The 288,358-nt window shown below is 42.4% G+C and overlaps 2 protein-coding genes across 3 annotated transcripts; both read right to left on the reverse strand.

The window, feature by feature from the left end:
* Window positions 1-3,908: 3,908 nt before the first annotated feature.
* CSGALNACT2 (chondroitin sulfate N-acetylgalactosaminyltransferase 2) lies at window positions 3,909-50,206 on the reverse strand. Its single transcript, XM_087932155.1, has 8 exons — window positions 49,896-50,206; window positions 29,144-30,374; window positions 18,821-19,037; window positions 15,209-15,310; window positions 14,404-14,582; window positions 9,665-9,759; window positions 7,280-7,361; window positions 3,909-5,445 (listed from the first exon to the last, which is right to left on the reverse strand). The coding sequence occupies exons 2-8, from the start codon at window positions 29,799-29,801 to the stop codon at window positions 5,153-5,155; spliced, it is 1,626 nt and encodes a 541-aa protein (XP_087788281.1). The 5' UTR covers window positions 29,802-30,374; window positions 49,896-50,206; the 3' UTR covers window positions 3,909-5,152.
* Window positions 50,207-59,909: 9,703 nt separating this feature from the next.
* Window positions 59,910-152,553, reverse strand: RET (ret proto-oncogene). 2 transcript variants are annotated; one of them, XM_026714552.2, is made up of 20 exons: window positions 152,394-152,553; window positions 108,758-109,000; window positions 105,563-105,853; window positions 104,888-105,129; window positions 101,836-102,037; window positions 100,615-100,814; window positions 89,897-90,155; window positions 88,364-88,489; window positions 87,000-87,110; window positions 86,275-86,394; window positions 85,358-85,611; window positions 81,027-81,174; window positions 77,784-77,891; window positions 76,976-77,190; window positions 76,750-76,872; window positions 74,592-74,662; window positions 71,663-71,800; window positions 69,489-69,588; window positions 64,386-64,533; window positions 59,910-62,458 (listed from the first exon to the last, which is right to left on the reverse strand). In XM_026714552.2, exons 1-20 carry the CDS (start codon window positions 152,437-152,439, stop codon window positions 62,307-62,309), a joined length of 3,297 nt encoding a protein of 1,098 aa, XP_026570337.1. In that variant the 5' UTR covers window positions 152,440-152,553; the 3' UTR covers window positions 59,910-62,306. The 2 variants fall into 2 exon arrangements, with proteins under 2 accessions (XP_026570337.1, XP_087788280.1); XM_087932154.1 differs by lacking the exon at window positions 59,910-62,458 and having other exon boundaries at window positions 63,019-64,533.
* Between the last annotated feature and the right edge of the window lie 135,805 nt (window positions 152,554-288,358).

Genomic DNA, 288,358 nt, shown 5'->3' on the forward strand with positions numbered 1-288,358 from the left:
CAGAAAAATTGGATTGATTATGTTAAATGTACATAATCCCACATAAAATGCAAGACAAATACGCCACCTAGTGTGGACTGGAAAAAAAACACATTACTTAAGGTTTTTCCTGGGTTAAAAAAAGCTGCAATTGTTAACCTCAACTGCCACTGAATTCATTGAAGCAGCAACGTTGTTTTTTATTAGGCTTCCTTGCAAAGCAGAAAAAAAATGAGGTGGCTACATTAAGAGTCTCATTAAAACTCCACTCCTTTCATTATTTGTTTCTCATTAATCATCCATTAAAAATCTCTTGAACTGAACTTGATCTAATGACTTCAGAAGTTGTGGCTGCTCCATCACTGGAGGCTTTTAAGAAGAGACTGGACAGCCACTTCTCTGGAATTATAATAGGACCTCTTGCTTGAGCAGGGGGTTAGACTAGAAGACCTCCAAGGTCCCATCCAACTCTGTTATTCTGTTAATTCTATTACTTCATTGCACAGGAGTCTGGGGGTAGGGAATGGGGACAAAGGCCAAAAAAAAAACAAAATTTTTGACTTACAATCATTGTTTAGGAACCAAAGTTACAATGGCACTGTAAAAAAAAAAAAAGTGAGTTTTCTATTTCCCAGCCCCTTGTAACAATAACTCTTTCCACTGCCATTTCAGAGACAGGAACAAGCTTACCTTGTGAACAACTGGGACAGAACAAGCCCTAGAACTCCTGAAGGTCCTTCTACAAATGGGGGACAGCTGGTTTTTTGAGCTTTCCTGTCCAGCAGGACAACATCCAGTGGTGTCCCAGTGGAGCTTGGCTTCTCCTTCCCCAGGAAAATCAAATATTTCCTTTTTTTAGGAAGGGAGTTCAGGAAACAGAAAGATCCCACACCTGTAGCAGTTGCTTCCTAATTGAGATGATGACTCCCTATAGGACCTGCAAGATCCCTTCTAGCCCTGGGGTTTCTAGGAGTCTATGGTCTCCAGCTGTGGAAACTCTTTAGTTGCAGGTGCAACCAATCTGCAATTAGTAGTTTGCTGGGGAAGGATGTGGCTGCGTGATTCTTATGGAGGAAACTAAGAATATTCTATTCTAGGAGTCTCCAGCCTTGACAACTTTAAGACTTATGGACTTCAACTCTGGGAGCTCCATTCTATTCCTATTCCTATTCCTATTCCTGCTCTGCTCTGCTCCATTCCTTCTCTTCTCTTCTCTTCTCTTCTCTTCTCTTCTCTTCTCTTCTCTTCTCTTCTCTTCTCTTCTCTTCTCTTCTCTTCCTCTTCCCTTCCACTCCACTCCACTCTCCACTCTCCACTCTCCACTCCAGTCCATTCTAAAAGGTTCCCCTCGCACATGCGTGCTAGTCATTTCTGGCTCTATGGGGTGGTGCTCATCTCCATTTCAAAGCCAAAGAGCCAGTGCTGTCCAAAAACGTCTCCATGGTCATGTGGCCGGCAGGACACCATAGGTGCACAGAACATGGTTACCTTCCCACCAAAGGGGTCCCTATTTTTCTACTTGCATTTTGTACATGCTTTCAAACTGCTAGGTTGACAGAAGCTGGGACAAGGAATGGAAGCTCACTCCGTTACGCGGCGCTAGGGATTCGAACTGCCGAACTGCTGACCTTTCTGATCGACAAGCTCAGTGTCTTGGCCAGTGAGCCACCGTGACCATTCTATTCTTAGAATATCAAAATACCTTACCTTGCACACCAGTTTTTAATGTGTGATGTTATCCTTTCAGTCGTGTCCGACTCTTGAGGAATCTAGGGGCCAGGTCTCCCCATGTCTTCCAATCTTGCACTAATCCTTTGAGTTGTTCTACCTTTCATTGGTACAGGTTGCCCTCGACTAAACGATTTGTTTAGTGACCATCCAAAGTCCTAACAGTACTGAAAAAAGTGACCTAGGAACGTTTTTCACACTGACCACCATTGTGGCATCCCCCAAAGTTACATGATCCAAATTCAGACATTTTGGCAACCGACTTGTATTTATGACTGTCGCTGTGTCCCAGGGTCACAGTGATCCCATTTTGTGATCTTCTGACCAGCAAAGTCAATGGGGGGGAAACCAGATTCACTTAATGACCATGTTCTTAACTTTGTAACAGCAGGGATCCGCTAAACAACGGTGGCAAGGTTTTAAAATGGAGAAAAGATCACATAACAATTGCCTCATGTAGCGAGGGAGATTCTGACTCGGTTGTGGTCATAAGTCGAGGACTAGCTGTATTGTAATGACATGCTATTTTCTGTGGCAGCAAGACAAAGTTTCCCTTAGTGTACTTTTCAATTTGTTTTCTCAATAACCCCAGGAAGGGAAAAGGCTATCTCAAGACATCCCTTTATTGTCAGCTTAACAATTGTCATGCCCCTATCGAAGACTGAATCTGAGATGGAAGATGAACAGCTGTCAGAGAGTGGGAGAGTGGCTCCGTTGGCTGTGGAGGAAACTGGGGAAGAGCAAAGTCCGGCTGGGCAGAGCAGGGGAGAGGTAGAACAAGGGAGAGGGGGTTCAGAGGAAGACCAAGGCCCACCCCCTCCTATCCTAGGGCGCACAGGAATGGAGAAGGGAGCGAGGTGGGTTGCATGGTTTACGGGGGAGGAAAGGGCCCTGATTTCCTTCACAAGGCACACCTAGGGAGGGAGTTTAAAGGAGAGGCAGTTGGGAGGAGCATTTGTCGGGAACTAATGCTGAATTCATCTAGTGTTGTGAGTTGTGGCCTGCATTCACGGCATTCCTCCTGACTGTTTGAATTCTTGCCATGCTTCTGTGTGCTTATCTTGCTTTGCTGGAATTATTACCATGATTCTTTGCTTCTTGGACTCACTATCTTGCCCTGCTGGAGTGATTGATTGCAGTCATTCTGCTTATAGCATTTAAACGGAAATATCTGCAACCAGAGGCTGTTGCAGGTTCATGGGAGAGTTTTTCTCCAAGATGGAGAGTGAATGGGACATTGGGGGCAAAGTTGGAGCAAATAAAGGGACTCATACCTGTCTCTGGCTGTGTTGCCTTCGTGCCATGCCCCGGGTCATCACACCAATTTGTTAGGAAGGCTCACAACAGCCCATTCTTCAAACTGGCCTCACAAACTCCTCACAATTTGGGTTTCTTTGAAGTAGCTGATCCTCTTTTCCCTATTCTCTTCCCCCCGGGCTGAGCTCCAAGGAAGAAACCAGTCAAATATTAAAAGAGAGGAATATTTACAAATATGTCTAGAAAATATTGGAAATGTAATCAAAAAGATGGCACATTTTATCATATGTGGTGGACTTGTGCTAAAACAAAGAAAAAAATTGGGGCAAAAATACAAAGATGGCTAGAAAAGATAATAAGAAAACATGTAGATTTTAAACGTGAACTGTTTTTATTGGGGATGATATCAATAAATTTGATAAGCGATGTATTTAGTATTGCATGTTTTAACAGCAGCGGGGATGATCTTCGCACAATATTGGAAAGATGAAGAAACCCCTCAAGATGAAGAGATAATTAAGAAGATATTAGACTGTGCAGAAATGGACAGACTTACAATGAAAATCAAACAGCAAGAAGCCACGGAATATTATCAAACTTGGAATTTATTTTACCAGTGGTTGGAAAAAAAGGGGTGGAGAGTAAGAATTGGCATTTGTATTGTTAAGCAAATTAAATACTCAGACAACACGGTGTTTATTAACCACTAAGGAATGTAATTAATAGAAAATTAATAAAATTTATTTGTTTTTTTAAAAAAACATTCCTTTACTGTGAGCTTACAAGCAACCCATTTGTTCAGAAGGCTCACAACAGCCCATTCTCCATACTGGCCTCACAAACTCCTCACAATTTGGAGTTCTTTGGTGTAGCTGCTTCTCTTTCCCCCTATTCTCTCCCCCCGTCCCCCCGGGCTGAGTTCCAAGGAAGAAACCAGTCAAATATTAAAAGAGAGGAATATTGAATTTATTTATAAAGACATGACAACAACAAGCCCCGTGACATTCTCTCCAAGTCAGATAAATAATATGCGTTCTCCACAATGTTATAGAAAAAGCAAACTATGTGTTAAAAAGGGATGAGCCGGAATAGTATACGGCGATTCAGACCAAGAAAATATCCCAACCCTGTCTTCTTTTCGTTATCCAGGAATTTGTTGGGAGAATTCTGGGCCTCTCTTTGACAAATCCTGTTTGAAATGGATAAATTTTTAAAAAAGAGAGAGAGAGAAAGCATAATTCCACTTTTCTGCCACTAATGTTCATTCCAATTCATCCTGAATAGATGGACTTGTGCGCCCAAAGCTAAGAAATATAAAAAGGAGATAGTTAGCAAGTTGTCTTCTTTCTAACTTTCAGGGTAATTTTCTGATGCTCTCCACCTCGGTCCAGGGACGGAAACGCTACGACTTTCCTCTGAAGAGCCAAGAGGATCTGGATTGAACTATTTAAACCCTTGCTTGTTCTAGGTCACCAAACATTCAGAAGAAAAAGAAAAAATTGGCCAGGAACTAGGATAAGCAAACAGTATATAAAGCTCAACTCGTGTACAATCCACTCAAGTACCGCACGGCGACTGTATCATAAACTCTTCGACGGTCTTTTATTTTTTATTTTTAGAAACTCAACATCTCGATTTATTTATTTATTTGCAAGTGGATGGATGTTCCTGATAAGGCAAACTGAGCAGTTCCAGCTGCAATGATATGTCAGTCGGTACAATCACACCCCCTTCTGCCTCTTCCCATCGAAGGGCCCATCGAAGGGCGAACGTACCGTGTCGGTTCTAAAAAAAGAAGAAGGAAAGGAAGAATGCAGAACTAGTGCGGGAAACGGGAGAGGGCGATCCATACCTTCGCGGAATGCAGGTGAGAGAACCCAAGCTATGAAAAGTGGAAAACGCAACAGGTGTGCTGTCTTCTTCTTCGTCCTGGCCCAGCCCGGCCCACCCCACGCGCAACGTCCGACTTGTCGAAAGTGAAGGGAAAGACTTCCATTGGGTGAACGCTCCTCTGGCGAGGTTCTTGGCGATACCTGGCCGCAGAAAGAAATCTTTCGACTCAGAGAGAGAAAGAGAGAGAGGGGGAGGAGAGGCACTGTATGTTTGTAAGCTGAGTTAATTAAGGCTCTTCCAAACCAAACTTGGTTCGTAGCAGTGACGGAGTCTGAAGGTTGCCCCGAAGATCGTTCTAGCCAATGGCTTCGCTGTTAGTCTTGTAGGCTTGCTTGCGCAGATGGGTCTCGATCTCTTCCCGGAATACAAGCATGCCCAGGTGCGAGTGAGACGCCTCGTTCATGGCTTTCGACTGGATGCACATGCGGTACTGCTCGGGAGTCAATTCGTCGGCACAGTGCTTCTCATGCCAGAGGTGGAAAAGGCCCGGCACTGGGGTCCTAACCACCATCAGGTTGCTGTGCAGGTACTTCCGGTAGAGGTGAACGTCTTCTCCGCCCCACCCTTTGACTTCCAGATCAAAACCTCCTGTGGGAAACCAGAGTGAAGTCATGTCAGATCCCTAGAACGATACTGTCATTCAACTGGGGGAAGGTGGGGTGGGGGGAACCACGAATACATTTCTTTATTACTACTTTTGACAACTGCTGTTTTATAACCTTTATCCTGGAACCTAAGTGTCCTGAGATTTTCTCACCTTTGGGGGATAGCAATAGCACTAGCACTTAGATTTACTATACCACTTTATAGTGATCTACAGCCCTCTCTAAGTGGAATGTACAAGGGGGGAGGGCCATGTGGGTTGTTTCACTCTGAAAGCAGGTGGAGGATGACCCTGGGAACGCTTGCTTATCTGGTTCTCATGACAGCCGTTACAATAACATCTCCACACCTGTGGATTGTCTGAATCCACATTGGACAGAAGGGAGGGGGGAGGCTCTAATCCCTTACTTCTAACTGTATTGCCTGAGGGAATTCGGAGTCTGCTTTGCTTTTGTTCTGCTATCACTTCTACTCAATAAAAGGTTCCTTTGGAAATACTATGTTTTCAAGAGTTTTTACTTTCTTGAGTAGGTAACAGTATCAGTGCTAGAATGGTGTGGGATGGTAGGGGTTGGAGGAGAAGGAGGAGAAGGAGGGCTGTGAGGTCCTTGGTACTCTCTGAGTTTGGTTGGTTTCTTGCAGACATTTCATTACCAAATTAGGTAATATCATCAGTGCTAGAAGGGAGTGGAGTGGTAGTAGTGCAGGTGGAGGAGGAGGAAGTGGAAGAGGACTGTGAGGTCCTTGGTGCTCTCTGAGCTTGGTTGTTTTCTTGCAGATGTTTCATTACCAAACCAAGTAACATTACCTGTGCTACCAACCTGCTACCAGGTAGGTAGCATTAATGATGTTACCTAGTTTGGTAATGAAACGGCTTCAAGAAAACAACCAAGTTCAGAGACCACCAAGGACCCTTCAATTGTTTATTAAAAAGGGGTGGGGTAGACAAATATTGAGAACCCTTTTGTGAAGGGATAGGATGTGATGGTTACAATTCTATGGATTAAGAATGTTTAAATACATTACACGCTAATTTAGAGCAGATATGTAAGAAAGGCAATTATTCCCATGACGGAAACAAGATGTTGAAATTTTGTTTCTGTTTACTTGCCATTAATAAATTAATAAATCCTGCACTCAAGAAGGTGGGAAAAAATCTGTATTATGTCATTCTGAAAGCGCAAACTTGGCTCGAGATTCATGATCTAATTGGGGTAACTGCCGGAATCCTGACAGGGTAACATTACAGTTTTCACTTAGAATAATTTACCTAGCGAATGAAGCGGTTTCCAATTTCACCTATTTTGCTGCAATGTATTACAATTTACATGGAAGCATAATTTTGATCATCTCTCTTGCTGAAAACATTTCTGTAGAGCCACATGGTGGCACCAACGAACCAAATGAAAAAAAAAAATGTTTCGATTACTCATGTTAGTTTTCCTTTTTTTTAAAAAAAAAAGTTATTTGAATGGGAATAAACTATTCACAAAAGTCTAAGATCAGAATGTTGCAATCCTGGCAAGAATTAATTAACTTACACTCGATAAATAACTAATTGAAAGCTTGTGCTCACCCACCCATCCTTTAGATTCAACCACCCACCCTTTAGATCAAGCAATACAAGAGTTGTAAGCCGTGTGTAGTTCAGCAGAAAATCCAGCCTTAATAAGCCTTAATAGATTCAGGCTGTACCAGATGCCTAATCAATCTGACCATGGTCCTAAAACTGGGGATTACAAAACAGTGATAAATAAAAGAGAAAACTTTTGGGCACCCTCTCAACCAAAATCAGAAGCAAGGTGTTTATACATCTTACCAATGGCCAAGAAATCCGTTCGATACTGGCACATCATCCCAAAGCCAAAATCTCTCCAGAACCCAGAATCCTTTTTGTGGACCTATGACATAAACAGACGCAGAGTTTTAGTTTCTTCAGGACAGAGCGGAACAACAAGACCTCCTGAAATGAATCCGCATTGCCTGATTGTGAGAAAAGGAAGAGGGGACATAGACTTTAACCGACCACAGAAGGGAAAATGGTGCTTAGAAGTAGATTATTCCATCAAAGACCCAAAGGTGCTTTTTTTCAAGAGGCAACAGGACTTTGTTCTTCCTTGAAGACGTTTCACTTCTCATCTGGGAAGCTTCCTCAGTTCTGAACTGAAGAGCTGAAGAAGCTTCTTGGATGAGAAGCGAAACATCTTCAAGGTAAAACGAAGTCCAGTTGCCGCTTGAATAAGCACCTTTGGGACAACCACGACCTGGAGGGCTGAGATTCTCCACAGACATTATTGGGCTTTGGGAAGAGATCCTAAAGGTTCAACAGGATACCACCACCTTAATGAACTCACTACGAAAAGGACTGAGAGGTCCCATCACGGCTTCCAAGATCCTCCCCTTGATCTCTAATTCTGCTCCTTATTGAAATCTGTCTGTAGGCGAACTGCTGACGGAAGCCAGGGGTGGAGCTAAATGCACTATCAGTTTAGTGTCCTTGCGTTGACACAAGAAGTCCAAATCCAGATAATATTAAGAAAAAAAAAATTTTTTTTTTATGCTAAATCTGAATATTCTATCATTATGTTTTATTATCTAACCATTGATAAAAAAAGATCCCAAACTTCATAAAATTGTTTATCTTCTTGTTCTCTGATTTCAAATGTCAATTTGCTCATTTCAGCACAATCCAATATTTTCTTAATAATTTCTTCTTCTGATGGAATTTTCTCACTCTTCCAGTTCTTAGCAAATACAATCCTAGCCGCTGTTAATATATTTACAATCAAATACTTCAAATTTTTATTATATATATCAGGTAAGATTCCCAATAAAAAAATCTCTGGTTTCAAGTCTATATGTGTCTTTGTCATTTGCAAAATAAATTAAGCAAACTATAGTTATCTCGTTAAAATATGAATTAACAAAATTATAAATGATTTTTTTTTTTTAGTGATGATATTAGGTTATACAATTATTGATTGATAATATGAGCTATTATGCAATATAATTATACTAGTGACTAGGAAATGGATGCACAAAAAAAAGTGGTAAACCAATCGATGCACTGTATGTAAATTTATGAAGAAGGATCTTTTTATGTTTTTTGTGGTATGTTTATGTTTATTTTATGTATGTTTGTGTTTATCTTGTTATTAAAAATTAAAAAAAAATTAAAAAAAAAAGAAGTCCAAATCCAGATACACCCTCACCCCTTGAATTCCACTGGCCTTTCTCCAGCACCGATTTAGTGCTGACCATGAGTGGATCAGATTCTTGTGAATAGGTTTGAATAAACCTTCTATACTGTACCTTAAAAGATTAAATTGCGGCAACTGGACCAATGTTTATTAAAACGTAGACATTTCGTTACTCATCCGAGTAACTTCTTCAGCCAACATGAAAATTTTGGGATAGGCAGAGTGTCATTGGAATGAACTAACTCTTGCCCTACAGGCTGCAGGGGGTTTCTCCCCAAAATGAATTTACATTTCATTTATAGGTTGCTTTTCATTTTGGGGAGAAATTCCCCACAGTCTGTATACCATCTCTTTCTTTCTTTCTCTCTTTTTCTTTCTCTTTCTCTCTCTCTCTGTACATATGCACATATATATGTCTAGTGTCTCTCTCTCTCCCTCCCTCCTTCCCTGCCTCTATCATCTATCTATCTTTATCATCTCTATTTATCTATCATTTATTTCTATCTCTCTCTCTCTCTCTTTCTCATGTATGTATGTAAGTATGTATGGATTGTATGTATGCATGTATATACATCTGCTATCTATCTATCTATTTATCTATCTATCTATCTATCTATCTACCTACCTACCTATCTAATCTTATATTTATCAATATATTTTTATGTTGCCCATCTCCACTAGAAGGTGACTAAAATAAATACTAATGAAACTGACTCCAAACACATAATTTTTCCAAAAATTCGCCGAGTCCAAGAAAACTAAAACAAATGGAAACTTTCTAAATGTGAATCTGATAACCTAAGAAAAAATTTCAGCAAAGGTTTCTCTCTTTTTTTCATGCCATTTGTTCTTCCTCTGTTTGTGTTATTTGAAGAAAATTCAGTGAAGCCCAGGACAGATCCATTCGCAACGAGCAAAACTTCATTTTTAATGATGTTCCAGGAAACGATGCACTGCATGGTGTGGTTACTTATGGAGAGTAACGTTTTTAAAGCTTCTCTTACCAGTTGCTGTTCCACTGGAGGTGGCCCGTCTTGATTAGCATAGACAATGGCAGGATTATAAAGGCTGAAAACCACCGGATAAAAAACCTTCTTGCCTGCAAAAAAAAGGGGAAAGATTTGTTACTCTGTGTGAATGACTAAGGAAGAAAAGGCAGACATGTCTCTCTTTTTTTAAAAAAAAAATAAAAATTAACCGTTAAACTATTTCCCAAATAGAAGAAGAATCTGTAACAAGCTTAAAAGGGATCCTGCAGAAAGATCCTGTTAATAGTCCCATGTGTTCTTTAGATATTGGAGAACGTCATCAGTTTGGGGATGAAACCATCCCGATGTTCTAAAGATGTCCTTCAAAGAGTTTGTATATGAAGAGGTTTGCAGGCCGTAGTTTCTAAAGGGGTTCAAAAACCTGATGCTATCACATACGAAGAAGGGACGCGGTGGCGCAGTGGCTAAGTGGCTGAGCTTCTCAATTAGAAAGGTCGGCGGTTCGAATCCCTAGCGCCGCGTAACGGAGTAAGCTCCCATTACTTGTCCCAGCTTCTGCCAACCTAGCAGTTTGAAAGCACATTTAAAAAATGCAAGTAGAAAAATAGGGATCCCTTTGGTGGGAAGGGAACAGCGTTCCGTGCGCCTTTGGCGTTTAGTCATGCCCGCCACATGACCACGGAGACGTCATTGGACAGCGGTGGCTCTTCCTTGGCTTTGTAACGGAGATGAGCACTGCCCCCTAGAGCTGGAAACGACTAGCATGTATGTTCCAGGGGAACCTTTACCTTATCACATATGATATCTACCTGAAAGGTCCCTCTGAAGGGTACAATTTTGCCACTGTAACATGGAAGGAGAAGGTCCCTACAGATTTTACTCCCCAAGTGATTGTCAATTATAGGGAGCAGTGCTCATGTGTTCTGACCCAGACTTTGCAGAAACAAGAAACAGACTTCTTGCAAAGAAAACAAAAACCCTCTTTCTTTACACCTTGGGAATTAACTGCCTTCACCAACAGAAAGTCCAGGCAAGAGTCCTGCAAGCAGTTAAATGAAACAATAGTCCTTATCGGCTCATTATGATAAATGCAAGGCTGTGAGCTCCCAGCTGGGAGGCTGCAAATTACGTCAGTTCAACTAGAGAAATAGACAAACCTCAGTTCCGGCAAGGCAAACTTTGTTGCACAAAACACACAAGGAGCAAACTTTCCAGAAATGAAAACTGTTCCCTGTGACAACCAAACCACTCCCCTTTCCTACTATTTATTCCCTAGCCAGGGAGGGACCATTCAGCGTCCACATTAACTTTTGCTTCCTGAGCCAGCTCATTGTCCTCGGTTGCTCACTTCTATCTACTGTGCACATACGCACATCTGAAACAGGCCCCAGCTGTTCCTCCTCCTCACTCATCTCTGACTCCAAAGGCAGCTGCCTCTCTGTCTGGGAAATGCTGGACGGCCCTGGCTCTACCTCTGTGTCCAACGCTGAGCATCCATCAGAGCCTTCCCCAGGCTCCAGAACTGGCCCAAGTTCACCTCCTCATTGTCCAAGTCTGCTGCCAGCTCCACTGGCAGCTGTGGGCCACAACATCATGTCTATTTCAAAGGCCATTGAGCCAGCACTGTCCAAAGAGTTTTCTGTGGTCCTATTGCCAGCATGAAGTCACAGAATGCTCTTTCCTCCTGACCAAAGTGGTACCTATTTATCTACTTGCATTTGCACGTTTCCAAAAGGCTAGATAGACAGGAGTGAAGGGGGAGATGGGAGCTCATCCCCTTGCACGGTGTTCAGCTCTCAAACATGGGCTGTTGGCTTTCCAACTGACAACCCCAAGGTCTTTAACCAATGAGCCATCACCCTGCCCTAAAACATGACATGCATCTAACAGAGACAATTGAGAGTACAATATAAATCTTAAGACTGAAGGCATCCAGCCTGAAATACAGAACACAGAATAACAGAGTTGGACGGGATTTTGGAGGTCTTCTAGTCCAACCCTCTGCTCAAGCAAGAGACCCATGCCACTCTTGATAAATGGCTGTCCAATCTCTTCTGAGAAACCTCCAGTAATGGGACACCCACAACGTCTGAAGGCAAGCTATTCCCTTGATTGCTCTCACCACTAGGAAGTTGTTTTGACCCAACTGGGTTCCCAAAGAGCAAACACAGACAAAGGCAGCAGCCTCCACCTTTTAAGATTTAATAACGAATTCTGTTCTGAAGGTTGCTTTCCACTAATTAGTTCCGATAAGAAAGAGCCTTGCCAGGTTGTTTGTCAAGGCTGCCAAAAACCCGGAGATAAGAACTCATTTACAAGATTCTCCAAACACGAACTAAGATGTCCATCAGTTGAATTTCAGAGCTTCTTTGCTTTCTGCAAAGAACGCTTTTCCAAACCTGGCTTTTATCCTCTTGAGGGAGGGGCCATTACCATGCAGTCTTACTCCTGAGTCGCCTGTGCTGCTGTAATCGTTCTTTCCTCCGAGTAATCCTTCGTGCATGTGCACTTGGCACAGGCTCCTCGGGAATCTCCTCGTCACTGCTACCAGACCCCACAATCTCTGAAGGCAGTAGTCTACTCCCTGATGGTCCTGGCCTCTCGTCAGAGTCATTGCTCTCCTCAGCCATCTGCACCTGCTGCCGGCTAACCACAACAGAAGTTTCTTCTTATTTCTAGGTTGGTTCTCTCCTTGATTAGTTTCCCTCCATTGTTTCTTGTCTTGCCTTCTAGTGTTTTGGAAAATAAGTTGATTCCCCCTGCCCTTCTCTATGGCAGACCCTCAAATAATGGAACATTGCAATGACCTCTAGTCTTTCTCTTCATTAGACTAGGCATACATATCTAGTTATACTATATAGTGTATGTGCTTGAGTGTGTGTGTTTTTCTCTGCGTATTTGTATGCACACACACACACACACACACACACACACACACACCAGACATAGCTGACTTGTTTTCATGGAACGTAGCTTCCATGAAAGCTATGTCCTGGCTCATTTGTGAAGCTCAGTGTGGTCACTGTTCCATAATATACAATTTAGGAATAATGAGATAAATATAGTAATACTCTGCTCCACACAATATGGTGGAACTGTGAGAAAGCTGAGATAGAAACATTAGACCCCATTTTCCTTCCAAAAGGATATGCATAACACCATAATTACCCCTTAGTATAAACATCTCCAGGTGTTCCACACAATTTTATACAAACAACTTACTTGCAGGAGTGCAAATTTACAAGGCAGTCGGCCAAATTCTCTTTGGCAGCTTGTGATATCCCAAAGAGGAACATAAAGGACAGGAAGGTAGAAACAGAGGCAGAGTTTCCTATTGTAATTTATACAACATGTTTTTTAAAAAAATAATCTTATAATTGTTTTTTTGTTTATGATCATCTTAACAAAAAGCCATCAATGGTGTGTGATGGAGTCTACTCATATGCCATGTTTAGGAGAGAAAATGAGGAGAAAGAAACTCTCTCTATAAATATAATAGATGAAATGGAAGCAACCACTGTCTTACACAAACCCCCAAGTAATTTTCCAGATGTCTAGCAAAGGATTGATTCAGTGGTTTATGGAACATCAGCTGTTCACAAGGAAAATATATGACTCTATCAGGACTGAAGAAACCATGAGAAATGAAATGCCTCAGGAAAATTTACAATCCAAGAGAATATCCAAAGAAGTCTTTTGCAATATAAAGCTTCTTCATGCTGGGAAAAGGGGAATGAGGGAAGGGGGGAGGGGGAAATAAAGATGGGGGTAATGTTGCAATCAGTGGGGCTGAAATGTCCACTTTTTTGCAAGCATCAGCTACAAAAGTAGGCCAGTTCCTTGGGTCCACAGGTACATTCTGAGAAGACGTGACGGCTGCTTCATCCAATTTACTTACTAATGTGATTTTCCGCACCACCCAATGAGCAATTGCAACTCTGGGCAGCTGACGTAGGATTAAAAGAGCAAAATAAGAAGACTGGGAAATTGAATAGGGTAGGGTAGGGTAGGGTAGGGTAGAATAGAAGCTGGAAGGGACTTGGAGGTCTTCTAGTCCACACCCCAGCTCAAGCAGGAAACACTATACCATTTCAGACAGGTGACTGTCCTATCTCTTCTTAAAAATATCCAGTGAAGAAGCACCCACAACTTCTGAAGGCAAAGCTGTTCCACCGGTCAATTGTCCTCACTGCTAGGAAGTTTCTCCTTAATTCCAGGTTGCTTCTCTCTGGTTAGTTTCCAACCATTATTTCTTGCCTGCCTTCAGGAGCTTTAGAGAATAATTTGACTCCCTCTTCTTTGTGGCAGCCCCTCAAACACTGGAATGCTGCTATCATGTCCTCCTTAGTCCTTCTTTCCTCTAGACCGGCCATACCCAGTTCCGGCAACCGATCTTCATATGTTTTAGTCTCCAGGCCTTTGATCATTTTAGTTGCTCTTCTTTGAACTTTTTCCAAATTCTCGACATCCTTTTTGTAGTGTGGTGACCAAAATTGGTTGCAGTATTCCAGGTATGGCCTTAGTAGGGTTTTATAAAATAGTACTAATACTTTACGAGGTCTTGATTCTATGCCTCTTTTTATACAACCCAGGATTGTCTTGGCTTTTTTGGCTGCTGCCGTACCCTTATTTTATTATGTGGGTAAGAAATCTTACGAGGTAAGATTTCAAGGACACCTATCACAAGGATGTCAACAGGGGCCATGTTGTCCCACCTCTTCTCCGTTCGCTTCAGGGCATAAAGAGAAACCTACCTGGTTCTGTATTCAGGCGGCAGCTGTTCAAGAATTCAGCCGTGAAATAAATATCCACATCGCAGAAGAACATCAAGACCTCCCCTTTTTCCCAAGCACGGGCACCCACATCCAGTCCTTGGCCACGGTTGAATTCCTCATTCAGAGAAACCAGAGTGTAGTTATGGAAGTCAGCCTCTCTAACAAGAGAAAGAATCAAGAGTTTAGGACATTCAAGTTCAACACAATACCCTGAAGGCCAGTTAGTTCAACCAAGCTCCATGTCTCACGTTTCACCCTTACAGAGTTTCTATTGCAAAGTATATCTGTGTTGGGTTCCCTGTGGAGCAAAGATTACTACACACCACACTGTTCTTCATTTATACAACGGGCCTCAAGCTTTGCGGCCCGGTAAAAAATGATCCACGGACCAGTACTGGTCCAGGGACCAGTGGTTGGAGACCCCTGCACTACCTGACTCTGTGGTCACAGCCTCAACCTCAAACTGTCTATCGTGGACCTCACCCCATTCCTAAGAGGTCCTTAAAGGGGGCGTGCATAAGCGCACCAGCGTGCCTACCATCCCTGTCTCACCAACCCCATTTATCTGTATTTACTCCCTTTGTTCTTCTTTGTGTTCATACTTATACTTGTTATCTTGTGCATGTTTGACAAACAAACAAACAAATAAAAATACATGAAGGATGCAACTTTGCCCCTAAAATGAAACCAAATCGTTTCAAGAGAACTTGAAGGGGTAGTACAGACCACTTCCATTCTTGGTTTACTTCCTCTTGTCGCATCTCCGTGATTCCTCGAGACTCACCTTGCAACCGATTCTAAGATGCTTTTGACCTCAGAAAGCCCCTCCTGCCCAAAATACACCACAGTGAGATGAATTCGCTTGTCCTGATTAATGCAAACATCCCTGGGAGCAAAAGAAAAGATTAGTGAGTCGGTAACTTCTTCACACATACACACACAAAAGATCTCCTCTACTGGCCAACAGAAGTTTTCAGAGTCAGGATTCTCCAAATGGATTTATCAGATGAAATCTCAGTAAGATCTAACCTCACTAGGGCTGTCCACAAACCATCTGAACTACCCATGTTGGCTTTGTTACGATTTTTTTTTTTGATTGAAAAAACAAAACATAACAAACCAGCTAGATTTCTTAAAAGTTTCGGGCTGCCCATAATTGAGTCCATAGCAATGTTTCAATATCTCAGGGGCTGCCCCAAAGAAGAGGGAGTCAAGCTATTCTCCAATGCACCTGAAGGCAGGACAAGAAGCAAAATGGGTGGAAACTAAACAAGGAGAGAAGCAACTTAGAACTAAGGAGAAAATTCCTAACAATGAGGACAATTAACCAGTGGAACAGCTTGCCACCAGAAGTTGTGGGTGCTCCAATACTGAAGGATTTTCAGAACAGATTGGACGGCCATGTTATCTGAAATGGTACTGTAGGCCTTCTTGCCTTTCAACTCTGTTATTCTATTCTATTCATTCTTCTGGGAAAGGTCTTCCTGAGAATTATTGGCTAATTAATTGATTAAGTATTATGAGTCAATGAAACTGCATATCTTGGAAACTTCCAACCTCAGGTGGAGTTGGATTATTGGTTTGTTTGTGGATGACCAGATGGATTGCAGGAGATTAATGTGCTGAGTAATTGGGAGGAAACGATATAGCAGAACGATGGGGAAAAAACAAGTATGCGACTGCCATCTTCTTATCCTTATCTATTAAATGTGGAATCAGAAGCTTTATCTTAAGATTAAGTCTAATGCACCACGTCAGTTCCTGGATTTGCTAAGTGAATCACTCCAGTTGTTAAATTTGCAACAAGGTTCTTAAGTGAATCTGGTTTTGCCACGGACTTTGCTTATCGGAAGGTCGTAAAAGAGGACGATGCAACCGTCACAAGTACATGCCAGTTGCCAAGCTTCTGAATTCTGATCACGTGCTTCAGGGGTGGATTTTCTCCCCCAATTGCTAGGCCTGGAATCTAAGCAAGCCAAGAGAGATGATGAGGCATAGATTCACAAGCACATTAGTGCACAGCAACACTGTGGCCTACAGGTGGAGCTCTCACCTGACAATCAGGAGGCTGTGAGTTCGATCTTGGGTAGAGGCAGATATTTCTCTCTCTGGGCACACTGAGAATATATCTGCTGGGGGAAAAAAACTCCACACTGGTGACAAGAAAGGCATCCGGCCATTAAAACACTCTGCTAGCTCCATTCAATTGGCCAGACTCCACCCCCAAGGGATTATGGGGTCATTAAAAGAGGATCATTAGCGCACAGGAACATCAAGACAGACTCTGTCAGCCGAAGTCAAGAGCTGCAGAACCTCCCAATCCATCAGTGCCTTCAACAACTCATCCTCCGGAAATGTCTCAGAGTATCCACCCTTTTTACCATCCTTGCTTCAGCTGCTTTGGAGAGAAAACAGAAGACTATTCTGCTTAACGAGAAATCTACCCAAGGGCTGATGTTCCATTTTCTACTGCAATGCTTTTTCTGCAGAGATTATCTGCCAGATTATGTGCAATTAAAGGCAATTCAGCTGGCTCTGGAGGATTTCCATGTAAATTATTTACTTGCAATACAGATTCGAAATCCAAAGATGATCAGCAAAAGACTGCCTGGTATTGTAAGAAATCCACGGAGGAGTATGAAGTCTTAGTCAAAGATTCGTTTTTGGATTTCATATTGTTATTCTGAAACTTCACGTAGGCGATGCCAGCATGATGCACAGGATATTTTTTAGCAACCGCCCAGTGGTGTATTAATTCAGGATTTCTCAATGATATAACATGCGATTCTTTCTCATTGCTAATTCACTCCGTATGTTAGTGTGCCATAGTTTTAAAATAGAATAAGTTATGCTTTTGAGGGTTTTAGCCTTCAGCATTCATATTTACATTCTGCTTTGGTTCATTTTATGTAACTCTAGCATTTGTTGAAAGTTTTTCCTCTGGCACTCATCTGAATCTTGTTGTTTCCCAGGAAACACTATACCAGATCTAATCTATTATCCTAGCAAATGACAGGACCCAGTGTCTACCGATGGGAATAGATTAACAAAAGCTTTTTCAACCAAGTAGTTTTGCATTCGGAATTACTAAACAGAAGAACACAATTTGTGCTGCCTCTATCAATGACGATTTATTTCAGGAAATCTGTCTCCAATCTATCACAATATAGATCCATGATGGCGAACCTATGGCATATGTGCCACAGATGGCATGCAGAGCCATTTGTGCCGGCACGCAAGCCAGAGGCAAACTTACCTCATTGTGCATGAGTGCGCCTCACAGCTGATTTTCAGTCTGTTTGAGGCCTTTTTTAGCCTCCCAGAGGCTTGAGGAAAGCCTTTGCAGGCTGAAAAATAGACCCATTTCGTCACTTCCTGTATTTCCGGAAATACCAGAAGTGACAAAATGGGCCTATTTTTCGGCCTGCAAAGACTGCAGAAGCTGTCCTCAAGCCTCTGGGAGGATGAAAAAGGCCTCAAATGGGCCAAAAATCAGCTGGGAGGTGCAGTGCAGTTAAGGAGGCGGTGGGGGGGGGTATTGTGCATGCATGCAGAGGGGGCATGGGGGATGTGTGTGCATTGCCTTCTGGGTGCTGGCATGCAAGCGTGCAAGTGCAAGCACGCACACAATTTTTGGCACAGGAGCCAAAAAAGGTTAGCCATCACTGATATAGATTATCGTCAATTTAACAACTATCATTGAGCTGCAAAATAGAGTTTTAAATAGTGGCAGCCACTAAGCATGTCCATGCCTGATTTTACACTCCTTTTTCCTAGCGGGTAAGTGAATACCACAATTGCTAAGCAAAGAGATTGTCCGTGATTGGTGCAGAAGAAAAGGGTTTCTCTGTTTGTATGTATATAGCACGTGTATACATGTTATGTATGTGTATGGGTAGATATATACTGTCAGTGTTTCAGTGTTCCACTCCAACAAATAAGTCTGAGACAGACATCCTCTCCAAGGTTCCTTTTATTAGATTAGTAAACTGGCACATCTGGGAAATCCCAAATCTGAAAGTTCCAGATTTTCTTGCAATAAGTAAAAAAATCACAAACCCACCCCCTGCACCCATCATCATATCACATGCCCCAATCACTATCCTTCCCAACTTGAGACGTCCCCTTCACCAGGTGCAGAGATAACACGACCTTGACTTAGAAAAAGAATGCTATTATGTCTAACCACATACACTCCAAGAAATTCCCCCCTCCCATTTGCCCAGGCTCAAGAAGGTGGCAGCATAGACACGCCTGGAGCTAATATGGCTTCCAAAGCTGACATATACTTTCTTTGGAGAGCAGGCAACAGTTTTTGGTTTTTAATATAAGTGCTCACAGTAAAAAAAACAACATGACAATAAAAATAAAAGTATCTTCTTTCTTATGCACTTACCTGAAATTCTGCATGAATTGGGCAAACACCTCTGTCCTTTCTGCCAGAGGAACGATGATATTGATCAATGACTGGGAGATGTCCACGGTCTCCGTCTTCACTTTCATGAGGGGGCCAAATGGACGAAAGAGCGAAACATGCCTGTATTCCATGTCGTCCGCTTTCTTGTAGAACAATTCATACTGGGAGCCTTTGTCTCTCTCCGTGCGGTAATAACCTGGTGGAAGATTTAAAAGAAGGAATCAATGCAAGTCATAGATTTTTACAGGCAGGCCAGAAAAGACCGGAAAACATGTCCTGGTGCATTCCCTAAGGACATTTGCCATTGACTCACTACTACAGGTAATCCTGAACTTACAACCATTTGTTTAGCAGCCATCTGAGAGCTACAACGGCACTGAAAAAGTGACTTACGGCTGTTTTTCCACATTTACGATGGTTGCAGCTTCCCCATGGTCAAATTTGTGCTCTGGGCAACTGGCTCACATTTATGATGGTTGCAGTGTCTCCAGGATGACGCAATCCCCTTTTGTGACCTTTGGACAAGCCAAGTCAATGGAGAAGCCAGATTTGCTTAACCATGTTCTGACCTAGGCTTCCTTAGAAAGCATAAAACACAATCTTAAGTCCCGGCAAAAGCTCTTCTTATTTCCATGGCTCTGAGTTACGTTCATTCACAGCCTGCAAGGCTTCACAAACTTTCAGGGGAATGTTTAGAAACACCCACTGTCATGCCCTTGTTGGAATCTGATTCCGAGGGGGGGGGGGGTCGAGCAGCTGACAGGGAGTGGGACTGTGGCTCCAGTGGCTGTGGACAAAACAGGGGAAGGGTACAGTCTGGCTGGGCATTCAGAGGAAGACCCAGGCCCACCCCCTGTTCATCCTAGGACATGCAGGGAGGAACACATAAGGGACCAATGGGAGTTGAGTGGTTTACAGGGGAGGAAAGAGCCCTGATTCCCTTCATTGGTTGCAGCTAGGAGAACAGGATATAAGTGAGGTGTCTGCACACAGCTCCTTGCTGGAAGCAAAGCGTGCATTATCTTAGTGGAGCCTTATCTGGGTTTTGGCGTCCTCCCAACTGTGGGTGCTGCATTATCCTTTGAAAGTCTGCAATTTATCATCCTGGCCTGCCGTGTTAATTACTTCAGTGTGGTTTGCGTTGTGGTTTTTTTATTTCTAATTATCTTTACTTTGGGTTCGGACTGCATTTCTGCCCTTTGTAGACTGTTTTTTGAAGTGTTTGTTATCCAGCCGAGGATAATTGGACATTGGGGCCAAGTTGGAGGCATTAAAGGGAATTTATTCTATTTATGTGACTTAGTTATTTTTGTGTCACACCCTGGGTCGTTATACCCACCTTATCACACTTGGAATGTGGCCAGAGAACCAATTGCCAGACGCAGGGCAAGGCCAAACTTGACACAGAATCCAACAGAACTTTTCAAAGCTTGAACTGACCAGACAAATTAATTGCTTCCTGCAAAAGCTCGCGTCCTGTTCGCTCCTCTTTTATGTCCTATGAGAGGGGTCAATCACCTCCGAGATGTGGCCTTACTCCTGAGTCGACCCTGCTTTCTCAATTGTTCTTGTCTTCTGGTAGCCCTGTGCATGCGCAGGCTGGGAACTGGCTGCAGAAACTCCCCTGCCTCACTGCTGTCTGAACCCGAAGGCAGCTGCTGACTGCCAACCTGCCCTGGCCCATCCCTGCCTTCGATGCAGAGCCCTTGTCTGAGCCTTCCTCAGCCTCCAGACCCAGCCAAGGTTCCTCCCCAACCTCCTCACTACTGTCTGACTCAGCTGCCAGCTGTGTCAGTTGCCAGCTGGCCACAACAAACAACCTGGTTACTAAGTTCACAACTGCAATGATTCACTTAACAACGGTGGCAAGAAAGGTCATAAAATGGGGGGAAACTCACAACAACTGTCTCAACTGTCATTGTAAGTTGAGGACTCTCTATATGCATGAACCTGCTCAACAACTAGCCAACCAACCATGGTTTGAAAGATTCGCAACTCAGTGTGACTTATCTATCTTTCATACATTAACCCAGGATTTAGAAAGACTTGGCTTAGAATCCAGCCAGGTCCATAGTTTTAAAACCTTCCTTAAAACATTAAACAAGAAATGAAAACTGGAACCACGACCAGTTGGCAAAAGAAATATGGTATTCATACATACAAGGAGTCCATCTGTTTCAAGGTCTTTACCCAACTGGGCCAGGTTTTTGGTTAAATCTTGCTTCAAAGCCAAAGTAGGTAAGATATGATTCTACAAAGCAGCTCATGAGATTCTTGCAACATCAATATAAGTGTAGAACAATTCATACCAATAGAGGAAAGGGTTTTTTTTCTTCTTCTTTTCCAGAAAACATGAGTCTCCTGCTGTAAATTCTGGCATGCAAAAATACAGCCCAGGGAGGAAAGTTCAGAATGAGATCATCTGGCACATTTTTTTCATTAGGTAATTTTTGGAATGATTCGGGGTGATTTTTACAGAAATGGGGGATGACTTGAGCCAGCCTAAGTGACACATTCATTCTCTTCAACAAAAGTAACATTTCTACAAACCAGTTTATAAAATTCTATGGCTACCACTTCATCATCTAGATTGAGGAGGAGGAGGAGGAGGAGGAGGAGGAGGAGGAGGAGGAGGAGGAGGAGGAGGAAGAGGAGGAGGAGGAGGAGGGAGATCAACTGATGGAACAGAAATTGCCTTCAGGGACTTCTGGTTTGAAGGGCTTCAGCGACAGACAGAAATCCGCAATCGTGTGTGGTTTCTGTCTGGGCTCGCCGCTGGAGCGCCCTGAGCCGGCTGGTTTCAGGGCTAAGCCACCCCATAGAAGTGGTGAAGAGTGGGGAGACCACCAGCAGGGTTGAGGAGAGCCACATCTCTCCTCCTCAGCTGGCCATTACTCCCTTTCCCAAAGTCGGTTGTAATGGTGGTCAGAAATGGTCACCACAAAGGAGAACTCGACCGGAAAAGAATGTGCAGGAGGAAGATAAGAAGTGAAAGTTTTGGCTCACTGGGTTAAATTGCAAAAGCAACAACTAAGATACCCTGGAATTTAAACTTACAAAAAATAACATCGCTCCCAAAGAAGAGTCGGAAGCAGCGAAGGAAAGTGAAAAGGGAAAGGTTTGGCTTTTTTTTTTCTTCTCTCTCCTTCCGTATACTGACAACTAAGAGACTTAAATAAGAAACCGGAAAAATCCACTTTGACATCAATAGGCAATTAAGCTGAAAATAAAACAAAATGCCAAAGGGATAATAAAGATTTCTGGACATTAAAAATATTCTTTTTCATAAGCAGGAAGGGAGAGAAAAAGAATAAGGGCAGGATCTGGAAGAGGGAGGAGACTGCCTGGAATTAAAAAGAATCTACAGTAAAACTTCAACAAGACTTCTAAAAGATACATTTTAACTGAAACTTTGCAACTAAATAGTAACCCCAGGAAGAGAAAGTGGAAAAAAAAGAGCAAAAAAGAAACAGCTTGCATGTATTTGGATTATTTGGTGATCTTTGGATTCTTGGTTATTATATTTGAATGACTAAAATCAATCGGGTGGTTGTTTAAAAATTTATACAATGGCACCACTTCTGGATGAATTGAAAACGGAACTTAAAAAGTACAAAGAAGATGCATAAGAAGGGAAGGGTTCTTTTGGCTTCGTTTTTCAATTCTTAGAAATGGAGATTTGGAACTATGAGAAACAACAAGAAAAGACTGCAAAACAAGAAGACTGGGACAAAGAAGAAGCCATCTTTAATGAACAAGCAATTTTATGTGGGGGAGAAAAAGGAAAGCGGGGAAAGAGAATGGAGAATTTAAGACTTAAAAAAACAACCAAAGAAAAGAAAAATAATTTGAAAAATAAGTATAATACTGGAAAGCAACAGAAAAGGGGAATACAGAAGAGAGAAATAGAGGTAGAGAGACAAGGGAGTAAAAAGGGGAGAGAGAAGAAGAGAGGGAAGAAGGAAAGGAAAAGAAGTTACAAAGGACTGGAGCAAGATATAGAGAAACAGGACCTATTTAGAGATAATGGGTGAAAATCTAACTGAAAAAGGGATTCTGTAAAGGTACATAAGATTGTATTATATTAGTAATAGAAATAACTTTAGAAAATTGGAAACAACGTATGATTAAAATGAGGGATAAAATAGTGTAATTTAGTGAAATGTTTGTGAATAAAATAAGTGAAATAAAATAAATGAGAAAATTGAATTAGGAAGGAACGGGAACATTTTAATTAGTTAATGTTTTATAAAATATAAGTGAAGAGGGGGGAATTAACTATGGAAAGCTTATAATTGTTCCCATAGAAGTATGATATTTAATTGAAAAGTAATGTTAAAGATGTTAAAACTTTAATGAATATTAATATTAATGATAGAATTGAATTGGAATGGAATGTTGTTTTAATTATATACATTTATATATTTTTTCTTTTTTAAAGAATACAGTGTGTATTTTAAGAATGTACCAAGCAGAATCCAAATGGAAGTTATGTATTATATTGAATGTTACAACTTTAGGGAAAAGATATAAAGGCGTCATACTCCAATCAGTAACTACAGGAAAAATTTTGTTTAATGAGAAAAGATAATAGATAATTGAAACAGGACAGACAAAAAATATAAATACAATGATTTGAATTGAGATGAGATAATTAAAATAAAATTGAGAAAATTAAAAGAGGGAGAAGTTATGCAGAAAATGTAAAATAGTAATAAGATATGGAATAGAATATAAAAATGAGCATGAACCTGAATTTGTGTCTGTACGAAGAAATGTAACCTGGGATTATGCTACTTTCAAAAAAGATGTTTTATTTGTATTTTTTTTACTCTTTGTGAAAACTCAAATAAAATTTACAAAAAAAAAAAAAGAATTTAAATGTAATCACCATCACAAAGGCTGCAAAGAATTCTGCAGTAAAAGAATCATATGCCGTCTGAGGGCAAAAGTTTCAAGGAAGAAATTTTGTGAAAGGGTCTTTCACGTACTTATATCAATTACTGTTGAAAACAACGAATGAAATCACTGTAATTCCCCTTAGTCAAGTTTTTGGTGACCAATTGTTCATGATTAATTTTTCCATGTTCTTTTTTTGTTGTACTTGTGTTTTGGTCTGTGACCGCAAATAAAGTATTATTATTATAATAACCAATGAATGAAATTCAAATGGTAAAAGCAATACACAAGGCATGAGAAGACGGATACTTAACTTCAATGCACAAAGGAAAGCCAAAGTTAAGTTTTTTTTTAAAAAAAAAATCCCTTTGTTTTATGACCACAACAGTTTCATGGGGATTTCCGCTGATTTTGTTCCAGATGTTTTATTGTTTAATAACAGGCGCACACACACACACACACACACACACACACACACACACACACACAAAGATTATGGCTGCACAATTATGGCTGCATAATTCCCATTGCAGGGTACATCTGATACGAATCCTGGCATGTAAAATTTCCTGCCAACTAGGCACCCTAAATCAGAATTATGAAGTTTGTTATCTCGCAAGTAGAGTAAGCCGAAAATTAAGTCTATTTTGGCTACAGTACTGAGGCATGTTGTGTCCTTCCACCGCTTATCAAATTCTTCTTCTGTTCCTTCTTTGTAACCTCCAGGTTTTAACAAACACTTTTTTCCCTTTTTGGGTTACTCTGTTCAGTAAGCCCTCAAAAGCATTAGTTAGGATATAGGATAAAACAGCTTTAAAAAAGCACCCAAATTTAAGAAGAGAATCACTCTTTCTCCCAAGAATTAGGATTTTCTGACCTTTAGGGACATGGCCAAGTTCACCAGAGTCCTAACATCATTTAATTTATTATGAGGAATGAGGCACCCTAATGCCTTTAGTGCTTTGGCAAATCTAGTATGTTTCTCAAAATATCTTTTTCCTCCAACCATCTATTTATGAACTGGGGCAAGGGCTGGGTGAATGGATGATCTGCATTAGTTTTTTTGTTATTGACAGAGAGCAGGAGAGAGAGAGAAGGAGGGAGAAAGGAAGGAAGCAAGGGAGGGGGAGAGGGAGAAAGAGAGAGGAGAGAGGGAGAAAGGAAGGCAGGGAGGAAGGCAGGGAGGGAGAGAGGGAAAGAGAGAGAAGAGAGAAAGAAAGACAGACAGAGGGAGGGAGGGAGGAAGAGAAAGAAATAGAGGAAAGAAGGAAGGAAGAGAGAGACAGACAGAGACAGAGGGAGGAAGAGAAATAAAGAAAGAGAAAGAGGAAGAGGAAGGGAGGAAGAGAGAAAGAAAGATGGAGGGAGAGAGGGAGGGAGAGAGAGAGGGAGGAAGAAAAAGAAATAAAGAGAGAAGGAGGGAGGGACAGAAGGAGAGAGAGAGAGAGAAAGGAAGGAAGGAAGGAAGGAAGGAAGGAAGGAAGGAAGGAAGGAAGAAAGAAAGAAAGAAAGAAAGAAAGAAAGAAAGAAAGAAAGAAAGAAAGAAAGAAAGAAAGAAAGAAAGAAAGAAAGAAAGAAAGAAGTAGTTAAAGCACCAGGCTAGAAACCAGGAGATGGTGAGTTCTAGTCCCACCTTAGCCATGAAAGCCAGCTGGTGACTTTGGCCAGTCCCCCTCTCTCAGCCCAAACCACCCCACAGGTTGTTGTTGTGGGGTAAATAAGAGGAGGGAGGTATGTTGGACACATTGGAGGAGGGAGGTATGTTGGACACATTGGCTGCCTTGAGTGATTTGCAAAAATGACATAGGCAGGATACAGATAGATCAATGAAATTGGAATCCTACTCCACTAAGACCAAACTTTCTCCGGTCTTGCACCTGGCTGCATTCTTCTGAATGACACCTGGGCTCTCTTATCCCCAGTCCTGCTTCCCACCCAGACAATTCCTGCAGTCCAAGCAGATGGAATTTAAAGTTCAACCTCCGCTGGGAAGGCGGGATTTGATCTCCTCTGATTATGCGGTTACAGTAAAGCTCCGGAGAATCGTTTAAGCAACGATTTCAGAGCATCCAACTCAAAACCTTGGAAGGTTTGAAAATCTGAAGCCAATCTTTTCTTGGGGCTATTATTGGTCTTTTTTTTAGCATGATGTACACTGTTCAATGCGTCCCTTTTACACTGTAAATGCGTAGGGATGCGGTGGTTCAGTGGCTAAGATGCTGAGCTTGTTGATCAGAAAGGTTGGCAGTTCGAATCCCTAGCGCCACGTAACGGAGGGAGCTCCCATTCCTTGTCCCAGCTTCTGCCAACCTAGTAGTTTGAAAGCACGTGAAAAAAATGCAAGTAGAAAAATAGGGAGTACTTTGGTGGGAAGGTAACAGTGTTCCTCTGTGCGCATTCGAAGGCGTTTAGTCCTACCAGCCACATGACCACGGAGACATCTTCGGACAGCGCTAGCTCTTCAGCTTTGTAACAGAGATGAGCACCGCCCCCTGGGGCCAGAAACGATCAGCAGGGATGTGCAAGGGGAACCTTTACCTTTACACTGTTCCTAAAGTTTCAATAGTTGGAATTGGCATTAAAATACACAGCAGTTTGGTCAACAATAGTTACTTGTGGGGAACATCTAACCTAGTAGCTAACTGTGAGTAGGAAGGGGGAATTTTCCATTTGCCTGGAACAAGTCCATGGTGCTTCAACTAAATTACAAAACGCCAAACATCCCATCTGATTGAAATCTAAAAAGGAGAAGACACAAATGCCAGTTGACCCACAAATGATCTCAAACAAACTGAGCAAAACACTTTTACGCGGTGCTCATTTCTTGGCTGCACCGAAAGCTGACAAAGTAAGGAAGCTTGAGGTTTGCAAAAGGAAGTGGTAAGCTCTAAACATTTACTGCCTGAACTGTGTTCCCTGTAAGGATTGCGGAATGATTCCCCAATACCTGTAACTACAGAGTTTGGAAACATCTGCCTTTGGCTAGCTTTCAGTTTAAAGCTTTTGACCATAGGAAATTACACCAGGAAGCTAAACTCAAGAACACAACAGACGTGTAAGCCATGGATATTCAAGAATGCAACTCGTGCATGAAAATGTTGTAATTTCAGAGGAGTGGTATTCAGAACAGAGTGGAATATCAGCCAGCATTTTAAATAACTGCAGATATTTATTACTATGGAGATGTGGAGGAACTGAGCTCACGTCTTGGAAATGTCCCAAATGCAATCTCCACCATAAACATTTTTAAGTGAGCCGATAAAATAATGTTTTATGGGCAAGTTTTGGAATCCAAGTGGGACCCAGAAGAGAATTTCTCAGTTCTGCTGTCTGAAGATCTAGGCAACTGGACTTTCTTGGGTTTTGTTTTGTTTTTGTCTTTGAAAACGTTTCACTTCTCATCCAAGAAGCTTCTTTGGTTCATGGGGGAAAAAAAAGACTTTGGAAAAAGTACAAAAAAGAGCAACTAAGATGATTAAAGGCCTGGAGAATAAAACATATGAAGAACAGTTGGAGTATTTTGGTTTGACTAGTCTAGAGAAAAGAAGAATTAGGGGTGACATGATAGCAGTCTTCCAGTATCTGAGGGGCTGCCACAAAGAAGAGGGAGGGGTCCAGCTATTCTCCAAAGCTCCTGAAGGCAGGACAAGAAACAATGGATGGAAACTAACCAAGGAGAGAAGTAACCTGGAATTAAGGAGGAATTTCCCAGCAGTGAAGACAATTAAACAGTGGAAGAGCTTGCTACCAGAAGTTGTGGTTGTTTCACCACTGGAGGTTTTTAAGAAGAGACTGGACAGTCACTTGTCTGAGATGGTGTAGGGTCTCCTGCTTGAGTAGGGGGCTGGACTAGAAGATCTCTAAGCTCCCTTCCAGCTCTATTCTGATTCTGATTTGTCTTTTAGAAAAAGAAAATCACCACTATAAACTTCTTAGAAATCAGAAAAATCAACCGGTTAGGCTATTTCATATCTCTCTCCTCTATAGTTTGAATAGTTTGCCTTCTCTTTCAAGGCTTATTCTATCCTAGCTTCAAAACGCCAGAGCGAGCGAAGAAAATCCAATTTATTCACGGGTCTCAGGCAAGATAAAAACATTAAAAGCATTCAAATTCACTATTAACATGAGTCACTGTCTGGGACCCAGCTAATGAACTGGAGGAAGAGAAAGCAGCAGATCCAGTGTGTTTTGCCAAAGCAAACTGTGTGGATCATTAAGTAGACTCAGTAAGAGATATTTAAGACCTGAAGCTCAAAGTACCCCTACCTTAAGACGCCTAAAACAGATAGCAAACATTGAGCAAGTTGTGTCATTAAATAAATAGACAGTTAATGGACTTGCTGGCAGAAACTGTAAAGCATAACCCATGAACCACGTGTTGTGACCTACTGAATATTTGATCTTTCTTTTGGCCTTCAGATCTGAAGTAGAGCTACGGTGGACAATCATGCATGGCAGGTAAGTCACAAACTAGGACGGCATAGTTTTCTAGTTTAGAAAAAAAAATAGATGGTCAACAACAACAACAAGATGGAAGAGAATCTTTGTAGCTCAGGGTTGAAATTTGGAGTCCTCAGTGCTCTCTGAGCTTGAATTATCCTTGGGATTTCAGACCCCTGAATGCAATATAGCATCACAATTACGCAGTATGATAGACTTGCAGGGCTGGCGCAATGTGTAACATGTTCACATTCGTGCAATATAACGTAATGTCATGCACATATATGTAGAGAGGATTGTGTGTTTGTTAGTATGATTACTGGGCTAGGGATTTCCTTTCTTTCACTGTGAGTTATTGAGGTGTATTTGTGTAGGGGGGAGCGTACTAAGGGAGGCTCAGCCAATCTCACTCATTGTACACATGTTGTGCACTGACAATAAAGGTTTGAAATGAGCTTGGTTGGTTTTCTTGCAGACGCTTCTTTACCCAACTAGGTCACATCATCGATGCTGTTCATGATGAGATTTGCCCCTCCCCAAAGAAGTATGAAACTGTCAGAATATGGAGCTTTCAGAAAGAGATACAGAGGTGGAACCTGGGCCATTCATCAGCCCTCAGATGGAGAGCCAACAGCCCCCAGGTTGGGAGGCGGCTGATGAGAAAGAGGAGGAACAGCTGGGTCCAGTGACTGATGTGCAGATGCACAGAAGGCAGAGGAGAGGAGAGCAGTGGAGATCTATAGGCTGGTCTTGGGAAGGAAGTGCTACTGCTGCTAAGCTCTGGCGATAAAAGGCAGGGGGCAGAGATGAATAGGTGTGGCCAACATCTATCTATCTCCCAGCCTGGAAAAGAGACACTTTTGCCAGGGCTGTTGGCGCTCTTAATAAAGGAATGATTGCTTCAACTACAGAGGGTTTGTTGTGTTTGAGGAGCTGGGTCAGAACAGCTAGGTGGAAACATACCTTCTACAAAATCGCTTTCACTGTAAAGCTGCCGCTCCCCGATTCCGTCTTCTTCCTCTTGACCTTCTTCGTCTGGATTGTTGATCACCTCTAGGCCGGCCTCAATCACTTCCACCAGCTCATCTCGCTTATCTTTTCGGACAGGCTTCTCCTCCGGGTGGCGGGTGAGTCCCATCTCCAACTGGTAGACCTTCATGGAAGTAAAGCTCTCAAAAGGAATGGCGGCGTACTCGCTGGGCAGCTTGGCACCGGCACTCACTTCCGCTTTGTCAATCTGAGAATGCAGGTACTCTAACAGGTCGTTGGAGGTTTGCTCCTTGACAGCCGGAGAGCCCACGCTTTGGACTTTGGGGTTTTTCTTATCCTGCAACAGCTTCAATTTCTCACTCATCTCTTGAAGTTCCAGCTTCAGCTGGGCAATTTGACGCTTGAGGCTGGCAGCCCTGTTTTGGTAGTGCTCCTCCTGCTCTTGGAGGAGGGCTTGGTAATGCTCCTTACCGAAGTGATCCCCTCCTCTGAGGCCAGGAAGTGATCGGTTGCTTTCGGTCGGCGGGGCGCACTCCAGGAGATACATGATCAGCAACAGACTCAACAGCAAAGCCAGCCCGACAAAAAGCCATCGCGTTCTGGCTTGAAACATTAATCCTCTCCTGGGCATCCTTAGAGCACTGTGTTCCTACTCCGAATCAACAAACAAAGCTGATCTGTGAAGGTCATTCCTTGCTATCTGAAAGGAGCCATCATTTTGGAGGCAAATCAAGTGGGCGCTCAATTTGTCACAGCCACACATGGAAGAAGAAACCTTCAACAGTCCTCTTGTACATCTCCAGATTGGGCTTAAATCCCCAAATGAGGCTGACTTCCATTCCTGCCAGCAACTGCCATCCAATAGGCTGACGTGCCTCTCGTTTAAATAAGGGTTGTTTGCACCAATAGGAAAGCTTGTTGTTACAAGAAAGTCACCTGCCCTTGGTTTTCCAACGGGGCACCTTTAAGTTCATCGATCAACTTGCATGAAAAAATAAAGGAGAAACCCTCTGGAAAGACTGACGTTCTTACTGGCCCTGGAGTAGGTCTGAGCTCCTCCATGGAGGAGGCACTTCCCCAAAAAAGAAAAGTTAGTATCTCAGCAATACCAGAGAGTTAGCACGATATTTTCATCCAACCTTTCTCCTTCTCCTTTGCGCTTCTTGGGAGTCCAGGATATGAGTCAGCAAAATACACGAAAAGCCTAATATTAAATCAGGAGGGGAAAAAAAAAATACTTGGTTAGAACTACAAAGCAACCAGACAACTAGAAAGCACATAAAAGCAATGCCTTAATATCCTAAAAAAATATTTATTTATTTTTATTTATTTAATTTTATTTGGTTTGTCAATTGTTTACAAGATGATAGGTATAAGTAAAAATATAGTTATGAATATATGGATACATATAAGAAAAATAAAAGAGACAATAGGACAGGGATGGTAGGCACGCTGGTGCGCTAATGCACGTCCCCTATTGCCTCCCCCTATAATTTAGATGTAATGAATTGCGTAAATTTACGGCTAGGCTAGAATAGGGAAAAATGGTAATGCTGACATATTTTGGACTTTACTCATTGACCAGCTCCTTCTTAGGGAAACATATTTTGAAGGAAAAAAAAAACTATAACTGGTCTGCCAAAACCCATTCCATGAGCCATTTTCCCTTTCCCAAGAAGCATCTAAGCTAGCGCTTTTTTTTTATTGCTAAATAAAATCTGGAAAGGGGAAAAAATAGTCACCAAATTCTTCATTACCAATTCAAAAGGACTTTGAAATGTGAAGAATTTTGGAATGACAAAAAGTTTTGTTAGGATAACTTCTATAACTGGGGTTCTCAAAAAAGAAAATAGCGTTGAATGTGTTGACAAAAGAACTGTTAAAGATCCAGACTCCCCTTGTTAGAATTCTCCCTGTATTAGCTCATGTTCTGAGGGTAACATTTTTCCACAGCAGTGGTCAATTCTTTTGCAACCAATGCACAGAGACACATAGCCTCAAGACATCTTTAAAAACTACTGATAGCAACCTTCTCTGGGTATGAATTAAAGAATGAGTGGAAGCTTTCCGAGGCCAGCGGTATCTTCCTGTGAAGTCCTTGAGCAGGAACCATGAGTAATAAGAAGGCAGAAGATCTACATAGAAAGTTGATAAATGGAAACCACATAAATGCCAAGGTTGAGAAAGATCTACTAACATTCAACGAAATGGAGCTGAATGGGACGATAATCATAGACAGTGGGGCCACCGGGAATTGCAAGAGATCATGTGAGGAAGATAGCAAGGTTCTCCTGATCATGATGCACCATGATTTCTCAGACAGGGGACGGTGTCTTCAAAGCCATATTGAGCCACACGAGCATTGAGCTCAGGCATCAAGTTTTATGGGCTGAAGAGGACAACCAATTTATAAATTAGAGGGCAAGATCAGCCTAGTCTTGTACCTGGAATGCAGGAATATCTTCTCAGGCTACATGGTAGAAGAGACAGCAGAGGTCTTTGAAAGCCAACCAACTCAAGAAAAAGGAACCATAGCCAGGAAATTGAAAGATGATTTGGTGTAGTAGAGCTTGGGTGTCCAACCTTGTCAGCTTTAAGACCTGTGGACAATGTCTCCCAGAAGTTGCCACGGTTGGACATCTCTGGTGTAAGATCTTTAAGGCAGCAGGCAAGAAACTGGAAGGCCTGAGTTCTATTCTTGCCTTAGGCGTGAAAACAATCACCATCCCTCATCTGGGTGACTTTGGGCCAGTCCTTCTCCCTTATCCCTCGGGATCAGGCAATGGCAAACCACTTCCAAGAAATCTTTCCATCGAGGGATTTGTTAACACTGATTCAAAGTCACAAAACAATGACAACAAAACACATGAAACCACCTATGCTTTTATGACATGCTTTAATTAAAGACGATTAATTCTATCTAAGATTAAAATTGACTTGTGCTCCATAGTGGCTAAAATACAATATTCAATACCCATCTCTGTCTAGCCTAGTTTGTTTGGGGAATAAAATCAATGAAAATAAAGTTATATACAGGTAGTTCTTGACTTACAACCACAACTGAGCCCAAAATTTCTGTTGTTAACAATGAAGTTTTTCCCCTAAGAAGAGGATCTTCCAAAAATTGCTACTGTGTGTTGACTTGTTAACGCAGTCAAGCGCAGGAACTGATCAAAGGTCCTCTTAAATCAATATTACATATCTTTCTGAAGTCAGCTGGCTTTTATTCAGGTTTAGAAACTCGGGATCCTCCACCTATTTTGCAGCTACACTGCTAAGCCATTCACAGATCACAATAACTGGAAACAAAACAGAGAAATTTGACATTTACCCACACGAAACACAGGGCCAGAGCTACCATACAGTGCCATGGCAAACTAATGTCTGCTATTCTATTATTTTTGACCATTTATATATATACATACATACATACATACATACATGTGTGTGTGTGTATGTTTTCTTAAGTTTTCGCGGGTACTTACATGTATGGTATTCAGCTTTGTTCAGGTATTTTCCCAAGTCATTATAGTTGTGTTTTTAAAGTTGTAGCAACATTTCGGCAGAATCTCATCTGCCATCATCAGGCTTCTGTATTGTGTTCGTCTGTGTGTCAGACTTTCACAGCCATTTCAGTTTCAGTTTTACACACACACACACACACTCATATCTATCTATCTATCTATCTATCTATCTATCTATCTATCTATCTATCTATCTATCTATCTAACCATCCATCTATATCCATCCATCCTCTATATCATCTACCTACCTACCTACTTATCTAGCACCTATCTAATCTTTTTCTTTCCTTCCTTTCTTTCTTTCTCTCTCTCTTTCTCTTCCCCTGAGGTTTTCTTCAGAGACGAAAACAAAATGGAAGCTTAACCTCTGCTACAAGTGTTCCCATTTTGCTATTATTGCAGTCAAAGTCCAAGTTTAAAAAGCAACAACATAAAATCAGCAAAATTGCCATACAGGCAGTCCTTGCTTAGCAACTGTTTGAAGTGATAACAGATCCCAAAATGTTATTTATGACCCAGCCTCCAAATTATGAATGTTGCACAAAGTATAATTTGGGCATTTTGCATTTACGGCTGGTTGCCACTCAGTAATGTGTTGCTCACTCGCATTTTGATACTTCGGTGGAAGTCCCGATCAATGCACAAATTGGAATCAAACACGTCTCTGGGGTATTCATGGGTCACAAAAGGGGATGATTCAATCATAGAAACATTTTCAAAAAAAAAAAAAAATGCACGTAAAGTGTGTGGGAGGAAAGCTCAATAAAATGAAATAAAAAGCAGAAAAGGTAAATGGTTGGCAAATCTCTTCATTATACACGAAAATGCCAACTTCCTTTTAATATCTCATGAAAAATGAGAGAGGGATAAAAAGAAGAGACAGAAGAGAGGAAAGCACCATGAGCAACCAGAACAAACAAATCCATCCATTTCTAATGGGAAGTTCTCCTTGACTTGCTAAATGTTTAAAATGGGTCTAGAAACTTAAAAGTGCTGGAGGCTTGTGGCACAGAGTCTCTGCCAACATACTCATTGATTTAAATCCATCGCAGTTAGCCATCTTCAGTTGAACAGCTCGAGGAGAGGAGAGGAGAGGAGAGGAGAGAAGAGAACAGAAGAGAAAACAAAAGAAAAAGAAGAGGAAAAAAAGAGAAGAGGAAAACAGAGAAAAGAACATTCTTTATTGGCCAAGTGCGATTGGACACACAAGGAATCTGTCTCCAGTGCAGAAGCTCTCGGTGTACATACAAGCAATAAGCGATCAATCGCGATCATAAAATGCAGTCATCATAAGTCATAAGATACAACATTTGATGATAGTCATAGGATACTAACTAAAGCAATTAACATAAACCATGAGATGCAAGCAACAAAGTTCTAGTCACTAGAAGCTAAGGAAACAGGTAATAGGAAAGACGAGAAGGATAATAAGCAATGCAGCCTTATTGGGTGGTTTGACATGCCAGGGCATAAGACTGCATTGTGGGAATTACTTGTTTAGCAGAGTGATGGCATGGGGGCAAAAACTCTTTGTGTCTAGTTGTTCTGGTGTGCAGTCCCCTATAGCGTCATTTTGAGGGAAGGAGTTGAAACAGTTTATGTCCGGGATGTGAAGGGTCTGTAGATATTTTCACAGCCTTCTTTTTGACTCGTGCTCTATACAGGTCCTCGATGGAAGGCAGGTTGGTAGCCATTGTTGTTTCTGCAGTCCTAACTACTCTCTGAAATCTGTGCCCGTCCTGATGGGTTGCTGCACCCTGGTAAGACCTCTTCCCTATGACATACGTAAATCCATGGGCTGGTAGGGTTTCCAGCCCCTACCAGCCCATGGCCTCTGTTGGCTGGCTTCTCACCACTTAACAGAGACTTACAAACTCCTCCCAGAGTTGGATGGGACTTGAGACGTCCTCTGGCCCAACTCCCTGCTCCAGGCCGGGTCTGAGCTCAGAGGCTGCAGAATGGAACAGCATCCTCAAGTTGTCATTTTTCCTTCCTTTGCAACTCTGGGGAACACTGAAGATAAGGCAGAAGAACTTCTCTCTTTCTCTCTCTCTGTGTCTCTCTCTCTCTTCTTTTTTCTTTCTCTTTCTTTCTTTCCTTCCTCTCTTTTCTCTTTATTTCTCTCTCTTCTTCCCTCCCTGCCTGTGTCTCTTTCTTTTTCTCTTTTCATTCTTTTTTCTTTATTTCTCTCTCTTCCTCCCTCCCTCCCCTCTTTTTCTTCCTCTTTCTTTTCTCTTTTTCTCTTTTCTTTTTTCTCTCTTCCTCCCTCCTTCTCCTCCCTCCATCTTTTTTCTTTCTGTTTTTCTCTCTTTTCTCTTTCTCTCTCTCTCTTTCTCCCCCCACCTTTCTCTCTCTGTAAATGGGATAGAAGAGAGAGAAGGGCAATGCATGGCATGTGACTCAGCCTGTAAAAACCTTGAGATGGAAACTTGCTTCCTCTGGGATCCTTAAATGAAGCCTGTCCGTGACACTCTTCCTTTAAACTGCAGATTGCATGCACATCAGGGTTTCCTCTATGAATCACCGATTACATTTACAGGGCCAGAATGTGCCCCGCAGCAGCTAAGTCTTCAACACATGCCCCGTGACCTCCAAAGTTATAGGGGTGTATATGTGTGTGTGTGTGTGTGGACTATATAAGACCTCCAAAGTTCCTTCCAGCTTCGCTTCTATTCTAATTCTAATTCTAATTCTAATTCTATTTCTATTTCCACTCCATGTTCTCTTCTCTTCTCTTCTCTTCTCTTCTCTTCTCTTCTCTTCTCTTCTCTTCTCTTCTATTTTATTCTAAATTCTATTCTAAATTCTATTCTATTCTATTCTAAATTCTATTCTAAATTCTATTCTAAATTTTATTCAATTCTATTCTATTCTATTCTATATTCTATTCTAAATTCTATTCTATTCCAATTCTAATTCTATGCTTCTTGCAGCAAAATTTATACCAGCTCCGTGTCTCTTCTGCTTCCAAGCCACAGGCATTTGCAGTTTTCTCTCTTCGCTGAGCCACGTCCATGCCTTTTAACCCTTTACACAACCGTATAAAAGAACAATTTACTCAAAATTGTGCAACAGACTTTGTGGTGGCCATTTCAGCCTGGAATTCACACACATCTGACAATTTATTCCTGCAACCTCAATTCCCCCACAGAAACAACCCTGAATTAGATTACTTAAATTAGAAAACGGACTTGCATTTTTTCTTCAGGCAAGGAAAGCAGCTCCTTCTGATTAAAAGCAGGTGTATTTATCAACAGATGGTCCTTGACTTACAACGCTTCTCTTAGTACAAAGTTATGATGACACTGAAAAAAGTGACTTAGGACCGGTTTTCACACTTACGACCATCCCCAGGGTCACCTGATCAAAATTGAGATGCTTGGCAACTGGCAGGTACTTAGGATGGTTGCAATTTTTCAAGTTTTTCCCTTTTGTGACCTTCTGACTAGCAAAATCAATGGAAAGTCAGATTTGCTTAACAATTGTGTGGCCAACTGAACAACTGTAGTGATCTACTCAACGACCGTGGCACAAAAAGTCGTGAAATGAGGCAAACTTCCCTTAACCACCATCTCGCTTAGAAACTGAAATGGTGGGGCTCCATTGTGGATGTAACTTGAGGACCGCTGGCACAAGGAATCATTTTTTTTTTAAAAAAAAAAATCCTCTCTTGATGAGCTACTTTGAGCAGGGGAGAAGCTATCCGAAGTTTAGGGAGAACAAAGTTATAGAAACAAAAATGAGAGGACCTTGAGAAATACGATAACTTTGCTTATTTTTTTAAAAAAATCCCCCATTTGCTCTTACAAAACATAAAAAGCATACTGTTCTTCTCTCTGAAAGCTAAAAACTACATTTTTTCTGTTTTCTGTTACACAAGAGCAGGAACAGAACTCTAGCTGACGCGACCTCACCCACCCAAAAAAACCTGCATTTCTCCAAGCAGAATACTGGACCTCCCTTCCAGTCTGTGAAACATTTATCACCCTGCGATCACTTCCCATTCCATCCGGGGCCCTCCTCATACCATCCGTGTGCTGTTACTTCATACATGACCTACGTAACAGGATTCACGCAAGCAGTTCTTGCAGTCAGCCTGTTGATTTTTAAGAACAGTGAGACCACTTTATATCTTTGTGTTCTCAGCCTCCAAGACGCAAGACTAGAACCATGACATATATTGCGATTGTTTCAGCCTTACGAAAGAAAAGTGAAGAGGGAGGGAAGGAGGGAGAGAAGAGAGAAGAGAGAAAAGAGGGGAGAAAGAGAGAGAAGGAAAAGAAAGAGAGAAGGGGAGATAAGGGAGAGGGAGAGGGAGAGAAGAGAGGACAAGAGAGAGAAAGAGAGAGATGAGGACAGAGAACAAGCGAGAGGGAGAAAGAGAAAAAGAAGAGCAGAGAGAAAGAGGAGAGAGAGAAGAGAGAAGAGGAAAGAGAGAAAAGAGAGGAGAAAGAGGATGAGGGAGGGAGAAGAGAGAGAAGAGAGAGGGAGAAAGAGAGAAAGAAGAGGAAAGAGAGAAGAGAGAAAAGAGAGGACAAGAGAGAGAGAAAAGAGAAAGAGAGAAGAAGACAGAGTTGGAGAAAGAGAGAAAGAAGAGGAGAGAGAAGAGAGAGAGAAGAGGAAAGAGGAGAGAAGAGAAGATTTTTGCTTTTTGTAGGTTTTGAGGGACTGATTACACTGAGCATTTAAATATGGATTTGAATACAGACAACAAACTGAGATTTTTAAAAAACCACTTCAGTTTTCATCAGAGGCACTTACAAGGCATTCCCAAAGAACCAAGATCATGGCCAGGACTTTGCAATTGGAGTGATGCTTCTTATACTTGAGCTTCCAAAAAATGGGCATGTCCTATTCTGCATACCCAACATCACTAACCACCAAGCTCAAGAGCAACGTTTGGTCATTGGTCCAAATTACAAAATGTTGTTTGAAGCCTTTTAAATGTTCAGGCCGCTTTTCTCAGTTTTCCTACCTTTGACTCTCAGGGCAAGTTCAATCTTCTTCCCAAAGTTTTATTTTTATTTTTAGAACTTTAGGCCCAAGTTCAACCCACCAAGGGAGCTGATGATCCCTTCTGTGAAAGCCATCCAGCCCCTCAGCCTTGACCAAACACATAAAAATACTAAAACAGTATTTTGCCAGGCAAAATAAACCCAGTCTTGACTACTTCTTCAAACCAGAAGAAACAAACAAAAGACAGAAATAATTTTTGGGGGGCGGGGGGGGGATTTTCTTCCAGCATTACAATTTAAGACCCCGTGGAAAAAAAAAAGCTACTTGAAAGCATATTTTATGATGTGTGAGATCGCAAACTCCAAAAAAGTAGCTGTGGGAGGACAAGAAATCAATTTGATTCCATTTACATTAGGTTAAAGTTAAATTGATTTCATAGCCTTAAATATAATTCTTCCCGTTCATGGTTTTAATTGATTCCTCCTTCCCTTAAAAATTACAACTTGTTGACAACTATGAGAAGGCTTCCTGAAGACTGCACTCAAGATTTTGGTGACATATTTTGCCCTGGGCCTTTGGTTGGGTGATCTCTGGCTCGGATTTAGAGAAGCAGCAGCTGCCTTCTGCTGACTCTCCCAAGCTGCTGGCCTGGGCAAGCCTAGAAGATGGGAAGAGGCCCTGGCTGTCCTTGGAAGGATATAATGAAACTGCTGACGGTTGGCAATGCAGGAGAAGACTTTGGGTTACTTCAATGAACTGGCTGAATCAGAAGAGAAATACGAAATGGAAGGAGGAGAGTGATGGGTGGGAAAGGAGGAGGAGGAGAGATAGAAGAGTTATAAGAGAAAGAGGAGAAGTTCTAGAAAGAGGAGGAGGAGGAGGAGGAGGGCAGAAGGAAAAGGAGGAGAGAAAGAAAGGAGGAGGAAGAGGAAGAAGAGAATGGGTACAAGGAACAGGAAGAGAGAAACTAGAAGAAGGAAGAAGAGGAGGAAGAGGAAAGGGGGCAGAAGGAAAAGGAGGAGAAAAAGGAAGAGAGGGGAAAGAGGAAGAAGAGGAGAATGGGTACAAGGAACAGGAAGAGAGAAACTAGAAGAAGGAAGAAGACGAAGAGGAGGAAAGGGGGCAGAAGGAAAAGGAGGAGAAAAAGGAAGAGAGGAGGAAGAGGAAGAAGAGGAGAATGGGTACAAGGAACAGGAAGAGAGAAACTAGAAGAAGGAAGAAGACGAGGAGGAAAGGGGGCAGAAGGAAAAGGAGGAGAAAAAGGAAGAGAGGAGGAGGAAGAGGACAAGGAGAATAGGTTAGAAGGAACAGGAAGAGAAATAGAAATTAGAAAAAGGAAGAGTTGGAAGAGAAGGAGAAAGGGCAGAAGGAAAATGAGGAGAGATAGAAAATAGAAAGAGGAAGGGAGGAGGAAGGGAAGGGGGTAGAAGGAACTGTATGAGAAATAGAAACTAGAAAGGAGGAGGAGGAGGAGGAAGAGAAGATAGAATGAAAAAGAGGAGAGATAGAAACTAGAAGAAGAGGAGGGAGGAGGAAAAGGGATAGAAGAGGAGAAACAGAAACTAGAAGAAGAGGATGAGGAGGAAGAGAAGGGGTAGAATGAAAAAGAGGAGAGATAGAAACTACGAGGAGGAGGAGAAGCGGAGGAGAAGGAAAAGGAGGAGAGATAGAAAAAGGGGACGACATGGGACTGAATGAGGAGAAAAAGGAATAGAAGAATGAGGAACAGCAAAAGAGGAAGAAGAAGGGAATAAGACAGAAAGCAGCAGGAAAATTTTGTGTTCATATCAGAGCCTTGTTACTTTCCCAAATCCATAAACCCACTTCAAAACCCAATTTTATACCTGCTAAAGAAGGTATGAGCCCAGTGCAGGGCATCTCCATCCCCCTGCAGGAACCTCCATTAGGCAACCGTTAAAGCAGGTTCCCGATACTCCGGTTTCAATGTGTTGACCTGGGCAAAGGAGGACTCCTGAAATTTTGCCAGCGGCTGAGCTCATGCGCCCGTGATTTCTCTTGCTCCAGGGTTTTGAGGACCAAATCAGTCAGGGTCCCTCCTCTCAGGCCATTGCAGCCTGCCCCCAACTTACAACCACTCACTTAGTGACGTTATAACCACACCAAAAAAAGTGACTTATAACTTTTTTCACACTTGCGACATTTGCAGCATTCCCATTGGCCGCGTGATTGAAATTCGGAGGCTTGGCAACTGGCATGTACTTAGGACAGTTGCAGAATCTCAGGGTCAGCTGACCCCACCCCACCCCTTTTTTTTTTGCAGCCTTTGGACAAGTAAAATCCATGGGGGAAGCCAGATTCACAGAGTGCCTGTGTGACTCTCTTAATTGCAGCGATTCCCTTGAACAACGTGGCAAGAAAAATGAGGAGCAACGGTCTTTGCTCAGCCACCGAATTTCTGGGCTCGGTTGCCATCCTGAGCTGGCGTCAGCTGTAAAACTCGGGCTTGCAAATAACAGAGTCAAGCATAGAGCCGGCAATCAAATTAATCGCCTTTTATAGCCTACTACAATGTGCAAACCCTTCTAGGAGCAGCTGCCTGGCTGGAAACCACATCCTGTAATGCTTTTGGTTTCATTTGTTTCAATGGCTCTTTGCATCCTAGGGGCTGATCGTTGATCAAAATTATTACCCACTAGTAATAATCTGTGGGGATCCTTCAGCCCTCCAGGTCACGGTTGTCCCAAAGGTGCTTTTATTTTTCAAGAGGCAAATGGACTTTCTGGTTTTTCTTTGAAGACATTTCACTTCTCATCCAAGAAGCTTCTTCAGCTCTGACTGGAAGGATGGTGAGGAATGGAAGGATTTAGACTCCTTGCAGACACCGCTGGTCATTTGCATCCTTTTTAGAGGGTCACTGAGGCCACTTGGAGGTTTGTCTCTGTCCTCAGGGTCACCTGAGTAGTGCAAATGGATGTGGAACCTTCTTGGAACCGCTGAAAGGACTGTGTTGTCAGCAGTTCCAAGAAGGCTTCACACTTATTTGCACCACTCAAGTGACCCTGAGGATACAGACAATCCTTGAAGTGGCCTCAATGACTCTCTAAAAAGAATGCAAATGACTAGCTGCCTGCATGGAGTATAAATCCTTCCATTCCCTACCATCCAATCAGAGCTGAAGAAGCTTCTTGGATGAGAAGTGAAATGTCTTCAAAGAAAAACCAGAAAGTCCAGTTGCCTCTTGACAAAAGCACATTTGGGATATTATACACTATACATGTACTGATTCAAGTCTCATGCTGTTCGAAAAGTAATGAATGGGCCAAGCACTAAATTAATTTGAAATAAAATCATCATTTTCTTTCTTTTTTCTCTTTTGTCTTTTTTCCTTTCCTTTCCTTTCCTTTCCTTTCCTTTCCTTTCCTTTCCTTTCCTTCTTTCCTTTCTTTCTTTCCTTCCTTCCTTCCTAGTGTGGTACTGGCCGTACCTCATTTAAAATGCCCTACTAAAATGACTCTCTGCTTCAAATCAAACCTCTCTGGATACACAGTTTAGATATTAATCTGCTTCTTTTGAGCAACGCCAACTCTGATAGACTTCTTAGCCTTGTTAATAAAAAAGAAATTACAAAGCTATTGATTGCATCTCTTCCGTCAGGTCATTTCATACTACAAGTCAGATTCTGCAGTGGCTCATAAGGAAATAACAACAGAGAGATAGTATCGAGGTCCTGTGAAACATTAGCACTGCTTTAGACTGTTTGGTTAAGACAACACAGTTGGAATCCAGCATCCAGTTTTCATCACCATGAAATGAAAAAGATGTTGAGAATCTGGAAAGAGGGCAGAGAAGAGCAACCAGGATGATTAGGGGACTGGAGGTTAAAACATACGAAGAATGGTTGCAGGAACTGGGCTTGGCTAGTCTAGGGAAGAGAAGGACCAGGGGAGACCAGAGAGCAGTCTTCCTATATTTGAGGGGCTGCCACAGAGAGGAGGAGGGGGTCAAGCTATTTTCCAAAGCACCTGAAGGCAGGACAAGCAGCAGTAGATGGAAGCTTATCAAAGATAGCTCCATCCTACAATTAAGGTGAAACTTCCTGTCAGTGAGAACAAATAATAAGTAGATCAGCTTTCCTTCAGAAATTGTGGATGCTCCATCACTGGAGGTTTTTAAGAAGAGACGGGACAGCCATTTGTCCAGAATGGTATGCTTGAGCAGGCGGCTGGACTAGAAGACCTCCGAAGTCCCTTCCAACTCTTGTTATTCTGTTATTCCTGTGTAATTATTATCTGGTCTGCTGAAAACCAACTCAAAGACATAATTTCCTCCTTGCTGCGTTATTCTTTCTCGGTTTCTTGACTGCTCATGTTTCATCCTTCTGTTCCTTTGCTTGCTGAGCAGGGGGTTGGACTAGAAGACCTCCAAGGTCCCTTCCAACTCTTGTTATTCTGCATCCTGAACTACTAGGGTGCTCTGAAAGGGTTTCCCCGCCTCCCCCACTAAAAGCTTCTTTTACACAAAGCAGAAGGCCTGCTTTAGTCGCTCAACCGTTTCCTGTTTTTGCACCACAATGGCAAAGTGAAGAGTTCCCTACGGATGAAAATGTGATTTAAAAAAAATATTAGAAATGGTTAGACTAATACTTACAATTGAAGAAAAAGAAGAGAAACTGAATACTTTTTGACAAGGGACTTATTTTATTGATGGCTAGCTAATAAAAGCAGAAGTTAGAAACATGTAGATTAAAGAAAAGGACTAATGATATAAGGGAGGTTTGTTAAAATGGATAAGCAAATATTGTTATTATTGTTATTATTATTTTATACTACTTTATTCATTAAACATGAATCTCAGTCAACTGAACATTTCAACGTTGCAACTTTCGAACGGCCACTAAATGAACTGTTGTAAGTCGAGGACCGTGCTGTATCGTATCCCAAGCATTTTGGATTCAGCACAAAAGGATCTTCTCATAAGACAGGAACCACTCCTAAATAGATCTCTGGAAGGAGAACAGCCCACTTCTGGTGGAGAAGGGATCAAACGTTTAACTCTTCTTCCAGGTTCTTCCTTTTTTAAAATTCCCTTTTATTTACCAAAGGAAGAGAGAGCGCTGCGGCCTCCGCTTAGTTCAGACAACAACACAGCTGGAGGAAAGGTTTGGGGGAAGGAGCTTTGAGGCACCAAACCATTTTAATTACTATTATTGCTTTTTCAAACTAGAGACATATTGCCGAGGGAGGCTTGGCTGCAGCCTATTTGTACGCCGAACAGCAAGGAAAAGGTGGCATCCAGTCCAGCCTCAGTTAGGGAGGGAGGGAGGGAGGGAGGGAGGGAGGGAGGAAGGAAGGAAGGAAGGAAAGAAGGGAGGTAGGTAGAGAGAAAGGGAGAAAGGGAGAAAGAAAGGAAGGAAGGAAGGAAGGAAGGAAGGAAGGAAGGAAGGAAGGAAGGAAGGAAGGAAGGAAGGAAGGAAGGAAGGAAGGAAAAAAAAGGAGGGAAAGAGGGAGGGAGGTAGAGAGAAAGGAAGAAAGAAAGAAGGAAGGGGGAAGGGGGAGGCAGGGAGGGAAGGAAAGTAAATGGATAAAGGGAAGGAGAGGAGAGGAGAGGAAAGAAAAGAAAAGAAAGGAAAGGAAAGGAAAGGAAAGGAAAGGAAAGGAAAGGAAAGGAAAGGAAAGGAAAGGAAAGGAAGAAAACCAGCACAGAAGGGAAGGGAAGGGAGTAAATGGATAAAAAAGGAAAGGAAAAGGAAGAGAATCAAATTTTGAGTCTGTCCCATTATCCTACACACCTTCCAGGTGACAGGAGACATTTTTGGCACAGCACCAGAGGAAGTGAGAACCTTTCCTACTTCCTTTTGCTTCTCGAATCCTCCATCCGTTCAAGAACTCTTTGCCAACAGAGACAATTGGCTCCAAACTTGCGTTTTCATGTTTATTGTGCAGGATAATTAGCAGCTGGCATTTTCCTAAGGCTTCAGCGTCTTTGCAATATTCCACATTAAATATTTACAACCACCAGCCCTGATGGCTAAGGGAGCAGTGAAGGCAGGCCCCAGGCAACGGATGGATCGAGAATAGACGATAGATAGATAGATAGATAGATAGATAGATAGATAGATAGATAGATAGATAGATAGATAGATAGATATAGATATAGATATAGATATAGATAGATATATAGATATATAGATATAGATATATAAATCTTTGCTACTTGGATGGATAGATGTATGGAGAGAGAGAGAGAGAGAGAGAGAGAGAGAGAGATCTTTGCTACTTGGATGAATGGATGGAGATAGAGGTATAGATATATATAAAGAGAGATAGAGACACAGATAGATACAAAAATAGTGCGTGTGTGTGTGTGTGTGTGTGTTTTCTTAAGTTTTCACGGGTACTTACATGTATGGTGTTCAGCTTTGTTCGGGTATTTTCCCACATCATTGTAGTTGTGCTTTTAAAGTTGTAGCAACGTTTCGACGGCATCTTATCTGCCATCATCAGGCTTCTGTATACAGCCAATACAAAAGCCTGATGATGGCAGATGAGATTCTGCCAAAACGTTGCTGCAACTTTAAAAGCACAACTACAATGACGTGGGAAAATACCGGAACAAAGCTGAATACCACACACACACACACACACACACACACACACACACACACACATACCATGTTTCTCAAACAATACGACCTCCCCCAATAGGAAGACCCAGCATGTTTTCTAGGCATAAAATGAAATTGAGCCCCCCCAAATTTAGGCCTATTTTAAAACATGCAAAATGGGGGGAAGGGCGGGGGGTCTTGCCGTTAGGAGCGCCCCACGGGCAGCAATTCCTTGCCACCAGCTGCTCCTAATGGGCGATCATGGCAGAGTGCGGAGAGCTCCCTACTCCTGCCAAGCACCTTTGCGGCAGGCCCAAGACCTTCAGTGCCCGCCGCTGTTGATTTCCCTTTTGCCCATGCCGCTGCCACGTTTGGAGCTGCCACTTCCACGTTTGAAGCACCACTGCTGTTTGGAGCACCGCTGCCGTTTGGAGTTGCCGCTTCTGCATTTGGAGCTGCCGCCGCATTTGGAGCTGCCGCTTCTGCATTTGGAGCTGCCGCCGCATTTGGAACTGCCGCTTCCGCGTTTGGAACCCCACCGCTGTTTGGAGCACTGCTGCTGTTTGGAGTTGCCATGTCCGCATTTGGAGCTGCCGCCATGTTTGGAGCTGCCGCTTCTGCGTTTGGAGCACTGCCACTGTTTGGAGCACCACCGCCATTTGGAGCGCCGCCGCCACTCCAAACATGGTGGCAGCTCCAAACGTGGAAGTGGCAGCTCCCAACATTACGGCGGTGCTCCAAATGGCGGTGGCACTCCAAATGGCAGCGGCACTCCAAACATGGAAGTGGCAGCTCCAAACGTGGTGGCGGAATGGGCAGAAGGGAAAGCAACAGCGGCAGGTGCCAAGGTCTTGGGTCTACAGCAAAGGTGTTTGATGGGAGTAGGGAGCTCTCTGTGCTTCGCAGTGATCACCCGTTAGGAGCGGCTGGTGGCAAGGCTGCCCGCGGGGCACTCTAGATGAGGATGCAAGGGGGGGAATTAAGTCACCCCCGAAAAGATGGCCTAGCTGTTTTTTCAGGGCTCAAAAAAATATAAGACCCGGCCTTAATTTATGAGAAACACGGTATATATATATATGTATATACATACATACATACATACATACATACATACATACTTACATACACATATACATACACATACACACACACACACACACATATAAAAACACATACATACATACAAACACACACACATATGTATGGTATTCAGCTTTGTTCAGGTATTTTCCCACATCTTTATAGTTGTGCTTTTAAAGTTGTAGTGACGTTTTGGCAGAATCTCATCAGCCATCATCAGGCTTGTGTATTGAGTTCGTCTTTGTTGAACTACAACAACTATAAAGACGTGGGAAAATACCCGAACAAAGCTGAATACCAGATAGATAGATAGATAGATAGATAGATAGATAGATAGATAGATAGATAGATAGATAGATAAATAGAGATAGAGATAAAGAGAGAGAGAGAGAGAGAAGAGGGGAGAGAGAGATCTTTGCTACTTGGATGGTTAGACATAGATAGTGAAACGTAATATCTGTGAGTAGTAATATTATGTTTATTTGTACTAAAATGTACGATATCTCACTCTTCACGCAATGATATGTATAAGCAATATGAAATTTAAAAAAACTTGAAATTAAAAAATAAAGAAGGGGCAGGCTATGAAAGCAAAAGGCCAGGGAGAAATATGTCCTAACCTCCCTTAAATACAGGCAATCCTCAACTTACAACAGTTCGTTTAGCGACCAAAGTTACAACGGCACGGGAAAAAAGTGACTTAGGACCGTTTTTCACACTTACGACCGTTGCAGCATTCCCCCCCCCCCCATGGTCACGCGATCAAAATTGGGATGCTTCACACTTACAATGGTCACTGTGTCCTGAGGTCACGTGATCCCCTTTTGCGGATGGCCAGATTCACTTAACAACCGTGTGACTTCCTTAATGGATGCCATGATTCACTTAACGTCTCCGGCAAGAAAAAGCCGGGAGAAACGCTCACTCAACCCATGTCTCGCTGAACGGCGGACATGTTGGGCTCCGTTGCAGTCACAAGGCGAGGACCACCCACAAAACGGCAAGGGGGAGAATACACGGATGGCAAGGATCTTGCAGGATGAGTGATGGGGTGTCTTTTTCCCACCATAGTTCACAGGTTCTGCCCCCTTGCGACAAGGCCTCCCCTCCCACCCAGGAATAACAACGCTGATTGTTTCACTTGGCGGATAGAAATAATCAGGATTTATAATCAGCTCTGAATTGCAGGGAGCCTCCAAGATTTGCAAGGGAGGGAAGGAAGGAAAGAAATGGAATGAAGAGAAGAGAAGAGGAAGGAAGGAAGGGAGGGAGGGAGGGAGGAAGGGAGGAAGGGAGGAAAGTAGAAGGAATGAGGGAGAGAAGGAAGGAAAAAGAAGGAAGAGAAGGAAAGAAGGGAGGGAGGGAGAGAAGGAGGGAGGGTGTGAAGGAAGGAAATGGAAGGAAGGAAGGAAAGAGGGGAGGGAGGAAAGAAGGAAGGAAAGTGGAAGGAATGAGGGAGGGAAGGAAGGAAAAAGAAGGAAGAGAAGGAAAGAAGGGAGGGAGGGAGAGAAGGAGGAAGGGTGTGAAGGAAGGGGAAGGAAGGAAGGAAGGAAGGAAGGAAGGAAGGAAGGAAGGAAGGAAGGAAGGAAGGAAGGAAGGAAGGAAGGGACGAGGAAGGAAGGAGCCTCCAAGATTTGCAAGGGAGCGAGGAGGGAAAAAAAGAAATGGAACGAAGGAAGAGGAGAGGAAGGAAGGAGGGAGGGAGAAAAGAAGGGAAGGAGGGAGGGAGGAAGGAAGGGAAGTGGAAGGAATGAGGGAGGAAAAGAAGGAGGGAGGGAGGGAAGGAAAAGGAAGGAAGAGAAGGGAGGGAGGGAGGGAGAGAAGGAGGGATGGTGGGAAGGAAGGAAATGGAAGGAAGGAAGGGAGCCTCCAAGATTTGCAACTTGTATGAAAGCCAGAAAATAAGGGCGAAAATACATACATGGTTGGAAAAGATAATCAAGCAACTTTATAGATTTGAAAACAGAAATATTTTCTGTTGGGTGTAATGCCGGAGGGCTATGATAAAGGGACTATATATCTAGTTTTGCATGTATTGGCAGCAGCAAGGATGGTATTCGCACAATACTGGAAAACTGAGAACACTCCATCAGATGAAGATGTAATTCGGAAAATATTGGGACTGTGCAGAGGTTGACAGATTGACATTAAAAATAAAGGACAAAGAAGACATAGAATATTACTTAACATGGAATAGATTCTGCCAGTGGTTAGAGATAAGAGGCAGAAATTAGATGAACGATTATTGCTATGTATGAACTAAATATAAAGATGGTTTATAATTATAAATATGCCAATATAACCAACAGAACTATAAATAAGCTAATATAAAGAGAAACCTGATGGAAACTATTCTGTTACACTGTTACTGTTGTTATTAGAATATATGTTACTATTCCTTTTTGTTCTTTCTTTGCTTTTCTGTCAGTGCCCTGACAGTTCACTGTATTCAAAATGTTCACATATATCTATAACTCTATATATCTCTATATATCTCTATCTATCTCTATCTATCTCTTTATACATACATAAATACATACATACATACAAATAAACAAACAAACGAAGATTGCCATACAAACACTGCCCACTTGGGAATTTTGCAAAAAGGAGCTTTAAAAAAACACTCAAGCCAAGTTTTGACAGACTTCCCACTCCACCAGTGTAAACCTTGTTTTGTTTTGCTTTTTTAAAAAAATTGTGACACCCCCTCCCCGCCATAGGAAATGCAAAACTACAAAGAGCTACAACCTACAATTTAGCAAAGAAGTTAAAAAAGAAAGAAAATAAAAAAGCAACTTCCAGCTAGTAAGGGGAAATCTCCACCCTGCGAGATTTCGCTGGATGGATGGATGGATGGATGGATGGATGGATGGATGGATGGATGGATAGATAGATAGATAGATAGATAGATAGATAGATAGATAGATAGATAGATAGATAGATAGAGATGATATAGATAGATGATAGATAGATGATAGATGATAAATGATATAGATAGATAGATAGATAGATAGATAGATAGATAGATAGATAGATAGATAGATAGATAGATCAATAGATATAGATGATATAGATAGATCAATAGATATAGATAGATGATAGACGATAGATAGAAGATAGATGATAGATAGATGATAGGTTATAGGTGATAGATGATAGATGATACATATAGATGATAGATAGATAGATAGATAGATAGATAGATAGATAGATAGATAGATAGATAGACAGAGATATATAGATAGATAGATAGATAGATAGATAGATAGATAGATAGATAGATAGATAGATAGATAGATTTATAGAATAAATCTATAAACAAAGAATAAACACCCAACTGTCCACAAGCCACACAGGCAAAAACTTGGAAAGGAAAACTTGCTGGGTTTATGTCCCCAGCTCCATGCAGCTTCCTTACCAGCAACGTGGAAGTGGTGCCAATTCACAACACAACTGGCTTCACACAAACACACTGCCGAACTAATCCGGTTAGACAGCTTCATTCCAACAGATTCAGCTCAGTATTAATCTGGGCGATTTATGGGGCTGGTTTATTAGAGGCAGCACAAACCTAACGAGCCCTACACAATTTGGGTCTACACAACCGCCCCCCCCTCCGTGCCCAAAACCCAGGCTGGTGCCAAGTCAGCCTCTTGCCTTACATCCCCCCAAAAAGATCCGGGAAAGCCTCTAGGTCTGCCAAGCCACTTGACAATTGCCTGGTCCCTTCCCAAATCAGGGGTCTCCAGCTGGTCTATCTTGAAGGAGGACAAAAAAAGAGAAGAGAAGCAAAGAGAAGCAGAAGGGCTTCGCGGCAGGAAAAGGAAAAGACGGCTGGAGAGCAAAGAGGAGAAAGGGAAGGCAGCGAAGAGCTTGGAGGGAGGGGGGAGGGAAGGAAATTGAAGGAAGGAAGAGAAGAGGAAGAAAGGGAGGGAGGGAGGAAGAGAAGTGGAAGGAATGAGGGAGGGAGGGAAGGAAGGAAGAGAAATGGAAGGAAGGAGGGGAGAGAAAGAGGAAGGGTGGGAAGGAAGGAAGGAAGGAAGGGAAGAGGAAGGAACGGAAGGAAGGAGGAAGAGAAGTGGAAGGAATGAGGGAGGGAGGGAGGGAAGGAGGGAGGGAGGGATGGAGGGAGGAAGGAAGAGAAATGGAAGGAAGGAAGGAAGGAAGGAAGGAAGGAAGGAAGGAAGGAAGGAAGGAAGAGAAAGAGGAAGGGGTGGGAAGGAAGGAAGAGGAAGGAACGGAAGGGGAGGGAAGGAAGAGAAGTGGAAGGAAGGAGGGAGGGAGGGAAAGAGGGAGGGAAGGAAGGAAAGAAGAAAAATGGAAGGAAGGAAGGGAGAGAAAGAGGAAGGGTGGGAAGGAAGGAAGAGGAAGGAAGGAAGGACAGAAGGAAGGAAGGAAAAGGAGGGAGGAGGGAGGGAGGGAAGAAAAGGGGGAAAGGAAGCAGAGGAAGGGAAGGAGGAAGGAGGCAGGGAAAGAAGAAGAGAGAGAAATAGAAGAAGGAAGGAGAGAGAAAGGGAGAAGGAAACAGGGAAGGAAGGACTGCAAGGGACTCCCCTCCTCCTCCTCCCTCGCCCAGCCCCGGAGGCTCCCGCCTTACCTCCGCCGGCCAGCAGCCTTTCCTGCGCGCCCAGCCCGCCCGCCCGCCCGGCTTCCAGCGGGCCCCGGCCTGGCCTGGCCTCCCAGCGGGGCCGTCCCTTCCAGCGGCAGCGCCCAGGAGGTGGGTGAGGCTCGGCGGCGCCCCGCCCGGCGGGGCTGCGGAGGGAGGCGGAGGGAGAGAGGCGGGCGGGCGGGCGGGCAGGCGGGGAGGTCCGCGGAGGAGCCGGGGCGCTGCACCCGCCTGGGGCGGCGGCGGCGGCGGCGGCGGCGGCGCCGGAGCTTCAGAGGCTGCGGGCAGGCGGCGCGAGTGACATCATCCCCGGCCGAAGCTCCTCCTGGCGCTGGCAGGCGGGGAGGGGCCCAACCTAGACAGATACAGAGGAACAGGGACCTTGGAGGTCATCTACTCCGACCCCCCCCCTCCAAGCCCCCACTAAGACCTGGGCAGATACAGAGGAACAGGGTTGGAAGGGACCTTAGAGGTCATCTAGTCCAACCCACCACCACCCAGTGGCCGCTCCGATGTCGAATCGCATGGTCCTTAAGTGAATCTGGGCTTCCGCCCCTTGACTTGGCTGGTTGGAAGGTCGCAAAAGTGGGAATTGCCACACACACACAGACACACACACTGGGGACACTGCAGATGGTCATAACTGTGAGTCAGTGGCCCAGCACCGACGTTATAATCACGTCACCATAGGATGGGGAGGCAGAAGTGCTCCATGGTCTGTAAGGGTGAAAAAAAAAAAAACAGTCCTCTTACATCACCTTTTTTCCCAGCGCCGCTGTAACTTGGAACGGTCACTAAATGAGCCTTTGTAAGTCAAGTATTGGCCCTCACGCCCTCGCCCAGACGGCGTTGGGAATGACAGGACGACTAGCCTTTGGCTCTCCTTGCTTGTGTCCATCTCCGAGTCAAGATGTACGCAGCCCCCCCTCCCCCCAATGACCCCTAAATTGCTGTCGCTAAATGAGTCAAAGCCCTCTTCTGTGTGAAGTAAACTCCCCGTTAAGATACAACAGAATTTAGGAGTTTTTTTTTCCCTCTTTTATTTCATTTCATTCCAAGACGCTGGTTAGAAAGAGCAGAGACACTTCTGCTCCGCAGCAAAACAATTGTGCGCTGTGTGAAAACAGGAAACAAAACTTCTGCAATGCAAGGAATCCTGCACTTACGACCATAATGGAGCCCCCATTTTTTCTTGGTATGTGAAATGGGCGTTAAGTGAGTTTCGCCCCCCCATCTTAACGCGCCTCCCTTGCAAACGTTAAGCGAGTTGCTGCGGTCATGAAATTAGCACTCATTTGCTTTTCACTCTAGCACAACATGGCCACCATCCTAAGTACATGCCAGTTGCCCATCTGATCCCGTCACCACGGTTGTTATGTGTGAAAAACAGTCGTAAGTCACATTTTCTTCCCCAGTGCCGTTGTAAAACTTCGAACGTCCGTTAAAGGAGCGGCTTTTGAAGAGAAGGTCTGCGTGCATAGCCTGTGCTGCGAAGGTCTGCGCTGTGCTTTTCCGTCAGAGCTACTGATCGGAGTTGGTGTAAATTGCTCCTCCTGGGTTTTCCACCATTCTGGGTATGCAATAACCGTGCAGTGTTTCAACTTTGAGCTAGTATTGTGGGAAGTCTTTTGCACTTTGCATTTAATGACACTTTCCCCACCATTGTGACGGAAAGCTGGCACACATTAATAATATAACCTCACTGCCCCGTGGCTGTGTGTGAGGTTGTACAGTTACATTGCTGAGGGCAGCTGCTTGAGTAAGGGGACCTCCAAAGTCCCTTCCAGCTCTATTCTATTCTATTCTATTCTATTCTATTCTATTCTATTCTATTCTATTCTATTCTATTCTATTCTATTCTATTCTATTCTATTCTATTCTACCTTTCTGGTAAGTAATCTGTGGTAAATACCTGGAATCCTGCATCCAGTTTTGGTCACCACGTTGCAAAAAAAGAGGTTGAGACTTTGGGGAAAAAAGTTCAGAGAAGAGCAATTAAGAAGATCAAAGATCTGGAGACAAAACCATATGAAAAACGGCTACAGGATTTGAGTTTGGGTAGTCTAAAAAAAAAGAATTGGGGTGACGTGAAAGCAGTCTTCCAGTATTTGAGGGGCTGCCCCAAAGAAGGGGGGGGGGTGTCAACCTATTTTCCAAAGCCCCAGAAGGCAGGACAAGAAACAATGGATGGAAACTAATTAAGGAAAGAAGCATCTTAGAATTAAGGAGAAACTTCCTAAAAGTGAGGACAATTAGCCAGTGGAACAGCTTGACACCAGAGGTTGTGGGTGCTCCGACACTGGAAATTTTAAAGAAGAGACTGGACAATCACATGTCTGAAATGGTACCGGATCTTCTGCTTAAGCAGGGGGGTGGACTAGAAGCCTCCCTGGTCCCACCCAGCTCTGTTCTGATTAATTAAAGATGTTAACTGTTGATTCTCAGCACATCGATAGCTAGACGACAGTGTAAGTGTGTAATACAGGCCCCATCTGTCAAGCGTGAACAGGAAGGAAGACTGTTTATATTTATCTTGCCTTTTATTATTTTTGTAAATAACTCAAGGGGGCAATGATGCTTGGTACTCCTTCCTATTTTCCCCCCACAATAACGTTGTGAGGCGAGTTGGGCAAAATTGTGTTTCTGCACTAGGACAAGTTGGTGGTTACTTTTAATCCTGGTTGATTGAGGTCTGGCTCAGCACACTTGGTTTATTTATGTATTTATACATTGTGTACAGCTGCCCACCTCCCAAAGACAGTGACAAATTAAAGTTTAAAACAAAAAAGACCAAACTGAACGTAAAACCAAAAACGGAAACACTAGTAGACGGAACACAAACAGAACCAATCAGGGTAAACATAAAAGTTATGCTCTAAAAATATTCCATTTCTTGTCCGAGGACTGAAACCAAAAACATTTGCCAACCCAGCTCAGCTAACCTCAAAGTTGAAGGTAACAACCTGATCCTTAATGCCTTACAAAAGGCCGACTGGATCAAGACCATCCAGATCTCTGGAGAGATGGATCTACAGCTCAGGTGCTACAACCGAGAAGGCAGGAGTCCAAAGTTGGCACTCCTGATATGGATAGAAGAGACGATTTGTAGCTCAGGTTTGAATTGTGGGGTCCTTGGTGCTCTCTGAGGGTTGGTGGTTTCCTTGCGGATGTTTCGTTACCAAACGGATGATACTACCTGGTTTGGTAACAAAACACCTGCAAGAAAACCACGTGGTTTTCAGAGAAGAGCAACTGGAGACTAAACCATACGAAGAAGGGTTTGCAGGATTTGGATTTGGCTAGTCTAAAGAAAAGAAGAATTAGGGGGGGACATGATAGCAGTCTTCCAGTATTTGAGGGGCTGCCAGAAAGAAGAGGGGGTCAAGCCACTCCTCAAAGCACCTAAGGGAAACAATGGATGGAAACTAACCAAAGAAAGAAGCAACCTGGAATTTAGCAGAAGCTTCCTAAGAGTGAAGACAACAAAGCAGTGGAACTGCTCCAGAGGTTGTGGGGGCTCCATCGCTGGAGTCTTTTAAGAAGAGACTGGACAGCCACTTGTCTGAAATGATATAGGGTCTATTTGGCTGATCTTTGTTATTGGATATTTTCTCTTGATTTTTAAAAGACTTCTATGAACATGTCTACGTTCATCTATGAAGAACAGTACCTGGAATTGGGTATGTCTAGTATAGTGAAAAGAACTAGGGGTGACACGATAGCAGTATTCCAATATTTGAGGAGCTGGCCCAAAGAAGAGGCGGTCAAGCTATCCTCCAAAACACCTGAGGGCAGGAGAAGAAGCAACAAATGGAAACTAACGAAGGAGCGAAGCAACCTGGAATTAAGGAAATTTCATAACAGTGAGGACAATCAACCGGTGGAACAGCTTGCTACCGGAAATCTTGGCCGTTCCATCACTGGATGTTTTTAAGAAGAGTCTAGATCAGGGGTCTTCAAACTTGACAGCTTTAAGACGTGTGGATTCCCAGAATTCCTCCTCCAGTCATGCTAGCTCAGGAATTCTGGGAGTTGGAAGTCCACAGGTCTTAAACTTGCCAAGTTTGAAGACCCTTGGTCTAGGCAGACACTTATCTGAATGGTGCAAGTTCTCCTGCTTGAGCAAGGGGCTGGACTAGAAGACCTCCAAGGTCCCTTCCAGCTCTGTTCTGAGAGCACCAGAGACCCCACATATCTGATAGGCCTTGGAACGTGACCACTTGGCTAGTCCTGGTGAGTCACGCAGAGATGGCTGGTCCAGAAGATCACTTGGACCTGTGCCATGCAGGGGGTTCATACAGGTGATAACCAATACCTTGAATTGCATCCAGAAACCCACTAAAAGCCCCTGTAGTCTCTCTTGCTGAAGAGAGACGTCACAGGAGAACAAAACAGGAAATGTCCCAAACTGCCCACACGGTGACATTTTGGATTGGTTATAGCTACTAAATAGTCTTCAAGGACACCCCCAGAGAGTGTGTTACAGCAAATATCGGAGGTCTTCTAATCCAGCCACTTACTCCAGCAGGAGACCCTACACCATAACAAACAACTCTCAGAAAAACCTCCAGTGAGGGAGCACCCACAACTTCTGACAGCAACTTCTGTTCCACTGGTGAATTGTCCTCACTGTTACAAAGTTTCTCCTTAATTCCAGGTAGCGTCTCTCCAGCAATCCAGCTGGGTGGATGAAAACTGAGCTTGCTCGGGTATCAAGGCTTCCAATATGTCGTGTGAACTTAGAAAATGAGTTAATGCACTAAACAAGGAAGTGGTAATATAGTTGTGTTGTAAGTCTTGGATGTAATAACTGAACCACAAATCAGGGAAATGAAGTTAAATTCCTGCTTTGAACAGGAACACAATCAAGTTCCTTATGCTGAAATGTAGAGGGACTGATGGAATATTGACACAATTTAGGCTTTCCCGTTCACGGTCAAATTTTTGCCTACTATTTTATTCTCTCCTCTATTTTCTTTCTTACGTTCACTGTTCTTATTTCCTTTGCTTCTGTTCTAATGTTGTCTTGCTTTTTTACCCCATTATAATTTCTTAAATAAAAAATTATATAGTTTTATTATATAAAAAACTGATCAATATTACTGTGCACTTAAGGTTTAATAGTATATTCAAAATTATATACTACAGAATAAATTGTTTTCTACTAGTGGAAAACTATTTCCTTTTGATTTAATCTTTTTTTTGCATTTTGTATGTGCAAATGTATATACTTGTGTAAGAGAGAGAGAGAGAGAGAGAGAGAGAGAGAGAGATTCTTTCGTTTATTCTGATAATTTTACTTAAAAATTAACAGGGCTATCCAAAGGAGTAGGTGCTGTCCATCCTAATGAATCATCACAATGACAGACAGTTGGGTAGCAGAATAAATTGCTGGTGTGCAAACCCTTTCTGGGAATGCAAACAACGATAATCCCATTAGTAGCTTTAGTCATTCTTGGAAAGTTGTTACTGATAATCTGACAAAGGACAATATGATTCAGTTATCCTGGGTAGGAATTTTCTGCCTTCTGTTCCGTTCCGTTAAGACTCTGTTGGAAAATTGTATGTTGGTCTATCATGCTGGGCGAGTTTTGTGTGGAAACAAAGCATGAACAACAGTCCAAGTGACAATCAATTGAACCTTGAGCCTTTGAAATGTGGATATATGGAGCCTTAGTCTCACAACGGCACATGTTGAATGCGTATGAACGAGAAGCTCCTCCAAAGAACAGGTGAAAAGAGGGAAATTGTAATTTCATCAAAAAAGGAATAAGAACATTTAGGACACGTAACACCCAACAAGAAACACCAACTATTTAGATTAATTACAGAAGGAAATATTCAGATGAAATGTATCTAGATATCTAGATATAAATATATAAATAAATTCATTCATTCATTCCCAGGCTATTTTTGGGAGAATTGCTTTCTCTTTTTGGAGATCCTCTCTAAATTTAGCATCTTGAATAATCAAAGGGATTAATACAATTCTCTTGGACCTTGTAAGGAGATAATCCAGGCTCCCAACTTTTGAATTGATTGTCATTTTATTAGTGACCTTCTTATGGATTCCTGTGGGCCACATATCTGTGTAGGTTGGTTATAAATCAGAATATCCTCTGATGAGCATCTCAGCCCCTTCAGGACAATCAGCCACTGTCCAGATCTCTCTCATTCTCTCTCCCCCATCTTCTGTACTACGATTTATATCATTTCCTAGTAGGATTTGATTACTTATTGTACCCTATGACTATTATTAAGTGTTGTACCTGATGATTCTTGACTCTTGACGAATGTATCTTTTCTTTTATGTACACTGAGAGCATTTGCACCAAGACAAATCCCTTGTGTGTCCAATCACACTTGGCCAATAAAGAATTCATTCATTCATTCATACCAAGTCCCCTTAATTTCAACTCGAGCTACAACCTACCAGCAGACAACTAACCATTCTCTTCTCTGTTCTGCTAGCCTTCCTTTCTTTCTCCATTTCGCAGCCTCCAAAAAGACCAAACCTACCAATTGTCAACTTTTCTGGCCTCAAATTAACTTGGGATTCTGCTCTCTGAAGATGGGGAGAGAAAAGGCTCCTTCACGCCTACTTCCATATGGTGAAATATTTTTGCAGTCATGCCACATGCTCCCTGCAGCTGTTTCTATGGTAGTGGGGTTTGTTTTGGATGAGGCTCCTACGAAAATGTAAGGCTATCTGACTGGAAAAGGCAGCTACAATTTTTAATTTACAACCAGTGCTATGGTAACCGAACACATCTCTGTTTACAAACACGAGACTCCAGGCTTGGGAAAGTTCAGCTGTTGGATTTTTCTTTTAAAAATAAATAAATATAGGAGCCTCTCTTTTGAATATTTCATGAGTACCACTGAAAAATGAACCCAACTGGTCTTGAAGAAAGAGAATATAGAGACACGCTTCAAAACAAGAGATATTCTCCACCCTAAAATGGAATTAAGCAAGAGAGGCAATATTTCTACAGACCACAATAAAAGACTGGTAAAAAGAAACCACTGTATGAGGTGGGGAGAAACCTCACAATTCTGAAAAGCCAGCAAATTTAGTTAAAGAGTGCAAAACTGCATTTATTATGTTTTGTTTTAGAACCTGTCGCAAATCAAAAACGTCATCATTTCGACAATGATCACCGGTGGGATGCTTTTCTTCTCGCAAAGCCAAGGCAGACAGAGCAATTTTGAAAATTCTCAATAGACCTACCCCAAAATGCTCAAAAAAATATTTCTAAAATTTGTATTCCACCCGGAATAGGAGAGAAGACCAAGATAGCGGACAAGCCTCCCTGGGAAATGTTTATTTGTCAAGGTTTTTAATTGCATTTTTTGTTTGTTTGTTTAAATGAAGGCGGGAAATTAGCATCCAACCCAGTTTTGTCATCATGTCCGTGGTTCCCAGTTTGTGCTTTATTTGTGGTTGTGGTTTCGCCTGGGTGTGTGCAGGTGTGTAACTGTTTCATCTACATATCATCCTTTGGGTGTGTGTGTGTGTGTGCTTGTGCTTTGTGGTAACATTTACTGTTGGCTCTTTCAACATTACTTATGTCCTTCTGTTCATTTTCTTGCCAAATTGTCTTTTCACTTCTTTAGCACTTCCTGTAAAATGAATACTGAACTATTTTTTTTTTTTAAAAAAAGGTATTTAAGAGTGGTTTTATATTTGGGGCAAGGCCCTTTACCTTGGATTTTGATTCTTACACAAACCGCTTTCCTTCTAGAAAATTCTCGTTCAGTTATGGCCCACAGATCATCTGACAACCCCTTTCAAGAGCATCCCTAACATGTTCAAACTCTCCATGAAGCTGCCGATAAGCGAAAGTTTGGGAATATTCTCTAAAATAAATAGTTTAATCCATAGGTTTTGCAGTTACACCACTGTTGCATTCAAATCTGTTATTTCAGATTTCTGCACACAACCGGTGTGTGTGTATGTGAAGACACAGCTGCTTGTTGGCTATTTTTGAGTACAGACAAGACACCTTGAATAAAATGTCTGAACTAGAAAAAGACAGTGGGCCAATGGCAAAAAGATCAGCTATTTTGGTCACAATGGTTGGTTGTCAAACACCTTTACAGCTGCTCCAGAGATATTAACAGAAAAGCTATGTAAAAGTCCTGGGTTAGATCTGCTTTTTAAAAGGTACCTGTTGTGACCCGCCAGTGGCCAGCGGAGTTGGTGGCAGATTCGAACAGTGAGGAGGTTGGGGAGGAACAGGGGCCAGTCCTGGAGTCTGGGGAAGGCTCTGACGAGGGCTCTGCGTTGGAGGCAGAGATGGGGCCAGGGCTGTCCAACAGTTATCGGCTACCTTTGGAGTCAGAGATCAGTGGGGCAGAAGAACAGCTGGAGCCTGTTCCCAGTGTGCACATGTGCAGAGCTGCCAGAAGAAGGGAACAGCTAAGGAACAAGGGTCAACTTGGGAGTAAGGACTCAGGTGGATGGTGAATGGCCCCTCCCATAGGAAATAAGGAGAAGCGAAAGGGGAGTGGGGTTTGCAGGAGACAATTAGTTCAATTCATTAGGGTTCCTGACTTCTTGCCAAGTTATTGCTGCTACAGTATGGCGTTTGGAAGATATCAGCCTGGCAACTCTCCCAGCCTGATAAAGGTCTGTAGTGAAAGACTGTTAGCCAGGATTTTGCTGGAGAGGAATTCCCTTTAAACTAAATAAAAGGGATTTTATCGGGACAAGGAGTCAGCTTCATGATCTTGGGAAGCCCAGGTCAGAACAGTGCTCAATTAAGGGAAAATAATCGGTGTTTCCTTATTCTCAATCCTTTTGTATTTTTTTTGGCTTTATGCTGACTAATTTTGGAAGCCAACATTGCTGGCTTCTTAGGTACAGAAACACACAGGGTGGGATTGCAGCCCTCCTGAGCATAAATTTCATGCATCAACATGAACAGCCAACCATGATGAAAACTGCTCAATGCTGTGATCCAGTTGAATTCTACCAGATTCTGCTGACCGGACTGATTTTCATTTTTGGGGCCTCCTGCCTACAGGGAGTCCTCAGCCTAAGGCCAACAAAGGAGCCCCAACATTTCTGCTCTCCAGTGAGACCTCTGTTAAGTGGGCTTTGCCCTCATTTTTATGACCTTCCTTGCCGCCATCGTTCAGTGAATCCCTGTCATTGACAAGTTAGTCACCTGGTTGTTGAGTGAATCCGGCTTCTCTGTGGACTCTGCTTGTCAGGAGGTTGCAAAAGGGAACCATGTGTCCTTGGGACGCAGTGACTGTCATAAGTACAAACCGGTTGCCAAGCGGGATGAATTTTGATCATATGGATACTGAAAATGTCATAACTGTGAAAAACAGCCATCAAATCACATGTTTCAGTGCTGTTGTAACTTTGAATGGTCACTAAATGAACTGTTGTAAGTCAAGGACTATTGTACTGTGTGCAATTTCTTCCTTTGGCCCAATCTGTTCTGACCAAGGCTTCCAAGACCGTAATTATGCACACGCTTATTTTAAAAACAAGTCTTGTTTTATTGCAACGCTGGGAATTGTTGTCATTCCCAGCCAGTAATGAATCTCAAACAGTCCCTTGAGATAAGCACCCACCTTTCTTTCCTGGGAAGTGCTGCCAATAAGAGAAGTGTCAAATGAACTAGAAAAACAACCAACCGAAGTACAAAGAACTTCAAGAATGAATCTGAACTGAACAAACAACTTTGCTTCCTGCAAAGGTTTTGTCATCTTTGCCTGACTTTTATACCTTAGAGGAGGGACAATCATCCTAGGTCACCCCTTTTGTCTCAGCTGCTCTCACCTTCTAGCAGCTCTGCGCACATGTGCACTGAGAACAGGCTCCCCTTGTTTCTCTGCCTTGCTGCTGCCAGGCTCTGGAGGCTCCGGAGTCAGAACTCCACTCCCAGATGGTCCTGGCCCCATCTCTGCATCGTACACAGGACCCTCGTCCTAGTCCTCTCCAGACTCCCGGACTGGTCACTGTTCTTCCCCATTGTCCGATTCCACTGCCATCTGCACCGGCTGCCAGCGAACCACATCACAAACTGGGCAATTGTAGTTAAATCTTGAAAGGCTCCATTTAATTCAGTCATTACAGACTTCTGGCTCAACCCCAAATGAATTATTAAAACTCCGACATTTACATATTTTATTATTATTATTATTATTATTTGAGATGACTGCTTGTTACAGGATACTGACAGCTGTTGGACATCTGTATACACAGATATGTATTTTTCCCCTTGTAAACACAAATGCATAATATGATAGTTTAACAGAACAGAAATTGTCCTCCTGTTCTTTCATCTTGAAAAGTAGCTTATTCTGAAAGCAAGTTATCCCAAGGAGGTGTTCAGCCCTCTGGTGTGATTGTGTTTTTGGCAAATCTGACTCATGACTTATGAAATAATTGGAGCACGTAAAGGAGACACACAAAATTACTCAGTTGAAAATCTAAGAGATGGAATGAGCAACACTTTGGTATATTTGGAACAGGTGGGACTAACCCCAAAAGGTAACAAAATGTTGGATGAACACTCCAGCATTCTTTAGAAATTGTGAAACGACGAACAACAACAAAAATACACAATCATGTAATGCATTTTCTGCTACACGTTGCAAGAAAGCGCTGTAAGTGTCAGCTCGCTTCCGAAAACACCGTGCCAAAAATTGAAAACATCAGATCTGGTTTTAGCTTTAACTCTTTGGAAAAAGACATCAACCTTAGACATTTTTTTCCCCCCTACACTGACAGAGGAGGAAAACATACAAACACACAGAGTAAAGATTAAATATGAGACAAAGAGTGTGTACCATATGTACACTTGTCACACAAAAAACAGGAATCGTATAAATTAAAATTTCTGTTGGGGCTACAAGCAGATTCAACACTCATTTTCTGTTACTTTTGGTTCACAAAGTTGCTGGGAATGCCACTTTTCCCTCTCACAACTATGTGCCTTCATCAAGTTTGTGGTTACTAATTAATAACTGTGGTTAACATAACCAAGAATTCTGCTTTAACATGGTCTGGACTACAAAATAGGAAGAGAATATGGTGTACCATCACATCAGTGCCAATTCTTCGCGACCAACAGTTAAGATTGTCTCCTCTGGTGTTTCAGGTCTTCCAGTAGTGAGATTTGAAAAATCCTTGCTAATATTAACTAAAGACTGATGGTTGGAATGGAATGAAAAGCGGAAGGCGGAAATTTGGTCTATGGCAGGGAAAGACTGAAGACAGAAATGATGCTTTTGAAGATTATTCACCCCGTTTAAAGAGGGAATCCGTACCGGATGGGTGGTAGAAATAAATGTGGTTTTTTTTGATGAAAGAAGTAAAATTTATGGAGCAAAACTAAACTGGTTCTCTTTGTGCCAGTTGGTTTCAAAACATCTGGAGCCCACGTTAAGATAACAACGGAAGGAATGTGATGGAAAATCAAATTATATTGGGTGGGTATTCTGAGATCAACTCTCTCTATTCTAGTTCCTAAGATATCGAAGTTTTCTATTGTGCTAACGGTAAGAATAGTTTAACCCTGATTTTTTTTTTAGTCTTTCTTTCTTTTCTTATTTTTTTTTTAAAAAGAACACTTATTTTCCCCATAACCACAGAACAGTACATTACTACAAGGTTTCCAAAATGCTGTTTTTGGTCCGTTATCGCTCTTGATTCCAAACCAATTTCCTACTGCCAATTCCACACGAACACGCTAAATGCGAGCTCAAGCTCTGGCATATTTTGGAAGGGGAAAAACAAAAAAAACAAGTGCTTTCTCACTTTGTGCTTCTTGTTTTAATTTGCCTTTTTTTCTTAGCAACAACCATAGGGAACAGAAGTCGCTAGTGAAACCACAGGATTTCGCTCGCCGCCCCCATAAAAAAAAAACAGCCATTCTAGGAATGTGAAGTTATTCGGAAACGCTTACATAAGAAATCCAGCGGCTGCATCAAATCTAAATGAAATTCTTGGAGAACTCTTTGAGGCAAAAAAAAAAAAAAGTCTAAAATAGTAAATGGGCATCTGCCAGGGAGGTCAAGGCAGGGACTCAAAATGGCAGCCATTGGACCACGTCAACATGGCCGCCATCTTAGCCTGTTTAAAACCTCTTTGGATGCCACTTTTAGGACTTTTTATATAGAGTTGGAACCAAAGTCTGTGACAGTGTTCATCAGAGAGGGAAATAAGGAGGGCACATTTTAGAAACTTAAAAAAAGTAGATTGAAATTTAAGTCAATTTCAAAAGTTTCCCCATCTTTGACATTCCTTGTTTGCTTCAACCAGGTGTTGCTATTCAAAGAATGAGCTGAAGGGACACTCAACTCTTTGGACATCGGGGAGGGGGGGGATGGAAAACTCCTTCCTGCATCCGTTACCTTCCACCAAGCAACTGTTAACTATCAAACTCTGTCCATAAATTTGGTTGCTGAGGGTGAAACCATCCAGTTAGCATAAACACTATCATTGGCATATCTTGAAAACACAGCCTTAGGCCCGTCGCTTCTCGCAAGTGGAACAGGGCTCTCTTCGGGCCAGTTCGGGTATGACATGCCTAAAAATGAAAACAGATAATTTTTTCTGCACTGAAGAACCCACACTTCACGTGCAGACAGTAAGGCCCTTGGCAAAACTCCCTTTGCAAATTGCAAGCCAAATGACAAAACGACCCCCGGGCGCCTCCACCCCAAGAAACTCCAAGGTGTTTTCCAAGGAACTAGGACCCAAAGCTGAAACTCACAAAAATAGGGGTACTTCGAGGCAGGCCTGCTGAAAAACGTTTGCTCTTTTTAAAAATTTGAGAAGGTTTTATATATATTTAAGGGAAGGCAAAAACACAAGAGGTTCTTGCAGTGTAAGCATCAATAAATCTCACAATTTGCAAAAAAAAAAAAAAAAGAAAGATTGAAAGCCTCTGCATGTATGTTTTCAATCAAAGACACTGATAGACGAAAGAAGGAAGGTTTATTTGTGTGTTTACAGGCACACACGTAAATGTATATAGATGTGTTTCGAGAGCCTGGAACGTATTCCGTAAGGCCACTGAAATGGATATAAAGCAAAACTTGTTTCTGGCTTTTCGTAAATGGCTTAATTTGTTGTTTGTCTTTAAAAAAAAAAAAAACTTGTAAGGTGCTCAGAGTGGTTTTGGAATTGGGCAGAGTAATAATAATACCCAGCACAATCCCTTGATCCCATCAAGCCTGAGGTTCTCGCAAATGAAATACTAAATCCAGTATCTTATAGGGAATCTTATCATACCCATTGAAAAGAGCCACACTTTCCACCCACTTCCCACCCCCAAAAATTCTGGATTTCAAAACTTGGCATGGAAACTATTTAAGTGCCTGACTACAAATGTAAGAATTGGGGGCTGGGGGTTTTGAGCCCCTGGACATGACAAACAAATGGAAAGGCACAGCTTGAATTAAAAATCATTCCAAGGCCTTTGATGGCATGTGCAACATTTAATTAGAAGACCAAAATGTAGGAGTTTTGGCAAGATCTGTCTTTACTGTCCCATCTCACCACCACAATAACAAAGCACATTCCTTCGAAGATACTTGCAACCACATTCAAAACAGGGTGTAGAGGCTAAACATTTTCATTGGGGGAGAAAAGAACAAGCGACAACCCCAAAAGCATGTGAAAACAGTAATGGTTGCTTTCGTGGGCTCACTCAACCATTCTCTATCGAGCGGTGGCGACTTCCCTACAGTTTTCAGCTGAATCTTTCAGCTCTTCCCCCAGACCTGTCTGAAAAATCCCACTGCTCAGTAAGCAGGCATGACTGAACAGAAACGTAACATATAGGAGGCAACATTTCTGATTGTGAATTTCCATCCGAATCCAAAACGGGAGCGGACTCTAAAATGGTGAAAAGGAGAGGCTCAACCCAAACTTTTAAGCCGTAAAAACAGGGATGCTTAAAAAAAAAAAGAAGACACCACCTCCCAAAATAAATTAATAAAAATAGGATTTCAATGCTCTAACCCCAGACATACACAAAAAGGACAATTTTTTTAATTGGATAATGGCTAGCGTATTTTTTCCCCTGAGAGTGCTTCCCTGATTGTAGGATTTTTGTCTTTCTTAGACTACGTATCTATATCCAAGTATAGATAGATAGATAGATAGATAGATAGATAGATAGATAGATAGATAGATAGATAGATAGATAGAGATTGGTTGCACGTTTTCACATCCTTTAAGTGTTATTTTTTGTTGTTGTTATTGTTGAACACAGCTGTCAAAGATGGCTAAAGGAAGAGCCTACAGCAGAGCTTGACAGAAATGAAGAAAGAAAGAAAAAAGGAGAGAAGGGAGGGGTTCTTGCCAAGCAAAAGTTTGATTGGTTTCATACCAAACAAATGATACTCGGAAGGGGAAGTACAGAGAGCAGTGAGGACAGTGCAGAAGAGGAAATCAGTTTTGGGAGGTTGTGTGTGGCTAGAATCTAGTAAATGCATGTGAAATTCTACCATAGAGTTTGTTTTCAATCCATGTGGAAGGAAGAGTTCGAGGAACGGGAACATTATTACAATCCACAAGCGGCATCTCTTCTTCTGAGAGTCCATCATCGTAAAGCAGAGAGTCCGAAGGAGTGGACGCGGCCAGATCTAAATAGTCCTAAGCCAAGAAAAGAGAAAAGAGGGTTAAGGACAGAGGCCTTTGGGTCTCCATTCAAGTCACAGACTAAAAATGTCAGGCGCAACTAGCAACCAGAGCCGCATGGGGAGAGTTCAAGCTAACTACTTCATTGTGTTCTGCCTGTAATACAGGAATCTCCCGAGCTTGCCTTGCCTTGAGAAGGGAGAGATAAAGGTTCCAATAGAGGTTTTAGGTCTCTTGTCCCAAAGGGTGCTTTTTTCCCCAAGAGGCAACTGGACTTTCTGGTTTTTCTTTGAAGACGTTTCACTTTTCATCCAAGAAGCTTCTTCAGCTCTGATGAACGGTGGAGGATGGAAGGATTTATATTCCTTGCAGACAGCTGGTCATTTGCATTCTGTCCTTGCAGACAGCTGGACATTTGCATTCTAAAAGAATTCTAAAATTGTAAAAGAACACCCTTGGAAGGGTGTGGGAGTAGGAATGGATTTCCAGAGGAAAAAATTGCAGAGTACAGGAAGCAGGAGCACCACTCAGGTGACCCTGAGGACACAGATAAACCTCCAAGTGGCCTCAATGACTCTCTAAAAAGAGGCAAATGACCAGCTGTCTGCAAGGAGTGTAAATCCTTCCATTCCCCACCATCCAGTCAGAGCTGAAGAAACTTCTTGGATGAGAAGTGAAACATCTTCAAAGAAAAACCAGAAAGCCCAGCTGCCTCCTGAAAAAAGCACCTTTGGGACAATTTTGACCAGGATGATGAAGAAGCTCCATAGACTTTTAGATCTCTTGCAGCTACACAATGATTCAAGGGTAATTCCCTGCTTGAGCCCTCTTCCCTGCCTCGCTGGGCATTTTCCAATAAAAATTCAGTTTAGAGAGATTCAGAATATTTTATTGTCTGGAAAACTAGCAGCCCTGGAGACATTTTTCCTTGGAATCAGTCCAATTCATGTTCCCTTAGATATCTGCTGAAGTTCTCCAGTTCTCCTCAACTTAAGCAGCAGTTCTTTGCCAACACACTAACATCTGGCAAGGAAGTCCTTTAGAAACCCACAGCCTACTCATCCAGCATTATATCTCTTTCAGGAGACCGGATCATCAATTTGCTACAGAAGCCTCTCTGAATAATTCTTTGTCTGAAATTATGGAGATTTTTTTTGTTCAGAAGCACTGAATTCATGCACATCTGGTACTGCTGAATATGGAAGATTACACCCCCCCCCCAAGCAAATACAACATACTTTGCATACATTAGAATCTTCACTAAAAGCTCTGGGGCAGATCGGAGGGGTATCGTGTGATCACATCACAACTCAACATCATGTGGATTTAATCTCATTGCAAGACATGGTCTTCTATTAAAATTGCACCATGTTAAAAACAAACAAACAAACAACCACACCAAAGCAAGGAGTTGCGTACTTACACAACCTACAGAAAGGAGAAAGCCATTCGCAAGGTTGGGGAAACCCCAAGATCAGCAGAATTGCGCCAACCTTCACTGTAAAAAAATGTCCTTCGATTTCGCGAGTTTTCTTCCGCAAGGGAGAGAGTTCATTTAAATTTCATTCCAAAGGTTCCTGAGAACTTCTTTTACATTTATGTTGATCGTGTTTGGGGATTTATTTTTGGGTAACAAGGAGAGATGGCTTTTTTATCTCTTAGGAGGTGCAGATGGGCAATACTGATAGTTTTCTTTTATGATATCCTCTTTCCTTTAATTTTAACCTCCCCGATCCCCGACTTCCCGATCTGAGAAAACTTCAAGAAGGAACGATGAAACAGAGCATTCACACATACTCCTTGTACACTATGCAACAATGCTCACACACTCTATCTATAGCTAGTCCTCAATTTATGACCACAATTGAGCTCTTTTGTTCCTGAGCAAGACAGTTATTACACGAATTTTGCTCCATTTTGCCCCATGTGATGTGTTGTCGCTGGGGTGGGGTGGGGTTATTATTGTCAGGATTTCAGCAGTTACCCCAGTTAAATCATGAGTCTCGAGCCAAACTTCCAAAACTTCAAAAGGATTTATTGGGAGTAAACATGTCCGGCACTGCCTGGGTGTAGCAGATTCTGAGACATGTAATTCACTGTCACCCTTGACCCTGGTTTTCCCTCCACCCCTGGGTTTATCACAATTCATATTCTCCAATGGGACACATCCATAGCCCAGAGTCATCAATCATACTCTCCAACTAGATTTTTGCACGGCAGAAACTTCAGTCACCTAGTTTTACTATCTTTGAAAACTATTTATGGAATGCACTTTTGATTTCCAAGCTGCCACATTCCTCCCCCCCTCCCTTTCTGTTGGCAACTCTAAAAAGACCATCGAAATATTTTATGAGTTGACAATTATATTATTATATTAATTTATTATGTGACTATTCTCTTTTATTCATTTTATTGTTTTTTATATGAGGCTTTTAATACTCCTGTAAGCCGCCTTGAGTTGCTGTGTGTGAATAGGTGGCAATATAAATTTCCTAAAATAAAATAAACAATTTCTTGCCCACTGTTGTTAAGGGAATCCCTGCTGTTGTTAAGTTAGTCACATGATTGTTGAAATGAACCTGGCTTTCCCACGGAAAGTGTTGGGGTTAGCCAGCAGTGGGTGCGGATGGCTGAGGAGAGTGAGGACTCAGATGAGGGGTCAGGACCATGGGGGAGTGAACTGCTGCCTTCAGAGATTGTGGGGGCTGGCAGCAGCAATGAGGAGGTTCCCGAGGAGCCTGTGCCAAGTGCACATGCACGCAGGATTGCTCAGAGGAAAGAACAGTTACAGCAGCACAGGCAACTTGGGAGTAAGGCTGCAAGGTAATGGCCCCTCCCTCAAGAGATAAAAGCCAGCTGTGAATCGGAAGTTCTTTGCAGGAAGCAAAGACATTCTGTAACTCGAGCGTTGTGGACATTGCAGTATCTTAGCTGGTATTTGAAGACTCTCGTGTTGTAAAATATTTCTAGGTAACCTTATCTGTGATCCTTGGCAGCCTTGCACAGTTTTGGCAAGGCTTGTGCTTATCAAAGTTAATTAGTTTGCAGCAGCCTTTAAACCAGGGATTTGTAAGAATCATTAAAAGGCTTTGGTTCTTGTTTGTTTTATTGGAAAAGGGTTTGGGTCAGAACAGAAGGTCAAAAAACAGGATCACATGATCTTGAGATGTTGCAACCATCCTAAGGACGAGTCAGTTACCAAACACTTGAATTTTGACGATGTGACTGTGGGGTCATTAAGGGGTCATTAAGCATGAAAAGTCACTTTTTTTCCAGTACCGTTGAAACTTTGAATGGTCGCATGCCGAGGACTCCCTATACAAGAATTCCATCAAACTTTTATTGGGAAGGCATTTTTAGGTACAACCAGGAAGTGGGTTGCTACTGGTTCGGACTGGTTCGGGCAAAACGCACGCTCATTGAAACGGTTCTAACACCGGTTGAATCCCACCACTGGGTGCGACTTATTTCGCATCAGATTGAATGAGAACTAAGTAAAATAATAATAATACTGTAATTTCTCCATTTGGAAAACATCTCAGGCAGGCTTTTTACCTCAAGCAGGAAAATTTCCCTTAAAAAAAAGCCCTGAGATTTGAGTTATTGTGTGCCAATGGATTGTTAAAACTTTTAAAACTTGCACAGTTTGGAAAAGGAGCTGTTCCTTTTAGTCTCTGTTCCTTCTTTCCAGAAATAGAAAACAGGCAACCCTATTACCATGTTTCCCCGAAAATAAGACCCTGTACTATTTATTTCTTTATTTTTTGGCCACCAAAAAAGGCACCAGGTCTTATTTTCAGGGGATGTCATCCACTGACTAACCTCACTTGTGCCGCTTCCTTTTCGCTGTCAGAGACCTTCAGAAACTTCTTCTTCTGTGGCTGGCAAGGCTTTCCTGAAGGCCTCTGCAAGCCGATAATTGCGTTCTGGATCGATCCGGAGTTTTGTTCTCAACTACAGAGGCCTTCAGGAAACCTTGCCAGCCTTGCCAGCTGAAGAAGTAATGAGCCAGCCAGGCAGGGGTTGAGGGGTGCGAGGCCTGGCTACAACCGTCCAAAGGTAAGTAGTAGGGCAGCTCCAGACATTTTCATACACCTGTTGGGCTGAATTCCCATTTTGTACTTCCGAAAGCTGCCCAAAGAGATGAGATATTATGTGAAACGGCCTTTCTTTCTTTTTGTGCTGAAGGTGACACTGCTTCAGGGATGGGATCCGACTGGCATAACTACCGGTTCTGTTGCTCTGTGTCATGTGCGCATGCAGAAGTCGGGCGAGTGCAATTTGCAACCTGCTGAGCTGCCCGGACAGCTGAGCAGTGCTGCGTGCAAGTGCGCAGTGGTTGGAAAAGCCCTTTTTTTCTGCTTTTTCAGCCGCAGCTGTGCCACGCAAAGCAGCTGCGGTTGAAAAAGCAGGAAATAAAGGTCAGGTAGGAGCCCAGGTGGGCGGGTGGGCCAAAACAGCAGCAGACACAGAACCAGTTCTGTGTCTGCTTCTCTTCAAAGCAACCGGTTCTACAGAGGTGGACAGAACCTGTAGAATCCCGCCTCTGCACTGCTTCCTTTAAATTAAACGGTGATGTTTGATTGCTATTGATTGAAAATATCCGTTTCGAACATTTGAACAACTGGAAGTCCGTGCATTTGCCATACGCTAAATAAAATGAATAAATTTGATTGCTACCGTATAATCAGAGCCGGCCTGTGCATATGTACACAAAAGTATTTTGCACTCTGCAGTTCTATCTGACCTTAAATGTTGCCTTAATCTAAATAACTGCAGCATGTCTGATCCCAAGTGATTAGCTGGGCTTTTCTCCCTTCCTGCCTTTCAAATATCCTTTCTTTAAATCTCTCCTTAAACAAGTTCTATTCAATTGCGACCAAGGGGGGATAGACACTCCAAGAGAAATTTACCAATCACCCCCCCAATGATACCTACGTAAGCGCTAATAAATTTGGAAAGGTTCTTACCCGGCTCTTGACCATCATTTTTTCTAATTCTTTACTGATCTCAGCAAACGTTGGCCTTTTATCTGGTTCCTGTTTCCAGCAGTGAAGCATCAAATTGTACCTTTAAGAAAAGGAGCAAACTTTTAATTTTCAGATAAAGAGGAGGAGGAGAGGAGGAGGAGGAAGAGGAGAGGAAGAGGAGAAGAAGAGGAAGAGGAGGAAGACAAGAAGAGGAGAAGAAAAAGGAGGAGGGGGAAGAGGAGGAAGAGGAGGAGAAGAAAAAGGAGGAGGAAGAGAAAGAGAAGAAAAAGGAGGAGAGGAAGTGGAGGAAGAGGAGAAGAAAAGGGAGAAGAAGAGGAGGAGAGGAAGAGGGGAGGAGTGGCGTAGTAGGAGTAGTAATAATAATAATTCCAGGATTCCAATATTTCTGTTTTGTTGGTTTTGTGAAGGTGGTATTGGAATCTACTGGAATGGGGCACCCTATGAAATAAGCAATTACAAATCTCTGTCCCATATCTTTTGTTTTCAATTTTCCTTGTGTATTTTATGACCTTTTCAGAACCTCCCACTCCCCACAAAAAAGCTTTAGGACAAATCCAATAGATTTCTCCAACACATGTATATACATGCGTGAAGACTGATGTTAGGACTTTTGCTGAAATGCATTAGTTCAACAAATTCATACCCAACGTGTCCACTGTCTGAAATCGTAAAATATTGCAAAGAATATAAAAACAATTAATATATATATATTTTCTTCTTTCATCAGCCCTGTAACTATTCTTTTCCCATCTTAGGTAAAGTCTAAGAAAGCAAAAGGACTGAGCAATAGCAAGCCCTGGTTCTCGCTGAAGGAGAAACTGGAGAATATAATTATGGGTAAGGGTCTTAAGGATTTGACTGGTATTTCCCAACTATGATGCACACCTATGGACCTGGATTCTCAACCAGGGCCATCTTCAACAACACAAGTTCATCCTTAGAAGACAATGTTTGTAGCTCAGGACTGAACTGTGGACTTCTGAGCTTGGTTGTTTTCTTGAAGACATTTCATTACCAGACCAGGTAACATCTTCAGTGCACATCTTCAACTACTGCCCTGTAGATATGATGTAGTTGGGTAATGAAATGTCTACAAGAGAACAGCCAAGCTTAGGGAGCACCAGGCCTAGAAGTTGCTAAGAGGAAGAAACCAAATTTGATGAACCCATTAATCATCTTTCCTCTGTGGTACAACAGACCTTCATCCCTTTGGGATCATGGTTAAAAGTTTAAAGGCTGCCTGTGATTTCTCCTCCATGGTGAGGAAAATAATTCCTCCTAGACAGTTCAGGCACACACATGTTGCATCCTCAAGGCTGTAGAAGCCAAGGAGCTGCCAGTCATGTCACGACACCATCACACCAATTATATGATTGATGTCCTTGGCAGATGATGCCATGGTGAAGTGGAGTTCACCTGCTGTCCTTTGTTTCGCCAACACAGCTGGCGGCACACTCGGACAGTGAGGAGGTTGGGGAGGAACATGGGCCAGTCCTGGAGTCTGGGGAAGGCTCTGACAAGGGCTCTGCGTCGGAGGCAGAGATGGGGCCAGGGCCGTCTGACAGTTATCAGCTGCCTTCGGAATCGGAGATCAGTGGGGAAGAACAACTGCTGGAGCCTGTTCCCAATGTGCACATGCGCAGAGCTGCTGGGAGAAGGAAACAGCTAAGGAACAAGGGTCGACATGGGAATAAAGGCACAGGTGGATACTGAATGGCCCCTTCCATAGGGAATAAAGAGGAGCAAAGGGGGAATAGTGTTTGCAGGAAACAATTAGTTCAATTCATTAGAGTGAAGATCTATTCTTGAGTCATTGTTGCTACAGCATGGTCATTGCTGCTACAGCATGGCATTTGGAAGATATTGGCCAGGCAACTCTCCAAGCCTGATCAAGGTCTGTAGATGTGCAATCTCTTGAAAGACTGTTTGCTGGGACTTTGCTGGAGAGGAATTCCCTTTAAACTAAATAAAAGGGGTTTTATCGGGATAAGGAGTCACCTTCATGATCTTGGGAAGCTTAGATCAGAACACCCTTATGGATGATCGCGTTCAACCAACTCACAGAAATCTAAGAGAAAATAGCTGATTGTATTCCTTCCTGAATTGGATATGATCCTTCTGAATTGCAACATTGCTTATCCAAGGATACTTACATCTCCTCACTGCAGTTTTCCGGCTTCTCCATTCTATAACCTGTTTTTAAGAGGTTAAATAGCCTCTCTGGAGCAATTCCTGGATATGGGTTACCCCCGAGGGTCACGATTTCCCATAACAGCACTCCAAACGACCATCTAAGGGGGGGAAAGAATTGTTTTAAAAAAAATCAGAAGCAGTTACTTCTGCAGACAAAGAAACCTTGCAAAGTATCCCAAAAGAACTGAGGACAGACCACATTTGAAGAGAAACTCTATTTTTCTTGCCAGCTTTCCAAATTTCTTTCTTACAATCAAATATCGAGTTGCAAAGGGCAGGCTGTAGTAAAATTTCACCCCAAAAGAGGTTTTTTTTTAACTTTGCAAGTTGCTGAGCTGTTGTAAAATCACAAACATGAAGCCTTTTATTTAAAAAAAGTATATAACTTTGGCTCTCAGATAAACTTAAATTTGGTCAGCACCCAGAGGATTGTATATGGGGTCCTTATTACTGCAAGGAGCATGGTTCTACCAATACTCCATGTACACCTTAAACCTATTTGCTGCAGCCTAATATATTTGTCAGACAACACTTAAACAAGAGTGACCTTGTTTTGCTGGATCAGACCTAAGGTTTATCTACTGCAGCTAAAAAAACTTCGTAATTGCAGACCGTAAAGGAATCAGTTCTTAGTCCAGGGTCAGTCTTCTTCAGTGGGTGCAGATTCTACAGAAGATCACTTCTTTTTTTAAAAAAAAATAAATGCATGGTATGTCTAGTTTAATGAAAAGAAGAACCGGGGGTGACACGATAGCAATCCTGCAATATCTGAGGGGCTGCCCCAAAGAAAAGGGAGTCAAGCTATTCTCCAAAGCCCCTGAAGGCAGGACAAGAAGCAATGGAAGGAAACTAATCAAGGAGAGGAGCAACCTGGAATTAAGGAGGAATTTCCCAACAAGTGAGCACAATTAATCAACGATCAACATGCCTTCAGAAATTGTGTGTGCTCCATCTCTGAAGGCTTTCAAGAAGAGGTTGGGCAACCTTTTGTCTGAAACAGTCTAGGGTGTCCTGCTTGAGGAGGGTTTAGAAGATCTCCAAGATCCCTTCCAACTCTGTTATCCTGGTGCTAACAGGTAACCATTCTAAATCATCCATTTTTATTTCATGCCCTCATCCCTGTTTATCTGCTGGTAACCGCTAGACATACAGAAATATGGACATGCTAACATTTGCTGGAGATGTGTGTCTCCAAATAAATGCTTATTAAATAACCCAGTTAAGACTAAATTTGTGAAGCTGCTGTCATCACTTTTTTTCTTCTTTTTTTGTGGCTGTTGCAGTCAACGTTGGCTACTCCTCAACGTTCTGTGGTTTCTTTGTCCCCCGCTTACTGAAATATGAGCGCAAGTCTTCACTGCTGAACATCATTACTCTTTAGTCTGAGAACGTAGCTCTGATGATGTATTGTGATACCAAACAACCCGCAGTTGGTTTTCTTTAGCACTTGAAATAGAATCCGGCTGTGGTCTTCCGATTTGCAAAATTCCCCTAACCTCACTGCGCTTGTCTCAAAGTGGGCTCCAGAAGCACACATGAGATCCTCCAGCCAGGATGTTGTGGATTCTCAAAGAAATTATAGGGGGTGGGAAGAGACTCAAGGGTTGAGTTCAAGTCTAGCCACCTAACACTCAAGACTAAATCAGCACTAGACAAGTCAATGGAATTCATAAGAGGTTGGACTTAAGACCGTTTATAGGAATGCAACAATTCCAGGCTGATGACTTGCTTAACTTCATCCACCGTCTCTTCCAGCTCTTCACCTAATACTACAGTAGCTGCCCAAATGAGCGAATGCTGTAAGGAGCTTCCCTTTTTTTTAAGAGAAAAAAAAAAGAACAAGAGAGAATAACAGAGTTGGAAGGGACCTTGGAGGTCTTCTAGCCCAACCTCTTGCCCAGGCAGGAAACCCTGTATCATTTCAGAGAGGGTTATTCTATGTTGGAAACACCTCCTCCAAGTTCCAACCTCCATTTTTTTTTTTTTTTGAAGTAACAAAAAAGCCAGGATATTACAAAATCTGAACAGCTAAAAGAGCTACATTATTCATCTGTTGGATCAACCTTAGGTATGAGTATCAGTTGAAAAAAAAACAAAACAAGAAATGTTTGAAATGACGTCATAGAAGCCTGAAATGACATCCTACAAACCTGACATAATAACCTATAACAACATAAATTGTATCATTTGCCTAATTCAGAATACAGTGCAAATATTTAAGATGTAAAAAAGACGTTGAGACTCTAGAAAGAGTGCAGACAAGAGCAACAAAGAGGATTAGGGGACTGGAGGCTAAAACATACAATGAACGGTTGCAGGAACTCGGTATGCCTAAGAAGAACTAGGGGAGACATGATAGCAGCTTTCCAATATTTCAGGGGCTGCCACAAAAAAGAGGGGGGGGGTCAATCTATTCTCCAAAGGACCAGAAGGCAGGACAAGGAAGCAATGGCTGGAAACTAATCAAGGAGAGAAGCAACTTAGAATTAAGGAAAAATTCCCTGACAGTTAGAGCTATTAACCAGTAAAACAACTTGTCTCCAGAGGTTGTGAATGCTCCAACACTGGAAGATTTTAAGAAGAGATTGGACAACCATTTGTCTGAAATGGTGTAGGGTTTCCTACTTAGGCAGTGGGTTGGACTAGAAGACCTCCAAGGTCCCTTCCAACTCTGTTATTCATATTCTATTCTATTCCTCATCTGTAAATGTTCTCGTAATGATGTGACACACAGGACATATTTTTGAGCCATTTATGCAACGATGCCAGGGCATGCATGCCCCCACTTTGCCCCGAGGATACCGCAAAGTCTCTTGAACACCATTGACCCCCGTGGAGATACTGCTTGGATGTCAAGATACAAATTTCCAATAGCGTAAATCAACTTACACATCACTCTGCGTTGTGTAGATGTGGTCGAAGAGGGACTCTATGGCCATCCATTTTACAGGTATTCGACCCTGTTGGAAGAGAGAGAGAAATGACATATATATGACTTGTTGCAAGCGGATCTGAACGTTACTCCCAAAGCCACAATCCGCCAACAGTTCTTTTTTATTATTATTTTAATCCCCTTGTTTTCAGTTTCCTTCATTGCTTTTTCTTTCTTTTCTTAATTGACTTTCAGGCAATGGATTTTCCAGCTATACTAACTTGGCCCAGCCAAGACTCAAATGTTATGATGTGAAAGCATTCCCTCAGTTATCTAGTTACCAGAATTGATAGAAACAGAATGACGGAGCCGGAAGGGACCCTGGAGGTCTTCTAGTCCAACCCCTGCTCAAACAGAAACCCCTACACCATTCCGGACAAATGGCTCTCCAGTCTCTTCTTTAAAAAAAAAAAAAAAACTCAGCGATGGAGCACCTACAATTTCTGGAATTTTAATATGCTTTCTTTTCTTTTTTAAATCCCCCTTGCTGTTGAAATGTAGAGCCAGCAGGGTCTAGTGGTGAAGCCACCAGGGTTAGAAACTAGGTGAGTCCTAAGTCCTGCCTTAGCCATGAAAACCATCCGGGTGATTTTGGGAGAATCCCTCCCAGGGTTGTTGCGGTGGGGAAAATAGGAGGAGGAAGATGTGTCGGATGTTTGCCTGCCTTGAGTTGTTTGTGAAAATAATAAAAAGGCGGGATATAAATAAACGAATGAATAAAAGACGCTGTGAGGTTTGTTGTGGCGTTGGGCGCGTGAGTGGCGGCACTGGCGTGATGAACCTCATGAAGACCAATTTCTGGTAGAATTTGGGGGAGAGAAACAAACCAGAGTCTCTGCTGCATCTGCGTTCCTTGCTCCACACACCCCATCCGCACCCTAGCTTGATTTTTATGCCTGCGCTCCACCCCACCTTGTACTACCAGACAGTGGACGGGCCTTTACTAGGCCTTATTTTTGGGGTGGGGCTTATTTCAAGCTCAGGTGTGAAAATCAGGCTAGAGCTTATTTTCGGGGTAGGTCGTATTTTCGGGGAAACAGGGTATTTATGCTCTCTCTCTCTCTCTCTCTCTCTCTTCCTCCCTCCCATCATCATCAAAATTATCTATCTATCTATCTATCTATCTATCTATCTATCTATCTATCTATCTATCGTATCTATCATCACTCTATCATCCATCTATCTATCTATAGTATCTATCTATGGTATGCATTGATCTGTCTATCTATCTACCTACCTACCTACCTATCTACCTACTCATTTTTAAACTTGGCAGAGGGACTTATTTTATTGACTTTTCTTGAGCAAGCAACATTTTGAAGCACCTCGTATTTCCCACACAGATACTACTTGCAATATGAAGAGTCTGACCCTCTTCCAAAAACTATCCAATAGCTGGTTGTCATGGCATCCCAGGGCAGAAAACAGAATAGAATAGAATAGAATAGAATAGAATAGAATAGAATAGAATAGAATAGAATAGAATGGAATGGAATGGAATGGAATGGAATGGAATGGATTGGAATGGAATGGAATGGAATGGAATGGAACGGAACGGAATGGAATAGAAGTGAATAGAAGTGAATTGAATTCTTTATTGGCCAAGTGTGATTGGACACGCAAGGAATTTGTCTTCGGTGCAAATGCTCTCAGTAGAAACCATTAGAGAGCATATCACTGAGGCAGCCATCGTCGACGCCATCTTGGATCTGCCCTAAATCCCATTTTAACTTATGCATTCTATACAGCCTTTATTTTTATTTGCTCTGAAACTTCCAGGATTCAGGTTTTGATGGATAACTTCAAATTCTTAATGTTGTAAGGGTGGAATTAATTTTTCCCCTCATGCTACATTACCTAACATGTCTCCTTTTTCCCCCCAGGTTAAAAAAAAAACCTAAAACCCCAATGCTATGATCTTCCCTCTATCGTGTCCCCTAAGAACAGTTCTAGCCCCGCCCTTTTTTTTAGCCTTTCGAAGTGTACAATATCCTTTTTGGGGTTGCAGTGATGCAGCGCCCCTTCCAAATTCAACGTTCGAAGCCCCTCGCGGCTGCTGATGGTTCCTTCAAATAAACAGTTCATTGTGGCAAATAAATTAACTGTCTACCTCACCTTGCTCCTCTTGACGTAAGAGTCCTCTTCATAAACGTCGCGAGACAAACCAAAGTCAGAAATCTTCATTTTACGCCCTTCGGCTACTAAGACATTCCTGGCTGCTAAATCCCGATGCACAAGCTTGGGAGAAACACACATATGCACACGCAAAGAAATTAATAGATGTGCCCCACCATGGAGAAGTTTATGGAAATAGGTTGGGTGGGAAGGGGAAGGGCCATACCTTCATTTCAGCAAGGTACTGCATGCCACGGGAGATCTGCCACGCAAAGGAGATCAGATCGCCCATGGTGAGGGCCCGCTCATCCGGATTGTCCAAGTAGCTGGAATTTCTGTTCGTGTCGCCTCCCACGTAGCTGGTTCCCACTTTCCGGCTTTCCCTCAGGAAACTCCGCAAGGAGCCGTACTTTGCATACTCCACTATTAAGTATAAAGGCCCTGAGGTCAAACAAAGGGTGGGGGGGAAATGCAGATCAATCAACTTGCCCTCAACAGATATACCTGTGGGGGAAAAAAATATGGCAAGGTCCTTATTTATATATTGTTTTAGTTTGCACCAATGTCAGTTTCACACACCTCACGTTCAGAAGTGTTATCATCTCAATTGGGGGATTACTCTTCAGTATGAAATTTTGGGAATTCAGACTTCTTCAGACTTCCGTCCTTCTTTCTCCCTCCTTCCTTCTTTCCTTCTCCCTCCTTCCCTCGCTCCTCCCTCTCTTCCTTCCCTTCCTTCCTTCCCCCTCCTTCCTTCTTCTTCTCCCTCCTTCCCCCTACCTCCCTTCCTTCCTTTCTTCCCTCCCTCCCTCCTTCCTCTCTTCCTTTCCTTCCTTCTTTCCTTCCTTCCTCTTCCTCCTTCCTTCCTTCCCCCTTCCTCCCACCCTCCCTCCCTTCTTTCTTTCCTTCCTTCCTTCCTTCTTTCCTTTTCGTGACCCTTTGAGAGCTGTGTATAACAAAACTTCATTTTAATGTAGGCCGATTAGTAAACATTCAAAGTGACAATAAAGTTATTCTAAGTTCTAAATACATACCATCCTGGCTACAAGCACCATAGAGTCTGATGACGTGAGGATGGTTCACCTGTTTTAAAAGGTTGAACTCAGAATGCAAATCCCGGAGCTCACTTGAAGAAGCATTTTCTGTGAAACAGAGAGCAGGAAGAGACCTATTATTAAGGCACCCCGACTATGACTTGAGGCAGGATTTAGCAATTACATGCTAGAGTATTACATAAATAGTGGAGAAATGGCTCTCCTTTCCATGATATGATGGCAAAGATAAGCTATTTTTTTAATATTCAAAACGACCTTGTGCAATAGCCGCCAAATCAAGGTGATGAAACACCTCAATTTGAGAAAAGCGGAATTTAAATTAGCTCCACCGTTTCCTTGTGCTTTTGGGCCACTTGAACATGTTGGCTGTGGCCTTAAATGGGTAGTTTTCTAACTTGGCCACTTGAAGATGGGCAGGCTTCAACTCCCAGAGTTCCCCACCTGGAACGGGCAAATTAAATTCAACTTCAATTCTGGGAGCAGAAGTCCACACATCTTATGCCAAGTTTGAAAAAAAAAAAAAAAACGCTGTCCCAAATCTGCTAATCGAGTCCAATGATCAAACTTACACAAAACCTCATTTTGTAAACCAGAGTTGCTGGAGTTGGGTGGCATTTAAAATGTAAGGGATCATAATGTCAGAGTGTTTGCAGAGTGCTATTATGAGACAACCCAGGAGCAAAACACAGCACACAGAGGCTTAGACATTTAATGGTGGTTTATCTGTAAGACATATACAGGAATATACGTGGTAGGCAAAATGCCTTACAAGCAATCAATCTTACTACACAGAGAACTCTGCAATGGATACAGGACACAAGGAGAGAGAACACGCCCTCTAATAGCTGCCTTTATATAGACACCTCTTAAAGGACTTCTGTGGACCCATTCTTTGTCTTAAAAGGACACTACCAATGTTGATTCATCCTTATTGCATCAACCTTACATTACATCAGTCTTATATTGCATCAACCTTACAGCAACTGGTCAACTCTTAATCTCAATCCCAGCTATGGAAAAATCTCATCTTTGTTTGCCTTGGTGCTCTCTGAGTTTGGTTGTTGTTGTTGTTTTGCAGACATTTTATTACCCACACTAGGTAATATCATCAGTGCTAGTGAGGAATGGGGCTTGCTCTCACTTTATAGACTCCCACCAACACCGACCCAGCAAGCTACAGAGTAACCCCACTCCTTACTAACACTGATGGCGTTATCTAGTTGGGTAATGAAATATCTGCAAGGAAAAAAAAACCAAGTTCAGAGAGCACCAAGGACCTGTCATTTCATAACTGAGCTATAAATATTCTCCTTTATAGCCATCTTTGGGGTTTTTGTTTTAATCTTCCAAGGTACATCATAAAGAAAGCCCATTTTTACCACCCATCTGTCTACTGAATAGCAATAGTCCTTATACTTATATACTGCTTCACAGTGCTTTACAGCCCTCTCTAAGCGGTTTACAGAGTTAGCATAATCTGGGTCCTCATTTTACTGACTTCGGAAGGATGGAACACTGAGTCAGTAGCGATAGCAATAGCACTTATATACTTATATACCGCTTCACAGTACTTTTACATTCCTCTCTTAAGTGGTTTGACTCCAACAATCTGGGTCCTCGTTTTACCGACCTCGGAAGGATGGGAGGCTGATAGCACTTAGACTTACATACCGCTTCATAGTGCTTTTATAGCCCTCTCTAAGCAGATTACAGAATCAGTCTATTTCCCTCAAATAATCTGGGTCTTCGTTTCACCGACCTTGGGAAGATAGAAAGCTGCGTCAACCTTGAGCCGGTGAGAATCGAACTGCCAAACTGCTGGCGGTCAGCGGTCAGCAGAATTAGCCTGCAGTACTGCATTCTAACCACTGCGCCACCACGGCTCATAACTCCACTTTCTACAATGATCTTCAAGGGACCAGAGCTCTACGTGGTGTCTAATCATTTTTTATTACAGTTTTGTGTCCTCCCTTAGAATAATGTGACATGAGCCATGTCAGGCTGACGGATAATTCCTCAACGAGGCCAGTCATCCCCCAGGCAGGTGCAGAAGTGAACGATTCCTGAGCATTACACAATCTTTCACTGTTATCCAAGCGCCAATGAAGGATGACTAATTCCCAGTAATTACAAGGGGGAAGGGTACCGACACATTTGCGTGGAAAGTGACACATCCATTTAAACTTTCCCCAGGAAAGCTGCATTTTGGTGATTTTATTTATTAGAGGTTAAAGAAAGAATAGGCACAGGGAAGTTATATGGTGTGAGGATTTTAAAAAGGACAACTGGGAAGAATTGGAAAGCATAATTTTGATTTGGATAGAAATCAAAACTTGTTTAAGCCCAAGAATTGGGATCAACAAACATATTTGCTTAGACTGCAATTTCAAAGTATACTCCTAGCTGGGATTCATAGTAAAAGATACTTCTATTTTATTTCATTAAAGTATGAAACGGAACAATGTAAAAAAAAAAAACATAGACAGTAACCAGGGAAATCAAATCTTATTATGAAAGTTGATTGAAGACAAAAAGAGCCCATTAGATTCCTCAACTGACACGCTTCTTCAGTCACACTGGATTGTGGGTTCATACAAAATCTAATGCTTCAGTGCACACAGAACACCATAAAGGAAAGCACAACAATGCACCGTTGTAAGATGGGACTGGCCGGGGGGAAACCAGAGGTGGGCTAGAGACCATGCAAAAGTTGGTGTCAGATGTTTAAAGATGGCTTATAGACAGAGGACATCAAATGGGAAGCTGGGATAGGGATTCAGTGGGACGAAGCTTGCTGCCCTTTGCACTTTGTGTGAAAGGAACCAGTGACCATGATGCTATCTCTCAGCCTCACATGGTTCAGGGGACGCGTGGTTAGGGCTCGTGTGGTTACGACGCTGGGTTGACAATCAGCAAGCCCGCATTCGAGACCCCAAGGACTGTTGTGGTGGGGAGGGATGAGCTCCTGTCACTGGCTCCAGCTCCTGCCCATCTAGCAATTCGAAAGCGAGTAATCGCAAGTAGATAAATAGGTACCACTTTGGTGGGGAAATTAATGGGGACATGAAAGGAGCCCCAATGCTGATGTCATTGGTTAATCCTTTCAAAACACACACACACACACACACACACACACTATAATAAGTGGAGAGCTACGGAACAGAAACAGAAGGGCTGTTTTCCTTACCAAACGATTCTCAGAATTTCCCAGGGAGAACCTACCTTTCAACATTTTCACTGCCACCGTGGTGTAGCCAGCCTTGCCCTTGAGTCGGAAGGCTGTCGCTTTGACAACTTTTCCAAATTCTCCCTCGCCGAGAGTCTTGCCGAGCACCAGGTTCTTCCGAGGAAATTCCCACTTGGGATCTTCCTATAGGGAGAGAAAAGGAAGAGAGAGAGAGAGAGAGAGAAAGTCAGACGGAACTACAACTGAGTCAACCTCTGTTAAGTGCATCTTTCTCTCTTTCAGACCACACAATTAATAGCGTGGAAGAGCTCCTTGTTGCATGGATGACACATTACCTAGTTGGACAATGAACCGTCAATCAGAATAGAGCTAGAAGGGACCTTGGAGGTCTTCTAGTCCAGCCCCCTGCTTGAGCAGGAGACCCCATATACCATCTCATACAAGTGGCTGTCCAATCCCTTCTTAAAAAACTCCCGTGATGGAGCACCCACGACTTCTGGTGGCAAGCTGTTCCAGTGGCTAATTGTCCTCCCTGGTGGGAAGTTTCCCCTTAATTCCAGGCTGCTTCTGCTACTCTAATAACTAAATGCTTTCTAATTGTAGGCAGAAGATAGCATTAAAACACCAGAATAATGCTATAATCATGATGGCTAGTGATTTAAAAGAAAATGAGAATCAGTGCTGTTTTATGCAGGCCAAATATAAATGAGTAAATGTCTAAGACACACATATCTCACACACTATTTCTCTGACGTTAAATATAAACCAGGCAACGACAAATATCGAAGGATCTTTTTAAATGCAGAGGTTTTTTTTTTTTTTAAGCTGCAGTTTTTAAACCAAGAAAGAGCTTTTCCCCTGTCTTGTCTGGGCAGTTTAATTTGCCTAGAGAAGGTAGAAGAGAGAAGGGGGGGGGAAATAGAGCATAGAACAACAGAGTTGGAAGGTACTTCCGAGGTCTTCTAGTCCAACCCCCTGCTCAAGCAGGAAACCCTAGACCATTTGAGATAAATGGCTGTCCAGTCTCTATTTGAAAGCTGAAAACTACCCAGAGATTAAAAATTCAAAAAGGTTGTGATTGGATCACAGAATTCTGCTGAGAAACAGGACGGTACCATCTCCTGGTGGCCCACAATATCCACAACACATTGTGACTTACAACCGATGGGACAACATGGTAGGCCTAGATTTACCTCACCTTGAAGAATAAGATCCATGGCCTGGGATGAAAATAGGACAAATAAAAACAAAGGGGACATAACCACAGGGAAGTGGCCCTGTTTGTGGGATAGGGAGCTGTGGATCTACTATGTATACTAGACTTGGCCAAATGAAGAGGGTTGTTGCTGTTTTATTGTTGTTTGCACCAGCATGCCAAGCGTAGCTTGTGCCGAGATCTTAAAACACACACACACAGTCCACAGTGGTTGATTGGAAAGGTTCCCAGTTCTGCATTTTGCAAATGCTGAAGGCTTGACAGCTACCCAGTAAGACCGAGAGAACTTAAGATTTATAAATAGTAGGTGGCAATTATGCCAGAATCTGCCTAAACCCTCTCAGTATTCTTGGTGCCAGGAGGAGGGGAGTAAAAGGGTGTTTGTAAACACAGTTTGGGCTGATTTATGGAACTCGAAGGGGAAGGAGGATTCTTGGAGAAGCTACCTATTCATCCTAGACAATGGCTTTTCTGTTCTGCGAAGCTACTGATAAATAAAAAACAAATAACGTAGGGCTTCCATGGAAAAACATCTGCTCTTAATACCTAAATACTCATGGTTTGCACATTGGGCTCTTTAGGTTCTTTCTTTCCCCCTTTTTTTTCAGTTCTTAACTGAGTTGGTTCCAGTTCTTAGCATTGCTCCCAAAACCTTTAATAAGTCCTGGACTTACGACCATGGTCGAGCCCAATCTTTGTGTTGCCAAACGAGTTTGGCCTCGTTTTATGATCTTTCTTGCTGCCATTTTTAAGTGAATCATTGGTAAGGCAGTCACCCGATCATTAAGTGAACTCTCCCCATGGATTTTGCGCATCAAAAGGCTGCAAAAAAAGGAATCACATGACTCCCGGGACACTGCAATTTTGATCACATAACCCTGGGGATGTTGCAAAGGGTGAAAAAACCGGTTATAAGTCACTTTTTCTCCAATCACTACGCCAGCATTGATGGTGTTACCTAGTTTGGTAGTGAAACGTCTGCAAGACAACAAGCTAGCTCAGAGAGCGACCCCCTCATTTCAACGCTGACTCCAAATATTCTCCTTAATCGGTCACACAGTTGTACCACCGACCGCTTGGACAAATAAGGAAGTTTGAGAAGATGATCAAGAAACAAGGGTGCAAACTTCATGCCTAATACACTCTGGAAATGAAGTTGGAGCCTTCTTCATCATTTGGGGGCTATTTACAGAGCTAAGGTAAAGGTTCTAGGGGGCACTGCTCATCTCCGTTACAAAGCTGAAGAGCCAGCGCTGTCCGAAGACGTCTCCGTGGTCATGTGGCCGGCAGGACTAAACGCCTTTGAAGGTACACGGAACGCTGTTCCCTTCCCACCAAAGGGGTCCCTATTTTTCTACTTGCATTTTTTACCTGCTTTCAAACTGTGAGGTTGGCAGAAGCTGGAACAAGTTAATGGGAGCTTACTCCGTTACGTGGCGCTAGGGATTTGAACCGCCGAACTGCCAACCTTTCTGATCGACAAGCTCAGCGTCTTGGCCAGTGAGCCACCGCATCCCTAGAGCTAAGTATTGTAAAGCAAATAGTTTTGTGTGTGTGTGTGTGTGTGTGTGCTCTCTTTCTCTTTGTGTCATTCCACACACAAATGGGTGACTATGACAACCAGATCCCAATTTGCTTCTTAAAAACCAAACCAAACCTTGCTTTCCTTTAAACGATGAGAAGTGAAAAACTACATTTGATATATTGCAGTGGCACAGCTGTTAGCAGCTGCAAGGGGGAAATTGCTGGCTGGGGTTGCTAGGGAACATTAAAATAATTGATTGCAGGCTTCAGAGAAAAAAAACCCAGTTAACTGTAATCTAATTGCTCCTTTCTGTAGGACAAGCAATCATGTGTTGTGCTCTGTATCAAAAAGCGCATAACTAACAAATAAACTATTGTAACGAACAGAAGCACGTGGAATGTTTGCTGTTCATACAGGCTGAATATGGCCGGGTCGCAAAATTCACATGGAAATGAGTGATTTGTAAGTAACAACACCCAATTTTACTTTAAAGAATATTTCAGTCTACTACCTTACATATAATTGCAATCAATAAACATTCTGTTTCATCAGCTAGTATATCAATGTACTAGCGGGATACCCGTGCTTCGGCTACGAAACTACGTGATTGGGCTTAGTTTTGGGGGAGGAAAATAAGGGAAAAAATTCTTCCTCTGCCTATCAGCATCCATCAGTATTCATCCAGCTAGCGTCCTGTCAGTGTGTGAGAGAGTTGAGGGCTGTTTGGAAACAGAAACAGTATTTGTTGTGTGAACAGGGAGACAGCAAGGAGCCTTAGCTCAACTGTTCTGTACTAAAGCTGCTTGGTGCTATGAAACTGAAACTGAAATACAGATGATGACAGGCAGGCAGGCAAGCAGACACGAGATAGATAGATAGATAGATAGATAGATAGATAGATAGATAGACAGACAGACAGACAGACAGACAGATATAGATAGATAGATATGGACAGACAGACAGACAGAAATGTTTCCTTAAGGAATACAAAGAAAGATACAAATGCCAAAGCTTTTCTAATGCATTTTGCATTTAAGTTTTTAAAACTAAAATTTAAATAAATTTGCCTGTTTGAAACTAGGGATTATTTTTGCTAAAAGAAACAAAACAAAACTTTAATCTTTCCTTAGAAAATCATGGTGGTTTAAAAAGAAGAAAAAAGAAAAGGCATGACTGCAGTGTCAGACTAAGTATATGTTAACATTATGCAACATGCACACACACACACACACACACACACACACACACACGATCCGATCTGCCTGGGAATAAACTCATGAATTGCTCCTGTTTTACAAGCAAAAAATGTCTAGAAAAGTACTTCATCTTTTTTTATTCCTAAGTAGTAAGCTGACATCTACCAGTAAGCTTTCTGAAACTTGGTTAATGTATTTTACTTGGTAACAAGCAGTGGGGTGCCAGAAGTAATAAGGGTGGTGAAGAGCAGGTTAATGAATCCTTCCAAAAATCTTATTAAAATCTTTTTTTTTTTCCTATTACATTCCTTTCTGCCTCCACCTTCTACGTCCCTCAGGGACATGCTATCTCGCAATGAGGCACAGCCTCAGATAAAACCCTTGCAAAACATCTTCCTCATTAACCAGCTGAAAACGAGAAGAACTTACAGGTATTTTAAATGCATCTACTGACATTTGGTTCTCGGAGTCCATCGATGGTCGACGGACATTATTGGAGGAGTAGTTGATGGGATAGGCCTGAGCTGGCCGCCGGAAGGTCATCTCTGCCGAGGCGATGGGCGTTTTGGGTGCATTCTTGTGGTAGCGATAGATGAAGTAGGAAGAGAGGACAACCGAGATAATGAAAGAGAGCAGAACGCCCCCCGCAATCACCATTTTGCACATGTCATCGCAAAGGTGTTCTGTGGAGAAAGAAGAAATATCTGACACTCTTCCCTCCTGATCTCTCTCTCCCTTTTTATGATCCTGTAATCCCTTAATTCGGGGCAGGGTGGCTCTGAGAATTTACTGGCCAGACGCCCTTCCTGACACCGACATGGAGTTCACAGCAGATAGAAGCAGCAGATAGAAGAGAGAAACGTCTGTTTACCACCTACGGTAGAATTGAACTCTCAACTCCCTCTTGTGATCTACTATCCCTTTCGCATTTTGAGCAATACATTTGCAGTGGGGAAACATCTGTTTAAGAGGACAATGTCACCACCAAAATGCGAGAGCCGGGATGGTGAACCTATGGCATGCATGCCAGAGGTGGCACGCAGAGACCTCTCTCTGGGCACGTGAGCCGTCTCCCAGTTCAGCTCTGCCACACATGTGTGCGCCCATCTCCCGCCAGCCAGCTGATCTTCGGGTCTCTGCTGTGCACGTGCGAGGATCACGCACACAGGGTCAGAGAGCACAGGGGTGTTCGCCCGCACATGCCTAGGGGGCTGGGGTGTATGCATGTTGCACGTGCGCTGCATTTTGGGGTTGCGTGTGCTTGCTTTGGCCACTTGGTGCCGAAAAGGTTAGCCAATGCTAGAGCATCCAGCAATACAACCAGAGACTCACAACTTCAGACTTACCCCTGATATCATCTTTTGCACAGTAACAGTTTATTCCTGGAAAGCAGTGACAAACTCCGTGCCCTGCCTTGATTCCAGTTCCAAGGCTTCCTTTCTGGTGGCCTCCAATAATGTTGGTTCCTAAATCAAATTCAGATTAAAATAAGTTTAAGCGAGGCACAGCACTCAGGACCAAATGGCGTTTTCCTAATAAATATTTGAAACTTCGGTTTATCAAAAGTGAGAAAACTGACATCTAACAGATTAACCCAGTTGGAAGGGACCTTGTAGGTCATCTGGTCCAACCCCCAGCCCAAGCAGGAGACCCTACACCATTTCTGACAGAGGGCAGTCTAGTCTCTTCTTGAAAGCCTCCAGAAAGGAAGCTCCACAACCGCCGAAGGCAACTTCTCTTTCATGAGTTGATGGTTCTCACTGTCAGGAAATATCGCCTTATTTCCCAGTTGAATCTCTCCTTATTCACAGAGGTGCTGTTTCCCACCCACCCGCAGGGTCAACTGGACTTCCTGGTTTTTATTTGAAGAGGTTTCGCTTCTCATCCCAAGAAGCTTCCTCAGCTCTTCCAGCAGATGTCCAGCAAAGCATTCCTGATCCGTCTTACCTCCCTGAGCTCAAAGTCATCCGCCTGATGCTATCACCTGTTCACTTTGGGGCAGAAGGAAACCAAACAGGCATCAAAGCTAACAGTAATTTAAGTAATTTAGTAATGTAAGTAATTTCCATACTTGTGCAATCTTGAGGGCAGACTCTCTTATCTCTGCTTTCTACAGCATCACAAATTCCATCCGGACATGTCCTGATGCTTGGAGTACAGGTAGAGTAGTTGGTGGTTATTCCTAAAAACAAAACATGGTCTTTTCAGTGCTCGGCCATGCATAGACAATTCAAACCTATTCTTGAGGGAGTTTAATCGAGTGTCTTTCTTTTTTGTGTGTGTGCATATTCCTACATTACTCGTGCGATAGAACGCTCTAGGTTTCTTCTTCAAATGCACAGCTTCATATGCAGTGATAACGGAGTCGCGTTGCTATTTACTTCACATGCTCTGATGACTTTACCTCTAGTTGGGTCATGAAACCACCTTGCTCGGAGAGCACCAAGGACCCCACAGTTCATAGGCAATATTACAACGCTGGGTGACATTGAGCCAATCAATCCCCAGGGAGACTGGGAGTTCTAGCCCCACTTTAGGCATGAAAGCCAGCTGGGTGACTTTGGGCCAATCACCAGGAGAATGTGAGTTCTAGTCTGCCTTAGGCATGAAAAATGGCTGGGTGTCTTTGGGCCAACCCCAGGGAGCCTGGGAATTCTAGTCCACCTTAGGCATGAAAGCCAGCTGGGTGACTTCGGGCCAATCCCGAGGAAGACTGGGAGTTCTAGTCCCACTTTAGGCATGAAAAATGGCTGGGTGTCTTTGGGCCAACCCCAGGAAGCCTGGGAATTCTAGTCCACCTTAGGCATGAAAGCCAGCTGGGTGACTTTGGGCCAATCCCAAGGAAGACTGGGAGTTCTAGTCCCACTTTAGGCATGAAAAATGGCTGGGTGTCTTTGGGCCAACCCCAGGGAGCCTGGGAATTCTAGTCCACCTTAGGCATGAAAGCCAGCTGGGTGACTTTGGGCCAATCCCAAGGAAGACTGGGAGTTCTAGTCCCACTTTAGGCATGAAAAATGGCTGGGTGTCTTTGGGCCAACCCCAGGGAGCCTGGGAATTCTAGTCCACCTTAGGCATGAAAGCCAGCTGGGTGACTTCGGGCCAATCCCAAGGAAGACTGGGAGTTCTAGTCCCACTTTAGGCATGAAAAATGGCTGGGTGTCTTTGGGCCAACCCCAGGGAGCCTGGGAATTCTAGTCCACCTTAGGCATGAAAGCCAGCTGGGTGACTTCGGGCCAATCCCAAGGAAGACTGGGAGTTCTAGTCCCACTTTAGGCATGAAAGCCAGATGACAAACCAGTCAGTCAATTCTTGTCGCAACCAATGGATCCACACTCCGTCGGTGGGGAAAAAGTCAATCGCACACATTCCACCAAGTTGGTGCTTGGTGCCCCTGTGGTTCAGCCCTCAGGGGGTTTTTCAAATGTGCAAATCTACCTTTCCCACTTCCTTGCCTCCACTGGCATTTTCCCATCAGCACTCCGAGACCTCCACATTCTTCACACTCTGATCGCCTTTTGCTCATAGCACAGGAGTCTGGACAGTTCTTATCGCTCTGTATAACTGAGAAGAGAAAGGACACCAGTGTCGCATCATGGTCCCCCTCGTGTTGCCCAAATCCTTCTTATAACCCTCCAATGTCAGGCACAAAAATATAAGGATCTCCCCTTAAGTTCCAGGTCAGGAAGATTTCTTGCTCGAGTCCACTCAAAACGATCTAGTTAGACAGCAGTCAGCACTAAATTGCTGACTAGGTGCTAGGCAAGAGTTAGTGGAATTCAAGGAAGGCTGGACTCATGGTGGGATTCAAAAAAAATTATTACCAGTTTTGTGGGCATGGCTTGGTGGGTGTGGCTTGGTGGGCGTGACAGGGGAAGAATACTGCAAAATCCCCCTTCCCTCCCCACCCCACTAACCTGCTTTCCAGCTCCATTCTCCTATGCAGGGCAACCAAAGAAGACCCAGCCAATCAGGTGGGACTCAATGGGAGGCAGAGAAGAGATGGGGGCGGGGCCAGTCAGAGGTGGGATTTGCCGGTTCTCCAAATTACTTAAAATTTCCACTACCGGTTCTGCAGAACTGGTCAGAACCGGCTGAATACCACCTCTGCAGTGTTTGTGGACATGTAATGATTCTAGGCTGAGTCCTCTTTTGACTCTGCCTGCAGTTTCTACCTGCCCTTCTCCTGCACAGAAAAGTCTTCAGCCAGCAATTGACTTCATGGGGCATAATACAACTTCTTTGGCGACTTCTTCTGGGATGTTTTCATGACTTCCCAGTCTAGTGTTCAGCCCTGAGTTCTATCAATCTATCAATCATCTATCTATCTATCTATCTATCTATCTATCTATCTATCTATCTATCTATCTATCATCTATCTATCTATTTATCTATCTATCTATCTATCTATCTATCTATCTATCTATCTATCTATCTATGGCACAGTGGTTAGAATGCAGTGTAGCAGGCTAACTTTGCCCACAGCCAGGAGTTCGATCCTGACTGGCTCCAGGTTGACTCAGCCTGCCATCCTTCCGAGGTCAGTAAAACGAGGACCCAGCTTGTTGGGGGCAAGAGGCTAACTCTGAAAACTGCTTAGAGAGGGCTGTAAAAGCACTGTGAAGTGGTATGTAAGTCTAAGGGCTATGGTGCGATATATATTTCCTCTTGGGTAAAAGCCTAAACAAAACTGACTTATGTAACTCACTGAACAATAAAAGAAGTTGTACAAGAGTCTTGCCCTTAGGAATTTCAATTATTAATTTGTATCACAAGTGAAAGGGAACAAGCAGTGTAGAGCAGGGGAAAATTTCATCACGGATATCTCTGTTGCAATACCAGCAAGAATTGGAAAAGGGGTACACATTCCTTGGTTCTTTACTTGCAGGCTCTGTTGTATATCAACTAGCTCCACCCTCCTTAATGAAGGGTAACCAAACTTCAGCTTTCTAGAAGCAGGAAAAGTCTTACGTGATCCTCCAAGCACGACCGTAAGATGAGCATAAGCTTCCTTCCTGCTCCACTCCTCTTTAGCTAGCACAGGGTAGTGTATTTCTCTGCACTCGGGGCTCTGCAGCACAGCTGAATTGTTCACATAGAGAATTCCATACTTGTTGTTGTGGCTTGGAGCAACCTCCACCGCGTAGCAGCTGACATTTGGACTCTCTAAGCTGTAGGTGATGCTGACTCCGTACAACTTCATGCAGTTGTCAATGCAGATCTTTCCTATCTAGGCTCAAAGAAAAGAGAGAGAGAGAGAGAATGGGAACAAGAAAAAGGGAAGCCATCGAAATATCGGCAAGCAGAGCAGAGGAGGAGAGAAAGAGGGGAGAGGAGAGGGAAGAAAGAGAGAAGAGGAGAGGGTAGAAAGAGAGGAGAGGGGAGAGAGAGGAGAGAAAGAGAGGAAAGGAGAGAAAAAGAGAGGAGAGAAAGAGAGGAGAGGAGAAAAAGAGGAGAGAGAAGAGAGGAGAGAAAGAGGAGAAGAAAGGAGAGGAGAGGCAAGAAAGAGAGGAGAGGTGAAAAAGAGAGAAGAGAGAGAGGAGAGGAGAGAAAGAGAGGAGAGGGAAGAAAGAGAGAAGAGAAGAGGGGAGAAAGAGAGAAGAGGAGAGAGAGGGGAGAGAAAGAGGAGAGGAGAGGAAAAGAGGAGAGGAGAGATAGAGAGGAGAGGAGAGAGAGAAGAGGAAAGAAAAGGAGAGGAGAGAAAAAGAGAGGAGAGAAAGAGAGGAGAGGAGAAAAAGAGGAGAGAGAGGAGAGGAGAGAAAGAGGAGAAGAGAGAGGAGAGGAGACGCAAGAAAGAGAGGAGAGGTGAGAAAGAGAGAAGAAAGAGAGGAGAGGAGAGGCAAGAAAGAGAGGAGAGGCAAGAAAGAGAGGAGAGGAGAGAGGGCAGGACAGGGTAGAATAAGAGTTGGAAAGGGATTTGGAGGTCTTCTAGTCCAGGGGTCCCCAGCCCCCAGTCCATGGACTGGCACCAATCCGTGGCATGCCAGAAACCAGGCCACAGAAACAAGCAAAGCCCCATCCATGGGATGCAGGCAGCACATGAAACCACACACCCTTCGCTCCACAGAAAAACCTCTCTCCACTGTACCCCAAAGGGTCCTTTCACCCTCGTTGGTCCAGCAAGGATATGGATAGGCTCAAATTCATAACCATGGGAATTTAATGATTGAATTCCCCGGAATAATAAGGGACATGATGACAAGTCATCTGAAATGCCAGATCATTTGCATTAAGGTATTAAATAAGAAAATGCATATTACGTCCTAATGTTCTAGCCTCACCCCAAGGCACAGTAAAATGGTTTATAAACCGAGCAGGTGCAACTAAATGAATAAATAAATCAAAGCATTAGTAAATGGGAATAGCATATTAGATTCGGCCATTAACAAGCCTTGACTTGAGCCTCCAAATGTTTTGTTTTTTTAAAAATATCCCTCCCTTTATGTAATCCTTCCAACATTGCCTTCATATGTGACACATCTCAACATAGACTGACATTTCCTGAATCTAATGGGTTCAAAAAATGCATTTCTTTCTCTGTTCCTCAACTGGGGGTATCTCCCCTCCCTTCTTCTATTTTTATTGTTGACCTTTGCAAGTGGAAGTTTTTGCTTCTGGTATACACAACCAAACTTCTGAAAATTAATGGGTGGTTCTTTTATTACATATAACTGAAATTGTAGGTGGTGATCATTTTGGGTTTGCTCCCCTTGACAAATCTCAAAAACAGGAGATGTCATATGATGGTCATTTTCTCCTGCTCTCATGTCACCTTGGTCCTTGATAGCTGTCTTCCAATATTTGAGGGGCTGCCACAAAGAAGAGGTGAGTCAACCTGTTCTCCAAAACAGGGAAAGCAGGACAAAACCCAGTGGTTGGTTGAAACAAATCAAGGTGAGAAGAACCAAGCAAGAAACCCATCAAGGAGAGAAGAACCGAGCGAGAAACCCATCAAGGAAAGAAGAACCGAGCGAGAAACCCATCAAGGAGAGAAGAACCGAGCGAGAAACCCATCAAGGAGAGAAGAACCGAGCGAGAAACCAATCAAGGAGGGAAGAACCGAGCGAGAAACCCATCAAGGAGAGAAGAACCGAGCGAGAAACCAATCAAGGAGGGAAGAACCGAGCGAGAAACCAATCAAGGAGAGAAGAACTGAGCGAGAAACCAATTAAGGAGAGAAGAACCGAGCAATAAACCAATCAAGGAGAGAAGAACTGAGCGAGAAACCAATCAAGGAGAGAAGAACCGAGCGAGAAACCAATCAAGGAGAGAAGAACTGAGCGAGAAACCAATCGAGGAGAGAAGAACTGAGCGAGAAACCAATCAAGGAGAGAAGAACCGAGCGAGAAACCAATCAAGGAGAGAAGAACTGAGCGAGAAACCAATTAAGGAGAGAAGAACCGAGCAATAAACCAATCAAGGAGAGAAGAACTGAGCGAGAAACCAATCAAGGAGAGAAGAACTGAGCGAGAAACCAATCGAGGAGAGAAGAACCGAGCGAGAAACCAATCAAGGAGAGAAGAACTGAGCTAGAAACCAATCAAGGAGAGAAGAACTGAGCTAGAAACCAATCAAGGAGAGAAGAACCAAGCGAGAAACCAATCGAGGAGAGAAGAACCAAGCGAGAACCAAAACATAGAAAGCAGGACAAAACCCAGTGGTTGGTTGAAACAAATCAAGGTGAGAAGAACCAAGCAAGAAACCAATCAAGGAGAGAAGAACCGAGCGAGAAACCAATCAAGGAGAGAAGAACCGAGTGAGAAACCAATCAAGGAGAGAAGAACTGAGCAATAAACCAATCAAGGAGAGAAGAACCGAGCGAGAAACCAATCAAGGAGAGAAGAACCAAGCTAGAAACCAATCGAGGAGAGAAGAACCGAGCTAGAAACCAATCAAGGAGAGAAGAACCGAGCGAGAAACCAATCAAGGAGAGAAGAACTGAGCGAGAAACCAATTAAGGAGAGAAGAACCGAGCAATAAACCAATCAAGGAGAGAAGAACTGAGCGAGAAACCAATCAAGGAGAGAAGAACTGAGCGAGAAACCAATTAAGGAGAGAAGAACCGAGCGAGAAACCAATCAAGGAGAGAAGAACTGAGCGAGAAACCAATCAAGGAGAGAAGAACCAAGCTAGAAACCAATCGAGGAGAGAAGAACCAAGCGAGAAACCAATCAAGGAGAGAAGAACTGAGCGAGAAACCAATTAAGGAGAGAAGAACTGAGCGAGAAACCAATCAAGGAGAGAAGAACTGAGCGAGAAACCAATCAAGGAGAGAAGAACCAAGCTAGAAACCAATCGAGGAGAGAAGAACCGAGCGAGAAACCAATCAAGGAGAGAAGAACTGAGCTAGAAACCAATCAAGGAGAGAAGAACTGAGCTAGAAACCAATCAAGGAGAGAAGAACCAAACGAGAAACCAATCGAGGAGAGAAGAACCAAGCGAGAAATCAATCAAGGAGAGAAGAACTGAGCTAGAAACCAATCAAGGAGAGAAGAACTGAGCTAGAAACCAATCAAGGAGAGAAGAACCGAGCTAGAAACCAATCAAGGAGAGAAGAACCAAGCGAGAAACCAATCAAGGAGAGAAGAACTGAGCTAGAAACCAATCGAGAAGAACCGAGCGAGAAACCAATCAAGAAGAGAAGAACCAAGCGAGAAACCAATCAAGGAGAGAAGAACTGAGCTAGAAACCAATCAAGGAGAGAAGAACCAAGCGAGAAACCAATTAAGGAGAGAAGAACCAAGCGAGAAACCAATTAAGGAGAGAAGAACCAAGCGAGAAACCAATTAAGGAGAGAAGAACTGAGCGAGAAACCAATCGAGGAGAGAAGAACCGAGCGAGAAACCAATTAAGGAGAGAAGAACCGAGCTAGAAACCAATCGAGAAGAACCAAGCGAGAAACCAATTAAGGAGAGAAGAACCAAGCGAGAAACCAATTAAGGAGAGAAGAACTGAGCGAGAAACCATTCAAGGAGAGAAGAACCGAGCGAGAAACCAATTAAGGAGAGAAGAACCGAGCGAGAAACCAATCAAGGAGAGAAGAACCGAGCAATAAACCAATCAAGGAGAGAAGAACTGAGCGAGAAACCAATCAAGGAGAGAAGAACCGAGCGAGAAACCAATCAAGGAGAGAAGAACTGAGCGAGAAACCATTCAAGGAGAGAAGAACCGAGCGAGAAACCAATTAAGGAGAGAAGAACTGAGCGAGAAACCAATCAAGGAGAGAAGAACCAAGCGAGAAACCAATTAAGGAGAGAAGAACCGAGCGAGAAACCAATCAAGGAGAGAAGAACCGAGCAATAAACCAATCAAGGAGAGAAGAACTGAGCGAGAAACCAATCAAGGAGAGAAGAACTGAGCGAGAAACCCAACAAGGAGAGAAGAACCAAGCGAGAAACCAATTAAGGAGAGAAGAACCGAGCGAGAAACCAATCAAGGAGAGAAGAACCGAGCAATAAACCAATCAAGGAGAGAAGAACTGAGCGAGAAACCAATCAAGGAGAGAAGAACTGAGCGAGAAACCATTCAAGGAGAGAAGAACCGAGCGAGAAACCAATTAAGGAGAGAAGAACCGAGCGAGAAACCAATCAAGGAGAGAAGAACTGAGCGAGAAACCAATTAAGGAGAGAAGAACCGAGCGAGAAACCAATCAAGGAGAGAAGAACCGAGCAATAAACCAATCAAGGAGAGAAGAACTGAGCGAGAAACCATTCAAGGAGAGAAGAACCGAGCGAGAAACCAATTAAGGAGAGAAGAACCGAGCGAGAAACCAATCAAGGAGAGAAGAACTGAGCGAGAAACCAATCAAGGAGAGAAGAACCAAGCTAGAAACCAACTGAGCGAGAAACCAATCAAGGAGAGAAGAACTGAGCGAGAAACCATTCAAGGAGAGAAGAACCGAGCGAGAAACCAATTAAGGAGAGAAGAACCGAGCGAGAAACCAATCAAGGAGAGAAGAACCGAGCAATAAACCAATCAAGGAGAGAAGAACTGAGCGAGAAACCAATCAAGGAGAGAAGAACCAAGCGAGAAACCAATCAAGGAGAGAAGAACTGAGCGAGAAACCATTCAAGGAGAGAAGAACCGAGCGAGAAACCAATCAAGGAGAGAAGAACTGAGCGAGAAACCAATCAAGGAGAGAAGAACCAAGCGAGAAACCAATTAAGGAGAGAAGAACCGAGCGAGAAACCAATCAAGGAGAGAAGAACCGAGCAATAAACCAATCAAGGAGAGAAGAACTGAGCGAGAAACCAATCAAGGAGAGAAGAACTGAGCGAGAAACCAATCAAGGAGAGAAGAACCGAGCGAGAAACCAATCAAGGAGAGAAGAACCGAGCGAGAAACCAATCAAGGAGAGAAGAACCGAGCAATAAACCAATCAAGGAGAGAAGAACTGAGCGAGAAACCATTCAAGGAGAGAAGAACCGAGCGAGAAACCAATCAAGGAGAGAAGAACTGAGCGAGAAACCATTCAAGGAGAGAAGAACCGAGCGAGAAACCAATTAAGGAGAGAAGAACCGAGCGAGAAACCAATCAAGGAGAGAAGAACTGAGAGAGAAACCAATCAAGGAGAGAAGAACCAAGCGAGAAACCAATCGAGGAGAGAAGAACCGAGCGAGAAACCAATTAAGGAGAGAAGAACCGAGCGAGAAACCAATCAAGGAGAGAAGAACTGAGCTAGAAACCAATCAAGGAGAGAAGAACTGACCTAGAAACCAATCAAGGAGAGAAGAACTGAGCGAGAAACCAATCAAGGAGAGAAGAACCGAGCTAGAAACCAATCGAGGAGAGAAGAACCGAGCGAGAAACCAATTAAGGAGAGAAGAACCGAGCGAGAAACCAATCAAGGAGAGAAGAACCGAGCTAGAAACCAATCAAGGAGAGAAGAACCGAGCTAGAAACCAATCAAGGAGAGAAGAACCAAGCGAGAAACCAATCAAGGAGAGAAGAACTGAGCTAGAAACCAATCGAGAAGAACCGAGCGAGAAACCAATCAAGGAGAGAAGAACCAAGCGAGAAACCAATCAAGGAGAGAAGAACTGAGCTAGAAACCAATCGAGAAGAACCGAGCGAGAAACCAATCAAGGAGAGAAGAACCAAGCGAGAAACCAATTAAGGAGAGAAGAACCAAGCTAGAAACCAAGCGAGAAGAACCAAGCGAGAAACCAATCAAGGAGAGAAGAACTGAGCGAGAAACCAATTAAGGAGAGAAGAACCGAGCGAGAAACCAATCAAGGAGAGAAGAACCAAGCTAGAAACCAATCGAGGAGAGAAGAACCGAGCGAGAAACCAATTAAGGAGAGAAGAACCGAGCTAGAAACCAATCGAGAAGAACCGAGCGAGAAACCAATTAAGGAGAGAAGAACCAAGCTAGAAACCAAGCGAGAAGAACCAAGCGAGAAACCAATCAAGGAGAGAAGAACCAAGCGAGAAACCAATTAAGGAGAGAAGAACCGAGCAATAAACCAATCAAGGAGAGAAGAACCGAGCTAGAAACCAATCAAGGAGAGAAGAACCAAGCGAGAAACCAATCAAGGAGAGAAGAACTGAGCTAGAAACCAATCGAGAAGAACCGAGCGAGAAACCAATCAAGGAGAGAAGAACCAAGCGAGAAACCAATCAAGGAGAGAAGAACTGAGCTAGAAACCAAGCGAGAAGAACCAAGCGAGAAACCAATCAAGGAGAGAAGAACCGAGCTAGAAACCAATCAAGGAGAGAAGAACCAAGCGAGAAACCAATCAAGGAGAGAAGAACCGAGCGAGAAACAAATCCAGGAGAGAAAAACCAACGCAGAAATAAGGGGACATTTCCTGACAGTGAGAAAAATCAATCAGTGAATGTTCCTCCAGAAGTTGTGGGTACTCCATCACTGGAGGTTTTTAAGAAGAGATTGGACAGCCACTTGTCTGAAATGGTATATAGGACCTCCTGCTTGAGCAGGCGGCTGGACTAGAAGACCTCTGAAGTCCCTTCCAACTCTTGTTATTCTGTTATTCCTGTGTAATTATTAGCTGGTCTGCTGAAAACCAACTCAAAGACATAATTTCTTCCTTGCTGTGTCATTCTTTCTCGGTTTCTTGGCTGCTTATATTTCATCCTTCCGTTCCTTTGCTTGCCAAGTTAAATTTTCTGAAGTCCTACTAGACCTGCTTTATTGGAAAGAAAAAAAAGTCCATCTCTACTAAAAAAGACATTAAGATGCAGATAGTCTATTTTTAATTATCGTTGATTTAGAAAAATTGAATTAAAGCCTCGTAATGATTCCTTCCTAAACTACTTCTCAATCTCATTTGTAATACTCTTTACAGTAAGTTGGGCACCACTGTTTTCCACTATTTTAAAGACTTTTGGGGGTGTTTCAGAATTTTACCAATAGACTTTTCAAAATGCTATTTTACTCGTGAATTAGAAGTGTTTTAAATGTGACCTGGAATGAGTCATCGTTAGAACTTCAAGAAAACAAGTAGAAAGATAATGGCCTTTTAATGTGTTGCTATTCTTATTTAAATAACTGAGGAGAAATATTACTCCTGGAATTAAAGCAGATGAGTTTAAGACAATTAACATTTTACAAGTCATTTTTCTTCATCACAATGCTAGTAACAAAACCATGTATTTTTTTCCTCTCTCCAGAAGTAAGATAAATCTCCATGCTTTAATTTTATTACCTTCTTGGAATGTGATTTTTTTTAGGAAACACAGTTAGACAATTTACCTGTAACAATGGTTAGGAATGTTTGGAATTGTGTGCTCATTAGAAAAATGCTACATATAAATTGAATTTATCCATTAACAAATGTGGATTATCTACAGATTAAGCCTTGAAATAGGAGCTAAACGTTAATTTCAAACAATGAAGGATGAATTAGTTTCTATCCTCTTTTATGAAATCCAGTTCTAAAACAGGATAGCCATCTACCAGCAAATCTGTCGCTTCTCGTACGGTTTAATTTTTATAATTATCCTCATTTTTTCTTCTCATTTTTTTTACTGCTTTCTTCTGCTCTGCTGCTTGGAACATCTGCATTTTTTACTTAAATTGCACAAACTACTTAAGACACTTGCTATCTCTATCAACACCGATAAAATATGAGCGATTTTGGATTGATAGGCATTGAAAAGCTACATTTTTCCAGCCCTAAAAACAGGCCTAGGCACAGCCTAACAATAAACTGTGGTAGATTAATTGCAAAGATAATTCAGCACATGAGAAACGAACAAAGGAAGATACAGGAGTGCTTATACAGTGAAAGCGATTAGTAGTTTGCCATAACATGCATTTACTCAAACTCTTGCATCATATTGTAGAGTCTGAGCATTGCAGCGACAAAAATCGCCAGCCCAAATTAACTATAAATTAATTGCCTCCTTCTAAACCGCAACACAGATCAGTTCATCAATTAAGCACTTCCTCTATAGCTTAATCAACTTTAAGCGGTTACTTATTTTGTCTTTGCAATCACTTTAAACATTTCATTAATTATAATTTACTGTTTTAAGGCATGTCTAATAGCTGTCTCTCAAGTGCAAAAGACCAGGTCCATACGTGAAGGTTCAGTTTAATGGATTGATTGCTAAATGCCTATGTGCAGGAATCTTCTCAACAATTAGCAGCTGCTAAGAACTAGATGAGGGCCAATGGAATTCAAGGGGGTTGGACTTGGTCCCTTTGTGGCTACGTAGAGATTCTACGCCAATGCCTTTTTTCACTCCACCCCCAAATCTGCCGTCTTTTCTCCTACAATATCATGCTATAACTTAGGTGGAAACAGTATGGAAAATGTATTCATTCATTTTTGTTATTAGATTTATATCCCATGAGTGGTGCGGTGGCTTAGAGGTGGACCTCTTGCCTCACAACCAGGAGGCTATGAGTTCGATTCCAGGTAGAGGCAGATATTTTTCTCTCTTAGCACACAGAATATATCTGCTGAATAAAACTCCACACTGGTGACAAGAAGGGCATGCGGCCAGTAACAGCTCCATTCGGTTGCCCAGACTCCACCCCCCAAAGGGTCATTAAAAAGATGATGATGATGATATGTATATCCCATTTTTCCCACCAAGTGTTTGGCGCAGATCTGCCTGTGGCTTTTTCCACGCAAGGAAGGATAACCTATAGAAAGACTGGTAGGTCATAAATTACTTACTAAGTTTCTGTATCTGCGGATTATAGTGTGGAGTGTGTCAACTAAAAAGATACTCCTTTGGTCTTTTTAGCTGCCAGAAAAAGGGAGTGGGGGAAAACAAGGCATTCCTTAAATGTCTAGATAATCACCTTGGCAGCTCAAAGTTGTTGGTGCATAAGAAAGTTATTGGAGAGCATGATGGATGACTCTTGGAGATGGATATGTGTCCCATTGGAGAATTAGATAAGGGGGCATGGGGGGAAGACCAGGGTCAAGGGGGAAATGTATGATGTGATTTAGTATCGGCTGCACCCAGCCACACGCCAACATGGCCGCTCCTAATAAATCAATTTACTTTTCTCTGAGATGCGGCTAGAGACTTTTGATCTGAACGAGGGTGGATTTGTTGGAGTCCTGAAAGGTGTGATTATGGCGCAACACCTTCCCGGCTGCATCCTATCGCTGCCCTTCCTGCCAACTAGCCTGTTTTAACTTTTGTAAGAGCAGACGAAGACGGTGCAACCATCCCACCTCTTTGACTTCATCAAGGGAACCATATGCAACAGCTCATTTAGTGACACTGAAAAAAAAGTGATTTTCACGCTTATGACTGCTGCAGCGTCCCCAGGGTCACCTGATCAAAATTCAGATGCTTGCATATTTATGATGGTTGCAGAGGGTCCCTGGGGGGGTCACGTGATCCCCTTTTGCGACAAGCAAAATCCACGGGGAAGCCAGATTCACTTAACAACCGGGCTGCTAACTTAACAGACTTGGGTGATTCACTTAACAATGGTGGCAAGAAAGCTCATAAAACGGGGCCGAAGTCACTTAACAACTGTCTCACTAAACATAAAATTGTGGCTCAATTGTATTCGTACATGGAGGACTAACTGTATCTCCCAGGCAGGAATATCTTTGCTGAGCTGAGTCAAACTGTATACAATAGTGGTTCTGTGGGGCATGGCTTGGTGGGCATGGTGTGGCTTGGTGGGTGTGGCATGGCCTGGTGGGCGTGGCTTGGTGGGTGTGGCAAGGGAAGGATACTGTAAAATCTCCATTCCCTCCCCACCCCACTAACCTGCTTTCCAACTCCGTTCTCCTGTGCAGGGCAACCAAAGAAAACCCAGCCAATCAGCTGTGGGTGTGGCTTGATGGGTGTGGTGTTCTGTGGGTGTGGCTTGGTGGGTATGGTTTGGTGTGGCTTGGTGGACATGGCAGGGGAAGGATACTGTAAAATCTCCATTCCCTCCCCACCCCACTAACCTGCTTTCCAGCTCTGTTCTCCTCTGCAGGGCAATCAAAGAAGACCCAGCTGATGAGCTGGGACTTGAGAGGCAGAGAATAGATGGTGGGCGGGGCCAGTCAGAGGTTGGATTGGCCAGTTCTCTGAACTGCTCAAAATTTCCACTACCGGTTCTCTAGAACCTGTCAGAACCGGCTGAATCCCACCTCTGGTCTACATCCTAACCATCTTTTCACTTATACACACGTTTTCCTGCCTGATGTTTTAATTCTAAGAAGCTCGTGTTTCAAAGAGAAGAGAGGTGCCATCCTCACTTGTGAAAAGTTGGCCGCGTTTCTGTTCACCATGAACTGATACGTCGGGTTCGAGAACTGGATGAAAACTGGAAGGATGGAGATGTTGAAGTGAAGCGTCAAGGATCTGTCGGGGCCCTGGTACGTTGTGTCGTTCACAATGACATCCAGCAGGAGGGACCGGCTCTCCGTAATGGAAACGGTCCTGTTTAGTATCAACTCTGTAAAAAATAAAAAAAAATAGAACATTGGTTTCACTTCCTTATACTTTAGCACATGGGAGGAGGAAATTTTACACAGCAAAGAGAGACATCCAGTGGATGAAGAATGGTCAGGCACTGGACTCCACGAGAAACAGTAATTTATGGGGAAATCCGGCCACAGACATACTGAAATGCAGAGTTGTGTTCCACACCACAACCCCAAAATCGTTTGGAGGAAACACACCTGGTAGAAGAAAGCCTACAACCTATTCCTGTTATACTGGCCTGAAAGAAAGAAGGAAAAATATCTTTTGGAAGGACTTCTAATCCAATACCCTCCCCAAGACAGGAGATTTGATACCATCCTGGTCCAAGGGTTGCACAATCTTTTCTTGAAAACTTCCAGCAATGGAACTACCCACAACTTCCAGAGGAAAGCCATTCCAGTGATTAATTGTTCCCACTGTCAGGAAATAACTCCTTACTTCTAGGTTGGATTTCTCTTTTAATGATCTTCCACCCACTGCTTCATGTCCCAACCTCAGGTGTTTTAGAGAACACGTCGACCTCCCTCTTTGCGGCAAAGATTTCTTCATACCCCAGACCTATTATGGCAAATATCAGAAGCTCCCAAAATGGCATCATTGGATCCAAGAAATCAGACGATTCCTTCAATTTCTGACCTCATAAAACAGAAGGAAAAGATTGGGAGTTCAGCTTCTCCTTAATAGTGGGTGGGTAGAATCAGAGGATAATACATAAATTAAAGCCATTTTTATAAGTTTTAAAGGGGCGTAACGTCTCAGTGGTTAAAGATGCTGAGCTGACAGTCTGGGTTCGAGACCCAAACTCTGTGCAATGGGGGTTTAGAAGGAAGGCACCTACACATCAGCACCTGCAGAAATATGGGGGCATATTTGTTCATATGTGTATGTCTTCAAATTTTTTTAAAAAAAACATTCTACATCGGCTTGAGTTCTAACCACGATCTTTTTAACGAAAAGCGTGGCCGTGACAATAAAGATGTGCATAAAATTACTGTATTCATGTTGTGTGCCCCGCACTTGGCTGCCATTTGGGTGGAAATAGATCTCGTGGAAGAGGTGGTCCACTCGAAACGTTTCCTGTATCCAGGGATCGGATGAATTTATGGTGCCCGTGTATTTCTTCCTGCTGGTATCTACCGGGTAGATAGGAGTCGTGTCCGCATCCAGAACCGATAAGGCTGCCAAGACAGTACCCTGGAAAAGAAGAGAGGTAGATTAAAGCCCCTTTCCACCAGCATCCAGATCAGCATAGATGAACCCCAAAATTAACATCAGGCCATCAATCAAGTAACTACCAAGGAAGCCAACAGTAAAACCAGAATGGAAGAACTTACCACAAAGCCAACTCATTGAGGGACAATTTAACAATTCAGTGTAATTACTTCAAATAAATAAATACAAATTATTTTAATTTTTCTCATTCCCATTTCATGCTGGCGCTCCTTTTTGCATCCTTTTTTTAATGATGCTATTCTACCATCTCTTTGATATAGAGAAATATGAAAAAAAACATTTTTTTTAAATGAAGTATTGGTTGGGTGGGCTTATAACTTACATCTGCAGCCAAGATTTGCAGGTAAAATTCACATTCACTGAGCCATGGTGGCGCAAGTGGTGAGAATGAAGTACCGAAGGCTAACTCACTGCTCAGTTCAGGAGTTCGAATCTCACCAGGCTCCAGGTTTACTCAGCCTTCCATCCTTCTGAGTCATTAAAATAAGGACCCAGATTGTTGGGAGCAAGAGATTGATTCTGTAAACTGTTTAAAGAGGGCTGGAAAGCACTATAAAGCATATATAAGTCTAAGTGCTAGTGCTATTAGTGAAACTCTCATCCTGCGATGATTTGTCCATGGTGAGTTAGCCACAGCGAGTTGGCCATGGTGAATTGACACAGACACAGTAAACGGTCCAACCAAAACATTTCTAAGACCACCTCAACTAACATTGAAGTGTTAGTTGGGCAAGTCACTAAAATATAAACTGAGAACAAACCTCATTCCTTACTAGCACTGATGATGTTACCTAGCTGGGTAATGAAATGTCTGCAAGAAAACAACCAAGCTCAGAGAGCACCAAGGACTCCCCATTTCAACCCCGAGCCACAAATATTCTCCTTTATAGGTAAAGTGATGCAGTAACAAGGCACAACTCTTGAGCTGTGATTGTAAGAGCAGCTTCCAGGTGTGACCTTGGGATGAAGAATCTGACCCAAGAGTTCCGGCAAAAGAATAACATCGATAAATTGACCTTAGACAGGGGACACCTATAACTCGGACTGAATCAGCCATTGGCTTAGTGCATTAGTATTTCCAATCTGCCTAGACAACGGCCGTCGGCGGAAGCACGTTTCAGCCATGAACTAAATGAATGAAACATTTCTTAGTCAATTATTTACAGCACGCCTCCACCGCTCACTCTCTGCGAGAGAATGCAGAAGGGAGAGCATCAAAACAACCACTGCCACAAAATGGATGGAAAGAGTGAGGGGGTCTCTGAGCTTGGTTGTTTTCTTGCAGGCATCTTATTACCCAAACTAGGTAACATTATCGGTGCTAGTAAGGCCTCTTAAGATTGTTTGGGAGTTAATCATCAGCCTAGATTAACCTCAGACCAACAATCAAGCAGGGAACCCTATAGTATTTCAGACAGTTAATTCTCCATTCTTTTTTTCTTAATAAACTCTGAAGCACCCACAACTTCTGGTGGCAGGCTGTTCCACTGGTTAATTATCCTCACTTTTAGGAAGTTTCTCCTTAATTCCAGGTTGCTTCTCTCCTTGATTCGTTCCCATCCAATTTTTACTTGTCCTGCCTTCTGGTGCTTTAGTAAATAAATTGACTCCCTCCTCCTTGTGCTAGCCCCTCAAATACTGGAATAGTACTATTATGTCATCCTTAGTCCTTTTCTCTAATCTGGCCATACCCAATTCCTGCAACCTTTCTTCATACGTTTATCAACATGCTATCGATCTTAATATGGCTTTAAAGGGTGCATTTTAGACCAAGACAAGCATTGAAGCTGGAAAAAATGTATACTTGTTTCAGGAGCCCGCATGAAACACCAACATAATCTATCCAATCATGATAAATCGGCGCTAAACAAGTTTCTCAGATCACTATTATTGCATGCATAATCTTCAACCCAGCAGAGTCAAGAAGAAATGGAACTAAAGAAAAGTAGCAGTGCTAATTCTGGACTGATGGTGGCAGCAAACACACAAAAATGAGACTTTTTTCTTGACAAATCCTCAAAGCTGGGGAAAACAACTTACTGGATGAAGAAAGATAACTTCATACAAGGGCTGATCAATGGCTAAAAAGCAGAGGTCAGGAAAGGTGCTTCCGTTTTTAGAAGTTCATTTCAGTATTAAATTTGGATCCCTCCCTCTAAACTACCCTTACAGTTTTGTTTTTTTTTGCTTTTATAGACATCCTTTTGAAAACTATTTTTTTTTTAACTAGCCTGTTTCCCCAAAAATGCGATCTACCCTGAAAGTAAGTCCTAGCTTGATTTTTACACGTGCACCCAATATAAGCCCTACCTCCATAATAAGCCTTAATTAAGATCCTGCCTACTCCGGAGTGGACAGGTAAAACTTAAGCTAGGGTAATGGTGTGTGTGTGGAGTTGCCCTACTATTTACCTTTGGACAGTTGTAGCCAGGACTCGCATACCCCGACACCTGCCTTACTGATCCATTTCTTCTGCAGCTGGCAAGGATGACAAGGCTTTCCTGAAGACCTCTGCAGCTCATAACAAAGCTCAGGATCGATCCGGAGCTTTCTTGTCAGCTGCAGAGGCCTTCAGGAAAGTCTTGCTGGCCACAGAAGTAGTTCTTGAAGCAAAAAAAGGAGGCCAGGGGTGTTGTGCACTCGTGAGGTTAGTCAGTGGATGACATCCCCCCCAAAATAAGACCTGGTGCCTTTTTGGGTGGCAAAAAAAATAAAATAAAACGGGGTCTTATTTTTAGGGAAACATGGTATTACAATCCAGCTGTCTGAACACGAGACCTAGAGACAAAATATCCCATTGTGCCGGCTTACCTCTTCTCTTTTGAACTCCACTATGGCATCTGTTGTGCTAGTCCCATTGGACAGAAAAGGAGGCATGTCATCTTCATCCAGAATATGGATGAGCAGAGGGACCTCCCTCAATGTCTCCTGGGAGCCTTCCTTCAAGGTGCATTGAGCCAATATCTCGTACTTTTCTCGTTCTTCTCGGTCGAGGGGTTTGGACACTCCTAGGGTGGTGGTCTCCTCATCATAATAAAAGGGCAGGTTCTCATCTGGAACACAGCAGTAAAGAAAACCATATTGTCTCATGAAAACCTGCAGTTATTCGTGACAACATTGGGTCCCGAAAGTCCATCCTGCACACCTTGCAACTCACAATGACGGTGGCGCAGTGCTTAGAGTGCAGTACTGCAGGCTACTTCTGCTGACTGCCTGCTGACTGCAACTTGGCAGTTCAAATCTCACCAGGCTCAAGGTTGACTTGGCCTTCCTTCCTTCCGAGGTGGGTAAAATGAGGACCCAGATTGTTGAGGGCAAATATGCTGACTCTGTAAACCGCTTAGTCGAAGGGCTATTGCTATCTTCCTTCCTTCCTTCCTTCCTTCCTCCCTCCCTCCCTCCCCCCCTCCCTCCCTTCTAGAGGTTGACTCAGCCTTCCATCCTTCCGAGGTGGGTAAAATGCCATTGAGTAAATGTAGAGTTTACCTGTGATAAGCTTGTAGGAAAGGCTGATGTTATGACACTGTTGCTGTAGGCCAAAGGACTGAAGCTGATGAAAGATTCCTGGTGGTTTGTTCTCCATGATGTGAAAAGAGAGATCCATGGCGGGAAAGCAAAACTGGCTTAACACTGGAGAACTGCACGTCGGCATGGTGGCATTGAGGACTGAGAGTTTGACCAAGGTCATCGACGCCGAGCCGAAACAGTTCTTCGCTTGGAAAGGTTTGGAAGAGAGGAAAACACGGAGCACGACTTTGGCCACTGAACTTCCCGAAGCTATAAAAGAGAGGAAGAATAGTTGACAAGGAAACACAATTGGCATGTGTGCTTATTCAATTCAATTCTCCAATGGGCCATTCAATAGAATCAATATTAATTCTCACTTAATCACACTAACCCCCTTTGAAAATGGGACCCCAGTTTTGGGAGTGAATATATAGAGCTGTAATTTTCCTTCAGAGTAGCATTAGTAATAGCACTTAGACTTATATACTGCTTCATACCCCTCTCTAAGGGAGGAAGGCTGAGTCAATAGCAATAGCATTTAGACTTATATACTGCTTCATAGTGCTTCATAGACCTCTCGGAGGGAGGGAGGGAGGGAGGGAGGGAAGAGAAGAAGGAAGGGAGGGAGGAAGGGAGGGAGAAAGGGAGATATCAATAAACTTATATACCGCTTCACAGTGCTTTACAGCCCTCTCTAAACAGCTTACAAAGTCAGCCTCTTACCCCCAACAATTTGGGTCCTCATTTTACCCACCTCGGAAGGATGGAAGGCTGAGTCAACCTTGAGCCTGTCAGGATCAAACTGCTGGCAGTTGGCAGAGTGAGTCTGCAATATGACATTCTAACCATTGCCCCATCAAGGCACAGTGAATGTGAATTTTTCCGCAAAGCTTGGATGCAGATTTAAATTATAAGCCCACCTAACCAATAGTTCATTCATAGTTCTTTTTTTTTTTAAAGGCCAATGTTTTCTCATATTTATCTGTATCCAGCCAATCTAAGGTTGAAATGCAAAATCTAAGATTGAAATGCAAGATCTAAGACTGAATGCAAAAATGTAGCACAAGGAAGCATGCCACTAATCCCTGAAGCTCATGGGAAGCAGCAGTTTCAGCTACAGGTAGTCCTTGACTTACAACCAACCACAAGGAGCCCCAAATGTCCATTGCTAAGCAAGACAGCCCCATGGCACCACCTTTCTTGCCACCACTGCTGAGTGAATCATGGCAGCCGTTAAGTTGGTAACCCGGGTTGTCAAATCTGGCTTCCCTTATTGACTTGCTTGGGAGAAGGTTGCAAGAGGGGATCAAGAGACCCAATGGCCGGAAGTATAGGCCAATGGACAAGCTTCCGAATTTTGATGACGTGACCAACGAGAGTGCTACAATGGTCGTTGGGTATGAAAAACAGCCATAAGTTCATTTTTTTCAATGCCGTTGTAACTTTGACCAGTCACTAAATGACTGTGGTCAGGATTCCAGCAATCACCCTAATTAAATCATCATTCTCGAGCCATACTTCCAAAAACTTCAAAGGATTCATTAGAGGTGACATACTGGATCTGTCCTGTGTGATGCCAACTTTGGCCTATGTTATTTACAGTCCCCTGTGACCCTGTTTCTCCCCCTCTCTGCTGGGTATGTCATAAATCAGATTCTCCAACTGAGCAACTTCACAGACTGGGCGTCATCATTCACGTTCTCCAATTAAATATATTTGCGGGGGAAAAACTCTGGTAGTTTAGTTACAATCTTTTAAAGATAACTGTTGGAATGTACTTTCAATTTCAAACTGCTGCACTTCCTCTCCTTCCCCCTTTTTTGTGGTAATTACTAAAACAGGCGTAGGAATGTTTCATGAGTTGACAAACTGGTTGTAAGTCAAAGACCACCTATATTTTTGTCCCAGGTATCTCATAAAGAACAGAGAGTAAATTCTTGAGTGAATTATTCCAGCCAACATACCATAGTTGGACGTTGGTCAAAATGGGAAGAGTTCCACTTTTTGGATGCTGAACGGCTATTTTTAAGCTCCAATCATTAAGATGTTTAAGCGATAATCTAGTATCGGTTTTCAGCTACGTTTTAATCTTAAAACATCCTTGGTGGTCAAGGGCAGATTTACAATGTCCGTTAATATTAAGAATTGATCCCACGGTACTGTAGGGAAGTTCAGAAAATAACAGGCACCCCCAACAAGAACATTTTTAATTTTTGTGATCAAAGTTCCACCTTCCTTCATCCCAAAACGCCCCACTTAGTAACTAAATAAGTCTCTCTAGACAGAAATTGGAGTCACTGACACCTTTTCGCCAATGAGTGGCACTCAAGGTCACTAATAGATTAAAAAAAATAGGATGAAACACAATTACAAACACAACACACAAACCACACTCAATGTGTCCCTCATTTTCAGCCGTGACTGAACATCCATATCAATCTGATTTTGCCTTCTCAAGGGACACTTTCCTAGCCTCCCTTCCTTGTCTATGGAGATTCTCCATCATCCAGGTCATGGTTGTCCCAAAGGTAAGCAGACTTCTTTTGTTTTTCTTTGAAGACCTTTTGCTTCTCACCCAAGAAACTTCTTCAGTTCAGTTCAAAGAAGCTTCTTGGATGAGAAGGAAAATGTTTTCAAAGAAAAGAAAAAAACAAGGTAAGAAAAACTGAGATAACATTCTTTCTCAGAGAGTCAAGGACATGTTGACCTGAAACTGAAGGAGGGGTGATTTGGGTTAATGTCAGCATTCCAACTAACCAACTCTAAACCAATGAACTCCGAGATAAACATTTACTCAAAGTTCCATTTTATTAAAGTTGTGATATTGGTATATGTGGAAAAATCCGAAACTGAGAATTCAGGGGTTTCCCTTCCCAAAAGAAAAATCAAAGACCCATCCCTGCATCCATCACCCCACCACATGGCCCAACCAAATCATTGTCCCAACCAGAGACATGCCCCCAGACACTCCCCTCCAGATGCAGGGAAACATGTCCTTGACTCTCTGAGAAAAGAATGTTGTTGAGTCTAATCTTCCACTTCTCTATGGAATCCCCCCTCCCAAATTCCCAGGCACTGAACGTGGCAGCCTCGAAGCTTCCAAATATAATATGGTTTCCAAGGCTGACACGCTTCCTACTTCCCACCCATCAGGCAGGAATTCCAGAGACTTACAAAGGAGAATGAAGTCTTCACTATCCAGACTCTTGTTGAGGTAGAGGAGTCCCGTTCTCTCGCCAATCTGAAACCAAAGATTTTGGGACCCCGTTCCGAAAGAATCTGGGACCAGACAGTAGAAAGCTTCCTCCTCTTCCGAATCTTTTAAGGCATGGAGTTGCAATAAAGGTGTACCTTCCGGTTGTTCCAGGTAAACATTTTCATGGTACGTCTTCCGGGGAAAGTACAGACCAAAGGCAACTGGAAAAGAAAGGGGGGGGGGGGATAAAATCATTGTCTATTTAAGATGCATGGTGTAAGAGCAGGTTCTTTCAAAAGACTGCTTATTAGATGTAATCCTCCGGTTAGAATAGTTTGTTTAGTGACTGTTCGACATTACAACGGCACAAACACATCATCAGTCTCAAGTCCCTTCATGCCCACGAGAAATCTCAGTCCAGCCCATCGTGAATTCCTTCTACTCTTATCTCCTGCTAATTTCCCTGGACCGTTAGTGGCTCAGATTCTTGTAGAGAATGCAACCTTACTGTCATTTGAAGTGTGTGATGACCCAAAGGGGCGTGGCACAAAGGCAACACAATCACATAAGTAAGAAGAGTCCCTTTAGTACCTCCAATTTTGCCCCCAATGTCCAGGTTATCTTCAGCTGGAGAAAAAAATTCTCCCAAGAACAGTCTTTAAGTGGAGGAAATTCAGTCCGAAAAGAAAGTACATACATACTGTAACTAAAAATCCGAACAAACCATGCTGCATTAATTAACTTGACAGGGCAGGAGAAGGAATTCCAGATTTAAAGACCAGTAAAACACACACAGTAGGAAGATGCCAGGAACCCAGATAAGCCTCGACAATACCATATAATTCATGATTTGCTCCCAACAGTTTGCTGTGTGCAACTTCCCTTATAAAATACTGTGTTCCCAGCTGCAGCTAATGAAGGGAATCAGAGCCCTTTCCTCCCCGTAAGCCACACAACTCACATTGCTCCCTTCTCCATTCCTCCCTGCATACCCTAGGAGGAAGAGGGGATGGGCCTGGATCTTCCTCTGAATTCCCTCTAACTTGGTCTACCTCTCTCCTGCTCTGCCCAGCTGGACTTTGTCCTTCCACAGCTAACGGAGCCACACTCCTACTCCCTGTCAGCTTCTCGGCCTCCCCCTCCGAATCAGATTCTGACAGGGGCATGACAAACTGTCCAGCTCTCCTGATTTTCCTGGTGCTTGACACCCACAATTGGGACCAGCGAAATCACGAGATTGTGACAGACGCACAGCCTCGCTTCCGCTGCAGTCATTACGTGAGACATCACACGATCTCGACTTGCAGTACTTGTGCCAGCTGACTCTGCTTGCTGGGAAGTATTCAAACAGCAATGTGTGATTTTGCGACACTTCAACTCTCATAAATGCCCACTGCTTGGGAAGCACACCTGGATCTCAATCACATATAGGCAAGCAACTTAGTGCTGAAATTGTTGACTTCAGCCAGCAGCTCATTTTTTAATCATCCAACATCTGATTTGCACCCAGATCCCACTCTTTCCTTAAACCTGCATTTTATAGAAAACTGTTGCCAGTTGTCTCTTTCTAGCCCCTATTTGCTTTTTTTTTTTTTTACTTCCCGCGTGGCTATACTCTGATACTTGCTTACTAAGAAACTCAGGGTGGGCCTGAGAACTGTTAATTTGTACTTGATTCACAAACAAAGAGCTTGAGTTATAAACATAGTCCTGGTCTGCAACTCATTAAAATAGCTGCATCCCTTCCTGGGAATATTTCTCCTCCGTTCATCCAGTGCTGAGTATGACGTCAAATAGCTTCATTGTAAGCATCTCTTTGTTCATCCTGACAACTCATGGCACTTCTGTTTAAGCCAACTCTCCCCTTCCTCCAAGAAGAGGCAGCCGGCAGGCAGCACAACGTTGTCGATAGGTAGGCCACGGGGTTGCCTCATTCTACCAGAGAGGAGAACACAAGAGAGAGATCGTTGATTGGTGGTGCTCTTAAAAACCATCCAACCTCCTCGGTCTCATCCCACACAGTTTGGGCTTCAATTTGAGAGCTGCGAGATAGCGAACAACCTCCACTTACCAACCATCTGTTTTATATATATATATATTACACAAGGAAAGGGGGGCACAATGCCAGCCAGCGCTGCACTGATCAAAAAGGACAACATCATCTCCCCATAAAAGAAGAATTGTTCCGTACACAGATGCTGGGAAGCCGAAGCTTTCATTCAGCGAACAGCAAAGGCAAGAACAAGCAGAAGTTGTTTCCAAGTTCTCCTCGATGGGGGAAGAGGACGATGGCTGGCATACTTTTTCTGATGCCATGAAAACACAACACTCAGAACTTCCCTGCCAGCGTCACAACACTTCTACCAGGATGAGGTTGGGAAGACGGAACTATAAGTCTATAAAGGGAACATCTGACTTGCAGATAACAGATTGACAGAGTTGGAAGGGACCTTGTAGGTCATCTAGTCCAACCTCCTGCCCAAACAGGAGGCCCTACACCATTTCTGATAGAGAGACCTCCATTCTCTTCTTGAAAGCTTCCAGTGATGAAGCTCCCACAACTTCTGAATGCCACGTCTGTTCCATCGGTTGATTGTTCTCACTGTCAAAAATTTCCTCCTTATTTCCAGGTTGAATCTCTCCTTGTTCAGTTTCTACCCATTGCTCCTTGTCTGGCCTTTGGGTGCCTTGGAGAATAGCTGGACCCCCTTCCTCCTCTCTGTAGCAGCCCCTCAAATACTGGAAGACTGCTATCCTGTCTCCCCAGGTTCTTCTCTTCCCTAGACTAGCCAACCCCGTTTCCTGCATCTGTTCATCATATGTTTGAGCCTCCAGTCCCCTCATCATCCTAGTTGCTCTTCTCTGCACTTTTTCTAGAGTCTCAATGGCTTTTTTATAGTGTGGTGACCAAAATTGGATGCAGTACTCTAGGTGTGGTTTTACTAAGGCTTTATAGAGTGGTATTAGTATCTCCCTTGATCTGGATTGTATCCCGCTGTTAATGCAACTTAGGATTGCGTTGGCTTTTTTGGCTGCTGCCGTATACACATTTGAGGAAACTATGCAATAAACCCCTCTGAAGAACACCAGGTTAGGAAAAATGAACAAAAAATACAAAATAATTCATGAAAAGTTGTCCGTTTTCGGTCAACAACTAGGCATTGTTACAGATATCACCTTCATTATACCAGCAGTCCTTGATGTACAACCATAATGAAGTTTGCCCGTAAGAGACATCTGTTGTAACAGTTGTAAAATGGGCCAGTTATGCTCTTATGAGCTTTTCTGCAGAAAAAAACTATAGCTTCAGCAAACAACTTGATTAAAGTTGGAGAAATTCTCATTTTTTTTTTACAGTGTATTTTCAGGTTTAACTTTAGGTGGTGGTATAACGTATTAAATCAAAGCAGATCTCTTTTTACACGCACAGACCAGTTTAGGTACTATATGCTATGCAATTCAGAGCATCATTGTTTTAATAATAAGGAACATTTCCTTGGTGGAATAAATCCCATTTTCCACCCTTAGCAACACGCTACATCTTCCTACTAAAAAGCCGTCATGTTATTAAAGACAATTACATTTTCCAGTGCCAATACCAAAGTCTTTAGTGCTTTAACACAGAAGGACTAACCAAGTTCGCAAGCACCCTTGATGATTGCTATTAATGTCACTAATTTCTGGCGAGGCCTTGGTTTCAGCAATCAATCAAAGTAGCTACAGGCAGATCTTTATATAGGCTGACTGTTATTAACTGTGATTGACAGCTGTGCTGCTCGGCTGCCGATATTTCACTTGTTTGGTATTTTAACAGTTTAGCTAGAAATCAGGGAAAGGCTAGGCACAGGTCCTCAGTATTCAAATTCAGAATGGATTTGGAAGGGACCTTGGATGTCTTCTAGTCCAACTGCCTGTTCAAAGCAGGAGACCTTATACCGTTGCAGACAGGTCTCTTCTTAAGAACTTCCAGTGATGAAGCACCCACGGCTTCTTGTGATAAGCTGATTCCACCGGTTGAGTGTCCTCATTGTTAGGAAGTTTCTCCTTAATTCCAAGTTGCTCCTCTCTCCTTAATTAGTTTCCATCCATTGTTTCTTGTCCTGCCTTCTGGGGTTTTGGAGAATAAGTTATTCCCTTCTTCGTTGTGGCAGCCTCTCAAATACTGGAAGACTGCTATCCTGTCACCCTTGGTTCTTCTCTTCTCTAGATTGTCCAAATCCAATTTCTGCAACCGTTCTTCATGTTTTAGTCTCCTTTGATCATCTTACTTGCTCTTCTCTGCATTTTTTTTTCAAAGTCCCAACCTTCTTTTTGTAATGCAGTGACCAAAACTGGATGCAGGATTCCAGGCGTGGCCTTTATAAAGTGGCACTTGCACTTCGCTGATCTTGATTCTATATCTCTGTTTGTACAAGCACGGATTGTATAGTAGCCTCTAAAGGAAAATTAGATTAATTTGGGTTTCTTTCCACTTCTCTGGAAAACAAGAGCAGCCGAAGGGATAAACCGAAGCTCTGTTCTCCCAAAGAGCCTCTTGGACAAGGAAATTGGAAGCGTTGTTTTAGTTTCTTCTCCGATAGGTTGCCAGACCTTCAAGAACACAACTCATCCGGCCAAGTCATTTCACCGATGTGAATATCAGCAACTGGAGCACATATTTCCCCATAGAAGGGATCGACATGAAGTGTTTCCTTTTCTGCAAGGCCTTTTCTTTCGATACCCTTCAGTTTTGGTTTGATTCTAGGTTTTACTGTCTGGATTGTTTTCAAAACATTTCAAACATTTTTTTAAAAAATTGCAATGTGTTTTCTGAACTGTACGCTGCCTGCCCAGAGTCATTGTCTAAGACAGGGGTGTCCAACCTTGGCAACTTTAAGACTTGTGGACTTCAACTCCCAAAGCTGGCTGAGGAATTCTGGGAGTTGAAGTCCACAAGTCTTAAAGTTGCCAAGGTTGGACACCCCTGACCTAAGATGAAGTGGCCATAGACATGGAACAAAAGAAGATATAAATATATATATATATAATAAAGGACAAACAAATAAGAATGTGGCCGGTCCTTTACAGCAAATCCTTGCCTATCCAGCAATTCATTTAGTGATCATTCGAAGTTCCAGTGGCGCTGAAAAAAAGTGACTTATGATCATTTTTCACACTTAACGACTGTTGCAGCATGCCCATGAACGCATGATCAAAATTCAGACCCTTGGCAACTGATTCATACCTACGACCATTCCTGCATCCCCGAGGTCTTTCACGACCTTTGGACAAGCAGGGTCAACGGGGAAGCCAGATTCATTTAATGACCAAGTGACTCACTTAATGACCGTGGCCAGAAAAGTCGTAAAATGGGGCAAAACTCACCTAACAACATAGGTTTGGGGGCTTCATTGTGGTCATAAGTCAAGGCCTACCTGTTCTTAGTTGGTAAATTTAAAGGGTAAGAAGAAGCAGTAGGCAGCTAGCAGAAGAAAAAGAATGCGTGCCCAAAGAGTAAATAAAAATGAAATAAAGTGAAAATTGAATAGAATACAGAGTAGGTATGCACATCCACAGAGGAAAGAGAAATTAACTTGCTGTGGGGTCTTTGAAAAACACTCTGAGCTTGGTTGTTTTCTTGCAGACATCTCATTACCCAACTAGGTAACCTCACCAGTGCTAGAAGAGAGAGAGGTTTGTGGGAAGGAAGAGGAGGAGGAGGTCCTTGGATGTTTTCTTGCAGACGCCTCATTACCCAACTAGGTAACCTCATCATTCTTGATGTTACCTGATGGGGTAATGAAACTTCTGCAAGAAAACCACCAAGCTCAGAGAGCACCAAGGACCCCATATTTTCTTCAGGGTCTGTTAATATAAAATATACTTGGTTTTTTTTTTTTTTTAAAAAAAGTCTCTGTACATCAATAGCTGCTTTACTAAATGTGCATCCTTTCTTTTTCTCAAGGATTTTTGAGGGACGTTGAAAGTTCCTCTTTGCCTTTTATCTGCAGAGAGCGGGCCAAGTTGATTTCCACTGCCAAGAAGGAATTTAAATTCCTGGATTTCCCCTGCCCAAAACTCGAATCACTAGTTATCCCCAGCCTGTACAAAGGAAAGGCCAATGACGTTTTCATCTCCCATGCTTACAAAACCAAAAACTTAACAGTCACGGGATGCAACAACGCTCTCTCGTTAGGAAGAGACCTTGCTCATCTCCATTTGTTCTCTTGGCACCCTCTCAAAGTATTTCAAAGGAAATATGGATGGGTGAGATCAGGTTGTTGTTCTCATGTTTTGATCTTCAGCCCAAGTTCTTATCTCGACAGCTGTCTGTCCCAAAGAGATTCTCCACAATCTTTGTCGGTAAATAAAGCAGTAGTTTATCCATCTGAGATTTCGCGGGCCCTGATAGGGAATATCTAAAGTGTAAAAATGACAAGCTACTTACATGGCATTACAATTAGCTTAAAAGGAAAAAGGAAACATCTTCCGGTACGATCAGAGACCCTTCTTTAATATTAATGACGATGCTATTAGTTTTCTGCCTTAGCTTAAACAACAATATTTCACTGAAAAGTAACCTGTTGAACAAAGGCAGGCCAAAAGCTCGAATCAACTTGCTAGTTGGATTGAATATTCTCGCCTACCAAACTAGCTACAGGTAACCACGGGTCTATGACAACTCGCAATGGCCAACTCTCCATGGTCTATTGGCCACTGCTAACTCATCACATCCAACTCACCACAACCAACTCACCATGGACAATTCACCACAACCAACTCACCATGGCCAATTCACCATAGCCAACTCTCCATGGTCTATTGGCCACTGCTAACTCATCACATCCAACTCACCACAACCAATTCACCATGGACAATTCACCACAACCAACTCACCATGGCCAATTCACCATAGCCAACTCTCCATGGTCTATTGGCCACTGCTAACTCATCACATCCAACTCATCATATCCAACTCGCCACATCCAACTCACCGCAACCAACTTGCTACATCCAACTCTCCATAGCCAACTCTCCATGGCCTATTTGCCACTGCTAACTCGGCATGGCCAACTCGCCATGGATGAAGAATTTAGTCTCAAGAACCCATTGCTTCAACTCTATGGAATCCATCTGAACACCTTGCAAGATCAAAAGACCATGTCCTTTTAGGTGCAAATCTATGTTTTTCTTTCATGATGATGCACCTTTGGAAGAACCATGACCTGGATGACTGAGAATCTTTACAGACTTTTAGCCCTACGATTTGGGATGAACACCCTTCGAATGAGTAGCAATGGATTTCCAGAGGAAAAAACTGCAGACTACAGGAACCAAGAGCACCACTCATGTGACCCTGAGGACACAGATAAACCTCCAAGTGGCCTCAACGACCCTCTGAAAGGATGCAAGTGACCAGCTATCTGCAAGGAGTATCAATCCTTCCATTCCCCACCATCCAATCAGAGCTGGAGGAGCTTCTAGGGTGAGAAGCGAAATGTCTTCAAAAGAAAAAACAAGAAAATCCATTTGTCTCCTGAAAAAGCACCTCTGGGAAAGTAACCCAGTTGTTAAGTGAAACCTGGTTTCCACGTGGAATATGCTTGTCAAAAGGTCGCCAAAGAGGATCATGTGACTCCCGGAGGCTGCGACTGTCATAAAGACGAACCAGTTGCCAAGGGTTTGAATTTTGATCACACGACCTTGAGGATGCTGCAACAGTTATGCGAAAAAGGACTGCAAGTTGCTTTTTTCAGTCCTGTTGTAACTTTGAACAATCCCACAACACGAATGGTTGTCAGTTGTAAAATCATCCTTCCTGCAGTCTTTGCATTCACCCTAGTACAGTGGTGGCTAACCTTTTGGGGCTCCCAGGATGTAATGCTTGCACACACACACACCCATGTCCCCTGCATATTCGCACGTGATTCCTCCAGCACCCCCCACCCCTTACCTCCACTGCACCTCCCAGCTGATTTTCGGCCTCCCAGAGGCTCGAGGGAAGCCTCTGCAGTCTTTGTATGTCAAAAAATGGGCCCATTTAGTCACTTCTGGTATTTCCGGAAACAAAGGCTGCAGAGGTTTCCCTCAAGCCTCTGAGTAGCCGAAAAAGGCCTCATATGGGCCAAAAATCAGTAGGGAGGCGAGCGCATGCACAATGAAGTAAGTTTGCCTGGGCCTTGGGTGCCCACACAAATGGCTATGTGTGCCACTTGTGGCACGCATGCCATAAGTTTGCCACCATGGCCCTAGTATGTAAATTCCACAGCTTGGTCCTTTTCAACAGAGATCCATTGAAACAAGAGAGATCAGATTTAATGGCCACTTGATCTCTACCCTTCCTCTCTTTTGGTTATTTAGAAGAGCCCATTTTAAGACAGGAGGGGGGGATATCCTGTTCCATAGCAGAAGAACACTATTAGGTTGGATGTAGACCACTGCCAAGTCTGGCATTAAAATCCCCAGGCGTTATGATAATGGCAATAGAATTAAATCCAGAGTATAATCCTCCAGTTTATATCAGTTAACATAACTTGATACCACAAGGCACCAGAGAGGAAAGTAGATGCTGGTTAGCAACAATTTGTACCCAGTAAGTTTCAGGTTTAAGGCAAGAAACAGAGATAGGCATCTATATTCCTTATTTCCTGGTTTCTTTAACGGCATTCCTCAAAGGCCCCCATTCTCTGGACAGCATGCAACAACCATAAACTACCTAAAAAAACCTAAAAAAACCCCAGGTCCCAATGCTAGTAGTCCTCAATTCATTTAGTGGCCACTAGAAGTTACGATGACACTGCAAAAAATGTGATTTACAGCTGAGAAAAGCAACCTAGAACTAAGGAGAAAGTTCCTGATGGTGAGAACAATTAACCGGTGGTATGTCTTGTCTCCAAAATTGTGTGTGCTCAAACACTGGAGGGTTTTAAGAAGATATTGGACATCAATTGGTCCAGAATGGGACAGGGTTTTGTCTCGAGCAGGGGGTTGGACTAGAAGACTTCCAAGATCCCTTCCAACTCTGCTATTCTGTTATGGAAGAAGTAAGGCAATACGTTGTGTCCAACAGGCTTCCTAGTTCCTACTAACCAGGTGAAAGTAAGAAAGCGGGAGATAAAAATCTGCCCAGCTTCCACTGGAAAGGAAGGGCTTGCAGTGCTCCAGACCAATGTTCAGATGATGATGATGATTTATGGCCTTGCTAGAACTAGACAGGTGTAGCTAGGTTGTGATGACTCTGCCGGATGGTTCTCCAGATATCTCTCCAGATGTTGGCTCTGAGGAAGATGGACCAGTTCCAGGCACATCTGGAGCAGAGTTGGTCAATGGCTACTGCAGCCCAGCTGCAGCAGGATAGCCCAGAGGCTCCAGGTGGGAAAACCATGCAGCTGCAGCTGGTCAGTGAAGAGGACGAGGAACTGCCTGCTGCACTGATCCAAGAACACGTCGTGCAAAGAAAAGGCAGGAGCAGAGGTCAGCCCAAGGAGGCAGCCTCACCCTTCTGTACCAGAAGCTGGCTGTTTAGCACAACAGACAGATGGAGGCCATGCTGGCAACAGTATATTCATTTCCTAGCTGTGTGTTTCCTGGTCATTGTGACCCCTGCCTCGTTTCAGATTGACATCGTGCCTCGACTTGGATCATGCCTTGTGAACTCTGGATGTTTCTTGCCTCATGCACTCTCTTGTGTTGTGGATTTAATTTCACCTGGTGGGTTTATCTTGTTTGGGAAACTTTCAAGTGCCTTGGGACTCGCTGGCCATTGCTCCGTGGACTAGCATCAATCTATTTGTGGCTGGACTTAACTGGGATAGTTCTGGGGTTTTGGTGAAGGGAGTTGCAGGGGGAATAACTTGTTTCCCCCAAAATAAGACCCTGTCTTATAATTTTTGCCACCAAAAAAGGCACCAGGTCTTATTTTTGGAGGATGTCATCCACTGCATCGTCCCTGGCCTCCTTTTTACTGTCAGAGGCCTTCAGGAACTTTTTCTTCTGCGGCCGGCAAGGCTTTCCTGAAGGTCTCTACAGCTGATAACAGAGCTCTGGATCGATCCTGAGCTTTGTTATCCGCTACAGAAGCCTTCAGGAAAGCCGTGCCAGCTGCAGAAGAAATGGGCTGGCAAGGCAGGTGTCGTGGTATGGGCTGGCAAGGCAGGTGGGCTGGCAAGGCAGGTGTCCGAAGGTCAGTAGTAGGGCAGCTGTACCCACCACCACCACCCTTGCTTAATTTTTATCCATCTACTTTGGAGTGGGTGGGATCTTAATTAGGGCTTATTTTGGGGGTAGGACTTATATTGGGCACACATGTAAAAATCAAGATAGGACTTACTTTCAGGGTGAGTCATATTTTCAGGAAAACAGGATATTAATAAACCCACTAAACCACAGTTATGTGTGTATGTGTATGTATGGGTAGGACAGCATATAGACAGAGTAAGAAACCACTGTAAATCCTCCGTTTTAACATATACAGACCCGCAATCCAGTCCAAAGACTCTTCAGTGTGACTTACAGCTACCACAGCAGTTTCAATGCCAAATCCCGATTGGAAACTGGACTGAAATGAATCCAAGACATTAACATTATTCAAAATTATCTGGATTTTGAAGCGTTTGAAGTCCAGACAGAAACGGCAAGTGTTCCAGTTCTTCTCCTTAATACAGAAAAATGATGGTTGTTTGTGCCAGATGTCACATTACAGTATGGGCTATGTTTCATTTATGCGGCATTAATACCGAGGGAGAAATTGTGGCGTATTTAATTAGGGAAGAAGCGAGTCATAATAAAACATAGTACAAAAAGCCACAGACAGCTTTTCCTCAAACCCTAGAAAGTTATTTCATTGCGCCACCCTTGTCTTCTTTCTTCTACAAAAATTTTTCCTACATGCAAGGAGCAGAAAATACCATTTCTCATGCCAACAGTATTTGCGATACTTTCCATGAAAGTTGCTTTTGTTCCTTTTTTTTTTTAATTAACCAATGTTCAGCATTTAACTGAACATCACTGTTCAAGTATTTCTGGGAAAAAGGTAATTCTTTGCCACTTGGGTAAAACACAAGATATTCTCAAAAAAGAAGCCAAAACTATTTTTTACTGTCTTTAATCTTGAATATTGATTTCATGCATGGGAGTTGAATAAGGTCTCTCTTTTTATGCTTACAGTCTCTAAAGGAAAGTAATCACCAACTAATTTAAGGGTGAGCAAATCCAGGGAATTTTTGATCCACATCATTTGTCCAGATTGTGGTCTTATTTCTGCGTTAATTGCATTTAAAATCTACCATAAAACCCTCAGTGATGATAGATGCATCATTCCCATCTGCTGGGTATTGTTTCCTGAGTGCTGAAACATAGAGTTGCACAAACTATCATTTGCACCAAACTTTCTACACACAAGAAGAATTTACAACACCCCACGACATGTAGAATGCACACACAATAGCAAACGGTGGTTTACCCCACCAGCTACTCTAGGATAAAACCCATCATCCACCAGAATTGATGACCCCTGTATCTATGGTGCACTGTCACCTGGGAAGAGGCCTCGACGTCAACCACACAAGTGCTACAAAGATGAGGAAGGTTCAGGACAAGAAGCAATGGATGGAAACTAATCAAGAAGAGAAGCAACCTGGAGCAAAGGAGAAATTTCCTGACAGTGAGAACAATTAACTAGTGGAACAACTTGCCACCAGAAATTGTGAATTCTCCAACACTGGAAGTTTTAAAGAAGAGATTAGACAACCCTTTGTCTACAATGGTATAGAATTTCCTGCTTGACTTGAAGACTTCCAAAGTCCCTTCCAACTCTGTTATGCTATAATTCTGTCACATCCTGTTTCATTGAGCAACGTAATAGTTACAGGACATAGTTAATGAAAGACTTAATCAAGCCTACAAGTGTTCTCAAATTGGGTACAGAGGGTCTCTCTCTGACTCCAGGTAGCATTTACTAAAGGTCCTTCAAGCGAGGCCCAAATGAACGCTTTCGTATACCTCTCCTCCAAACAACGGGAAGCAAAGTTGAAGTACACCAAGGATACTGCAACTGACCAAAAGCAAAGAGGTTGACACTGACAGAAAACATGATGATTTGTTGCCAAAGCAACAAGAAAGGAAACACTGGTTAAATCCAAATGACGGCGGAGAATTACGAAAACAGACACACAGCCCTCCTAATTCACAGGAACAGAAAAAAGGAAACAGGAAACACAATCATACTTGCTAGGATCTGTTACTGAAGTCCATCTTAATAAAGTAGATTTAGGCTTTTGTGGAGTCTGCATGTTAGTTTAGTCTGTCTTCTGGAGCTGAAAGAACAGGTGTGCAGTGGTGGGATTCGAATAATTTAACAACCGGTTCTCTGTCCTAATGACCGGCTGGGTGGGTGTGGCCATGGTGGGCATGGCCAGGGGTGTGACAGGCAGCACTCAGCCTCCTGCACCCCCTGGCAACAAAAATGGGCTTGGGGGGGCACTGCACCCCCGTGCCCTGTTTTGGGCCTATTGGGCCTTCCTGTGGCCCCGGGAGAAAAAACAGGCCACGTTTTGGGCCTAGTAGGCTTCCCTGCACTTACCTGAGAGCCAAAACAGGGCGCATGGGAAGTCCTTGGAAGGGGTGGGGTGGGGCCAGCCAGCAATTTAACAACCAGTTCGGCCGAAGTGGTGCAAACCGGTTGAATCCCACCACTGCAGGCATGGAGTGTCCTTTTCTGACGGGGATTTCTGCTCTTCTGCTCACTCACACGCACACATAACGGACGGTGGTTTGGTGGGTTTCTTAATAGTCCCTAGCAATTCTGTTCACCAAAAACCCAGAACTGTTCCAATCAGTGGTGGGATTCTCCCGTTTTTACCACTGGTTCTATGAGAGAGCGCTTTGCACGCATGCGCGGCAACAATAAACCAATGTTAGGCTTCAAAACGGACCTTGTGTTCAGCACTGATGAATAAAACAGCTGAGGCGCGGCAATTCCGCTCTTCCCCGCAAATCAGTTGAGCTCACTATCAAGGAAATAAAGGAAAAGGCCTGGGACCAGCTGCTCACCAGCATTACCGGTTCAGGAGAACCGGTGTGAACCGGCAACATCCCACCACTGATCCCAATTAAGTCCAGCCAAAAGCAGAACAATGCTAGTCCTCAGAACAAATGGCTAAGGAGTCCACAAGACACTTGACAGTTTCCCGAACGAGATAAACCCTGTACAAGTGCTTTTATATCTTTCAGAAAGATCTCCTTTGCAACGCATGTGGAATCGGAAGGCTTCACTTCAAAAATAGTGTTTGAGAGGATTGCTTAAAAAAAAACCTACTAAAAAGGAAAATACTGTCCAGTCTATGGACAGTATTTGTGTGTATGTGTGTTTGTGTAGACACACACATACACACACACACACACACACACACTCACAGAGGCAGACATTCAGGCTGCTTCTAGAAAGTGTGCGATCTCCTTTAGAAACACGGAAAGATAAAACGCACAACCATGATACTTTTGCACTGATTTGAAGTGACTGCTTTACTTTTTAACTAATATTCATGACTAGGCACAGCTGGAAGTTACTTTCTTTCAAAAAAAAAGTAAGTGGTTGAGAAAATCCAAGGATTTACACATATTATCTCTCTCTTTTCCTTTTTATTTCTCTCTCTCTGTGTGTGTGTGTGTGTGTGTGTGTGTGTGTTTGTGTGTGTGTGAGGGAGAGAGTTTTCATATTTACACATGTTCAGCAGGTGGGAAAAAGGGACTACTTAAGCCCTAATGTCTTTCCTAGGTAGCTTTTAAGTGCTTATTTCGGAATTAAACTCTCAGTGAGCATTAAATGTAAACCTTGGCAGGATTCCATTTTAAAGGGAGTGGGGAAAACAATGCCAGAATTTTATTCTCTGTAAATGGTTTTTTTTTTTTTTTTTTGGCCTCCAACGTCCAAATCAAAAGCTTTCTTTCTGTGTGCCTTTTGTCTTAATTGTTTTGTTTTTCCTTGTTTTACAATTACTTTAATGGCGTTCTGTGCAGTGGGAGAGATTTCAATTAGCTGCAGAGTTGGTGTTTTCCACCCCACCCTCTAAAAAATTGCCATGTTTATGGATATCATTTACTGGCAAGTGGAAAGACCCCCCGAGAAGTGTAGAAAAATCAAAGCAGGCTAGGACAGAGCTTAACTTTCAATAAACTTCGATGGATCGCCAACTGATTTTTCTCTTGGCAATGAAGAAAACACTCTGTCCTGCCAGGAAGAAATTCAAATATAATTGCTATTGCCTTGATCACTTTTCCAAGCCACCAAACTTATTATATACAGCATGACATTCAAAAGAGATGGACAAATACAGGCAATCCTTGCCTTATGCCCACAATGGAGCCCAAAATTGACACTGAGACATTTGTTAAGTGAGGTTTGCCCTATAGAGGACTCTTCGACAGTCATAATTATGAAAGTGCTCAAATTTTGATCTTATGCTACAACAGTCGTAAGTGTGAAAAACTATCATAAGTCTTTTTTATTCAGTACCATTGTAACTTTGAACTGTCACTAAACAAACTTCGAAAGCTGAGGACTTATCTGTACTGGTAAATTCCCAATAGAAAATAAAAAGGTTGCCTTCCAAGCATGAGGTTCTTCCCTTTAAAAATGATCAAGCTAATGAGAGAAGTCCTGCCAACAATTTTCAAATTATTACATACTGATTTTTTTCTGATTTTTGTTGTGGTTTGACAGCAGCCGGTACAGATGGCAGTGGAATTGGACAGTGGGGAAGAAGGGGGATCAGTCTGGGAGTCTGGAGAGGACTTGAACCAGGGTCCTGCATCCTATGCGGAGATGGGGCCAGGACCATCTGGGAGTGGAGTGCTGCCTTCGGAGCCTCTGTAGTCTGGCAGCACCGAGGCAGAGGAACAAGGAGAGCCTGTCCCCAGTGCATGTGTGCACAGAGCTGCTAGAAGATGAGAGCAGCTGAAGCAGAAGGGGCGACTCAGGAGTAAGGCTGGGAGGTGATTGCCCCCCCCATAAGGGATAAAAGTCAGGGCAAGATGACGAAACCTTTGCAGGAAGCAAAGTCATTCGTTCCGTTCAGATTCATTCTTGAAACTCTTTGTACTTTGGTTGGTTTCTTTTCTTGTTCATTTGACACTTCTGTTATTGGCAGCACTTCACAGGAAAGAAAGGTGGGTGCTTATCTCGAGGAACTGTTTGAGATTCATTACTGGCTGGGAATGAAAATAATGCCCAGCGTTGCAATAAAACAAGACTTGTTTTTAAAATAAGCGTGCACATCATTACGGTCTAGGAAGCCTTGATCAGAACAATTTTTGAGAAGCTAAGGAGAATCAGACTCAGGTAACGTCGGGATGGACAACTATCAGAGAATCCCAGGTTGTAGGCTAGATAAAACTACATCAATCAATCAATAGATCAATGTGTCAATGAAGTCTAGCTCAAATCTAACGAGATTTTATTTTAGTGGCAAGAGAACCTATCCTGGTTTGACCTGGAACCGGATTTAAGCTGTATTTTAAAATATGGCTTAGAATATTAAGCCCCTGTGAACAATAGAGATGGAAGGGACCTTGGAGGTCTTCTAGTCCAAACCCTTGCTGAAGAAGGAGACCTTCTACCATTTCACCAACGGTGGTCCAATATCTTCTTTAAAAACCTTTCAGGTTGGACCTGATTTCATAAGAAATTAAAGAATGTCAGAGACAGGAAATTCAATTCTCAAAGAGGCCTTTTCTTCCAATCTCTTTTTTTCCAAGGTGTTTTCTACTCCACAAGAACTAAAGGGGGCAGATTCACAACCTCACTTCCACTACAATCATTAAGTGAGATAGCACATGGACACGACTTGTGATGCTATTGCCAGCTTCTTCATGGATTCCTCCTTGTTGGAAGCCATCTGTGAAACACATACATGCTCGTGCGGCTATGAGACATGTTTGTAAAGTGCCCAAACTTTGATCATGTGACCACAGGATGTTGCACTGCTTGTAAGTGTGGGAACTCTGTCTATGGAGCTTCTCAGTCATCCAGGTCATGGTTGCCCCAAAGGTGTTTTTTTCAAGAGGCAACTGGACTTTCTGGTTTTTCTTTGAAGACGTTCAGCTTCTCATCCAAGAAGCTTCTTCAGCTCCGATTCTATGGAGATTCTCAGTCATCCAGGCGAGTTGTCTCAATGGTGCATTTTCAAAAAGCAACTGGACTTTCTGGTTTTTCTTTGAAGACGTTTAGCTTCTCATCCAAGAAGCTTCTTCAGCGAAGTGCAAGGACTATGTTATGGCCAATCCCAAAGATGCCAGATGAACCACAGTCTGAGGCACTGCAGACACAGGAGATGGGGCTGTCCAGTAACCAACAGGCATAGCTCCCTCTTATTTCTAAAAATGCAGAATCTCAGCTGCTTCCCCTTCCCGTCATGGGGACCTGCCATGCACAGAGAAGAGCAAGCTAGAAAATTTCATGGGATTTCTGTACTTGAAGCTCATGAAAAGTGAAGGAGGTGGAATTAACATCTCCCAAATGTTGAGACTCTAGGAGTTGCCTTCAAGAGAAGACGTCCAACTCATCGCTGAGCTAACCCATTCTGGGCTTCATCCCAAGCAATGGAAATAAATTTAACCAAAAAGACCAGTTCATAGGCCCAACGCACAAAGCTAATCAAGAAAAAACACAGACCAAGCTTAGGATCTTCTTCCAACACAGATACTAGGACTTTAATATCATCTTTAACAAGATTCTGGTGGACCACAACCTGACAACATACCTGAAGCAACTGGAAGATGATGTGATGCCAGGAGATGCCCTGTCTCTGAGATAACCACATGGCTGGAAGACAGAGCTCCCTATTATTTGGTAAGTAGATGAATGTTCAAAGCATCTGGGAAAATCTGATTTTCTGTTGCTAGGGGAAAAAAAAACTGTGGGTGGTGCAAAGGGGTGGGAATTGCTAATCATGGTCTAATAATATTTTTTGTTAACATTAATTAACAGATGTTCACAGGCATGCTGAGGCTTGGACTAGGCCCATGCTTAGTCCCAATGCATTGTTGTACGCAGAAAGATTCCAGAAAGTACGTTGAGAAAGAGCCAACTTCTAGCACTGCAGAACTGGCTGAAGGTCTCTCTTGAAAATACCTTTCCTGCACGTTAGATCAGCTCTTGACTGTGATTCCTCAGTGCAAAGATGACCCAATGAAACAAAAAAAATTCCCTATATTTCAAGTTCCATATGAAAAAAGTACCTTTTCTCATGACGAGGCCACCTGAGACTAGGATCTCCATTTAAAGAGAAGAGTTGAAACTTGGCTGAACTTCCTTTCCTCCACAGAGAGCTTCATTATTGGAGAAAAAAACCCCAAATGAAAATGGCTCAAAGGCTCCAACTTTGATCCTTTAAAATTGGCTGGAATAAGACCAAGCGGTTATCACCTCTGGGTTCAGCATATGGCCAGCATACATTCTCATACGGTATGGATAGAGTTACAATAGTACTTCCTGGTTATCTCATTGCTTTAAAGTTTAAAGCAATGAATAAATTCTCTTCCCAATTGGGCCAGAGGAGATCTCAGCAGGACTATATATAGTCCCCTCGACTTATAACCACACTGAAAGAATTGATTTATGACCGGTCATTGAACCAAGAAAGATATAGAGATTCAGACTATGGTTTAATTTAACCACTCCTTGGTATTTGGATCCTCAGAACCAAATGCTTTATCTGTGGTAGAGGAATTGTAAACCCTTGTTAAAGGTAAGGTAAAGGTAAAGGTTCTCCTTGCACATCCGTGCTAGTCATTTCCGGCTCTAGGGAGCAGTGCTCATCTCCGTTACAAATCCGAAGAGCCAGCGCTGTCCAAAGACATCTCCGTGGTCATGTGGCCAGCAGGACTAAATGCCGAAGGCGCATGGAACGCTGTTCCCTTCCCACCAAAGTGGTGTCTATTTTTCTACTTGCATTTTTTATATGCTTTCGAACTGCTAGCTTGGCAGAAGCTGGGACAGGTAGTGTGAGCTCATTCCATTACGCAGCGCTGGGGATTCGAACCGCCGAACTGCTGACTTTTCTGATCAACAAGCTCAGCCACTGAGCCACCGCGTCCCTTCTTGTTAAAGATAAAGTACTATAAACACAGGCTCCAACCGCTTTAAACCAAAAATACAGAACACAGAATCATAGGGCTGGATGGGGCCTCAGAGATCTTCTATTCCAACCACTGCTCAAGGCACCATCCCAGTGAAATGGGTCTTGAAAGCCTTCAGTGATGGAGCACCCACAACCCCAAGAGTCAAGCTATTCCACTGATTAATTGTTCTCACCATCAAGAGAATTTCCCCCCAATTCTAGGTTGAATTTCTCTTCTATGATCTTCTACCCATTGCTTCTTGTCCTGCCCTCGGGCCATTTGGAGGAGAAGAGAATAAGTTGAGCCCCTCTTCTCTGTGACAGCCCCCCAAGTATTAGACAACTGATATCATATCACCCCTAGTTCTTCTATTCAAAAGGCTGGACATACGTAGCTCTCCCAACCGTTCGTCGTACAATTTATCCTCCGGTCTGCTGGTCAATTTTGTTGACCTTCTCTTCATTCTTTCTAAGCTCTCAGCAGCTTTTTGGGTATTTGTGCTGATCAGAACTGGACACAACACAGTTATGAAATATAATGATATGCTACAGTAAAGAATGGATAACTTGATTTCATATGGGAATCGTGATTTTGATTTTGATTTTCTGGCCAGGGGAAATGGGACTATAGCCGTGAAGGCGAACCTATGGCATGCATGCCACAGGTGGCACACAGAGCCATTTGTGCCAGCACATGAGCTGCAGGCAAACTTACCTCACTGTGCATGTGTACGCCTCACAGCTGATTTTTTCCTGGTTTGAGGCCTTTTTCAGCCTCCCAAAGGCTTCCGTTATTTTTGGAAAAACAGGAAGTGATGAAATGGGGCTAGTTTTTGGCCTGAAAAGCTTGCAGAAGCCTGCAGAAGCCTTCCTTATGCCTTTGGGAGGCCGAAAAAAGCCTCAAACTGAGCGAGAATCAGCTCTGAGGCACAGTGCAGGTAAGAGGGTGGCGGGGGGTTGATTACGGGCGCATGCATATAGGGCGTGAGAGGGGTGCACATTGCTTTCTGGGTGCTGGCATGCGAGCGCGAGCATGCAAGTGTGCGCACAATTTTTGGCACAGGACCCCCAAAAGGTTAGCCACCACTAGACTATAGAGTTTTTACAGGGTTACACAAACGTTCAGTTTTTGACCTTTGGGGAATTATTGGGTGTTAAGCAGCAAACTGAACAAGCGGTCTTGGTGGCCTACTGGTGAAGACGCTCAACTCCCACTCAGAAGGTTGAGAGTTCAATTCTAGGTAGCGGCAGATCTTTCTCTTCAGGGCGCAAAAAAAGATATCTACTGTGAACTCCATGTAGGCATCAGGGAGGGCATCTGGCCAGTAAATGCTCAGCTCCATCCAGTTAACAGAATCCTCTTTCATCACATGCACACCGTTTTTCTTAAGCAATATCTATGAGACAAGATCTTGTACGTTGTGGGCATGTCACACGTATATCCAAATGTTTCCATTCTGTTTCTAGATCCCTGGTAAACATTTGAAAATTCATTTATATCTATTTTCCCGGCGTTCTCCAGTTTTGTTGTGTTTTTTGAAAGATTTTAGAGGCTCCAAAAAAGGACAAAACGTTGTCACTTCTGTTCAGTTAACATACAATAGGGAGAAAGTGTCCTCTGAGATGTGGACCCTGGCATCCATTGCACAACCAGGAAGACAATTCTATGAACTAAACCCAGTCTCCTACAATCATTTCAAGAGAATATTACGTATGAGATCACCCATCAGACAGTACACTGATTTGGGGGCAATTACTGCTAATCAACTTAAGACTATATCTGTGCAGCTATTTTTAGATGTTTTATTGACATTTATCAGCAAAGCACACAGAGGCAAATCTTTTAACCTAGATGCCTTCACGGCCAATTATTGCAGAGACCCAGGGATCCTTTTCTGGAAATGCCATGTTATTTTATTCGCCATTGAATCCTTGGACATCTTTTTTAATAGAATAAAAGAATTGGAAGGGACCTTTGAGGTCTTCTAGTCCAACCCCCTCCCCCTGTTCAGGCAGGAAGCCCTAGACCATTCCAGACAAGTGGCTGTCCAATCTCCTCTTAAAAACTTCCAGAGTTAGAGCAATCACAATTTGTGGAGGAAGAAAGCTGTTCCCCTGATTAATCATTCCCACCTTCAGGAAAGTTCTCCTTGGTTTTAGATCGCTTTTCTCCTTGATCAGTTTCCATCTGCTGCTTCTTGTTTTGCCTTCAGGTCTTTGGAAAATAGAACTTAGAATAACCGCATTGTCACTTTGAATGTACACTAATCGGCAGACATTAAAATGAAATTTCGTTATGTAGGTTGACTCCCTCTTTTTTGTGGCAGGCCCTCAGATATTGGAAGGCTGCTATCCTGTCACCCCTGGTCCTTCTTTTCACCAGATTAGACATACCCAATTCCTGCAACCGTTCTTCATATCTTTTACCGCCAGTCCCATAGTCATCTTTGTTGCTCTTCTCTGCACTCTTTCCAGAGTCTCAACATCTTTTTTTTTGCTACATCAGGGTGACAAAACTGGATGCAGTATTCCAAGTATGGCCTTACCAAGGCATCATAAAGCATGGGTATTATACTTTATTTTAGACAGACTTAACACATCTCTGATTAGCACGTGTTCTGTTTTGATTGTCTATGGAAATACTCCGTCCTCCAGGTCCCAAAGGTGCTTTTTTCAAGAAGCAACTGGACTTTTTTGGTTTTTCTTTGAGGATGTTTTGCTTCTCATCCTAGAAGCTTCTTCTGCTATGATTCTACGGAGCTTCTCAGTCATGCAGATCATGGCTCTCCCAAAGGTGCTTTTTTCAAGAGGCAAATTGGACTTTCTGGTTTTTCTTTGAAGACATTTTGCTTCTCATCCAAGAAGCTTCTGGGAATGAGAGCCGAAGGAGCTTCTTGGATGAGAAGTGAAACATCTTCAAAGAAAAAACCAGAAAGTCCAGTTGCCTCTTGAAAAAGCACTTCTGTTTTGATTGCAAGCCAATGCACCTATGCTCAGCTCCTAACTTCACCTGGAAACCAGAAATCATGTGACGTAGACATCAAATTGTTCACTCAACATACCTGAAGGTTGTGCTATGATTTATTTTTCAGAGGAGCCATAGAATGTAAGGAGGTCATAGGATGGATCCCATTTAATCAAAAGCACCCACAAAAGAGAGCTAAAACAAGATGGATGGAGGACTTCAGCAAGCATGGTGGGCCCAATTGGCCAAAGGAAGCTCGGGACCATAATGGTTGGAAACATCCTGCAGTGGATAGAAAATGGCTATGATGATGATGATCGTGATGATGGTATCAGTTTAGGAGACTGTGGGTGTCTCATGTACTAATCAAGGAGAGAAGAAACTTAGGACTAAGGAGAAATTTCCTGACATTCAGAACAATGAATCAGTGGAACAACTTGCCTCCAGAAATTGTGAATGCTCCAACACTGGAGGTTTTTAAGAAGAGGTTGGATAACCATTTGTCTGAAGTGGTGTAGGGTTTCCTGCCTAAACAGAGGGTTGGACTAGAAGACCTCCAAGGTCCCTTCCAACTCTGTTATTCTAACATGATTGCTCTGATCAGATTCAAAATCTGCTTAGGTTGTACAGCCTGAGGTGAAAAAAACACATTTTGTTTTCTGCTGCTTAGTAGAATTATTATATATAGCTTTCAGCTTAACAATGCCAGTTGGATAATGAAATGTCTGCAAGAAAGCAACCAAGCTCAGAGAGTACCAAGGACCCCTTCTTATCTTAAAATGATTTTAATAATTAAAACCTCCTCAAACATAGGGAGGGAAAGTCAATTTATATCTGCCTCCCTTCCTATTTTATTTAACTCCAACTTCAAAACAAGAGGAGTTGAGATTAGCTGTTTTGTTCTATTCATACGTAGCGAGAGCAATCCCAGGTTTATTTAAATCTCTGGAAAAGGAGTCTGTTGGAAGAAAAAAAATAACCCTTGTGTTTTTCTGATGCTATATTCTAATCTATGTGGTATACCTCAACTCTTTTTTTTTTTAGAAAAAAACAGCCGTTACATATAAAATCCATCTAAGTGGCAGCATCTAGATAACCTTGGCTGGCTCCATAATGTTTAAGTAGAGCTGGATTTGGTTACCATCTCTGGGAGAAACCGTCAGAAGATTCCAAAGAAGTACCACCTTGAACAGAGGGTTGGACTAGAAGACCTCCAAGGTCCCTTCCAACTCTTGTTAAATTCTGTTTGCAAGAACAAGCCAAGCCCAGAGGTGGGATTCAACTGGTGAAACAACCAGTTTGGTAAGTGAGTGCTTGAAAACCCATTTTCAGTTCTAAAGCTTAACCTTCTACTGCAGCCTTGTTGAGTAAAATAGATGAGGAATGGCCATCCACTGTGCCGCGTGAATCAGCTGTAATAAAAAAAAACCAGGAAATGAGGGACAGGCTAGGGCAGGGGTAGGTGGGTGGGGCCAAATGATCACCGGAACAACTGGTTCGCCTGAACTGGTCTGAACTGGCCAAGCCTGTCTTATTGCTACAGAAACTACACAAAAGCAAACTTCCTCTCATCAAAGGCTCAAAAGTAGTCCAAAAGTAGTCTAAAAGTCCCAAAAGATAAAATATCCCAAAGGAAAGAAACCAACATGGTCGTCTCTCCCACAGTCCTTCAACAAGACCAGCCTGGTTGGGTTTGATGTTGGAATGCTTTTAGGAAAGCAATTGGATTCTTCAGCCCAGAGCATTACATCCTTTTCATTAGTTCATTAGTTAATGTTCCAAGATAAGTGAACATGGAATGAAACTGCAAAACCACATAGCAAGGACATGTGGAATGCACATTAAAGGCAGGGCTGCCAAAATGTCTCTTGCAACATATGGTATCTTTTTTTTTTTTTCCCCTCAGCAAACAGCACCGAAAACAGAGAACTGGGGGTAAAAAAATCATTTGGTTTTTTTTTTCATTCTACAACATGCGTTGTGGCTCTCACTTCCGAAGAATCACGCTTCCCTTTTCATGATTCACTCTCCTAGTCTGGAAAGTCACTAACTTCGCTAGTGACACACAAGTAGCCAAAGGTGTTTTATATGGAAGCGTGAGGAATTGAAGCTTTCTGCGGATTTGGTGTAAACCGGCCAGATCCTATTTGTAACACAAGCCATTGTGGAATTCTCTATGTAGATTCTCAATCATCCAGGTCGGGGGGAGGTCAAACTCAAGGCCAGTGGCCAGATGCAGGTCATGATGTGGTTGGATCTGGCCCACAAGGCCATCCTGGAAAATATAAGGGGCTGGCCCACGTGGTTTTGGCCCAGTTTACCCAATGTGAAGAAGAAACATGCCACCAGTTTGGGTAGTAGCATCAAGCTGGTCATGCCCTCCCCCCGTTGGCCACACCCACCTACTTGGCCACGCCCACCCAGCCCTCCAAGGTCAACCACAGCCCTCATGCAGCCCTCAATGAAATAAGAGTTTGATGCGCCCGATCCAGGTCCTTCAGTTCTGAACTCAAGAAGCTTCTCGGTTGAGGAAAAAATGCAGAGACGAGCAACTAAGACGATTAAGGGCCTGCAGGCTAAAACATATGAAGAACCGATTTGGATATGGCTAGTCTAGAGAAAAGAAGAATTAGGGGTGACATTCCAGTATTTGAAGGGCTGCCACAAAGAAGAAGAGGGGGTCAACTTATTTTCCAAAGCACCAGAAGGCAAGAGAAAAAGCAACGGAGGGAAACTGTGGAGCCCAAAACGCTAAATTGTTAAGTGAACCACTTCAGCTGTTAAATTAGTAGCCTATAGTAATGAATCTGGCTTCCCTGTTGATTTGGCTTGTGGCAGCATAGGATAATAGGATATGGCAGATAACTTCCTATTTGGAGCTGGCTTTAACAGAATTAACAGACTTGGAAGGGACCTTGTAGGTCATCTAGTCCAACCTCCCACCCCAAGGAGAAGACCCTACACCATTTCTGACAGATGGCAGTCCAGTCTCTTTTTGAAAGCCTCCAGTGATGAAGCTCCCACAACTTCTGAAGGCAACTTCTGTTCCATCGGTTGATGGTTCTCTAATATTTATCTCTATCTATTTACAATCCATTATCTATCTCCCAATCTGTCTTTGCTCAATCCAATCATATCATTTTTCCCATACCTTGTAATCAAATTCCTCTTTCTCCTGTAGACTCAAGGTTAATTTGTCCATCTCAGCACAACTCATTATTTTGTAAATGGCCAATTCCTCTGTTGGTATACATGTGTGTTTCCAACCCTGGGCATAGGTAATCCTGGCAGCAGTTAAAATATGCAATATTAAATATTTTTTATTTCTCTCATATTTCTTTCTGAATATTCCCAATAAAAATAATTCCGGTTCTAATTCTATTTGCTCATTCGTAATCCCCTGTAATCATTTTTGAATTTTTAACCTGTATTTTGGGGTTTCCAAGCAGGACCACTACCACAACCAGTGATGATTCTCACTGTCATTTTCATTTATCCTTATTTCCAGGTTGAACCTCTCCCCGATGAGTTTCCATCCATTGTTCCTTGTCTGGGTCACAAAAGGGGAACACCTGACCTGGGACACTGCAATTGTCACAAATACATGATGCCATTTGCCAAACGTCTGAATTTTGTTCACCTCGATGGTCAGAATTAAGAAGAAACTTCCAAACAGTGAGCACCATTAACCAGTGGAACAGAAGTTGTCTTCAGAAGTTGTGGGTGCTCCATCACTGGAGGTTTTTGAGAAGAAACTGGACAGTCACTTGCCTGAAATGGTATAGGGTCTTTTTATTGAACAGGGGGTTGGACTAGAAGATCTCCAAGGTCCCTTCCAGCTGTGTTCGGTTTGATCACAGATGCACTGAACTCTTGAAAATAGAGCAAACCCCATTGAATGCTTAATATCAGCCTTCAGCCTCATATTGTTGATTTCTGCATCCAAATGTGAAGCAGACCATCATCGTGGTTCATCCCAACCAGCTCCTACCATCTTCAAAGTTTATCTTTGCCATTCCTTTCCACCTTTGTATTTCTGCTACAAACAGGAGTGGCTTTAGGAACCATTCGCCCTGGGCTTTCACATCAGTGGGGCAATTAAGGAAGCAATATATTATTCAACAACCATCGGAAGGAAATCTTGGGTTTTGCAGATTCTGCAGAATTACAGTTCTGAGGAGGCCCCAGCCAGCAGAATTACTGTAAAAGATGGAGACTCACAAAGAGACAATCCTTTCTTAGTAACACAAACACAACATGAGTCTGTCATCTGCACCTCTATAACTGTCTGGTTTGGTTCTGGCAACCTAACAGGATAGACACAGATTCCAGAGAGTAATTAGGACTGCAGAAAAAAACAATTGCTACCAACCTGCCTTCCATGGAGGACCTGTATCCTGCGCGAGTCAAAAAGAGGGCTGTGAAAATATTGACAGACCCCTCACATCTTGGACATAAACTTTTTCAACTCCTTTCCTCAAAACTATAGAGCAGTACACACTATAGAGCACTACACACCAGAATAACTAGACACAGGAGGAGTTTTTTTCCTGAATGCCATCACTCTGCTAAACAAATAATTCCCTCAACACTGTCCAACTATTTACGAAATCTGCACTATTGCTATTCATCTCCTCATCACTCCTTATCACCCATCCCCTCCCACTTCTGACTGTATGACTGTAACTTTGTCGCTTGTATCCTTACAATTTATATTGACTGTTTTCTAGTATGATTCGATTGCTTATGGTACCCTATGACTATCACGAAGTGTTGTACCTGATGATTCTTGACTCTTGATGAATGTATCTTTTCTTTTTATGTACAATGAGAGCATTTGCACCAAGACAAATTCCTTGTGTAGCCAATCACACTTGGCCAATACAATAATTCTACTTCTACTTCAAAAACACACACACACGGTGTTCAAACCACTGGTTTCGCGCATCCACAAACACATTACCTCTCTGGATCAAAACAGAAGTGAAATAAATGATCAAATCACAAAGGCCGATTTTATCTGCGTCATTCACTGAATTCGTCAATTAAGAAATCATTCTTAAAAAGCTCTGAAAGGAATTAAATTTAATGTTCATTGGAAAATTTATCATTTCTTTACTGAAGCTGTAGCTGACATAATTTCAAGATTCTTGGTAACATACCAATTTTTTCAACAAAATCCACGGTCGGATTAAAACATAACATCCTTCATTATGATGACAGAAACAAGTCAAAGATGACACGGTAGACAAAGCCCTCTGCAAAATCTTGAGGTTTTTAACAAACCTTCTGTAGCCTGTCAAAAAGGGCCCCACTTGATAGTGGACAGCCACTTTTTCGAAGTGGTATAGAATCTCCTGCTTGAGCATGGGGTTGGACTAGATGACCTCCAAGGTCCCTTCCAACTCTGTTATTCTGTATTCTGATTTCTATGGAGAGAACATTCCATAACAACAGGGCCTGCAACCTTGGCTCTCCTCATCTCCTGGAAATTCTGAATCCCCCAGTTTCTTTGAAGTGAAATTAATGCAAGGAATAATAATAATAATAATAATAATAATAATAATAATAATAATAATAATAAATGTGAAGCAGTCCCAAAAGAAGATGGAACGACAACATCAAAGAGACTCTACAGCACCATCAAATAACTATGGTTGGGCCACCAGAAGAGCAGGAACCAGAACCTTGTATCTCCCTCAAGACCCAAAGTGATAAAAGAGGAGGAGGAGGAGGAGGAGAGGAGCAAGGAGTAAGGAGCAAGGAGGAGGAGGAGGAAGAAGAAGAGGAAGAGGAAGAAGAAGAGGAGGAGGAGGAAGAAGAAGAGGAGGAGGAGAAGGAGTTGGAGAAGAAGGAGTTGGAGAAGAATGGAGGGAGGTAGCGAGGAGGAGGAGAAAGAGGAGGAAGAGTTTATCCATTGAAGATCTGGTCATTCTGATACGCATTGATGGAAAAGCATCCTGTCTAAGTTAATTATTGCCAAAGTCTACAATAAGCTTCCCAGTCAAACCAATAAATTTATTTTGCTAGACTGAAAAACCAAACTATTATCTCCTTTGTAAGATCATCTATAATGGGTTTCTGAAAGGGATGCATTGCACAATGAATTTTTAAACTATCTACTAAAAATAATGTTTAATTACTTTTCTAAGTGCACATGCCATTATGTAGCCATTAAGACTAATGTCCCAATTTTCCTCGGCCAAATCAGAGAAAATGCTGATTGAGTTATCCAAATTCCTCAAGATAATTCTGATGAATAAGTGCATGCGTATCCTTATTAACTCAGTAAACTTTCCTAAATTTAATTTCAGCTTGTGGCAAGACATCCTTCTTTTTCCAAAGAGCTCCCCATTCTTACTTTTTCAGATGCTTTAATATGTGACTGAATTGAAGAGACTTTTGACATTCTTCTTGGTCCAATAAAAAGCCCAACAATTGAAAACAGCCTCTGTTTGACAAGATCAAAATGGGCAATCACAACTTATTTTTCAAGCATGTCACACCATCAATATATTGATCAGGATAATATATCACTCCATTTTTCCATAAGCCTTTTATCACAAATTGTCACATTTGAAGCACATTATATGAAGTCCTGAGTTTCTTGAGAAGTCCATAATGCTGGGATGGATGAAAGGAAGGAAGGAAGGAAGGAAGGAAGGAAGGAAGGAAGGAAGGAAGGAAGGAAGGAAGGAAGGAAGGAGAAAGAAAGAAAGAAAGAAAGAAAGAAAGAAAGAAAGAAAGAAAGAAAGAAAGAAAGAAAGAAAGAAAGAAAGAAAGAAAGAAAGAAGAGGGTGGGAGGGAGAAAGGAAAAGGAAGGAAGGGGAGGAAGGGAGCGAATGAAGGAGGAAAACAGAGAAGAGGAAGGAAGGATAAAAGGAAGTATTGAGAAAGAATAGACAGAAAGAATAAATAGAAAGAAAGGGAGGGAGGGAGGGAGGGAGGGAGGGAGGGAGGGAGGGAGGGAAGCAGAGAGAAGATGAAGAGAGGGGAGGGAGGGAGGGAGGGAGGGAGGGAGGAAGGAAGGAAGGAAGGAAGGAAGGAAGGAAGGAAAGAAAGAAAGAAAGAAAGAAAGAAAGAAAGAAAGAAAGAAAGAAAGAAAGAAAGAAAGAAAGAGAAAGAGGTAGGGAGAGAGGGAGAGAGGGAGGGAGGAAGGAAAAGGAAGGGGAGGAAGGAAGGAAGGATAAGATGGGAGGGAGGGAGCGAAAGAAGAAAGCAGAGAAGAGGAAGAAAGGATAAAAGGAAGGAGAGAGAACAAATAGAAAGAAAGAATAAATAGAAAGAAAGGGAGAGAGGAAAGCAGAGAGAAGATGAAGAATGGAAGGAAGGAAGGGAGGGAAAGAAAGAAAGGAAGAATGGAAGGAAGAAGGAAGGAAGGGGGTGGGAGGGAGGGAGCAAAGGAGGAAAGCAGAGAGAAAGAAAAAGAAAGAAAGAAAGAAAGAAAGAGAAAGGAAGGAAGGAAGGAAGGAAGGAAGGAAGAAAGAAAGAAAGAAAGAAAGAAAGAAAGAAAGAAAGAAAGAAAGAAAGAAAGAAAGAAAGAAAGAAAGAAAGAAAAGGGAAGGGAAACAAGAACAACTAGCAGCAAGACAGAGGGACTCAGTTACTGGAATGATGTGAGACCTGAAAGAGCAGGTCATTCACCCTGGAGAAAATCTCTCTCGAGGGTCACCAAGAATCCAGACTCCATTGTGGGCATTAATCTATTCGGGAAACCCGAGAAGAAAAACACGAAAAGTGGCATCGCTTCCTTTTCCTGGATCCCCTTTAGGAACAACACAGGGTCTCCAGTCCATTTCAAAGAGACGGAACGAGCGACTCTCAGCCGGTGAGAACAACAGAGACCGAAGCCCAAATAAAGAACTCCAGAATGCAGAGCTTTCCAAAATTATTATTATTATTGCTGTTATTGTTGTGTTGTTATTGTTGTTGTTGTTGTTGTTGTTGTTGTTATTATTAGTCTTTTCCAGATCTGATGGCTGCAAAGTGAGGCAGGAAATCTGTGGACAGAGCTCCATGAAATCCCAAAGGGTGGAAAATGGATTTCCATTCCTGAAGGGAAGCTCCAATTACTTTGAAGGACTCTGGGTTTTCCTTCTTGGGACTCCCAGACAGGATATACGGCAAACATCCGGTATGTTAAAGGGACCATTCATGAATCATTTCACACAAGGGCCCTCGACTTACGACCACAACTGAAGCTCACCATTTCTCTTGCTAAGTGAGAAATCCGTGAAGTGGAGTTTCCCCCCCCCCCTTTTCACAACTTTGATGGCTCAAGTGAATTGTGGCAGTTGTTAAACCAGTAACATGGTTTGTTAAGTGAATCCGGCTTCCCCATTCCCAGAAAGTTGCAAAAGGGGATTGCGGGGGTCATAAATACGAACTGCTTGCCAAGTGCCCAAATTTGCATCATGTGAAGAAGAGGAAGGAGGAAGAGGAGAAGGAAGAGGAAGAGAAGGAGAAGAAGAGGAGGATGAGGAGGAGAAGGAAGAGAATCTATTTCAATCCATGCTCCCATTTAAAATTGCATGGCTCCAATAAGTGACCCTAAAAGAAAGTCTCTAAAAAACAGTGTCTGTCTGTCTGTCTGTCTATCTATCTATCTATCTATCTATCTATCTATCTATCTATCTATCTATCTATCTATCTATCTATCTATCTATCTATCTATCTATCTATCTATCTATCTATCTATCTATTGATCGATCGTCTGGAACACAATACAGACGAACACAATACAGAAGCCTGATGATGGCAGATGAGATTCTGCTGAAACTTTGCTACAACTTTAAAAGCACAACTATAATGATGTGGGAAATTACCTGAACAAAGCTGAATGCCATACATGTAAGTACACGCAAAACTTAAGAAAACATATATATATATATATATATATATATATATATATATATATATATATATATATATATATATATATATTTTTCTGAGGTTCTCATGGTATTTGTATGTGGATCTTTGGTTGTTCGGGTTTTCTCCCGCGTAAGATTCAAGTATCTAGGCAACGTTTCGATGAAGTCTCATTCATCATCTTCAGGCTTCTGTCTCCGGCTCTGTGCTTCTCAGAGTAATGGAGATTGCAGCTGCTTCCTCCTTTTAACCGACACCCACTATGAAGATGCAGCAGGACCACGAACTAGAAGCCAAACAGCAAGATCACAACTCTCCAGCTCAAATCCCCCAGCAACTAAGACTAACCTGAGCACAACCAAGCCCCCACCTGAACAGAACACGCCTCCAACCAATCAGAACACAGCCAAACCCCCTACCAATGAGAACACACCCCCACCCAATCAGAACACAGCCAAGCCCCCACCCAATCAAGTCCCACCCCACTGGCAGTTAAAAGGAGGAAGCAGCTGCAATCTCCATTACTCTGAGAAGCACAGAGCCGGAGACAGAAGCCTGAAGATGATGAATGAGACTTCATCGAAACGTTGCCTAGATACTTGAATCTTACGCGGGAGAAAACCCGAACAACCAAAGATCCATATATATATATATATATATATATATATATATATATATATATATATATATGTATACGTATATGTATACGTATACATATACATATTTATATGCATATACATATACATATACATATACATACATACATACATATACATACATACATATACATACATATATATATATATATATATATATATATATATATATATATATATATATATATATGTCAAAGTCAAGCAGAGTCCTTTGTAATTGTATGGCATGCTTAATCCACCTGGAAAATGCTTCCTGAAAGGCTTCGCAAAGTGGCATAAATCTTCCATAATCCCATGTACCAAGAGCAAGTGGTTGCCTGTCTCCCACTCAACTCTATTCTTCTCCCTTCCAATCACAGGGCCCCTGGGTACATTGCCTGTCAATCAGTTTTAATGCCGTGAGTCATCCTTCTGCTCCGGTGGAAAGTACAAGGTGGGTGGCTGAAGGGCAGAAGTTTGTGGAGTTCAGTCTGGTGAATATCTACGCTGAAGTGTTGGCGAGGGCTGTCATTAAGCCGTATCTGTTTATCAAACTGTGTGTAGGCCACTCTGTTGCATGCAGAAGGTGTTATCCTTTCTTACAACCAAGTGCCAATAGTCAAAAAAAAAAATAAACGAATAAACGGGATTGAACCTTCTTTGAATTTGAATGGGGCACCAACAGAAAAGCTGGAGAAGGAGAGGGAAGAGATGGTAGATGAAAAGGAGAAGGAGATGGGGGAGGAGGAGGAGGAAGAGAGGAGAAAAAGAAGAGGAGGAGGAGAACAACAAAGGAGGAAGAAGGAGGGGGTGGGGGAGAACAAGAGCAACAAGAACAAGAAGGGAGAAGGGAAGGAGGAGGAGGAGGAGGAGGAGGAGAGGAGAACAACAAGAATAATAAGAAGAAGGGGGTGGAGAAAAGGAGAAAAGAAATCCATGTTGTAATGTTGTGAAGGAAACTTCATGGAGATGATCTGCAACATGTCAGCTTCCCAATCAAAAGGATCCATAAAAATATTAAACTCCGATGAAGTTGAGTCAATGAAACACTGGAGACATATTAATTTCTTTGGTTGACTGCCTAGCCACCTACAAGGCTACTTTAAAAAAAAAACCAAAGTATGTGAAACTCACTGCTGGTCCAAACCACAACCCACGTCTACCTTAAATTGCAATGGCGATGGATGCAGATGGGTTTAAGTCAATCTCCCAGTTCTAAGGTCATCTTACGGCCCAACCTCTAGCCAAAGTTACACTGGGTTCTGAGCTTCGTCTTTTGATTCGATGACTGACCTAGTATCACATTTCATTCTTCTTTCCAGAATAGAATAGAATAGAATAGAATAGAATAGAATAGAATAGAATAGAATAGAATAGAATAGAATAGAATAGAATAGAACAGAATAGAATAGAATAGAATAGAATTCTTTTATTGGCCACGTGTGATTGGACACACAAGGAATTTGTCTTGGTGTAAATACTCTCAGTATACATAAAGAAAGGTACATTCGTAAAGAATCAAGAATCATAATGTACAACACTTAATTATAGTCATAGGGTACAATCAACAATCAAATCATACCAGGAAGCAGTCAATATAAATTGTAAGGATACAAGTGACAAAGTTACAGTCATACAATCACAAGTGGGAGGGGATGGGTGATAAGGAGCGATGAGAACATTAACAGTAATAGTAGTGCACACTTTGTAAATAGTTGAACAGTGTTGAGGGAATTATTTGTTCAGCAGAGTGATGGCTTTCGGGAAAAAAACTGTCATTGTGTCTAGTTGTTCTGCTGTGCAGTGCTCTATAGTGTCGTGGGAGGGTGGGAGTTGAAACAGTTTGTGTCTGGGATGTGAGGGGTCTGTCAATATTTTCACAGCCCTCTTTTTGACTCGTGCAGTATACTGGTCCTCAATTGAAGGCAGGTTGGTAGTAATTGTTTTTTCTGCTGGTATTATTCTCTGAAGACCCTCTGTCTGTCCTGTTGGGTTGCAGAACCAAACCAGACAGTTATAGAGGTGCAGATGACAGACTCAATCATTCCTCTGTAGAACTGGATCAGCAGCTCCTTGGGCAGTTTGAGCAGGCGCAGAAAGAACATTCTTTGTTGTGCTTTTTTGATGACATTTTTGATGTTAGGTGTCCATTTTAGGTCATGTGATATAGTAGAACCTATATAGTAGAAGCAGAAAATGTAGCTACTCTACCAAAACAAACAAAGCTTCTCCTTTTTTTCCCCAAGAGGCCACTGGACTTTCTGGTTTTTCTTTGAAGACATTTCACTTCTCATCCAAGAAGCTTCTTCAGCTCTCCTGAAAAATCCCTTTGAAAGGGACAGACAGCATTTTAAACGGAATTCTATAATACAAAGCAAAAATTGTGGTTCCAATGATGTTTTGTGCGAATTCAAAGTCAAATAGACTGTTATGGTGTTTCTCTTTGGCAGCCAAGCAGGGAAGAACTTTCCTGAAACCGCAGACAAGGAATAAGATCCAAGACTGATATTTTTCTTACTTATTTTTCTTAAGAAATCCTTGTGTTATTGCATTGCTTTTGAATGTTCTGGAAGACAACCAAAAGGTCTCGTTCGATAACATGAAACTCACTTCTATCATCTTAAAATGGGTTAATATAACAGCAGCAACAACCACAATAGACTGTTATATTTTCAGAGAATGCTGAATACATGTTGCTTTATCACAAGAACTTGAATTGTAACTCATATGGTTTGGCCTTGTCCTATCCCTGCCATATATTGGAGCTGAGATTGTGATATTACAGCTCTGGATCAAATGTGGTCTATTCACTATGTGTTCTGACCTGGGCTTCCTCAGATCATGAAGCCGACCCCTCGTCCCGACAAAACCCCTTTTATTTAGGTCAAGGGGAATTCCTCTCCAGCAAAGTCCCGGCAAACAGCCTTTCATGAGATTTCACAACTTTACCAGGCTTGGAGAATTGCCAGGCCGGTATCTTCCAAATGCCACACTGTAACAGACAATACTTGGCAAGAAGTCAGGAACAAATCTTCACACTAATTAAATGAACTAATTGTCTCCTGCAAACACCACTACCCTTTCACTCCTCTTTTATTCCCTATGGGAGAGGCCATTCACCGTCCACTTGTACCCTTACTCTTGATTCGACCCTTGTTCCTTAACTGTTCCTTCTCCTGGCAGCTCTGCGCATGGAGTGAGGCTCCAGCTGTTCTTCTGCCCCACTGATCTCTGACTCCGAAGGCAGCTGATAATTGTTAGCCGGTCCTGGCCCCATCTCTATCCCCAACACAGAGCCCTTGTCAGAGCCTTCCCCAGACTCCAGGACTGACCCACGTTCCTCCCCAACCTCCTCACTGTCCAAGTCTGCTGCCAGCTCTGTTGGCAGGCCACAACACCATGCACTTATTCTTCTAGGGCAGCGGTCTGCAACCCACAGCTCTGGAGCCACATGTGGCTCTTTTATCCCTCTGCTGCAGTTCCATCATTCAAAACATGCGTCACAGCAGCCAATGTGTGACACCCGCCGGCACGCGATTTATTGAGCTTTTTGACCCATCTTTTTTTTCAAAGTTCAAAATTTTTTTGTTGTATGCAGAAACATTTGTTTTTCTCTGCAGCAGTTCATTGATTTCATAAATGCAACACACTATAGGTTTTTTAATTGGATTTTTTAAAATTTAAATTGGACTTTTTTTGACTTCAATCGGATTTTTTTAAATCAAATTTATTTTAATAAAATGCTTTTGGAGTAAAAATCTCAAGATAGTTTTCTATTTAAGATACATTAATAATTTAGTTTATTCAGCATGCAATGGAGCTTAGCTATGGAGCGTGAGGCTGTGTATATTCTGCAATATTGACATTTTGAGAAAACTCATTCCATGAATCCAAGCTCTGCAAGCTGAAATATTGATGCCTTCACACAATTTCATGGAAACCATGAGATAAACCATAAAACAAAGTTCAGGAATATTCCTTTCTCCCATTGTTTTGCAAATCCATGTACACTGCAAACCCTATGATTGTTTGAAGAGAAATGCATCTGTACCAGCAGGCTCTAAGCGTGAGGAGGAAGGGCAAGCAGTAAAAATGAAAGTGAAGCCTTCTAAACAGCTTATAAATAGAACAGAGTAACTAACAGAGTTGGAAGGGACCTTGGAGGTCTTCTAGTCCAACCCCCTGCCTAGGCAGGAAACCCTACAACCCTTCAGAAAAATGGTTATCCAACATCTTTTTAAAAAAACTTCCAGTGTTGGAGCATCCACAACTTCTGGAAGCAAGTTGTTCCACTGGTTAATCATTCTAATCGTCAGGAAATTTCTCCTTAGTTCTAAGTTGCTCCTCTCCTTGATTAGTTTCCATCTGTTGCTTCTTGTCCTGACCTCAGGGGCTTTGGAGAAGAGCTCGACCCTCCCCTCTTCTTTGTAGCCATCCCTCAAATATTGGAAGGTTGCTATCCTGTCTCACTTAGTCTTCCTTTTCATTAGACTAGCCATGTCCAGTTTCTGCAGCCCTTCCTTCACATATGTTTTAGCCTCCGGTCCTCTAATCCTCTTTGCTCTTCTCCGCACTCTTTCTAGAGTCTCAACATCTTTTTTACATATAATATTAAAGAGCGCCTGTCATTGCAGATCCATCCTGGCAGCACCTGTTAGCGGGCATCCATTCACCTGCTCCCTGCCAGGTGAGTCTCACCTTGTTTTGTCCTTCTCACATCACCAGCCCTCCCATTAAAGTGAATGGGACTGTCGATGAGTCAACAGTGGGACAGAAATTTGCAAATTACGATTTCAATCGAGTTGATTTCAATCAAGCCTTTTTACTGGGAGCCACAAAAGCCTTTCAACGTCTAAAATGGAGGTAACATTGCATATATCGCTTTTTATACTATATATAAAAACTCTAGTGCCGTGATGGTGAACCTATGGCACCCGTGTCGGAAGCGGCATGCAGAGCCACTTCTGCTGGCATGTGAGAGGTTGCCCGGAGGAGCCCCAAAGCGCATACGCGCACCCCCCGCCAGCCAGCTGATTGTCAGGTGTCTGTCATGCATGCGCAGGGGGAGATGCATGCATGGGAGATGTGCATGCGGGGGTTGCATGTGCATTCACAGAGGCATGTGGTGCACACACCTGGGGTCATGCTCAAATGCACAGAGGCGGGGGGAGACATGTGCACATTGCATCATGGGTGCAGGCACATGAGCACCACACACGCTCACGCACTTTTGGCACGCAACATGGAAAAGGTTCGCCATCGCAGCCAGAGTGTGTTGCATTTATGAAATCAATGAACTGCTACAGAGAAAACAAATGTTTGTTTCTGCATGCCACAAAAACATTTTGAACTTTGAAAGAAAGAAGACGGGTCGAAAAGCTCAATAAATTGCGTGCTGGCGGGTGTCGCACATTGGCGGTTGTGATGCATGTTTTGAGCGAGAGGGAGCCGCAGCAGAGGGGTAAAAGAGCCACATGCGGCTCCAGAGCCACGGATGGCTGACCCCCGGGATAGTTAGTCTTGGAGACTGCTGTCAGGAATAACTGCAGCCAAAAATATTTCTCTTAATCAATGTTGAAAGGAATGGTTAGCACGATTGCTCTTTCGATGTGTCACGATGAATCCTTTTCCGTTTCATGATTCCAACTGAATTCCGTCTCTGTCTAGACAGTTGGTCTTTGAGCCATTCCTTCACACCACTTGCAAAAAAGAAAAGGAGTGAAAAAGGAACAGAAAAAGAAGATGGAGGGGCCCAATGCAGGATCTAGATTTTTCTCACTTCAGCAGGAGAACTTTTCTCCTCTCTTGTGGGAACGGTGGATTAGCAGATAGGTGATCGTGCAACGTGGAGTGATCAGGTGATCATTCTCAGAAACAGCCACTGCATGTCGAAGAGAAGATAAAAGGGGGGAGAGAGAGAGAGAGAGAGAGAGAGAGAGAGATGGATGAAGAGGAAAGAAGAAAGAAAAAGAGAAAGAAAAGAATGAATGAATGAAAGACAGAAAGAGAAAGGCAAAGAGTGAGAGGAAGGAAGGAGGAGAGAAAGAGGAGCAAACAGAGATAGAATGAAAGAGGATAGAAGGACAAAGGGAGGGAGAACCTTCCCTGCAGCCACCGGCTCTTCCCAAGTTGGAGCAACTTTCTTCTTGCCTTGTTACTCATAACGAGACAAACCAGAAAAACACACTCCTTTTATAAAAGGAGTAAGAAAAAAAAATATTAAAAAAGTAAGGTCACAATTCTAGGCAAAGTGAACCAAACAGGTGAGCCAAGCTCATTTCAGAAATAAGGGGAAACGAGGAAAACCCCATCCTTCTCTGAGACTATCACCAAGCTTGCTTAGCTAGCTAGCTAGCTAGCTATCATCTATCTGTCAAACATCTCTATCATCTATCTATCGTCTGTCTATTGTCTGTCTGTCTGTCTGCCTGTCTGTCTAGCTATGAAAGAAACCAAGGGGCCTTACATCATCACCTCTCAAACATGAACCTTGTTCAGTCTATTTCTCACTGAAATATTCAGGTGATCCATCCAGTTTAGCCAAAGTGAGACTCAGACATCCTTTAAACGGCATCAGTCCTGAAGTTTTCCACACGCTTCACTGGTGATCTGGAATTCGGACGACGTAGCCAAGGAGTCTGCAAAAGCTCATTACTTTTCTCCAAGCTCCACAGAAAAAAAAAAATCCACAAGAGAAAGAAGAGGCAAAAGCTTGAGACTGACAGCTCTGGTTTCTAAGCACAACTTCATCAGGATTCTTGAAGGACCAGGGGTGACACCATAGCAGTCTTCCAGTATTTAAGGGGATGCCCCAAAGAAGAGAGGGTCAACTTATTCTCCAAAGCCCCTGAAGGCAGGACAAGAAGCAATGGACGGAAAGTCATCAAGGAGAGAAGCAACCTGGAACCAAGGAGGAATTTCCTGACTGTGAGAAAAATTAAACAGTGGAACAGCTTTGCCTCCAGAAGTTGTAGGTGCTCCATTGCTGGAGGTTTACAAGAAGAGATTGAATAACCATTTGTCTGAAGGGGTGTAAGAGTATAGGATTATAATAATATAGGATTTCCTGCCTGGGCAGAGGATTGGAGTTAGAAGGTCCCTTCCAATTCTGTCATTCTCTTAAGATGATTTGGAGGAAGATGTTGAATGGTGGTATTCTTGGTGCTGCCTGAGCTTGGTTCTTTTCTTGCAGAGGTTTCACTACCTGACTAGGTAACATCTTCAGTGCTAGAAGAGTGTGGGATTTGCTCTCTCTTTATATGCAGTGGCTTTCCCTGCCAGTGTTGGTGGAAGTCTGGTTTTCTCTTTGATAATTCCTTGACTGGGCTGTCATTCATTGCTTGTTTATCCAAGTTAGTTGTTCCTTGATTACTGTTTAATTTTTGTTTGTCTGGAGGTGCTCCCTGCTTATCTGGGTGTTGATTGCAGGCAAGAAGATACTCTGATCCTTTTGGCTTCCTTTTCAGCTTTATAATTGCATCTTTTGAATGGTGTGTAACTGTCATTCATCTCTTTGTACCTGTTGATGATTGAGTGTTGACTGTAAATATTGAATTAACAGAGCATAAAAATTCTGGCACTGAATCTCCCCGGAATAAGAAATTTAGGAGTGATTTGAAGGTGCATTTAGAATCCAAGAGGTGACATCATTGGGAGATTTTGTTGGAAAAAAATGGATACAGATTGTTTCATGTTTGACACACATGCTTATCCTGTTACACTTTCTATTGCTTCTGAATGAGGACAAAAATATACAAAACCTGATTTTCCTGACCTTTTTTTCTGAATTGTTTGCAGGTCTGCTAAGTATCTCCACTTTATACAACTCTTTTATGGTGAAAAACACTTTTGTATTTTTTCAATCTTAAATTGAATTTTCCTCCCTCCAACAATTCAAATCCCTAAAGTAAAACTATTAATCCATCCTTCCGAAACTTTGCAGATTACCTAGATATCGTGTTTCTCCAACAATACGGCTCCCCCAATAGGAAGACCCAGTATGTTTTCTAGGCATAAAATGAAATTAAGCCCCTCCCCCAAATTTAGGCCTAATTTAAAACATGAGAAATTGGGGGGGGGAACTTGCCATTAGGAGTGCCCCGCAGGCAGCTACGCCTCTCCATCAGCCACTCCTAACATCATGGTGGAGCACAGAGGGCTCCTTACCCGGGTCAGCAGGCGGGTGGTGTCGGCATGGATGTCCGGCAGTGTTTCAGCTGCTTCTCAGGCCTCTGTAGCTTCCATGGTTCCGAGAGAGGCACCAGCACCATCTCCAACAACAGCGTCTGAGTCGCTCCCGCTTTTCCCCCGTCGCCGTAAACAACAGGAAAAAAAGATTTTGAGGTACCTGGGAGTGCCTCACGCTGCATTTTGGTTTAATCCCAAGCGGCTGGGTGGGCGTGAGAAGAGCCAAGCAAGCATCTCTGCTGCTGCTACCCTTAGTGCTCCAGCCTCGGGCTCTGCAAGTTTGCAAAAGTCCTGGTGCGCAGCCCGTTCCTGCATTCCAAGCGCCCAGGCCGAGTTGCAGCTGTCCCTCTCTTGCCATCGCCATGCCATCGCCATGCCATCGCCATCTCCAATAACAGAGGCAACAGCGGCGGGAACCATGGAAGCGTTTTAGCCGCTTCTCGGGTGGGGGAACTGCCTCTGTAACTTCCACGGTTCCCACTGCTGCTGCTGCTGTTATTGGAGATGGCGCTAGCGAGAAAGGGACAGCTGCAGCTCAGCCGAGGCACTTGGAATGCAGGAATGGGCTGCACCCCGGGACTTTTACAAACTTGCAGAGCCCAAGGCTGGAGCACCAAGGGTAGCCGCAGCAGAGACGCTCGCTTGGCTCTTCTCACGCCCACCCAACCGCTTGGGATTAAACCAAAACGCAGAGCATGGCGCTGCCAGGTACCTCAAAATCTTTTTTTCACGTTGTTACGGGGATGGGGGGAAAGCGGGAGTGACTCAGACGTTGTTGTTGGAGATGGCGCTGGTGCGTGAGGGGGGAAGAAATTAATTCTCCCCCGAAAAGGGCCAGCCTTATTTTGTGAGAAACACAGTAGAATTCCCTTTATGTGCTCTGCCATTTTCATCACCATTAGAGTAGTTTCAAAACAGAAACCACGATGAGCTAAGAAATAACATCTTTATAAAGAATCCTGAAAACATTTTTTTTCTTCCATAACATCTGAACCTCAAAGGTTTGGTCATTCAGAAGCTCCAGATTTCATCCAATTCATCATCGAAATAAATAAAATATTTTCAGTTCCATTCTAAGTAAGACAAAGCTCAGGACCCCAATTTCATCAAAACAGGTCTATGACTATTTGTCGTGGCCAAGTCACCATAGTCAACTTCCATAGTCAATTCGCCATGGACAACTCTCCATAGCCAACTCACCACGGCCAACTCTCCATAGTCAACTTGCCACGGCCAACTTTCTATGAGATAATTCCCAATGGCCAACTTACCATAATCAACTTGCCATGACCAACTTGCTATGGGATAACTCCCCATGGCCAACTTGCCATAGCCAACTCATCATGGCCAACTCGCGATAGTCAATTTGCCTTGGCCAACATGCTATGGGATAACTCCCCACAGCCAACTTGCCATGGCCAACTCATCATAGTCAAGTCACCATGACCAACTTACCATAATCAACTTGCCATGGCCAACTCGCTGTGGGATAACTCCCCATGGCCAACTTGCCACAGCCAACTCACCGCAGGATAAAAGCTACACTAATATCAAAGAAATGATGGGATAGAATCATTAAAGAAAGGATGCCAAAGGAGGGTCAGAATTTAATGTGAATGGCAAAAATTAAAATATTTTTAAATTTATTTTAAAAAATTAAATAAAATTGTTAAATTGTCCCTGCAGTGGTGAGTTGGCCATGGTGAATTGGCTATGGTGAGTTGCTCCATTCCCAGTCACAACACGTAGCAAGTCCAGCAGTTTTCAGAGTCTCAAACTCAGGAGACCCTGAGAAGAAACCAGGGTTTTTTTCAAACCATCATCAGATAAAAGTCTTAATAGAAACTTGTGGTTGACGTATTCTACAGGTGGTCCTCGAGGTAAGGCCACAGCTAAGCCTAACGTTTAGGTTGCTAAACAAAAAATTGTTAATGGAATTTTGCCCTGTTTCACGACTGTTCTTGCCACTGTTGCTAAAAGAATCGTTGCATTTGTTAAGTTAGGGAATCGGGCTTCCCGGTGGGCTTCCCCGTGGTCGCAAAGGGGATCACACTGTGACCGTCGTAAATATGAGTCAAGTTGCATGTTAATTCCCCTATACAACCTCCATAGCAGGCAATGTTATAGGCACACCTTTCACTCATTTCAATGTGGGGTAATTTTTCTCTGCATTTGAGCTTTTTTCCCCTCTATAATAAATGCAATCCATCCTTCCTTCCTTCCTTCCTTCCTTCCTTCCTTTCTTTCTTTCCCTCTATTTCTTTCTCTTTCTCTCTCTCACTCTTTCTCTTTCTTTCTTTCCCTCTATTTCTCTTTCTCTCTCTCTCTCATGCTTTCTTTCTTCCCCTTCCTTCCTCTCTATCAAACCTGGAGTGTCCACTGTTTTCACCTCAAAGCTGCACAGCTGCTATTTCTACATTCATTACGTTTTTCTCCTTTTCATCCAGACCTTCAAAGCCATTACAGATTATTGCTGGGAACAGTATCTTCCCAGCATGAATGGAGCCCCTGGTCCATTTGCTGACCTCGACAACAGAATCCACACCACAAAACAAAACCAAAAAAACCCAAAATATTCCCCAAACATTTGCACTGCCTCTCAACCCTGATCAGAAGTGGCAGGGCTCAGGTTTAAAAGTACTTTTACAGCACAATTTATGAAGCAGAGTTCCTAATATTCCCCCCCCTCCCCGTTTCAAAACAAAAGGGTCTCTGCAAATTCCTACTCAGCTAATCCTTTGCATGTGTGCTAAGAAATTACCAGTGAATAAAATAAACCAAGATCAGTCCAGGTTCAGGAGACCACAGATCAAGGTTAAAACAAAGAAACAAACCAAAAGACACATTTCAAGAGACAGATTTTCATAAAGCCACCAGGAGTCAAGCCAGCCTCATAGCTCAAATTGCAAACATCAAAAAAAAAAAAAAGCAAGAAACTCATTTCTGCTTATTAAACATTTCGCTATTCGCACGACTAAATAGAGCAAAACCATTTCAAAATCTGACTTTGCTTTCTGCATTTCTCCTTATTCAGTGTAGATCAGGCTGCTGCCAGACATTGAAACAACGGCAGGGTAAACATGAAACAGAATATTAAAATTAAGATGGAGATCTACAATGCATTATATATTCTTAATATGATACATTCTAGATCTCCCTCTTGATTTTAATATTCCGATAATACTTAATAATAATAATACTTGGGAGGGAAGTACATTCCGGACTGAACAAGTGTATCCAAAGTACAAATTTGTTGGGAAGGGGGTGGATATTATGATTAATAAAGTAGAAGATTATGAGAAGTAAATTGCCTCTTATTCTTCCTTAACTCAGGCCTCCTAGTGTCTAACATTGAAATGCAAACTCGATATTATACATCATAACCAGAAGGAACGCAAGGAGAGGAGGCACAATTATAATTGTTATTATAACGTGCCATAATGTAATTTTATAATCTACTTGCAAAAGGGTTCTGATTTTAAGCTTTGGCCAATCTGAGACACAAAAGGAACCCCATCTAGTTGAGTCCTCCATAATATTCTAGAAGTAAATGGAGATTCGGAGAGCCAGCGAGGTGGGGACAGATCCCTTTGTCTGGAAGACTGGGACAAAATTTGTGCAGAGGCAACAAACAAGCTAGTGTGAGTCCATCTGCACTTCCCAAAGAAGGAAACCCAACCTTCGTGTTCAACCTTTAATTGGTGGCAATCCAAGCTGAACAAAGTGAAGAAAAAGAATAATTTTAACCTAACAGAGGAAAGGGGGGGCGGGGGAGGCTAGTTTATACAAGTATTATCCCAAATCTGATTTTGGTTGAGTTCTTTTTAATGAATTGAATGAGATCACCACTCCCAGAGACGGTGAGGTTTTTTTTCTTTTTCTACAAACACCCCAACTCTGATTTATTCCTATAAACATCAGGAGCTTTGGCAAACAATGCCAGATGGAAGAGAAGCAGATAATGGATATATTTTAAAAATATATTGTTTGCCTTAGAAACAAAACAGCTGCGGTAGCATCATCCGCCTCGGCCAGCCAATAACTTTTCATCATGTCGGCTTTTATCAACCTGAAGCCAAGTTAATCCCATAATGGCAAGGAAGAAAAAAAAAGGGAATATGCGTATAAAAGTTCCTTCGAAAGCCAGGAACTCACTCTTCATTCTCTCCCTGACTTTTTGAAGGCGCTTTTGCTGGAAATGACAAGGATTGATGGAGCGAGTTTGCAAACAGTAGCCTGGCGTCCTCGGAGAGCCCAAACCGAGGATAAATTCAGCCTTTTAAAAAAACGTTATCTATCCTAAACTTCAGTTCCTTGGGCCCCAAGACCGGCTCGCTCCGGGTGGGTAGGGTGAGTTACCAGGAGCAAGGATGTTGAAGGATGCCCCTCCCCCAGGAAAAATGATGGGAAAATCCAAGCAGGGATTTTGTTTGCTCCAAATTTAGATAAGGAATAATGGATGGAAACTGATCCAGGAGAGATCCAACCTGGAAATAAAGGAGAAACTTTCTGACAGTGAAAAGCATCAACCCATGGAACAGAAGTTGCTTTCGGAAGCTGTGGGAGCTTCAACACTGGAGGCTTTCAAGTAGAGACTATAGATTCTCCTGCTTGGGCGGGAGGGGGGTTAGAGTAGATGACCTACAAGGTCCCTTCCAACTCTGTTCATCCAATATCTAATATCCCCCCTTCGCTCCTTCCTTCCTTTCTTTCTTATTGCGGCGCTTTTGGCTGCCGCGCTCAAGTCGGCTCCAAACTTCTCCGCGTGGGAATTTCCCTGCGTGGGATCTTAGCCTGCCCCCCCTTGAGGTTCTTTCCTGGTGTGTCCCCCCCATCCACCCATCCACCCTTTGCCTCTTACCTTCGCACAAGACGGCGAGGCTCAGGGCCCATCCGGCGAACGGCATCTTCCCGGGTGGCAGTAATAAAATCCGCACGATCTTCTTCGCAAGGGGAGGAAAAAAGGCTGGGTGGAGAAAACCCGCGTGGGGGTTTTTTTCTTCTTTTTTTTTCCCCCCTTCTGTCCGCCCTAGGGCTTCCTCTCGCGCGGGTCGGGGAGACCCCCCCCACCCCACCCTACCCTCCTGCTTCGTGCCTCAATCCGGGAGCCCCATCCTGGGGTCTTGGGTTAGCCCAAGAGTGTCGGGGCTTTAAAGTCGGGTCGCGCGTGGGTGTCCTTGCCCCCCCGGTCGAGAGAACCGTCCCCGGCTCCTGGTTGCGTCGATCGGCGGGGCGATGAAGAACTGCGTGGGGGAGGAAGAAGCGCGCAACGGAGCCACCTGCCGCGGGGCGAAGGGGCTTCCGCGTGGATCTCCCTTTGGTTGGCTTTCGGACCGGCGAGCAAGCCAAAGAGCCAGCCGAGCCGCGGGCGGAGGGGGAAATAAAAGAGACGAGGCGAGGCGGCTGCCGGCCGCCCAGTTGCGGGCACCCCCGCTGGAGCGCTGCGCTCCGCCCGGCTGCCGCCTGGGGCGCTCGGAGGCTTTAGCGGCTCCCCGCCAGGCTGGGATGCTGCGCCGGTGCGCACCGGGCGAGGACTGGCTAAGCGGGGCTCCTCTCGCCTCCTCCTGGCGATGAGGCTCCAGGCGGGGGGTCGGCTGGGAAGCAGGGGGCGGGGGCGCCCGGTTGCAACTCAAGAGCCTCGCTGCGCTCCCGGGTGGGAGGGTGGAATGGACTGGAAGGGCGGAGCCCTCTAACTCCAGCGCGAAGGTCGTGGGGAGGGATGGGGAGGACCTCACCTTGGCTAGCCTGAGGACTCCGGGGCTGCGTTCCAGACGAAAGGCTTCCACTCGGCTGGTGGCTTTCAACCCGTCCAAATAGAGCTGGAGGGAAGGGACCTTGGAGGTCCTCTAGTCCAGCCCCCTGGCTCATGCAGGAGAGACCCGATATACCATTTCAAGACAAGTGCACCGGATCCCGTTTTCCCCTCGAAGCCAAGCGAAGGCTAACTTTAGCAGGTGCAAAAATGCAGCCCGACCCACGGAGACGCGCCAGCGCGCGCGAGAAAGAAAGCTCGTCCTTTTCCTGGACCCGCCTGAAGTGCCGGTCGTGGGAAGGCCACCCAAAACGCTGCCTGCTCCGCTGGGCGACGGCAGGGCGCGCAAAGAGGGAAACCGAAGGCCTGAAGACCTTCCTGCAGTTACCCCCCTGCAAAGTCTACGCGCGCGGACACCCTTAGCTGGCTGGAGAGGGCAAAGCTTGAGTAGGAAAGCGAGGCCGCTATCAGGGTCGAAAGAGAGAGAGCATGTGTGTGTGTGTGTGTGTGTGTGTGTGTGTGTGTGTGTGTGTGTGTGTAGCACTATACAAAAGATTTGGGCACCCCCTTCCCCCTACTACGGACAAGATTTTCGTTCTTCCCCCACCCCACCCCTCGGATTTACACAATCAATCAATTAAAATAGAGTTGGAAGGGACCCTTTGAGGTCTTCTACTCCAGCCCCCTGCTCATGCAGGAGACCTTATTTCAGACACGTGGTTTTCCAGGCTCTTCTGAAAACCCTCCAGTGTTGGATAAGCCACAACTTCTGAAGGCAACTTCTGTTCCACTGGTGAATGGTCCTCACTGTCATAAAATTCCTCCTCATTTCCAGGTTGAATCTCTCCTTGTTCAGTTTCCATCCATTATTCCTTGTCTGGCCTACAGGCGCTTTGGAAAATAGCTTGACCCCTTCCTCCCTGTGGCAGCCCCTCAGATATTGGAAGACCGCTATCATGTCTCCCCTGGTCCTTCTCTTCACTAGACTAGCTAGGCCCAGTTCCTGCAAACATTCTTTATATTTAGAATAGAATAACGAGTGGTGGGATTCAAATTTTTTTACTACCGGTTCTGTGGGCGTGGCTTGGTAAGCACAGCAGAGGAAGGATACTGTAAAATCTCCAGTCAGAGGTATTTGCCGATTCTCAAAACGATTCAAAATTTCCACTACCGGTTCCTTAGAACTGGTCAGAACCTGCTGAATATCACCTCTGAGAATAACACAGTTGGAAGGGACCTTGTAGGTCATCTAGTTCAACCTCCCACCCAAGCAGGAGACCCTGCACCATTTCTGACGGAGGGCAGTCCAATCTCTTCTTGAAATCCTCCAGGGATGAAGCTCCCACAACTTCCGAAGGCAACTTCTGTTCCATGGGTTGATTGTTCTCACTGTCGGGAAATTCTTCCTTATTTCTAGGTTGAATCTCTTCTTGATCATTTTCCTTCCATTATTCCTTGTCTGGCCTTCGGGTGCTTTGGAAAACAGGTTGACCCCTTCCTCCTCTCTGGGGCAGCCTTTCAAATATTGGAAGATGCTCTCCTGTCTCCCCCGGTCCTTCTCTTCACCAGATAGCCAGGCCCGGTTCCTGCAACCAGGCATTGTATCTTTTGCCTTCCCTAATCCTCCTGGTTGCTATTCTCTGCACTCTTTCTAGAGCAGTGGCGGCTAACCTTTTGGGGCTCACGTGCCAAAAATTGTGTGTGCGCGCTCACGTGCCAGGCCCCCAGAAGGCAATGAGCAGGGGGAGGGGCCACGCCCCCTGTGCATGCACATGCAACCCCCCTGTGTGCCCCATGCAGCTGTTGGGTGGCGGTGCAAGTGCATGCGCAGTGGGGCTCTTGTCGTGTGCTGGCAGAAATGGCTTTGCATGCCACTTCCGGCACATGCGCCATAGGTTTGCCATCCCAGTTCTAGTGTCTCAACTTTCTTTTTTTATAGTGTGGTGACCAAAACTGGTTGGAGTATTCTAGGTGTGGACTTACTAAGGCTTTATAGAGTGGTATTAGTGCCTCCCTTGATCTTGATTGCATCCCTCTGCTTTTGCATTTAAAAATGGATTTAAATACTTCCAACTTTAAGGAGTCTGAATATCAGCAAATCTTCCATCAAGGAATTCCCAACCTCCATGGTCTAAGAAAGAAATTAAAAGCAAGGTTGCTAAACACACCTACAGCTAGTCCCTGGCTTACAACTGGGACCAGGAATTTCAGCCACTAAGGGAGTCATCCCATGCTTGGACCCATTGTGCGGATCACATGATTGTGGGCATATGATGAAAATTGTAACTTTGAGAATGAGTCAAATGTCCTTTTTGCCACTTCTGTTTTTTGTTTGTTTTGTTCGTTTTTTGAAGCATCCTTAAATGAACAGTTGTAAGCTGAGGGCTAACTGGCTCTAGATAGCTGATTGTATGCCTGTATTTCTTCAAGATCTCTTGCTGTGTGTCTTACATTAGGGTGACTGGATTTGAGGAGAAAAATCTACATGACCACCAGGGGGCAACAAAACAAGAGTTTTTGTGGGCATCTCTTTGCTGCCCTCTAGAGATTGGATCATTTTCTGCAGCCCAGATCTGGTTACACACAAGGAGCCCTCAATTTACAACAGATTCTTTAGTGGCTGTTCGAAGTTACAACAGCACTGAACAAAATGACTTACGGCCACATTTCCCACTTATGACCACTACAGCATCTCCACAGTCACAGATGCTTGGCAACCGGCTCCAATTTATGATGAAGTCACTTAACAACCGTGTTCCTAAACAACCGCATGCATTCGCTTAACCATGGGAAGAGAAGTCATAAAACAGGGCAAAATTCACTAAATAAATGTCTCCCATTTGCAACGTAAATGCTGGGCTCAGTTGTGGCCGCAGGTCGAGGACTCCCTAAGCTTCCCACCAGCCTCCAGATGGCTAACTCTGTAACATCTCTGCATCTTCAGATAAACAAGCTCCCAATTCGCCTTTTCCTGCATCCTCCCAAGAATAATCCATTTGGTGAACCTCAAAAAAGCCTGTTCCTTGTTATCTTCGCATTTCTTTCCCATCAGGTTTCTGCCCACAACTGGCTCTCCTGCAATGGTGCGGTTCAATTTGTTTTACTACCGATTCTGTGGGTGTGGCGCGGTGGGCGTGGCAGAGGAAGGATACTGCAAAATCCCCCTTCCCTCTCCACCCCACTAACCCAGCTCAGTTCTCCTATGCAGGGCAACCAAAGGAGACCCAGCCCATCAGCTGGGACTCAGGAGGCAGAGGCTAGATAGGGTTGGCAGGGCCAGTCAGAGGTGGGATTGACCGGTTCTCCCAACTACTCAACTTTTCCGCTACTGGTTCTCCAGAACTGGTCAGAACCTGCTGAAGGTTCTGAAGACCACCTCTGCTCGCCGAGGTGGTGACCGAAGGGGTGAGGTGTCATTTACAAAACAAAAGCTCCTTGGACCAACTTGGCTGCTCACGAGAAATCAGGCCAGTGAAGTCAGAAAAATTACTGACACTACTTGGATCAAAAGCTCTTGATTCTTGGAAACCACCTAAGATGGAGCAAGCAAAAGGAATGCCCTCATTTGCTCAGAAAAGAAGCATCAGGTAATGTTCCTACACTGCCTGAGTCAGTGAATTACAAAATGTAGGACAGCCTGTTCTCATCCCTTAAATCGGCAGCTCTTTCCAAAGAAAACCGAGCGCTTCTATTGATTTCTTCAAAACAAATCAGCTAAAAATGTTCTCCAGCTTCATCACAAGGAAAGTGCTTGGCAGTCAGATTCCCTCCTTGCTTGTTTATGATTCAGCAGGTTCACAAGTTCCAATTTCAGTTTCATTTTGCAAATTACCAGTTTGATTTGGATTTTGTTTTGCAAGTTACTAGTTTGATTTGGGTTTCATTTTTGCAAGCTACCAGCTTGGTTTGGGTTTCATTTTGCAAGTTACCGGTTTGGTTTCAGTTTCACTTTGCAAGTTATAAGTTTGATTTTAGTTTTGTTTTGCAAGTTACCAGTTTGGTTTGGGTTTCATTTTGCAAGTTACCAGTTTGGTTTGGGTTTCATTTTACACTCTACCAGTTTGGTTTGGGTTTCATTTTACAAGCTACCAGTTTGGTTTGGGTTTTATTTTGCAAGTTACCAGTTTGGTTTGGGTTTCATTTTACAAGCTACCAGTTTGGTTGGGGTTTTATTTTGCAAGTTACCAGCTTGGTTTGGGTTTCATTTTACAAGCTACCAGTTTGGTTTGGGTTTTATTTTGCAAGTGACAGGTTTGGTTTTAGTTTCAGTTTGCAAGTTATAGGTTTGATTTTGGTTTGGTTTTTCAAGTTACCAGTTTGATTTGGGTTTCATTTTGCAAGTTACCGGCTTGGTTTCAGTTTCAGTTGAAATATTTTAAGATATATTAAAAAGACAGAATATCTCCCCTAAAAGAGAAGTAGAAACTCAGAGAGCCAGAAACTCAGCCCCCCAGACCTTTATTAATGGGCCATTAAGGCCTGAGCCAGTCTATACTACATAACAAAGTTCTACCTCCTTCAGGCAGAGTCATTGAATTGCCCTTCGTTGCATCACCCACCAAGTTTCAACCAAACTTAGCACACAGAGAAACCTACAAAGCTAGCTATGACCTCTGACAGCAACCAATCAGGACACTCTTCCTGTGCCCTAGGAAGTTCAAAGCCCAGAGAGGGTATAAAATCCAGGATCTCTTCCTTTTTTTTCTTCACCCAAGGCATGTGATCCTGTCCACCATTAAACCATCTTTCCAAGCAGTCTCCATGTTTCCAGTATCTTTTTCCCCACTTGGAACCAGAAGGATATTTCTTCCAACGCAATCATACCTCGGCAACTCAACTGTTTCAAAACGCATTGAATTCCGTATTCAGTGCATTTTGAAGCAGAAACCTTGTCCCCCTATCTCATCTTTCTCCCGATAGCTGATGTGCAAGGAAGAACTTGCTAATATCAGCTTCTTCTGGCCAAAACAGCCTGTCACGTGGTAAGCCATTGGTTTTCTCGGTACTCCTTGGTTTCACTGTTTGTCGCATCTTCCAGAATGAATTACCGACAAGTACTGAAGTAGATATATTGAAAACATCTAAAATATGTTTCTGTTGGGTATCCTGGCCCCTCAACTGTCTAGTAGTGGGTCAAAGAAATATCTCCAAAGAAAATGATGGTAAATTCTTTTTTACAAGGTTGCCAAGAAAACTCAAGAACGGGTTGAGGCTGGCTTAAAGTTGGCATTACACTACCATTGCGAAGGCTGGTTTAGTAATACCATATACTACTCTGTATGGATAATACCATTTCCCCGAAAATACAACCTACCCTGAAAATAAGTCCTAGCTTGATTTTTACACGTATATCCAATATAAGCCCCATCCCAAAATAAACCCTAATTAAGATCCCACCCACTCCAGAGTGGACGGGTAAAAATTAAGCTAGGTTGGGGATGGGGGGAGTGGAGCTTCCTTAATATTTACCTTTGGACACTTGTAGCCAGGCCTTGCACACCCCGACACCTGCCTGGCCAGCCCATATCTTCTGCAGTTGGCAAGGCTGGCAAGGCTTTCCTGAAGGCTTCTGGAGCTGATAACAAAGCTCAGGATCGATCCAGAGCTCTGTTATCAGCTGCAGAGGCCTTCAGAAAAGCCTTGCTGGCTGCAGAAGAAGAAGTTCCTGAAGGCCTGTGACAGCAAAAAGGAAGTCAGGGGCAACGCTCGCAAGTGAGGTTAGTCATTGGATGACATCCCCCCCAAAATAAGACCTTTTTTGGTGGCAAAAAATATAAGACAGGGTCTTATTTTTGGGACAACATGGTAATACATAGGTATATTTTCCGGGTGATAATGTTCTACCTCTCTCCCTTCCTCCCTCCCACTCTAAACACTTTTCAGTACTGCAGATCAGGAATTCTTCAGCTTTCTTCATTTTTGAAAAAGAAAAAAGAAAGAAAAAAAAAACTGAAGATCATTTCCACTAATAGAAAATATTGGCCCATCATACAGCACTTACCTAAATAGCAGAAACATTAAACTTTGGAAGGCATAAAATATAAATGATCCGTATTGAGCAATGAGGTCAGCGCTGAATCATACCCCTCGGTAAGCCTGGGTCATATAAATGGAAGCAGTCTTAAGAGTTTGACATTCGCACGGGCGTTGTTAAGGAGCCCAGCGGGGTGTCTTTCAACACTGAACATACCAAACTGAAACAGAGGGAGGGCAACTGAAGACTATCTGCCACGGCCACAATTTTCTGAATGAAAATAAAACGCCTTGTTCAAAGACCAAGCGGTGCCACAATGGGAAGGTGTGAAGGTTTAGTTCGTATCACCTTGACTGACACTTAATGCTATAAATATTGTGAGTGCCATACGTTAGGAGCCCCCAACCATTGGGGCACCAGGGACCAGCTTTGTGGAAAGAAGTTTTTCCATGAACTGGAGGGGGCATGGTTTCACATGCTGCCTGCATCCCACGGATGGGGGTTCGCTTGTTTTCATGGCCCAGTTTCTGGCATGCCGTGACCCAATGCTGTCAGCCTTGGAAGCCATATTTTACTTGGAAGCTTCGAGGCTGCCGCGTTTAGTGCCTGGGAAATTGGGAGAAGGGATTTCTTGGTGAGTAGACGATTAGACACAACAACATTCTTTCTCAGAGAGTCAAGGACATGTTGCCCTGCACCTGGAGGGGAATGTCTGGAGGGATGTTTCCAGTTGGGACAAAGATTTGATTGGGCCATGATGGGATGGTGCAGGGGACGGATCTTTGAATTTCTCTTTTGGGAAGGGAAAACCCGGAACTCTCAGATTCGGGTTTTCTCAGGTGCGCCAATATGACTTCTCTAATAAATTCTTACTTGGATGAACTTGGTTTCTGGGTGTTGAATGAGTATGGGGAGTTTTGTTGGAACACTAGCAATGCTGCTCTACAGATCATGGGGTGGTGGGGTGGTTTAGGGATCCCTGTTGTAAGTGAAGCATGCACTCCAAAACAAATAAATTTATACTGAAAATATAGTGTCAAGAATGCTTTGCTTTCTGTGCTGTATGTGTTTACATTGTATTACTGTATTTCGGTAATGTTTTGCTTTATATACTGCATCCAGTGTTGGACACTGCAAGATGTAGAAACATTGGAAAGAGTGCAGGGAAGAGCAACAAGGATGATTAGGGGACTGGGGGCTAAAACCTAAGAAGAACAATTGCAGGAATTGTCTAGTAAAAAGAAGGACCAGGTGTGACATGATAGCAGTGTTCCAATATCTCAGGGGCTGCCACAAAGAGAAGGGGGTGAAATTATTCTCCAAAGCCCCTGAAGGCAGGATAAGAAGCAATGGATGGAAATTAATCAAGGAGAGAAGCAACTTAGAACTAAGGAGAAATTTCCTGACAGCTAGAACAATTGATCAGTGGGACCGTTTGCCTCCAGAAGTTGTGGATGCTCCATCACTGGAGGTTTTCAAGAAGAGACTGGACAGCCACTTGTCTGAAATGGTATAGGGTCTCCTGCTTGAGCAGGGGGTTGGACTAGAAGACCTCCAGGATCCCCTCCAGCTCTGTTATTCTATGTCTATGTCGTTCATCAGCATCTTACTTGTAAAGAAATTCAATACAAAATAAATTCTCTCTCTACTGGTTACATAATTATATTTTCCAAGCAACACTACAGAGGTGTTGACTGTTATCCTATTCAGATTTTTTTAAAGAAATATATATATATATATATATATATATATATATATATATATATATATATATATATATATATATATGGATGGATCTTTGGTTGTTCGGGTTTTCTCCCGCGTAAGATCCACATACAAATACCCGCGAGAACCTCAGAAAACATATATATATATATATGTATGTATGTATATATATATATATATGTATATATGTATATGTATGTATGTATGTATGTATGTATATATGTATATATGTATATATGTATATATGTATATGTATATGTATATATGTATATATGTATATATGTATATATGTATATGTATGTATGTATGTATATATGTATATATGTATATGTATGTATGTATGTATGTATATATGTATATATGTATATATGTATATATGTATATATGTATTTGTATGTATGTATGTATGTATATGTGTATATATACACACACACACACACACACACACACACACACACACACACATATATATATATATAAAAGCTAAGCAGGGTTGAAATTTGGAAGCCTGGCTTCCAAATTTCAACCCTGCTTAGCTTTTTTGAGATTGGCCAAGGTCATTCAGATATATCTTCTGAGCTGGACCTCATGGATTTCTTCTTGGTGATAACACCACCCTTGATGGAATAAACCCTGAGTTTTGGCCCAAAAAGTGGGGAAGGGGGCAGGAGGAGTACCCCATAATTTGGTCATTCATTCTTAACCATTCCTGTGCAGAAAAACAGCACATCAGGATGAAGCCTGATCTAGGATCTTCCCTTACTTCCTGCGAATCAGTTCTCCTTCCTTGTTCTTGTTAGTTGTGTCCGACCCATTGCGACCCCGTGGACAACATTCCTCCAGACCTTCCTGTCCTCTTCTATCTTCTGGAGTCCACTGAAACTCACGCCGACTGCTTCAGGGACTCCATCCAACCCCCTCTCCTTCTCTGCCATTCCCTTCTTCTTCTCTTGCCCTCCGTCTTTCCTGACATGAGGCTCTTCTTCTCCAGGGAGTCCTTCCTTCCTTCTCATGGGGTGGCCAAAGTCTTTGAGTTTCCTCTTCAGGATCTGGCCTTCTCAAGAGCAGCCAGGGTTGATCTCCTCTAGGACTGACCGGTTGGATGGCCTTGGAGCCCAAGAAACTCACAGGAGTCTTCTCCAGCACCAGAGTTCAAAGGCCTCCCTTCTTTTTCAATTCTCTTTCCTCACTGAGTGTCAAATGCTTTTGAAACCAAAGCTATTAGCATATAAACCACAAGGCTGTTCTTTTTTTAAAAAAATAGTTCCATCAAATAGTAATAGTTCCATTAAAAAGAGTTAACGGTGGTTAGATTGTACAGTTCCACAGTGATTTTTGTTCTGCTTATGATGTCACGCAGCTTTCTCTAATGTCAGATCCTCCAGAAGCATCAACCATGGGACGAGCAAAACTCATCCAGGAACACCAATGGGCAGTCAGAAGGCATGATGAAAACTCTTTAATTTCACAATATATAGACAGATTTAACCATGCTTTCAATTGGGGAAATGTGACCATCCTAGGCCAAGCCCAGAAATGCCAGGAAATTTCTAAAAGCCTGGCATTCTGACCAATCAGCCACCAACAGACACATAGACATGAACAACATTTACAGACTATGCAAAAGAGACAATCAGCCAGCCCAAAAGGACAAAAGAGATCCCAACATCTCTCTATTACATAGCAATGAGCACCCAAATCAACATAGATCAAGGTTAACTTCCGACCAACAATCAAGTAAACAACACCCCAGTCAAGGAACTGCCAAAAAAGCCAACATCAAACAGCCCAACCAAAGATCATCCCAGACAGCACTGACAGGGAAAGACACCAGAATATAACCGATAGCAAACCACACTACTTACTATCACTGATAATGTTACCTAGTTGGGTCATGAAACGTCTGCAAGAAGACAAGCAAGCTCATCCCCCCCCCCCCAAAAAAAATCATTTACGTTCATTTCTGTGAAATTTACTCCCAGGTAAGCCCGACTGTCTCACAAAATCACCACCAAATGCTGTTCTATCCATTTAGAGATAAAAGATCCATTAAAGATGATACAAAAAAGCCCTACATTATTTATGTAGCTGTGTATATATTATATTAAACATGTTCCACCACTGACTACTCAAGTCTCTTGGTGATTTACAATAGGACACATTTAAAACCAAAGTTAAAAATAGGGAAATTAAAGCCATCAATTAATATCCAAAGTTAAAAGCCTGTTTGTTGGGGTGTGTATATAAGTTTCAGTAGTGGTGGGGAGAAGTGGGTTTGAAGGACAAAAAGTGATGTGGGCCATCCAGAGAAGTGTGTATAGTCACAGCAGCAGCTTAAAGTAGCTGTATGAGTAGCTCCCGGACTCATACAGCTGCCACCACAGCTGTCCATGATCCCAAGAAGTGATATCTCTGATTTAAACTCTCCTTGACAGAGGCTAGGTACTCATTCACAGGTGGTCCAAATCACATTTAAAGCCTAAATTTTAGACTCTGTTAAAAAGAGAATGAAGACGATCTTCATAGATGGGAGTGTTATTTAAAGAGCCATGATACCTACAGAGGAAGGCGAGTGCTGAATTCCACTGGTAGCAGCTCATGGCAAGTGTAGGCAGATTCCTCAAATCATTTCAGTAGATTCAGTAGATAGCCCTTAGACTTGTATACCACTTTACAGTGCTTTACAGCCCTCTCTCAGCAATTTACAGAGTCAGCCTCTTACCTCCAAACAATCCAAGTCCTCAGTTTATTGACCTCACAAGGATGGGAGACTGAGTCAACCTTGATCCAGTCAGGATCAAACTCCTGGCAGTGGGCAGAATTTGCCTGCAATACTGCCTTCTAACTACTGGAAATGAAATGAAATGAAATGAAGGGAAGGGAAGGGAGGGAGGGAGGGAGGGAGGAAGGAAGGAAGGAAGGAAGGAAGGAAGGAAGGAAGGAAGGAAGGAAGGAAGGAAGGAAGGAAGGAAGGAAGGAAGGAAGGAAGGAAGGAATTTATCTACTTGCATCTGCATGCTTCAAACTGCTGGGAGCTGGAGTGAATAACGGGAGCTCACCCTGTCCTGCAGCATTCAGGTCTCAAACCTGGGCCATCAGCTTTCCAGGTGATAAGCTCAGTGTCTTAACTGCTAGGTCACCACTTCTGCGTATACAATACAGGTAGTCCTCAACTTACAACAGTGCATTTAGTGACCATTCAAAGTTACAACAGCACTAAAACAAAGTGAATTATGACCATTTTTCGCACTTATGAGCATTGCACCATCCCCGTGGTCACGTGATTTACATTCGGATGCTTGGCAACTGGTTCATATTTTTGATGGTCGCAGTGTTCCTGGGTCATGGATGATCCCCTTTTGCAACCTCCTGGCAGCCAATGGGTAAGGTCAGATTCACTTAACAACGATGTTACTAATTTAACACCCGCAGCGGTTCACAAAATGTCATAAAACGGGGCAAAACTCACTGAATAAATGTCTCACTTATCCGCATAAATTTTCAGCTCAATTGCAATTGCAAATCAAGGACTGCCTGTGTATTAAAAGTAGATTTAAAAACAAATGTTTAGCATCTGGCTACTTGGTGGCTGGCGCTACGTAGTTTTCAGCGCTGAATGGATTAGGGCAGTGGTGTGGCTAAACTTTTTCGGCTCCTGTGCCTATAATTGTGTGCATGCTTGCTTGCACATGCTCGCATGCCAGCACCCAAAAGGCAATGAGTGCTGCCCCCTCCCACGCCTCCTGCGCACACATGCATGATTCTCCCTCATGCGCCGCGCATCTTTGTGCATGCGTGTGCAATTCCCCCCCAATCAGCCGTTGGGCAGGGGCGCGCATGCGCAGTGAGGTTCTTCCGGGTGACCTCTCGTGTTCTGGGGGAAATGGCTCTGCATGCCCCTTCCGGCACGTGTGGCATAGGTTCGCCAACATGGGATTAGGGCATAATCTTTTTTAAAAAATAATAATAATAAATGATAATAATAATAATGCAGACTTCTGCTTATTTTTCACCGATAGGAATCTATAGAGAGAGCTGGAAATGAACGGAACAGGAGGAATAGGAATTAATTAATCTCTATCAGCAGAATGCGGAAAAGACAACGCACAAGCAAAACCAGCTCCCCAGATCAATGTTTTAAGCAGATACGTTTTCCCTTCAATTGATCACCTCCAACCATATGTGTATTTTTAAATATCAGCCCACAAAGGAATCAATATGACAAAGGACATCGCAAAGCCTTTTTAATCCACGACAAAGCAAAGAGGCTATATACAATAGCCGAGTTTGGGCTTCTGTGCAGTGGCCAGAGAAAGGATAGAGAAATGGGTGAAGTTTTATTTTAAGTTGGCCTCTGCCTCTGCATTGTGTTGTGGAGCTGTGCTTTCTGCAGGATGTTTCCACCCCATGTCCAGGTGCAAGGACAACAGTGAAGGGATGCAAGGCAGAAAACATCCTGCAGAAAGCACAGCTCCACAACACGGGTGCTTTCAGCAGTTCCACGAAGGCTCCACACAAGTCGTGGGATTCAATTGGTGTAACACACGAGTCGTGGGGTTCAACTGGTGTAACAATCAGTTCGGTGAGCGTGCACACAGTGCCTCTGAAAACAGCTCTAAAACTTACCTTCCACTGAAGCCCTGGGGAGTAAAACAGCTGAGGCACAGGAATCCGCTCTGCAACGCCTATCAGCTGGTTTTTAAATGAAGGAAATATAGGACAGACTATTGCAGGGGCGGTTGAGAGGGGACAACTGATTGTCGGAATGACTAGTTCGCTCAAACCGGTCTGTACCAGCTGAATCCCACTCTGGTGTCCCTGAGGACACAGACAAACCTCCAAGTGGCCTCAACGACTCTTTAAAAGGGTGCAAATGACCAGCTGTCTGCAAGGAATATAAACCCTTCCATTCCCCACCATCTAGTCAGAGCTGGAGAAGCTTCTTGGATGAGAAGTGAAACATCTACAAAAGAAAAAAAAGAAAGAAAGTCCAGTTGCCCCTTGTAAAAAAAGTACCTTTGGGACAACCGTGAACTGGATGAGTGAGAATCTCTACAGACTTTTAGCTATACAATTTGGGAGGAACACCCTTGGAAGAGGGCGGGAGTAGGAATGGATTTCCAGAGGAAAAAATTGCAGACTACAGGAAGCAGGAGCACCACTCAGGTGACCCTGAGGACACAGATCAACCTCCAAGTGGCCTCAAGGACATGCTAAAAGGATGCAAATGACCAGCTGTCTGCAAGGAGTATAAATCCTTCCATTCCCCACCATCCTGTCAGAGCTGAAGAAACTCCTTGGGTGAAGAAGCGAAACATTTCCAAAGAAAAACCAAGAAAGTCCAGTTGTCTCTTGAAAAAAAAAAAAAGCACTTTGGGAACAACCAGGACCTGGATGACTGACTATCTCCATAGACATCCCAGCAGAAGACTTATTTTCTGCTTCTGGAACCCAGTTTCCAGTGGTTCACAACAAAGCGAGATTCCATATAATTCTGCTGTTATATCCCCTAATACAGGGCTCCCCAAACTTTCCGGCTTTGCAACCGATGGGGTTGTGTATGTGAGAGAGGCAGGATGTTTCGGTACGAGTGGCTGGCAAGCAGGCATGCCTGCGCTTGCCTGCTACTTGTGCAAGTGGGGATCCACACAGGTGTTTTTGCCCACTGCTTCCATGGCCTGGTTCCGAATAGCTCACAGCCCATAGGTGGCATTCAGCAGGTTCTGACCAGTTCTGGAGAACTGATAGTGGAAATTTTGAGTAGTTCGGAGAACCGGCCAGTCCCACCTCTGACTGGCCCCGCCCCATCTATTCTCCACCTCCTGAGTCCCAGCTGATTGGCTGGGTCTCCTTTGGTTGCCCTGAACAGGAGAACGGAGCTGGAAAGCAGGTTAGTGGGGTGGGGTGGGAATGCGGATTTTGTAGTATCCTTCCCTGCCACACCCACTAAGCCACACCCACAGAACCGGTAGTAAAAATTTTGAATCCCACCCCTGCTCTGAAGCACCGATTTTGTGCAGGCTGTTTTGTGTGTGGTCTCTTCTGGATGCTACATTATTCTGGATAGTCCAGCTAAGTCAAGGGTTGGCAGCCTTAAACACTCAAAGGAGCCATTTGGACCCATTTCCCACAGAAAAGAAAATACCAGGGCTGCAAAAACCCTTTCAACATCTAAAATGAAAATAACACTGCATATATCATTTTTTTATACCATATATATATATATAAAAACCTATAGTGTGTTGCATTTATGAAATCAATGAACTGCTACAGAGAAAACAAATGTTTCTTTCAGCATGCCACAAAAACATTTTGAACTTTGAAAAAAAAATAGATGGGTCGAAAAGCTCAATAAATTTCGTGCTGGTGGGTGTTGCACATTGGCAGTTGTGACACATGTTTTGAGGGACAGGGAGCTGCAGCAGAGGGATGAAAGAGCCACATGTGGCTCCAGAGCTGCAGGTTGCCGACCCCTGAGCTAAGTAGAAAGCCTGCTGATGTGGCCCGTTCTATTAGAGGAGAAATATCAGGATATCATCAGTGAAATAAATAAATAAACTGATGAGTGCAGTGAACTCAGTGGAATTACTCTGAGAATTCAAGAGGGAGGGAGGGGAGAGAGAGGCTGTTTTTCATGCCTTCTGCTGAAATATTTATCTGGCATCGAAAAAATATTATTTCCTATGTGAGATATGAAAACCTGGGCGATCGATGAAGGTGCATCACTGCATTTTGACAAACTGATTGTCACGCGGTAATTCACTTTGGGATAAATAATATCTTGTAAGGGAAGACAAGACAACAGCAAACATTAAAAATAAGGTTCGATTTTTTGTTTTCCTCCCCGACAGTCCTCTTTTATAAATTGAAAGGAAATGTATCGTCGCAGGAAGAAGATGAGTCTTGCAGGAAAAGCCATTTGTCTTTCAAAATAATAGATAAATCCCCAAGTTTTTGTTTTCTGATACAAATTGCTCCTTCCTCCAATATTGAGGGATACTCAATTTTCACTTCTAACACCGTTTACTTGCGACTCTCTTCCCTGTAGTAGGTGTGATTGAAAATTTGGGCTTCTATATCTGGGCTGCAACATTCCAGAGAACCACTAGGTGGTAGTACAGAGCATTCCATCAGGGGCCATCAGAGCTGCCATCAGGTGGTCATGGAGATTTGAAAGCCTGAATTTTGTACCGTTATCGAAAATTTTGATTTTAATGGTAAAGCCAGCCCACGTTAACTCTTATTATCACAACTTAACAATATCACGCATATCAGAAGATTCTTTGAAAAGAAAATTCCACAAGAGCCCAAAGATTGCTGTCATAAAATATTCCTAATGAAGGATTCCTGGTATTTAAGGTCAATCAATTTCTCTATTTAATGTTTTCTATTATCCTTATAATGTAGACCTGTATTTCTTCAACCATGGCAATCTGAACCCGAGAAGCTGAAGTAGTTGTTGGATTTCAACTTAAGCATGTGTAGACTTCAAGTTCAGGAGCTGAAGAAGTTGCTGGCCTTGAACTTGAGCAGGTGTGGACTTCAACTTCAGGAGCTGAGGTAATGGTTGGATTTCAACTTGAGGAGTTGAAGGAATTGAAGTCTTCACATCTTCAAGTTGCTATGGTTGAGAAACCCTGATACAGTCACTGTTATACAGAAACACTAATATGAATACTGATATAGGAAACACTGATAGAAAATATGAGTTTATAGGAGTTATTTCTATATGGGTAGAGTACATTTATGTCTGTAAGTATAGATCTGTATGTAACTAGACCGGAATATTTTGGCATCAGCAGGGTTTGTTTCTGGAAAGACCATGATCATAGCAAAAAAAAATCTCTAGCAGCAGACAGGAAGCAAAATAGCCCCCTTAGAATTCATTATTCTCAAGGACTGCAGAATGTGGATTAATTGATAAGAGGGAAAGGCCAAAACTCAGTGGAGAGAAACAGCCAGGATAGTTGAGGTCTGCATAGTACCATAGTATCCAATCAGCAATAGCCATAGCACTTAGACTTATATACCACTTCACAGTGCTTTACAGCCCTCTCTAAGTGTTCTGACCCAGCCTTGTTCCAAGGAAATAAACACGAAACGGAGGTAACAGCAAAACCTTTTAATGATTCTTTACGAATTCCGTTCCTTTCCGGTTAAAAGGCAGCTTCAAACTAATTGTCTCTGATAAGAACGAGCCTTGCCAAGGTTGTGCAAGGCTGCCAAGAACACTAGATAAAGTTGCCAAGCAATATTTCACACACAAAAAGTCTCCAAACACAAACTAAGAGAGTCTGAATGTCCACAAGGCTTGAGTGCAAAAACTTCTTTGCTTCGTGCAAAGAATTCCGGTTTCTCAGTTGGCTTTTATCTCTTCAGGGAAGGGCCATTACCTTGCAGCCTTACTCCCGAGTCGCCCGTGCTGCCGCAGCTGCTCTTTCAAACAGCCCTGCACACACACGCACTGGGCATAGGCTCCTCTGAGACTTCTGCATCACTGCTGCCAGCCTCCACAATCTCCACTCCCTGATGGTCCTGGCCCCATCCCTGCATCATACGCAGGCCCCTCACCTGAGTCCTCGCTCGCCGAGACCTCAGCCGTCCACACCTGCTCCCGGCGAACCACAACACTAAACAGTTTACAGAGGCAACCGATTGCCCCCCAATAATCTGGGTCCTCATTTTTACTGACCTCAGAAGGATGGAGGGCCCTTAACATGGTGAAGGACAGAGGTGGTATTCAGCCAGTTCGAATCGATTCTAGCATACCGGTAGTGAAAATTTTGACCAGTTCAGAGAAGTCTGTATTGGAGCCCTGCAGCACGCACACACATAGAACCAGTAGGAAAAAAATTGGAAACCCACCACTGGTTAAGGGTCAAGACTCCTACATAATAAGCTCAAATCCAGGTGACCACATGCTTTCTTTGAGGGTAGTTTTAGGACTACCTGGGCTAACCTGGAACCCTGAGACTTTCCGATGATTTCCCAATCTGGGACTAACTATATCCCAGCCCTGGTTAGCTTTTCTGGGACCAGGTATGTGCTTGACCTGCTATAGAGAAGTGTGTGGTTGCCACATCATACAAGAAGGAGGAAGATCAGGCCACTTATGGGAGCAAGCCAACTCCAATGACTTAGAACAACTATGAGCAAAGGATGCCAGCAGAAAATTTAGGCTGAACTAGAATTGCAGGAACCGGCTATATGCCTGAGAAGTGTGAAGCCTCGATGGACCTTCTTCTCCACAAACTGTGGAGATCTCATGTTTGATAACAGGCATGATCGACATTCTCAGAAGGATCACCGGTGGCATGTGGTGATGTATTTCTTACCTTTAAAATAGAGGGGAAACTGCCTCTAGGTGATGACTGGGTAATTTTACTAGCAACAAGATAGAAATGGCTTGCTCCTACTTTTGGGATCTTCCTTCCTTCCTTCCTTCCTTCCTTCCTTCCTTCCTTCCTTCCTTCCTTCCTTCCTTCCTTCCTTTCCTTCCCTTCCGTTCCCTTTCCTTTCCTTTCCTTCCCTTTCCTTTCCTTTCCTTCCTCACAATAGCCCACAACTCCTTGTAGTCTTGAATCCAATAACCAGCCATGGACTTCCAATGTCCATCTGTGCTTGGCTTCTCAGGACTCTTGAGCTCAAAGCTACTAATTCCTGTGCCGAGTAATAACTTTAGAGGTTGAAGATGTCAATAGAAATATATTCTGGCCCCACTTACTGGCCAAAGGAATAAAAAAATCACTGCTAAACAGTGTTTGTTGGATAACCATTAGGGCAAAATGCAACGGACCAAGAACAAAATAATGCTGTCCAAGAAATGTCTTAGCTGTTATTGCTATAAAATTATTAACCAAGATCTACTTTATGTTTGGAGAGGTAGCTCTTATCTAAAAACAACACCTCCCACCTTGTAAATCTTAACAGAGGATATTTCTCCTAGATTGACACCTCATTCCCCCCCCCCCTTTCCCATTGCTTAAAAATAACCCAGTCTGAATTCCCAATTCCTTGTGGGAATTTGAATAACCCGGTGATGATTATCGGGTTTTATTCCAGTCTTCTTAGTGCAGCTGCGGGAGGCAATATATTTTTGTGGGAAGATGACAGATTAAAACCAGCTAACACAAGTTAATGTTTCTTTGGGGATCTCCATCCTGGTCCAACACAGTAGATAACACTTCATCTAAATCCACAGTGTGACATATCAATGTCAACACAACAGGAGTTGCACACTCCCATTGACGAACGTATGGATCCCACAACTCTTCATAGCAATGTTCTAAATGCAAAGCTTTCCAACTATGTCATTTCACACACACTCTACTTCCAGTGTTAGGAATCACACAACCTGATCCACGTAAGACTGTGTTAAATTTTGTGATGAATTGTGACCATAGAACTTATAATTCCAGGTGCTCCATCACTGGACGTTTTAGTTTAGTTTAGTTTAGTTTAATTTAATTTAGTTTATTGTCATTGCACCTCGTACAACGAAATCAAACACCATCTTCAGTGCACATCATGACCATGAAAATAAACACAAACACACATCTTTCACACTCCACACATTGAATTGAAAACCCCCGACACCGCACCAACACTGCGTTCAGAGCTTTGCAGCCAGAAAAATAAATACAGGTGTCTGAGACTTCATTTAACTTCTTTATAAACACATAAAGTAACTTTTACAATACCACTTGTAGATTTCTCCAACATGGAGCAAACTCAAACAGAAGCAGACATGTTACAGGTTCAGAGCAGAACAGCAACTCAACTTCAATGGACAAGCAAGCAAATTCCTCTTTCAATAGACAGACTCAGAGTTTAACTTAGCTTCAGAGCTGCAGAGCATAATATAGAGCCACGCCTAGGCTACTTCTAGTTTCAGTTTCCAAACAGTCCTCATTGGCTGACCTTGTTACCATGCTCTATTCCAGTTCGTGAATATACTCTGACACACTGCGCTATACAGTACAATTCAACAGAGCTCCTGCCCTGTGATAGAAGCTGTTTTTCAGCCTATTTGTCCTGGTTTTTATTATCCTGTACCGTCTGCCAGATGGTAATAGTCCTAAAAAATAGACTTGATTACCATTTGACTGGGAGGATATGAAGCTCCTGCCATGAGCATGGGAATTGTGATGACCCAGGGCATGGCACAAAAGCAACAAAGTCACAAAAGTAGATAAAGTCCCTTTAATACCTCCAACTTGGCCCCCAATGTCCAGTTATCTTCAGCTGGAGAAAAAACTCTCCCAAGAACAGTCTTTAAAGGGAAGAAATTCAGTCTGAACCCAAAGTACATCTAAATTATAAATAAAAACCAATACAAACCAAACTGCAACAATTAACGAGATAGGGAAAGATAAGGAATTGCAGACTTCCAAAAGATAATGAAACACACACAATTGGGAGGGTGCTGGAACCCAGAGAAGACTTGACAAAAATTATTCATGCTTTGCTTCCAGCAAGGTGCTGTGTGCAAACGCCCTTTTTAAATCCTGTTTTCCCAGCTGCAGCTAATGAAGGGAATCAGGGCCCTTTCCTCCCCTGTAATCCATGTAACTCACATTGCTCCCTTCTCTGTTCCTCCCTGCGTGCCCTAGGATTAATCAAAATTCAGACGCCTGGCAAGTGACACCTTTATGACGGTTGCAGCATCCCGGGGGGGGGAGTGGGGGAACACATGTGATTCCCTTTTGCGACCTCCTGAACAAGCCAAGCCAGAGCCAGATTCACTTCACAAGCATGTTGCTAATTTTAACAACTGCAACAGTTCACTTAACAACCCATGGCAAGGAAGGTCGTAAAACAATGCAAAGCTCACTCAACCACTGTCTCACTTAGCAACATAAATGTTGGGCTTGGTTGTGGTTGTACTTCGAGGATTGCCTGTATGCCAGACTTTGACAAGTCAGTTGCAAAAATTGAATTTTTTACAATCAGGTTTAAAGGGGTTTAACTTTTCCCCATCTCTCCTTCCTTGCAGGGAGATAGGTTCCCGAATTCTCAGAAATTCAGAACTGTTTTTGTTTTCTTTTATTTACTTTATCATCACAGCATTTTATCATCATTGTTTATTTAGCCACCCCTGGAAGCTTTCAAGAAGAGACTGGACTGTCCTCTGTCAGAAATGGTGTCGGGCCCCCTGCTTGGGCGGAGGGTTGGACTAGATGACCTACAAGGTCCCTTCCGACTCTGTCAATCTGTAATCTATTTCATTGTGAAATTTATTTGCTGCCTATCTGATGTCCAACAACTCTGGGTGGCTTAAAATATAACAACATTTTTTTAAAAAAAGTCATCAGATGTAAGATAACAAAGCAGATTAGGAAAAAAAATAATTTAGATGAATGCAGTGCTACTGTTGATACACATGAATATGAAGTTCACGAAGGACAATCAAATAAGTACAATTAATCACCAACGGGATATTTTAACATGAAGGCCTGTAGCATCTGCATGATTAAAAACGGCACTCTGGAGGGATTAATACAAAACCCATCTTTTTTGGAGGGATTGAGAAAGGACTCACCTGCAAATTAACACACTCTCCTTAAAATTCTCTCTTGGGGATGATTTACATTCTGTACCATCTGTTACCAAAATAGAATCAATACAAGATTAGGAAATGTGAGCCTGAGCTCCCTTAAGAGTTCTAGTTTCATGTTAAAAGGGATTCTTTAGATATATGGTCCCTTATAATTAAAAAAATAAATAAAACAGCAAAGCTTTATCTAAGGGCCTGCTTCACTCTTAAAAAGTGGGGGGGGGCTGGCTGAGAGGCTTCTTTACAAACCTCCCAGAAATTTTGAAAACTCTCTATTTTTAAATAATGGACCTGTTGCACCCAACTGTTCCCATAGCCTGTTTTGACAAGGAGAAACTCCAGGGGCCTTATAGCATCTTGCCAGAAAACCCAAGTGGCCTTGCTAGATTCACTCCAACATCCCAGCTCCAGGAACTGCAAGGCAGATAAATTTGCTGTTCTCTCACTAGAACTTAGACTTATATACCACTTCATGGTGCTTCACAGCCCTCTCTAAGCGGTTTACAGAGTCAGCATTATTGCCCCCAATAATCTGGGTCCTCTTTTTACTGACCTCAGAAGGACGGAAGGCTGAGTCAACCTTGAGCCTGGTGAGATTCGAACAACTGCCACATTGCAGGGAGCTGACATCGATGACACTTAATTTACTGACATTATAATGTGACTGAGGAATCTATACTTAGTAAGGCCACACCTAGAGTACTGCATCCAGTTTTGGTCACCACACTATAAAAAAGACGTTGAGACTCTAGAAAGAGTGCAGAGAAGAGCAACCAGGATGATTAGGGGACTGGAGGATAAAATATACGATGAATGGTTGCAGGAACTGGGCATGGCTAGTTCAGTGAAGAGAAGGACCAGGGGAGACAGGAGAGCAGTCTTCCAATATTTGAGGGGCTGCCACAGAGAGGAGGAAGAGGTGAAACTATTTTCCAAAGTACCCGAAGGCCAGACAAGAAATAAAGGATGGAAACTGATCAAGGAGAAATTCAGCCTAGAAATAAGGAGAAATTCCCTGATAATGAGAACAATCAACTAATGGAACAGAAGTTGCCTTTGGATGTTGTGGGAGCTTCAACACTGGAAGCTTTCAAAAAGAGACTGGACTACCATTTGTCAGAAATGGTGTAGGGTCTCCTGCTTGGGCAGAGAGTTGGACTAGATGACCTACAAGGTCCCTTCCAAATCTGTTAGTCTGTTAAATCTATCTTATTTTTTAAAAATAAATTGGTTATTTAATCGAAAGATTTGAGAAGATGTCCTCATCTGAAACAATTCTAGAGTTGTTTTTGTGTGTCAATATTTATTTGAAAGCAAAATTTCCATAATAGGTATGATTTTAGTGGGTTGCTTATATTGACCGGGGCTTAACATGGGGCCTTATCCAGTTTGAGCAATACAATACAATACAAATGATCGTTTACATGTGTCTGTAAAATGGGATTGGGAAAATACTGAACGTATGCTTGTAAATGTTTAGATGTAGTTACTGACATTTATCCTGGCAGCTGCGATGCTGAGTAGAAGTGAGGAAAAGTAAAAAGTAGAGAGCTTGGTGGTGGTGGTGTTTTCTCACATCAAGACCTTCTGACATTTGTGTGACCGTCAAAAATAGACGAGTTTAATTTGCACAGACAGGCCCCTGTTTGCCCAGAAGATTTAGGTGGTACACGGGGTGGTAGTAATGTCAGCCTGCCATAACACATAAAGCCTCCTTTGAAGGATTTTTATTTGCTCTGTCAACATGACATTATCTGTAAAAGTCAAAGCAGGTTCTGGTCATAACTAATATAGGAGTTGCTAGTAGCTCTTCCAGCCAGCATGAACGGCTGTTTAGACATGGACTTCATTATCTCCTAGGTTAGTCATAGTTATCATCCAAATCACTGCTAAAGTTAAACTGCCTCTACAGAATTGTTAAATTACATGGATATATCCCGAAGATGCTTTGTTTTTTTTCAAGAGGCAACTGGACTTTCTGGTTTTTCTTTGAAGGTGTTTCGCTTCTCATCCAAGAAGCTTCTTCAGCTCTGAAGAAATAGGGTGATGGAATAGGTCCTACTTATACCTAGCATAATTGAGGCAGAGTTCTTCTGAATCTCTTTATGAATGGTAATGGTAAAGGTTCCCCTCACACATACATGCTAGTCATTTCCGGCTGTAGCGGGTGGTGCTCATCTCCATTACAAAGCCGAAGAGCCAGCGCAGTCTGAAGATGTCTCTGTGGTTATGTGGCTGGCATGGCTAAATGCCTTTGAAGGTGCATGGAACGCTGTTTCCCTTCCCACCAAAGGGGTCCCTATTTTCCTACCTGCATTTTTTTTTAACATGCTTTTGAGCTGCTAAGGTGGCAGAAGCTGGGACAAGTACTGGGAGCTCACACCATTACACGATGCTAGGGATTCGAACCGCTGAACTGCCGACCTTTCTGATCGACCTGCTCAGCGTCTTAGCCACTGCATCCTCTGAAGAAATAGGGTGATGTAATAGAACCTTGCAAGCGCTACTTGCAGTTGTCAGCCCTACTTATACCTAGCATAATTGAGGCAGAGTTCTTCTGAATCGCTTTATTACGACCCTCCAAAACTCTAGAATCCTCCTGTTTCCTCCTTAATTGTCTCCCTGCCTCTCTGTGTTCCCAAGCCCAGTTTTGATATTCCATCACCCTCGTCACTTATGGAATATTTTCAAAAAGTAGATGGGTGAGAGCTTCCAAGAAGGGAAATTCAATCAGTCCTTTAGAAGACTGGTAGATACCTTCAAAAACCTCCATCCCTCTTAAAGTAAAACGGTGCTGGGTTAGATTTTGTATTATCAGTCCAATAATACACATTATTTGTGTAGCAAGGAAGATAAAGCAGGAATGGTTAAACTGATTACTTTACTTAAAGAGGAAAATAGGTTCCTATTTGGATATCACTTCTGGAATTTGTGCTTGTGAAGAACAAAATGAAACATTGATCTTGGTTTTGTTGATTAGAAAGATTCGGTGTTATAGAACTGGCTCGTTATAGATTAATGCGTAAAAGCAAAAAGTTTTCTCTTCCCCCTTGTATTTAAAACCCTTTTTCCCGGTTCTCTTTTCCGCCCTTAATTTCCTATTTTCTTTTCTGTTTTTTGTATTTTATATTTTATATAATAAAATAAAAATGATATTTAAGAGAGAAAAAAACATTCCCTATGTAGCCTGCTCTCTCTTCCAAATATTCCTTGCTTATTTTTTTCCAGAATGAATCAGGCCATCAGTTACAGAGAGAAACAGGAGATTATCAAAGACAAAAGATATATGAACAATGTTTCAGGAAGGATAGGAAGATGGAAGAAATCCAGGGAATTCAAATAGAATCAATTCACGGTCAGCTTTCTAGCATCCATTATCATTCTAGTGCATACAGATTGGCGAGCACTGCTGGCTTTTCTGTTTTAAGGCAGGAATCTGGGACTTTCAACAGCTCAGGAGGCTTTGCTAGGCACATCAAATAAGCCACAGCAGCCACGATCCATTGGGAGATGCGTTTTCAGGAATGTTAAGGGTGAATCTACGAATGTTAAGTCAGCCCTCTTTGCCCAAGCAAACCACCAATCAGGAAAGGGTCAAACTCTAGAAAGTCTGCGGAGATGGAAGAAGGATGATTTAACATGATGCAAGATGAAAGATGCTTGAAAATAATTTGCAAATTCCCAATGGCTTCTGCTTGGATGTAATAAATAAACACCCAGCTCAGTCCAAAACCATATTTTTAATCAATCTGGTAGTGATCAGTTATGTTAGGGAAGGGAACCTGTTATTCTTCATATATTATTTAGATTCCGTCTCCTTACACACAGACACACAAAGAAGATATATCATAGATAAAGTCAGGTGGTCAACAGAATTAAGTATCTGGGAGTGCAGATAACTAGCAATCTGAACTGGTCCCTCCACACGTCATCCTTAGTGAAGTGTGCAAAACAGCGTCTGCATTTCCTGCATCAGATGAGGAGAGCACATCTTTCTCCTTCTCTCCTGGCCACTTTTTACAGAGGCATGATTGAGAGCATTTTAACAAACTGCATCTCTGTTTTGTTTGGTGGCCGCAGCACCTCAGATAGAAAGTCCCTACAGAGAGTGGTAAGGACGGTGGAGAAGATTATAGGAAGTTCAGTTCCCATTGTTCAGGATACTGCTCAAAGCATTGTTAGAGACCCACACACCCACGTTACCGCCTGTTTCTGTTGCTCTGGGAGGAGGTTTCAAAGTATTTCTATCAAATTTACACAAATCTGTAACAGCTTTGTTCCCTAGGCCATCCGTCTGATAAACTCACCAGATTTGCTTTTCTCACCATGTACATGTATACATTGGAACTAGATGGTTTCTCTGTATCATATAATATACATGGGTATATGCATAATTTTGTATTTATTTATTTATTCTGTTATATTTATGTAGTGTATATTGGAGGTGGTAACCCTTTGAGAGCTGTATGCAACGAAATTTCATTTTAATGTATGCTGATTAATGTACATTCAAAGTGACAATAAAGTTATTATTCTATTCTATTCTATTCTATTCTATTCTATTCTATTCTATTCTATTCTACTCTACTCTACTCTACTCTACTCTACTCTACTCTATTCTATTCAAGTAGGGAACTGTCCAAAATAACTTTTATTTCCTTGATTTGCAAGAATCCCCAAATTCTTCAGACCTCATGCATCTCTCAGCCATAAACTTTTTGTAAGGAGATGTATTGATGGGCCTCCATAACCAAATCCAATGTACCTATGCATGTGCCATGAATTAGCCAATCAGTGATTCACACACAGGACCCAAACAACAATAGATGCAAGTGTTGGACTGTGTCCGTTTCTGCCTACAAGCTACAGACCATTTACACCGATCGACCAAACCCGCTGACCTTTTTACAATTCATGGCTAACATTTGCACTGCTCTGTATAAAGCCCAGGGAAGCCTACATGCCGTTTGTGGTGATTTGAATTGAACACACACACACACACACACACACACACACACATTTACCGCAACAATTTATGTGCAGCTACATAACTCCTGCATATAAAAACTCACCCCTTAGCACGTATATGACACCGAGAGAATTTGTTTGCTAGATCTCAAGATACATCTTTTAGATTTTCATTTTGATAGGGTTTGTTCTGTTTTTTGTTTTTAAAGAGTGCAAGAATAAAATAATCAAGATAAGACCCAAAGGTTTTTGTTTTTTGTTTTCCCCAAGAGGCAACTAGACTTTCTGGTTTTTCTTTCAAGATGTTTTGCTTCTCGTCCAAGAAGCTTCTTCAGCTCTGAGATAAGATAAGACAATCGAGATAAGCATATTTTAAACTATGCATGGATCATACACTGTTTGGGATTGGTCATAAATAAACCACACTGGATACAATGGGGTTTGCCTGTAAACATAACCTCTAATAATACTGAGAATTGCAATTTCAGTGGAAATAGAATTTCAACTGGATTGGATTTTGCTTCTTAACTACACTCAACATGGAGAAAAAGGATATGCATAAAATTTCATAGGAACCATCAGTAGTCTGAATTGGAATATGGATTCAGTTTATACCTACAATTAGAAGAAAAGCTGATCTGGAAACATCTAAGCATCTTTACTGAAACTCAGCAGATCAGAAATTGATCACAGCCTGGAGAGCAGATGGATAGTAAAGAAGGGAGGATATGCCCATAAATCAATCCAAATTTCTTACTCAGCCAGCAGTGATATATATCAACAAGGAACCAATCAAAGGAAAATACACAGGCTATAATAACAATGACACTTCCAATTTTGATGAAAAACGGATTCGTGTAAATATGTTCAAAGCCGTCTGCTTAACTCTAAAGAAGCTACAACTGACTTCTCTAAAATAGGCATTTTTGATGTATTTTGTTCTAAAATAGAGATCTGTGTGTGTTGGTTAGAACAATATATCTGGCAACGTGTGTGTTTTTTTTAATTTAGGAAAGATCTTTAAATATATTTTTGGCCCCATCGTGTTTTTTGACTTGGCAGCTGTATCACAGAAGCTGCAGAAATGTAAAAATCAAACAGAACAAAATCCTCCTATGTTTGTATAATTAAGAGTCCTGCCTTTTTTCCCATAGCTTGTTGTAGCTGAAAATGGGGAAAAAATTCACCTCTGCAAGACCTGTTAAAAGATCTGGATTGAAAGAGATCACTTGAGCTACCACAAACCTTGCTTTGCAAGGTTTAGGGACAAGATCCAAGCTTTGGATATGGGGGGAAAATGTCTAATAATGGCTACCAGCTACTAAGAGTCTGACATTCCATTTGCCAGATTCCTGGACTTTTCTACAGTTTTCTTCCTCCCCCTCCAAAAATATAATCATTTCTACTGAAATCATTAGATATTTAAGAAAATCATTTTGCATTTTAAAAGTACTTACAGCAAGTGTCCCTAAACATTTTTTTGCCATCATACCTCCCTCTAAAAGGTAAAAGGTAAAGTTTCCCCTCGCACATGCGTGCTAGTCGTTTCCAGCTCTAGGGGGCGGTACTCATCTCCGTTACAAAGCCGAAGAGCCAGCGCTGTCCGAAGACGTCTCCGTGGTCATGTGGCCGGCATGACTAAATGCCAAAGGCGCACGGAACGCTGTTACCTTCCCACCAAAGGTGGTCTCTATTTTTCTGCTTGCATTTTTTACCTGCTTTCAAACTGCTAGTTTGGCAGAAGCTGGGACGAGTAACAGGACTCACTCCGTGACGTGGTGCTAAAGATTCCAACCGCTGAACTGCCAGCCTTTCTGATCGACAAGCTCAGCGTCTTAGCCACTGAGCCACCACCTCCCTCTAGTATAATATTAATCTCCACCCCCCTCCCAAAACCTCAAAACAACCAAAATGAACACAAATGGGCTATGAGAAAGCAGTAAAATAAAACTTTGGCAAAAGTGGATTTATTGTAGCATAAAAACTAAAAGCTTTTTCACCTCTCCTCTGGACTCTATCCACGCCTCCCCAAGAGAGAGGGAGATACACCTTACACTTTGGAATTTAGAGTCTTCTGCTTTTAACCAGATATGTGCAACATATGGGTGTTTTCACAATCCTTAGACTCTGTGTGCATGGTGTATGGATTAAGAAAAAAAAAGTTTCTGAAAACAACCTTAGTTTCCAAGTTTAATTACTTTCTCCGGAGACATAGTTGAAGGATTTATGACATATTTTTGACATGTCACTTACCAGAAGGCCTCTATTCGCAGTTAAGTCAGGTGGTTGGGGTAGAACATGGTTCTCACACTTCTGCTTTCTATATTTCCAAATTATGGCAGTCACAACTTTGTCTCTCCTAGGCTGCTTTTAGTGCACATTCTCTTTTGTAGGATTATGGAAGACAAATGGAAACCTGGTGCAGCTGTCAAAAATTGGCAACGTGCTAACTCCTGGGATGTAGAGAGCTAAGCCTGTTGAGAAAATAAAGTCTGCATAGGACGGGTTACATTACATTACATGAAACCTGTTTCATTTTGTATATAAAAATGCTGTTGGCCTGTTGGGAGAACTCTATAAATATCTCCCCGGGTTGGAATATTCTTTACATGCAGATCATTTCTTCATTAGGTCTCTGGTCTTGCAATGAAGTTGGCAAAACAGACAGGATGCTTAGAATCAAAGAGTTCAAACATTCAACTCTGTGCTCAGGAGGCGAATCCATATTAAAGTTTGTGGCTTGGATTGCCAGCCCCATCACATTACATCACACCTGTCCCTGCATCCATTCACAGGTCCTCAAGCCACTGAAGCTGCTGTCTCAAGTTTTTTACTGTGAGCTAAAGAGAATAAGAACTACGGACATACTTTGACTTGGGAAAAGCTGCATACGACTTGCATCGAACACCATACGTTAGAATGAATCAACATAATAGGCATTAACTGAAGGCAAAGTCGTGTTTACTTGGATCCTGGAGATATGATCTATTGAACTCTTGTTTAAATCTGTTAAAGAACAAAACATTTAGGCCTACAACTTTTATCTTCTTGAACAAATATATAATTAAAAAGAGATTGCCAAGTGGCATCAGAGAAGGCTTCAAGGTTGAGCAAAATGTTGAGTGATTTATCACGGATTTCACCAAATGGTCATTATTCCAAGGAATAATGAATAGAATTAGAATTAGAATAGAATATAGAATAGAAAATATAGAATAAAAAATAGAAAATAGAATAGAGTAGAATATAGAATAGAAAATATAGAATAAAAAATAGAAAATGGAATGGAATAGAATAGAATAGAATAGAAAATGGAATGGAATCGAGAATAGAATGGAATGGAATGGAATAGAATAGAATGGAAAATGGAATAGAACAGAACAGAACAGAATAGAATAGAATAGAATAGAATGGAATGGAATGGAATGGAATGGAATGGAATGGAATGGAATGGAATGGAGTGGAGTGGAGTGGAGTGGAGTGGAGTGGAATGGAGTGGAATGGAATGGAATGGAATGGAATAGAATAGAATGGAAAATGGAATAGAACAGAACAGAACAGAACAGAACAGAACAGAATAGAATAGAATAGAATAGAATAGAATGGAATGGAATGGAATGGAATGGAATGGAATGGAGTGGAGTGGAGTGGAGTGGAGTGGAGTGGAGTGGAGTGGAATGGAATGGAATGGAATGGAATGGAATGGAATGGAATAGAATAGAATAGAATAGAATAGAATAGAATAGAATAGAATAGAATAGAATAACTTTATTTGCCCAAGTGTGACTGGACACAGAAGGAATTTGTCTCTGGTGCAGAAGCTCCAAGGGTACATGCAAAACAACAGAGTAATGATAATCGTAATAATGATACCAATAAAAGAAGGTAGTAGAAAAGATGAGAAGGATAATAGTGATACAGACATACCACAGGGATAAATATATTTAGACATAAGACAGTACTGTGGGAATTATGTGTTTAGTAGAATGATTCATGGGAGTGGGAGTGCAACGTATCTCTGTGTCTAGCTGTTTTGGCATGGAATGCCCTGTAATATAACTTCAGCATGTATTTAAATAAATCAGAGAGCAGCAGCCCTTGGGTGTGCTGAGAACAGATGTCTGTGACCCAAGGTAAGAGACTGAGGGTCTGTGCATGAAATATCATTATTAGCAATTTACTTAGTAGTCATTTTTTGCCCTTCTGCAAAACAAGGACTCCCAATCAATGTTCAGACAGCCATTAAAGTCCAATACTGAAAACAAAACCCCATAAAATAAAATAAAAAACCCAGCCTATAAAATGGATCCTCCACAAATCATTAAAATGACGGCGGAAAGCATACAGCTGGGTCAAAGAAGACAAGACAAGGAGCCAGGAGAGAAGTTAGAAATAAGAATAGCGGAGCTGGAAGGGACCCTGGGGGGTCTTCTAGTCCAACCCTCTGCTCAGGCAGTTCAGTTCAGACCAAGTGGCTGTCCAATCTCTTCTTAAAAACCTCCAGTGTTACAGGGTGAATGGAGTAGGAAAAATAAAGTACGCCCTGTTGGTAATTTCAACTAAATCAAAATCAGGTAACTCAACACTCAGTATGGATTATCAAAGAGATAATTTTATCAAATGGAGATCCAACCTAGAAGAAATAAGGAGAAATTTCTGGACAGTGAGAACAGTGAATCCATTTTGGGATGGCTTGTGAAGTGATGGAAGCTCCATCACTGGGTTTTTTTTTAAGAAGAGATCGGACAGCCATTTGTCCAAGATGGCATAAGGTCTCCTTGAGCAGAGGGTTAGACTAGGAGACCCCGAGAGTCCCTTCCCAACTCTTGCTATTCTATATTCTGATTTTTGATTTCTACCAGCCCTGCTGAACCTTGGGAAGTCTGCCTGCTTGAATCTCTACCTGTGTTCACAAGATTCAAATTGTACATCAATTGTGCCATCACGATGTATTTTCGTTCATTTCATCTGTGATGAATTGTATTTATTTCCTCTTTTGTGGGGTCTTGAATGGTACCTGAATAAAGTAAGTCAGCTATAGGGTACAAGACCCCCTTCTGCTTTCAGGCCGGGCACCACTCAATATTGATGACCCAACATCTTCATAAAGCCATCACGAATGAGCTGCAGTGGCACAGTGCAGTACTGCAGGCTATTTCTGTTGACTGTCAGCTGACTGCAATTTGGCAGTTCAAATCTCCCCAGGATGCAGGTTGACTCAGCCTTCCACCCTTCTGAGGTCAATAAAATGAGGACCCAGATTGTTGGGGGCAAGAGGCTAACTTTGTAAACCGCTTAGAGGGGGCTGTGAAGTGGTATATAAGGCTAAGTGCTTATTGCCTATTGGAGCCTTATTCTGCCCTAGTCAAGGAGATAGCTCCAATATAAGCTCCAAGGATAAAATGAAAAGCTGGCCTCCCCACAGCTTTTTCACATCAAGCACATCCAATATGCTTCCCAAGTGGACCCATGGAAGCAATTTCACTACAGGGAGAATGAAAAAGTCTAAGCAAAGAGAAAACCAAAGACAACATAGAGCTGAGCTAAATGATAGGTGATAACTAACAAAGGTTAGTTCCATTGTCCTCACTGTCAGGTAATGTCTTCTTAGTTCTAGGTTGGTTCTCTCCTTGGTTAGTTTCCATCTGTTGCTACTCATCCTGCCTTCTGGTGCTTTGGAAAACAGGATCATCCATTCTCCCCCAGGCGAACCCAGGAGAATAACAGAATAGAGTTGGACCTTGGACATCTTCTAGTCCAACTCCTGTTCAAGCAGGAGACCCTGTACCATTTCAGACAAATTGCTGTCCAGTCCATTCTTAAAAGCCTTCAGTGATGGAGCACCCACAACTTCTGGAGGCAAGTTGTTCCACTGATTAATTGTTCTCACTGTCAGTAAATTTCTCCTTGGTTCTAGGTTGCTTCTCTCCTTGGTTAGCTTCCATCCATTGTTTCTTGTCCTGCCCTGTCTGGTGCTTTGGAGAATAGCTTGACTCCCTTCTTCTTTGTGGCAACCCCTCAAACATTTGAAGACAGTTCTCATGCCACCCTTAGTTCTTCTATTCACCAGACTTCTTTTCATTAGATTATTAGACTATTTGGTATCCAGATAACTCTGTTACCATTCGCTGAAATGCAGCCGACGTTTTAGAAAAAGGAAAATACAGTTCACCTAGTGCTATAAAAAGCCCAGCTTTCAAGGAAAATGGTGTATTCAGACTTTTAACTATGATAAAAACCAGTCTGCTGACATTAACCAGGACAGGAAAATCCAGGTGCAGCCTGTATGTGATTACTGGAAACAATACGTGTAATTAAGAGTGTTTTTCTATTATTGCCAAACGTTTGCTCATAGCATGTGTGGCTGCTTTTTATTTTGTTGCACTAGATGGAATTCATTTGGGTTTTGCTTGCTAATATGTATTTTTTTATGCTTTGAATTGTGTTTTAATTGGCTAATCTTGTTGTTCTCCCTTGCATCACTTTCCAAAATTCCACCATGTATTGCCTGCTTTTTTCTTTGGGTGTTTGGTCTATTTCATACTGGTTAAAGTGTTCCTGAAGTAGAGGGGTATTTTTTTGTGTGTGCTGGATGTGTTTTAAAAATCTTGTTCCTTTCATTGCATTGATAAAGAGTTCTTCTTCTTCTTCTTCTTCTTCTTCTTCTTCTTCTTCTTCTTCTTCTTCTTCTTCTTCTTCTTCTTCTTCTTCTTCTTCTTCTTCTTCTTCTCCTCTTCCTCCTCCTCCTCCTCCTCCTCCTCCTTCTCCTTCTCCTTCTTCTCCTCCTCCTCCTCCTCCTCCTCCTCCTTCTCCTTCTTCTTCTTCTTCCTCTCCTCCTCCTCCTCCTCCTCCTCCTCCTCCTCCTCCTCCTCCTCCTCCTCCTTTTCCTCCTTTTCCTTCTTTTCTCCTCCCCCTCCTCCCACCCTGTGGTAGTGCATGAAACTAGACACAGTTTAACTTCCATCTAAACAGTAATGACAACTTTGGATTAATAATGCATGACATTATCTTTCAAGTAAATGAAGTCAGTTTGTCCCTTTTTCTAGGAAGCTGGAGAAAAAGGGTAACTCTAATTTTCTTGGGATAAAAATGGCATGGTCCTTCTGAAGTTCTAAGGTAGTGCATAAGCTGCCATCATTTCCTAGTTTTCACTCCTTCTGAAGCATGGCAAGGTTTTCATAAATGGTACTAAGATTCATAAAGATTAAAATTTCCCCTGAATTAAGGTCATTCTGAGGTAGATTTATTGAAAATGGACACACTTTCTTCTGCCTCTTGGGATGTTCTTGGTCTTCCTAGCCTAATCTAAAGGACCGGGGGGTCTTTAAATATCTCCTATGCAACTTGGAAATGTTGTCACTCTAAGAATAATAAAGGACCAGCAAGAATTCTTAAAATATAGGAGTCTGTTATCAAAAATTAGAAGATGGACTCAAGAGTCTGTGAATCCTGAAGTTTAAACATGAACATTATTTTTAACCCGTAAGGTCTTTCAGGCAGGACTGCTTTGTTTTCTTTCATTTTTAACATTCTTTAAACTTTCTATTATTTTTATTTTTATTCTATCACTCTATCAAGAATCCTTGCATTGTGAGATAATAGTCAGAACTTGTTTCGGAGAACATGAACATTGTCTTCCTTTCTACCATGACAGAATATCCTGAAAGGAGTTTGTAAGAGCCACGGAACTGGGGTCACAACGGAAGGGACCCTTGACGTCATGCTAAATGCAAAACAGACCAAAAAGGATTATCAAAGGAAAGGGAGAATAAAGGAAAGGAAAAAAAAAAGAAGGGATTCAATCCAACAGTGAAATAAAATGTTCCTCATGAGCATGTCTATGGAGATTCTCAATCATCCAAGTTACGGTGGTCCCAAAGTTTTTTTTCCCCAAGAGGCGACTAGACTTTATCTGTATTGTTGGGGGTTTTTTTTGAAAATGTTTCAGAAGCTTCTTCAGAACTTCTTGTGAATGAGAAATGATTAAAAAGAAAAAAAAAAACATCAAGAAAGTCCGGTTGCCTTTTTTGGGGAAAAAACACATTTGGTCCTCATGAGAATATTCAAAGAAAAACTAAGTGAGGTCGAAAGTCCTGATGGCAATGGATAAGGTGTGAAGCTCGAACACACTTCTACTATGGCAACCATTATTGCTTGTCAACTTGTCAAAGAACCAGGAGGGAGGGAAGGGTGAGATGGAATTCAGGCTCCAGACTTCAAGAAGTCAAGCTGTGAGAGCCAAGGACACTCCAGCAGCTGTTTGCCAAGACCAGAGACTTTTTCTCATAACAATACAATAACACTCAATTGGACAATGTGACCTGCACTAATAGGGAAGGAAGGGGAAATCTATACTGTAATTATGTAGGTTTGTGTGGGAATCAGGTAGAGCTGATCTTGCCTTCATCAGTGCCGAAATGATGTACATTTACATCATTCGAACTGTACATAGATACAGTTTTGCATTCAGACACCGGAAGGTCTTGAAGGTGCTTGCTTCATGAGACAGAACGTTAACACAAGGATGAAGGAAACCCAGATTCAAGTCACCATCAGCTATGGAACTCACAAAGTGTGTCAGCCTCTCTCAGCCTAATCATCCCCACATAGACAAACCTAGAGGAGAAAATTCATAACTATGCTACACAGTGGTGGGATTCAGTGGGCGTGGCTTGCTGGGCATGCTTTGCCTAATGCTGGCACACAGCTTTCCCCACACCAGCTGAGACCTGCAGCGCCTATCAGCTGAGAGGAGAAAGAAGAGAAAAGCAGGTGGGAGGGCTGATCCTGCACTTTTCTCTTCGTTTTCCTCTCAGCTGATTGTTGGAGGATTTTTTTCCTCCTCTCAGCTGATCATCGGATTTTTTTTACTACCAGTTCGGCTGAACCAGTCCAAACCAGTAGCACTATTGGTGCTACGGAGAGCCATGAAGAAATAAGCCACAGTTCAAGTCCTTATTAGTCCTTTTGCAACTCATCACAAACATCAGACTCCAGAGACCCCCAAAAGAGAATAGAGAAATCCTGACTGTTGACAACAGGAACTGTCTAGATTCCGAGCATGAAGCAGAATTTGGCCAGGTTCACTCTTTTCGATATCATCCTGTTGGCATGGATGTCAGAAACCCGCTTTCAATTCATATAAATCTTCGCCAAAGAAATTCACCCAGATCTATTGCTTGCAGAAATAGTTAATGGCTCACTTTGTCATGCCCCCTCTGCATAACATTAAAGCATGAAATTAATTAAATAAACCAGCTGATGAAATCACCCTATAAATGTGCCAGTTCGCCATAATTCAGGGCAAACTGGATCATCAGAAAGACCAGGCAAGGAGGAGGAAGAATTGTGGATGAAGAAGGAGAAAGATAAAGGAAGGAAGAAGGAAGAGGAGGTGTACTAGTGGTTTGGAGGGGAGGGGAGAAGGGGAAGGAGAGGAGCAGGAGGGTGGAGGAGGAGGAGGAGGAGGAAGGAGGAGGAGGAGGAGGAGGAGGAGGAGGAGGAGGAGGGAGGAGGAGGAGGAGAAGAAGAAGAAGAAGAAGAAGAAGAAGAAGAAGAAGAAGAAGAAGAAGAAGAAGAAGAAGAAGAAGAAGAAGAAGAAGAAGAAGAAGAAGAAGAAGAAGAAGAAGAAGAAGAAGAAGAAGAAGAAGAAGAAGAAGAAGAAGAACTCAGTTGACTTTATCATTGTGGATCTACCTTTGAAGGAAGTCGTCTCTGGTCTATGGAAGAGGAAATAAAATGATGATTGAGGATGATTGAGAAGAAAGAAGGAGGAGAAAGGAGGCATAGTAGTGGTTTGGTGGTACTTCTTTACATTGTATTTTAGAGAAAGAGAAAATAAAGGTGAGATTACACACCAAGGGGAGCATTTAAAAAAGATCAAAGTTACCTTTTTTTTAAAAAAAAATCCACTAGTTAAGCTAGCAGTTGTCAAAATGAGGAAAAAGATTCCAGCTGAGACTTAGCTGGGTGACTCCCACGAACACACTTGCACAATTCCCCACCAAGCCAGATGGAGCCTACATGCATTTCCTAATAGGCTACCCAATGCCTGATTGTCTTCCTGCCTTTGCTTTGATGCCATGCTTCACTGGGTGTGCCCAGCGCTGTAATCTTGGTGCCTTTCAAGCTGAATCATGGATTTCCCTTCTCTTCCTGTTCAATTCCTGGAGTCAAGTCAATGAACCATCTACTGGAGGATTTCCATTCCAGGTTGATTAGGATTGCAGTTCCCCTTAAGAAATTCCAGATGTACAGTTTGAGGGGCTGCCACAAAGAAAGGGGGGGGGGGTGTTTCCAACTTATTTTCCAAAGCACCAGAAGGCAGGAGAAGAAACAATGGATGGAAACTAATCCAGGAGAGATGCAACCTGGAATTAAGGAGAAACTTACTAACAGGGAGGACAATTAACCAGTGGAACAGCTTTGCCTTCAGAAGTTGTGGGAGCTCCATCACTGGAGCCTTTCCAAGAAGAGACTGGACAGCCACTTGTCTGAAATGGTGTAGGGTCTCCCGTTTGAGCAGGGGGTTGGACTAGAAGACCTCCAAGGTCCCTTGATTGGTTTACTCCTTTGTGGAAAATCCAGCCTTTTCAAATGCAGTTATCAGCTACCTTAAATATCTCAGGGTAGAAACCAGCTCTGAGGTGGCTTAATTAATGCAAGGAGGTTCGCCGTTTATGGAACGTGGAAAACCTTTTGAAATCAAACCCGAGGGTTGAAAGAGATGGGGGGAGGAGAGAGAAAAAAGGAGGATTCTCTAATTAGAAATTGATTGTGCTTTGGATAGCTTTCCACTCGTTCCTCCCATAATGAGTTGAGCTAGCCCCGGGGAAATGTTCTGTTTTCATGCAGGGTTACAATAAAACAAAAACAAATTTAAAAAAAATTGCAAACTCCTTTTTGGACTTCCCAAATCAGTTCCTGGTGCCGATGTAACGTCCCTTACGATGATTTGGGATGCCACGATTTTGACTCTACTCGTGGCTTCCTCCTCTGTGTCTTGGCCATATTTTGGGACGCTCCCTTGGCAGAGCAAGCTCCGATCCAGAATGCTTCACTGCATTTATTGAGCATTTATTGTCACCGTTGGTTCCACAATCAGACGGCAGGGCTGGCAAGTAGCCAGAAAATACAGATGGCAAACGTATATCTCCATGGAAATATGACCTTTGTCACCCTGGCTTATTGCCGTCAAACATTCAACAATGGGCTCCTTTAATAAAGCCTGCGAAAAATCACCAGGTAAGATAGGAGATCTTCAAACCTTTCCAAACTGACCACAAGCTCTTTTACAACAGAGAGATCGATCCCCATAATTAGGGGACTGGAAGCTAAAACATACAATGAACGGTTGCAGGAACTGGACCTGGCTAGTCTAGGGAAGAGAAGGACCAGGGGAGACAGGATAGCAGTCTTCCAATATTTGAGGGGCTGCCACAGAAAGGAGGGGGGGTCAAGCTATTTTCTAAAGCACCCGAAGGCCAGACAAGGAATAATGGATGAGAGCTGAACAAGGAGAGATTCAACCTGGAAACAAGGAGAAACTTTTTGACAGTGAGAGCAATCGACCGATGGAACAGAAGTTGCCTTCGGAAGTTGTGGGAGCTTCATTCCTGGAGGCTTTCAAGAAGAGACAGGACTGCCCTCTGTCAGAAATGGTGTAGGATCTCCTGCTTGGGCAGGGGGTTGGACTAGATAGCTTCCAAGGTCCCTTCCAACTCTGTTAATCTATTAATATCTTCACCTTGTCATTCCTACCTAACTTAATCCTATGTAGCTTTTCCTCTAGTAATATCACACTACTAAATAGAGCAGTGGTTCCCAACCTTTTTTTCGCCCCGCACCCCTAAAGAAATTTCACTTGAACCTCGCACCCCATGAAATGTAGACTTTAGGAACTACTGAACGCGTTAAATATATGGTAGGATTGAATCTTTTCAGCTATGTATGTGACGGCCACTAAATAAAGATATTAACTCTAAAATGAAAACAAAGTTAATCCATTGCATAATAAATAAAAGGCAACATATAGCCAATATCCTATTATTTACCTAGACTTTTCTCACACCTCCTGGAATATCGTCTCGCACCCCCAGAGGGTGCGAGCACCCCAGGTTGGGAACCCCTGAACTAGAGCATACAAAACAATACTCAAATACAGCTCATCAGTCTGGAACCCACATTATGTATCTGATATTATCACAGTTGAGAAAGTCCAGGAATATTTCCCAAGAAGAGTTCTCCACTCCTCTACTCGTTGTAGAATACCTTATGCCACCAGACTTGAAATTCTAGACCTAGAAAACCTTGAATTATGCTGTCTTTGGTCCGATCTAAGTAGGGTATATAAAATCATACATTGCAATGTCCTACCTCTCAATGAATACTTCAGTTTCAACCATAACAACACAAGAGCACACAATAGATACAAACTTAAGGTTAATCGCACCAAACTTGATTGTAGGAAATACGACTTAGCAACAGAGTGGCCAATGTCTGGAATACTCTACCTGACTCTGTGGTTTCTTCCCTAAACCCCAAAAACTTTAACCTTAGACTGTCTACTGTTGACCTCACCCTATTCCTAAGAGGTCTGTAGGGGGCGTGCATAAGCGCACCAACGTGCCTACCGTCCCCGTCCTATTGTTTCTTTTATTTTTCTTATATGTACCCATTTCGTGTATTCATAACTATGCATATACTTATACCTATTATCTTGTAAGCGATTAACAAATCAAAATAAATTAATTAAAAAAAAAAATTCCTGTACTCTGCTAGCATAACATATCTTCTTCCCACCTTTGATCTTAGGACCTTGACTTGTTTTTAAAAATGGCTTTTTAACAGTTGATGTATATGTGTGTGTTTGTGTGTTGCTGGGAAGGCTGCTTTGCGTTTATTTTGCAAGCCATTGTATTATTTGTGACAGTAGACTAACACACGAAGCCCAGCCTAATCCTAACCCTACACAACAAGATCATTTTTTTAATGGCCAAAGTCACGGTTGTCTTGCCCGCAATGAAATTAGCTTTGATTTTGTGTCATGACAATGTTCATTAGTGCCATCTCGCCTGGAAGACAGTTGATGGCCGAGCATCATTCACTGAAAAGACACAAACTAGCTCCCTGGGAGATGAACAGAAGTTGCCTCTCCGATCGCCTTTCAAATAAACTGCCATCGTACACAGGGGCGGGATTCAATTTTTTAACAACCGGTTCTGTGGGCGTGGCTTAGTGATGGGCATGGCTTGGTGGTCATGTTATTGGCTGGGTGTGGCCAACTCAACATCACTCACATTGAGGCACGCATCTCCTCGCCTGGCCTCTCGTGACTCTGGGGATGCTGCAATAGTCGTAAGTGTGAAAAATGGTCAAAAGTCACTTTTTTCAGTGCCATTATAACTTTGGTCACTCCACACAAGCAAAGTACCAGCAAAGGAGGGAAAAAAAAACTCCAGAGAAGTTCCCGAGACAGGAAGTCCAGTCCTGCCAAGAATTTAACAAGGGTTAACAGAGAGGCAGTTTCTGTAAGCAACACCAGAATGCTTCCTTCTTGCCTTCCTTACAGGATTAGGCCAGTAATTTCTTTTAACAACCAGTTCTCTGAACTGCTTAGAATGTTAACAACCGGTTCTAGTGATTAGGTGCGAACCGGGAGAATCCCACCCCTGGTCGTACATGTGCAGTTTTACTTCACTGCTGTAGGGAATCCACACCATATTTCAGGAAAGGAAGGAAAATTCCAGGAACGGTCCAAAACACAATCGAAACTGAATTACAGTAGAGAAAATGTGTGCCTCTTATTGTGCAGGCATCTCCATCCCTCCAAGGAACAGTGCTCATTACATGCAGATAAAACCATTCAATGTTTCTCCCAAGAATCTGTTAGTGACAGCTTGCGTTTCAATATATTCCTACATTATCTGGGCTGGGGCTAGAGAAGAACAAGGAGGTCATCCCATTGCCTGAAGATATTGAATTATTTAGCTTGGTTAAAAAGGCAGCATCAGAAAGCTTTGAACGATCTCTCTAAGCTGAGTGGACCAAATCCGGGGTGCAAAAATACAAGTGCTCAAGAGCGGATAGGAAATGGTTGGAGGTTTTGTTGTTGTTTTAGTTCACATCTCCCGAATACCATCACTCTGCTAAACAAATAATTCCCTCAACACTGTCCAACCATTGACAAAGTCTGCATTACTATTACTATTAATCTTCTCATCACTCCTTATCACTCCTCCCCTCCCACTTGTGACTGTATGACCATAACTTTGTCGCTTGTATCCTTACGATTTATATTGACTGTTTCCTAGTATGAATTGATTGCTTTATGACTATCATTAAGTGTTGGACCTGATGATTCTTGACTCTTGATGAATGTATCTTTTCTTTTATGTATATTGAGAGCATTTGCACATCCACTGGATGTCCCAAAGGTGCTTTTCCAAGGGGCAACTGGACTTCTGATTTTTCTTGGAAGACGTTTCGCTTCTCATCCAAGAAGCTTCTTCAGCTTCTTCAGAACAGATGAGAAGTGAAACGTCTTCAAAGATAAAACAAAGAAAGTCCAGTTGCCTCTTGCAAAAAGCACCTTTGGGACAATCATCACCTGGATAACTGAGATTCTCCATAGATATCTACTGGAAGAGTAGATGGCTTCCTTGTGCACTTGGTTGGCCACAGTGAGAACAAAGTGCTAGACTAGGTGGTCTTATCCAGAAGCTCCATTCTCACAGTGATAAACCTACCACTATGATAAACTTTAGTATTGCCCCCAAGGAAATGAATCTACATTTGAACAGGCCTGACATTACATACAAGTCAATTTACTGTGTTCCAATATCTCAGGGGCTTCCCCAAAGAAGAGGGAGTCAAGCTCTTCTCCAAAGCACCAGAAGCAGAACAAGAAGCAATGGATGGAAACTAATCAAGGAGAGAAGCAACCTAGGACTAAGGAGAAATTTCCTGATAGTTAGAACAATTAATCAGTGGAACAACTTGCTTCCAGAAATTGTGGATGCTCCAACACTGGAAGTTTTTAAAAAGATGTTGGATAACCATTTGTCTGAAGTGGTGTAGGGTTTCCTGCCTGGGCAGGGGGTTGGACTAAAAGACCTCTAACGTTCCTTCTAATCCTGTTATTCTGTTATTTTATCTGAAATTGCAGAACTGCTTCTGATAAAACCTTAGAAAAGAGACGTTATTCTATTACTCAGTGTTAGGGCAGTTCATGCTACTTCCCAATGCCCCAGAATCGGGTTGACCTACCTCAACAGGTCTCTCATTGCAAAGGGGGTGGATTCTGCTCACCTGACGAAGCTGCCTCTCTCAAGCCAAGTGGAACAGCTTATTCATCTCCTCTGGGCTGGGGCAAAACTGCCTCACTTCTCTTTGAGATCCTTGGCAGCCCTTCAAAACTGTGCACACAATGACTGGATATCTGCCACGTTTGTAATGTGAAGGAACTACTGCAATCAGCATAGCAACAGCATGTTCCTTTGTCAACATGTTGAGATCTGGGAGAAGGACAAAGAGATGTCATTCTAAAAGAGATATATAAGTGAATTGTCATTTTTTAATATTGATCATTCCCAAGAGTATAGACTCCAAAGAGAGGGAGAGAGAGAGAGAGAGAGAAAGAGAAACATATCAAATGCCCACTAGAGGGCAGTGAAGAGTTATAGCTTTTTGAATCTCTTTGCTGCCCTCTAATGGAAATCCCAATTTTTGCAACCATGGCCTCTTTGGTGTAACTACCTGTGTTACTGTGTTACACTGACATGAGATCTTCTTAAATAAACATAGATCCATGTCAATTGGTCCTCTAGGCTGCTTCTGGCTAAGTTAAATCCAGGAACTTTAAATAAATTGATTTTTTTTTTAAAAAAACAACAACTTTGAAAAGTAATTTGATCAAAAGATCCAGAATTTCCTTTTAAGATTTTGGTTCAAAGACTGACAAGAGGAAATCTACGCATTCCCAAATCCTCTTGAAGGAAGACATTGCTTAATTGATTTCCTGCATAGTGATGAAATCTGGCTCAGTGGCACGCAACTATTTCTGCTTGCTAGGTTCAATTCTGCCTTCTAGGCTCTGATCTCATGCTTCAGAAAACACACCATTTCCATCTTGTCACTGACAATGCTCTTTCTGTGTCCCCCCCTCCCTTTTGGGGGGGGGGAGGGGGGCTGATGGAGAGAGGAAAAGAAAGGAAAACACAGCACTTGCTCACACCATTAAAATAATTTATAAAAAAAAATAAGAAAGAACATTCATTAGATCACTGGCTGGAGCCTAGAATACCATCAAAATTAAGTAAGTGGCTTTTGTTCAGAATGGCAGGCATTGAATATATTCCTGTATGGAAATTGCTAAATAGACTGTGCACCCTGGTAGGAAGATCAAAGGACAATCAGTGACAATAACAGAGTTGGAAGGGACCTTGGAGGACATCTAGTCCAATCACGCAGAACACATATACCATTCCAGACAAGTGGCTGTCCAGTCTCTTCTTAAAAGCCTCCAGTGATGGAGCCCCCACAATTCTGAAGGCAAGCCATTCCACTGGTTGATTGTTCTCACTGTCAGGAAATTTCTCCTTATTTCTACGTTGCTTCTCTCCTTGATTAGTTTCCATCCATTGCTTCTTGTCCTGCCTTCAGGTGCTTTGGTAAATAAGAATTAGGAGAAGAATGATCCACCTCATACATGCTACAGTGCATACAATGTCCCTCAACATGTATGGAGGAAATCCCCATGCTGGCGAGAGAAAACGCCTTCGAATGTCATTTAGTTTTCATTCTGTTTATTATTTTACATATTTTTTTTACACAGGCAATGTTATCATGACCTATTTTATATCTATTTCATCTGCTCCATGTTGAGTGCTATATCTATCAATTGTAGGTGTTTCTCGCACAAATAAAGAAAGAATATGTTCCCAGGGGGGGTCAAGTTATTTTCCAAAGCACCTGAAGGCCAGACGAGGAATAATGGGTGGAAACTGAACAAGGAGAGATTCAACCTGGAAATAAGGAGAAACTTTCTGACAGGGAGAACAATCAACCAAATGGAACAGAAGTTGCTTTCGGAAGTTGTGGGAGCTTCATCACTGGAGGCTTTCAAGAAAGACAGATAACAGATAATCAGAGTTGGAAGGGACCTTGTAAGTCATCTAGTCCAGCCGCCCACCCAAGCAGGAGACCCTACAACATGCCTGACAAATGGCAGCCCAATCTCTTCTTGAAAGCTTCCAGGGATGAAGCTTCCACAACTTCTGAGGGCAACTTCTGTTCCATGGGTTGATCGTTCTCACTATCAGAAAGTTTCTCCTTATTTCCAGGTTAAATCTCTCCTTGTTCAGTTTCCATCCATTATTCTGGTCTGGATTGGACTGCCATTGGTCAGAAATGGTGTAGGGTCTCCTGCTTGGGCGGGGGGTTGGACTAGATGACCTACAAGGTCCCTTCCAACTCTGATTATCTGTTAGCTGTTATTTTGTGCAAGTGAGGGGGACTTTGGAGTCCTGGTGGACGATCCCTTAAACATCAGCTGTTAAATCTGTTAAATCTCTTTAGATGATCAACCTGGTTAGGAATTGCAGTGCCCCTTTTTTATATTCTCTTTATCTTTCTTCATCGATGTAACTAAAGATTTCTCCTTCTGTACCAAAACAGCTTTTGCGATGTAGGATTTGCCTATATTTTGTCTGGGAATTCTACACGTTACATAGTAATGTTGGATTTCAAGTCAGGTGGGATTTTTTTGATGGTCCACCCACACCTGTGAAAGGATGTCAAATTTCCTTTTCCCAAGACCAGCTCAAATTATATCAGGTTCCTGCTTCAGATGAAATATCTAAACACAGTGAAGTACTTTTAGATGAGAAGGGAGAATGCAGATGCATAACAGCAACAATGACAATAATATCCATCATTCGCATTTAGCTTTTCCAGTACGTCTGATCATATTTATTTCTTTGCTCCTGTTAGTTCATTTGTTGTCACTATTAATCAGGCATTTGTCTCTTATGTTGGGGCAAACAAGTTTGGATGCAAAACTATGGTAACTGATTAATATATTCCAAAAAATAATAATTAGTGGCCATCTCATTGATTTCCTTACTTTGATGCATCAATTATTTAACTCCTCATTCCAGTAAGTACCCAGAGAGATAATCTCTCCTTCCCACCTCAGTAAAACAACCATACGAGAGATCTCTGAGAATGGCCTAATCTGTCTTGACAGACTTGAAGAACGATTAGAAGAATTAGATTCCTCCAATGACTAGAGGAAAGGCAAGATCAGATGTGGAAGAAAGACAGCACTGTAATCGCTTAATCAATGTACGTGGGACAAATATAACTGGAAACAATTTAGAATAGAATGACAAGAGTTGGGGGGGACCTTGAAGGTCATCTAGCCCAGCCCCCCACCCAAGCAGGAGACCCTACACCATTTCTGACAGATGGGAGTCCAGTCTCTTCTTGAAAGCTTCCAGTGATGAAGCTCCCACAACTTCTGAAAGCAACTTCTGTTCCATGGGTTGATTGTTCTCACTGTCAGAAAGTTTCTCCTTATTTCCAGGTCGAATCTCTCCTGGATCAGTTTCCATCCATTGTTCCTTATCTGGCCTTCGGGTGCTTTAGAAAATAGCTTGACCCCCTCATCCTCTCTGGGGCAGCCCCTCAAATATTGGAAGACCACTATCCTGTCTCCCCTGGTCCTTCTCTTCCCTAGGGTAGTCATGCCCACTTCCTGCAACCTTTCTCGGTATGTTTTAGTCTCCAATCCCCTAATCATCCTGGTTTCTCTTACTTTTTCTAGAGCCTCAACCTCGTTTTTATAGTGTGGTGACCAAAAATGCATGCAGTACTCTAGATGTGGTCTTACTAAGGCTTTATACAGTGGTATTAGTACCTCACTTGATCTTGATTGAATCCCTCTGTTAATGCAATTGAATGGCTTGCCTCCAGAAGTTGCAGGAGCTTCATCACTGGAAGCTTTCAAAAAGAGACTGGACAGCTAATTGTCTGAAATAATATAGAGTTTCCTGTTTGAGCAAAGAGTTGGACTAGAAGACCTCCGAAGTCCCTTCGAAATCTGTTATTGTATTATTCAAGGGTCATGGAGGCCACTTGATGATCACGACTATAGAGATCCAGACTTTTCACTGATGTGTAGCAACATATCCCAAAACTAATCGGATTCAATACATGCAGAGGTGGGATTCAGCCAGTTCTGACCAGTTCTGGAGAACTGGAAATGGAAATTTTGAGTAGTTCAGAGAACCAGCAAATCCCACCGCTGACTGGCCCCACCAACCTCATCTCTTCTCTGCCTCCCATCGAGTCCCAGCTGATCTGCTAGGTCTTCTTTGATTGCCCTGCTCAGGAGAACAGAGCTGGAAAGCAGGTTAGTGGGGTGGGGAGGGAAAGTAACCTTTCCCTGTCACGCCCACCAAGCCACGCCCACCAAGCCTACAGAACTGGTAGTAAAAATAATTGAATCCCACCACTGATGGAGATAAGGTGATAGATGATGAGCAGGGCTGTCTTAAGGCATGAGCCTGATGAGCACTTGCCCGTGGGCCCCACATAGGGGCCCCATACTAATCTCTGTGTGTTAACCCTTCAGTGCACCTTGTATCATATAAATACAGCCACATATTTATTACATTTTACTGCATTTTTAAATGAATGCTAACGTGCAAATATATGTTTAATTTCATCGACCATTTACATTTTTATTCCTGTGAGTAGTTGTCATAGGGACCCCAGTACGCTGCTTTGCCCAGGGCCCATAATGCTGCTCAGATGGCCCTGATGATGAGATCTATAATTTCTATCATTTTTTACTTTATTGGGGCTTGCTCTTTTTATTAGTCCACACAACCCCCCCAAAACTGTGGGCATTGCGGTTGCAAAGTTTTTACTCTTTTCTGCAAAGGCTTACAAAATAAAACCGCAAATTAAAAAACAAACAAACTGAGATTAGCGACATTTCATCCTCTTTTATTTTGATTACTTCCTGTAAAAGACCAATCTGCCGATCGCTAGAGCTCCTTGTGTCTCTTTAAATCTTCATTTGTACTTCTCCTTAATAGATTTGGCTTCCTGTCAGCCTGAGATTTCATAATAGAATTACAAAATAACAGAGTTGGAAGCGAACTTGGTGTCAAGCACAGGGAATCAGGAGGCGGTTCAAACAAACACAGGTTTATTGCATGCTAGCACTCCCTACAAGAGTCTGAACTCTTACTGGTAACAGTCAAAGCAAATTGGTGATGGTGTTGTGGCTCGTTCTGGTGGAGCTGGTGCAGACTTGGACAGTGAGGAAGTTGGGGAGGAACATGGGCCAGTCCTGAAGTCTGGAGAAGGCTCTGATGAGGGCTCTGCATTGGAGGCAGAGATGCCCGACATTCTCCTTTGAAGTCAGAGATAAGTGGGGAAGAAAAACAGCTGGAGTCTGTTTCCAGTGTGCACATGCACAGAGCTGCCAGAAGACGGGAACAACTAAGGAACAAGGGTCAACTCGGGAGTAAAGGCACAGGTGGACTGTGAATGGCCCCTCCCAGAGGGAATAAAGAGGAGCAAAAGGGGAGTGGGGTTTGCAGAAGACAGATAGTTCAATTCATTAGGGTGAAGATCTGTTCCTGATTCCTTGCCAAGTAATTGCTGCTACAGTGTGGCATTTGGAAGATATCAGCCTGGCAACTCTCCAAGCCTGATAAAAGCTCTGTAGTGGTGCAAACTCTTGAAAGACTGTTGGCCAGGACTTTGCTAGAGAGGAATACACTTTAAACTAAATAAAAGGGGCTTTATGGGGACAGGGAGTCGGTTTCATGATCTTGGGAAGCTCAGGTCAGAACAGATGGATAGGAGTCAATGAAATCCAAGATGGACTAGAATTAGATCTCTTGTGATTGTGAAGGTACTCCAGACTAATGATGTGCTTGACCCCTCCCTTGAGCTCAGTCTGGTCATCTCCTACATTTGGAGGTCTTATAGTCCAACACCCTACTGAAGCAGGAGATCTTATACTAGTCTCTTCTTAAAACCTTCTTCCACCACTTCTGAAGGCAACCCATTCCACCGGTTAAATGTTCTCACTGACAGGAAATGTCTCCTTCATTCTACATTGGTTCCCTTCTTGATTAGTTTCCATCCATTACTTCTTGCCCTGCTTTCAGTGCTCTGGAGAATAGGTTAACCACCCCCTCCTCTCTGTGACAGCCCCTCAAATATTGCAAGATTGCTATCACGTTCCCCTAGTTCTTCTCTTCATCAATCTAGACATAACGGAAGTGAATCAAATGTGCTGAGAACTGATGCATCTTGCAGCAAAATATGGACGGTCACAAGGACTTTTTTTTAATGTTTTACATGCAGAGTTGGTAAACGTTTGGCAGGATTACAACCCCTGGGCAGAGCCCACAAAAATCTGTCTACATTTTGGCAAAGCATCTCTTTGGATCTGGAATGGACTGGAGAAATTACGTGCATAACTTACGAGGGGATTGGAAGTAAAAAGACACGAGAGGGGAGATTTCCAACATTTTAGCTAAGTGCTTTGATGAAATAGGGGTAAGAACAGATATAATTTTTTTTTAAAGAAAATGCATGATGGGCCTCAAGCCAGGTAGGACAAAAAAATGCATGGAATATGGTCTGTTCCTTCTCTTGGCTGGATCCGTATCTCAGTTTGTTCTTTGAATTATGTGGCAGGGTTTCACTTTCCCCAATGAGATTATTTAATTCAATTATACCTTATGTTATTATTATCTCTTTTATTCATTAAACATGAAGGTCAGTCAACTGAACATTTAAAAATGTATGACAAATACCAGTGCCTGGTGCTAATGGTTGATACGGGTTGCTGCCAGCATCCTAGGTATCAACCAAATGTCTTCTTAAAATATACAATATTCTTGTTGTTGTTGTTATTCATCGCACAGTCAGCCAGGTGTTCAGAACTGGGTTTGGCATTTTTGTCTACCTACCGAGTCCTTCCCAAGGACCTGGAATAGGCAAATCTGGATGTTTGATGATCTTACAGAGATCGCTGCAGGATGGAAGCTGTTCCAAGCAAAGCTGCCTTCTGCAATTGACTGATGGCCAATTTGTCAATGCCTCTGATGGTGTTCAAGTGGTGCTCCAGTCGTTTTGGGACTGCTCCCAAGGCGCCTATGACTATTGGTACTACCCTTGCTTGCCTTTGCCATAGTCATTCTATTTCTATTTGTAGGTCTTTGTATTTTCTTATTTTCTCCAATTCTTTCTCTTCTGCTGTCTCCAGGCACTGCCATACCCACGATCCAGACTTTTTTGTCTTTCTTATTGACAACTGTTAAGTCCAGGGTGTTATGTGGCAGGTGGTTGTCTGTCCGGATTCTGAAGTCCCAGAGCAATTTAACGTTTTCCTTTTCTATGACTTCTTCTATTTTATGGTCCCTCCAGTTCTTACTTACAGGCAAATGGTATTTCTTGCAGATCTTCTTCTAATACACCATTGTTGCTACTTTGTCATGCCGCTGCTTGTAGTCAGTTTGTGCGATCTTGCAGCAGCTTCCCAGGTGGGCCACTGTTTCTTTGCATAGGCAGCACTTCCTGTCTGTTCCTGTCATCATCATCATCATCATTATTATTATTACTATTATTATTATTATTACTATTATTATTATTATTATTATTATTATTATTATTATTATTATTAAAATATATCATTGACAAAAATAAAGACCCACAAGAAACTAGTACGGAATCTAAATGGGCAATATTGTATACTAAACCTTGTCACAGGGGTGTCCACAGGAAGGAGTCACCCATGGTGATCCTGCCAGAAACTCAACGTTTTCATGCAATCTTCCTCCATTGACACTCCTTCTTTGCAAGCAGAGGAGGTCTAGTGTATCTTTTGAGTATAATGCCTTCGAAGGATCAGATTCCTCCGCAAAGCTTTCCTGACATATTTGAAAATTGCATTGTCACCGCCTGAGCATAGAAAATGTTAGGATTTTTTGACCATGCCAATGATGAAGTATGCAGTGACAATTCTGGAGGAAGATACCTTCATTGAAATGTACTTCTCGGACAGAAAGTATTGGTGGCAATTTTCCACAATAGGTTTTGAGTAGGAAGGTCAGCAGGAATCTTTGCCAGCAATTCTGAAAAGCTTCCAACATCGGACCATTAGAGAAAACAAAATCACAATATGGCAATATTCAATATCCATTAATTTTTTTTGGTGGGGGGGGGGGAATCCATGCTTCTTCTTACTAATTTATTTATTTAAAACTTTTATACAGCCTTGTAGCCACTCCCAATTATTAATGAATTAATAGCACAAAAGTCCTGATCCAGCAAAAACGCTGGTGAATGCCAGCTTTCACTGCAAAGAGATTCTGACAGCTGGCTGTCTTTCAAAAATGAAAGTAATATATGTCAGATATCCCAAGAGGCAGGAGATATTTAAATTTGGGTCCTCCTTGACAGCATTCAGATGTTCAGTGAACTGTGCAAAATACACAGGGGGTTCATTTATTGGCTCCATTTAGGAAGGGAGCATCAAGTTTGCGTGTGGGAATTGGGCAATTGCAGATCAAACATCAAAAATGCATCGTGTCATTGCATGTGACAACTGAATGCCACAGTTTTTACTGGAGCCAAGACACCAAATGTTGGGGTGTTTTTTGTTTTTTTTTAAATCAGGAATCTGCTACAGAAATACGTTTTTCCAATTAATGCAGAACATGGTCCCTTGTCCCCTAGTTGCCTGCTGTTGTGACCCGCCAGCAGCCAGCGGAGCTGGTGGCAGACTCGGACAGTGAGAAAGTTGGGGAGGAACATGGGCCAGTCCTGGAGTCTGGGGAAGGCTCAGGCGAGGGCTCTGCATCGGAAGGAGAGATGGGTCCAGGGCCCTCCAACAGTTATCAGCTGCCTTCAAAGTCAGAGATCAGTGGGGCAGAAGAACAGCTGGCGCCTGTTCCCAGTGTGCGCATGCTCAGAGCTACCAGGAGAAGGAAACAGCTAAGGAACAAGGGTCAACTCAGGATTAAATGCACAGGCAGACAGTGAATGGCTCCTCCCATAGGGAATAAAGAAAAGCGAAAGGGTGGTGGTGTTTGCAGGAGATAATTCATTCATTTAATTAGAGTGAAGATTTGTTTGTGACTCTCAGAGACTCCTTGCCAAGTATTTCCTTGTACAGTGTTGCGCTTGGAAGCTATCGGCCTGGCAACTCTCCAAGCCTGATAAGGTCAGTGGTTGCAATTCACTCTTGAAAGACTGTTTGCCAGGACTTTGTTGGATGTGAATGATAGGAATTCACATTAGCCTAATAAAAAGGGGTTTTGTCGGGACGAGGAGTCTGCTTCATGGTTTGGGGAAGCCTAGGTCAGAACACCTGCTGTCTTGACTTCTGCAATGCACTCTATATGGAACTGGCCTTGAAAAGTATCTGGAAGCTTCAGTTGGTTCAAAATGTGGAGGCTTGCATGATTTCACCTTTCACCCTGCCAGATCCCACGGTTGTCCATACTGCCACAAGGTTCCGTCTTAGGCCCAGTACTGTTCAATATCTTCATTAATGACTTAGAAGAGGCAATAGAAGGTGAACTTACCAAATTTGCAGATGATACTAAGATGGCAGGAATAGCTAACATCCAAGAAGATAGGCTCAAGATCCAGAGGGATCTTGACAGACTAGAACCCTGGGCCATGTCTAACAAAATGAAATTCAATGTAGAGAAAAGTAAAGTCCTATACTTAGGCAAGAAAAACCAAAAGTAGACATATAGACTGGGTGAAACCAGGCTCAATAGCAGTAACTGTGAGAGGGATCTTGGAGTCTTAGTGGACAACCAGCTAAATAGGAGCCAGCAGTGTGCAGCAGCAGCCAAAAAAGCTAATGCAATCCTAAATTGTATTAACAGAGGGGTACAATCAAGATCAAAGGAGGTATTACTATCACTCTATAAAGCCTTAGTTAGACCATACCTAGAGTACTGCATCCGGTTTTGGTCACCGCACTATAAAAAAAGATGTTGAGACTCTAGAAAAAGTATAGAGAAGAGCAACCAGGATGATTAGGGGACTGGAGGCTAAAACATACAACAAACGGTTGCAGGAACTGGGCTTGGCTAGTCTAGTGAAGAGAAGGACCAGGGGAGACATGATAGCAGTTTTCCAATATTTGAGGGGCTGCCACAGGGAGGAAGGGGTCAAGCTATTTTCCAAAGCACCTGTAGGCCAGATAAGGAATAATGGATAGAAACTGAACAAGAAGAGATTTAACCTGGAAACGAGCAGAAACTTTCTGACAGTGAGAACAATCAACCAACGGAACAGAAGTTGCCCTTGGAAGTTGTGGGAGCGCCATCACTTGAGACTTTCAAAAAGAGATTGGACTGCCGTTTGTCAGACATGGTGTAGGGTCTCCTGCTTGGGCGGCGGGGGTTGGACTAGATGACCTACAAGGTCCCTTCCAACTCTGATGATCTGTTATCTGTTATTTTGTGCAAGTGAGGGGAACTTTGGAGTCCTGGTGGACGATCCCTTAAACATCAGCCAGCCGTGTATGGCGGCAGCCAAAAAAAGCTAATACAATCCTTGGTTGTATAAACAGAGGCAAAGAATCAAAATCATGTGAAGTATCAGTCCTGCTTTATAAAGCCTTAGTAAGGCCACACCTGGAATACTGCAACCAGTTTTGGTCACCACATTACAAAAATAGATGTTGAGACTTTGGAAAAAGTGCAGGGAAGAGCAACTAAGATGATTAAGGGTCTGGAGATTAAAACATATGAAGAACGGTTGCAGGATTTGAGTTTGGCCAGTCTAGAGAAAAGGAGGACTAGGGGGGACATGATAGCAGTCTTCCAGTAATTGAGGGGTTGCCACAAAGAGGAGGGGGTCAATTTATTTTCCAAAGCATCAGAGGGTTTTTTGTAAAGAGTTTTTCCTCTTTACAATGACCTCAGTTGTTCAAACTTTATAGCCACACAAGAAATGCTATCACTAGGAATCTTGACTGAATAAATCTATAGCAACTTGTATACAGAATATTCTCAGAGTAATATGTTTCTGTATATAATGAAAGTGGTTTGAACTATATGAATTGAATTTTCAAAGAACGATACCTTTCAACCATAGCATCCTTGCCCAAGCAGCCCCTGTGAAGAGAATATTATTGCTGAATATTGGAGTTCGTTTACAATGGATACAGAGACATAGGAGATTATAATATTAGAACAATTGTGGCTCCTTACAGAAGAAGAAGTAGTGGGTGATATAAGAAAAAAAATCTATTTAAAAACATTTTTTTAGAGAGGGGAAAGGAGAGAGGGAAGTGGATGGGAAGAGAGAAGTAGGAGAAAGGGAAGGAGTGGGAAGTAGAGAAGAGGAGAGAGGAGAGGAGGAGAAGGAGAGAGGGAAGGAGATGGAAGGGGAGGGGAGAAGGGGAGGGGAGGGGAGGAGAAGGAAAGAGACAGAAAGAGATGGACTGTCAATATAAAATTGAAAATATGAAGTATTATAAAGGAAAATGCATAATAAAAACATTTAGAAAACATTTTTAAAAAACCAAATGCGCTATAGAGTCATGGAACTTTAATTGGAAAACATTACTGGTACCATCCAATCTGCTACCAATTTCTTACCAGTGCTTTCTTTTCAATGGGCCAAAAACGCAACAAATGAAAGCTAGATTAGAAGAAAAAATCAGTTCCTTGCCCTGAGCCATAAAATATCCCCTCACACCTGCTCCACGCAAGGACAGAATAACACAGATTGCTAGGCCTCTCCAAGCACATTTTCAAAATGTTCTGTTTGCAGTTCTCCAGTCAATTTACAAAGTAGCCAGCCAGCAATAAAACAGCAATTGTTGTGAGAGAGTGGTTAGAAAAGTTGTCATCCCTCTTGCATTTAAAAGCCTATGGATAATTAGGATGGTAGGAGCTCATTAGCTTCAGTGCACTAAAATAATTATGATACAGTTTAGCAGCCAAGTTGCTTGCAGAGTGGCTCAAATAGAGGCTGTGTGTAGCTGAGTGAGGAATAGTGGGAGAAGGATTTTAAACAATAGGTACCAATAAGAAAGCCAAAATGGAAGAATTTGGGTCAATTTCACTTTATTTCCTGTTGGTTGAGCCTCAGGAATCCTGACAAGGATTTGCAAGCAGTCAACTGGATCTCGGCTGGGTATTAAACGGAATAGCGGGATTGTTTGCACATATCTGGGCATACTTTTTTTAAAAAATTCTGAACAATTGTTGACAAGGTGGACCTGCGCAGTATCAAACCACCTTTCCCATTAAGGACCTGAAGTTTGGAAGGGACAACCAATCAACCAATCAACCAACCAGCCAGTCAGACAACCAACCAACAACCAGTGAATCAACCCGTGAATGAACCAACCAACCAACCAGCCAGCCAGCCAATCAACCAACCAACCAACCAATCAACTAACTAACCAACCAACCAGTCAGATAACCAACCAGCCAGCCAACCAGCCAGCCAGCTAACCAGCCAGCCAGCCAACTAGATAACCAGCCATCCAGTCAGTCAGACAAGCAAGCAAGCAAGCAACCAGCCAGTCTGCCAGTCAACCAACCAACCAATCAACCAATTTGACATAAGGGGAACTGGTTGAGTGAACTGACTATACAGTCAAATTACCAGCTTGCCTCTGCTTTCCCTGCCTTATGGTTAAACATTAGCCACACAATGCCTGTTGATCTTTTGCTGTTCAATCCTTGCAAAGGTCAACCTCTTTGTTTATCTTCCTTTTTTCCTTTCATAAGCCTTGGCCATGTAGGGAGTGCCCTAATATCAGCCTCCACAGGAAACCCAAGCAGACTGGTTAATGCGTTGGTGCCGAGAGACAAATTTCAGTCACCTGCCTTTCTAAGAATCTTGAAGCAACATCTGGTATGACCATGAAAAGAAAGGTAGAGTGGTGCAATCCAAAGATGTTTAGCAGTTGGTTGCTGCAGAAAGTGTCAGCAGCTAACAATTCACTGAGACCAGAAGTTTTGAAATGAGCAATTCGAAAGGAATCAAAGACTTATGCAAGGATTACAGAAATCTTTCTCACTCGTTCATATCCAGCTGTGGGCTTGTTCTTCCTTGCAAAATTCCCAGAATTTTGTTTACAAAAAAACACAACATTTAAGTCTGCCACTGTGAGCTATTTATAACATTAATAGATGGGATAAAAATATTTTTTTAATACAGAATATTCACACATTCAACTCAAAAGTCATCTTTTGACAAGCTGTCAGGTGATTGAAAAATAAAAAAAATACCCATGTGCAACCTGAAATAAATAAATTCCACTGCAAGTTATGTGAGTTTTGTGCCAGTGACTTCCTACTGGATTTGTGAGTTCTATTTGTGTTGGCCATATTGATCAGCAATTTCACATCAATTGGCTGAAATAACCACTGCTTGTTCCTTCATGCCTTAGCATATACATTTCTGAAACTTAACTGAGAAATTAATGTGACAACAAAAGCAAGCTGATAAGGATCATCTTATCAGTGGCTGCAGCAAAATCTCACAAACTGATTGTTGACAATGTCATGATCGAGTTGCCAAAATCACACCTTGGAAGCTTTGCCAGAAATTTGGGTTTGAAACTTTGAGTGCGGCAAAAATTACTGGGAACACCAAATTGACACAGATCTTGAAAATGAGCAAGTCAAGATCCTGTGGGACTTTCAGATCCAAATGGACAGACATCTGGACCACAACACACCTGACATCACTATTGTGGGAAAGAAAAAAGTCTGGTTCATTGCTATTGCAGTACCAGGTGATGCAGGAATTGAAGATAACAGAACAAAATGACAGAGTTGGAAGGGACCTTGAGTTGGAAGGGACCTCTCCTGATCAGTTTCCATCCATTATTCCTTGTCTGGCCTTTGGGTGCTTTGGAAAAATAGCTTGACCCCTTCCTCCTCTTTTTGGCAGCCCCTCAAATATTGAAAGACCGCCATCATGTCTCCCCTGGTCCTTCTCTTCAATAGACTAACCATGCCCAGTTCCTGCAACTGTTCATCATATGTTTTAGCCTTCATAAAACATATGAAAAACAACTAGAAAAAAATAACAAAATATCATGATTTGCAAATTGAAGTTGAACAATAGTGGAGGAAAAAAACAATGGCTGCATCAATAGTACATAGGAGGCCTTGGAGCAATACCCAAAGGGCTGCCTAGCTACATGGAAATCCTGAACTTATCTGATCTAAATATCCTGATTTTGCAAAAAAGACACCTCAACTTACTTGGAATTGTCCATATATTCTGACGTTATCTTGATAAGGACTTGAACTGTTAAGTTTTAACCAGTCCCAGACTATGACTCAAACTGAAGATTATATCTTAAACAACAACAACAACAACAACAACAATGATAGTACAGATAGTTCTGAACTTATGACTATAGTTGAGCCTGGAAATAAAATCATAATGACATTTAATTTTATGACATTTTGGGAACACCATGGTTGGTAAGCCAACAGCTGAGTCGTTAACAAAATCCGTTTTACCCAATGGGCCTATTTTGCCATAAAAATCAGAAATAAAATGCTGGAAAGTACCCCCAAATCAGTCACGTGGCCATGGGATACTGCAATGGCCATAAAGACGAGTGGGTTGGTTGCCAAGTACCCAAAAATGCAACCCCAGGATTGTGGGTGAGTTTGGCTGTGGCAACTTTGAAATTGGATCATAAGTAACTTAACTAAATAAGCCACCAGTCATTAAGCAAGGCTTTTCTGTAATGACAACAATAATTAATTAAAATTCCATGTCGCTCTGGGCTCTTCTTATGTTGATAATACATAAACACAATGCCTCTTGTAAAAACTCTGAGCTAGAAACTCTTGTTGAAGATCAAGGGGCAGAACAAAGAGAGACTGTGTGGATATACACATCGAGTTAAATTGGCCATTGGAGCAGGCAAGCCATGGACTCGCCGGAGCAAAGCAAGGGGCCTGAGGAAGTCCACAGACTCGGCTCAAGACCTTCTTAAAGCCGCAAAATGTTTCAGTGGGTTTCAGAAAAGCAGCCGGGGTGTCTAGCCAAAAGATTACTTTGCTTTTACTCTCTCGGAATGGGTGAAAAGATGAGAGGAGACCAGGAGAAAACACTGAGTAACAGAAAGGTCTATGCCCTTAGAAGAGGGGTATCAAACTCGATTTCATTGAGGGCCGCATCAGGGTGATGTTTGACCTTGGGGGGCTGGGCAGGGGGACACGGCTGAGATGGGCATGGCCAGGGTGAGCGTGGCCAGCTTGACATCACCTGGCCTCCGTTTTCGGCTGCAACGGCCTCCTGCAGCCCTCTGCCAGCGAAAATGGAGCCCGGGGAGGCCACGTGTGGCCCATTCGGGCTCCATTTTCAGCGGCGACAGCCTCCCTGGGCTCCGTTTTCACTGTCAGAGGGCTGCAAGAGGCCATCTTGGTTGAAAATGGAGCCCAGGTGAGGTAACCGCAGGTGGCATTCCCGAGCTCTGTTTTGGTTGGCAGAGGGCTGTAGGAGGCCAGCTTGGTCGAAAACAGAGCCTGGGAGGTCTACGTGCATCCCTCCCGAGCTCTGTTTTTACTGGCAGAGGCACCGCGGGCTGGTCCTTCACTGTTTCCAGGACAGCCCCATGGGCCAGATCTAAACCCCTCCATGGGCTGGATCCAGCCCCCGGGCCTTGAGTTTGACACCCCTGGTCTAGGAGATGCTCTCCATTCAAAATGGTCCCAGTCTGACCATTACATTTTGCTTAGGGCTACCACAAGCTAACTGGTTGGTTTCGGCCAGTCCTCTGTTACTAACAGAATAACAAGAGTTGGAAGGGACCTTGGAGGTCTTCTAGTCCAACCCCCTGCTCAAGCAGGAGACCCTATGACCATTTCAGATAAGTCTCTTGTCTACAAAATAGGCTCCTTTTGAATCAAGCTCAACTGCTCAACTGCCTGTGACTTGCTGGACCTTGATCCCCTGTTGTTTTCTTCACAGCATTATGGAAAAGGATTATTGCTGTCTCCTTCCAGCTTCTCTCTGCAATTTCCCAAACTAACATACAGCCTTGAAATTACTTGACACGCTCCCACATTTGTTGTAGCCAAACTCGAAGTGGTTTCCAAGATCAGCCAAGGTCATCCAGATGCTGCCATCTGCCGAGGCATCTCTTTCTTGGAAGGGAACATTTATTCTTCCATCTGCTGCCTGTTACAGAACCTCTTTTTACTCTATCCCAGATGGCCTGTCTTCCATAACAGGAGAATCTCTCTCTCTCTCTCTCTCTCTCTCTTTCTCTCTATCCCTCCCACCACCATCCATCATCCATCCATCTACTATATTTGTCTATCTGCCTTACTTAATCGATCTATCTATCTATCTATCTATCTATCTATCTATCTATCTATCTATCCTATCTACTTACCTACCTACCCTACCTACCAGAAAACTATACATACATATATATACATATACATATACATATACATATACATATACATATACATATACATATACATATACATATACATATATATATATATATATATATATATATATATATATATATATATATATAAGTTTTCGTGGGTACTTACATGTATGGTATTCAGCTTTCTTCGGGTATTTTCCCACGTCATTGTAGTGCTTTTAAAGTTGTAGCAACGTTTCGGCAGAATCTCATCTGCCATCATCAGGCTTCTATATTGTATTCAATTCTGTATTTTGTATTCTGTATTTAATACAGAAGCCTCATGATGACAGATGAGATTCTGCCGAAACGTTGCTACAACTTTAAAAGCACAACTACAATGACGTGGGAAAATACCCGAGCAAAGCTGAACACCACACACACACACACACACACACACACATATACATACGTACATACATACATACATACATACATATATACCTGCTGAAAAACAGCTGCTGAATATCACCTCTGGTGTGTGTGTGTGTGTGTGTGTGTGTGTGTACACACCAGAGGTGCTTTTCAGGGTATTTACATACACCAGAGGTGGTATTCAGCTGGTTCAGACCAGTTCTGGAGAACCAGTAGCAGAAATTTTGAGTCGTTTGGAGAACTGGCAAATCCCACCTATGACTGGCCCCGCCCTCCCTCTATTCTCTGCCTCCCAAGTCCCAGCTGATTGGCTGGGTCTGCTTTGGTTGCCTGGCACAGAAGAATGGAGCTGGAAAGCAGGTTAGTGGGGTGGGGAGGGAAAAGAGATTTTGCAGTAACCTTCCCCTGTCACGCCCACAGAACCAGTAGTAAAAAAAATTTGAATCCCACTACTGATATATATGTATGTGTGTATGTGGGTGTATGTGTAAGTCTGTATGTATATGTATCCTCTTTGCCCAGGATTGGGATGAGAACAACTGCTTCAAGGCAAGATGTTTCCAGGGTCTTGGATATCCTTTTCTCCCTGGAAATTGTAATTTTAATACACGACTGCAAAAATCTAATTTTCAGAGCAGAAACTATGTGAGAGCATTTAAGCTCACAGCTGTCTAAATGTTCTTTTCATAAAATTACAAGGCTATCTTTTATACAGAGTGCAGAAATGCATCTGAAAGCAGGGTAAAGTTACATTCAAAGGTGCCTGCCAGATTTTGCCCCCCTCTCCTCCACATCAGATATAATTCTTCTGTAAGAAGAATAATTCGGCTGATGTAATTTCCTGCTCATCAGAATTTAGAATGAATACAATTAAGGACACTGCAAAAGCAGAGATTCTCATCTCTGTTTCCCAATCATCCATTCCTGCTTGTATCTCAGTTTAAGATTAAAAAGAGAAAAAGTTCAGCAAAACAAAACAAAAAAGTACAAAGATTTTTTTAAAAAAAGTCTTGGGCTTTAAATATTTCAATACCCGAAATCAAAATCAAGCATAGATATATTGCCTCAATGTTAGAACACTTGCCAAGTGTTCTATTAAAGGTTTATTGGGGGTTGGGCAAGTCAAGATCTTCTTAAACGTTCAGAAATCGGGGCCAGATCTTATTCAAAAGTTGGAACTGGCTTGGAAAAGCCAATTCAGTTTGGAATACATCTCCCAATTGGATTGATTTTGATTTGTTAGACTCTAAATGCCTTTGAATCATCATGGACTCCTAGAGGTTACCTAGATGGTCCCTGCAGTTTTCTTGGCAACTTTGTCAGAAGTGGTTTTCCATTGCCTCCTTCCTCGGGCTGAGAGGGAGTGACTGGCCCAAGATCACCCAGTTGGCTTTGTGCCTGAGGTTGGACTAGAACTCGTAGCCTCTTGATTTTAGCCTGGTGCCTTAAACCACTACACCAAACAACTCTCTCAGATTGCTTAGAATGCTTAAAAAGTCTGGGAAGCCCCCCGCCCATCTAGAAGGATGAAATATTTTGGGAAATATTAAAAAAGGCAGAATATTGCATTTCCCTAAAGGAGAAGTGGAGAAACATGTTTTTAGAGGCAGAAAGCATCCCCCCCCGGTCTTTCTTAATAGCCCACAGCAGATGCCAGCACTCAAGAGATCATGTGCTTATTGAAAGAGGCAACCAACTGTCTAGATGGCTCCATTCCTTCAAGACCGGATGTTTTTTTGCAAAACCCCTTGCAGCAAAGTTTGACAGCTAACAAAAGCAGAGCGATAGGATTAGAACAAGCAGCCCCTCACCCCGAGATCCAACACAGAATGAAAACCATTAGCCACAATGGACAACAGAGTAAACTTGGAATCCAACTTGTCACAGTATCTTCTGTGCAAACATAGTTCTTCAAGCTGGGATTTTATATCCGAGTTGCTTCCTGGTTGGAAATTTTATTAGTTTATCGATATATAAAATACAAAGAAAAATGAAAATAAGGGGGGGTGGAAATAGGGAAAAGAGGAAAGAGGAAAAAGTGCAGAGGGAAGAAAAAGAAAAGCATTGACTTCAGTTTCTTTTTAGCGCAGTAGAATAAGGGAATAGCATACAATCACAACTGGTCCATGGGCAATCAGAATAGAGCTGGAAGGGGCCTTGGAGGTCTTCTAGTCCAACCCCCCTACTCAAGCAGGAGACCCGAGACCATTTCAGACACGTGGCTGTCTAGTCTCTTCTTAAAAACCTCCAGTAGTGAAGCACCCACAACTTCTGAAGGTAATTCGTTAGTTGTTCTCACCATTATGAAGTTTCTCCTTAATTCCGGGTTGCTTCTCTCATTTCCTTTTGTCTTATTAGGTTTCTTAGCAAATCAAATTTCCTGCAAGTGCAAACATTTCCCCAAATGGGATCCCTTTAATGCTGGGTTGGATTTTCAGGAACCGGATATCATCACTTCATGCTTCAAGAAGGAACAAAAAGGATTTGACTCTTTTTTGTTTTTGTTGTTGTTGTTACTGTCCTAAACTAAAGGAATGTCTAGTTTGTTTTTTTCCTATTTTTAATAAACGCGTCTGAATCTGGCCTTATTATGAATCGGAAACTCGGTACATCCAAGCCAGGCGTTACGAACCAAATCCTGAATGAGCTGCAGCCGATGGGAAGTTTGTTTTAATACTAAGGAAAGGGGAGAAATTAATACAGTCACAGCAGCTGGCACCTTTGCAACAGTGATGAGCTTGGGTTGCAGTTTTCACTCAACAGCTATTAACAAGCCTGGAGGGGGGATTATTCCAAACCTAATTTTCCATATGCATTAATAATAATTTTAAAAACACTCAATTTTTATGCGGTGTGAAGGAAGGTTTCGGCCTGATTAGCTGTAGAAGAACTACAACATCAGCCAAAGGAAAATGGCGGCACAAAAGACAATCCCAGCTCAAGAGCTTATTCATAGATTAGGATTACTATTAAGATTAATGTTGTATTTCTACTTAAAACTAACTGCTGCCCAGACAATACCCTGTTCAGATAGATATGGAACTTTTTATGTGTATTTTTTAAAAATGTATCAATATAACACATACACACACACACACACACACACACACACTGTTGTGACCCACGCCCTTTTCGAACAAATCAAACACAATCCAAAAGGAACAGAAACCTTTTAATGCTTCTGCAATATAATTAGCTGTGATAAGAGCAAGCTTTGCCAAACTATGCGAGACTTGCCAAAAGATAACAGGCAAGAAATAATCTGCAATACAAGAATCTTCAAATACAAACTCAGGATACTGGAATGTCCATGAGGCTGGAGTTTCAAAACGTCTTTGCCTTCTGCAAAGTACATTCATTTCACAGCTGGCTTTTATCTTCTTGAGGGAGGGGCCATTACCTTGCAGCCTTACTCCCGAGTCGCCCGTGCTGTTATAACTGCTCTTTCCTTCAAGCAATCCTTCATGCATGTGCACTTGGCACAGGCTCCTCGGGAACCTCCTCATGGTTACTGCCAGCCCCCACAATCTCTGAAGGCAGCAGTCCACTCCCTAATGGTCCTGGCCCCTCATCTGAGTCCTCCCTCTCCTCAGCCATCCACACTGCTGCCGCTAACCACAACACACACACACACAAACACATATATATGTGTGTGTGTGTGTGCACATGCACACGCGCGCACACACACACACACACATATGCATGCTTATTAGGAGATGAAGTGTCAGGATTCCAGCAATCGCCCTAATTAAATCATGATTCTTGAGCCGTGTTTTAGGAGTTGACCTGAAGTGGGCTTCCAATAGACTTATACAAGCTCTCAGTGCACAAATGTTCTCACTTAACCATGGAAATGTGGGGCTCCCTTTTAGGTGTGACTATTGATACTGTGGAATAATCAGTGCAATCCTGATTATTCCACAGTACCAATAGTCACAACCAGAAGGGAGCTCCAAGTTCCCTCTTGTACAAGACCTTTCTTGCTACTGTTGTTAAGTGAATCGCTGAGGTTGATTCACTCAGCTGTTAAGTGAATCCGCCTTCCCCGTTGACTTCACTTGTCAGAAGGGCACCAAAAGTGATCACGTCTCTCTCTCTCTCACACACACACACACACACCAGAACACAGTGACAGTCCTAAGTATGAACTGGCTGCCAAGCATCTGAATTTTGATCACATGATGGTGGGGAGGTTGCAAAGGCCATTAAATGTGAAAAACGGTCATAAATCACCATTGTAACTTTGAACGGTCACTAAACAAGCTGCTGAAAATCAAGGACCAGCCCCACTGAACTCATTTTCTTCCAATGGGGGGAAATGGAAGTTATAACAAAACAAAACAAAAGACGTTCTCTTCTAGCAAAAACTGGTGTTTAAGCTGAGATTGTCATGTTTTAGATAATTTATCTTTGAGGGAATGGGGGGGAAATCTACACAATAGAGTAGAGTGGAGTGGAGTGGAGTGGAGTGGAGTGGAGTGGAGTGGAGTAGAGTAGAGTAGAGTAGAGTAGAGTAGAGTAGAGTAGAGTAGAGTAGAGTAGAGTAGAGTAGAGTAGAGTAGAGTAGAATTCTTTATTGGCCAAGGAATTTGTCTTCGGTGCACAAGCTCTTAGTGCACATAAAAATACATTCATCAAAAATACATTCATCAAAAATACATTAATCAACAACTACAGTAGTATTCAGCCAGCAGATGGCAGTGTTTACAAGTTTGGATCTAGGTATATGCTCTATGGTCTTTTGTTCTAAATAGAGTTTCCTGTTTCCTGTTACAGTTAAATAGTTGAGCAGGAAAGCACATGATGACTGTACTCTTTGTTTGCTCTGTGGTGCTACATATAAACGCATTCAGAAATTACAACACCCATTTTTCCTATGTCCAGTTTGAGAAATAGGGAGATGAAAAATTAATCTTGGACAGCAAAAACCAAAATTTTCTGCCTGGATGTTTCTGTTCTATGTTTTAAAATGTGAGTCAAACCCACAAGGGCTACTTAGAGCTTCAACTGCTACCAACAACAAATTCTGTAAAACAAATAATGCCTATCACCAAGAAAGGAACCATTATTTTTTCCAAAATAGATGATCAGCTAGGCCACTGGTTTTTTTGGTTTTTTTTTTTCAAAATAAGTCAAAATGTAATTTTTAAAAACATTTCCAGTTCTATCAGGAGCTGCAATTTCAATTATCCAGTGATTCCCAAACTGTCCTTTGTTTGTTTAACAATAATAAAGTAATGGTAGAACAATAACTTTCTTAGCTCACCTCCTAGGATAATTTCCCTGATTTCATTCAACACTCCCTGGCCCTCTAAATTTCGAACAACTGGACAACTTTGTTGTTCAGTGGTGGGATTCCAAAAACGTTACTACTGGTTCTGTGGGCATAGCTTGGTGGGCGTGGCTTGGTGGGCATGGCAGGGGAAGGTAACTAGAAAACCCCCATTTGCTCCCCACCCCACTAAGCTGCTTTCCAGCTCTGTTCTCTGCAGGGCAACCAAAGAAGACCCAGCTGATCAGCTGGGATTCGATGGGAGACAGAGAATAGATGGGGTTGGTGGGGCCAGTCAGAGATGGCTGGTTCTCCAAACTACTCAAAATTTCCGCTACTGGTTCTCCAGAATCGGTCAGAACTGGCTGAATACCCACCTCTGAGCAAGATGCTGGGAAAGTATTTAGATGAGATGCTTTGGCTTTATTTCATATGTCCTAACCAGCAGCATCTATTCTGCTACATCAAGAAACCGTGGCTGAGGCTTCCCCTTCATTGCTCGAGGGTTTTGTCCTCTTGCTCATTTTTCCACTTCAACAGCTGGTTGGCACAGCCTAGGATTATTCTTGGCTGAGCTCAAAACAACCACCCCTGAAATGCTAAGCAGGGTCAAGGGGTACTTGAATGGGAACCCCAGGGCTGCAAAGTGAGAGCAAACAAAACACTCTCGGGAAGGAGGCAACAGCAAATAGCTCCTGCCAAGAAAAGGCGGTGGACGGGTCCATGAAGTCACCAGGAGCCATTCAGCCTGAAAAAAAAGGACCCTTTTTATAGCATCCAACATCAGCTAAGTGCAATTGGATGAAGTCACATCGCCTGACTGGGGGCACTTCCAATATATATATATATATATATATTGGAGTCTGCAAATGAGTCCTGAGTCATTGACTAAAGCCAGACACTCTGATTTTCAAATTCATGGGATTCCTTGGGAACATCTGCCAATAGAGATGTTGACCAAATCCCTTCCTGGAATAGCAAATGCTCTGAATTTATTTTCAAACGTTTGCATTTTTTTCTTTCTTTCTTTCTTTCTTTTTTTTTGCAGCACCCATTAGCAGTTTGGTGGTTTGTGAAAGCTCACAGTTGCTGCCTTCCTCATGCTGAGGCTGAATAAAAGATTGTAACTCTTCGTGTGTTGGGTTCACAGCTTTGTTGCACCCCCCCAAAAAAAAAAGATAGCAGCAGTGGAAAAAAGACTACATAGTACATATCTGCTGCCTTCCTTTGCTGCAGTGTCTTGCAGTTTAAGTTAAAATACGGTCTGTAATTATTTGATACACATCTGGGTACCCGTAGTCTACATTTTAAAGGAGGAAAGAAGGCCAGGATCCATTAGCAACAAGATGTTCTCCAATATTCATAGCATAAACATTTAAAGATGAGCCAGCCATGTGCTGCAGCTGTCAAAAAAGCCAACCCAGTTCTAGGCTGCATTTAAAGAGGGAGAGAATCAAGATCATGTGAAGTGTTAATACCACTTTATAAGGCTGTGATAAGGCCACACTTGGAATACAGCGTCCAGTTTTGGTCGCCACGATGCAAAAAAGATTTGAGATTCTAGAAAGAGTGCAGCAAAGAGCAACCAAGATTATTAGGGGACTGGAGGCAAAAACATATAAAGAACAGTTGATGGAATTGGGTATGTCTAGTTTAATGAAAAGAAGGACCAGGGGAGACATGACAGCAGTCTTCCAATATTTGAGGGGCTGCCACAAAGAAGAGGGAGTCAAATTATTCTCCAAAGCACCGGAGGGCAGGAAAAGAAGCAATGGGTGGAAACTCATCAAGGAAAGAAGTAACCTAAAATGAAGGAGAAATTTCTTAACAGTTAAAACAATTAATCAGTGGAACAACTTGCCTCCAGAAAGTGTGAATGACACTGGAAGATTTTAAGAAGAGTTTGGATAACCATTTGTCTAAAATGGTATAGGGTTTCCTACCTAAGCAGGGGGTTGGACTAGAAGACCTCCAAGGTCCCTTCCAACTCTGGTATTCTATTCGAAACATTTCTAACCTTACTGGACTTCCCTTTTTCTTTTCAAGTGCAGGATGTAATTATTTGTAACCGGATGCTTTCGTCAGGAGGCTGACATCTCAGCATTCCTCGTGTTTTATTTGTCATGTCCTTGGCTGATTAATTAACTCATTGATTCATTGGGTTTTGATGTCTCCTTAGAGGGCTCACTTTGGATAAAGTCAAGGACAGGCTCTGTCAGTGACAAATTGTAGGAGAAAGATTGGCAGAACCTGGGGATGGATTGAAAGGAGGGATCAGACACAAGCGAATTAAGTCAAATCCCCTTGAATTCCATTGACCCTTAGCTAACCGTTGGGTCAATGGTGGGATTCAAAACATTTTACTACCGGTTCTGTGGACGTGGCTTGGTGGGCGTGGCTTGGTGGGCATGGCAGGGAAAGGTTACTGCCAAATCCCATTCCCTCCCCACCCCACCAACCTGCTTTTCAGCTCCATTCTCCTGTGCAACAAAAGGAGACGCTGTCGATCAGCTGGGACTCGATGGGAGGCAGAGAAGAGATGAGGTTGGTGGGGCCAGTTGAAGGTGGGATTTGCCGGTTCTCCAAACTACTCAAAATTTCTGCTAGCGGTTCTCCAGAACCAATCAGAATCGGCTGAAAATCACCTCTGTGTTGGGTGATAAGATTCCTATGCAACTTGGTTGTTTAGCAATAAATAAATTTAATTGGTCTTCACATGTGGATCTCGTCTTTTATACCTAACATTAATCAGTTAGATAAGTGTCAACTGAATTCAAGGGAGGTTGGACTTCGTCTGCTTATGTCTATGTCGGGATTTTAGACTAATCCACCTTTTGATTCTTCCCTGTGCTCTTCTCCTACGCAAATCCTCAGAACTGGACATTCATTGATAGTTTGGATACAATCAGGATATTTTTTTTTCCCCTCCAGGCTTCCTATCTTGACTCTAGTTTAGATATTTAGAATCGTGTACAAAATGCATACATAACTCCATGTGGCTAGTCGTGATCCCAGGAAGCAATATCATAAAACTTTTATAAATAAAACACACAATTTAACAAGCCATAATAACCACAGCAAGGCACTACAACTCACTACACAAAACCACATCCATATTGGGCTCGCCTAATATAGCACCACGTAACGGAGTGAGCTCCCGTTACTTTTCCCAGCTTCTGCTAACCTCGAAAGCGGGTAAAAAATGCAAGTAGGAAAACAGGGACCCCTTTGGTGGGAAGGAAACAGCGTTCCATGCACCTTCAGCGTTTAGTCCTGCCGGCCACATGACCACGGAGACGTCTTCGGACAGCGCTGGCTCTCCGGCTTTGTAATGGAGGTGAGCAATGCCTCCTAGAGGCAGAAACAACTAGCACGTATGTGCGACGGGAACCTTTACCTTTACCTAAATTGACTCAGACCATACACTGTATATGAAGCACTCATTGATGATAAAGAAAAATATACAAATAAAATTTATAAAAATAAATAAAAGCTTTTCCATCCCTGTAGAAAACGCCCTATATTCTTAAACATCTTAAACCACAAAAGGCTGGTTGTTGCTGTTTTTTTAATTTGACTTCTTTGTATTCTCCTGATGCCAAATATCTGTTAGTATCTTCAGCAAGCTAGAAAGCAGGATAGTGGGGAAAGGATGTGCCAAATTGCCTTTTTCTTTATTTAGGCCAAATCAGACCTTTCTTGATCCTTGGTCTTTTTAATACTCAAACAAGGCTGAGTCTCTTGAATCTTTATCAATGCAAGACAAGGACTGTCGCCATTTCTACCATCTGGCAGATAGTTACAACAAAGAATAAATTTCATTCTAATATACCTAACTATCGAAACTGTTCCAGAGAAAACTGTTGTAGTTCAGTTAGCTCCAACATTACTTTACTGGTATGCCCTAAGGGGATATGGTATGATATTATTTCAGGTGGAACGGCCCCAATTTTATATTCACAGAGACTTTTTCCATTTTACATATATTTTGCCTTTATTTGCTCTCATTCTAGTGTATATTTAAATGTCATTTGATTGGCACCAAATACAACCTCTGTTGCATATCTTATATCAGCTGTATATCCCAACTGAACTATGATTGTGTTCTTTCCCTGCTGCGGTTAAGTTGACCAGAAGTCCGGAATTATCTCTGACAGCCCAATTGTCTTAGTTTGCATGGAACATAGTAGTTTGCACAGTAGTAGTAGTAGAGTTGGAAGGGACCTTGGAGGACTTCTAGAGCAATTCTCTGCTTGAGCAGGAGACCATATAACCGCGATGGCAAACCTATGGCACAAGTGCCAGAGGTGGCATGCAGTGCCTTCTCTGTGGGCACGTGCACCATTGCCAGCTGCTCTTCTGGTTTCTGGCATGCACATGCGCAATGCCCAGCTGGTCTTTGTGGGAGCTGAAGGGTCAAAAAATGCCCTGAAAAATAGCTTAAAAATGGCACAAAAAATGGCCTGAAAATGGCCCCCCAAATGGCCAAAAAGCCAGGCAATGTGCACACTGTTCAGCTGGTCTTTGGGTTTCTGGCACTCCGGCACAAGCACATGCATGCTCATGCATGCGCATTTGGACACTCGGTGCTGAAAAGGTTCACCACCACTGCCATATAACATTTCAGACAAGTGTACAATCTCTTCTTAGTGAGATTGAGCACAGCCAACTCCTCAAAGATGTGGCCTTGATAAGAACCTCCTTGGAATCCTGCATCCAGTTTTGGTTGCCACTATGTAAAAAAGATGACGAGACTCTGGAAAGAGCGCAGAGAAGAGCAATAGAGATGGTTAGGAGGCTGGTGGGTAAAATATATGAAGAACTGTTAAATGCCCTGGGAATGACTAGTCCAAGGAAGAGAAGGACCAGGGGTGACAGGACAGCAGCCTTCCAATATCTGAAGGGCTATCAGAGAGAAGAAAAGGTCAATCTATTCTCCAAAACCCTTGAAGGCAGGTCAAGAAGCAACGGATGGGAACAAATCAAGGTGAGAAGCAACCTTGAACTAAGGAGACACTTCATAACAGTGAGAACAATTAATCAGTAGAACAACTTGCCTTCAGAAGGGACCTTCAAGGTCCCTTCCAACTCAGTTATTCTGTCTGAAGTTGCAGAATTACTTCTGACAAAACCTTAGAGGAGATGTTCCAGACATATGTCTTCCCTTGGGCTGAATCAGAGGGTGGGTAGTTTAGAGATTGCCAGGAAGAGGACAAAGAGAAATATTGGAAGTTGTCATATTTGGAATGTTTCATTGCAAATGCATATAACCTGAGGCTGAAACTTTAATAGTCTTTGTTTATTATACCAACTTTGGAGTTCTAGAAGCACCCTCCCAATAGTAAAATAATCCTCAAAAACCGGGTTGCCTCTTAAAAATTTAAGAGATGATCCCTGAAAAACAAAAATCTGAAAGTAAACTGGAAACTAACAATTGAACATCATCATTCAAAGCGCTGTTAAGACCTAGTCATCTGAGGCATTAAAAAAACATTCCATAATATGATTGGGCGTGTAATGGGGAGACAACAGAGGTTGCTCCTCAGATCTAACCATGGAGTTTGTCTTCTTTCTGTCAACGGAGGAAAAATTGGACACAGCATGAGAACTCAACCTGGCAAAGAAATTCAGGGTTGGAGAATTTGTGCCAGAGGCAGGCGGACATTGTGCCTGGATAATGTCTGATAGGAACAGGAGGGAGACATGAGCAACATAATTATGACAAAGCCAGGGGCAAAAACAAGCCAACCACTTATGGAGATCCCATTAAGCCAGTTTCCCAGGTTTCAGGAAGAGCAATGGACTACATAGTCCTCTCTATGGAGCCACTGATCAATCTCAACCATCAATGCCACTGGGATCTTTTGAATGATCTCTGATGCCGTTAGGGCTCAGAAAACCTGTATGAAGGTACGCACAGAATTAATTGAAGCTGTCATATTCTCAAACAGCTCTACAGATGTCTCATACAGTTCTACAGAGGAATTATCGAGTCTATCATTTGCACCTCAATAACTGTCTGGTTCGGTTCTACAACCCAACAGGACAGACACAGACTTCAGAGAGTAACTAGGATTGCAGAAAAAAATGATTACTACCAACTGGCTTTCCATGGAGGACCCGTATACTGCATGAGTCAAAAAGGGGGCTGTGAAAGTATCTACAGACCCCTCACATCCCGGGCGTAAACTGTTTCAACTCCTACCCTCAAAACGATGCTACAGAGCACTGCACAGCAGAACAACTAGACACAAGAGGAGTTTTTTCCATCACTCTGCTAAACAAATAATTCCCTCAACACTGTCCAACGATTTACAAAGTCTGCACTACTATTGCTATTAATCTTCTCATCACTCCTTATCACCCATCCCCTCCCTCTTGTATGACTGTAACTTTGATGCTTGTATCCTTACTATTTATATTGACTGTTTCCTACTATGATTTGATTGCTTATTGGACCCTGTGACTATCTCTAAGTGTTGTACCTGATGAGGTACCTGATATTGTACATTCTTGATGAATGTATCTTTTCTTTTATGTACACTGACAGCATTTGCACTCACACTTGGCCAATAAAGAATTCTATTCTATTCTAAACATCTCTTTCTCTGTGTGTGTGTCTCTCTCTCTCCATGTGGGTATACGTGTGTCACAAGAACAGACTCATTACATTAAAAAAAAGTCTTTTCAAAAGGCATGAAAAGCTAGTTTATGTTCTGCTCCCAAATAGATTTACCATATGCACACTATAAACATTTTGTGTTCTGCTAATCCTTGTTGTCTTTCTGATGTTCCCCCTCAAAACAACATAGAATTTTTGAAAGTTATTAGAAGGCAGCGATCAGAAAACATGCTTCTCTAATTGCACCATGCCATCTGCTGCAAAATAATAATAATAATAAAAAAAAATCTACAAAATGGATCTCAGCTCGCTCAAACATTTAATGACCTTTCCTTTGTCTCTGATAGACAGTTGGGAACAGTGACAGTCCCATAATTAGCATATAAAATTTGTTCATTTGTGTCAATATTTACAACACTGATTCATCCCTCAGTGCAACTATTGTTGCACAAATCAATGGCTTCACCTTTTCCCAATGTAATTTCTGCCGACCTTCCTCAACTAGATCAACAGATAGCTTCTACTAAACACTTAATGACTGTATTTAACCACAATGGTGCATCATTGTTTCATTTATGACTCTTTTTGTGTGTGTTGTAATGTATCTAGAATCCTTGAATATTGTCTGGATTTCATTTTCTTTAGCTTAAGTGGTCATAGAGGAAAACAAATACTTTGTACTATTTGGACTTTTAAACAAGTATACATTTTGAGCATTTGCAACAATACATTTTGCTCTGAAATACCCTTAAATGTTGATATATGGGTTTGACCACTGAACAACTCCTTCTAACTCCCACAATCCAGCTGTGCAGTCTGACGTGCACAAAAATGCACAAACCCGAACTATCTATTTAAATTAAATCCCAACAACTGTTTCTCGAGGTCATTTAAAATCAGAAAGTGGTACACTTTATCTGATTTCATGAGAAATAATCTTGCAAAAAAAATTTTTTTTTTAAAGTTCTCCTCTTTAAGTCAGTAGAGCCAATGACTTCCTTGGGGTCTGGGTGGGGCTTTGGAGTAAAGCAGCAGGAATTTAAGGAACATGTGAAGAACAAAGAGAGCCATTCTGGATAAAAGCCACTGGAACCATCCTTACATCCCACTCTTCTATGCCCTTTCATTCATGACAGTTTTCAGAGTACATTTAAAAATGCAAGAAGGTACATGCTGCTTTGCCTGTTAAGTTTATTTGTCTTGCACATTGTTGATGCACTCCGTGGTGTGTTCTGCTGCAAAGGCACATTTGAATTGTTACTTTGAACTTTTTGTTTTGTTGTTCTGTTCCTTTAGCATGTCAAATGTAAAAGGAAGTGTTGTTCTGCTGAGCAATTTTTATATGTGTGGCAGTCACGTTTCTTTTCTTTTTATTCTGATGCTGCTGTAACTAATAATGCATATTATTATGCATTATATATATATATAAGCATGGGCTTTTCTTTTCCAGGCAGCAACAGTACAGCAGCAGCTCTTCGATTCTGCTTCTGCTCCTATTCCTGTTCTGCTTTACTTTCTCTAATATTTGTTCTTCATGATGGAACTGCACCTCTTTTGGTTTTCATTGTTTTTATTTGCTTTTAGCAGAGAGCCAGGAGAAAATGAGTAAATTTGCAGACTGATCTTTAAACACTGGATTGGAGAAAGGCAGTTCATGTTCTTGACTTCCTACAGGGTTACACAGCAAGGTTCAGACAGCATAGATTTATCAGAGGAAATTCATTTGGGGGAATAAAAATTAAAAGTCACTTCTCAGTGGACTTACTGGAATTTATTAAATATATTCTGCTTGGAGGTTTTCTGCCTATAAAGTAAGCAGTAGTGTAAGAAGTCAAAAACACGGAAGCCCTTTCAATTGAATGCAAGACTATCCCCAAGGCAAATGGATGTTCCCAAGTCAATGATATAAATTCAAATTTGGCACAAATCCAGAGGTCAGCCCAGTTCTGAATCCCACCATGTTGCTTAGCCAAAACAGTAGCGCGCAATCTTCAGGCTCATTGACATAAACATTTGACACAAAAAGTAGGGAAGACTGTTGCTTGGCATAATGGAAGTCCAGCTGTAGTTTTGAAAGACTTAAAATGAACAGAGGGAGGTGTTAGGCTGGATTACATAAATTAGCTTCTGCTAAATATGAAAACTTCAGTCCAATCTAAGTATATATCTAAATATATATATTGCCACCTTTGGTCCGATCTAAGTATAGTATATAAAATCATACATTGCAATGTCCTACCTCTCAATGAATACTTCAGTTTCAACCATAACAACACAAGAGCACACAATAGATACAAACTTAAGGTTAATCGCACCAAACTTGATTGTAGGAAATACGACTTAGCAACAGAGTGGCCAATGTCTGGAATACTCTACCTGACTCTGGTTTCTTCCCTAAACCCAAAAAACTGTAACCTTAGTCTGTCTACTACTGACGTCACCCCTTTCCTAAGAGGTCTGTAGGGGGTGTGCATAAGCATACCAACGTGCTTACTGTCCCTGTCCTATTATTTCTTTTATTTTTTTAATTTTTCTTTATATGTATCCATCTATTCACAACTATGTTTTTACTTATACCTATTATTTTGTAAGCAATTGACAAACCAAATAAAAAATAAAAATAAAAAAAAATTGTGGCCATCAGCACAGCAAGCAGAAGCAAAGAAATGAGAATTATCCCCTGCCCCCAAATTGCAATCCAGGGGTAATTTTTTGAAGCGATTTCTGTTAGAAAGCAGGAGGGGACTAATCACAACCATGGAATCTTGTAGTTTGAAAGACCTGGTTATTTGATCAACAGTAAATCCTACGTGTTGTTCATTCAGCATGTTGTGAAGTCGCAGCTAGTGTTTAGAAAGCAAATCCTGCAATGAATGGACGTCGCCAAATTAGTTAAAAAGTCAATTTTAAAAACTACAACTTTTCCAAATGGGTTTAAGGCTAATATTATTCTAGTTGATCGTTTTACGTTGATCTGACCCTACCTTGCCTGCCTTCAAATTTTATTTTATTTTTAAAGCATAACTCTTTCTCTATCCCCTGCGTTAAAATGATGAGGAAATGAAAAAAAAAACGGTTTTGTTTCCTTGTATGTTTTTTTTTAATGGATGCTTTTGTTTTTTATGGAATTGTAGCTATTTTAATTTTGTCAAACTGCCCAGAATTGGGTGGCCTACACAATGAACGAATGAATGAATGAGTCTGCCAAGATTTGTCCTTTTCCTTGTTTATGTAGCTGTAAAAGTAAAGAAGACCCTGTGGATTTTACTCACCTGTAGTGGAGATTCTCAGCCAACTCAGTTGCTTCTTGAAAAAGCATCTTTGGGACAACCATGACCTGGATGGCTGAGAATCTCCACTATAGGTGAGTAAAATCCACAGGGTCTTCTTTACTTTTACATCTACATAAACAAGGAAAAGGACAAACCTTGGTAGACTCAATTTTAGGGTAAAGAACAAGGAAGTTGATGGGGAAATTCTGATTTGGCAGCAGTACCAATGTTAGAATAGAATATTTATAGTTCAGGGTTGAACTGTGGGGTTTTGGAGTCGGTGGGTTGGTTTTTATTTGCAGAAGTCACAATGTTGATGTTACCTAGTTGGCAATTAAACATCTGCAAGAAAACCACCAAGCTCAGAGAGCGCCAAGAACCCCATGGTAAAAATGTTGTTTATTCGTAAGGCCAAGTGCTCATCAAAATGAGCTCAACTCCTAATTTCAACCAAGTCCTGCCTTGATCTTTTTGTGATTTTTATTACTCTTGTCTTCCCAACCCCCTCCTACAGCTTTCCAACCTTGTTGAACTATTCAAACATTCTCTCATTCAAGCCTTACACTAATTATCTGACCCATTTTAGCTTCTGCGATTCAACAAAGACAACCCCAGGCAGCCATTTCCTAAGGCCTTTTAGTCACAGTGACAAGCAAATTATTTGCAAATTAAAACGAACACAGATACATTTATTTCCTACAGGTTTTCCACAAGCCCTCACATGTTCTCCAAGCTGTGCTTGCTGATGGGTAGATCATTATTTTAAATGACAAAACAGCGGGAATGGTGATATATAAAGACCAGGTTTTACAATTGCCTTTTAAAAAATGCATGCTCTAATGGGCCTAAAAAGATTTACAAAATCCTGCCCACTTCTCAAATCCAACAGCTTGTATGACTAGATAGTTATTGGTCATGGTGAACTAAATAAAATCTTACTCCTTGTTCATGATTTTCCTCAAAGGGATGAATTTGAAGGGTAGATATTGATTTTGGGATTTAAATTTAACAGCATCACAACTACAAATCGAACCTGTATCTTAAGGAGGAGGAGGAGGAGGAGGAGGAGGAGGAGGAGGAGGAGGAGGAGGAGGAGGAGGAGGAGGAGGAGGAGAAGAAGAAGAAGAAGAAGAAGAAGAAGAAGAAGAAGAAGAAGAAGAAGAAGAAGAAGAAGAAGAAGAAGAAGAAGAAGAAGAAGAAGAAGAAGAAGAAGAAGAAGAAGAAGAAGAAGAAGAAGAAGAAGAAGAAGAAGAAGAAGAACTCAGTTGACTTTATCATTGTGGATCTACCTTTGAAGGAAGTCATCTCTGGTTATAGAAGAGGAAATAAAATCTTCTCTGTCTTGTTTTGTCTTGCTTTGGTTTTTTATTTTTGATGTTGTTTTCATGAAGTAACTCAAGAAATGGACATATAATAAATTCAGGCATTAATAAGAAATGGCTAGACTTTGCTGGAGTTTGAAAAAGGATTAGAAAGGAATATTTCATAGCCTAGACAATCTATCAGATGTAGAAACTGAAAATAAATAAATAAATAACTATGAAATCCAGCCAGAGTTGTTGGGCCTAGTTAATACAAGAACAGCTAAGTTTTTCTACTTTGTCCAAATCCTCTCATTCTCCTCCTCCTCCTCCTCCTCATCATCATCATCATCCACTTGATGATGATGATCCTTGGTTGTATAAACAGAAGCATAGATTCAAAATCACGTGAAGTATTAGTATCCACTTTATAAAACCTTAGTAAGGCCACACCTGGAATACTGCATCCGGTTTTGGTCACCACATTACAAAAAAGATGTTGAGACTCTGGAAAAAGTGCAGAGAAGAGCAACCAGGGTGATGGGGGGAATGGAGGCTCAAGCATATGAAGAACAATAGCAGGAACTGGGTATGGCCAGTCTAGAGAAAAGAAGGTCTAGGGGAGACACGATAGCAGTCTTCCAATATTGGAGGGGCTGCCATAAAGAAGGAAGGGTCAACCTATTCCCCAAAGCACCTGAAGGAGGAAGCAGTGGATGGAAATTAATGAAGGAGAGATTCAACCTAGAACTAAGGAGAAATTTCCCAATAGTGAGAACAATCGATCAGTGGAAGAGCTTGCCTTCAGAAATTGTGGATGCTTCATCACTGGAGGTTTTGAAAAAAAGACTGGACAGCCACTTGTCTGAAATGGTGTAGGGTCTCCTGCCTGAGCAGGGGGTTGGACCAGAAGATCTCTAAGCTCCCTTCCAGCTCTGTTCTGATTGATTGACCATGACGGTGGTATCCTCCTGTATATTTTCTACAGCAACTGGAGAATAGCGCTGCTCATCATGGAGGTGAGATATCACTTGATAGACTCTATGAATTACTTGAAACCACCCAGTTTGGTTGTCCTCACTACATCTGGTGTTGGCGAAGGTGTTCTTACTGAACATGTCCCAAAGAAAGGAAGATCACTGAAGAATGGCCACTTTTGAACTCGTGCTGTGATGATATGTTCCTAGTAAACAGACTTTAAAGAAAAATGGATGCCTTAGAGTTTATTTCAGTGGATGTATTGCTTGGAAGGGACACAGTGGCTCAGTGGCTAAGGATGCTGAGCTTGTCAATCAGAAAGGTCAGAAGTTCAGTGGTTCAAATCCCTAGCGCCGGGTAACAGAGGGAGCTCCCGTTACTTGTCCCAGCTTCTGCCAACCTAGTAGTTCGAAAGCACATGTAAAAATGCAAGGAGAAAGATAGGGACTCCTTTGGTGGGAAGGTAACAGCATTCCAAGTGCCTTCAGCATTTAGTCATGCCAGCCCCATGACCACAGAGACGTCTTTGGACAGCGCTGGCTCTTCAGCTTTGTAACAGAGATGAGCACTGCACCCTAGAGCCAGAAATGACTAGCACTATTGCTTGGAAGCTTGACACAGTGTCCCAATGACATTGTCTGCTTAAATAAATGTTCTTCAAGTCAGTTGGATATTGCTAAATGTGTCCATGAATTACTCAGCTTTGTTCTACCTAAATTGACAATGTGGCCACTGGGGGCTTTAAATTTCACCCAGCGGAATCTGATTCACCAAATTGAATTAGATTTCTGGACTGAAACAGGCAACTTGATGCAAACCATCCAATCCATCAAAGGCCTCCAAGTCCATTTGAGTGGTTTAGATGAGTTTTGCACGTGAACAGAAACAGTTTTCTCCAGTTTGACCTTAGAAAGCTGAACCAAATCCATCGGGCTCAATGATTCAGCTTGAAGGGTTCCAGGGAAAATGGATCAGGTTTTCGAATTCAGACAGAAACTAGAACTGGATTAGCTTGAGAATTAAATCAAATCAGTGTTCCAGACTGGATTTTGCCTGATTTGCACATCAAACGAGTAAAGACTAAATCTAAGTGTGTGCATATATCATTTTGAGACATGAGCTCACATGAGCACTAAACATATGTGTAAGTAGCAAATGAAAGACTTCTATCTGCTCTATTGAGTAAATGTAGCCCGTTGTGTAATTACATACTTAGCTCATCGGTGAAGTATTTATCATGATTAGCAGATCGTTATCACAATGAGAAGATACTCCCGGCAGCTTTATAAATATGCATTTAAACTAAATTTAAAACAGAGTCATCTGAGCTAGAGATAAGAGGAAGTGGATGAGGAGAAAGAGAGAGAAAATGAGGTTGAGTTTGCTTGCCCGCAAATGCAACAATATTCCTTGTGGTGGTCCTCCTAATTTATGCCTTCTGTTTTCCAGACTTGAAACATCCCCTATTCAAAGCACAAACAACATTTTATTACTGGCTATCATTGCTCTAATGTACAAATTTAGTGCCCTCTGTAGTTGGCAGCATTTCCTTTGTGCATAGCAGAAATACAAGTACCGTTTAGCTGTTAGCTGTCCATTTCATTTTGATTTTTTCATAAAATAAGCACCGCACGTCAACATAAACTATAAAATAAACAAGCACAAATGGAGACACTTCCTTCCCTTCTTTGTCTGTAGATGCCATAAGAGCAGCTGAGTCAACTGCTTATTAGCTACTGAAGAGAAGGATCAGGGGAGACATTTGATAACAATCTTCCATCTCTTTTAATTCTGTATCTTTAAAAATCAGTAATTCTGCAGCTAAAATCAGTGATGGGGAGAAGACTCTGTGCTCCAGCACATGATGTGAGGGGATTCTATAGAATATTTTTTTTCCCTTGCAGAATGCCTCTGTTTGACATTCTGGGGATACTGTAATTTTCCAAATCTAAGCCTTACAGAACCATTTTTCATGCTCTTAGATTGAGGGGGGTGAACATCCGCCTAACAGAGCTGGTAGTTTGTTGAGAAAAGTTCATTTTGCCTGAGATAACTGGAGGAGGGTGGGATAATATTACCATTTTTTCATCACATTATAGACATTTGCCAAATTATACCAGGTTATGATTGGTTTGCCTTGGTTCATTTGTCCATAATGGCATAGGATCTCCTGCTATGGGTAGGAGATTGGACTAGATGACTTCTAAGGCCCCTTCCAACCCTACTATTCCATGTTCTGGGTAGCTTTTCATAAGCTCCAACAGGTCTTGGGGTTTCCTTGATTGGAGCATCTATTTCATAAAATGCTGTTCTTTCCACCTGGGCTCCCCTAAGCCCAAGTGCTTGCAATTACAATACTTAATCTGAGGATTAATCAGCAGGTTTCATAGTTTTAAAGCTCTGGGCTCCATCCAGCCTGGGCTGTCCATCGAAAAGGGAGGTATTCCCATTAGTCCATTAGCCATTTATACTTAATGGGCTGCTCTTTTGTTGTGCCAAGCAGGAAAAAAGGTACCAGCAGCAGTGAAAAAGGCAACTCAACCAGAGAAGGCTCCTGCACTCCCATGGAAGGGAAATTTGACAGAATGCAAGGCATATAAAATGAGCCAGAAGTTTACAGCAGGGGTGGGCCATGTTGAAGGGGTTTTGAGGAGGGGGAGGGGGAGGGGAGGGAGGGAGAGAGAAATTCAGATTCCAATCTGGAGTTCCAAAGGGAGGGAGGGAGGGAGGGAGGGAGGAAGGAAGGAAGGAAGGAAGGAAGGAAGGAAGGAAGGAAGGAAGGAAGGAAGGAAGGAAGGAAGGAAGGGAGAAAATGAAAGGGAGGGAAGAAAGAAGGAGAGAGAGAAGGAAAGGGAGTGAGAGAAGGAAGGAGATATAATGAAAGGGAGGGAGGGAGGGAAGGAAGGAAGGAAGGAAGGAAGGAAGGAAGGAAGGAAGGAAGAAAGGAAGGGGAGAAAATGAAAGGAGGGAGGAAAGAAGGAGAGAGAGAAGGAAAGGGAGTGAGAGAAGGAAGGAGATATAATGAAAGGGAGGGAGGGAGGGAAGGAAGGAAGGGAAGGAAAGAAGGAAGGAAGGAACAAGAGAGAAGGAAGGAGAGAAAATGAAAGGGAGTGAGGGAAGGAAGGAACAAGAGAGAGAAGGAAGGAGAGGAGATGAAAAGGAGGGAGAGAGGGAGGAAGGGGAAGAAGGAAGGAAAGAATGAGAGAGAGAAGGAAAGAGAGAAAATAAAAGGGAGGGAAGGAAGGAAGAAAGAAAGAAGGAAAGAAGGAAGGGAAAGGGAAAGGAGGGAAGAGAAAAAAGAGGGGGGAAAGTGGTTGGCTGTGTAGGAGATAGAGAGAGAGCCAGAGGCTCTTAGATTGAGGGGATGAACATCCACCTAACAGAGCTGGTGGTTTCTTGAGAAAAGTTAATTTTGCCTGAGATAACTGGAGGAAGGTGGGATAATATTACCAATTTTTCATCACATTATAGACATTTGCCAAATTATACCAAGATATGATTGGATTAGCATTAGGGTTTTCGAGCATTTGATCCATTAGAGAGCCTTTCTTATTACTCCTGGGGAACTGTCCAGCCAGCAAACAGATGTCAAATACCAAATGTTAAATATCCAGATATAAGATCTAGCACATTTTCGGCTGAATGTGTGGAATGAAATCATATTACTCTGGCCTTCAGATACCTAAAAGGGTGAAGTATCAGAAAAGCCGATCACAACAATCGATCAGGCAACAGCAAAGAGATATAAAACAAAACTATTCTCTTTAAAAAAAAAAAGCTGAATTAAAAATCGTACACAAGTTATGCTGAAAGTAGGAAACTGGAAGTTGCTTTTGAGAATCAAACAGGATTGGAACATCCCCCTCCAGTGACCTGCCCTGCAGTCACATAGATAAATTCTTCACTTTTTCTCCTGTGGTTAAACTTGGGTATTTCTGGGAAAAAAACACAGCCCATGGACACCAGAAACTTGGGATTTTCCAAAGCAATTGAGGGCACAACAAGGAGCCTTAAGTGGAAGCTCCTCAGAAGAAGATCCAACCCAGAGGTGGTATTCAGCAGGTTCTGACCGGTTCTAGAGAACTGGCAGCGGAAATTTTGAGTAGTTTGGAGAACCAGCAAATCCCACCTCTGACTGGCCCTGCCCCCATTTATTACCTGCCTCCCATCGTGTCCCAGCTGATCGGCTGGGTCTTCTTTGGTTGCCCTGCACAGGAGAACGGAGCTGGAAAGCAGGTTAGTGGGGCAGGGAGGGAAGGGGGATTTTACAGTATCCTTCTCCTGTCATGCCCACCAAGCCATGCCACACCCACCAAGCCATGCCACACCCACCAAGCCATGCCCACAGAACCAGTAGTAGAAAAAAATTGAATCCCACCACTGATCCATCCCAGAAACGAGGAATTTCCTGACAATGAAAATAATCAAGGGAACAATCAATAAATCATCAATAGAACAACTTGTCCCCCAGAGTTGTGAGTGCTCCATCACTGGAGTTTTTCAAGAAAAGATTGGACATCCATTTCTCCAGGATGGTGCAAAGGACTTCTGCCTTGAGCAGCGGGCTTGACTAGAAGATCTCTGAGACCTCTTTCAGCCTGAGGTTCTCTGTTGGTGGTTTACATGATTGGATTGAAAAGGAGCAAAGAATAGTTGAAAAGGTATTTGTCCTTTGCTCATAGGTGTTCGTAGCTAACCATCATGGTGGAGATGACCCGTCGTGGTAAAGTAAGGACATGAATCTTGCCCTTAGTAAAACTGGAAATGTAATGCAAATACAGAAATAATTTCTTTTGTATCGTGTTATCATGGTTGTTCTTTCTTTTTCCTACTCCCCACTTTCTATGCCGCTAGCCAGTTGAAATTTAGGGCTATCGTACGGTACTTTTAAAAACTTAAACCTTTACTAGAATTCTATATTCTTCACTAGAATTGTAGAACATAGAATCATATGGTTCGTTCCACAATCAGCCAGATGCTCAGACTGGATTTGGCATTTCGGTCCACCTGTTGAGGCCTTCCCAAGCACCTGGGGTGGGCAGCAATGAATGTTTGATGGTCTTAAAGATTTATTTATTTAGCGTGCGGTGGCTCAGTGGCTAAGACACTGAACTTGTCGATCAGAAAGGTCGGCAGTTCGACGTTTTGAATCCCTAGCGCCGCATAACAGAGTGAGCTCCCATTACTTGTCCCAGCTTCTGCCAATCTAGCCGTTCGAAAGCACATAAAAAATGCAAGTAGGAAAATAGGGACCGCTTTGGTGGGAAGGGAACAGTGTTCCATGCGCCTTCGAAGGCATTTAGCCATGCCGGCCACATGACCATGGAGACGTCTTTGGACAGCGCTGGCTCTTCGGCTTTGAAATGGAGGTGAACACCACCCCCTAGAGCCAGAAACGACTAGCACGTATGTGCAAGGGGAACCTTTACATTTACCTTTATGTAACGTGTTAGCCACGGATTACTGAAGTGACAGACTGCCTTTCTGAAAGGATTTTTTTCAGGCGGTGTTATCTTTACTTGCAGGATGCCTGAATGCAAGTAGGCAATCGAGGGAGGCTCCATTCTCATCCCTTCTGTGGTTTATTAGCACACGGGAATCAAACCACCAAGCTCTCAACATCAGCGGTGTGCAGGCCCAGCATCTTACCAGGTGAGCCACAGCAGCTCCTGGTCTTAAAGATATTGTTGCAGGATGGAAGCTGTTCTGAGTGAGCTGCCTTCTGCAATTGACTGATGGTGAATTTGTCAATGGGACTGTTCCCAAGGTACCTGTTGTTATTGGGACTACCTTTGCTTTCTTTTGCCATGGTCATTCTACTTTTATTTTCAGGTCTTTGTATTTTGTTAACTTTCTCTTCTACTCTGTTTTCATCCACTTTCTAATCTGGGATTTCATGTGACAATCATCTGTTGGTCTGAATTCTAAAGTTATCTTCTCCAAGTTGGTGCCCTCATTGCTCCCAGTTCACTATGCCTCTGGTTTGGGTTGGCTGGTACTCAAAATACATCCTGGAAAATACTGAGGGTACACATCCATTCCTTGCAAAGGAGTTATTTTTAAAGATAGAAGATCCATCAAGTAAATACATTAAAATAACAATGTTGAATACAAGGAAAAACAACTCATCCATCACCGTAGAGCAACAAAGAGAAAAGATGTGTGCCAAACAGTAAAGCATGAGATTGGAATTGGATGTTATAAAAAGCAGAAGATGGGGAAAATTCAAGAAAGACCAAAGTTAGGCAAATGATTTCAAAGTCAAGCACTGATGTTTAAAGCAAGTTTCAAGAAGGAGATTGGAAACTACATGCATTTGTTAGAGATAACTGATTGGTGTTGCAGAGAGAGGGGGAGAGGGAGAGAAGGTGTGGGAGAGACGGAGAGGGAGAGAGAGAAGGGGAGGGGAACGGGTGGTTGGGATTGGTTTTTGCAATGGCATTTATTGTATGAATGAATAGGCATTTGCTGGACTCATTTTTGCATACAATTCTACAAAATCTTGGGGCCACAGAGCCGTCATTGTATTTGCACCCTGGTCCATCTCTAGTTATTTCAATGATATCTTCAGGAGAGATGTTTGTTGTATTTGCTTATGATATCACAAACTTTGGTGATGTCGTCTGATTCATTGGTGTCTTTGAGACCAAATAAGATGGCATTTGGACGTTTCTGTTCACATTCCATGGTGTCTCTGATGAGTAAGGGGATATTATTTGTAGAATTATTTGATGGGAAAGTAATTGTTTGTGACTGTAGTTTGGTGGTTATTTTTGGTTGTAGTTGTGATTGTAGTTGAGGTAGTGGTTGTGGTTATAATATATATTTGTTTAAATATATATATATATTTGTATGTCATATCAATGACCTTAAGAAAACCCAACACAGATAAAGACTTTTGAAGCATATTTTAAGCCTGGGCCAGAGTGAAAGCATGAGAAAGGGAGCTCAGCTTCATTCTCTGATATCAGTATTTCAGAGTAGGCCAGTCCAGGAAACAGACTTCACAACAAAATGTGACTCCACCACATTTCATTGAGATATTGCACCCATTTTGGGTTCTTCACTCCCTGCCTTCTCTTTTATAACACAGTGGCTTAGGGATGAGCCAATCTGACCTTCTTTCTCTATGACTTTCCACCTTGTAATTCTCCCAATTAAGTCATCCTGCTATAATAGAAAGTGTCCTTCTTGCCCTGACCTGGATATTGGATTGACAGTGTTGCGTGCATGTCCTGCAAGAAAAAACACTGCACTGGCATGCTTCACATTGACTGGGATGGAAACCCATGTCATTTCTTTTGTTATACTGAACATCGGCAAGGACAGCAGAAGAACATGGTTGTCCTTCCAAGCCCAAGTGAGACTTCTAGCCAAAATTCAGGGCCAATGGCCTCCCTTCATTGAAGCTCAGCTCCTGAGGTCTTCCTAAAAACACCCATTTAGTTTATTTGCATCAGTCTTGTTGTGGTTCACTCAGCTAAGTCATGTCCAACTCATTGCAACCCCCTGGACTACTTCACACCAAGCCTATCTGTCCTCCACTGTCTCCTGGAGATTGTCCAAATTCATATTAATTGTGTCAATGACACTATCTAACCATCTCATCCTCTGCTGTCTTTTTCTCCTTTTGCTTTCAGTCTTTCCCAAAATCAGGGTCTTTTCCAAGGTGTATTTGCATCCGTACAGAAGTAATTTTCATGAAGGAAGGCAAATATACTTATCCCAGGATAATGTTGCAGGATCCAATCTGGGTCGATCACCTGGACTCATGCTGGAGTTCATCCTCAGGGAACTTCTCTCTACTGGAATGTGTGCTTTGTATCGTATTTATGTGGTGTCTGGTTGGGTATGGCTTTCTATTGATTGATTGGTGTGTTGATGGCTGGCTATTGGCTGTTGTTTCCTCATGTGGCCAAGTCCTCACCTCCCAAGTACCTCATTAGCTAGTGGTAAATCAGCCCTCCTGTTGATTGACAAGGGCCTGTTTCCCAGGCTTCAATCTCTTCCCTGGCTGTTTTTGTACTTGATCGGCCAACAATCTTAATAGCTACAAAATTGAATGACTGTACTGCCCAGCCTTGCTGTCTAAGTACTTGATAGGCTGGTGGTAAATCAGCCCTCCTGTTGATTGAAAAGGGACCGATTTCCCAGGCTTCAATCTCTTCCCTGGCTATATCTGTACCTGCTCGGCAAACAATCTCAACAGCTGCGAAATTAAACATATGCCTTTGTTCATTGCAATCTGAGGCTGTCAATATTATCATTACTTATTATTATGTAATTTTCTACAACCATTTTTATGCCTTTGTCAAGACCACAGCTTTGGGTTTCCGGTGTCCTCCCATACAACCCAACTGCTAACTTGCCCCACCTAACTTAGCTTTGCAAGATCAGTGGAGCGTGCAAGTTTTTCTAATGTTTTCCACACAAAATCCCTGAGCTTTTTGCCCCAAAGCAAACAGAAACCAGTGATTAAGGAAAAATATGGGCCTACACGCTTGTTCTAAATGGTCAAATCAGAGAGCAACAAGGAAGAACAGAATAGATTAATATACAGTGTATATATATATATATATATGGTTGCAAGCCGATATCTCAATGGCTTCATGAGTTTCTAGCATTTGGACCTGGCTATCTTTCCTTTTCCAAACCATGAAAATGAACGAACAAATAAAACGGAAAATCGTAAGCTTATCCCATCCAATCTAAGTGCCAATTCCTCCGTTCTTCCCCATTTCTCTTCCTTCCCTAGGGCTCCATAAACAGAGTTGTCTTTGGTTTCTCCATGAAAATGGATGCTCCGTGTGGCAGCCCAGGGAGAAAAGAAAACATTTCAGAAAATCAATGATCTGCAGAAATAGGGTGTTATATCCCCCTCAGCCGCAGCTGGCCTCCCCAAATATTTCCAATGTTTGCAGGATTTGCCAAGCAGGCAGCAGAAACAAATGCTCCCCCCCCCACCCATCTGCTAATTGTTGTTTCTAAAAGTCTCCGGATCTGATTATCGTCACCGAAAGCCCCTCCCCTGTTTGGCCAAACTAAATTAGCAGGCCATTTTTGGCTGGGCAAAGGAAGATGCTATTACAATACGTCCAACGCCAGCTGCTGAAGCAGTTGTAATAAGCAACTTAATGTTTTATGCAAAAAATGCAGAGTTGATTGCAATTTTCTGCACTGAAATGTCACGCCTGAAATAAAACAAGCAAGCTAGAAGTTTGCCTAAGGCTTCCAGGGGACCAAATACAGCTCCCACCTCAACCCATTGGAGGAAAAAAAAGCTTTACATTCACAGCATGTGGTAATACAACACCGGTTGCACCTTCAAAAGTCACCGTGACATTTACTAAGACGATGTCTGCAAATCATTTCTAGTGCACACCTTAGAAAAATAATGTGGTTCCTGGAAAATATTCTCTTTCTCTACGCAACCTGACAACTTTCCAGGGGAAGAGAAAACAGTCCAGGTAAGACAAGCCATGGGAACGCTGCCATGGTGATGCTGGCCAAAGCTAGAACCATGGGCAGCAATGTCCAATTGGCCTTTGACCCAGAGGCTAAAATTCACTCCGCACCTTGCTTTCTGCTCTTGATAGACCACATTCATGGAATTGGATAGAAAATATCTCCAAAATATGCATAAAGACTAAAATTGCCAAGTACTAAACTATTAAGTTAAGATTCTAGTAGGTTTAATGGGCCTACTGTAGTTTTTAAACTCCGTTACCACATCTAAAATTAAGCAAATACCAAAACAGAACATATTGGCCCCCAACCAAATGCACAGGTAGGACAGGTTTGATACCTGGTTCAACAGCAGTATCTATTGAGTAGGATTTAGGAGTCCTAGTAGACAACCACTTAAATATGAGCCAACAGTGTGCTGCAGCTGCCAAAAAAGCTAACACAGTTACAGGCTGCATTAACAGAGAGATAGAATCAAGATCACACGAAGCATTAGTACCACTTTATAATGCTTTGGCAAGACCACACTTGGATTATGGCATCTAATTTTGGTTGCCACGATTGGCTTGCTTTGTTGGGAAAAAAGGGGCTCCATCAGAGGAAAATGACAAAGATCTAGGCTGTGAAACCTCTGGTTGCCCTTCAATCCCATAAAACTCTTATTCTCACAGGAGTTTTGTTAACCAGGAAGAGAAAAATGGGTTTAGATTCATTGGCAATCAGATACATTTTCTTTGGCATCCACCCATCTTTAAGTTCATTAGGGTAGTATCAACAATTCACCATTTTTGCATTAAAATTGGTTCCACATATTTCATTATGTTTAAAACTGAAGCAAAGCCATAAAGAGCTCACCGCTGTTCTAACATTTTGTCTGTATTTTGTCCCATAGGGTACCATTCTCTTTCTTTCTTTCTTTCTTTCTTTCTTTCTTTCTTTCTTTCTTTCTTTCTTTCTTTCTTTCTTTCTTTCTTTCTTTCTTTCTCTCTCTCTCTCTCTCTCTCTCTCTCTCTCTCTCTCTCTCTTTCTTTCTTTCTTTCTTTCTTTCTTTCTTTCTCTCTTCTATCTCCCTCTACTTATCTGCCTGTCTGTTATCTATCATCTACTTATCTGTTCACTTCTATCTATCTATCTATCTCATCCATCCATCCATCCATCCATTCATGGTAGCATTTTGTATCTGTGCTACATAATCAACTGATGGAGATTTTTTTCAAATTTACAATGATCCAAACTTGCTTATCAGGTAGGGCTGGGCCAACCAGATAATTTTATTCAATGGTTATAAAAATAATAATTCCATTGAAGCAACTATATACTCCATTCTAACAATTAGAACAACTTATTAACAACCCAACAATCATGACTTCTTTGGGTTTCTCAGACAATCATTGAGCTAGTTCCTTTATGGATTACATCAGATAAAACATGGAAGGTGAATAACAGTTGTTTAAACTGACTGGCTGCTGTCAGATATTATGACATACACTCTATTTCTAACATTCCATTTATGTTTATTAATTGATATCACTAGAATGGAACATAAATGACTTGAAGTATAGGAGAGAGAACTTTCCTGATTTGTCACTCTGTTGAATCGTTGGGACTGTAACCTGCACAAGTCAGTTATAAGAGCAAGAATTTAAGAATTCAGAGTACTAATAGATCTGAAGAAATTCAGATTGGAAAAAGAAACATCTTGGAGAATATTGTAAGTCTATTGGTATATATTAGCCCATACTATTTAGGCAGAATGTCCATGTTCAGCAATGGCTATTGCATTTCCCACTTATTCTGTGTTACTTTTATTTTTACTGTTGGACTTGAGGGCCACACTTGATCTAATCCAAAGACTATATATGATTTTATTCATTCATACATACAGCATTCATTCTATTAGGCTTCCACCAAATCTAACAGGGATTCTTGGTGATATACAATCACAATCATAAGTCAACAATTAAAACAACCATAGTGCATAATAAATACACATAACGTGTACAGTAACAGCATAATTAATTCAGTATGAAATTAACACGAACAATCAATGCTACTACCACTTGTATTGCTACTAGCAACAATGGAGTGATCATTAACCCTAATTTCTTTAAAGTATGTGTGTAAACATGTCTGAGTATGTTTACTTGACCACATAAATAATAAAGAAATAAAGAAATAGACGATTGCCCAACAAATGATTTTGCATTAATATTGGACCCCAAACCACAGCACTTTTCACGATGTCCAAATTTATTAATTTTACAAGGAACTGGCCTGTTTCTTCCTTTTGTGAAATGTAGGAACCCAGAATTTGTATAGCAAGGATGGAGACTTAGATCCTTTTATTATAAAATTGAAAAGCCTTGTCATTTAAAAGCTGGTGAATATAGGATTGCAATTCTACAGTTTTAAAAAGGATACAAAGGAACTCGAATTAAATTTTGAATGCAGGAGAAGTCACCATATAAAAATGATATAATCAGACTCAGGGTGGCGTATCTGAATAATCGACAAAGTCAATGAATCATTTAATGGGAAATTAAATAAGATAAAGATAGATGACTGAAACTCTCTGTCTCTCTTTCTCTTCCTCTCTCTCTTTCTGTATATCCCTAACTCCATACATTTATATCTCTGTCCTGTACCTTATAAAACATTTTGAGCAATCAATGATGGTCCAGTGTGAATAAAACCAAAGACGGATACAAAGATGCTAATTCAGGATGTGGACAGGAAAACAGTCTAAAGGGAAAAGACATTTTTTTTTAATTTTTAAAAAAATGCCCAATGTGCAAATCTGTCATTCTTTCCTCTAATGGGCACTTATAAATGTGCAACTTGCCAAAGATCTTCCTCCACAATATGATTGTGGTTATAAAACGAACAGCCTGGTCAATAACATGATCTAATCTGATTGAGCGGGCCAGTAAGAAAATTATTATCCACTTTACAACCCATTAACTTCAAACCTACATTACAGGAATGCACACCATAGATTAAAAACCTGCTTACTTAAAGCAAGGGGGCTCTAAATAAACTCCATTATATACGTTGGGGTTTTTGTTTTTAATTGCTGAAGAAAAATTGAATATCCCCTGGTGACTGGGACAAAATGGGGAAAGGATATAATGCTGATGGGTTGCTGACTTTGGATTCTTCTCTTGGTCACAGGTACTTGTTGGAAGAATGTAAAACCAAGTGACTGTCTAAGAATGATAGAATGACAGAGATGGAAAAGACCTTGGAGGTCTTCTAGTCCAACCCCCTTGCTCAATCAGGAAACCTTATACCATTTCAGACAAATGTTGGTCCAATCTTTTCTTAAAAACGTCTAAGGATGGAGTCCCTACACTACAACTTCTGGTGGCAAGCCATTCCACTGGTTAGTCGTTCCCACTTCCAGGAAATGTCTCCTTAGTTGTAGGCTTCTGACTTAGGCTTCCCAAAATCACAAAACAGACTCCTTGTCCCAACAAAACCCCTCTTTATTTGGCTAAGGTGAATTCCTCTCCTTCACTTTCCAGCACAGTCCAAGCAAATAGCCTTTCAAGGGTGAATTGCAACCACAGACCTTATCAGGCTTGGAGAGCTGCCAGGCCCATAGCTTCCAAGCACAACGCTGTACAAGGAAATACTTGGCAAGGAGTCTCTGAGAGTCACGAACTCAGATAAACAAAATAAATGAACTAATTGTCTCCTGCAAACACCACTTCCCTTTTGCCCCTTTTTATTCCCTGTGGGAGGGGCCATTCACCATCCACCTGTGTCTTTACTCCCAAGTAGTTCCTCAGTTGTTCCCTTCTCCTGGCAGCTCTGTGCAGGCGCACATAGGGAACAGGCTCCAGCTGTTCTTCTACCCCACTGATCTCCAACTCTGAAAGCAGCTAAAACTGTCAGACGGCCCTGGCCCCATCTCTGCCTCTGATGCGGAACCCTTGTCAGAGCCTCCAGGACTGGCCCATATTCCTCCCCAACCTCCTTACTATCTGAGTCAGTCTGCTGGCCACTGGCGGACCACAACAGGTTGCCTCTCTCCTTGATTAGTTTTCATCCATTGCTTCTTGTCCTGCCTTCAGGTGCTTTGGAAAATAGCTTGACCCTCTCTTCTTTGTGGTAATATTAATTTCAATAGCTGAGACAAAAGAACTGCCGTGTACAAAGCAGTTCATTAGCCCAACTGGGCCATTGACCAACACCAGACAAGAAAACATCTCAAATCCTGATGAGTATCTCAGTTTGCTTGGACAACCTTCAACAAACTCAATCCACACAAACAAAATGAAACAAAAACACCTTCAAATCTGAGAGCCACGTGAGAGATACATTTTTCAGGGGATCAAACCTTGACCTCAGAAATTTCATTTGTGCAAGTCATTCTTAACCAATAAAGAAACTTGTAAACCGATGGTTTATTGTGGTCACCTAACTGGAACAAATGAAACAAAAACACCTTCAAATCTGAGAGCCACATGAGAGATACATTTTTCAGGGGATCAAGCCTTGACCTCAGAAATTTCATTTGTGCAAGTCATTCTTAACCAATAAAGAAACTTGTAAACCGATGGTTTATTGTGGTCACCTAACTGGGCATGACCTCCTTAGCATCCAAATGCAAATGCAGCCAGGTGCTCTCACCTGGGTTAAAAATATTTTTATTTATTTATTTATATCCTGCCTTTAGTATTTTTACAAATAACTCTAAGATGGCAAATGCAATACTCCTCCCTCCTCCTATTTCTGCCATAAAAACAATCTCAGAATTGGGCTGGGAGAGAGTGACTGGCCCAAAGTCACCCAGCTGGTTTTCATGGCTGAGGTGGGACTTGTCTACAGTCCTGGGATATTTTAATAGCTACTGGGCTGTCTGTGTATGAAAAGAGCTGTAATTAACATGTCACACACATGCAGATATCGCAGTCGGGTGCAATCTAGAACGGAGAATCATCCTTGCAAATTTTAGAACAGCCTCTCCCATTTACCACTAACCAGGATTTTAAAAATAGAATATAAAGAGCAAGCCGTGGTGAATAATTATAGGAAGCATGGTGGCTCAGAGGTTAAGAATGAAAAAAAGCTGGAAAGCTGACAGCCCGGGGTTTGAGACCCGAGCACTGCATGATGGGATGAGCTCCCATTCATGCCTCAGCTCCTGCCCAGCTGGCAGTTTGAAAGCATGCAACTGCGAGTAGATAAACAGGTACCACTTAGGTGGGAAAGTAACAGTGCTCCATGACATCATGTGGGCCACATGGCCACGGAAATGGCTCAATGGCCTTGAAATGGAGATGAGCACCAGTCCTTATAGTTGGCAACAATTAGCGGAGTAAAATCCGCATGCACTCCTTTTTTTAATAGTGAATAATTAGAGGTCTATATAACCTCAAGATTGATGTAGCACATAGGTGGCCATGGAAAATTGTATATTATACTCCCGATGCCACATGTCAGGAGGTGAGGAAAGATATATCTTTCCTCACCTCCTGACATGTGGCTTTTCCCCACTCAGGAAAAAGGTCTGCACAAAAACGTATGAAGATGTATTTAACTTTATTTCACAGAATCAGTGGAGCGACGCCAGTTGGCAAAGGCAGAGGAATCTTTCAAGAAACATTTGTTGAGCGTTGACAAGTCATAAGAGAAGAGATCTACCCAAACCAAAACTCTGGTGACCAAAGCCATTCTGGAAAATACATGCGGTTTCCCCAGATTAAAATGTGCATGTAATTAAAGTCTCCCTTATGAAGATGGCAGCCCCAAAGTGCCACCAATTGATTTTGAGCTCACATACAGACATGGGCGATTATTGTACTTGGCATCACGCTAATCAATTTAACCGAGAGCCTGATAACAGGAAACCATTGTTACACAATATGTAACTTGGGTTGGGATAACTGTAACGTGATCTTAAAAGCTTCTTTACCTCCCAGAAGTCGATACGTGAGTGTGTGTGTGTGTGTATATATACATATATATATGCCTCGAGAAAAGGAAGACTCAGCAAAAAGCCGAGCTGTTACAGACCTTGCTTAAACCTAGAAAATGGACTTGTAGACAATGGACTGAGACGATAAAATTAAAGGATGAACTCCTGCTAAATAAAGTAATGGCCCTCCGGTGGAAAAGCAAAATACAATTAGCATTCCTGTGCTTATTCTAAGATCAATACTCGCCCTTTTTTTTCCCCCTCCTTCCTTTCTGCCGATTTGCTGAAGAAGCTTTTATGAAGTTTAAGCAGACTTTATTGTCAAATATACTTTATGTATTAAGAACCTGGCCGGCCATATTGTACCAAAGGCCAACTGGGTTTTCTTGATTTTTTTTTTCTCCTCCTTTGAAAACATTTCACTTCTCATCCAAGAAGTTTTTTCGGTTCAGTTCTGTTCTTTGGAATAACCGAAGAAGCTTCTTGGATGAGAAACGAAACATTTTCAAAAGAAAAAGCAAGTAAATCCAGTTTCCTTTTGGAAAAAGCATCTTTGGGACAACTATATACTGGATGATTGAGTAATCTCCATAGACATTTAGTTGATCATATTCATATTCAGAGAGAGGGGTGGGGAGAAAGAAAGAAAGAAAGAAAGAAAGCTGTTAGGGAGTGAAAGCAGAAAGAGGACAGTAGAATAGGGAAAAAAAGCTATTGTCCTCAGTGCAAAAACCAGATACAGTTTGGCTGATAGTGTTTTGATTCCTTAGAAAAGTTTGGGCCCAGCTAATGTCAGAGAGAGACAGAGACAGAGACAGGGAGAGGGAAGAAAAAGAAAGAAAGAGACAGAGAGAGAGACACACACAGAGAGAGACATAAACAGAGACAGAGAGAAGGAGAGGGAAGAAAAAGAAAGAAAGACACACACACAAACACACAGACAGAGACAGAGAGAGAGAGAGAGATAAACAGAGACAGAGAGAGGGAGAGGAAGAGAGAAGAAAAAGAAAGAAATAGAGACAGAGAGAAAGAAAGAGAGAAGTCTCTAATTACTTCTTTATAGTGAAATAAAAAACACTAAAGATATACATTAAATATTTTTTTAAAAAAATAATATTGTCTATTCAGAATGTTTAAAAGACAAAAACTGCAGGCTAAAATACTGTACAGTTCCCTTATACCAAAATCTCATTCATTTCCTGTCCTACTGATCTGAACTAAGTTTATCTTTCGATATTGCAGTGGTTTGCTGTGTTATTTTCCCTCATTTTAATTGTTCACATTATCTCCCTCTTACGAGATTTCTTGCAGTTCAGGCTGCAGACAAATGAGCATTTTGTCTCATATTCTAAGCTATTCTCCCTGTTGTATTCGGGCTCTTATTGGAAAATGGTCTTTTTTATCCTGGTGCTGTTATCTTACACAGACCAAAATTATCAGTCTTATGTCTTGGGAGCACATCAGGGCTTGCTGGAAAACATAACAATATTTGCAGCATTAATCTTTCCATTATAATACTCAGGTGCCCTCGATGATATATTAACCAATCCATTGTAATTATTTCCCAACTGGACTACTGAAAGGAGAGAAAATCCTGTTTTTAGAAGGTTAAATATTGGGACCATGGGATTCTTTTTTTACAATAATTTATGACGGCATGGCATATTGATCAATTTTATTGAATTTTGAGCAAATTAAAAAATATATACTGCACATTTAGACCTCGTGCTGTGTGCACCATTACCTAAAGTTTTCACTTTCCATACTAGATTATTCCTAAACAACATTTTTCCTATACAATCTGTTGATTTGTCTGCTTATCTGTCTGTCCGCCTGTCTGTTTGCTTATCTATCCATCTGTCCTCTTTTCTATCTACACGAGGATGTTTTTTCACTCAAGGTTCTTACCTTAGGCCCATAAATGATTTAGATGAGGGAATAGAAGGGGAAGTCATCAAATTAGCATCCAGTTTTGGTCCCTGCATTACAAAAAGGAGATTGAGGAAGTGCACGCCCAATGAACCGGTAGTAAAAAAAATTGAATCCCACCACTGACTATCATAGAATAGAGTAACAGAATTGGAAGGGACCTTGGAGGTCTTCTAGCTCAACCCCCATTTAGGCAGGAAATGCTATAGCATTTCAAACAAACGGTCTTCCAATCTCTTCTTAAAAACTTCCAGTGTTAGAGCATTCACAACTTCTGGAGGCAAGTTGTTCCACTCATTAATTATTCTGTCAGGAAATTCCTCCTTAATTCTAGGTTGCTTCTCTCCTTGATTAGTTTCCACCCATTGCTTCTTGTCCTGCCTTCTGGTGCTTTGGAGAATAGCTTGACTCTCTCTTCTTTGTGGCAACCCCTGAGATATTGGAAGACTGCTATCATGTCACCCCTAGTCCCTTTCTTCACTAGACTAGACATACCCGATTCCTGCAACCATTCATCGTGTGTTTTTAGCCTCTAGTCCCCTAATCATATTTGTTGCTCTTCTCTGCATTCTCTTTGGAGTCTTAACTGAACTCAACTCAAATCATTATACTTGGTCCTCACTGCATGACTGCTTCTTCAATGCCCATTCAAACTTAGGATGGCACTGAATGAATGGTACTCATGACAGGTCCTCAAGCAGTCCACCCATCCCAGCATCTCTGCAGGAACACCATCTCACAGTCATTGACAGCTTCCAACAAGCAAAGTCAATGGAGAAACCAGCAAAAGGTTGCAAATTTATTTATCTACTTGTCGAATTTATATGGCCATTGATCTCACCCAAAGCGGTGATCACGTGATCTAACGATTGATGTCCACATGGGATTTGCTTAATGATACCAAAAGTGCCAGAACTGCCATCGCTAAGCGGTACAGTCATGTGATGCCATGGTTTATAACCGCACTGCTTACAACAGAAAATCTGGTCCCAATTGCCATCATGAACCAAAGAGGACCTGTCATTTGTGTTTATCCTCTTTTAGCCATCATCACAGGCCAGAGATGAAAACATTAAGGCAAAAAACCTTAAGAACTCTCTCACTGCAGGCTAACAAGTCCATCTGGACGGATGAAAAATTAATTTCTAAAATGTATAATTATGTATTAGAATTTGAAATGTTGGAAGAAATAATTAAAGGCCCAATGATCATGTGGGCAAGGAATGTAGGGCACAACATTAATTTGGAAGATTGGGAAAAAGTCTAGAAACAAAATTATAAAATAACAAGAATCGGCTGTTTATAAAGAAAACCAATATAAAATGTGTTATCAAGGGTATCTGGCACCTTCAAGGCTAGAGAATATGTACCCAAATTTAAATCTGACTTGTTGGAAATGTAAGCAAATGAGAGGTACCTTCTTTCATGCTTGGTGGCTTTGCCCCAAAAGTAAAAAGTACTGGAAAAAAATTAGAATTTGGATAAAAGAAATTACAAATATACAACTGGAATTCATGGCCGAAATATTATTGTTGGGAATGTTAAAAGAGGACTGTGCAAAAGAAATTAAATATTTAATTCTCCATATAATCACAGCAGCAAGAATTATGTTGGCACAATGCTAGAAGGGTGATCAAATGCCAACAAATAATTTGATAATTCAGAAAGTTCTTGACTGCGCTGAAATGGACCTACTTACACAAAAACTTAGAGATAAGGTAGACTCAAAATATACTACAGCTTGGGAAAAATAGTACAATTGGATGAAGGAGAAAAACCAGGAAATTAAAAGATAAGGATTTGTAAAATGAAATGGTTAAACTAACAGCATATACCAAAAATAGAAAATAAATGATCACACCGTTTTAGCTGATAAGTAATATATATGTTTTATGTCAATATTTGTATATTGGTTTCATTTGTAATGAAATGTATTTTATACACTGTATATATATTTCTTTTTAATCTTTAATAAAGTTTATTTTAAAATTTAAAAAAAAATCCAAGTCTGACTGGCCAAAAGATGAATATTTGTCTGCCACACATATTCATCTCCACCCCCCGGCTTTTGACACCCCCCCCCTCCGAGCTAGGGTGGGGCTTTGTTAGCAGTGGTAGCTCTTCCATCCCAAGGACCAGCCCATAGATTTCCATTGCTCTCCTCTCCTCTGCCTTTTGTACAACCGCACCTCAGGCACTGAACCCAGCTGTTCCTCCTCTTCCTCATCAGTCACCTCTTGACCTGAGAGCTTGTTGACTCTCCATTTGAGGGCTGATGGACAGTCCAGGCTCCACCTCTGACTCTCTTTCTCTGACAGCTGTTCCCTCTTCCCCCCTTTCCCTGTGAAGCTCTCAGGTTGCCTTGTTGCTGACTCCTCCCACACCTCCTCCTCCTCGTCTGATTCAGCTGCTGGAGGGGCCAGAGGCTGACAGGCCACAACACTTGCTGACTGTTAAAAGTAGGCAGGAAGATAAAACAAGACAAAATTCCACCAGATTTTCTTCAGCCAAACCACATGTATATCTAAATGGAAACACAACTGCATAGGCATTAAGAAAGGCCATCTACGTTGTGCAGGGAACAGCGCCTCTTAACGCCTAATTTTATAAAGCTGTATTAGCATTTCCGCTCGAAACAGAACTGATATATCCAACATTCTGAGCCTGGAATGGATCCAGACACTTTCCCAAGGATGAGTATCATCTATTCCCACCCCTGTCTCTTTTCAAGGATCCTGACACAGAGACATTGATTTCAAGTCAGTTAAAGATAATGAACTAAGTCCAAGATAACAGGGCTATCAGGAGCCCTTCCAAAAATTCAATCAGGAAGAGGAGATGGCCTGAACTGATTCTTAACTCTTTCAAGAGTCAAGATGACCCTGTGTGAAAATGCCATTAGAGACATTATTGTGAGTCCCAAGAGATTTGGCTGCCATGGCCAGATCCCACTAAGGCTATTAAACGTTATGTTGGTGCATTAAGTGAAGACGGGTTTTCATAGTCACGTTGGTTAGAATGCTTAAAAAGAGATGACAGAGGACCCTCAATTCAAGGAGAAAAATAAAATTAAATGTCAGGATTGAAACCGAGACACCGGGGAAAGTACAATGGATCTGGCTGATTGCATTGTACACTCTGCCTTTTGCCATTCAACAACTCGTCACAACCTCTGTTCCTTCACACTCTGAGTCTCTTTAACAACAGGATGCTATTAGTTGCCCTGGAGACCGAGACAAAGGTTAAGTCCTTTTTTTAAAAAAAAGAAAAGAACCATTCCAAATTATGGCATTATCCACCAGATTACTGCTAGCCTTTTAAGTGAAACATTTCTACTTTAGCTTTCCATTTCAGCTATCGGCAGAGGTAGTCAACAATTCAGGTGTCCACTCTTTAAAGGGACCTCATCTCCAGAGAAGTGAACTGTAGCTGAATTAATGAGTAAAGCAAAGATAAAGATAGAGCATGTTTGATGTTCAGTGCACAATGAATTATTTCTCTGACAATGACAGGGAAACAACAAGCTAATTGTGCCATAAAGTCACAAAGCGATTGAATCGTCCCTTGTGACTGACTTTTTCTCCCCTAATGTCAAAGTATCAATTAATGTCATGATAATGAATATGCAATGAAAGCAAAAAAAAAAAAAACCCATTGGATTTTAATTGCATTGCACGCCCAAGTATTTCTCTGGGATTTGGGCTTCAGATGTTTTTGGAGCCACTGATAGTTTGCATGGTTGTGCTTGAAAATGGCTAAGATATATCCCAGCACAAGTCCAAAATGTTGGAAGTATGGACAGAAAGATGGTACCTTTTATCACATGTGGTGGGTATGCCACGAGACCAGGAATTATTGGGTTAAAATAAAGAATTGGCTGCAAGAGATCACCAGACTGAACTTAAACCGGAATTCTTTCTTTTAGGAATAATTACAGACCAATACCCTAAAAAGATTGAATATATTATTCTACACATCTTGACAGCAGCCAGAATAGCTTTCGCACAATTATGAAAGGAGCCAATATTCCCCCAGAAGATCCAGTCATGCAAAAAGTATTGGAGTGCGCGGAAATGGATAAGCTCACATTAGAAATGAAAGATAAGGAGAATTCCGAATATTATGCAATATGGGATAAATGGCTAAAACATAGATATAAAGATTAGGAAGAATGGATTATTGTAAATAAAGTAAGAGACTTGAGATTGTTAGTGTAGATATATATATATATATAATAAGATATATAAGATATATGTGTTGATATATAGAATAAGACATATAAGACATAGGTATCTGTTGATATATATAATAATGATGTATATAATAAGGTATATATGTATTTGTCAATGCCAAAACTTTGTCACAAACATAAATGAGATTTGTATTTTTGAAAAATGTAATAAAAATGATTTTTAAAAGAAAGAAAGAAAATGGCCAATCTTTGACACTGTCTTCGAAAATGAACTTAACTTTAAAGGATAATCATGGGAATATTTAATCTAACTAAAAGTCTCAAAATATCCACTTCGTAAGGCACAAATTACAAGTAAAGGAGGGGTTAAGTATCAGAGGCACCACAAAGCTTTTTCTGAATTATTCAAAAGCACCTGTCAACAACTTTGGCAATCCATTTGAATATCTGGAAAGGGAAAAGTGGTATAATCAGGAAAGATACCCTCAGATCTCTTCATAAAACTGTACTTTTAGCCATTAAATAGCCCCATGCTTCTGACTGTGATTACTTGCTTGAATGAATGCTTTAATTTTTGCATTCTGAAGGCACCGAATGCAAAGTGAAAAAGATGCCATTTTGTAACAGTAAAAGTTTATTTGAAGTCAGAGAATCACCTGCTGTCACTCATTATCCTAAAAACACACCACAAAAGATACACTGGAAATTAAATTCAATGCATCCTTCCTTGACAACAAGGCACAATCTGGTAACTACTCAATCTCATGGCATATATAGTGCTAAGTGCACAAAACTTTACAGCGATGTTATTTTATCAGCTAAAAGGAGGAGGATAAGGTAGGATAAGGTAGGATAAGGTAGAGTAGGATAGGGCAGAGCAGGACAAAATAGAATAGAATGTAGAATGTAATAGAATATAATATAATGTAATGTAATAGAGTGGGATAGGATAGGGTAGGGTAGAGTAGAATAAAGAAAGGAATAGGAATAGGAATAGGAATGGAATAGAGTAAAGTAGAGTAGAGTAAGGAAAGGAAAGGAATGAAATGGAATGGAATAGAACAGAACAGAACAGAACAGAACAGAACAGAACAGAACAGAACAGAACAGAAAAGAACAGAATAGAATAGAATAGATATTGGAATGAAGAGTAGAGTAGAGTAAAATACAGTAGAGTAGAGTAGAATAGAATAGAATAGAATAGAATAGAATAGAATAGAATAGAATAGAATAGAATAGAATAGAATAGAATAGAATAGATATTGGAATGAAGAGTAGAGCAGAGCAGAGCAGAACAGAACAGAACAGAACAGAACAGAACAGAACAGAACAGAATAGAATAGAATAGAATAGATATTGGAATGAAGAATAGAATAGAATAGATATTGGAATGAAGAGTAGGGTAGAGTAGAATAAAGAAAGGAATAGGAATAGAAATAGGAATAGGAATGGAATAGAGTAAAGTAGAGTAGAGTAAGGAATGGCATGGAGTGGAATGGAATGGAATGGAATGGAATAGAATAGAATAGAATAGAATAGAATAGAATAGAATAGAATAGAATAGAATAGAATAGATGTTGGAATGAAGAGTAGAGTAGAGTAGAATGGAGTAAAATAGAGTAGAGTAGAGTAGAGTAGAATAGAATAAGAATATAATAGATATTGGAATGAAGAGTAGAGTGGAGTGGAGTGGAGTGGCATGGAATGGAATGGAATGGAATGGAATAGAATAGAATAGAATAGAATAGAATAGAATAGATATTGGAATGAAGAGCAGAACAGAACAGAACAGAACAGAACAGAACAGAACAGAACAGAATAGAATAGAATAGAATAGAATAGATATTGGAATGAAGAATAGAGTTGAATAGATATTGGAATGAAGAATAGGGTAGGGTAGGGTAGGGTAGGGTAGGGTAGAGCAGAACAGAACAGAACAGAACAGAACAGAACAGAACAGAACAGAATAGAATAGAAGTGGAAGGGACTATGGAGATCATCTAGTCTAACGCCCTGACCAAGCAGGAGACCCTGTACCATTTCAGACAGATGGCTGTCTAGTCTCTTCTGGAAAGCTTCCAGCGATGAATCACCCACAAAATAGTCCTTATTTCTGCTCTCAAATTTTATATGACAGTAAAAATTATGTATTTCTTCATGCCTTGTCTTTATTTTGAGCAACTCAGGAGGAAATGTGCAAAGCGTGAAAACTCTTCCAGCATCTCATTGGGATAAGATGGATCAACATGTTTTTTCTTAAAACAAGAATAAAATCATGGCATGTTGGATTGTCTATATATGCCCCATCCTCAGAAGTACATTCTGTTCAAATCAGTGAGATGAACCACACCGGAAGGGTATGGCTGGCTGGCAAATCTGGATGCCGTATTCCAACATTTTGGGAGAATTGATTGTGGGAGGAAAGTATTTTATATAAAGATTTTGGCAAGGCACTTCTTTCCCCCATCTTCCCCCTCCCTGGAAATAAAAACATTGAGGCTTAATAAGAGAGAATAAAATAAAAAACAGCTTCTATCCCAGGGCAGTACCCTGTTGAATTCTACTGTATAGTGCAGTGTTGGTGCGGTGTTGGGGGTTTGCAATTCAATGTGTGAAGGATGTGTGTTTGTGTTTATTTTCATGGTCATGATGTGCACTGAAGATGGTGTTTGATTTCGTTGTACGAGGTGCAATGACAATAAAGTAAACTAACTAACTAAGAGAGAATGAGACCAGACTTAATTACAAGGCTGTCCCTAAAACTGCCCGGGATCACAGACATGAAAATGTACTTAAGAAAATTATACTATCTATTAAGGAACATCGTATTTGAAACCCGCTAAAAACTTTGTAATGCATTTTGTGCCTTCCATTTTGCTAAAGTGGTTATTCAGCCTTGATTGTCCCGTGTTGAGTGTTTAAACGCTGCTTTAATTTCTCAAACCCAATAAGTCCCAGATTGGCACAGATGGAGAAGTCATGTCTAATTTTGATAAGGGGCACTTGAAATGAAATTAAACTTTGCTCCAAGGGTGTCTGCACAACTGGGAGCAGCTCTTTAGGGGCGTTAATGAGCATAAGACATGTTTTGATCAAAGCAGTGGACTTTTTATTGGCTCGTCCTGGCTTGATTTTTTTTCAAGAAAGACAACATGAAAAAGCCAGTGAAACAGTTTCCATTGCAATGGACACAGTGGTGGGGTTCAAATATTCTTACTACTGGTTCTGTGGGAGTGGCTTGTTGAGCATGGTGTGGCTTGGTGGGTGTGGCAGGGGAAGGATATTGCAAAATCCCCATTCCCTCCCCACCCCAGTAACCTGCTTTCCAGATCCATTCTCTTGTGCAGGACAACCAAAGAAAACCCAGCTGGAGGGAATGTGGATTTTGCAATATCCTTCCACTGCCATGCCCACCAAGCCATGCCCACCAAGCCACACCCACAGAACCGGTAGTAAAAAAAAATATTGAATCCCACCACTGGACCGTAAGGCATTTGTAGCTTAAACTATTTTTGAAAATAGGGATTTAGAGCGCACCAGCTTTGCCCAAACCGTCATTTCTGTTCTTCCCAAGGCAGCCCAAAGCAAGCACCAGCCTGTTTTCATTGTACATCTTCTGTTCATTTCGGCCAACTGCCCCCTTGGGAAGGAAAGCCTGTTCGTGGAAATGTGTCCCTCCTCCCTTTTAATGCTCCATTCAGCAGCTGGGCTTGATGGTGCTCTCCCAATAAATAACCTGGCCATATTAATTTCAGACAGAACAATTAACACCAGGCTAGACATTTCTGAAGGGGTGGAGAAATTCTCCACTGAAATATTGACTGTCATTGAAAGGGATGTAAATTCAACCAGGTCACGATCCTTTCAAAAGAATAACCCTCTTCTCCTTATTTCACGCTGTCTTCTCCCTCCTGCCTGGTGGCATCTTTTGTTGACCAAGTGGTGATGAAGAAACCATGAAACTCACGATAAATTCTCCACTCTTTGCCCAGCCAACCATCAAGCTGACTTTTGATGGACGGATTGAGAAGACCTGCGCCTTCCCAGGAAGCTGGTTCCAGCAAAAGAGAGAGGGAGGGATGGAGGGAGGGAGGGAGAGAGAGAGAGAGAGAGAGAGAGAGAGAACTTGAAAAGATATGTCAACATTTCAGAGGTCTACGTTGGAGACACCAAGCAGATTGACACAAAAGGATGGCCCACCACAGCAGGACCAGCACCAAAGGACTAGAATGAGCAGTAGATCTTCAGTCAAAAGAAAAAAAAGGACGTTCTTTTGAAGACCCACAAAGTTCACATTTTAGGCAGGGAAAATAGATGGTTTGAGAGAGAAGTGAAGGAATCCATTTATGGTCACCATACTACTTAAGACATGTTGAGACTTTGGAAAAAGTTTAGAGAAGAGAAACTACAATGATCAAAGGCCTGGAGACGAAACCACATGAAGAACGGCTGCAGGATTTGGGTCTGGCTAGTCTAAAGAAAAAGAAGAATTAGGGGTGACATGATAGCAGTCTTCCAGTAGTTGAGGGACTGCCACAAAGAAGAGGGGGGGGTCAAATTATTCTCCAAAGCAGCTGAAGGCAGGACAAGAAAGAATGGTAAGAAACTAACCAAAGAGAGAAGCAACCTGGAATTAAGGAGAAACTTCCTAACAGTCAGGACAATTAACCAGTGGAACAGCTTGCCACCAGAAGTTGTAGGTACTCTAACATTGGAGGTTTTTAAGAAGAGACTGGACAGCTATTTGTCTGAAATGGTATGGGGTCTCCTGCTTGAGCAGGGGGGTGGACTGTAAGACCTCCAAGGTCCCTTCCAGCTTCTATTCTATTCTATTCTATTCTATTCTATTCTATTCTATTCTATTCTATTCTATTCTATTCTATTCTAATCCTTCCCTCAATAAAGACGGAGACCATGGACACTATTTTCGATGGTGCTTTCTTACGAGTCCCTGGAGAAGATCAAGACCATTTCACAGGTTCACCGAGAAAACCACATTTAACAACCCACCTAGGAGAAAAGATTTTAGGAGCAACGACTCTTTAACACCTCTCTGCCTACTTATTTAAGGATCTTATTCAGATTACATGAGAAACCAGCCTATTCAGCACCTTGGAGAAGATATATGGGGCCTCCCTAGCCAACTTGCTAAGGCTGAAGAAGCTGCTTGGATGGGCAGTGAAACATTTTAAACCAATAAGAAAATAAGCCCAGCCGCCATGGCCCCCCATGTCAACCCCCCCAAAAAAAATGTCATTATGATGAGCGGTATTAGTGAAGACATGAGCGTGGTAATTGCCAGGAAAGAAATAATATGATTGGAATATGAAAAATTGAAAGTGGAGGATGTTTTTTTTTTTAATTTCTCTCTTTAAAAATGAGATTTTTTTTTCCCCAATGTGCCTTTCCCAGGAAGCATTCTGAACTGATCTTTTAAAGATTTCATGCAATTATCAACCACAATGACCAGGTTCCCACATTACAGTAAATAAGAACCCACAAACCACTTAATGGTTTGCTGTGCTGGCACCCCAGGAATTGCTTTTTCTAATAAGAACTTAGTTTTCTTCCGTATTTGCTCACAAACAGAGATAATACAGAAGTATGACCTAAAGGACCCAAAAAATATACCAAGCTGATCTAAAACTTTCCATACTCCAAGATAAGAGACAGAGGTGTCAATGAACAAACTGTTGTCCATACAGTTGCATGTTTCCACACAGTTCTTGGAGCCGGGAGATGAGAGATTGAAAATTGGCAAAAGAAGCAATTGAGCCAAGGAAAGGAGAGTCAGAAAATGAGATCATGAAAGAAAGGAAAGAGAAGTTGAGTATGGAAGAATACTGGAAGAAAAAGAAGAAGAGATAGATAGATAGATAGATAGATAGATAGATAGATAGATAGATAGATAGATAGATGATAGATAGATAGATAGATAGATAGATAGATAGATAGATAGATAGATAGATAGATAGATAGATAGATTACAGATAATAGACACATCAATCAATCAGAATAAAGCTAGAAGGGACCTTGGAGGTCTTCTAGTCCAACCCCCTGCTCAAGGATGGATGGATGGATGGATGGATGGATGGATGGATGGATGGATGGATGGAGGAGTGGGTGGATGGGTGGATGTGTGGATAGATGATAAATAGATAGATAGATAGATAGATAGATTTGATAGATAGATAGATAGATAGATAGATAGATAGATAGATAGATAGATAGATAGAGTTACTTGATAGATGAGAGAGAGAGAGAAGAGAGAGAGAGAAGAAGATCTAAATTTGGTTATTTATGTTGAATAGAAGGTTTCTTCCCATTTCAAACCCTGCTCTCCAAGATGAGCATTTCACAAAATTAGAAACAGCCAAGAATGATACTTAGCTATTAAACCCTTTGAAAAGAGGTGGCAGGTAGGGGCACTATTAATATGTCTATTCTACAGGGACTAACGCATTGCACATTTCCTGAGAGAGAGAAAGAGAGGGGGGGGCTCCTATATCATTAAAAGATCCACTAATTGTACCAAACTTAGCCAATCACAGGGCTAAGCAGTTGAAGATGGAAGCTACCAAATGGTGCTTCGTGTGTAGAAATGTTCATCCCTGAGTAGCTAAGTGACTAACTGCTCGATAACCCATTTCCTGGTTGTTATCAATGCTGATTGAGATGCCCCCCCACTGAGGCATCATTAAATTAATAGGCTCAGTTATATCACACTCAATCCACTTCCTTGCTGTGGAGAATTGAATTTTAAGCCAGGTGTGGCGTCAGATTCAAAAGCAGATCTTCTGGAGTTAGGAAATTAGGGTAAGTGTTTTGACTTGGGCCAGGGCAATGCATGTCTGTCAAACTGAAGAGAAACTGGATCAGATCTTTCCATCTGTACATTTTATCTTTCCGATGCAACTACCATAAAAACGTTCCTATTACAGCTAACCAGAGATTTGAGAAACTGGTTCTATGATTCCAAGAACAGAGGCCAGACTGGCATTTCGCTCCTCATTCGAGAAACTTCTTCCGCTCTGGGTCAGAAGCAGAACATCTTCAGGAAAAACCAGGAAGTCCGGCTGCCTTTTGAAAAAAGCACCTTTGGGACAATCAAAGTTGGTAGTTCCTTGTTCCAATCTGTCTCGAAATTCTTCTCTAACAATGAGATGCTGTGTGTGTGTGTGTGTATGTGTGTGTGTGTGTGTGTGTGTGTGTGTGTTACACATGCTTTAAAAGAGCAATACACTCCTCCTGGGATTTTCAAAGCAAAGAAACATGCATACAGTTGGCAATGGGTGAAATTTAATAAAACAGAAGATCAGATTCACCGCTGGAGATGTAATCCATCCTGACAGGCTGGTTTGGCCCACCCTACAGCTCCCAACCACAGAGCAAAGTTTCCCTCTTGGCCATTGCTAATTTTTTCAGGACTTCTCTGTCACAGCCCACTTCAAAACAGCTGAAAAGGTCAAAGAAAGTTTGCCTTCACCCTGGGTACGTCTAGACTGCACATCCCAGCATGAGATTTCACACCAATACGATCTCAAAATCTCACCTATCCTCCTTCTTCCCTCTTTTCAGACTCTCTCCATGCATATGATCCGGACTTGGTTTTCTTTAGGACTGCAGTCTGTGCAAGGCACATAAAAGCTACCCAGAACGTCATATGGATTCACTTTAATACGACTCCAGGGAAAATCTTTGGGGAAACTAGCAGCTTGGCAACGAGGCATGAGTTTTGCTTTTTACAACGATACCTCCACAGAAGGAATGGCCTGGTTCCCAGATCTGGAAAGGCCCATTCTTAAGTTCCGGGTGAGACGGTGCAAAGAATGTAGAAGTTGAAGCAATGGCCTGGCTGAGTCTTAAGGTAGGCACAATGTTATGTTTTGTGAGTGGGTATTCACAACAGAAACTGGGACGCGGTGGCTCAGGGGCCAAGATGCTGAGCGTGTCAATCAGAAAGGTCAGCAGCTCGGCGGTTCGAAACCGTAGCACTGCGTAATGGAGTGAGCTCCCGTACCTTGTCCCAGCTTCTGCCAACCTAGCAGTTCGAAAGCACATAAAAATGCAAGTAGACAAATAGGGACCCCTTTGGTGGGAAGGGAAGAGCGTTCTGTGCTCCTTCGGCATTTAGTCCTGCCAGCCACATGACCACGGAGACGTCTTCGGACAGCGCTGGCTCTACGGCTTTGTAACGGAGATGAGCACTGCCCCCCTAGAGGCAGAAATGACTAGCACATAGGTGCGAGGGGAACCTTTACTTTTTACCTTTACTCACAACAGAATAACAGAATAAGAGACTTGGTAGGGACCTTGGAGGTCTTCTAGTCCAACCCACTTCTCAAGCAGGAGACCGTATACTATTTCAGACAGGTGCCTTCCAGGCTCTTCTTAAAAACCTCCAGTGATAGAGCACCCACAACTTCTGAAGGCCAGTTGTTCCACTGATTAATTGTTCTAGCTGTCAGGAAATTTCTCCATAGTTCTAGGGTTGCTTCTCTCCTTGATTAGTTTCCATCCACGGTATCTTGTCCTGCCCTCTGGTGCTTTGGAGAATAATTTGACTCTCTCTTCTTTGGGGCAGCCCCTCAAATACTGGAAGACTGCTATCATGTCCCCCCTAAAAGTCCTTCTTTTCTCTAGACTAGCCAAACCCAAATCCTGCAACTGTTCTTCATATGTTTTAGTCTCCAGGCATTTAATGCTTTTGTTTCTAGCCACCATGGACTTTAAGATCATAATCCCAACACATTTTGAAGCTATCCAGTTGGAGAAGGCTGCTGAACGAGTATTGCAGCATAAATTCAGTGCCAGAAAAGTAAATACAGATGACTGAGGCTTCATTTCACTTCTTGATGAATATATGAAGTAAACTTTACAATGCCTGTTGTAGATTTCTCCAACACAGAGCAAACTCAAACAGAAGCAGACATGTTACAGGTTCAGAGTAGAACAGCAGCTCAGAAACAGGCATCAGTTTCACTTTAGTTCAGCAGGCAAGCAAGACACACAGCAGAGGAGAGAGGCAGTTTCATCTTCAATAGACAGATTCAAAGCTCAACATAGTTTCAGAGCTACAGAACTTAATATAGAGCCATACCTAGGCTACTTCTAGTTTCGGTTTCAAAACAGTCCTCATTGGCTGACTTAGTTGCTATGCCTATTCATTGGCTGACCTTGTTACCAAGCTCTGTTCCAGTTCATGAATATACTCTGACAGTCTGATATATGCCCGACGATGGAAATTCCTTCCCTGAATTACTGAAATTCTATCCTCTGCAGTGAGACTGCATTGATGTGAAGATTCATTTCCTAGACAGAAATGCTTTCTCTGTTGTTGTTTTTTTAACAGAGGTATAGGCCTCCGTAACAAGAAGATCTGTCAGGCAAGCTTCTGTCCATCGCTTTCAGAAAAGAAGAAAACAATTAAGAAGACTAAACAGTCCAGAAAGATGGAGCAAAACTTCCATGCAAGTTCTGATCTCGGCAGATGGGAGAAATATGGATCATCATTACCTCGGCACCTGAGAACTCTCTCAGTCAACCAAGTTGAAAATGCACATTAAGGAAGGAGGAATTGGATCAGGCTGAGTGAACCAGCAAACTGAGAATAAAAATACATGCATAATTGTGCAAAGACTTGAACCTCAAGAGAAGGTTGATGAGTTGGAGGTAATTTGTATGTCGTATATTTAAGATTAGCCCTATAAAGGACAATAGCAATAGCACTTGGGCTTATATACCACTTTATAGTGCTTTACGTCCCTCTCTAAGCAGTTTACAGAGTCAGCCTCTTGCCTCCAATAATCTGGGTACTCATTTTACCCACCTCGGAAGGATGGAAGGCTGATCCAATCTTTAGGAAGGAAGGAAGGAAGGAAGGAAGGAAGATAGCAATAGCACTTAGACTTATATACTGCTTCACAGCCCTCGCTAAGCAGTTTACAGATAATGAAATATGGTTATCGTTTATGGAAAGAATAGAATAGAAAAGAAAACAGAAAACAGAAAACAGAGAATAGAATAGAATAGAATAGAATAGAATAGAATAGAATAGAATAGAATAGAATAGAATAGAATAGAATAGAATAGAATAGAATAGTTGGAAGGGATCTTGGAGATCTTTTAGTCCAGTCCCCTGGTCAGTCAGGAAATCCTATACCCTTTCAGACAAGTGGCTGGTGGTTTGAAATCCACAGGTCCTTGTGTCCAAGGTTGGACACCCTGCCAGAGACTTAATGGCAGATACTGAAAGAAGCAGTCATGGAACGAATAACAGAGACCACAACGTATGGACACTTCAGGTCTTGCTTCTATGAAGTTACTACATACCTGGCTGTACCTGGTTGAAATAAAGAACTGGGTGCGTTTTCCAGGAAGGGTGCAAATTTCCATCAGCATGGCAACATTCAGGAGAAGAAGCTGATCGTTTGCCAGCAAACAGCAGGAGAAACTTTTTTTTAAATTCTGCCTAAAAATAAGCCAAAGAAACCTCAGAAAACCCACCATTCTGGAGTGGGGCAAAAAGAGATATATGCCAGTTTTATTCTGAACTGCATATCCCAATAAGATCTTTGAGGGGTGCAAGGTTCTCCAAGGTTTTTTGGAGCAAAAACCGAACACTATGGATGGAACGGATGGAAACTGATCAAGGAACCTAAAACTAAGAAAGAATGTCCTGACAGTGAGAACAAATTAACCAGTGGAACTACTTGCCACCAGAAGTTGTAGATGCTCCAACACTGGAAGTTTTTTAAGAAGAGATTGGACAACCATTTGTCTGAAATGGTCTAGGGCTTCCTGCCTAAGCAGGGGGTTGGACTTGATGATCTCCAAGGTCCCTTCCAACTCTGTTATTCTATATTCTACTAAAATAATCCCGCTGTTCCGTAGTCAACATTCTCATCTCCATTTTGGAAAAGGTCTCTCAATCTTTCGGGGTTCAACGTGGTGTCCTTTGAAAGGCTCTCGCTTCCGGATAATGGAGGGCCTTGGAGGCAGACACCACACATACCAAAAAAAAAAAATCACTAATGGGTGTAAAGAAATAAGGTTTAAAGGAACCAGCCTTTGATCTGAACGCCTACTTAACTCTCAAGATCTGAGGCCTCCCAGAGGGATTCAAACTTTAAACACACATGTGGTTAATGGCTTTAAAAGGTCGAGACCCAGGTCTCTCCGGGCAGGAGAAGCTCTCCGCTAACACCCAGGCGTATTTCCCACAGTGGCACATACACAATAGTCCGCTTGCCCACTAATCATTAAAATGGATTATTCAAAGCTTTTCTGCCCCCAGGTCTAGCTCTTGGTTAAACAAACTTTTCACATCAACGCAATCGCCTCTCATTGTTACCTGGTCCCCCCAGGGAATCTCTGAATGCGATCAAAAACAGCTGTTTTCCCAGGCAACGTGAAAAGCAACTTGCGTGTTTCTACCCTCAGTCATCAGTTCGATGCAGACATTAGAAGTGTGTACTTTAAAAAAAAAAAATTAAATGTTAAATTTTAAATTCCATCTTCCATTAAACAGTGTGTCATCTGGGTATAAATATCTCTGTGCAATAAAAATCAAAATTTACAACCGTATACATGAATAGAATAGAAATAATGGAATGGAATAGAATAGAATAGAATAGAATAGAATAGAATAGAATAGAATAGAATAGAATAGAATAGAATTCTTTATTGGCAAAGTGTGACTGGACACACAAGGAATTTGTCTTGGTGCAAATGCTCTCATTATTTGCTGAGAGTATTGTGCTCTACATTACCTTACTATTGATTAATATTACTATTACTATTGATTAATCTTACAATTGTGATATTGTATAAAACAAACCTATTCATTTCTCCCTCTTAACATATCTTCTAATAAAAGTACAGTGACAGTATTAAACACAGTAAGCCTAATCATCATATCACTGACAGTCATCATATTGTTTACATCTCTATCTTAACATATTTTCTGTGTTTCACTAATCTCCTTCTAATTTCCACTTTTCTCCTCTAACCATTGATAAAATAACTCCCATGTCATACAATATTCAGTTTGGTCTTTCTCCTTAATTGCAAGTGTTTATTCATTTCTGCACATTCTAATATTTTCCTAATCACATTCTCATCAGTATGGATCTCTTCACTTTTCCAGATTTGTGCAAATACAATTCTAGCTGCACTGAATACATGGGTAATTAAAAATACCTTCCCCTTCCTATATAAGTTTCAGGTAAAATCCCCAAGAAAAATATTTCTGGTTTCAAATCAATATTCTGTTCTGTCATCTTTCCCAGCCACATATATACTTTTGCCCAGATGTGTGTACTTTAAGGCAGACACTTAAAGGTGGGTTTTTTTTCCCCAAAAGGAAACTGGAGGAAGAAGAAGATGTCAACTTCTCATCCAAGAAGCTTCATACTGATGAAGCTTCTTGGGAGAGAAGTGTGGGAAGCCCTCCCCACACCCCAAGAAGGAAATATTTTGGGGGATATTAAAAGAGGCAGAAGATTATATATCTCCCCAAAGGAGAAAAATCTTAACAAAGATATACTTTTATTTATTTATTTATTTGTTTGTTTGTTTATTTATTTTATTTTTGTTAAATCAAACAGACAGGCATACAGAAAATAGGCAGGCTAGGATAATGATAATGTAGAGTTTGACACATTTCCAGTTCCATAGAAAGATCTCTTACGCATGCTCGGAAAACCATTGGATCGTTCTAAATCAACCCAGGGCAATGAATCTACCTGGTCTGCCAACAGCTTTTTATCGTTTGGTTTGGGATTTTTTAAAAAAAGCAACAACAACAGAATTGCTTTAAAGCTGCAGAGGGATTTTAAAGTACTTATTGTGCCCGTGACAGTTTTATTAGTGATTTAACACTGCTTACTTTAAGATTTCGTGCTTACTCATTGCAAGTCCCTTGGGAATTTCTTGGAAACAAATGGTGGGGAGTTAAATAAATAAGTAAAATACTCTTTTATTTATTTCCCTCAGTTTGGTGTGGATAGTTTACACATCAAAATGGACTACTTCTTACTGTTCAAAAAACTAAATCTTTCCAACATAGATTATCAATAAAAAGCTACTTATTAGTAAAACAGTTAAGTCCACTTGAACACACACACACACACACACACACATACACACACACACACACACACACAAATAACTAAACACAAAATCAGTTTTCCCCCTCATGCCATCACTCTGCTAAACAACTAATTCCCACAACTCTGTCCAACTATTTAGTAAGGCTGTATTACTATCATTCTTCTCATCCTTCCTATTACCTATCTCCTTCTACTTATGACTAAAATCTTGTTGCTTGTATCTTTACAATTTTTATTGTTTCATTTAGTTTCCTAGCATGATTTTGATTGCTTATTTAGTTATCTTAGGACTATCACTAAGTATTGTATCTTATGATTCTTCATTAATGTATTTTATATGTACACTGAGAGTTTCTGCACCAAAGACAAATTCCTTGTGTCCAATCACACTTGACCAATGAAGAATATTCTATTCTATTCTATTCTAGGATAAAATGGTTGCTTGGACTCCACTTTTAGTAATTGTACTTTTTTACTTTGTGATGAAAAATAGGATTTCCAGCAAAGCAACCAAAAAATGACATTCCTAATCTTAGGTGTCTGCATTTAATCATTTGTATAAAACAAAGCATTATTCCATGTCTGTGCCTGTGCTTGGTCTCCAATGGAAATCAAATAGATTGCCTCTAATAGGTTTTAATGTACAGTAATGAGCTCATTCATAAAATATTTCTAACAAAGCTTCAATTATTTAGATGTGGAGGGAGATCAAAGAAGATCAAAGCTCCACCTGTACCGATAGGAAAAGGGACTTGTTAATTAAATGAGAAGATGCTCACTCAATGAGCTCAGCTAGACAAGCTCAGAAGGAGGAAGACGCATTAAAATTCACTATGGACAGGGTGTTGGCACACACATGATTGTTCATCACAAACCATGTAACATTTTGCTATCCCCAGTTGTCTTAGGGGAGGTGCATATTTAAATACAACTCTTTCTTTTTCAGAGAAAAAAGATTCTAAATTAATGAATTTGATTGCCAGTTCTATATGCTGTTTGTCAATTGGGCAGCTTCTAAATGTAGCGTATGAGTGAATAAGCAAACAAATAAATGTATAAACTAGAACTTCGGTGCTTGACAAGTAGTACCATCCAATTACATCCCACCACTTCTTTTATGATAGAGATCATAAAAGACAAAGAAAAACAAACGAAGAGAAGGACTAGTGGGTGACAAGAAAGCAGGAGAAAAAGAAATGGATAGAAGATTATCAAAGAGAGATCCAATCTAGAATTAATCTCTTGTTAGTGAGAATGATCAGTGGAACAGTTTGCCTCCAGAAGTTGTATGCAATGAAATTTCATGTTAATGTATGCCAATTAGTGTACATTCAAAGTGACAATAAAGTTATCAAGATCACATGAGGTACTAACACCACTCTATAAAGCCATAGTAAGGTCACGCCTAGAATACTGCATCCAGTTTTGGTCCCCATACTATTAAAAAGATGTTGAGAATCTGGAAAGAGTGCAGAGAAGAGCAACCAAGGATGATTAGGGAACTGGAGACTAAAAACATATGAAAAACAGTTGCAAGAACTGGGCCTGGCTAGTCTAGGGAAGAGGAAGGCCGGGGGAGAGAGGAGAGCAGTCTTCCAATATTTGAGGGGCTGCCACAAAGAGGAGGAAGGAGTCAAGCTATTCTCCAAGGCACCCGAAGGCCAGATAAGGAACAATGGATGGAAACTGAACAAGGAGAGATTCAACCTGGAAATAAGGAGGAATTTCCTGACAGTGAGAACAATCAATCAGTGGAACAAAAGTTGCCTTTGGAAGTTGTGGGAACTTCATCCCTGGAGGCTTTCAAGAAGAGACTGGACTGCCACCTGTCAGAAATGGTGTAGGGTCTCCTGCTTGGGTGGGGGGTTGGACCACTAGATGACCTATACAGTCTCTTCCAACTCTGTTAATCTGTTAAATCTGGTACATTTGTTATTATTCTATTCTATATTCTATTCTATTCCATATTCTATTCTATACTATATTCTGTTCAATTCTATTCTATTCTTTCGGGTTTCTTGCTAAAGCAAGGGGTTGGACTAGAGGACCTCCAAGGTTCCCTGCAACCCTGTTATTCTGTATTCAGTTCAGCAAATGGAGGGGGAGAGAGATGATTTCTTAAAGCACAGAATGCCTCGGAGTAGAGATGTGGCTGAGGAGAGGAAATGAAGGTCTTATTATTTGGTGAAGCAAAGAATATTAATACATCACTCATATTTAGCCTTAGCCATCATAGAAGTTCTACCTCACTACGTTCTTCAGCAAAACATCAAAACCTGTTGAGAGTGATAAATATACCACCCTGGACTGTAGAAAACAGATTTTGATTTACCAGATGAGACTATCTGTAGCTGATTTTCAGTACATCAACCTAATTCAGGTCATGGAATGAGAGGTACCCATTGATCGAGAGGTTACTATACAAATAGATTTCCTTTGACCACTGTAGATTGAATGTATAGTTTAAATACATATTTTAAATCCTCTCAGTTGCAGTCTTGCTGCTAGGACCCATAGTCTTTTGTGATCTATCAGGTTGTCAAAAAAGCATTTAATTGATTGATCACTTGCCTTTCAAGCAAGTAATGGAGGAATCCATCCAAACTGACTCACTGCTCTGTGTCTAAGGCACCAACATCAATTCAAAAAATATTATTATACTGGGTTACAAGATAGTTCCCACTGTTCTAGGAACAATATATTATTATTATTATTATTACTATTATTGAACAGTATCTTTTCTTCCTTTTTAAAGCAAGACAAAAACAAAACAAAACCTACCCTTGCTTTGATATCAGTAGTGCCTTGTTCAGGTTTTAACAGATAATCAAAGTTGGAAGGGAACTTGTAGGTCATCTAGTCCAATCCCCCACCCAAGCGGGAGACTACAACATTTCTGACAAAAGGCAGTCCAATCTCTTCTTGAAAGTCTCAAGTGATGACGCTTCCACAACTTCCAAGGGCAACTTCTGTTCCATTGGTTGATTGTTCAATAAGGGGGAAAAAAGTGATAAGTAAGAGCGGAATGTTAAAATCTAAAGGACCATCCTTTCATCCAGTGCAGGGTCCTTAGCAGCCTGATTTTTGCAAAGGGCCATTAATCAAATGCAGTGTTAAACCAGATTCTATTTCACCCTTTTTTTAAAAAAAAAATCAGGACAGGTCAAAACCCTATCCTTGAAAATTTACCATCTAATGCAGCTTTAATGAAAGCACCACAGAAATCGCTAGGATAGAAGAGAGGGTCAAGCTATTCTCCAAAGCAACCAAAGGCAAGACAAGAACTAAAGGTGGAGGATCATTCAAGAGAGATCCAACCTAGAACTAAGGAAAAATGTCCTAACAGTGAGAACGATCAGTTAGTGGAACACTTTGGCTTCAAAAGTTGTATGTGCTCCATCACTGGAGGCTTTTAAGAAGAGATTGGACAGCCAGTTGTCTCCAATGGCATAGAGACTCCTGCTTGAGCAAAGAATTGAAGACCTCCAGGGTCTCTTCCATCCCTTTAGTCTATGTCCTAAAATATATATTTGTGTGCTTGTGCATGAATAGTATCTACTAATCCTATACTTACATTGATACACCAGGAGATCCAGTGTTATGCCCCTGTTGGAAACTGATTCTGAAGGAGAGGAGGAACAGCTGACAGGCAGTGGGACTATGGCTCCGGTGGCTATGGAAGAAACTGGGGAAGGGCACAGTCTGGCTGGGCATTCAGAGGAAGACCCAGGCCCACCCCTTCTTCATCCTAGGGCACACAGAGAGGAACGGAGAAGGGAGCAACTGGGTTACGGGGGAGAAAAGGGCCCTGATTTCCTTCATTAGCTGCAGCTGGGAAAACAGGGTTTAGAAAGGACGTTTGCGCACAGCTCCTTTCCGGAAGCAAAGTGTGAAGTATCTTTGTTTGTCAAGTCTTATCTGGGTTCTGGCATCCTCCCAACTGTGTATGTTTCATTATCTTTTGGAAGTCTGCAATTCCTTATCCTGCCCTGTCTCGTTAATTGCTGCAGCCTAGTGGTTTGTGTTGTTATTACTTATAATTTAGATGTACTTTGGGTTCGGACTGAATTTCTTCCCTTTAAAAACTGTTCATGGGAGAGTTTTTTTTTTTTCCAGCCGAAGATAACTAGACATTGGGAGCCAAGTTGGAGGTATTCAAGGGACTTTACCTACTTTTGTGACTTTGTTGCTTTTGTGACATGCCCCTTTGGATCATCACACCCTATACCATTTCAGACAAATGGTTGCCCAGTCTAACCTCTTCTTAAAAGCCTCCAATGACAAGAAGTGATGGGTGGAAACTAATCAAGGAGAGAAGCAACCTGGAATTAAGGAGAAATTTCCTGACACTGAGAACTATTAACCACCTGCCTTTAAGAAGAGACTGGACAGCCACATCTGGAATGGCATGGTTTTTCCTGCCTGAGCAGGGGGTTGGACTAGAAGATCTCCAAGGTCCCTTCCATCTCTGTTATTCTGCATTCACTTCCCCACACCTTCACCCAAGAAAGCGTGTCACATGCCTGATTCAGTCCCGAGCGATCGAAGAAAGTATGTGTGCAGAAAGGTAGGGAATACCCTACTTTTGTTTTTTCCACCAAGGTCCATGCAATGCATCCTATAGCTGCATAAACTTCCCTCCCACCCCTGTCCCTGGAACCAGCAGGCAGCATCAGATACTATAAATGCAATTATACGTCACTCCGGCAGCCAGATCGGACTAAATCAGGGGAGGATTTATAACAAGTAATTCATTGTTATGATCCCAAAACAGGATTTGACCCAGCAGGCATGCAGGGAAGGAGCTAAATTGCCTCCTAATCAGTTCGTGACCTTTTTGCCTTTTCATTATATAGGTTTCCTATTAGTAGTTAAAAGAACCAAAAAGGAAAAAAAAGCAACAACCCCAGAAGAAGTCTGCTGCCCCCAATGCCCTCCCCTCACGGCCAAAGAAGCTCCACGAGTGGCATCCATGAATTTACCAGGATCTAAACCCAACTTGGTTTTATTTCCCTGGAAAAGCACACATTTCTATCTTAGGGAAAAGCCGCGGTATTAAGAATCCGTTGAGGATTATTTGATCCTGGAAGGACCAGAGAGACAACGGTGGTGGTGACTTAGGGTCAGGGGTGGGATTCAAAAAATTTTTAGCAAAGGAAATGCAATAAAGAAATTGGAACATATTACCATGTATGGTGGAAATGTGAAAAAGCCCAAATATATTAGCTGAAAATCAGAAACTGGTTAGAAGGCATGTGTAAAATTAAAATAGAGTTCGGACCTGAAATTTTCTTATTAGGAATCAAAGTGGGGAAATATAATAGATGTATTTAATAATCCATGTCACCACTGCTGCTCTTGCCCAGAGATGGAAAGGAAATGATATGCCTGAAGAGATGGAAATAATTAGAAAAATTTGGCCGTGCGCTGAAATGGATAGAATAACTCAAGAATTAAAAGATAAGATTGAATCTGATTATTACAGAATTTGGGAGATGTTTTACCACTGGTTTTAAAAAAAGAAAGGAGTAACTCTAGCAAAGATGATTAATATTTATGTACACATGTAAATTTGTATTTTTTGTTATATATGCACCATGTTCATTGTTTTTAATGTTTTTTTTTCTGTTTGTTCATTAATAAAATTATTTTTTAAAAATTTTTTAGTGAAGAGTTCTCTGCCCGGTTGCTGGGTGGGCGGAGCCATGATGGGCGTAGCCAAGTTGGCCTCCTGCACTATGTTGGGGGGACATTTTTGCCCGCCCCGGACTCTGGAGGCTGTCTAGACTAGAGGCTGGAAATGGGGCTATGAGCCTCTGGGAGGCCAGTTTTTTCCATCCCCCAAGCTACAAAGGATCTCTAGAGGCCAGAAACGGGCCAATTTCTGGCTATTTTGGAGCCTCCGGGAGGCCCATTTCTCATCCTCCCCAAGCTTCCATGAGGGCCCTGCACTTATCTGGGATCCAAAACGGGCTCCTTGGGGGTTCCTGGGAGGGCATTGCAACTACCGGTTCGGTGAACCAGGTGTAAAATTAGGAAATTCCATATCAGCTTGAACCTGAGATCTACCTGATCAAAGCTCCTTTTAGACTAGCCTAAAATAGTATTATTTGTTTTAATCTCCGACATATTAGGAGAAAAGAAGACAAATAGCATGCAAACGAACTGCACCAAGGTCAAATTGTACATTATAATTCTGGCCTTCAGACAACGGTTAAAGTCATTCCTCATGAACATCAGTGTGATTTGTTCTAGAGTTTGCTCTCTCCTTCACTGGCTGTGCCACTAGCTGAAAATTTTAATGTACACAGAGCTGCTTCTGCCAGCACTTAGAAGTTAATTCACCCTTTGCCAACTGCTATAATTTTAATTTTACCCTTTAAAAATGGTGGCGAGGACATGGCTTGTGCGCAGCAGCATGCAAAGCATCTTAGAAAATTAAGAGCCCCCAATGCATCTGAGATTAGAAAAGATCAGGACTAAAAACGGCAGTGAATGGCTGCATCTTTCAGTTTCTTTTGAGGTTGTAGATCAGTGATTTTCTAAAGTAACTCGAAACTGAGAGGCACATAGAAAAGGCTACAAGGAGGGAAAGGAGAAAAACAGTACCACCAGCAGCCAGCGGACAGTGAGGAGGTTGGGGAGGAGCATGGCCAGTCCTGGAGTCTGGGGAAGGCTCTGACAAGGGCTCTGTGTTGGAGGCAGAGATGGGACCAGGGCCATCCAACAGTTATCAGCTGCCTTTGTAGTCGTAGATCAGTGGGGCAGAAGAACAGCTGGAGCCCGTTCCCAGTATGTGCATGTGCAGAGCTGCCAGAAGAAGGGAACAGTTAAGGAACAAGGGTCGACTTGGGAGTAAAGGACAAGGTGGGCGATGAATGGCCCCTCCCAGGGGGAATAAAGAGGAGCGAAAGGGGAGTGGTGTTTGCAGGCGACAATTAGTTCAATTCATTAGGGTGAATATCTGTTCCTGACTTCTTGCCAAGTAACTGCTGCTACAACGTGGCATTTGGAAGCTATCAGCCTGGCAACTCTCCTAGCCTGAAAAATCTCATAAAAGCCTGTGAAATCTCATAAAAGACTGTTGGCTGGAACTTTGTTGGAGAGGAATTCACTTTAACCTAAATAAAAGGGGTTTTATCGGGACGAGAAGTCTGCTTCATGATCTTGGAAAGCCTAGGTCAGAACAGATATGAACTCATGAGCTTTTATAGGAGATGAGCCTGACGGAGGGGTCAAACACGTCATAAGCCATGAATCGCTGCATGCCCACAAGAGATCGAAGTCCACCTTGAATGCCTTTCTTATCTCCTGCTCATTTCCCTTAACTGTTAGTTGGCCAGATTCTTGTAGAGAGCTAAAGCTTGCAATAAATCTTTATATTCATATGAATGGCCCGATTCTCCTGTTTTTCATGTCGCTTTACTGAGATGTATTTTGTGTTTTTAAAAAATGGGTGTCCATATCTGCTGCTGCCCTGTTCTTTCTAATGGACATCGAAGCAGAAACAGAGGACACAGAATAATAGGGTTAGAAGAGACCTTCTATCAGAAAAGGGGTTGCAATTCCACAGAACCTGGAAGATCAACAGGTTGTGTGGACAGACCAGTGTAACTGGTGCACAGAAGTGCCTGAACTCCAAACTCCATTAAGTATATTTTGTAGCCAACGATTCGGTACACATTATCTCCACCCTTGAAGTTAAGATCTCTCAAAGCCCATAACTCACGATAAATGATGTTTAATAAGCTCGGTAAGCATTCTTCATTTAAAAATAGAGGGAGCTCACATCCTAATGCTGGTGGGATGGAAAAAATGAGCTGGGCTTCATTAGATTTGAAGGAGCTATTCTCTCCCAGCAGAGCTCTGGCTTGGCCCTCTATTGAATTACGACGCTAAACAGGACAGGAAGGATCTGCCGTCCTAATTCTGTTTGATAGATCACTTTGTCATCTTCAGATGCCAGATTGGAGTGTGCAGCCTTTTCCTTGCCAAAGAATGGGGTTTTTAAACCTGGAGGCTATCAGGAAAAAAGCAGCAAAGGCAGAGAGATTGTCAACATGCTATGAAATGTTTCCCACAGTAAATAATTACAAATAACAATTGCAAAAGGCCACCCCGCTTGGATCTGCGCATATGCCACATGGATACGTTTCAACAACCTGGGTTCTTGGGTTCTTTAGCTTGTCTCAACACCAGCTAGAGAACTGGTAGCTGTGGCTTCACATAGATGTATTCCTAATGCTGCGAGAAGTTCATGCAAAGACAGCATGACAAGCTAGCAACCATGGCGCCTTGGAAGATTTGCAAGAAACACCATTTCCCTCCAAGCGACAACTGGCGGAGCCATAAAATAGAGAAAGGCATAGAAAATGAAAGAGATAAAGTGGTCTGGGACTTCAGAATTCTAACAGACAAACCACTGGATCCATAACAGCACAGACGTAACAATTTTTAACAGATTAACAGAGTTGGAAAGGACCTTATAGGTCATCTAGTCCAACTCCCCACCCAAGCAGGAGACCCTACACCATTTCTGATGGATGGCAGTCCAGTCTGTTCTTGAAAACTTTAAGGGATGAAGCTCCCACAACTTCCGAAGGCAACTTCTGTTCCATGGGTTGATGGCTCTCACCGTCAGGAAATTCCTCCTTATTTCCTGGTTGAATCCCTCCTTGATCAGTTTCCATCCATTATTCCTTGTCTGGCCTTCAGGTGCCTTGGAAAATAGCTTGACCCCTTCCTCCTCTCTGGGGCAGCCCCTCAAGTATTGGAAGGTGTTCTCCTGTCTCCCCTGGTCCTTCTCTCCAATAGACTAGCCAGGCCCAGTTCCTGCAACCGTTCATTGTTTGTTTTATGCTCCAGTCCCCTCATCACCTTCGTTGCTCTTCTCTGCACTCTTTCTAGAGTCTCAACATCTTTCTTATAGTCCGGTGACCAAAACTGGATCCAGTCGATAAGAAAGACAAATATGTCTGGATTGTGGATGCGGCACTTCCTGGAGTAGAGAAGACTACTTCCTGTCCTGTCCTGTCCTGTCCTGAGGTGCTTGGAGAATAAGTTGACCCCCTCTTCTTTCTGACAGCCCCTCAAGTACTGGAGGGCTACCCCAGAGAGGAGGAAGGGGTCAAGCTGTTTTCCAAGGCACTCGAAGGCCAGACAAGGAACAATGGATGGAAACTGATTCAAGAGAGATTCAACCTGGAAATAAGGAGAAAGTTTCTGACAGTGAGAACAATCAACCAATGGAACAAAAGTTTCCTTCAGAAGTTGTGGAAGCTTCATCCCTGGAAGCTTTCAAGAAGAGACTGGACTGCCATCTGTCAGGCATGGTGTAGGGTCTCTTGCTTGGGTGGGGGGGTTGGACTAGATGACTTACAAGGTCCCTTCCAAATCTGATTATCTGTTATCTTGTTCCCCCCGAGTCCTTCTCTTCATTAGACTAGACATACTTAGTTCCCTTACCTATCCATTGACCAATTTAGCCTCGTCTAGGGCCTCAGCGTCTTTTCTACATCATGGTGACCAGAGTATAGGTCATCCTTGGCTTACAACAGTTCATTTAGTGACCATCTGAAGTTACAGAGGCATGGGGGGAGAACATTTTTCACACTTACAACCATTGCAGCATCCCCCCATGGTCACACGATCAAAATTTGGACGCTTGGCCACTGACCCATATTTATGATGGTTGCAGTGCCTCGGGATCGGGCGAGTCCCATTTTGCAGAAACCAGATCCACTTAACCACCATCTTCCTAGATTTACAACTGCAGGGATTCACTCGGTAAGTGTGACAAGAACGGTCGTAAAACGGGACACAATGCCCTTAAAACCCACCTCGTTCAGCAACAGGCATTTTTGGGCTCATTGTCATCCTAAGTTGAGGACCACTTGTATTCAGCATTCTGAGCTGCTTTCTCAGGTCAGCGAAGGGAGGGTTTTTATTGTTTCTGGTGCTGTGTGTTTGCACGGCATTGTAATTTATGCTTTAGACTTTGCTCTTGTTCACCTTATTTACGGAAATAGAGTATGGAATCTACTCAGAGCCAGTTTCAAATAGAGCCATGTAAAGAAAATGAACGAATGAAGAGAGAACAGATCGCTCCTTTTTTTTTGGCATGTGGAATGACAATCAGGAGGTCAAAATGTTATTTATTGTTTTGGTGCCACTGAGTCAGTTTTTGACCTCTGACAACTGCTTGGACAAATAAATCCCTGTAGTTTCCTTGGCAAGATTTCATCAGAGCGGTTTGCCATTGTTTCCTTCCTAGGGCTGAGAGAGAGGGGCTGGCCCAAGAGGTTTCCCACCCCCCAGCTGGCTTCATGCCTAAGGTGCGACTGCAGCCTTCAAGTCTCTTCCATCTTGGGTGCCTTAACCACCTCACAAACTGGCTCTCTGGTCAAAGACATATTCCTGTTAAAGTTATCAAAGCTATAGATCAGGGATCTTCCAACTTGACAGCTTGAAGACTTGTGGACTTCAACTCCCAGAATTCCTGAACTAACATGACTGGAGGAGGAATTCTGGGAGTTAAAGTCCACGAGTCTTCAAGCTGTCAAGGTTGAAGACCCCTGCTATAGACTGACAAATCTATTCTCCAAAGCACCTGAGGGCAGGACAAGAAGTAATGAGTTTAAGATTATCAAGGAAAGATCCAATCTAAAACTAAGGAGAAACTTCCGAACAGTGAGGACAATTAACCAGTGGAAGAGCTTCCCTTCAGAAGTTGTGGGTGCTCCATCACTGGAGGTCTTTAAGAAGAGGCTGGACAGCCATCTGTATGAAATGGTAGAGGGTCTCCTGGGGTGTCAATGTAAGTATAGGATTAGTAGATACTATACATGTACAGGCACACAAATATATTTTTAGAACATAGACTAAAGGAATGGAAGAGACCCTGGGTGTTTTCTAGTCCTACCCTCTACTCAAGCAGGAGTCTCTATGCCACTGGAGACAACTGGCTGTCCAATCTCTTCTTAAAAGCCTCCAGTGATGGAGCACATACAACTTCTGAAACCAAAGTGTTCCACTAACTGATCGTTCTCACTGTTAGGACATTTCTCCTTAGTTCTAGATTGGATTTCTCTTGAATGATCCTCCACCTTTAGTTCTTGTCTTGCCTTTGGTTGCTTTGGAGAATAGGTTGACCCCCTCCTCTCTATGACAGCCCCCCAAATATTGGAAGACTGCTCTCACGATAACCCCTGGTCCTTGTCTTCATTAGACTAGACATACCTAGTTCCCTCAATCGTTCATCATATACTGTATCCTCAAAACTGACAGTCACTAACTGTATATATGGTGTGTAAGGTCTCCTGCCTGGGTGGAGGCTTGGACTAGATGACCTACAAGGTCCCTTCCAACTCTGTTAATCTGACCTCTGTACACACCGACAAACAGACCACAAGATATTACCAAAAATACTCATCCTCCTTTTTCTAATCATTTTCCAGTACTGAAAGTATTTTTTTTTTCACCTTTGAAGATGTAAATGAGCTGTTCCACTCTTGCAAATCATAAAGAGGCTTCACAGTTGGAGATATTAATGAACTTTCTGACCTCTTTTAGAACCTCTACGGGTGTCATTTGAAAATGGTCCTTTGAAGCAATCCGAAGAGAGGACTTCATTCCATTGCAAGCTATTTTTAGGTCATTCAGATCCAACAAGGGTCAACTACCCTTGTACCACCAGGTCATAGGTCTGTGGGACAACTCTGAGACTATTCATCCTGGACTGCAGAATCTGGGCCTTATCTGTGTTTAAAATGGTTGACGGTCCTCATTTAAAGAAACAGCTGCAATTTAACTTCGGGAGGAACAAATTAGGATGTATTTTAATAATCAACATTTTCAGGGAGGGTTGGGGGGCTGCCCCAGGAGCTTAGAAATCTCTATGTGTCGGCCTTTCCACCTCCTAAGATTACAAATTCATAAGAGATGCACAACCATGTTTAGAATCTCTTAGGCAGGGGTCTTCAAACTTGACAGCTTTAAGACTTGTGGATTTACAGCTTCCAGAATTCCTCCTCCTCCAGTCATGTTAGCTCAGGAATTCTGGGAGTTGGAAGTCCACAAATCTTAAACTTGCCAAGTTTGAAGACCCTTAGTATAAGGTCCCCTGTTGGACCATGGGATTGGACTAGAAGACCTCCAAAGTCCCTTCCAGCTCTACTCTAATTGATTGATCGATTGAAAGTCTGCTGCTTTTAAAAACTCTCCTTAAAAGATTTCTTTTTTTAAAAAAAAAAAGAACATGGACAGATACTTAGGGGTTACTGCAAAAGGGGAACATCCACTGCGAATAACAGACAGTCCTCGAGTTACAACTGTCCGAAGTCACAACAATGCTGAAAAAAAGGGGACTTACGACCGCGTTTCGTACTTACAACATTGCAGCATTCTTGTGGTCACGTGATCAAAATTCAGACTGGTTCATATTTATGACGGCCGCCGTGTCCCAAGGTGACGTGATCCCCTTTTGCGACTGCCTCCCAAGCCAAATCAGTGAGGAAGCCAGATTCACTTCACAAAGGTGGCAAGGAAGGCCATAAAATGGGAAACTCACTTAACAAATGTTTCACTTAACAGCAGGAGCGTTGGGCTCAATTGTGGTCCTAAGTTAAGGACCACCTGTATTCTAGAAAGCCAGTTATCCACTTTCTCCTGGTGTTTCATTCTTTTTTTTCCTCCTTCACCTAGTTTTCTAATTTATCACCTTGAAGGATCAAACTGTGTTTTTTTTAAAGCTGCTGAAGTCATTTCCTCCACTCTTGCATTTCGTTCCAAAGGCACCATTAAAATAATAATAATAATAATAATACTGATGAAACGAAACAAATAAAGAGTCCAAATAGCTTAACACAAGGTTTAAAAAAGCATGAAGCCAAGCCAATAATTGGGTGCAGTTGGAGAAATTCCCACTTTGAACGGTGAATTCCTGCGAACCAAGTGCCAAGCACGCTTTTAAAAAGGCATGAAATACTCTGATATTTTGACCCTGATTAATACTTGGGTGGGAATTAATTCCAGGGCCGTAGACTCAACAAGGAAGTCTAAAACAATTTTTTTTTCCCCCCAGAAAACAATAGCAAACCACATCTGTGATTCTCAACAACGAAATCCATGAATGTGTCCACAATGCAGATATCAAATTCAATGTGTATGGAGATATTCTCCGTCATCCAGATCATGGTTGTTTCAAAGGTACTTTTTCCAAAAGGACAAATGGACTTCCCGTGAGTTCAATCCTAAGTAGAGGCAGGTATTTCTCTCTCTGGGCACAATGAGAATACATCTGCTGAACAGAACTCTGCCCTGGAGATAGGAAGGGCATCCGGCCATTAAAACACTCCACTAGCTCCATTCAGTTGCCCCAACTCCACACTGCAAGGGATTATGGGGTTGTTAAAGGATGATGCAATGGACTTTGTTTTGTTTTTCCTTTGAAAATGTTTCGCTTCTCATCCAAGAAGCTTCCTCACTTCAGAACAGAACTTCTTAGACCTGAAGAAGTTTCTTGGATGAGAAGCGAAACATTTTCAAGGAAATGTCTACGGAAATTCTCAGTCATCCAGGTAATGGTTGTCCCAAAGGTGTTTTTTCTTTCTTTTTGGTGAGGAATGGAAGGATTTATACTCCTTGCAGAGAGAGAAAAAAAAAACCCAAGAAAATCCATTTGCCTTTTGGGGAAAAGCCCCTTTGGGACAACCATGGCCTGGGTGGTGGAGAATCTCCATAAACACATAGCCAATCCTGATTTCAACCCATCCACTCAAAGCAAGGATGTGAGGACACTGGATGTCCAGGGAGCCAGGATTGCAGTGGAAAAACACAAGCCCTGATTAGACAAGGGATTGATGGATTGGCTTTGGGTGCCTCTTTCCTCTAATAAAGAGAAATGATTCACCGATTGTGGAAAAACTTCTTTGAAGTCAATTGCTGGCCTTGTCTGAGGTTTGGGTATTTCTAACCGTTAACTGGAAGCCCCTGTGCATGTTATTCGCTTTGTCTGGAAAAGAGTTTGACAACTCTTGGGATCATATAGAGCTTGATGTATTGCAGCCCAGGGCAAAAAAAAAAAAAAAATACAAATACCTTTCCAAGATCAGATCACTTCCATCTGCAGGTGGGCGAGGAAAAATCCCCCTTGCTGAAGGTTTTCCTTTCCAATAAACAGACATGGGGCTTTGTTACTGCCTGCTTTTAGCATACAGCCATATAAATAAACCCCGAGTTGCTATCCAGGTTATACTAAGCCCTTATCCCACAGGGAACTTAGCCATCCTAGAAACTGAGGTTTAGACAAAAGACAAGAGGCAGACAGGCGAGTCCATTCAATGAATAGCACTTATGGGGGACCAGTGGGATATTGCAGGCTGTTGTGTCCTGCCAGGGGCCAGCAGAGCTAGCAGCCGACTCACAGAGTGAGGAGGTTGGGGAGGAACGTGGGCCAGTCCTGAAGTCTGGGGTAGGCTCTGACGAGGGCTCTGTGTTGGAGGCAGAGATGGGGCCAGGGACAATTATCAGCTGCCTTCGGAGTCAGAGATCAGTGAGGAAGAAGAACAGCTGGAGCCTGTTCCCAGTGTGTGCATGTGCAGAGCTGCCAGGAGAAGGGAACAGCTAAAGAACAAGGGTTGAATCGGGAGTAAAGGCTCAGATGGACGGTGAATGCCCACTCCCATAGGGAATAAAGAGGAGCAAAAGGGGAGTGGGGTTTGAAGGAGACAATTAGTTCAATCCATTAGGGTGAAGATCTGTTCCTGACTTCTTGCCAAGTAATTGCTGCTACAACGTGGCATTTGGAAGCTATTGGCCTGGCAGCTCTCCAAGCCTGATAAGGTCTGTGGTTCGAATTCACCCTTGAAAGACTGTTTGCCAGGACTGTGCTGGAAAATGAATGAGAGGAATTCACATTAGCCTAATATAAAGGCGTTTTATCGGGACGAAGAGTCAGCTTCATGCTTTTGGGAGCCTAGGTCAGAACACAGGCAGAGCACAAAATAGCTAAGAAAGCATATCTGTGCACCAATCATGGGAAGTCCTTGACTTACACCAGTTTGTTTAGCAACTATTTGAAGTTATGAAAGTGCTAAAAAAGTGACTTAGGACCGTTTTCCACACTTACGAATGTTGGAGCTTCCCCAAGGATACGGGATCTAAAATTTGGACACTTGGTAACCTGGTTCCTGTTTGTGATGGTGGCATCATCACCAAGGCTCACACGGTTCCCCTCTTGTGACCTTCTGACAAGCACAGTCAATGGAGGGAAGCCGGATTCACTTAACAACTGTGTTACTAACTGAATAACTGCAATGATTCACTTAACAACGGTGGCAAGAACGGTTGCAAAATGCTCAAAAACTCACTTAACAACTCTCACTTAGCAACAGAAAGCTTTGGCTCTACTGTGGTCTAAAGATCCACCTTACACCTAAAACATCAATTCTAAACCTAAAATTTAAGCTAGCCAACATCTGACCACCTTGGACTCCCAAAAATCCCATGACCCCTTTAAAAAAAATGTGAATTTTCTAAAACCTGTTCAGAAATATTACTAGCAATGACATCACACTAAACAAAATACCCTTTAAAAATCTGGCACAAAGGTTATCCTTCTTTCTTTTCTCGATGTAAAGCATTCTTTCCTTTATTTCTATTTTATATTTTTCCTGCTCATCAAGACTACAGAATGGATGTGGAAACAAACATGATAACTCTCTGTGACCCGACTTTTTTGTAAGCAAGGTCAAACAGTATTTCATGAACACAATCTGTCCTTTAAAAGGAAAAGAAAAACAGTAAAGAATGTGCACATAAGTTTTATTCTCAGTATTTAATAAAAAGTCATGTCAGTTAAGTACAAAGGATTTATCATAAAGTGATGTAACATCACTTTATGGTGCCACAAACAAGAGGGGGTGGGGTGTCAAACTATTTTTCAAAGCACCAGAAAGAATGAGAAGAAACAATGGATGGAAGCTTACCAAGGAGAGAAGCAATCTGGAATTAAGGAGAAACTTCCTAACAGTGAGGACAATTAACCAGTGGAACTGCTTGCCTCTGGAAATTGTGGGTGCTTCATCACTGGGGGGTTTCAAAAAGAGATTGGACAACCATTTGTTTGAAATTGTATATTGAGCAGGGGGTTGGGCTAGTAGACCTCCAAGGTCCCTATCAACTCTGTTCTTCTGTAATATGTACGTTCAGTGGTGGGATTCCAATTTTTTTACTACCAGTTCTGTTGGGTTTGGGTTGGTGGGTGAGGGTTGGTGGGCAGGGAAAGGACATTGTAAAATCTCCAGTCAAAGGTGGGATTGTCCAGTTCTCCAAACTACTCAACATTTCTGCTACCGGTTCTCCAGAACTGGTCAGAAGCTGCTGAATAGCACCTCTGTGTATATTTGCCTGTAGTGCGTATGCTAGGAAACAAGGCATGAATAATATCAATCCATCAATCAAATTGACTGATCGATTGATTGGCATTAATATAATGCCCTTTTGAGAAGTTGGTACAAGTTGGTGGAGGTTTCTTCCATAAAACGTTTTCAAAGAAAAAAAGAAAACCAAGGAAGTCCAGTTGCCTGTTGGAAAAACACCCTTAGTGTTAGATCTGGGAGGACGGTTCAAGAACGGAGGCAAGACTCAGATAGCAACAACAGCTCTTTATTTGTGACTTCAGATCTGAGCAACTAACCCCAGCCGCAGCAGCCCCTTATATAGGGCTGGCTGCGGCTAGGCAGCCAATGAAGGCGATTTGAGTTTGCCACTCTTGGCAGGGCCAATCGTGGCAGCCCGTTTACTGGCCAATCGCATCAGTCTATGGCGACCAATCATGATCGGCTTTCAGCGGGCCAATCAGATTTGCAGGCTACGAGCCTGCTAGTCCGGAACACTCCTCCCCTCTCCGTTCCGTTTAAGGGGTGGAGTAATATAGTCTCGCAGGTAGGCAGGTCTTCGCACCTGTCTGCCTGACTTACGCAATTCCACTTGTCCCTGTTCAACCCCGGGTTCAGATGGACTGCTTGCTGGATCAAACAGGAACGGTGAACCGGTGCCATGGTTAGGGCTCTCCTCTGGTGCCCCCGGGGTGATAGAGTCCTCAGCCTCGCTGTTACTGCCATGGCTCCCGGGACTCGCTGAACCTGCCTGGTTGCTGCTTCTTGGCAAAGCGTTTGACTGTCCCGTCTCAGCTGCAGCTGGTGAGTGTTGCCAACCATGGTGCGGTGATCTCGGTGTTAGCTCGGAATAAACAGGTGTTGGTTCTAATTCTGAGTTCGCTGCTTCCCCTCCCCCCCAGTGTCAAAATTAGGGTCAGGGTTGGAAGATGTGGTTAGTCTGGAGCGCAGTTGGTCAATATGGCGTTTCCATGGCCTACCATCAGTGGTGAGTAGACGGTAGGAGCGGGGACCCGTAACTTGAGTTACTTGGGCAGGAATCCAAAGGGGATCCCCAGAAAGTTTTTTTGCGAAAACAAGGTCTCCTACCTTGAAAACACGGTGCTTGCTGCTGGAACCCAGGGGCTTTTCCGGGGTGTAGGCAGGGTGCAAACGATCTAGAGGTGATCTGAGTTTCCTGGCCATCAGGAGTTCAGCTGGGCTCTTGTTGGTCATGCTGTTTGGAGTGATGTGTTGTAGGAGCAGCATTCTAGTGACTTTGTCGTGGATGTTGCCTTGATCCATTTTCTGCAGGGTTTTCTTTGTAAACTGAACCATTCGTTCAGCCCGGCCATTCGCCGCAGGATGAGCCAGCGATGTGAGTGCGTGTCGGATGCCCCGTTCCGCTAAATACTGTTCAAAGGCTAAGGCAGTAAATTGGGGCCCATTGTCAGAGACCAGGACATCTGGTAACCCGTGTGTGACGAAGAGTCTGTTCAGTTTTTTAATGACCGCTTCAGTAGTGGTTGCTTTCATCTTATTGACCTCAAGCCAGTTTGACTAGGCATCAACAGTTATTAAGAAGGTGTGGCCTCTTGTGGGTCCCGCAAAGTCAATATGAATGCGAGACCAAGGACCCCTGGGTGTTTCCCATTCTGCTGGTGGGGCTTTAGGTGGAGCTGAGTGGTTTTCCTGGCATTTGTTACAAGAGGCGACCCAGGTTTCAATTTGTTTGTCCATACCTGGCCACCAGGCGTAACTTCTTCCCAGCGCTTTCATACGCACGATGTCTGGGTGTCCATTGTGTAGCATTTGCAAGACCCTTTTTTGTAACTTAGTTGGTACAACAACTCGGTCTCCCCACAAAACACACCCTTTTTGTGAAAAAAGTTCCGTTTGTCTGTTTTTAAACGGCTTAAACATTTCCTTAGTGTCATAATCTGGCCATCCCCTCTCCACCCAGCCAAGAACTCGTGCCAAACAAGAGTCTCTTTTGGTTTCAAAAGCGATGTCTTGAGCCGTTAGTGGAGGTGATGGCATTGTCTCTATTTGCAGTATGGGGAGTGTGGGAGCTGGGTCTTCCTGTGGCTTGGGTAGCGGTGAGCAGCTCAAGGCATCTGCGTGGGGAATAGATTTCCCCGGGCGGTACTTTAATTGATAGTCGTAGGCAGCGAGAAATTCCGACCATCGCGTCATTCTGGGGGAGAGAATGTGTGGAGTAGGTTTGTTGCCCGCCAGGATCCCAAGTAGTGGCTTATGATCCATTATAATAGAAAATGGTCTCCCATAAACATATTCATGAAATCGTTTAATTGCAGAAACAATAGCAAGGGCTTCCTTATCTAATTGGCTATAGTTTCTTTCTGTTTTTGATAGAGTTCGTGAAAAAAATGCAATTGGTGCTTCTGAGCCATTTGGTAGGACGTGGCTCAGGATGGCCCCTACCCCAAATGGTGAGGCATCACACGTGACAGTCAAAGGTAGTGTCTCATTATACTGAATTAGTACTGCCTTTGAGGTAAGGAGGTCTTTTACTTGCTGGAAGGCGTGTTCCTCCCAATGTCCCCAAATCCAGGATGCCCTTTTACCGAGTAGTCTATGAAGGGGCTCAGCAACAGTCGCCTTCTGGGGTAGGAAGATGTTATAAAAGTTAATAAGTCCCAGGAAGGCTTGGAGGTCGGTTTTGTTTTTGGGTCTTGGGGCGTTTTTGATAGCTGCCAATTTTTTTTCTGTGGGGTGGATTCCTTGCTTGTCAAGGAGGTAGCCAAGAAACTCCACCCTTTCTGTGCAAAGCTGGCACTTTTCCTTCTTAACCTTGAGGCCAGCGTTTTTGAACCTCTGTAGGACCATTCTGAGGCATTTTTCTAATTGGGTTTTTGTGGGTGCTGCTATTAATACGTCATCAAAATAGGGCACCACCCCTTTTATCCCTTGTAATAGTCTCTCCATCAGGCTTTGAAAGATGCCTGGGGCTACGCTTACACCAAACTGGAGCCTGTTGCATTTGAATGCACCACGATGTGTGACTATAGTTTGGGCTTCTGCAGTCTCGGGATCAACTGGCAGCTGTTGATACGCTTGGGCCAGATCTAATTTTATGAAGATTTTGCCACCCCCAAGTGAATGCAGGAGATGTTGAACAACTGGTACTGGGTAGGTGCTCTGCTGTAGCGCGTGATTGAGGGTGGCCTTGTAGTCACCGCAGATTCTTATGGACCCGTCAGGCTTTATGGGGGTGACAATTGGTGTCTCCCATCGGGCGTGGTCAATAGGTTCTAACACACCTTGCGCAATTAATTTGTCCAGTTGCTCGTCAATTTTGGATTTGAGAGCAAAGGGAACTTGGCGCGGCTTTAGGCGAATGGGTGCAATGTTGGGGCGAAGATTAAATGAAATAGGGACCCCTTGTACTTGCCTAGGCTTTCGTTGAACACTTCTCAGAAGTCGTGGACGAGAGCCTCCTCCCAGTCATTGTCTTCAGTATGATGAATGCCAGCCATTCCGATTCCTAATGGCGCGAACCACTGAAGACCCAATAGACTTGGCCGGTCTCGGTCTATGAGGGTGAGTGGAAGAATTGCCTTATGTCCCTTGAACGAGACCTGCACATGGCGGGTACCTGCAACTGGAATCCGGTTGCCTTGATAGTCTATCAGTATGAATTTCTGACTGCTGAGGTCTTGGCGTCGGATGTTGGGGATTAGCTGCTTGAGTGTTCTCCAGGATACCATGGATAGTGATGACCCAGAGTCGACTTCCATGTTGCACGGTTTGTTTTCAATCATGACCTCTACTCGGATCTTTTTAGCGTCAAGTGATGAAGCGTGGCCGATGGTGATGGTTTGATGAGCCTCCTCTCGTCTGGGGGTGTCGTTAAACCTTCGGGGTCTGCTGTACCGGTTCCACTGGTTGCTAGGGCGGTCCCTCTGCATGGTGGCGTCACCATCATTTCTCTTTGGGCTGCTCCCTCTCCCTCTCCCTTTCCTGGGGCTGGAATTTCTCTTGTTTCTGCATACCTTCGCGATGTGTCCCCGTTTCTCGCAAAAATGGCATATGGCATCTAAGAATCTGCATTCGGATCGGGGATGGTTTCCCCCACATCCGGCACATTGGTAGTTGGATTTGCGACCCCGCTGGTCCCGTTGCTCATATTCTGACCAGAGCCTGTGGACTTCTTCTTCCTCGCTGTCTGAGGATGACTCGACATCTTCATGATGGGTGGTTGATGTGTACTTGTCTGAAGGTTTCCCGGCATCGTTGGTGGGTTGGTGGTTGGTCCCGCTGGTTCGACACATTCGTGCTGCCGATTTACAAGTGGCTTCGGCTGCTGTGGCATCTGCTATGGCATCTGCAAGCGAGATGTCTCCCTTGGCCATAATCTTGCTCTGGACGGTTGGGTCTCTGAGGCCAAGGACGATGCAATCTCTCATGGCTTCTTCGAGGTTGGTGAAGCCACACAAACCACCCAGGTTCCTCAGGTCTGCCACAAAATCCCCAATGCTCTCACCTTCACGTTGGTCCCTCTGGTAGAACTCATGCCTGCGAATGAGAGTTGGCACGGCTGGGGTGTAATGGTTGCGCAGGATGGGAGCAAGAGTGTCCCAATCCATGGTTTTAACTTCAGCTGGCTTGGCTAAGGCTTTAGCCATCTTAAAAATGGCTGGTCCACAATGGGTTAGAAAAACGGCTCGTTTCTTGCTGGGCGTGGCATCTTTGAGGTTGTTGAACTCCAGGAACATTTGAAATCTGTCCATGTATGAGTCCCAATCTTTGCTAGCTGGATCGAATGGTGCGGGTGGTATAGCGCTGCTGGCCATGTCGCCATCGTTGCGCTCTGTCAGCCACGTGCTCCTTCGTCTAGCTCAATTCAATAGCTTCTGTTGCCTCCGCATCCCATCCTCGTCACCAGTGTTATATCTGGGAGGACGGTTCAAGAACGGAGGCAAGACTCAGATAGCAACAACAGCTCTTTATTTGTGACTTCAGATCTGAGCAACTAACTCCAGCCGCAGCAGCCCCTTATATAGGGCTGGCTGCGGCTAGGCAGCCAATGAAGGCGATTTGAGTTTGCCGCTCTTGGCAGGGCCAATCGCGGCAGCCCGTTTACTGGCCAATCGCATCAGTCTATGGCGACCAATCACGATCGGCTTTCAGCAGGCCAATCAGATTTGCAGGCTACGAGCCTGCTAGTCTGGAACACTTGGGACAACCATGACCATAGACATTGCAATGGTGTGTTTGAGAGGTGATTGCCTCTTCATGTCAACCAAAACTCAGTTCAGAACACCTGTCTAAATCTATGGTGCTCTCTTGGTAACAAGGCAGATGTGATTACCACTGTTTTCCTCCAGGATGTCTTTCTGATTTTACAGCCAAACCTACAGAACTAGGATTCATTCTACTTCCATACTATAAGGTCATATATCTAGATGGGTTCAATTTCGGAGCCTAGACAGGTTCAGCTCCACGCAACTTCCACGTGAAGCATTCTGATGACTATCAGATACAGATTAAAAGAGTTGGAAGGGACTTTGTAGGTCATCTGTCTAACCCCCTGCCCAAGCAGACCCTGCCTACAGCATTTCTGACAGATGGCAGTCCAGTCTCTTCTAGAAAGCATCCAGTGATGATTGATTTATTTTATTTACTTATTTTTATTTGTCAACTGCTTACAAGATAATAGGTATAAATAAAAACATAGTTATGAATATGTGGATACATTTCAGAAAAATAAAAAAAAACATAAAAGAAACAATAGGACAGGGATGGTAGGTACGTTGGTACACTTATGCATGCGCCCTACAGACCTCTTAAGAATGGGGTGAGGTCAATAGTAGACAGTCTAAGGTTAAAATTTTGGGGTTTGGGGAAGAAACCACAGAGTCAGGTAGAGTATACCAGACATTGACCACTCTGTTGCTGTAGTCGTATTTCCTGCAATCAAGTTTGCTGCGATTAACCTTGAGTTTGTATATCTTGTTTCCTCTAATGTTGTTATGGTTGAAGCTGAAGTATTCATTGACAGGTAGGATGTTAATATGTATCATTTTAAATACTATACTTATTTCGGACTAAATTCCATACTTCAAAATGGTATTGCTTGCTGTTTTTAAAAATCAAGCTTTTTCGTGCCGGAAGAAGAAAACGCGTGATACCGGGGTCAGAAAAACTGGTGCCTGGGGAGGCAAATTTTTTTTGATCCCAAATGCAATAAACAGAAACCAGGACGAGATTCGAGGTCGAATTCCATACTTAAAAATGGTATTGCTTGCTGATTTGCCTTCCCAGGAACCATTTTTTCTAACTGCGGCATTGCGCATTTTCTTCATCAAGCACCAAAAAGAGCAAGCAATACGAAGAATTTAAGAATGGAAATCTACCCCAAATCTTGTCCTGGTATCCATTTTTGCATTTGGAACCAAAAATTTTTTGCCTCCCTATGCACCAGTTTTTCTGACCGCGGCAATAGGCACCAAAAGCTTGATTTTTAAAAACAGCAAGCAATACCATTTTTAAGAATAGAATTCTTCCCCGAATCTCATCGTGGCATCCGTTTTTGCATTTGGGACAAAAAAAATTTTCCCTCCCGAGGCACCCATTTTTCTGACCACGGTATCACGCGTTTTCTTCTTCAGGCACAAAAAAATCTTGATTTTTAAAAACAGCAAGCAATGCCATTTTTAAGTATGGAAAAGCAAGCAATACCATTTTTAAGTACGAATTCTACCCAGAATCTCATCCTGGCATCTGTTTTTGCATTTCGCATCGAAAAAATTTGCCTCCCAAGGCACCCGTTTTCTGACCACGGTATCACGCGTTTTTCTTCTTCAGGCACAAAAAATCTTGATTTTTAAAAACAGCAAGCAATGCCATTTTTAAGTATGGAAAAGCAAGCAATACCATTTTTAAGTACGGAATTCTACCCAGAATCTCATCCTGGCATCTGTTTTTGCATTTCGCATCGAAAAAATTTGCCTCCCGAAGCACCCGTTTTTCTGACCGGCATCACGCGTTTTGTTCCTCAGGCACCAAAAAGCTTGATTTTTAAAAACAGCAAGAAATACCACTTTTATGTATAGAACAGCAAGAAATACCATTTTTACGTATGGAATTCTACCCAGAATCTCATCCTGGCATAGGTTTTTGCATTTCGGATCGAAAAAATTTTGCCTCCCGAGGCAGCCGTTTTTCCGACCCCGGCATCATGCGTTTTCTTCCTTAGGCACCAAAAAGCTTGATTTTTAAAAACAGCAAGCAATACCATTTTTAAGTATGGAATTCTACCCAGAATCTCATCCTGGCATCCGTTTTAGCATTGGGGATCGAAAAATTTTGCCTCCCGAGGCAGCCGTTTTTCTGACCCCGGCATCACGCGTTTTCTTCCTTAGGCACCAAAAGCTTGATTTTTAAAATCAGCAAGCAATACCATTTTTAAGTATGGAAAAGCAAGCAATACCATTTTTAAGTACGGAATTCTACCCAGAATCTCATCCTGGCATCTGTTTTTGCATTTCGCATCGAAAAAAATTTGCCTCCCAAGGCACCCGTTTTTCTGACCACGGTATCACGCGTTTTCTTCTTCAGGCACAAAAAAATCTTGATTTTTAAAAACAGCAAGCAATGCCATTTTTAAGTATGGAAAAGCAAGCAATACCATTTTTAAGTACGGAATTCTACCCAGAATCTCATCCTGGCATCTGTTTTTGCATTTCGCATCGAAAAAAATTTGCCTCCCGAAGCACCCGTTTTTCTGACCCCGGCATCACGCGTTTTGTTCCTCAGGCACCAAAAAGCTTGATTTTTAAAAACAGCAAGAAATACCACTTTTATGTATAGAACAGCAAGAAATACCATTTTTACGTATGGAATTCTACCCAGAATCTCATCCTGGCATAGGTTTTTGCATTTCGGATCGAAAAAATTTTGCCTCCCGAGGCAGCCGTTTTTCCGACCCCGGCATCATGCGTTTTCTTCCTTAGGCACCAAAAAGCTTGATTTTTAAAAACAGCAAGCAATACCATTTTTAAGTATGGAATTCTACCCAGAATCTCATCCTGGCATCCGTTTTAGCATTGGGGATCGAAAAAATTTTGCCTCCCGAGGCAGCCGTTTTTCTGACCCCGGCATCACGCGTTTTCTTCCTTAGGCACCAAAAAGCTTGATTTTTAAAATCAGCAAGCAATACCATTTTTAAGTATGGAAAAGCAAGCAATACCATTTTGAAGTATGGAATTCTACCCAGAATCTCGTCCTGCATCCGTTTTTGCATTTCGGATCGAAAAAATTTTGCCTCCCGAGGCACCCGTTTTTCTGACCCCGGCATCACGCGTTTTCTTCCTTAGGCACCAAAAAGCTTGATTTTTAAAAACAGCAAGCAATGCCATTTTTAAGACTGGAACAGCAAGCAATACCATTTTGAAGTATGGAATTCTACCCAGAATCTTGTCCTGGCATCCGTTTTTGCATTTCGGATCGAAAAAAATTTGCCTCAAAAAAAAGTACCCATTTTTCTGACCCCGGCATCACGCGTTTTCTTCCTCAGGCACCAAAAAGCTTGATTTTTAAAAACAGCAAGAAATACCACTTTTATGTATAGAACAGCAAGAAATACCATTTTTACATATCGAATTCTACCCAGAATCTCATCCTGGCATCTGTTTTTGCATTTCGGATCGAAAAAATTTTGCATCCCGAGGCAGCCGTTTTTCTGACCCCGGCATCACGCGTTTTCTTCCTTAGGCACCAAAAAGCTTGATTTTTAAAAACAGCAAGCAATACCATTTTTAAGACTGGAAATGCAAGCAATACCATTTTGAAGTATGGAATTCTACCCAGAATCTCATCCTGGCATCCGTTTTTGCATTTCGGATCGAAAAAAATTTGCCTCCCGAAGTACCCATTTTTCTGACCCCAGCATCACGCGTTTTCTTCCTTAGGCACCAAAAAGCTTGATTTTTAAAAACAGCAAGCAATACCATTTTTAAGACTGGAAAAGCAAGCAATACCATTTTTAAGTACGGAATTCTACCCAGAATCTCGTCCTGCATCCGTTTTTGCATTTCGGATCGAAAAAAATTTGCCTCCCGTTTTTCTGACCCCGGCATCACGCATTTTCTTCCTTAGACACCAAAAAGCTTGATTTTTAAAAACAGCAAGCAATACCATTTTTAAGTATAGAAAAGCAAGCAATACCATTTTAAAATATGGAATTCTACCCAGAATCTCATCCTGGCATCCGTTTTTGCATTGGGGATCGAAAAAATTTTGCATCCCGAGGCAGCCGTTTTTCTGACCCCGGTATCACGCGTTTTCTTCCTCAGGCACCAAAAAGCTTGATTTTTAAAAACAGCAAGAAATACCACTTTTATGTATAGAACAGCAAGAAATACCATTTTTACGTATGCAATTCTACCCAGAATCTCATCCTGGCATCTGTTTTTGCATTTCGGATCGAAAAAATTTTGCCTCCCGAAGCACCCGTTTTTCTGACCCCGGCATCACGCGTTTTCTTCCTTAGGCACCAAAAAGCTTGATTTTTAAAAACAGCA

Source organism: Pseudonaja textilis, chromosome 4 (assembly GCF_049901715.1).
Source record: "Pseudonaja textilis isolate UNSWEBS1 chromosome 4, rPseTex1.2, whole genome shotgun sequence".
NCBI classification, from domain to species: Eukaryota; Metazoa; Chordata; class Lepidosauria; order Squamata; family Elapidae; genus Pseudonaja; species Pseudonaja textilis.

What these genes read in the sequence shown, in the direction of transcription:
- CSGALNACT2 (XM_087932155.1), bottom strand. Translation starts at nt 29,801, where the DNA reads ATGCCCAGGAGAGGATTAATGTTTCAAGCCAGAACGCGATGGCTTTTT. An exon ending in TGAAAGCGATTTTGTAGAAG is followed by an intron (nt 19,038 to 29,143) that starts GTATGTTTCCAC and finishes ATCTTCCACCAG; the next exon opens with GTTATTACCGCACGGAGAGA. An exon ending in CTCCAGTGGAACAGCAACTG is followed by an intron (nt 7,362 to 9,664) that starts GTAAGAGAAGCT and finishes TTTATGTCATAG; the next exon opens with GTCCACAAAAAGGATTCTGG.
- RET (XM_026714552.2), bottom strand. Translation starts at nt 152,439, where the DNA reads ATGCCGTTCGCCGGATGGGCCCTGAGCCTCGCCGTCTTGTGCGAAG. An exon ending in GGTCGTGCTTGGAGGATCAC is followed by an intron (nt 88,490 to 89,896) that starts GTAAGACTTTTC and finishes TTCTCTTCTCAG; the next exon opens with TTATACAGAGCGATAAGAAC. An exon ending in TGGTGCTTGTAGCCAGGATG is followed by an intron (nt 77,191 to 77,783) that starts GTATGTATTTAG and finishes GTTTGACCTCAG; the next exon opens with GGCCTTTATACTTAATAGTG.